The sequence below is a fragment of the Lithobates pipiens genome, unplaced genomic scaffold, assembly GCF_037356315.1.
Source record: "Lithobates pipiens isolate NorthernLeopardFrog02 unplaced genomic scaffold, aLitPip1_a1.2 Scaffold_22, whole genome shotgun sequence".
Taxonomy (NCBI): Eukaryota; Metazoa; Chordata; class Amphibia; order Anura; family Ranidae; genus Lithobates; species Lithobates pipiens.
Genome location: NW_027507784.1, coordinates 41,616,335 through 41,883,191, shown reverse-complemented (window position 1 = coordinate 41,883,191; position 266,857 = coordinate 41,616,335). Strand labels below are relative to the sequence as shown.

The following is a 266,857-nucleotide window of genomic DNA, read 5'->3' as shown; positions in this document are numbered from 1 at the left end:
CAACTCGATTTCTCAGTACTCAGTACTAACATTGAGCGCCCCTAAAGCTGCTTTATCCCAGGAATGATGACCAACAACCTTTGGACTGTCATTTCTTCATAACCCATCCAACTGCTGAAAATTCCCCTTATCAATTATTAAAAAAAAAAAAAAAATAATCTAATTAATCAATTATTCAAATAGAATCAATACTCAATAAAAATAAACACTTTTATCACAAAGGCACAATTTTATTGTAGTCATTATTTTTACAATTTTTTTGTTAATTACTTATTTACTTTTCACTCTTCACCATTAACTACTGAATATCCAATGCATACGACAATTTATAATATTTAAATAAATGCACACAAACCCTTTTGTTTTTATATTTGCACGCTTTACTTAATTTTTTTTCTATATTTTTCTATATTTTTACCATTCAACAAAATTTTTGTTACTATAAAACATAAAAACTTGACTTATAAAAAAAAAAAGGGAAAGATAAACACAGCCACCTAGAGTTGATTATAGTTTTTGGCCTCATGCATACTGACCTTTTTACAGCTGCTGTTTTTTGCCTTTTCTGCAGTCAGTAAACACCCCTCCATGTTTCCTATGTGTCCATGCTCACACAGACTGTTATCAGCATTTTTTGACAGGGGTGTTTTCTGGCTGGAACCCCCCCCCCCCCCCAACCCCAAGTACTAGTAAGATTGAAGAGGAGTTTTCAGCTGTAAAAACGCTCTAACATTGAAAAATGCAGAAAAACGCTGGCTATTCTGCATTTATGAGTGTTTTGTGAGCCATAAGTTTTTGTGGGAATATAGTTTTGCTAAAAAGTGCTAAAAACGCAAAGGCTACTACAAAAACGCTGCAAAACTCATTATGCAGCTACAACTTTCTAGCGCTAACGCTACTGGTGTTTTCATAACGACCAGCATGCATGAGGCCTATTAAGCAGCGTCAAATTGAAAGAATGATAGCACTAAAGATTGACATCTGGGGAAAATGAATCAAGAATCATAATGTAATATTTAAAAAGGTGAAGACCTGTGTGGAGGACTGGTAAAGACAGGTGGTTGAGCTGCATTTTTATCACCCTCTTCACCCAAGCTGCAAAGGCAGCCGTATGAGGGTGTAGACATGTCGCGGCCATGATGCGGCAAAAATGATCCCCCTTGTCAAGAGAATGTGGATACACCAATGATTGGTATGTGATTTTCTTTTTTTTTGCTAATTTTTGAATACAATAAAAAAACAAATTGCCATAAATTAAAAAAAAAAAATTTTTTTATTTTATGTTCTTTATTGTATTCAAAAATTAGCAAACAATGTAAGAATTTAGTTTTTTTAAATTTTGTGGCATTTTTTTTTACAGTTTGTGGCATATTTTGGCATACTTTTAAGATACTTTTACTTTTAAGACTAGCAAGGATTTGCATGATTGGTAGGTGATTTTTTGTGATTTTTTTTTCTTTTTATTGCTAATTGTGACAGATCCCCACTGTGTGCAAATACAATAAAGAAAAATGTAATTCTAAAATCAAAAACAGTCAGTATGCAAGAACAGACCTGCCATGTAGCTGTAGCAATGGTTTTTGTTTTAGAATTTGTGGCATTTTCTAGAATAATTTTAATTTTACTAGCAAGGATTTGCATGACTGGCAAGTGGATTTGGTGATTATTTTTTTTTGTTTTGTTGATTTTTTTTTTATAATTGTGACAGACCCCAGTCACTGTAACGAAGAATAATTCAATTCTGAAATCAAAAACTTTCACTCATCTGGTATGCAAAAATTGAGCTGCCATGTAGCTGTGGCAAGACTTATTTCTTTAGTGTTTGTGGCATATCATGGTGTACTTTTAAGACCAGCAAGGATTTACATGACTGGTAGGTGATTTTTTTTTTTCTTCTTTTTATTGCTAATTGTGAAAGACCCCCAATGAATGCAAAGCTTAAAGTAAAAAAAAAAAAAAAAAACATTTTTTTACTAAATTCTGAGTTTGAAAATCAGAATTCTGAGATTAAAAGTCAGAATTATGAGTTTCAAAGTCAGAATTCTGAGATTAAAAGTAATGATTCTGAGTTTCAAAGTCAGAATTCTGAGGCTCTTCTATAGCCTTATAGCTGTAGCAATGTTTTTTTTGAATTTGTGGCATTTTTTAGAATACTTTTGAGACCAGCAAGGATTTGCGAGATTGGTAAGTGTTTTGTTTTTATTTTGTTTTGGTGTTTTTTTTTTTGTTTTTTTTTTATATATAATTGTGACAGACGCCAGTCTGTCACAACATACATTCAATATGCAAGATTTTACCTACTATGTATCTTTAGCTTGTTATTTTAGAATTTTTAGCATTTTGTTAGATACCTGTAATTATATATTACAATATACAATATATATAATTATATATAGCGGTTATATATTACGCAGTGCTTTATACAGTATATATATTTTGTACATTCACATCAGTCCCTGTCCTCAAGCTTACAATCTAAGGTCCCTAACTCAGATTCATACATACACATATTAGGGCAATTTACCATTTTTTCAAGGGGAACGCAGTTGCGGCACCTCCAGCATTAAATGTATGCAATGGCAAGGGGTGCTGGGGTGTGCTGGAGAGTCTATTGATGGTGGCCTACTGGGGGATTTTTTGTTGCTGGGAACATCTATTGTTGAGGAAGCTGTCTATTGTTGTTAAAGGGGTCTTATGTTGCTGGGGGGCTAATTGATGCCCAGAGGGATCTACTGTTGAAGGAGGTATCTATTGCTCCTGGCTTCTAGGAGAGCTATTGTTGCTGGTGAGAAGCTATTGTTTCTGAGGTGAATCTATTGTTGTTGTGGGGGCATTTTGTTGCAGGGGGGGCAATTGTTACTGGAAGAGATAAAAACTCCAAGCAGGTAGTTCCATGGTAGGGATTTGAACTAACGACCCTTAAGCTGCTAGGCAGCAATGCTAACCACTTAGATACTTTTTGTCAAAAAACAACCAACTGTGAGGTCTGACGTGACTTTATTTATAAACAAAGCCGCGTCGACGTTTACCTAAAAGTAAACTCCTATATTGCAATTCTGCTCTAATTCCAAAACAACAGCAGCTGTATAGCATTGTGGGTAAAATAAAATTAAAGTGCAATAAAAAAGTAGATGAAAAAGACCAGGCAGTTTGCAACGACTACCACTCCGACAACCATTCCAACTTTTTCTTTCCTGTATTTATCAGTGCTGCCGATTGTTGGTGCTGATTTTGGAGAGTCTGGCTTTGTCAAAGGGTCCAATTCTTCTGTACAAAGAAATAATAAGCAATTAGTTGTGTATGGACTGGTCTCTGGAATTCAGGATAGAAGGGGGGGGGGGTGTATAGGCTAGAGGTCTTTCATGTAGGAGTGGACTGTGATGGAGACTTTCATGTAGGAGTGGACTGTAATGGAGGCTTTCATGTAGGGGTGAACTGTGATGTAGGCTTTCATATAGGAGTGGACTGTAATGGAGACCTTCATGTAGGAGTGGACTATAATGGAGGCTTTCATATAGGAGTGGGCTGTGATGGTGACTTTCATGTAGGGGTGGACTGTAATGGAGACTTTCATATAGGGGTGGACTGCAATGGAGGCTTTCATGTAGGAGTGGACTGTGATGGAGACTTTCATGTAGGAGTGGACTGTGATGGAAACGTTCATGTAGGAGTGGACTGTAATGGAGACTTTCATGTAGGGGTGGATTGTGATGGAGACTTTCATGTAGGGGTGGACTGTGATGGAAACTTTCATGTAGAAGTGGACTGTAATGGAGACTTTCATGTAGGGGTGAACTGTGATGTAGGCTTTCATATAGGAGTGGACTGTAATGGAGACCTTCATGTAGGGATGGACTGTAATGGAGACTTTCGTGTAGGAGTGGACTATAATGGAGACTTTCATGTAGGAGTGGACTGTGATGGAAACTTTCATGTAGGAGTGGACTGTAATGGAGACTTTCATGTAGGAGTGGATTGTGATGGAGACTTTCATGTAGGGGTGGACTGTGATGGAAACTTTCATGTAGGAGTGGACTGTAATGGAGACTTTCATGTAGGAGTGGATTGTGATGGAGACTTTCATGTAGGGGTGGACTGTGATGGAAACTTTCATGTAGGAGTGGACTGTAATGGAGACTTTCATGTAGGGGTGGACTGTAATGGAGACTTTCATATACGGGTGGACTGCAATGGAGGCTTTCATGTAAGTGTGGACTGTAATGGAGACTTTCATGTAGGGGTGGACTGTGATGGAGACTTTCATGTAGGGGTGGACTGAGATGGAGACTTTCATAAAGGGGTGGACTGTGATGGAGACTTTCATGTAGGGGTGGACTGTAATGGAGACTTTCATATACGGGTGGACTGCAATGGAGGCTTTCATGTAAGTGTGGACTGTAATGGAGACTTTCATGTAGGGGTGGACTGTGATGGAGACTTTCATGTAGGGGTGGACTGTAATGGAGACTTTCATGTAGGGGTGGACTGTGATGGAGACTTTTATGTAGGCATGGACTGTGACAACGCTGTATCTTGGCGTATGCCAGGGGTCTTCAAACTGTGGCCCTCCAGTTGTTCAGGAACTACAAATCCCATCATGCCTAGTCATGTCTGTGAATGTCAGAGTTTTACAATACCTTATGGGATCTGTAGTTCCGCAACAGCTGGAGGGCCATAGTTTGAGGATCCCTGGCCTAGGCCAACAAGGCCCAGGCCTAGGGTGGCACTTTGGAGAGGGGCAGCAAGAAAGCCACTCCCCACACATAAAAAAACAGCCTCCTGTGTGTGTGTGTAGTGTGTATGTATAAAAGGTCAATGAGTTTCTGGACTCCTGACAGACCCTTGCATCTTTCATCCAGTGCTGCACTGACATTTCTGGATTCTGAGTCATGGGGAAAGAAATAGAATTGTCAAAGCATCTGCTGGAAAAGGTAGTTGAACTGTACAAAACAGGAAAGGGATCTAAAAAGATATCCAACGAATTGAGAATGCCAATCAGCAGTGTTCAAACTCTAATCAAGAAGTGGAAAATGAGGGGTTCTGTTGAAACGAAACCATGGTCAGGTAGACCAACTAAAATTTAAGCCACAACTGCCAGGAAAATTGTTTGGGATGCAAAGAAAAACCCACAAATAACTTCAGGTGAAATACAGGACTCTCTGAAAACATGTGGTGTGGCTATTTTAAGATGCACAATAAGGAGGCACTTGAGGAAAGATGGGCTGCATGGTCGAGTCGCCAGAAGAAAGCCATTACTACGCAAATCCCACAAAGTATCCCGCTTACAATACGCCAAACAGCACAAAGCCTCAAACCTTCTGGCACAAAGTCATTTGGAGTGATGAGACCAAAATATAGCTTTCCTGAAAGGCTCCATGGCAGCATACGTGTGGGTAGCCCCGCCTCCACGATTACCCAATAGGACCCAACTCCCATAAATCTTTGCTCCCGGCTACTATCAGTGTTCCTTTTTTGTCCTCCCCAGTAGGACCAGATGGTTTCATTCCTGGAAACAAAACTTCACGACGATCGATTGGCTGATTGACTGAGAATTAGGCCCTGACTGTTAAGCAGGGTATGGAGAGTATTTGCAGAGTAGCGCTGAAGAAAGGATTTCCTAACTGAGTGCGCACGGTCTGTGTCCCGTTGCTATGGGTGACCATTATCTGCTTGGAGGTATGGCGTGTGTGTTCCAGTCCGTTCGGCCAGGTGATCGTTGGTGGAGTGGTGAGCCTTTTATCTATCCATGGCAGCATTGTATTTGTGTGTATTTTTCTTGTTTGTCTTGCGGTCTCCTCCATGCCGTTTGCGTTCGCTTCCGCGTTCCAGCAAACCTCTCTCCTACTTCCGGGTTATGCAGGCATTCTGCGCATGTGCGAACCCGGTATGAGACCGAGGCTTGGTTCCAGAGCATGCGATGACGTCACGGGCGCCAAATTTAAAAGGCTTTGGAAGCTGTCAGAACCCTGGGAATGTTTGCAGTGGTCGCAGCGACTTCCCGGGGCTGTCAGTGCGGCGGTTTAAGGTAAGAGCATGTCCCTTAGGCTGGGGAAATGCTTTTAAAAAAAAAAAAATGTATTTTTATTTTTCTCTTTGGTTGCAGTGTTTCTTAAACTGTGGGTTTATTTTGAATATGGACGCCTTACTGCCTCCTAGTGGCCAGCCCGCTCATGTTAGGTAGGTCTTTAGTATTTGTTTTTTATATAATGGAGAGAGTGTTTGGCATAGGTAGGATTGACTGTGTATCTTTTTCTCTCTCTGTCTGTTTGTTTTTCCCTTACAGCCCTTCTGGGTCTGATCCACAGCCTAACACCTCTAGACGCAGTGGATCATCAAGATCACACCGCCATAAATCCTCCTCAAGATCTAGCCAGCATAGGTCAAGGTCTGAACAGCGTGATAAGAATTTTTCTCACCCCCCTGCTGCTCACTCCAGCAAGCATACGGAAAAATACGGAAAAATCATGCTGGGGGTGCAGGATGCCTGTTCCTTCAGACAAATCCTTATGCGATCATTGCTTCTCCAAAGCTGCAGATGAAAGGGATGGTGCAGACCAGCGTTTGGAGTCAATAGTAAGACGGGTTGTGAAGGAGTCTCTGCAGGAGAGAGACGCTCTACAGCTGTGTGAATCCCCGTCAGAATTATTGGCTCCTCCACCTGGAGAGAACCCATTGCAGGAGACATGGGAATCCTCTCAGCCAAGCCGCCTATCTGCTCCCATCTCAGACAGTGAATCTGACTGTGAGGATCTTGGTTTAGGATTTGACTATGGACTGGTGCCTTCATTGGTCAAAGCAGTGAGAGAGGCTCTGAAGTGGGAAGACCCTGTTACTTCCCCACCAAAAGCAGAGAAAGTTCTTTAAACAGCTCAATAAGGAGCGACAATTTTTTCCCTTCCTTTCAGAGTTGGGTGACATTATTACCGAGGAATGGAGCAAGATGGATAAAAAGGGTTCCATGCAGTCAAAAATCCTGAAGTTATACCCTTTTAAAGAAAAGGATGTGAAGCACCTGGAGTCAGCACCACTGGTGGATGCAGCGCTCATGCGTTTGGTGAGATATGTAACCCTACCCTTAGAGGATACGGTATCCTTTAAAGATCCTTTGGAAAGGCGGATCGATTCAGACCTTAAAAGGATATATCTGACTTCTGGAATGGCTTGCAAACCAGTGCTTGCAATGGCAGCGGTATCCAAGGCCATAGAATCCTGGGCTGATTCTGTAGAAGAATTCCTGAGGGGTATTTCTATTGAATCAGCAAAAGACTCCCCTATTCAAGAAATCAGGATGGCGTCTGCCTTTTTGGGGGAGGCATCTATTGATGTTATCCGCCTGATATCTCGGGATATGTTAGCAGCAGTCTCAGCTCGCCGTGCGTTATGGCTCCGTCCATGGCTGGCGGATCCAGCATCCAAACAGGCCTGGTGCCGTATTCCCTTTGAGGGGTCATCTTTGTTTGGTAAAAAGCTGGATACTGCCATATCCCGGGCTACAGGTGGGAAATCTGGGTTTCTTCCCCAGGACAGACGTCTTCATAATCAAAGGCGTCTATTTCCTAGAAGACAAGGCCCTGATCGTGCCAGGGAGGCGCGGAGCTATAGACCTGGTCGAGAATTCTCAAGGTCATGGAGATCCAGGCAATCTTCTTTCAAAAATACCTCAAAAGGAGGTTCGTCCGGCAAGCAGGATTCCGCGAAATCCTTTTGAAATTGGGCCCGGTCAAACTTGTCAGGTGGGGGCTCGTCTTCTCCACTTCAGGCATGTTTGGGCGGCCTCAATTCGGGATTTTTGGACTGTAAAAACTATTTCCTCAGGTCACAAGTGGGGTTTTATCAGCGCCCCAAGGCTAAGATTTATTCCCACAAATCTTCCAGAATCAAAAGAGAAGAAACAAGTCCTATTGACCTACGTGAACTCTTTACTGGATCAAGGCGCAGCCGTTCCCGTTCCAGAAGAAGGTGGAGAGGGCATGTATTGCCCTTTGTTTCTGGTTCAAAAGAAAAACGGCACATGGAGGCCGGTAATAGATTTGACCCATCTCAATTCCTTCATTCGCAAAGAGAAGTTCAAGATGGAATCTCTGCTTACCATCCAGCAGTCCGTGTATCTGGGGGACTGGATGATATCAGTCGATTTGAAGGACGCTTACTTCCATGTTCCCATGGCAAAGGAGTTTCAACAATACCTCCGCTTTGCAGTAGGCAATCAACATCTTCAATTTACATGTCTTCCCTTTGGGTTAACAACGTCCCCACGGGTCTTCTCCAAAGTTCTTTTGGCAGTTGTGGCCTTTCTCAGAGTCAAAGGTGTTCGTCTCCACCACTATCTCGACGACCTTCTTCTGCTATCCCAGAACAAAGATCAGCTCTTGGAGCACAAAGACCTAGTCATCTCCACTCTACAGGAGTTCGGGTGGCTTCTGAACTTAGAAAAGAGTCACCTAGATCCAACTCAGTCTCTAGTTTTCCTAGGGGCGCAGTTCAACACAGTGGAAGGTACTATCGCCCTTCCAGAAGAGAAGGTTGGAGTCATACGAGACAGGATTCATGCAGCCCTTGCAGCATCCCATCTCTCGGCTCTCCAATGTCTGAGGGTGATTGGCACAATGTCAGCCACCATTCCCATGGTAAAGTGGGCCCAGTGGCACACTCGTCCCTTTCAGAAGGGGTTTCTACAACAGTGGGACTTATCCAGCCAGACACAGCGCATATTCCTCACTCCAGCCATGAGGACGTCTCTTCTTTGGTGGCTGCAGGGGAAGAACCTGCGCAACCACCATTCAATCATTCCCATCTCATGGGTCACGGTAACTTCAGATGCCAGCAACCGAGGATGGGGTGCTCACTGTCTTTCGGAGGTCGCTCAGGGCAGGTGGACATTTCCATCACAAAGAGTCGTCTCCAATGTTCTGGAGCTAAGAGCGGCCTTCCAGGCGCTTCGGTCGTTCCACCATCTGACAGCGAATGCCTCGGTCATGCTAAGGTTGGACAACACAACCGTGGTGGCTTACGTAAAGAAGCAAGGGGGAACTCGCAGCTGGTCCCTGTTACAGGAGACGGAGCCAATAATGAATTGGGCTCAGAAGAATTTGTCCAACCTTTCTGCAGTCTACATCCCAGGGGTGCAGAATGTTCAGGCGGACTTCCTATCGCGTGTCGAGTTGGACAACAACGAGTGGTCTCTACACGGGGAAGTATTCGATTGGCTCCTGACCTTAGGATTGTCCCTGGAAGTCGACTTGTTCGCTTCCCCGTGCAATCGGAAGCTTCCGAAATATTACTCAAGGTTCAGGGATCCTCAGGCATATGGGATAGATGCCCTCACAGAACATTGGAAGTTTCAGACAGCTTACGCCTTCCCTCCAGTTCCGGTGATCCTGCAATTCCTTCGGAGACTCAGGTCAGAGAAGGTGGAGATTCTCGCAGTGATTCCTTTCTGGCCCAACAGACCTTGGTTCCCTCTACTGCTGCTCCTCAGTTATCAAGAGCCAGTTCCCCTGCCTCTCAGGCCGGATTTGCTATCTCAAGGCACAAGGTTACATCCATGCCCATCATGTCTGAACCTCAAGGTATGGTTTTTGAGAGGGAAAGGTTAGAAGCTCTTGGTTGTCCGGAAGAGGTCATTCCAACCCTTCTCAATTCCAGACGTGGGAGTACTAATAGGGTATATGAGCGCATATGGTCCAAGTTTTCAGCCCATATGTCCTCCAGAGAAAATTCTTGCAGTTCTCCAACAATACAAGACATACTAAGCTTTCTCCAAACAGGCCTTGATTTACCTCTAGCTATCAGTTCATTGAGAGTCCAAGTGTCGGCTATTTCAGCCTTTACGGGTATTTCCTGGGCAAACCATGCACTGGTACGACAATTCTTCAAGGGAGCTACCAGGCTCAGACCCCAAAGAAAACCAAGGTTTCCTAAATGGGACCTCCCTTTAGTGCTGGATTTTCTCTCAAACCTTGGAAAGGATTCTACGGAGCCTCTGTCCATAAGGGATCTCACTCTCAAGACCATCTTCTTGGTAGCTATAACCTCAGCCAAGAGAGTTTCCGAGATTAGGAATCTAGGTTCGGAGGAACCTTTTCTGACTTTCTTTCCGGATAGGGCAGTATTGATTCCCATGTTGGGATCGAATCCCAAAGTAACCTCGGTCTTCCATGAGAATCAGGAAATTGTGCTTCCCACTTTCAAGAACTCAGAGTCAGGATGTTCATCCTCTGGACGTAGGACACACGCTTAAACAATATTTGGAAGTCACAGCTCCTTTTAGACAAACAAAATTTCTTTTTGTTCTCCCTCATGGCAAGAATAAAGGATTGCGAGCTTCGGCTAGATCTATCTCTACCTGGATCGTCCAGATCATTCAGAGGGCATACAGAGCAAAGGGCTTGGCTCCTCCTGAGGCATTAACGGCTCATTCAACACGGAGTATTTCAACATCGTGGGCAGCTTCTCGCCATGTGGTGCCTGAAGTTATTTGCAGAGCAGCCTCTTGGTCTTCTATTAATACCTTTGTTTCTCATTACTGTGTAGAGCCAGCGGCTCTGTCTTCTGTTAATTTTGGTTTGCAAGTTTTGTCGGTTGACAATGCAAAATAAACTTTTGTTCTTTGCTCGACATTTTGCCCACCCGGGTGTGTTTGGCGAGTTATTTCCCACACGTATGCTGCCATGGAGCCTTTCAGGAAAACGGAAAATTTATATCAAATACTTACCGTAATTTTCCTTTCCTGATAGGCTCCATGGCAGCAGGAGTTCCCTCCCAAATGTCTGGAGTTGGCTAGTTACGGAACACTGATAGTAGCCGGGAGCAAAGATTTATGGGAGTTGGGTCCTATTGGGTAATCGTGGAGGCGGGGCTACCCACACGTATGCTGCCATGGAGCCTATCAGGAAAGGAAAATTACGGTAAGTATTTGATATAAATTTTCCGTTTTTTGGCCACAGTCATAAACACTACATTTGGAGAGGAGTCAACAAGGTCTATCATGAAAGGTCCACCATTCCTACTGTGAAACACGGAGGTGGATCGCTGATGTTTTGGAGATGTGTGAGCTACAAAGACACAGGACATTTGGTCAAAATTGATGGCAAGATGAATGCAGTATGTTATCAAAAAATACTGGAGGAACATTTGCATTCATCAGCCAGGAAGCTACTCATAGGACGTACTTAGACATTCCAACATGTCAATGATCCAAAACACAAGGCCAAGCCGACCTGTCATTGGCTACAGCAGAATAAAGTGAAGGTTCTGGAGTGGCCATCTCAGTCTCCTGACCACAATATCATTGAGCCACTCTGGGGAGATCTCATATGTGCCGTTCATGCAAGACAGCCCAAGAATTTACATGAACTGGAGGCTTTTTGCCAAGAGGAATGGGCAGCTTTACCATCTGAGAAGATAAAGAGCCTCATCCACAAATACCACAAAAGACTTCAAGCTGTCCTTGATGTTAAAGGGGGCAGGCAATACATGGTATTAAGAACTGGGGTATGTAAACTTTTGATCAGGGTCATTTGGTTAGTTTCTGTTGCCATTGTGATTTAAAAAGAGTAGACTGATAATAAATGGCTTCAGCCAAACACTAACCATGAGAGAAAGAAAACTTTTTTGTGTTATCCATTCTTATTCTCTGAAAAATTACCAAGAAATCATGAATTCTGCCAGGGTATGTAAACTTATGATCACAACTGTATAAGGGGGAAAACATTTTTGAAAAAAAAACTGATGTTTTGATTGCATTTTCGAAGCCCTAAAATGCCAGGTCAATATGCCTTGTACTCAGTGTACCCCCTTGCTACTCGGCATCCCCCCATTTAGTTGGTGGTCAGCGGGAGCAGCATTACTTACATTAAGAATTGCCAGAAGAGGAAGGAGGGGGACTTCTAAATATAGGTGTTTGATCACAAATGTAATGTGATTGGCCGTCACAGAGATGATAAGGCACAAACATACTTTGAAAGAGCACACTGCCCCGTATGTGTTTTCTGCAGGGCTGTTTATGAAAGAAAAGAAAGCCACCTCTCTGGCATTTTTACTATATGGTGGTGTTGATGTGGTTAAAGTGGAACCTCTGCCATTTTTTATATTCATTGTGAATGTAGTTAAAGCGGAGGTCCACCCTAAAGTGGACCTCCGCTCATCGGAACCCTCCCCCCCTCCGGCGCCACAATTGGCACCTTTCAGGGGGGAGGGGGGTGCAGATACCTGTACAGTACAGGTATTCTGCACCCACTTCTGGGATAGCTCTCTGCGGAAAGGGGCGTAGATTACGCCCCTTTCCGCAAGTGCCCGCCCCTTTCCGCAAGTGCCCCGCTGCCTGCTGGGAAACACACAGATCCCAGAGGCAGCGGGGACCATCCTTATTGCGCAGCGCGATTCGCGCATGCGCAGTAGGGAACCGAGAAATGAAGCCGAAAGGCTCCATTTCCTGATTCCCATACCCAAGATGGCGGCGGCAGCACCCGACAAGACGATCTAGAGATCGGCTTCGGGTGCCGACATCGCGGGCGCGCTGGACAGGTAAGTGTCACTATTTTAAAAGTCAGCAGCTGCAGTATTTGTAGCTGCTGGCTTTAAAAAAAAAAAAAAAAAAAACGCGGAGTCCCGGCGGACTCCCGCTTTGAGAAAGGTTAGTGAATTCTTGGGTCTGCTTACCTGCTGTACCTTTTATTTGAGGTTTACACCATTCCTGTGCTGTGTTCCCAGGTTTGAATGCCTGCCGCATCCATTATGAGGGGTTTCCACCATCCCTCTGCTGAATTTCTAAGTCTGTACAACTCCTATTCCCATTATGAGGGGTTCCCACCATCCCTGTTCTGAGTTTCTGGATCTGCACACCCGCTGTACTCCTTTATGAGGGGGTCTGTACACCTGCTGTGCCCATTATGAGAGATTCCCACCATCCCTTGGCTGAGTTTCTGGATCAGCACACCCACTGTACTCTTTTTACGAGGGGTTCCCACCATCCCTGTGCTGAGTTCCCAGGTGTGCACTCTTGCTATGCCCATTATGAGGGGTTCCCACATCCCTGTGTTGTGTTTCTGGATCTGCACACTCACTGTACCCCTTATGAGGTGTTCCCACCAACCCTGTGCTGAGTTCCTGGGCCTGTCTACCTGTTATGCCCATTATGAGGGGTCCCCACCATCCCTGTGCTGAGTTTCCAGGTGTGCACTCTTGCTATGCCCATTATGAGGGGTTCCCACATCCCTGTGTTGTGTTTCTGGATCTGCACACTCACTGTACCCCTTATGAGGTGTTCCCACCAACCCTGTGCTGAGTTCCTGGGCCTGTCTACCTGTTATGCCCATTATGAGGGGTCCCCACCATCCCTGTGCTGAGTTCCCAGGTTTGCACTCTTGCTGTGTCCATTATAAGGTGTTCCCGCCATCCCTGTGCTGAGATTCTTGACCTGCACACCCGCAGTACCCATTATGAGGGGTTTCCCACCCTCCCTGCACTGAGTTCCCAAGCCTGTACACCTGCTCTGCCCATTATGAGGGGTCCCATCATCCCTGCTGGATTTTTTTATTTTATTTATATTGTTGGGAATGTAACAGGAGGAACTGAAACAAACAACAGCTGAAGGTGGCTAAAAACTGAACTATGGCAGAGACATCTCTCCTGCTGGGCTCTATGTGAGATAAACTTGTGGATGACTCTACTCGGTTTTGGATAAACCGACCTTAATGGAGCTATCACCTACCTTTCACATTAACAATAGTGAGTAAGCGACGCTCCATTGAGCGGTATCTGATGGTGCAGGTGTACCTCCCGCTGTCTGTCGTCTGGACGGAAGTCAACTTCAAGCTCGCGTTTCCTCTAGAAAGTTCTTCCAACTTGGAATCATCCTCCTGGGAGTCTTTGTTGAAGACCCACATGGGGACACCGTCCTTGGACCAGCGTATGTCTAACATGGTCAGCTCCATGGAGGGATCCGTGTGGAATCTACACATCAGGCTAATGTTTTCTCCAGGTGTAGCACTGACCGATTTATATCCTCCAATTTGTAGAAATGGTGCGGAGCTTAGTAGATTGCTTTGCTTGACTGTTGAGGGATCAAAGAGATCAGATTATCAGCATTATTCAAATTCATAATTAATTTCATATTTTTACACGGGGTATATTACACTCCTTTGACACTCCACAGAATGTACCTGGATCGAGACCCTAGTTGCCCCTGGAGTCCATTGAATCATACTTTCATGTTTTGAGAATGCCCTCTCATTGTGTCATATTGGTCCTATATTTTCACAGAGAATAATCTTAGGTTTCAGTTGTCTCTACCTTCCCGGAATAAAGCCCCATACACACTATTATATTTTCTGAAATAATTGTCTTCAGATTTACCAAAACCATATTTACCGAAACCATATAATATCAAAACTCTTAGCCCTTGTACACACGGTCGGATATTCCGATGGAAAATGTCCGATCGGACTGTGTTGTCGGATAATCCGACCGTGTGTGGGCTTCATCTGACTTTTTCCGTCGGACTATCCGACCAACAAAGTTTGAGAGCTGGATATATATATTTTCTGACAACATGATCCGATCGGACTTTGTCCGATGGTTTGTAGAGAATTCCGATCGGACAAGGTGCCACGCATGCTCAGATCAAATTACGAGACCAAAGCTATTGGCTACTAGCCTGAACGTATTCCCGTCGTAACTAAATAACGTCATCACGTTATGAACGATCGGATTTTCCGACAACTTTGTCCGACCGTGTGTATGCAACACCAATTTCGGACAAAATCCGTTGGACAAAATCCGACGGATTTTGTTGTCGGAATGTCCGACCGTGTGTACAAGGGCTTAAGGTCAAATCTTAAGAGTTTCAATTTGTATGCAATCAGCCAAGCCCTTGCAATACATGGTTTTGGTAAATCTGAAGACAAAAATGTGCAGAAAATCTAATAGTGTGTATGGGGTCTTAGCCCTTGTACACACGATCGGAGATTCCAACGGAATGTGTCCGATCGGAGCGTTTTGTCAGATATTCCGACTGTGTGTGGTCTGCATCGGACTGTTTCCGTCGGAATATCCGTCGGACCAAATTTTCCAACTTGCCGGAAATATTTTCCGACAAAATGCTCTGATCGGACATATTCCGATCATGTGTAGAGAATTCTGATCGGACAAAGTGCCACGCATGCTCAGATCAAATTCCTACATCAAAGCTATTGGCTACTAGCCTGAACATAGTCCAGTCATAATGAAATTACGTCATCACGTTCTGAACTATCGGATTTTCCGACAACTTCATCCGACCGTGTGTATGCAACAGTTTCGGACAAAATCCGACGGACAAAATCCGATGGATTTGGTTGTCGGAATGTCCGATCCTGTGTACAAGGGCTTAGTCCTACTAGGTATGGAGGATGACCAACGCTCTCACCATTCTAAATTACTGATCTCCTATCTTTTGTATTATGCCAAAAAAGAAATCTTGTTAAAATAGACCTCGTCAACTCCCCCTGGGGTGTCTTCCTGGGAGTCCATGGTGGATGCGGCCCTAACTATGTATAAGATTACCTATATAAACAGGGGTTGTCCTTGGAAATATGATAAAGTGTGGCCTCCTTGGACTTCCAGTTAGTGTGCTTTCTCTGTACTCTCAGTGGGATGAATAGATGGAGTGCACTGGACAAGGTGATAGGAAGGAAAGGAAGTGGGTGGGGGAACAAGGGCAGGAAAGCCCAAACCTTATCTCATTTATTTTCACTGTTCCGTTCCCATGATCTTCAGCTGTGCATTACTCTTCTCTCTCTCTCTCTCTTCATTGTACTCTAATCCTCTCCATTGGGTATGGAAAACTTGGCTTTTGATACCCCTAACTAAATCTATTGGAACCAATTGCCTTCGGAAGTCACCTAATTAGTACATAGAGTCTACCTGTGTGTAATTTAATCTCAGTATAAACACAGCTGTTCTGTGAAGCCCTCAGAGGTTTGTTAGAGAACTATGGTGAACAAACAGCGTCATGAAGGCCAATGAACACACCAGACAGGTCAGTGATAAAGTTGTGGAGAAGTTTAAAGCAGGGTTAGGTTATAAAAATATATACCATGCTTTGAACATCTCATGGAGCTCTGTACAATCCATGATCTGAGAATGGAAAGAGTATGGCACGACTGCAAACCTACCAAGACATGGCCGTCCACCAAACTGACAGGCCGGGCAAGGAGAGCATTCATCAGAGAAGCAGCCAAGAGGCCCATGGTAACTCTGGGGGAGCTGCAGAGATCCACAGCACAGGTGGGAGAATCTGTCCACAGGACAACTATTTCATAAATCTGACCTTTATGGAAGAGTGGCAAGAAGAAAGCCATAGTGGAAAGAAAGCCATACGAAGTCCAGTTTGCAGTTTGCGAGAAGCCATGTTGGGGACACAAGAAACATTTGGAAGAAGGTGCTCTGGTAAGATGAGGCCAAAATTGAAATTTTTGACCTAAAAGCGAAGCGGTATGTGTGGCGGAAAATTGACACTGCACATCACCCTGAACACACCATCCTACCGTCAAACATGGTGGTGGTAGTATCATGTTGTGGGGATGCTTTTCTTTAGCAGGGAGAGGGAAGCTGGTCAGAGTTGATGGGAAGTTGGATGGAGCCAAATACAGGGCAATTTTAGAGGAAACCCTGAAGGTTCACCTTCAAGCAGGACAAGGACCCTAAACATACAGCCAGAGCTACAATAGAATGGTTTAGATGAAAGCCTATTCATGTGTTAGAATGGCCCAGTCAAAGTCTAGGCCTAAATCCAATTGAGAATTTGTGGCAAGACTTTAAAATTTCTGTTCACAGACGCTCTCCATCCAATCTGACAGAGCTTAAGCTATTTTGCAGAGAAGAATAGGCAAAAATGTCACTCTCTAGATGTGCAAAACTGGTTTGTAGAGACATCCCCAAAAAGACTTGCAGCTGTAATTGCAGAGAAAGGTGGTTCTACAAAGTATTAACTCAGGGGGGCGCAATACAAATGCCCCCCACACTTTTCAGATATTTATTTGTAAAAAAATTTGAAAACTATTTATCATTTTCCTTCTGCCCTGGTTCACACTGACTGCAGCTGAACACGCACGCTTTCATTCCCGCATGTTAGTCCCAATTTCATATGTGCAGAAACCCACATCTGTGTGGGTTTCTGCACATATGACAATGTAAATCACACCCCGAAATCAGAAAATGTAGTACAAAAACAACTTTTGGAAAACGGTGCGGTGCCGCAAATGCGGCGTCGCACCGATTAGGTCGGTGCAATCACCGTCACTTGCCGCCGGTTTGGCATGCAATTTTACATGTCAAACCGCATGCCAAATCGCACCAATGTGAGCCAGGGCTCCACTTCACAATTATGTGCCACTTTGTGTTGGTCTATCACATAAAATCCCAATAGAATACATTTAAGTTTTGGTTGTAACATGACAAAATGTGGAAAATGTCAAGGGGTATGAATACTTTGTCAAGGCACTGTGTATATGTATGTGTATATATCTATATCTATATATACATATATGGTAAAAACATAGTTGTCATAGAAGGGTCCTCTGCTCCATCTCTTATCTGTCATGTTTTTAGTACATCAAAAAATTGTACAAGTCTAAAAAAAATGTTCGATCTTTAGATGAGTTTAGTTATATAGTTAAAGTATAGCCAAAAGCCAAAATTTTCTTTCTGCAGAAGTTAGTTGGCCCACCCATGGTGAATTCGTCATGAGTGAGTTGGACTTTGCTTTGACAAAACAGGGAGCCAATGTTCTAGAAGGGTCCCCTTGTGCCCCTTCTCTATAGGGAGATGTCCTACAAGAACTTACCTTGTTGAGTATGCATTGCATGCCTGGTTTGAGGCCTCGGATGGAGCACAGACTTAGAGGATATCGCCAGGTCATATGGGTCTAAAGTCTTGTACACACGGTCGGAGAATCCGTCGGAATGTGTCCTATCGGACCGTGTTGTCGGATAATCCGACTGTGTGTGATATGCATCGGACTGATTCCGTCCGAATCTCCGTCGGACCCAATTTTCCAACATGTTGGAAATATTTTCCGACCAACTGGTTTGATCGGACATACTCCGATCATGTGTAGAGAATTTTGATCGGACCAAGTGCCACGCATGCTCAGATCAAATTTCTACATCAAAGCTATTGGCTACTAGTCCCATCATAACGAAATTACGTCATCACGTTCTGAATGATCGGATTTTTCGACAACTTAGTCCGACCGTGTGTATGCAACAGTTTCGGACAAGATCGGACAGGCAAAATCCGACGGATTTGGTTGGCAGAATGTCCGACCGTGTGTACAGGGGCTTAGAAGATCTTCTGCTAGAGTCATCACTGGAATGGAATGGAAAACCTTTTGTTTTGGGGCTTATGTGCACCAGAAGAAGTGCTTTGTGATGAATTCTGGATGCTGATACCCCCCAGAGCAGTGGTCAACTCCTGTCCTCAGGGCCCACTAACAAGCCAAGGTTTGCAAGATAACTGAAATACATCAATAATCATCATAATAGTATTCTAGTCTGCATCTCCCCAAAGTAATACATAAAACCTGGCCTGTTAATGGGCCCTGAGGACAAGGTTGATGACCACTGCCCCAGAGGCTTCCAGCCAAGGAGCTGTAGAAGCTTGTTTTTTCCATCTCCATCGTCCAGCTCTCCTACTATTAAGTTCAAGTAAAGCATTGAAAACTGCTTTCAAGTGTGGTCCTGGGTACTAGAAGTTTCGTTTAGGGAGTTCTTGTTAAGACACCTATAGCTGGAGGCACTCTAGAGACTTAAGACTGTATGAATTGCAAGGTAGGGCTCATTCCACATGACCCCCCCCTGCAGAAAAGCTCCTGCAAGTAATTGCTTACCAGATTTCTTCGATGACCGTTTCATCAGCTTAATCTTCTGCTCTGAACAAGATAAAGAAAAAGACGTGGTATTAAAGACGACCAAAATCATTCACAAACGTCCACATTCCACCGGTATTAAAGCCTTCTGCAAGAGGGAATTCCAGCAATTAGTCAACTTATTTATTTTTAATATTTAAAATACAATGGAGGGCATTGTGCCACATTTTTCGCACCTTCCCTTGAAAAGTGGACGATGGTCAGACGGATCAGGTGCAGGGTCCCCGAATTCTCAGTTTACGAACTCCACAGATACTGTACACTCAGAGTAAGTGTACCCAGGAACAGCTCCTCATAGGCTCCAATGGGAAAAATATGGAAAAGAAAGGAGAGCTCCGGATGGTGCAGGTCAAACCAATACGTTTATTAGGATATGTCATACATTAAAATGACAAAAATAAAAGTGATCACAAAATGTAAAAAGATATAAAAAGCAATGTGGGGTGCAGTAAATGCTAGCATTTACTGCACCCCACATTGCTTTTTATATCTTTTTATGAGCACTTTTATTTTGTAATTTTAATGTATGACATATCCTAATAAACCTATTGGTTTGACCTGCACCATCCGGAGCTCTCCTTTCTTTTCCATATGTAGCACTAACCCCCGAAGGAGCTGCTGATTAAATTTGGGCTTACCGTTACCTTCTTTTCTCCTCACTTAACGTCTAGGGGTGTCCTGTGGTAGATGGCCCAGTAACTCGAGAGACTGACAACAGATCCACTTGAATGGATTTTATTTGCAAAAAATGTAGACAATGAACAGTCTCTTAAATTGGGATCAGAGGGTTGGAAAGGAAGTTCAGGTACTCTGATGCCACGTACACACGACCGGACTTTTCGAGGGACTAGGTCTGACAGACTTTTGACGGAGTTCTGACAGAGTTCTGACGGACTTTCCGAATGAACGGACTTGGCCACACACAATCACACCAAAGTCTGACGGATTCGAACGTGATGACGTACGACCGGACTAGAATAAGGAAGTTCATAGCCAGTAGCCAATAGCTGCCCTCGCGTTGGTTTTTGTCCATCGGACTAGCATACACATGAGCGGATTTCTCGGTAGGAACTGGGTCCGGCGGAGTTCCGGTGTTCTGGCGTATAGAGTCCGGGCATCACATAGTGTCCACTCCGTAATGCGCATGCGCAGTACGGAGCAGACGAAGCTTCGGAAAATCTCTGAAGCTGAACGGCGCCTGTGCCGTGAGTGGAGGTGGTAGCCCCACCATCCAAGCGGACATAGGGTTGTGAATTTTAGAGGGCCCCTCGAATTTTAGAGGGCCCCTGCGCTTGGCTCTTTTTTATTCTAACTCTATGTCCACTTGGATAGTGGGGATAGAACCTGGACTCACGGCGCAGGCGCCGTTCATCCTCGGCAATTTTCGTAAACTGTGTTCCTGTGTACTGCGCATGCGCAGTACGCAGGGGACACTATCTGATGGAGGACGCTATTTGACAAGACACCGGCGGAAAAATTTGAAACATGTTCCATTTCTAAAGTCTGTCGGATTTTTGCAAATCAAAAGTCCGCTGCAGCCCACACGCGATCGAATGGTCTGCCGGAATTGTTCCGGCGGACCTTTGATGTTGAAAAGTCTGGTCGTGTGTACGCGGCATTAGTGTCAAAGTCAAATGTTGAAGAACTTGCTTACTTTGACTGCATCCAGAGAATAGCCATTTGCAACTGGATGTTCACTCAAGTTGGACAGTCCCTCTCACAAGGCCTAGCAGCCAACAAGGTGCTTAACTCAGGAACAAGTCTCTGCCACAGACGTTGTTGTAGAACATACTAGATATGTCTCTGCCACAGACGTTGTTGTAGAACACATAGGAAAACTAAACTTGAAGAACACTCGTGGGATACTTGGATTTTTCAGCCAGCTTGGCGATATCCATAAGACCGGATTCTCTTGGGTACTTCAGCTCCTCCAGGCTCTTACTAAGAAACCAACCCGTACGTGGCCTTCTTCTGAAGAGTCCTCCCCTGGATAGCGTGAAGTCACTGGGTCTCTCTCAAACCGGAGACGGCACCCAAACACCTCAGAATCCTCCTTTAGTTTCCTTGCCTTGGGCTAACCAGCCCAGAGAAATCAAGATCGGGTGGATCCGCACCCCAGGCCATAGCCTTCATGGGGGCTGATCAGGAGGACCAAGACCATGAAGTCAGTACATCCTTCTGGACCAGAACACCGAACCCCGTAACGTCCGCATCTTAAATGCCCTCTCCCAGAAAGCAGAGCAAGAGCGCCACTCCCGCTGGGCGGGCTCCGAGAGAGAGTAACTTAAGCACCCAACCAGACCATAGTTCCATACCTGCCAGAAGAGACAGTGTACCCAAACCAAACTGCAGTTTAGGTATAACCTTAACTTTGAAAAATGCATAGCACGTGCTCTTCAGTAGCCGGCAGTACACATATTTTTACCATTGGAGCCCATGAAGAGCTGTTCCTGGGTACACTTACTCTGAGTGTACAGTATTTGTGGAGTTCGTAGACTGAGAATCGGGGACCCTGCACCTGATCCGTCTGACCATCGTCCATACACAGCATCTGATCTGGACTACCCAGGATTCCAAGCCTTACTGACTCAATGTCGTACGACATGTGTGTCCATCCCAGTCGGTAAAAGTATCCATCTTCTTATCATTGAAGGGTTGTTTTAGAGTGACTACAGACAATTTGCTGTTTTCCTTTGCTTGGTTTGGTGTCACCCAACAGGAAGAAGTTCCATCTGTTCACTTTTCTGTTTGTGTGGACTGTTCTCCATATCATTAATTGGAGTTTACACTTCTAATTGGACTCAACGCACAAATTGAGTTTATTGTGTTATGCACATTTATTTTTTTTACTCTTATATATTGTTTATTCACTTAAACATTAACATTGTGTTTTGGATACACTTTTTGGTATTTTTACCAAACATTATTAGCGCTACACTAATTTCCCACCATTCGGTTATCTGATGCGGGGAGGAGCTGCAAGAGCCACCGAGGGACCCTAGAAGTCAAGGTTTGGGGGCCACTCTGTGCAAAACGAGCTGCACAGTGGAGGTAAGTATGACATGTTTGTTATTTTAAACTTAAACAAAAAGAAAACGACCCTTTACAATCACTTTTACTCTTCAATAAGACACAGGAGTTGAATCCAACACAATTTAGCTTCAGCTTACTGTAATACAGAGGACACCACCTATTATCGTCATAGTGGGTGGCCCATATGACTTCCAACCTCTAGGGATTGGCGACCCAAGCTGGTATCTTTAGAAGGCACAATTCAGTGGGTTTTGGGGGTCTTAGCAGTCTTCTTTATCAGGGCTGGTTTATATTTCCCATCACTTTCTATCCCAGTGACAAAGATCACCAGAACAAATAGTGACGGCAGTAAGGACAAATGTTCTTTTTCTTTTCCAATATATCCAAAACTGGGGGGAAAAAACTGAAAGGTGTTTTTAGGACAGCCTTCTTGAAACTTTTGGCCGATCTATCATCATCATATTGGATGGCCCATATGGCTGCCAACCACTAGGGATTGGTGAGCCCAGCTGGTATCGTTATAATGCACCATTCATTATTCAATCAGTGTTAGAATTCATCACCAATGATCTAGATTCTAGAACAGGGTAGGCAACTTTTTGAGCACAGTGTGCTGAAAAATACTTTTCAAAGAAATTGAGTGTGATGATTTTATAACGAAAAACTTCACAATCTCAATCACGAAAAGCATTTTCTATAAAGTAAATGCTGTAAACTACTTGAGTAGTAGTGAGAAATTAACATCCCACATTCTCACGCCTGAGATCAGCCCCAATTCCTGCATCTCCACACTTCAGATCAGCCCCAATTCATGCACCTTCACACCTGAGATCACTGTGCCCCCCCCCCCTGCAAATTAGTTTCACCACTGTACCCCCCTGCTCCTCTGTCCCACCACTGTAACCCCCTGCACATCTGCCCCACCACTGTACCACCCTGCACATCTGCCCCACCACTGTACCCCCCTGCACATCTGCCCCACCACTGTACCACCCTGCACATCTGCCCCACCACTGTACCACCCTGCACATCTGCCCCACCACTGTACCCCCTTGCACATCTGCCCCACCACTGTACCACCCTGCACATCTGGCCCACCACTGTACCACACATCTGCCCCACCACTGTACCACCCTGCACATCTGCCCCACCTCTGTACCCCCTGCTCTTCTGTCCCCCCCCAGTAACCCTCTGCTCATCTGCCCCACCAATGTTCCCCCTTTCTCATCTGCCCCGCCACTGTACCTCCCTGCACATATGCCCCACTGCCATACCCCCACGCTTTTCTGTCTTACCATTGAACCATCTTCTCATCTGTCCTAACACTGAACTTATCTTCTCATCTGCCCCACCACTTTACTTCCCTGTACATCCATCCCACATCTGTTCCCCCTGCTCATCTATTCCACCAATGTACCTCCTTTCTCCTCTGCCCTTCCACTGTACCCCCCTGTATATCTGCCCCACCCCTGTACCCCTGCTCTTTTGCCCAACCACTGTAACCCCCTGCTCATCTGTCCCACTAATGCACCTCCTTTCACATCTGCCCCACCGCTGTATCCCCCTGCTCTTCTGTCCCACCTCTGTACCCCCTTCTCATCTTCCCCAACACTGAACCCCCATGCTCATCTGTCCCACCACTGAACCCCCTTTTCATCTTCTCCAACATTGAATCCCCCCCCCGCTCATCTGCCCCACCACTGTAACCCCCTGCTCTTCCGCCCCATCACTGTACCCCCCCATTTTCTGTCCCACCGCTGAACCCCCTTCTCATCCCTCCCGCTACTTTACCTCCTGCACATCTGCCTCACCACTGTACCCTCCTGCTCTTCTGTCCCACCTCTGAACCCCTTCTGCTAATTTTCCCCACTGCTGTACCCTCCTCTCATCTTCTCTATTGCCGTTCACTCTTCTCATCTATGATATGTGTGATATGCAGAGAAGTGAAAGGAAACAGAGATGAGAGACATCTACCTGTCCTGTCACACTCATCCTTCTGATCCGCCTCTCGCATCCAGCCCACGTACTTGTATGGGATGTATGGGATGTATGGGATGTATGTGATGTATGTGATGTATGTGATGTATGTGATGTATGTGATGTATGTGATGTATGAGATGTATGAGATGTATGAGATGTATGAGATGTATGAGATGTATGAGATGTATGAGATGTATGAGATGTATGAGATGTATGAGATGTATGAGATGTATGAGATGTATGTGATGTATGTGATGTATGTGATGTCACATACAAGCATCTGGAATGGATGTGCAATGATGAGCTCAGGTCAGGGGCATTTTCTGAAAGCAGTGGGCCTGTGTGCAGGATCATAAGTTGGGCCCCCGCAGCTGAGGAAAAGTGCGGCGCTCTGCACCACAGGAAAGGTTGAGTGTGATTTTCATTGCGCTGAATACCTACTGTGGCTTAAAGGGACACAGAGTGCCGGGGTTCAGTAGTAAGCAGGGGCGGACTGACCATTCGGTCACTCGGTCGCTGACCGAGGGCCCCGAGGTGGGGGGGGGGCCCGGCTCAGTCTGCCCCTTGAGGTGCCCGCATCTTAAAATGCAGAATTGGAGAGAGACTAAGACTATACCCCCGAGGAACCAGTGCACACATCCTTGCTGGCACTGGCAGTTGCTCATGCAGAGCTATAGGAGAGGAGAGGAGCGAGCTGGCCGGGAATGAGATAGATGATCTTAGTGCAATCAATCATGGATCCCTGTCACGTCAGCCGTGCGGGGATCATTGCAGAGACAGGCGCTTTGGCCACCTCTCCCCCCCCCCCCCGAGGAATTCAGCAGAGGGGGCGGGGCCACACACAACACTGCCGCACGGGACAGTCGGTATGGAGCTGGAGCCTGCAGAGTGCACACAGAGGACAGAGCCCACAGGCACAGAGTTAACTCCTCGTGGAATTGGCCACCCACACTGACCTGCCTTGTGTGCAGCAGCAGGTCAGTGTGATAATGACAGCACAGCAGTTACAGTTATTGTAGTATGAATGGATGTTCTTTTTCCTTTCCTCTTGCCATGTGCCTATTTACCAGCTGCTATTCACTAGTGCACACTGATATCTGTTACACTGAATGCCACTCAGTGTATAGATATCAGTGTTATATATAGGGAATAGCACTTAGCCTTGGTTCACATTGGAGCAATTTGGCATGCGATTTAACATGTGAAATTGCATGGCAAATTGCTGGCAATGGCACTACCTGAATCAGTGTGACGCTGCATTTGCAGCGTCACACTGATTCCCAAAAGTAGTTTCTGTACTACTTTGGGCGACTTCTGGGTGCGATTTCCATAGACATCTGTGGAGCAACCCGCACAGATGTCTTTGAAATCGCTGCCAAACTCATACTGACATGCGGTTCTGAAATTGTGCGAGTTAAGCTGAACTCGCACACTTTCATTCCCGCTGTCAGTGTGAACTTGGGCTAAGTGAGTGTTATTCTATATATATATATATATATATATATATATATATATATATCACTGAAATGAATACACTGGATGCTTATCCCTAAGACCCCTTTCACACTGGTGTGCTCTGCAGGCGCTATAACGCTAAAAATAGTGCCTGCAAAGTGCCCTGAAAGAGCTGCTCCTCACCCTCCAGTGTGAAGCCCCGATGCCTTTCACACTGGAGCGGTGCACTGGCAGGACGCTAAAAAAAGTCCAGCTAGCAGCATCTTTGGCGCGGTGAAGGAGCAGTGTATGTACTGCTCCTCCACCGCTCCTGCCCATTGAAATGAATGGGGCAGCACAGCTATACTGCCAGCATCGCTTTGTGGTGGCTTTAACCTTTTCGGCCGCTAGCAGGGGGCAAAACCCCCCCACTAGTGGGCAAATATCGCTGCTAAAACGACGGTGCAGTGGCACTAAAAATAGCACCACTTTACCGCCGGCGTGCCCCACGCCGCCCCAGTGTGAAAGGGCTCTAACACTGCCATCTGTACACTAAGAATGTCTCTTACATTGGTGATCAGTGAGAAGAATGTTCCTTACACTGGGGATCAGTGAGAAGAATGTTCCTTACATTGGTGATCAGTGAGAAGAATGTTCCTTACATTGGTGATCAGTGAGAAGAATGTTCCTTACATTGGTGATCAGTGAGAAGAATGTTCCTTACACTGGGGATCAGTGGGAAGAATGTTCCTTACACTGGGGATCAGTGGGAAGAATGTTCCTTACACTGGGGATCAGTGGGAAGAATGCTCCTTACATTGGTGATCAGTGAGAAGAATGTTCCTTACATTGGTGATCAGTGGGAAGAATGTTCCTTACATTGGTGATCAGTGAGAAGAATGTTCCTTACATTGGTAGTCAGTAGAAGAATGTTCCTTACATTGGTAGTCAGTAGAAGAATGTTCCTTACATTGGTAGTCAGTGGGAAGAATGTTCCTTACATTGGTGATCAGTAGAAGAATGTTCCTTACATTGGTAGTCAGTAGAAGAATGTTCCTTACATTGGTAGTCAGTAGAAGAATGTTCCTTACATTGGTAGTCAGTGGGAAGAATGTTCCTTACATTGGTGATCAGTGGGAAGAATGTTCCTTACATTGGTGATCAGTGGGAAGAATGTTCCTTACATTGGTAGTCAGTAGAAGAATGTTCCTTACATTGGTAGTCAGTGGGAAGAATGTTCCTTACATTGGTGATCAGTGAGAAGAATGTTCCCTACATTGGTGATCAGTAGAAGAATGTTCCTTACATTGGTAGTCAGTAGAAGAATGTTCCTTACATTGGTGGTCAGTGGGAAGAATGTTCCTTACATTGGTGATCAGTGGGAAGAATGTTCCTTACATTGGTAGTCAGTAGAAGAATGTTCCTTACATTGGTAGTCAGTAGAAGAATGTTCCTTACATTGGTGGTCAGTGGGAAGAATGTTCCTTACATTGGTGATCAGTAGAAGAATGTTCCTTACATTGGTAGTCAGTAGAAGAATGTTCCTTACATTGGTAGTCAGTAGAAGAATGTTCCTTACATTGGTGATCAGTAGAAGAATGTTCCTTACATTGGTAGTCAGTAGAAGAATGTTCCTTACATTGGTGGTCAGTAGAAGAATATTCCTTACATTGGTGGTCAGTGGGACGAATGTTCCTTACATTAGTGGTCAGTGGGACGAATGTTCCTTACATTGGTGATCGGTGAGAAGAATGTTCCTTACATTGGTGATCGGTGAGAAGAATGTTCCTTACATTGGTGATCAGTGAGAAGAATGTTCCTTACATTGGTGGTCAGTAGGAAGAATGCTCCTTACATTGGTGGTCAGTGGGAAGAATGCTCCTTACATTGGTGGTCAGTAGAAGAATGTTCCTTACATTGGTGATCAGTGAGAAGAATGTTCCTTACATTGGTGATCAGTGAGAAGAATGTTCCTTACATTGGTGATCAGTGGGAAGAATGTTCCTTACATTGGTGATCAGTGAGAAGAATGTTCCTTACATTGGTGATCAGTGGGAAGAATGTCCCTTACATTGGTGATCAGTGAGAAGAATGTTCTTTACATTGGTGATCAGTGAGAAGAATGTTCCTTACATTGGTGATCAGTGAGAAGAATGTTCCTTACATTGGTGATCAGTGAGAAGAATGTTCCTTACATTGGTGATCAGTGAGAAGAATGTTCTTTACATTGGTGATCAGTGAGAAGAATGTTCCTTACATTGGTGATCAGTGAGAAGAATGTTCCTTACATTGGTGATCAGTGAGAAGAATGTTCCTTACATTGGTGATCAGTGAGAAGAATGTTCCTTACATTGGTGATCAGTGGGAAGAATGCTTCTTACATTGGTGATCAGTGAGAAGAATGTTCCTTACATTGGTGATCAGTGGGAAGAATGCTTCTTACACTGGTGATCAGTGGGAAGAATGTTCCTTACATTGGTGGTCAGTGGAAGAATGTTCCTTACATTGGTGATCAGTGGAAGAATGTTCCTTACATTGGTGATCAGTGGAAGAATGTTCCTTACATTGGTGGTCAGTGAGAAGAATGTTCCTTACATTGGTGGTCAGTGGGAAGAATGTCCCTTACATTGGTGATCAGTGAGAAGAATGTTCCTTACATTGGTGATCAGTGAGAAGAATGTTCCTTACATTGGTGATCAGTGAGAAGAATGTTCTTTACATTGGTGATCAGTGAGAAGAATGTTCCTTACATTGGTGATCAGTGAGAAGAATGTTCCTTACATTGGTGATCAGTGAGAAGAATGTTCCTTACATTGGTGATCAGTGGGAAGAATGCTTCTTACATTGGTGATCAGTGAGAAGAATGTTCCTTACATTGGTGATCAGTGGGAAGAATGCTTCTTACACTGGTGATCAGTGGGAAGAATGTTCCTTACATTGGTGGTCAGTGGAAGAATGTTCCTTACATTGGTGATCAGTGGAAGAATGTTCCTTACATTGGTGATCAGTGGAAGAATGTTCCTTACATTGGTGGTCAGTGAGAAGAATGTTCCTTACATTGGTGATCAGTGGGAAGAATGTCCCTTACATTGGTGATCAGTGGGAAGAATGTCCCTTACATTGGTGATCAGTGAGAAGAATGTTCCTTACATTGGTGATCAGTGGGAAGAATGTTCCTTACATTGGTGATCAGTGGAAGAATGTCCCTTACATTGGTGATCAGTGAGAAGAATGTTCTTTACATTGGTGATCAGTGGGAAGAATGTTCCTTACATTGGTGATCAGTGGGAAGAATGTCCCTTACATTGGTGGTCAGTGGGAAGAATGCTCCTTACATTGGTGATCAGTGAGAAGAATGTCCCTTACATTGGTGATCAGTGAGAAGAATGTCCCTTACATTGGTGATCAGTGAGAAGACTGTTCCTTACATTGGTGATCAGTGGGAAGAATGCTCCTTACATTGGTGATCAGTGAGAAGAATGCTCCTTACATTGGTGATCAGTGAGAAGAATGTTCCTTACATTGGGGATCAGTGGGAAGAATGTTCCTTACATTGGTGATCAGTGAGAAGAATGTTCCTTACATTGGTGATCAGTGAGAAGAATGTTCCTTACATTGGTGATCAGTGGGAAGAATGCTCCTTACATTGGTGATCAGTGAGAAGAATGTTCCTTACATTGGTGATCAGTGGAAGAATGTTCCTTACATTGGTGATCAGTGAGAAGAATGTTCCTTACATTGATAGTCAGTAGAAGAATGTTCCTTACATTGGTTACCCCACCGGTTCACCCTAGAAACAATCAGACGATGTGGCCACCTGCTCACATACCATTGTTGCACTTTAATTTACATTTTATTTTTCTTTAATACCTATAATAAACATTTATTTTGAACATAGTGTAGAGAAATTATTTGAATGCATGCAATGTGGGCAGTGCAATATGTAGGTGGGGCTTTGTGTGGATGTAGCTTGAACGTGGGCGGAGACACAGGGGGCCCCATGTTCTCCTTTTGCCCGGGGGCCCCATGAGCTGTCAGTCCGCCCCTGGTAGTAAGTGACACAAAGGTTCAGGAATAATTTCAACAAAGTTCCCAGAAACTCAACAATAATTCCACAAACTGTCCCCTGATTGGGGTTTTCTCCATCAATGAAATCCATTCTTTCTGAGATTGGTAGTGACAACCAAGCGAGTCGTCTTCCTCCAGATGTTGGGTGGGGCTAGCAGGACTGTGATTGGCTTTAGCAGTGGCCAATGACAGTCCTCCTCCTCCTCCTGTAAACAGAACTGCACCCAATCTCTTCCCCATCACAAAAGCTGATGATCACAGCTACAGTAAAGTTAGAGAACCAAACAATGTTCCCCATCTTTTACAATGAGTGGGGGCGCAGTGCCTCCCCCCCAGTGCGGAGTGGGGAACTCTGAGATTGGAATGCATTAGTGTCTCACCAACACTTTCCGGCACCACTCTGCTGATGGGGAGGGAGTCCAGTGCCGGTAAAAGAGGCTTTGAGTGCCGCTCGCGGCACCAGTGCCGGGGGTTGCCCACCCGTGATATAGAACATAGTTCCCACCACACACTGCTTGCAGAAAAGGATTTCAGAAGGTAAAGAAAAGCAAGTGAGTAATAATTAGAATATAGGTCTTACCATCCTTATCACTGGTCTCTACAAACTTCTTGCGTGACAGATCAGTCAACTTGATCTGGTATTCTGGGAAAGAGAAGAATAAGTGTAAGGGTTCTCCTCCATCACATCAAGTAAAATTAATTGGTATTCATGTGTTGACTGTAGAATAATCTATTAATTCCGAAAATGTTCTTTTCGAGGGAGTTGATTGGATAGCCATCGTATTATCGCTTTGAAAGTAATCTGTTACATTATTTACTGCTTGCTGTGTCATATATCCCATCATGGATTTGGGATTGAAGAACCACACCAAGAATGAATTGCCCAGGTACAAATTTATTCCACAAAGGATGGAGCCAACACATTTCGGGAGATTTCAAATCGCTCCCTTCATCAGGGCTTGAAAATGGGGAATGATGCATGCTGGGCAGAATAGAAGATGAGAATATAACGTTTTTAGACAAGATGAGTGCCATCCTGTTAAAGGACTTCACACTCCTCCAGTGAACAAATTCCATTCTGGCCAGCATGCATCTTCCCATTTTTAAGCCCTGATAAAGGAGGTGATTTTGAGGCTCCCAAATTGTGTTGGCTCCATCCTGTATCCAAATGCATATTGGAAGATATTTGTACCTGGACAATTGATACTTGGTGTGGCGGTTTAAAGATGAAGTTTATTTGTAGTTCTATTGGAAGCAAGTACTGTATATGCCATACTTGTGGGATTGCCGTGGAAGCTGGAAATCACTGTAGTTGGAAGCCCTACTACAATGATCTCCACTAGCTTCTGGGTCTCGTGCTGAGGAGTCGCCCTTCTGCTTAGTGAATACAGGGGGTCATCCGCTGAGCTGGGGCACTATTCAGAAAACACTTAGCATTTTCTCAATGCAAAGCCCCAAGAAACTAACAGTGACCACTGTAGTTGCGATGCGTACTACAGTGATTTCCAGCTCCCACGAGGATCTCACAGGTATGACATATACAATATCTCACAAAAGTGAGTACACCCCTCACACTTTTGTAAATATTTTATTATACCTTTTCATGTGACAACACTGAAGAAATGACACTTTGCGACAATGTAAAGTAGTGAGTGTACAGCTTGTATAACAGTGTACATTTGCTGTCCCCTCAAAATAACTCAACACACAGCCATTAATGTCTAAACCGCTGGCAACAAAAGTGAGTACACCCCTAAGTGAAAATTTCCAAATTGGGCCCAGTTAGCCATTTTCCCTCCCCAGTGTCATGTGACTCGTTAGTGTTACAAGGTCTCAGGTGTGAATGGGGAGCAGGTGTGTTAAATTTGGTGTTATCGCTCTCACTCTCTCATACTGGTCACTGGAAGTGGCACTTCATGGCAAATAACTCTCTGAGGATCTGAAGAAAAAAAATTGTTGCTCTACATAAAGATGGCCTAGGCCGGGGATATGCAATTAGCGGACCTCCAGCTGTTGCAGAACTACAAGTCCCATGAGGTATAGCAAGACTCTGACAGCCACAAGCATGACACCCAGAGGCAGAGGCATGATGGGAATTGTAGTTCTGCAACAGCTGGAGGTCCGCTAATTGCACATCCCTGGCCTAGACTATAAGAAGATTGCCAAGACCCTGATACTGAGCTGCAGCATGGTGGCCAAGACCACACAGCGGTTTAACAGGACAGTTCCCACTCAGAACAGGCCTCGCCATGGTCGACCAAAAAGTTGAGTGCACATGCTCAGTCTCATATCCGGAGGTTGTCTTTGGGAAATAGACGTATGAGTGCTGTCAGCATTGCTGCAGAGGTTGAAGGGGTGGAGGGTCAGCCTGTCAGTGCTCAGACCATATTGCATCAAATTGGTCTTCATGGCTGTCATCCCAGAAGGAAGCCTCTTCTAAAGATAATGCACAAGAAAGCCAGCTGAAGACAAGCAGACTAAGGACATGGAGTACTGGAACCATGTCCTGTGGTCTGATGACACCAAGATAAACTTATTTGGTTCAGATGGTGTCAAGCGTGTGTGGCGGCAAACAGGTGAGGAGGACAAAGACAAGTGTGTCTTGCCTACAGTCAAGCATGGTGGTGGGAGTGTCATGTTCTGGGGTTACATGAGTGCTGCCGGCACTGGGGAGCTACAGATCATTGAGGAAACAACATGTCCTGTGACATACTGAAGCAGAGCACGATCCCCTCCCTTCAGAGACTGGGCCACAGGGCAGTATTCCAACATGATAACGACCCAAAACACACCTCCAAGACCACCACTGCCTTGCTAAAGAAGCTGGGGGTAAAGGTGATGGACTGGCCAAGCATGTCTCCAGACCTAAACCCTACTGAGCATCTGTGGGGCATCCTCAAATGGAAGGTGGAGGAGCGCAAGGTCTCCAACATCCACCAGCTCTGTGATGTCATCATGGAGGAGTGGAAGAGGACTCCAGTGGTGACCTGTGAAGCTCTGGTGACCTCCATGTCCAAGAGGGTTAAGGCAGTGCTGGAAAATAATGGTGGCCACACAAAATATTGACACGTTGGGCCCAATTTGGACATTTTCACTTAGGGGTGTACTCACTTTTGTTGCAAGCGGTTTAGACATTAATGGCTGTGTGTTGAGTTATTTTGAGGGGACAGCAAATTTACACTGTTATACAAGCTGTACACTCACTACTTTACATTGTAGAAAAGTGTCATTTCTTCAGTGTTGTCACATGAAAAGATAGAATAAAATATTTGCAAAAATGTGAGGGGTGTACTCACTTTTGTGAGAAACTGTACATACTTCCATCGGTCCAAACTGGATCAATGTAACATATGTAAAATATCCATACCTAAACTTCCGCTTTATCCTTGGAACCATTCAGACACCCAACGAAGGAAACTGCGGAAATCCTTTGGTGTGGAGAAGTTTAGAATCCATCCACCCTGACCAAATACCATCATACATTTCTATACTAATAGTATAACCCTAGGGTTTCAGTGTTAATCTTTCCTCTTCAACATTAATCTGATCATGACTATATTTTATGTACCCTATATGGCTGGTTTGTGGAACATTGACAATCGGTGATGGGTACTGCTATGTTACATTATGTAAATACATTATAGACTATTGTGCTCTTCCAACCTTAAGGTTTTATGAGGACCCTTTTCTGTTCCAGTATGACTGTGCCCTTGTGAACAGACCTCCACCCTACTGAACTTCTTTTGGGATAAGTTGGAACTTTGATTGTGAGCCAGGTCTTCTCATCCAACATCAGTACCTGACTGCACAAATGAGCACAATTTCCCACAGACACCTTCCAAAATCTTGGAGAAAGCCTTCCCAGAAGAGTGGACGCCAAGTCCTGGTTTTGGAATGAGAAGTCCAGCAAGCTCATGTAGGTGTGATGGTCAAGCGTCCAAATCCTTTTGGCTAAATAATGTATGTAGTAATTTAGGCTGAAAAAAAAGACTCATTCCCATTAGTTTACAGTTCTAATAGAGTCAAAGTAAACCCCAACCCTATCCCTGAGCAAGTGCAACCCTGAAATATTTCATATTGCAGAAGAGACTGTAGTGTTTCTAAAACAGTGTTTCTCAACCAGAGTTCCTCAGTATTCTGAAGCATATGGGGCCTGCAGCCGAGTGGGGCCCGGGGAGGATGGGGAATGCATACTGTACTTGCCAACTTTTTTTTCCCTTGAAGTCGCTAGAGGTCTGCGGCACTGGTCATTTCTGTCTCCGTCACCATTTTACAGAAGACCAGTTAAGACCACTGAAAGCGGCTGCAATAGAAGTAGAGCTCCATTTCTATTGTCCACTTTCTTGCCACCCAGGCTTCGCCCCCTGGTTCTGTAAAAGGCACGGAGATGAGCACAGTGAGTCCTGGGGGGGGGGGGTCTGTACTCCTGGGGGGGGATTGTCCTGGGGGGGTCTGTACCCCTGAGGGTGTTGAATTCTCCTGGGAGGGGTCTGTACTCCCTGGGGGGTGAATTCTTCTGGGGGTCTGTACTCCTGGGGGGTGAATTGTCCTGGGGGGCGTCTGTACTCCTTGGGGGGTGAATTGTCCTGGGGGGTCTGTACTCCTGGGGGGGTGAATTCTCCTGGGGGTCTGTACTCCTGGGGGGTGAATTCTCCTGGGGGTCTGTACTCCTGGGGGGGGTGAATTGTCCTGGGGGGTTCTGTACTCCTGGAGGGGGTCTGTACAGATGGAGGGGGTTGAGTTGTCCTGGGGGGTCTGTACAGATGGGGCTGGTTTGTCCAGGGGGTCTGTACTGATGGAGGAGGGTCTATACTGATGGAGGACTATGGGGGGAGGGGGATAACGCCGTGTTTTTCCACATCGGGTGACACCAACCCTAGTGAGGCCACTGGTAACTGGGGACAGCTGATGTAAGGAGGGACATTACTGGGAATGCCTGTTTTAAGGAGGGACTCTACTGGGGGCACCTGATGTAAGGGGGGACGCTACTGGGAATGCCTGATGTAAGGAGGGACTCTACAATGTAATAATAGAAATAATGCGCTTTAATCATCCTGACACCATAACAACCATGGTGCTGTGATGATTGAAGCACTAACACCAGGTGTTTGGAGTATCTTTATCTGTTGATTGTTAAACTTTCTGGAATACATATATTGCTATTGTGGTGTAGGATCTGGGCCTGTTGTCCCTCCATCCCTCTCTTTCCTTCTCTCTCCTTCCCTTTCTTTCTTTCTTTCTTTCTTTCTTTCTTTCTTTCTTTCTTTCCTTCCTTCCTTCCTTCCTTCCTTCCTTCCCTCCTTCCCTCCTTCCCTCCTTCCCTCCTTCCCTCCTTCCCTCCTTCCCTCCTTCCCTCCTTCCCTCCTTCCCTCCTTCCCTCCTTCCTTCCCTCCTTCCTTCCTTCATCTCAGACTTGAACCACACCCCCTTTAAGCCACGCCCACTATTTAATTTGAGCCCACCATTTTTTGTGGTGAGGGGGGCTGTTTGCGGGGGGGGGGCATACAACATTTTGCTATGGGGCTCTATGATTTCTAGTTACGCCCCTGCACTGAAGTTCCATTTGGGTAGGGGGTATCTGATATATAGGGGTGACTCTGCTGCAATGGGCAACTCTGATGTATAGAGTGGCCCCTGAGGAATAGAAGGTACTCTGATTTGATGGGAGACTCTGATGTGATGGAGAACCTCTGATATAATGTCTCACCATCTGATGTGATGGTGGGACTCATATATATAGGGGGTCTCTAATTTATGGATGTATAAAGGGGCATCTGAGGTATAGGGGGAAATCTGAGGTGATGGGGTCTCTGATGTGAAGGGGGATTCTGATGTGATGGAGAACCTCTGATATGATGGGGAGGATACTGATGTGATGGTGGGACTCATGTATATGGTGTCTCTGATATATAGGCGTGATGCTCATGAGATGGGGGGACTCACTTATAGAGGGGCCTCTGAAGTATGGGGGTACTCTTAGGTGATGGGGTCTCAGATGTCAAAGGGAGCCTCTGATGTGAGGGAGAATCTCAGATATGATAGGGGGATGCTGATGTGATGATGAGACTCATGTATAGAGGGTCTTTGATATATGGGGCAATGCTCGTGAGATGGAGGGACTCGCGTATAGAGGGGCCTCTGAAGTATGGGGGCACTCTGAGGTGATGGGGTCTCGGATGTGAAGGGGTGCCTCTGATGTGATGGAGAATCTCAGATATGATAGGGGGATGCTGATGTGATGGTGACACTCATAAATAGGTTGTCTTTGATGTCTAGGGGCGACACTGATGTGATGGGGTCTCTTATGTGAAAGGGGGCCTCTGATGTGATGAAGAACCTTGGATATGATGGGGGATGCTGATGTATGGTAAGACTCATAAATAAGTGGTCTCTGATATCTAGGGGTGAAGCTGATGTGATGGGAGGCGGGGGTGCTTCAGGATTTTGCATAGTTTTACGGGTGCTACAACTGAAAAAGTTGAGAAATGCTGTTCTAAAATGATAAGCAAGACTCTTTTTTGCCTATTTTCCAGATTTTGTTTCCTGTTCATTGCATTACAACGATTTATTGGTTCAACCTTACTCTCTACTTGAAGATAGTATTGGATGATCTGTTGCGTCCCATCATATTCGATCATGCAGGTGTAGTTTCCGGTGTCGTTCTTGGTGATATTAATAAGGATCAGAGAGACGTTACCCATATGAAACTTCTCCTGAGGCATCAATGCCCTGGGCTCATGAGAGGTCATGATATTATCTTTGTACTCCACCAGGGGGCGCCCATTATGTTCCCAGCTCAAAGACAACTGATCCAGGTTAAGCGATTCCTGGTTCGCCACAATGATGGCGGTCATGACCAATTGTTTGGGCAGGCGAGGAGAGATGGAGGCAGCTTCTGAGATTGACTGCAAGGCCAAGACTGCAAAAACAAAGAAAAAAAAGTGAACGGGTGCTGTTGTTCTATTTCGGAGTTTAAAGGCAAACTACCAGATAATTTTTCATTAGAGTTTATTTTTAGAAGAAGACAAGCTCTGGCTGTAATACTTACCTTCAATCTGTAGCTAGCCCCTGCAGTACCTCTTTTTCAAGAGAAGTCTTCTGAGTTGATGTCAAGCATCACTCAATTCCAAATGGCTAAGAAAGAACTGTGAGTGCAGGGATTCAGCGGCTCCAACTCCTGAGCATGGCAACATGCTCTCACAGGAGACCAGGCAAACCTCTGCAGGGAGACCACTGCGCTCACACAGAGAGCCATGGTCCTTCTCTGCAGCATGCTGGCAGACCACAGGCTTTTCTACTCAGTTCAAAAGTTTAATTGTCCCTTTAACAATAGATTAACAGCAGTGAACTAAGTAAATGTTGCATTCTGGCTACTAGATTGAGCTGATGATCATTCATAGTAATAAACTATTTTATTCCTATAAAGTGCCATCTAGAGATGATAATGTGGCTCCATCTAGAGGTCATAAGGTGGCTCCATCTAGTGGCCATAAGGTGGCGCCATCTAGTGGCCATTAGGTGGCTCCATCTAATGGTCATTAGGTGGCTCCATCTAGAGGCCATAAGGTGGCGCCATCTAGTGGTCATAAGGTGGCACCATCTAGTGGCCATAAGGTGGCACCATCTAGTGGCCATAAGGTGGCACCATCTAGTGGCCATAAGGTGGCGCCATCTAGTAGAGGTTCTCCATCACATCAGAGTCCCTCATCACATCACAGACTCCCATCAAATCAGAGTACCTTCTATACCTCAGGGGCCACTCTACACATCAGAGTTGCCCATTGCAGCAGAGTCACTCCTATACATCAGATACCCCCTACCCAAATGGAACTTCAGTGCAAGGGCGTAACTAGAAATCACAGGGCCCCATAGCAAAATGTTGTATGCCCCCCCCCCCCCCCCCGAAAAACAGCCCCCCTCCCCACAAAAAATGGTGGGCTCAAATTAAATAGTGGGTGTGGCTTAAAGGGCGTGGCTCAAAGGGGGTGTGGTTCGAGTCTGAGATGAATGAGGGATGGAGGAAGGAAGGAGGGAAGAAAGAAAGAAAGAAAGAAAGAAAGAAAGAAAGAAAGAAAGAAAGAAAGGGAAGGAGAGAGAAGGAAAGAAAGAAAGAAAGAAAGAAAGAAAGAAAGAAAGGGAAGGAGAGAGAAGGAAAGAAAGAAAGAAAGAAAGAAAGAAAGAAAGAAAGAAAGAAAGGGAAGGAGAGAGAAGGAAAGAGAGGGATGGAGGGACAACAGGCCCAGATCCTACACCACAATAGCAATATATGTATTCCAGAAAGTTTAACAATCAACAGATAAAGATACTCCAAACACCTGGTGTTAGTGCTTCAATCATCACAGCACCATGGTTGTTATGGTGTCAGAATCATTAAAGTGCATTATTTCTATTATTACATTGTAATATAACATGAAATCATTCAACTCGGGGACGTGGCCTGATGCGAATGGCAGCGGATGTGTTTGAGCAGAGCTCCGTCCAGCCAGGGGACAAACTGTGCCCTAGCGAACCCATCCCTACCAACATCCACCGTTACCTGGAACAGGGCAGCCGGCTCCACAATCCTAGTGGAGTATTTCTGTGAATTCAGTCCGTGGACACTCGGGATTCGCCGCCGCGGCCCTCTCCCGGCCGCCGCCATCTTGTCTCCCCGGAGTCTCTGGAATTAAAAGGTCTCCTACAGCTTCAGCGAGGTAAGGGACCACCATCTGTCCCCTCCGTTCCTGCTCCTTGCCTCCTGGGATACCCCGGTGCTATTTCCAGCCTTTATTATCACCCGGGGCGGCCGTGGCTGGCTCCGGCCTAGCGCAGCCTAGTCAAGCCTGCGGATCCCCGGTGTTTCCTACGGCGGCAGCCCGGCAGAGCGCGCCACGGCGGGTCGGGCCCTCCACAGCAGCAGTGATCTATAACTAAATGCCGGCCTGGCATTTGCGGCCCCCTTGCTGTGATGTTCTCTGCAGGTCCTCATTAAATGTAAACAGGCCTCCCAGAGCCTGCTACATCCATCCTGTACCTCCTAGCTCAACACCCCAGGCCATCACAATACTGGCATCTCCCTCAAGTGCCTAAGTCCACGTCTCAGGAGGTTTTTACCTGCTTTCATTCCCTTGCTGTGTTAATAAAAGGGGCCATACACCACACAGTTGAGCCTGCGGCACTAGCACCATCAGCCAAAAATTAACTTTTATTTCGGATCCCCACATTTACTCTTTTATAGCTCATCCACTCTCTCTGCTATACTACTTCATTATCACCCACCTTATTTTTGATCCGCTAAAATGAGCTAAACTCTCCCCCCATCCCTAAAGGGGGCGCATACTAGATGAGATGCATACCAGCTATACAAAAATGGTTATATTACCCAAACTACTTTTCCTTTTTAGAGCCCTTCCTCTCACGGGTCTCAAAAACACTCTAGACTCTCTCCAAAGAGAAATCAACAAATTCATTTGGCTAAACAAAAAACCAAGATTCAGCTATTCCTTAATGTTCAGGCCCCAACTGAAGGGAGGTCTCGGTATACCCAATCTATGGCTGTACTACCTGTCAGCTAGGCTTACTCAGCTTGCACAATGGTATGTAGGGATGAGCCGAATACCCCCCGGTTCGGTTCGCACCAGAACTTGCGAACGACCCCCACCTTCGTTACGAACGTTAGAACCCCATTGAAGTCTATTGGACTCGAACGTTCGAAATGGAAAGTGCTAATTTTAACGGCTAATATGCAAGATATTGTCCTAAAAAGGGTTTGGGGACCTGCCTCCTGCCTCAGGGGACATGGGTCACTGCAAAAAAAAGTTTTAAAAACGGCCGTTTTGGCGGGAGCACTGATTTTAATGACGATTAAAGTGAAAAAAAAAAGGTGAAATATTCCTTTAAATATGGTGCCTGGGGGGTGTCTGTAGTATGCCTGTGAAGTGCCACGTGTTTCCCGTGTTTAGAACAGTCCCTGCACAAAATGACATTAAACGGAAATAACACCATTTAAAACTGCTTGCGGTTTTAATGTTATATCTGGTTCCTGCAATATGGTTGAAAATCATTCAGAAAAATGGCATGGGTAGCCCTCCCTGCCCATTACCAGCCTATTTGGGTCTTGTACGCATATTAAGGGGAACCCCGTACCCATATTAAAAAAAGGAAATGCGTGTGGCCCCCAGGCCCTATATACTCAGAACAGCAGTATACAGGCGGTGCAAACAAGACAGGGACTGTGTAGGTTTGTTGTGTTAAGTTGAATCTGTTTGTAATTTTCAACCAGTACATTTTAAAAGTGTAGCTCCAGTCAAAAAAACTTTTTTTAAGCTTTTTGGAAAACATAGGGAAGGGTTATCACCCCTGTATAATTTGTTTTGTCGTACATCTTTTTTCATCTCACTTGCTGTTGTCTACTTCCGTTTGCAAGTAGGAGATGTTTGTAAGTTGGATGTTTGAAAGTAGGGGCCTGCCCTATATTATAGCGGTATGTACTGGGTACAGAGCACGCAGACAGCACGCACTATCTCCTAACACTACTGACTGCAAGCGCTATTATTAACCACTTGACCACTGGGCACTTAAACACCCTTAATAACCAGACCAATTTTCAGCTTTCGGTGCCCTCACATTTTGAATGACAATTACTCAGTCATGCAACACTGGACCTATAGGAAATGTTTGTCCTTTTTTTCACACAAATAGAGCTTTCTTTTAGTGGTATTTAATCACCTCTCAGTTTGTTTGTTTTTGTGCTATAAAAGAAAAAAGACCGAAAATTCTGCGAAAAAATGAATTTTTCTTCGTTTCTGTTATAAAATTTAGCAGATTAGTAATTTTTTCTTCATAAATTTTGGCCAAAATTCATACTACTACATATCTTTGGTAAAAATAAGTACAAATTGGTGGATATTATTTGGTCTTTGTGAAAGTTATAGAGTCCACAAGCTATGGTGCCAATATCTGAAAATTGATCACACCTGAAGTACTGATGGCCTATTTCCTTTTTTTTTTTTTTTTCCACAAAATTGTCATATTATCAGGTTATTTCACACACACAGCATATGCATACCACAAATTACACCCCAAAACACATTCTGCTATTACTCCCGAGTACGGCGATACCACATGTGTGAGACTTTTACACAGCGTGGCCACATACAGAGGCCCAACATGCAGGGAGCGCCATCAGGCGTTCTGGAGCACCCAGGCCAATTCTGACATTTCTCTCCTACATGTAAAAATCATCATTTATTTGCTAGAAAATTACAGAGAACCCCAAGACATTATATATTTTTTTTTTTTTAGCAAAGACCCTGGAGAATACAATGGTGGTCGTTGCAAATTTTTATCTCACACGGTATTTGCGCAGCAATTTTTCAAACGCGTTTTTTGGGGGGAAAAAACAGTTTTGTGCTTAAAAAACAAACAAAAAAAACAGTAAAGTTAGCCCAATGTTTGCATAAAGTGAAAGATGAAGTTATGTTGAGTAAATAGATATCAAACATGTCACTCTTCAAAATTGCAGATGCCCGTGGAATGGCGCCAAACGTCGCTACTTAAAAAATCCCCATAGGCGACGCTTTAAATTTTTTTTTACTGGTTACATGTTTTGAGTTGCAGAGGAGGTCTAGGACTAGAATTATTGCTGAACACCGTTTTCATATGTGGGCGGGGCTTACGCATGCATTCGCTTCTGCATGCGAGCACATGGGGACATGGGCGCTTTAAAACATTTTAATTTTTTTTTATTGTTCATTTTACTTTATTTATTTTAGTTTGACATTTTTTTCCCCAAAAATATATTTTTGATCACTTTTATTCCTATTACAAGGAATGTAAACATCCCTTGTAATAGGAATATGGGGTGACAGGTCCTCTTTACAGTGAAATCTGGGGGTCAATATGACCCCACATCTCACCTCTAGGCTGGGAAGCCTGAAATAAAAAATAAAAAAAAAGATTCTGGCTTTGATCGTACTGGCGAGTTGGTAGAAGCACCGGAGGGCGGTGAGGGGTGGGGGGCGTCTATGGCTGGGTATTTCAGGGTATCACCGAGTATGGCTGGGAATCTCCGAGTATGGCTGGGTATGGCAATTTATGGCAGGGTATTGCAGAGTATTGGCGGGGTACTACAGAGTAATAGCAGGGTACTGCAGAGTATTGGGGAGTACTACACAGTATTGGGGGGTACTCCAGAGTAATGGCAGGTTACTGCAGAGTAATGGCAGGGTACTGCACTGCAGAGTAATGGCGGGGTACTGCAGAGTAATGGCGGGTACTGCAGAGTATTGGGGGGTACTGCAGAGTAATGGCAAGGTACTGCAGAGTAATGGGGGTTACTGCAGAGTAATGGGGGGTACTGCAGAGTAAAGGCAGGGTACTGCAGAGTAATGGCAGGGTACTGCAGAGTAATGGCAGGGTACTGCACTGCAGAGTAATGGCGGGGTACTGCAGAGTAATGGCAGGGTACTGCACTGCAGAGTAATGGCGGGGTACTGCAGAGTAATGGCAGGGTACTGCAGAGTAATGGCAGGGTACTGCAGAGTATGCACTGGTATTGCAGAGTATTGGCAGGGAATTGAGGGGTTAAATTCGGTGAGCAGCGATGTGGGCACTGCAGATGCAGCCCACATCGCTGCTGACACCGATCTCTTTCCCCTCCGCTGTACCGATCGGTACAGAGAGGGGAGGGAGGAACTGACGCCGGTTTGTTTACAAGTGATCACTCCGTCATTTGACGGAGCGATCACGTGGTAAACGGCCGCGACGAGCGGCCGTTTACCGTGATCCGTGATGCAGGACCCGGCGGTCACGGATGCTCTCGAGTGCGCGCCCCAGGGGGCGCGCGAGACCAGAATTCTGGGAGGCTGTTAATTAACGGCCTCTCAGAGTTAAACAACCGCCCTGAAGCCGTTAATCGGCAATGGGCAGTTGTTAAGTGGTTAAAGCTAGATCACTAGCTATATAGGTGAGGTGAATATAGCGGTGTATACTGCGGTCAGGGCACAGACAACAACCACTACACAGCAGCAAGATAGAAAATCAGCCAAAAACGATTGGTGTGTACTGTGTTGAAGGTACACAGAACACCCACTGCTTCAGATGCCAACACACTACACGAGGCCGCCTCAAAGGCGGCCTTATATAGTGTGGGGCGTGCACTACACAGCCTGAGCTATGATGCCTGTGGCCAATCATGGCTCTCCTTGCTGCTGGTGCTGCGATTGGCCAAGCATGCGGGGTCACAGTGCATGCTTGGCCAATCATGAGCCAGAAATGCACTGCGCCAACGCAGTGCATTGTGGGCCACACGAATTTTGACGCGAACGGCCAAAACGTTCGGAATTCGCCGAACGGCCAAACAGCCAATGTTCGAGTCGAACGTACGTTCGACTCGAACACGAAGCTCATCCCTAGTTATAACTAACTCGAAGGAGAAGGGGGGGAGGGGGGGGGGCAAGAAGTATAGAAGAACATACGAGTCATGGGACGGAGAACGAGACTGTATACTAACTAAGGGGAAAACTCTGTGGAGTGGGTCTATCTATTGGAGGTCCTGAAACGCTATGGATTTAGCACTAAATACATCAGTTGGATACAGAGGCTTTACAGGGAACCAAGGGCACAGGTACGCACCAAACAATGGTTACCTGAGGCATTCCCTCTTTACAGAGGTACAAGACATCAGGGCAGCCTCTCTGGGGCCCATCAGGGCAGCCTCTCTGGGGCCCATCAGGGCAGCCTCTCTGTGGCCCATCAGGGCAGCCTCTCCGGTGCCCATCAATGTAGCCACACCTGTGCAACAGGAGCCAATATGAGGCCTGGCTGCAAGGATGGGGAAAATATCAGCTAGATCTGTGGGGCAGGGCAGGCCAGCCCCAGACAGTCTTAGGGACAGGATGAAGCTGATGAGTGTGACCTGGGGGGGTGGATACAGCTCATAAAGCCCAGGAGGTGGCCAAGATGGCGTTGGCCAGATGAGAAGACTGGCCTGGAAGTAGTGATTGAAATCAAGGCATCCGCCGTGCCTCACTTGAACACACCTCCCGCGGGTTGGGTAAATGACCTACGCGGGCCACAGTTTGAGGACCCCTGCTCCAGTCGCATGACAAGTCAGGGCAGTGTGAACCGGGGCTTATGCTGCTTTGCTTGCTACAAAACGGAGGACTCGCAAAGTGGGGTAGGCTTATAGAGGACACATCCAACGGCCTTGTCCTCAAAAGATTTCCAGCATTGATTTACTTTGAAGGTACCAGCTAGGATCCATGATTGCTCAGGCTATGTCCTGCACTGTATTCCAAGATATTACATTTACAGGCAAGTAAAGTATAAGTTGTGCATTTTTTGCAGGTAAAAAATTAGCATTTACAATGTTTTTTTTCTTTTCTTAGGAGCCTGGAAAGCATTGCACCAGCGATCAGAAGAAAGTGGGTGCAGTGTCAGGCTCCTGCAAACTTGTCAGTGTCGCTGTCTGCTCATACCTCCACTATGGGCAAGCAGTTACCTCAGTCCAGGAAGATCCAATGAACTACAATGATGTTCACCAGCGCCCTGGTAGTTCATTGAGAGCTACAAGCCTTCAGCTGCTAAGGATGTCTGTCAGTACTTGTAGTCTATTGACTCTCAGGACTCTTGTGAATAATGCAGCCATGTGGGCAGAGTCCCACACTGCTGCAGTGTTTTTAAATTGTGAAAGCGGTGCAGGGAGTAGATCCCCAGCAGGGGCGTACCAAGCGGGGGGCGGGGGGTGTTCTGCCCCAGGTGCCACACATTGAGGGGGGTGTAAGTGGCTGGGTGCCATTGCTATGGGGTTCACTCTGCACTCAGACACTGTCTGACAGAATCCTGAAGGGAATCCCTGGCTCTGGCTGCTCTGTTTTTATGAGTTTTTTGTGAGCTGGAACACCCCCAGCGCTGCGGCCGAAATAGTATGGTCTAGTTTCTGTTTTCCCCTGCTAGCTCCACCCACCACTGCTGAGCAGCCGAGCTGAGTGTGTCATCATCATTCAGCACGGGGGTGGCTGCTGTTACATTCTGTGTCCACATCATCTTCCGGAGTCTAAACCTTCCCAGCTGAAGCTGAGAGCCGAGGTGAGCTGGTGATAGGGGGTGTGTGGGGTGTGAGAAGACGCTGGAGGAGTGTGTCTGTCCTGTCATAGAAGGGGAAGGGGAAGGGGGTTGCTGTGTCCACCAACACCCAGGTATAGTGTAGCTGACCTGATGGGGAGGGGGGGATGCAGAATGCAGGCGTGTGCCGTGCACAGTTTGCAGAATGCAGGCGTGTGCCGTGCACAGTTTGCAGAAGGCAGGCGTGTGCCGTGCACAGGTTGCAGAAGGCAGGCGTGTGCCGTGCACAGGTTGCAGAAGGCAGGCGTGTGCCGTGCACAGGTTGCAGAAGGCAGGCGTGTGCCGTGCACAGGTTGCAGAAGGCAGGCGTGTGCCGTGCACAGGTTGCAGAAGGCAGGCGTGTGCCGTGCACAGGTTGCAGAAGGCAGGCGTGTGCCGTGCACAGGTTGCAGAAGGCAGGCGTGTGCCGTGCACAGGTTGCAGAAGGCAGGCGTGTGCCGTGTACAGGTTGCAGAAGGCAGGCGTGTGCCGTGCACAGGTTGCAGAAGGCAGGCGTGTGCCGTGCACAGGTTGCAGAAGGCAGGCGTGTGCCGTGCACAGGTTGCAGAAGGCAGGCGTGTGCCGTGCACAGGTTGCAGAAGGCAGGCGTGTGCCGTGCACAGGTTGCAGAAGGCAGGCGTGTGCCGTGCACAGGTTGCAGAAGGCAGGCGTGTGCCGTGCACAGGTTGCAGAAGGCAGGCGTGTGCTGTATATTGCTGTGTGACCACCACCCACCTATAGTAGCTGAGCTGTGATCTTACCTGGTAAGGGGGGGGGGGGGTGGTTTTGCTGTGTTCACAAACCAGGTATAGAGTAGATGAGCTGATCTGATAAAGGGGGATTTACACCCACATCTTGCAGCCATCAGATCCGTCCAGCAAGCAGCAGGTCACAGCAGCATCTTGCCATCTTCCCTGCAGCCCTCAGATCCCATCCACATCCAGCAAGCAACACGCCTTGTCAGCAGATCAGTTCCCAAATCTGAATCAAATCATCAATGCCAATGCTGTCCCCAGGGACAGATCCGATCTAGAGATCGCCATACAGTGGGATCTCTGGATCAGATCTGTCCCTGAGGACAGTAGATAATGCAAAGTATGGGCAGAGGAGGGTGTTTTTACAGTTGAGGGGGGGGGGGGGGGTGCCAGATATAGGATGGGCCCTGGGTGCCGAATGCTCTAGGTACGCCCCTGACCCCCGGCATGCTGTCATTGGGTGGGGGGAGCTGCAGGAGTGGGAACATGAAGGTGAACTTCTCTAAAATATTTTAATTGTATTTTTTATTGTCAAGTCTACCCTAGCATCTGTTGTTTCAAAACACTGAAGTGACTCCTAGGCTTGCATTTTACATTTGCATAAAACAAGTATGACAATTCTCTGTTGCCGTAGTTGGTTGTTCAGATTTTAAATGTTTTTTGTTTTTTTTTCCCTGTAAAGCACAACTCTGGGCTCAGCTGCCTGGACACTCACCCATCAGTATTTTATGCTTTTATTATTTTAATTTATACTTGTCTTTATCCAAAATCGTTGGGCTAGTCTGGCAATGCGCTTGGTCCTCTTCAGTCTTCATTTGGAGATGGGTGATCCTCATGGCACCTATGTAATGAGTTCAGTGCTGGGCTCTGCATCACTAAATAGTAAATGCAAACAGGATCTCCTCAGTCTCTGAGACGACAGATATACACTGGGTGTCCTTTACCTCAGAAGACTAAGGAAAACCGAGTACTGTGAGGGGAAGCTTCAGACATAAGCCCCATACACACTATCAGATTATCTGCTGAGTTTTTCCTTCAGATTTACCAAAACCATATAATATGAGGACAAACCTTAGGAGTTTCAATGTGTATGCAATCAGGCAGGCCCTTCTACTACATGGATTTGGTAAATCTGAAGGAAAAACTCAGCAGATAATCTGATAGTGTGTATGGGGCTTAAGGCCTCGTGCAGACTGGACGTTATAATAACCTTTGAAAAACTCACTGCAAAGCTACTGGCATTTTTATAAGTTTTTGCAATAGCATTTTTTAGCGTTCTTCAGCATTAGCGTTAAAAAAAAAAAAAAATTTTAATGGATCAAAAACGTTAAACGCTGGTGAGCCGTGTTTTTCTGTGTTTTTTTTTTTTTTCTTAACGTTGGAACGTTTTTACAGCTGAAAGCTGCCTCTCAGAACCCACTAGTTGTGGGTTTTTTTACAGCCAAAAACAGTTGATAACAGCCTATGCGTGCATGGACACATAGGATAAAATGCTGGAGAGTTTGACTGTAGAAAAAAACGTCTGAAGCCAAAAACGGCTGCTGCAAAAACATCCAGTATTTTTATTTATTTTTTGTAGTGTTACACATGTTTGTGTGTTAAAAGTGTGTGTATCTATATGTGTATCTATATGATTTTACAAGTGTTTTTATGTCACTCTTTATGCAGACTCAAAACACTTTTTTCCCAAAAAAAAACCACGGTGTGTTTGAACTGGAATATTTTTTGCATATTTTTTGTCAGTGTAAATAAACCTTAGACTGGGCCTTGAACAACTAAAGACTCATACACACGATAGGACTTTGTACAAACTTTCCCTTGGATTTTTGTACAAAGGGCGTCGGCCCTGAACTTGTATTGTATACACACAGCAGGACTTTTTCAGCCAACTTTCACCAAATCATGTGTTTTTTCTGCTCTTTACCGCCACCTTTGGTCAACTTCTGTATTGTTGTCTGATCTTTTGCATTGGTTCTGAGCATGCCTGTTTGTACTTTGTACAAAAGTCTTATGGTTTTCTGTACACACGATCAGACTTTGCTCCATCGGACTTTTGTTGCCAGAAAGTTTGTCCGTTCACACAGCCAACAAAAGTCTGATGAAAACCAAAAAAGTTTGTCCAATGGAGCATACACACGGTCGGATGTTGCTCCAAAACAGCTAATTTGCATGTTTGTTGTCAAAAAGTCTGATCGTGTGTATGGGCCTTAAGTTTTAAAGCAATATTTGTAAAGAATATATTTGCAGTCGTGCATTTTTTTTTTTTTTTTAATTCTTGGTTTATTGTTCCTCAGGTCAAAGAGCTAACCAAGCCTGCCATTAGCTCAGCTCCCATGTTTGGAGGACAACAAAACTCTTCCTTTCCCACTGCAAGTGAGTTTCCATTAAAGTTATGCAAGTCATACATGTTGGTATGTGGATACTGTTCACACTGATTACCGATGCGATAAAGGGAACACCAGTAGGCCAGCACAGACATGATTTCTGTATCAGGTGGATAAAAAATCATCAGCTTTACTTGGGGACACCCCATATGGCACCATTGTTTACATAGTTTTAATTCTATTTTAGATTTAGCTTCAGTAAACAGCCATTGTGTTCTAGATACAGAAACATCCTGTTCAAATTAACTTTTGACATTTTAACTACTTGCTTACTGGGCACTTAAACCCCCCTCAGTCCCAGACCAATTTTCAGCTTTCAGCGCTGATGCACTTTGAATGACAATTGCGCGGGCATACAACACTGTACCCAAATGAAATTTTTATCATTTTTTTCCCACAAATAGAGCTTTCTTTTGGTGGTATTTAATCACAGCTCTGAGTTTTATTTTTTGCTAAACAAACAAAAAAGATGCAAAAAAAAAAATCATGTTTTAATAGTTTGTTATAAAATTTTGCAAACGGGTCATTTTTCTCCTTCATTGAAGTGCGCTGATTAGGCGGCACTGATGGGCTGCATTGGTGGGCACTGATGGGCTGCATTGGTGGGCACTGATGGGCATAGTCAAGGCGGCACTAATAGGCACAGATAAGGCGGCACTGATGGGCAAAGATGGGCACCGATTGGGTGGCACGGATGGGTGGCACGGATGGGCACTGATAGGTACCACTGATAGATGGGACTGATGGGCTCTGATAGGTGGCTCTGATAGGTGGCACTGCTGGGCACTGATGGGCGGCACTGGGGTGCAGCACCTTTGAGACAGATTGTGGGCACTGTGGGTACTGCTGGGTGGCACTATGGGCACTGCTGGGTTGCACTTATTAGGGTGGCACTGCAGGGGGCAGGTGGGCACTGGCAGGGGGCAGGTGGGCGCTTGCATTGCTGGCCGTGATCGGGACTGATGTCCCGATCATGGCCGCCGGTGATCGGCTTTTTTTTTTTCTCCTCGCGCTATCAGCGCGAGGAGGAATACTAGCTGATTACCGGCTCCGTTATGTCACCCGATCAGCTGTCATTGGCTGACAGCTGATCACATGATAAGGGGTCGGGATCGACCCCTTGCACGGATCGGTGATCAGGCGAGTCTCATGGACTCGCCGATCACAGGCCGCTCGTACACGAAACAACGTCAATAGACGTAGTCCCGGAAAAGGAGATCCGCGCTGTAGCCGTGAATTGACTATAGCACGGGTCTCAAGTGGTTAAATTGTGAAAGCGAGTGCAGGGAGTAGACCCCCGGCAGGGGCGTACCAAGTGGGGGGCGGGGGAGGCATCCGCCCCAGGTGCCACACATTGAGGGGGGTGTAAGTGGCTGGGTGGCATTGCTATGGGGTTCACTCTTCACTCAGACACTGTCTGACAGAATCCTGAAGGGAATCCCTGGCTCTGGCTGCTATGTTTTTTGTGAGCTGGAACACCCCCAGCACTGCGGCCGAAATAGTATGGTCTAGTTTCTGTTTTCCCCTGCTAGCTCCACCCACCACTGCTGAGCAGCCGAGCTGAGTGTGTCATCATCATTCATCACGGGGGTGGCTGCTGTTACATTCTGTGTCCACATCATCTTCCGGAGTCTAAACCTCCCCAGCTGAAGCTGAGAGCCGAGGTGAGCTGGTGATGGGGGGTGTGTGGGGTGTGAGAAGACGCTGGAGGAGTGTGTCTGTCCTGTCATCCTTAACTCTGCTGGCCTGTCATAGAAGGGGAAGGGGGTTGCTGTGTCCACCACCACCCAGGTATAGTGTAGCTGACCTGATGGAGGGGGATGCAGAAGGCAGGCGTGTGCCGTGTACAGGTTGCAGAATACAGGCGTGTGGCAATGCGCTTGGTCCTCTTCAGTCTTCATTTGGAGATGGGTGATCCTCATGGCACCTATGTAATGAGTTCAGTGCTGGGCTCTGCATCACTAAATAGTAAATGCAAACAGGATCTCCTCAGTCTCTGAGACGACAGATATACACTGGGTGTCCTTTACCTCAGAAGACTAAGGAAAACCGAGTACTGTGAGGGGAAGCTTCAGACTTAAAGCGGAGGTCCACCCTAAAATGGACCTCCGCTCATCGGAATCCCCCCCCCCCCCCTCCGGCGCCACAATCGGCACCTTTCAGGGGGGAGGGGGGTGCAGTTACCTGGATAATCCAGGTAACTGCACCCACTTCCGGGCTAGCTCTCTGCGGAACGAGCGTAGGTTACGCCCCCGTTCCGCAAGCGCCCGCCCCCTTCAGCAAGTGCCCCGCTGCCTGCTGGGAAACACACAGCTCCCAGAGGCAGCGGGGACCGTCCGGATTGCGCCGCGCGGCTCGCGCATGCGCAGTAGGGAACCGGGAAATGAAGCCGAAAGGCTCCATTTCCTGATTCCCATACCCAAGATGGCGGCGGGACCCGGCAGCCGAGCGAGCGATCGGCTTCGGGTGCCGACATCGCGGGCGCGCTGGACAGGTAAGTGTCACTATTTAAAAGTCAGCAGCTGCAGTATTTGTAGCTGCTGGCTTTTAAAAAAAAAAAAAAAAAACGCGGAGTCCCGGTGGACTCCCGCTTTAAGCCCCATACACACTATCAGATTATCTGCTGAGTTTTTCCTTCAGATTTACCAAAACCATATAATATGAGGACAAACCTTAGGAGTTTCAATGTGTATGCAATCAGGCAGGCCCTTCTACTACATGGATTTGGTAAATCTGAAGGAAAAACTCAGCAGATAATCTGATAGTGTGTATGGGGCTTAAGGCCTCGTGCAGACTGGACGTTATAATAACCTTTGAAAAACTCACTGCAAAGTTACTGGCATTTTTATAAGTTTTTGCAATAGCATTTTTTAGCGTTCTTCAGCATTAGCGTTAAAAAAAAAAAAAAAAATTTAATGGATCAAAAATGTTAAACGCTGGTGAGCCGTGTTTTTCTGTGTTTTTTTTTTTTTTTTTTATTTAAAGTTGGACCATTATTACAGCTGAAAGCTGCCTCTCAGAACCCACTAGTTGTGGGTTTTTTTTACAGCCAAAAACAGTTGATAACAGCCTATGCGTGCATGGACACATAGGATAAAATGCTGGAGAGTTTGACTGTAGAAAAAAAACGTCTGAAGCCAAAAACGGCTGCTGCAAAAACATCCAGTATTTTTATTTTTTTTTTGTAGTGTTACACATGTTTGTGTTTTAAAAGTGTGTGTATCTATATGATTTTACAAGTGTTTTTATGTCACTATGCAGACTCAAAACACTTTTTTTCAAAAAAACAAAAACAAAAAACACGATGGAACTGGAATATTTTTTGCATATTTTTTTGCCAGTGTAAATGAACCTTAGACTGGGCCTTGAACAACTAAAGCCTCATACACACGATAGGACTTTGTACAAACTTTCCCTTGGACTTTTGTACAAAGGGCGTCGGCCCTGAACTTGTATTGCATACACACAGCAGGACTTTTTCAGCCGACTTTCACCAAATCATGTGGTTTTTTTTCTGCTCTTTACCGCCACCTTTGGTCAACTTCTGTATTGTTGTCTGATCTTTTGCATTGGTTCTGAGCATGCTTGTTTGTACTTTGTACAAAAGTCTTATGGTTTTCTGTACACACGATCAGACTTTGCTCCATCGGACTTTTAATGCCAGAAAGTTTGTCCGTTCGCACAGCCAACAAAAGTCCGATGAAAACCAAAAAAGTTTGTCCAACGGAGCGTACACACGGTCGGATGTTGCTCCAAAACAGCTAATTTGCATGTTTGTTGTCAAAAAGTCTGATCGTGTGTATGGGCTTTAAGTTTTAAAGCAATATTTGTAAAGAATACATTTTGCAGTCGTGCATTTTTTTTTATTTAATTCTTGGTCTATTGTTCCTCAGGTCAAAGAACTAACCAAGCCTGCCATTAGCTCAGCTCCCATGTTTGGAGGACAACAAAACTCTTCCTTTCCCACTGCAAGTGAGTTTCCATTAAAGTTATGCAAGTCATACATGTTCATATGTGGATACTGCTCACACTGATTACCGATGTGATAAAGGGAACACCAGTAGGCCAGCACAGACATGATTACTGTATCGGGTGGATAAAAAATCATCAGCTTTACTTGGGGACACCCCATATGGCACCATTGTTTAGTTTTAATTCTATTTTAGATTTAGCTTCAGTAAACATCCATTGTGTTCTAGATGCAGAAACATCCTGTTCAAATTAACTTTTGACATTTTAAACCCCTGAAAAATTGACTATTGCACTGTACAATTGGCCCTTCAGTGCAAAATATTTCAGTCAAATTCACTAATATGTCCTTAAATGCAAGCTAATCTCTGGCCCTTAACCACTTACAGACCGGACCATTTTGCTGGTCAAAGACCAGACCACTTTTTGCGATTCGGCACTGCGTCCCTTTAACTGACAATTGCGCGGTCGTGCGACGTGGCTCCCAAACAAAATTGCTGTCCTTTTTTTTCCACAAATAGAGCTTTCTTTTGGTGGTATTTGATCGCCTCTGTGGTTTTTATTTTTTGCGCTATAACCCAAAATAGAGCGACAATTTTGAAAAAAACGCATTATTTTTTACTTTTTGTTATAATAAATATCCCCCAAAAATATATATAAAAAAAAAATTTCCCTCAGTTTAGGCCGATACGTATTCTTCTACATTCAAGCGATTGATTGGTTTGCGCAAAAGTTATAGCGTTTACAAAATAGGGATAGTTTTATAGCATTTTTATTAATAATTTTTTTATTTTTATTTTTTTTACTAGTAATGGCGGCGATCAGCGATTTTTATTGTGGGGGACCCATCAGACATTTTTGACACATTTTTGGGACCATTGTCATTTATACAGTAATCACTGGTATATAAATGCAGCGATTCCTGTGTAAATGACACTGGCAGTGAAGGGGTTACCCAGTGGGTGGCAGTGTAGGGGTTAAGTGTTCCTAGGGATGTGTTACTAACTGTGGGGGGGTTGGGCTTAAATTTAGTGAACACTGATCTTTGCTCCAATCACATGGAGCTGAGATCAGCGTCACTAGTTGCTAGGCAGAATGGAGAAATGTTGTTTACAACGGCACTTCTCCATTCGGCCGCTCCGTGAGATGATCGCGGGGATGCCCGCGGCGATCGGGTCCCGCGACCGGACTCACGGGGATCCCGACCAGCGTGGGAGCGCGGCACCAGCGGCGCGCTCCCCGATGGCAGGGCGGCAAATTTAAAGGGACGTACATGTACGCCCATTTGCCTGCCCGTGCCATTCTGTTGACGTACATTGTCGTGCGCTGGTCGGCAAGTGGTTAACTAAACAAACAAACCTTTTAAATGTGGCACAGAATGACAGGGATGGGTCCTGGACAGCAGGTATATTTCCTCACTATTTGGGTTGTGGTCCCTTTTAAGGGGGACAGTTTGAAGACATTGTTGAGTACTCAGGGGTTCACAATCATGCAGGGTGAGGGGATCTGGGGTAGTCTGGCTGGAGAAGAGAGGACTTCCTTTTTTTAGTACATTCTGGATTGGTAAGGCCACATTAGTGACTTTCAAAGGTTTTAGGAGGGAAAAATCTTCAAACCTTGATTATGGAGACCAAGTCCAGAAAAGGAAGAAGAAACAGATGGCACCTGTCTGTGAGGGAGAGAGCAGAACACAGCTGATTGGGCAATGTGGACTAGCTTGTGGCCCAGACACGCTTGCTAAACACTTCTCAGATGACCCGTGTGTCGTATTTTTTTTTTTTTTAAGGTCAGTATGGGAACTTACCACTTTTGACCCTTTTCAACCACACTGTAAATGCCATAGACGCGTTTACAGTGTGTTTAAGGTGCGGTTGTCGTGAAGGGAAGAAGTGAATGGAGACCGTTGCAAAGTGTCAATGGCTACCAAACTCTGCAGGCAGCATTATTTTGGCCTCGCAGCAATGCTAACGCTGCAGTGGGAACACGTTCCTCCGCTCCCTATTGTAACAATTCAGTGTGGAATTAATAGGCGATTGGGAAGCAATAAAACACGACACAACCACCTCATTTCAACGCCTGTGTGAAAGAGCCCTTAGGCAGCTGGAAACTTGAAAATGAGTGGGACTGGAGGGGTGTGGACTGTTTTTGCACCAGAACTTGATAGTTTTTGCTTGCTGAAGACAAGCTGTTTGCCTGTTTTTGTTTCTCTATCAAGTGATGTGCATGAGTGCCTTGGCTTTCTGGGACTCTCCTGATTGGCAGAGACACAGGAGTGGTGCCATTATCTTCCGCTGCTGTCAGTCAAAGTCAATTAGCCAATCAGACAGGGGGCTGAACCACAGCTCCATGTCTGAATGGACACACAGAGCTGTGACTCGGCTCCAGTGCCCCTTTAGCAAGCAGCTTGCTGTGGGGGGCGCTCAACAGGAGGGAGGGGCCAGGAAGAGGGATCCAAGAAGAGGAGGATCTGGGCTGCCAAGTGCAAAACCATTGCACAGAGCAGGTAAGTAGGGGCGGCACAGTGTGTAGTGGTTAGCACTCTCACCTAGCAGTAAGCAGGGTCACTGGTTCAAATCCCAACCATGACGCTACCTGCCTGGAGTTTGCATGTTCTCCCTGTGCCTGCGTGGGTTTCCTCCGGGTTCTCCGGTTTCCTCCCACACTCCAAAGACATGCAGGTAGGTTAATTGGCTTCTGTCCAAAATTGGCCCTTGTATATGAATGTGGACCTTGGATTGTGGGCTCCTTGAGGTTAGGGACCAATGTGAGTGTGCAATGTACAGGGATAGGGGTAGACACTCACTGAGGTTGAACTGGATGGACTGGTGTCTTTATTCAACCTTACTAACTATGAAACATGTTTGATATTAAAAAAAAAAAAAAACTGACTTTAGTATCACTTTAAGCTTTCTAACCCTGCTACACTCTATCAAAAAAGATTTTGGCTGGAGTTGGAAGCACTTGTGACTATGTGTATGCATACACAGCATCTTGCACATTATGGCCCATTTACCTCCCAAGCTTATCCTCTTCCAGCAATGACCATTCCGGGCTTCCCATTGCCACTCTGTTGCAGTGGCTGCCATGCTCTTGGAATTATTCTACTGGACCAACATCTTCTTCTTCAGCAAGTGGGCAGGCACTGATAATGTAACTTCTAAACGTGTGTTGGAGCTACATTGTCCTGCCAAATGGGACTTCTTACAGATTCCAGGCATCTATGCTGAACATGTGCAATAGTCAGTGTTCAATTAAAAAAAAAAAGTTGCTAAAAAATAAAAAAGCGGTTTATAGCATAGTAATCCATGATAGCCTGTCTTTATGAATGTTTTCTCATTCAGACGTGCATTCAGGGGGCAGAAAGAGCAGGCAGCTGATCCACGGTTTTACTGCCTCACACTGATTTAACAGTAATCTCTTATTTTGCAGGCTCCTCCGCCAGCAGTGCACCTCAGTCTGCCAGTAGTTTCAGCTTCAAGCCGGATTCTCAGGCACCTAGTGCAGGGCCTATTTCCAGTTTTCCCACTGCTTCAGGATTTGCCAACAAACCGGCAATCAGTTTTAGCAATGCAGTCATGGGATCCGCAGCTTCATTTACTCTTGCGTTTATAGGATGTTTATATAGGATGTTTATATAGGATGTTTATATAGGATGTTTATATAGGATGTTTATATAGGATGTTTATATAGGATGTTTATATAGGATGTTTATATAGGATGTTTATATCGGATGTTTATATCGGATGTTTATATCGGATGTTTATATAGGATGTTTATATCGGATGTTTATATCGGATGTTTGTATATATATTTATATATTTATTGATATATTGTTGGAGCGAGTTTTAAGACGTGTTTAATAAAGGCTGTATCCAAGAGGTTTTCACTAGAGAACATTCCCACGTGCCCTCCACCTGCAGATCTTTCAAAGGTGGCAAAGCAAAGCAAGCCTGTTTATTGAGATGTGGGCTGTTTATTTTATATATTAAACATATTTTCAGAATTTAGAATTTTTGTTTTTTCTGAAAATCTTAGGGTGAAATTTTCAACATCGAGTTGAGTTTGTTAAAATATAAATATGTATATAAATTTATAATTTTTTTTATTATTTTTTTCCCAATGAAAAAATAAATCTGGTGCTTTTCCCTTACAAGTCTGTTAGATCTCTGTAAATAAATGTGGATGTGAGCAGAACTTAGCACAGCTGTGCTAATTTCAAAAGCTACAGCTGCTATGAGGAAAAAGAGAAGCACGGAATATAGCCTGAAAGGGTTAATGCAGTGCTGGCATGACAGGGGTGACTGAGGAGCAATATAAAGCACAAGGGCGGAGCTAGTGAGTCACTCGGGAGAAGATCACAGAGGAGGCAGCTTGTGTTTCTGGTGGTTTCTGACGGTAGACGGTTAATCAGAAAATGGTCTGAAGGTGTGGGGGGCTCGGGTTGTTATAAGATGTTTGTTTATAAGATGTTTGTTTATAAGATGTTTGTTTATAAGATGTTTGTATATATATATATATATATATATATTTATTGATATATTGTTGGAGTGAGTTTTAAGACGTGTTTAATAAAGGCTGTTGTGGCCAGTTTACTCCAGCAAAAGGTGTGGTCTCGTGTGTGTTTTTGTAGCAGAGACACTAGAGAATAAAATGGCGGTCCTTGCAACTTTTTATGTCACATGATATTTGTGCAGCAATTTTTTTTCAAACACATAAAAAAAAAAGTTTCATGAATTAAAAAAATCTGTAAAGTTGGCTCAAATTTTTTGTATAATGTGAAAGGATTTGTTACCTCAAGTAAAGAGATACCTAAACATGTCATAAAAATTGCGCACACTTGTGGAATGGCGCCAAAATTTGGTACTTAAAAATCTCCATAGACGAAGCTTTAACATATAACGTATATATATTTTTTTTTTTTTTTTTTTTTTACAGTTTTTATTTGACTACCGTTTACATATGTGTCTCGGCCTTTCCAGTCGCGCCCCCAGCATTGTTTACTTCCACCGGCCCAGACGTATTGTCATAATGTCGCTCCTGGGCCTCCGAGGGTCATAGAGATGACTGGGGACCATCTGATCACCAGAAATCTCTATGCTCGACTTCTGGCGGTGACCGATTCATTATCCGGCTCGCCAGTCGCATGGACCGGAGGACGGCGGGAGAGGGGGAGGAGAGTCCCCTCCCACCGCCTGTAAAAATGATCAAGCTGCTGAACTGCCGCCATGATTATTTGTGGGGTGCAGGGAATCTGCCGGCCGAAAAGATATCTGGATGATGCCTGTAGCTGCAGGCATCATTCAGATCTCCCCGCTTAAAGTATGATGTGCCTTGGGTGGGAAGTGGTTAAATCAATTCTTTAAAAAAAAAAAAAAAAAAAACTTCTTATACTTGCATTTGGTTTCGCACAGAGCAGCCCAAAACCTCCTCTTCTAGGGTCCCCTGCTGGCGTTCTTGGCTCTTCCTTTTCTCGTAGCTCCCTAATAGGAAGATGCTTCCTATGGGAGCCCACCTGAGGGCTCGCCTGAGTCGTGCTGCCTGGGTCCATAGTCCCAGACAATGCGGCTAGGCCCTGCTCCCCGATCCCTCAGGATTTGACTGGTAGGAGACAAAGGTTCCCACTGCTGCTCAAGTGCCTGTGAGAAGAGGAAGAGAGGGAAGAAAAGACAGCAACAGGGACAGCCCTGGCCACCCCAACATACACAGGTAAGTGTTGGGGGGGGGGGTGAAATAGTTAATGGGGTGTTAAAAAAATAAAAATCTTCATGCAGGGAATGCGTTAGGATCAAAAACCACTTAAGGCTTTAGAGCTATTTTAGGACCTCTGTCACCGAGAAGAAGCGTTACTCGGTGGGAGTCTCCCATGGAGGCGGAGCTGTTGCTTTTTTTTTTTTTTTTTTTTTTCCGGCTCTTAATAAAGGACTTGTCCCAAAATGTCTCCTGTCTTTACTATTTTTGACACTTTTTGTGAAATGGTAGGGGTTCCCGAAAGGGGACACAGAGTTTTACTCAAACCTATTCAAGGTTCAAAAACCAAACAGGGACACAAGGCCCATTTTGGACCTAAGATCCCTAAACCAATATCTACTGATCCAGTCCTCTGTCTGCTCAGTAGTAGCCTCACTCCAGATGGGAGACTTTCTAGCCTCCATTGATATAAAGGATGCGTATTTACACGTACCTATCTTTCAGCCTCATCAGAGGTTTCTGCGATTTACAGTAGAGGTAATTTTCAGTTTGTGGCTTTACCCTTCAGGCTTGCTACAGCTCACCGGGTGTTCACAAAGGTCCTAGCACCAGTACTGGGTCTTTTAAGGGCTCAAGGGATCCTGGTGCTTGAGTATATGGAGGATCTCCTGCTCAGAGATCACTCACTACAGGCTCTAGAACAGAGCATAACATGCACAGTGCAGTATTTGGAAAGCTTAAGCTGGATCATAAATACTGAAAAGTCAACCTTTTTTTTTAAACTTTATTAAGATTTATTTTGTTTACAAAATACATCAAAATTGAACATCCCCTCAGTCCCCCCCACCACCTTATCAGATAAAAATATAAAAAAGGATGGTTCATATCTTGGGTGGCCTAAGAGGGGATTGGTATCATGAGGGCCATCCTAGCTGATGTTCCATGTAATCTAGATTCCCACTCTATCACACTTCCCTCTCACCCCCATTCTCGCACACTTCCACCCTCTTCATTTGTCCTCTTACTTTAATTCTTATTGGGTCACTTTTCATCGTTAAAATATTTATTTTTTCACACTATTATTATTCACATATCAATCCCTCTGGCTTCCCACCAAGGTTTCCACATCTTGTCATGTTTCCTTAAAGTCCCTTGTTTTATATATAACGCTTTCTCTTTAAGAATTACCACATTCATGCTATTTATCCATTCTCTACGGGACGGAGGCGACACTGACAACCATCTTAGGGCAATCGGTTTCCTTGCCTGAAATGGGCATCTCGGGACCGCCGTCTGGCTCCTTCCTGGGTTTCCAACTCCCTCAACTAATCCCAGGAGACAATACTTCGCCTCCATCCTGGTGGAGGTTCCAAACACCCGATCAACAGTTCCTGTCACCTCCGCCCAGTAGCGGATCGACTTTGGGCATCTCCAAAACATGTGAATCATGTCTCCCGCCATGTCCCCGCACTGGGGGCAGCTTGCATCCGGCCATCGGCCAAATTGAAAGAGGTTACGAGGAGTATAATAGGTTCTATATAATAAGAACAGATGTGACATCCTCGGAGAGGGAGAGAGTGATACCAACGGAGCCAGTTCAAGAATTCGATTCCGTTGTATTTCGGAGATATCTCCCACATCTTTTTCCCACTTCCTCTTGTACATAGGGGTCTCTATCCCTCCCATTCTCCCCTTGTTTATATGTGGGTATATTTTCGAAATTAACCACTTCCCGACCAGCGCACGACGATGTACGTCAACAGAATGGCACGGGCAGGCATATTGGCGTACAGGTACGTCCAATATTCAATGCCGCCCTGCCATCGGGAGCGCGCCGCCGGCGGGACCCCCGTGAGTCCGGTCGCGGGACCCGCAGACTCGATCGCCGCGGGCATCCCTGCGATCGTCTCACAGAGTGGCTGAATGGAGGAAATGCTGTGTAAACAACATTTCTCTATTCTGCCTAGCAACTAGTGACGCTGATCTCTGCTCCATGTGATTGGAGCAGAGATCAGTGTTCACTAAATGAAAGCCCAACCCCCCCCACAGTTAGTAACACACCCATAGGAACACTTAACCCCTACACTGCCACCCACTGGTTAACCCTTTCACTGCCAGTGTCATTTACACAGGAATCACTACATTTATATAGCGGGGATTATTGTATAAATGACAATGGTCCCAAAAATGTGTCAAAAATGTCAGATGGCTCCCCCACAATGTCGCAGTCACAATAAAAATCGCTGATCGCCGCCATTACTAGTAAAAAAAAAATAATAAAAAATTATTAATAAAAATGCTATAAAACTATCCCTATTTTGTAAACGCTATAACTTTTGCGCAAACCAATCAATAATCGCTTATTGCGATTTTTTTTTTTACCAAAAAGATGTAGAAGAATACGTATCGGCCTAAACTGAGGGAAAAAATGTTTTTTTATATATTTTTGGGGGATATTTATTATAACAAAAAGTAAAAAATAATGCGTTTTTTTTCAAAATTGTCGCTCTATTTTTGTTTATAGCGCAAAAAATAAAAACCGCAGGGGGGATCAAATACCACCAAAAGAAAGCTCTATTTGTGGGAAAAAAAGGACGTCAATTTTGTTTGGGAGCCACGTCGCACGACCGCGCAATTGTCAGTTAAAGCGACGCAGTGCAGAATCGCAAAAAGTGGTCTGGTCTTTGACCAGCAAAATGGTCCGGTCTGCAAGTGGTTAAACCCTTTCCTGTTTCTGCATTATTTTTTGAAGAACACATGGACATCACTGAAGAGGAGAAAGCTGTTCTTTTTGCACCGTGAATGCACAATTGCACTTTATATTTGGACTGTTTATGATTTTTTTCACTTTATTATTCACCATTGGATCATTTCTATTTTAAATTAATATTGTGTTATTAGCATTTTTATATGCACTGCAGCACTTTAGTTTGTTTTATCACTAGGTTTTATCACAGCACAAGTGGTATTTTGCTGGATACACAGCACAAGTGTAATTTTTGTTGTTGACACATTAATTATTTGTAGTTTATCACGTTTTTATGACATCTCTATTTTTATACACTTGAACACTTTATTTGCAAGTTTATGATAAGAATTCTTGCTTTACATTATTTAGAATCATTTTTTTTATTCTGTGGGATATATTTTCCAATTTTTTATTGTATTTATGGTAGCGCAGCACCTTTTTTATCACTGATATAGGCCACTGTTGTGGCACTGTCGGATTGGATTCTGACAGGGCAATCCCGTAAATCTGAGCGTCCAGGCGCGTTGCAAGGTCATTTCTGATTTGGACCTTTTTCCTTGGACAGATGCTTCTTCCAGGACTGCTCCCCAGCCCAGACGGCTGGTATCTGTTGTTACCACCTTCCAGGTAACTGGTAGAAAGGATCTTCCTTTTTTGAAGATTCTTGGGTTTCAACCAACTGAGGTGTTGACGCACTTTGGGGATAAACGCATTGGGAAGTCTAGAGCTTGGATCTTCTTGTTCCAAGTTGACAGGATACTGTTTTGCAAGAGTCTTGAATGCAACTGCGCTTAAAGAATGGCCTCGAATGAAGCCACCATCTTTCCCAACAATTTCATGCAAAGTCGAATAGAAGGATTCTTCTTTGTTTTGACCAACTGAATCAGTTCCCTTATAGAACTGTTCCTTGCCTGGGGCAAAAACACTTTCCTCTGAGCTGTATCTATGATAGGACCCAAGTACTGCAATCTCCTTGATGGTTTTAAGGGGGATTTCTCTAGGTTGAGAATCCAACCTAGGTATTCCCGGTAGCTGACTGCGGTGACCAAGCATTGGTTTAAGCAGGCTACCGATTGATCTATCAAGAGTAAATCATCTAAGCTAGAATCGTTAAACCTTGAGCCCTTAATTTGGTTAAAGGAGGAGCCAGGACCTTTGTAAACACTCAAGGTGCAGTAGCTAGACCGAAAGGCAGAGCTACACACTGAAAATTAAGATTTTCTATCTCTATCCAAAGCTAGAAAGAGAGAGGTTTTTTTTTTTTCTGGATCCCTGGGAACGTTTATCTGAGAAAATGAGGAGACGGGAACTCTCTGAACTCTAGTTTATAACCTAGAGATAGAAAGCCACCCATCTGTCTCATCACTGTTCCTGCCAGACCCTTGAGAACTGCAGAAGTCTTGCCCCCATTTGAGTGAGCGGGGGCGCCCCTTCATAAGGAGGTTTTAGTATTTTGTTTTGTGGGTTTCCTCCCCCCAGTATCTCTTTTGACCCTGGGGCTGACCCTGAGGTCTACCTCTTGAACCTGAGGGTGGAGGCCTTCGTGACTGCCTGCAGGCTGATGCTCCTGGCACTGGAGAAGAAGCTTGTTTAAAAGAAAAAGCTTAAACTTCTTCTTAACTTGTAAAAGGGAACTTTTGCCATTAAAAATTCTTTGGATGTTTTTATCCAGATCATCCCCAAATAACCATTCGCCGTGAAATTGAAAACTGGCCAAGAGCTTTTTGCATGGCGCTTCGGCTGACCAATTTTTCAACCATAAAATTCTACGCACATGTACCACCCCTAGCATAAGCTGTGAGGCTTGGAGAATAGAATCTCTCGTAGTGTCTACTGTAAAACATAATGCCTCTGATATCCCAGGCAAATCCTGGGCCTGCTGATCAGGAATAATCTTGATTACCTCTCTAAACTGGTCTTTTAAGGACTGAGATACCCCGATCGCTGCCAGCGCAGGCTGAACCACTGAACCTGCCAGCTAAATATAGTTTTTAAATAGGAATTCCAACTTATTATTTGTTGGATCCTTCAGCATTTGAGCATTGTCTACTGGACAAGTCAAGTTTTTGTTCACAGAGGATATAGCAGCGTCAATTGCTGGAATCCCCCATTTCTTACGAAACTCTTCCTCCATAGGATAAAGTGTTGAAAACTTTTTTGGAGGAAAAAACTTTATCTGGTTGCTCCCATTCAGAATACATCGGCTTATTTAGTAATGAATGGCTAGGAAAAGCATTGAATAGTTTGGGGAGGCTTTAGTGAGAGATTTTACCAACAACCTTTCTTATTAACCTAATCCTTCCATATTAGGTTCTTCGGAAGAGGAGTCACTAGCCTCTTCCTGGTCCCCTGAGAGAAATTTGTCATCTCTTGCCCCCTGTTCCTCAGTTTGAGGGTCCTGAGTAATGGACGGGGGCCTGTTATGTTTAGTCCCACTCTGGGGAGGGAAAAAACCTCTTTAGTAATATATACAGGGGCTGCAGTGTTCAGAGCAGCTGCAGCACCCAACATCCCTGATGGCTCACTCTGATCAGCCAAATTACTCTCGGTGGAGGATGCCTTTTGAGATGGTTCTAGGCTTCCTTGTGGCTGTAGAAGTCTTTCTAGAGCCCTTTTTTGAGATTCTTTTACCCTCCCCATCTGACCATAGCCCGATGCACAAAGCAGAGGTACTACCAGAAGGAATGCATCCACTGCTTGAGCAATAGTCCAGCCCTGCCGCTGCCAACAATGCTCAGCTTGATGGAAAAGTAAATGTGTCAAAAGAAATGCCTCTTTCATGCCACTCTTGCTCTTGTGTCCCTCTGCAGCTTGCAGCAGTAACAATGGTGCTTTTTAAAACACATTTTCCCCAATCGTCTTTCAGGACAGCCACCTTAGAGAGACACCGGCTCCTCCCCTCTGAGGAAACACCGCCTTCAATTTCATAATTTAAGCCTCCTCCTCCCTTCGTTCCTCAGTTATGGTGTTTCCTCCGGCGGGGAGACACCGCCAAGGAACCTTAAGGCTGAATTCGGTTGGTGAAACTGAAGCCATCCGAGCGGAGCCCCGGCCCCGTTCGGCTATCCGACCGTTCATCGGTCGGTCCAGGACAGTCCTATCAGCGGGGAGCTGAAGTGTTCGTACTGTCCATATACCCTAAACTCCGCTTGGGGAAAGCAGGAAGTTTATGGGGTCGTCCGTTCGTTCACCCGCGGGTGTTTCAACGGAACAAACAGTCCAGTCGGCTGGGGAAGCTGAATACTCGACTGACCTTTACACGCACTCCAATCTTCGCTTGGGGAAAGCAGGAAGTCTTTGGAGAGGTTCATCCCTGCGTTTCGCCCAGTGGGGTACTGAACGAAGGCGTCCAGGGCCCCCCTGTGTATGCAGCCGGCTGGGAGCTGGAAGCCGGACCGGTAGGCGGGCGACGTCAGTTCCGGTGGGGGCGGACCCCTTCGTTCGATCCGCGTCTTCCGGTTCCGGACGCGGCACGTGCAGGGGAACCTAGCGTTCGGCTGGTGCAGCCTCTCTTCTCACAGTTGCACAGGTAGCTGTTAGAGGCACGTTCGTACCACGCTTCCTCAACGGGAGAATGTCCGAAGCAGAGGCTTCAAAAACTCCTGGAGATAACAGCACCAGCCACTCGAAGGTAAGAGGAAACCTGGGGAGGTGTTCCCTTACTTGTATCCAGTAGCTCCACTGGTGTTCCTCCTTGGTGGTCGGGGGGGAAGGGTAGTGTGTCTGGGATCCTGGTGATGGTTGATCCTAGGGGGGGCACTCTCGGTCCTCTATGTAGCGCTGGTGTTGCTGTTTTTTAGGCTCATGCTGCTCCTTCCTGTGTTTTGTGTCTTTCAGAAAGCCACAAGCAAGTCCCCCCATGGTTCTAAGAAGAAGTGCCCTTCATGTAGAACGTCTATGGGAGACTCTTGGTCTAAAGCTATTTGCAAACAATGTATTGAGGATTTACTTAAGGAACAGGCAGCAGAGCAGGGTGCAGATCTGGTAGCTTCTATGAAGGAACTCTCTGGTACCTTTCAGTCCTTCCAAAACTTTTTTTCCAGTTTTCAGTGGCCCCAGCCTCCGAGCACTCCCACACCAGCGCAGCAGAGTGTACCATCCAGCCCTGTGGATGTTCCTCCTGCAAGGGGAGAGAATCCAGAGGGTCCCAGGGAGGAAGCTGAGGAAGAAATTGACAGTGTCGTTTCAGACTCCCAGGGGGAATCTGATGCCGAGGTGTTGGATGGGGAATCCAACCGAATCTCGCGGTATAAGCTTTCCCTGGAGGATGTGGATGAGCTCTTGGGAGCGATTCATACCACTTTAGGCATTCAAGAAGAAACTAAGACATTGTCGCTCCATGATCAGATGTACAAGGGCATGGGGGAACAAAAGAAGCGGGTGTTCCCAGTGCATAACGTCTTGATCGATACCATCAAGAAGGAATGGCGGGATCCCGAAAGGAAACCTTTCTTTTCTGGGGCATTAAGACGTAGGTTTCCTTTTTCGGAGGAAGAGACTCTCGTCTGGAATAAATCTCCCAGACTAGACGATGCTTTTTCCCAGGTGTCCAGGCATACTGATCTATCCTTTGAGGATATGGGGGTACTGTCTAACCCTATGGATCGAAGGATGGATTACCTTCTTAAGAAGGCCTGGGATTCATCACAGGGAAATCTTAAGCCAGCCATGGCAACCACGGTGGTGGCCCGCAACATGGAGTATTGGCTCACCCAGATTAGTGCACACATTGAAGCAGGGACAGCAAAGGAGACTATTCTATCCTCCTTTCCCATGCTCCTTAAAGGGATAGCCTACATAGCGGACGCTTCAGCAAAATCCGTAAGAATGTCGGCAAGGTCCTTGGCCCTGACCAACTCTGCCAGGAGAGCCTTATGGCTGAAGACCTGGCCTGGAGACAATGCATCCAAACTTAAACTTTGTGGAATCCCCTTTACAGGAGATCTACTGTTTGGACCAGGTCTTGAAGCAGTGCTAGATCGCACAGCAGACAAAAGAAAGGCCTTTCCTGTTAAAAGGAAATTTGGGGAACAAGCCAAAAGAAAGACTCGTCCCCAGAAAAGGGTTGTACCACCCCGTACTGTTCAGCAGAAGAAAAGTTGGGGACTCAAAAGCAAGGGCCCCGGGGGAGCAATTTTTCGCCCTCCTGAACAGCCCAAAAAATCTCAGTGACAGGGTCACGGTGGGAGGAAGATTGGGGGCCTTCCTCCCACAGTGGGAAATGATTTCCTCCAATCAGTTTGTCTTGGGGATCGTCAGAGGAGGTTACCATTTGGAGTTTTCGGAACTCCCTCCTCTGAGGTTCCTTGTCACCGAGCTGCCAAAATGCGCAGAAAAATCATCTGCCCTTCTTTCCTCTCTTCAGGAGTTGGAAGAACAGGACGTGGTAGTACGGGTTCCAGTAGGAGAGACAAGCAGAGGCTTCTACGCTCACGTTTTCGTGATTCGCAAGCCTTCGGGAAAATTCAGGCTCATCCTGAACCTGAAGCCCCTGAATGTCTCAGTTACCTACAGAAGGTTTCGGATGGATTCGGTTTACTCAGTAAAAGCACTCCTTCCTCCGAACTGCTTCATGGCATCAATAGATCTGAAAGATGCATACCTGCATATTCCCATCGCAGAGTCCCACCAGCGTTTTCTCAGGCTGGCAGTGAGAACTCCAATGGAAGTACTACACCTTCAGTTCAGAGCGCTTCCTTTCGGGCTATCCTCTTCCCCCCGAATCTTCACCAAAGTGATGGCAGAAGTTCTGGCATTTCTGCGTCTCAGGGGAATCTCGGTGATCGCATACCTCGACGATCTCCTTCTGTTTGCCCCTTCCCCAGCACAGTTAATTCAGGATTTACAGGTCACAAGAAACCTGTTAGTAAGCCTAGGTTGGCTCCTGAACCTGGAGAAATCCAACTTAATCCCTTCCCAGAGGGTCACTTTCCTAGGGTACGAGTTGGACTCAACAGTACAAAGGGTCTTTCTTCCTTTGGAAAAAATTCAAAAGATAGACAGGGCTCTGTTGTTTCTTCAGGGCAACCACCAGCTCTCCATAAGGAAGATCATGTCAGCGCTAGGGTTGCTGACATCCGCTCTTCCAGCGGTTCAGTGGGCAGGGTTACATTTCCGCCCTCTACAATTATTTGTGCTGAAAATTTGGGATCACAGCCAGGGATCTTTGGATTCTCTGGTTTCGATTCCAGATCAGGTAAAGAGGTCCCTCTGGTGGTGGAGGAAGGGAGCAAATTTGTCCCAAGGTTTAGAGTGGGTCATGCCAACCTCCAGGGTGGTCACGACCGATGCAAGCAGCTCAGGTTGGGGGGCACACCTAGACTCCCGATTAATACAGGGTATTTGGGAAAAGAGGGACTCGAGGAGATCCTCGAATTGGAGGGAGCTGAGGGCAGTAGATCTAGCTCTCAGAACCTTTCAGAAGGAGCTCCGGGGGAATCACGTAAGGGTAAGGTCGGACAACTCCTCCGTAGTAGCTTACATCAACAGACAGGGGGGCACCAGGAGCAAGTCCTTATGGGCCCTAGCGGAAGCCATCCTCAGATGGGCCGAAGCAAATATCCTGTCCCTTTCAGCGATCCACTTGAAGGGAGAACAAAATCAGGTGGCAGATTTTCTCAGCAGGAGAACTCTGAGAGAAGGCAATTGGGTTCTCAAGCAGGAAATATTCGAAATGATCACCCGGAGATGGGGGATTCCTGCAATAGATCTCTTTGCCGCAAGGGAAAACGCGAAGGTAGCAACTTTCTTCTCCATAAACAGGGGGGACGGGGCATTGGCGGTGGACGCACTAGCACAGAGTTGGGGTTTCTCCAGGTGCTATGCCTTCCCCCCTCCCGTGCTCATTCCAGCAGTATTAAGGAAATTTCAAGTGGAGAACACTACCCTCATCCTAATTGCACCTCACTGGCCCAGGAGGCCGTGGTTCTCGATCCTGAAGGGCCTGTCTGTAGAACCCCCCTGGATTCTCCCAGTGCAGGAGGATCTCCTGTCTCAAGGTCCGGTGTTCTGTCCTCAGGTAGGACGATGGAACCTGGCAGCGTGGCTTCTGAGGAAGAATTGCTGAAAGCCAAGGGCTTCTCAGACCGGTTGGTAGCCACTCTTCTAAACTGTAGGAAAAAGGAAACCCAGTCCATTTACTTAAAGGTATGGAAACGGTTTAACAGCTGGTGTTCAGAGGGTTCCTTCAACGTGCACAGCCCTGTAGCCGTTCTAGAGTTTCTACAGGCAGGGGCGGATAAGGGGTTAGCGCTTGGAACACTAAAGGCTCAGGTTTCCGCTTTGAGCGTGTTTTTAGAGAAACATCTAGCGTCAGATCCTTGGGTCATAAGGTTCTTCAGGGCCCTAGGTAGGCAGAGGCCGGCTTCAAGCTCCCCCTTCCCAGTTTGGGATCTTTCTTTAGTTTTACAGGTTCTCACAGGGGAACCTTTTGAGCCGTTAGAATCTTGCTCATTAAAGCTGATCACTCTCAAAACGGTGTTTTTGGTGGCGATCACTACAGCAAGAAGAGTAAGTGAACTCGAAGCCCTTTCTATCAGGGCTCCTTTTTTTCAGGTTTTTCCGGATCGTCTGGTTTTGAAGATAGATCCGGCCTTTTTGCCTAAGGTAGCCTCTAGTTTCCACAGGATGCAGGAGATTGTGCTACCTACATTTTGTTCAAATCCAGTTAGAGAACAGGAACACATGTTTCACAGACTAGACGTTAGAAGATGTGTTCTTTATTATTTAGACTGCACAAGTCAGTTCAGAAAGACTGATTCACTTTTTGTTTTATTTTCAGGGGCCAGGAAGGGTTCCAAAGCCTCTAGACGTACCATAGCTAGATGGTTAAGGTTAGCCATTGGGCAGGCATACGTGGCAGGGGGATTAGATCCTCCAGCTGGGATTAGAGCACACTCGACCAGGGCCGTGGCAACTTCTCAGGCTGAGTGGGCTGGTGCATCTCCGGAACAGATCTGTAGAGCTGCAACGTGGTCCAGTTTTTCTACGTTTGTGAGACACTATAGACTGGATCTTCTGTCAGCCAAAGACCAAGCCTTTGGTCGTAAGGTGCTACAGGCAGTAGTCCCACCCTAAGGTAATATACTCGCTTATCCTCTCTAAGGTGGCTGTCCTGAAAGACGATTGGGGAAAAATGGAATTACGTACCGGTAATGTCCTTTTCCAGGAGTCTTTCAGGACAGCACCGGTTCCCACCCAAATTGTTGCAGATCATCGGGAACTCATTACATGAGACCGTCAGGTAAGACTTAAAAAGTTTATTTGTTTGACGTGTTCTTGTGTCTCCCCAGTTTGGCCGGAGGTACTCTGGAAGAACTGAGGAACGAAGGGAGGAGGAGGCTTAAATTATGAAATTGAAGGCGGTGTTTCCTCAGAGGGGAGGAGCCGGTGTCTCTCTAAGGTGGCTGTCCTGAAAGACTCCTGGAAAAGGACATTACCGGTACGTAATTCCATTTTTCCCGCCCTGGATGTTGGAGGACGCCAATGCCGCGCTAAGCCATGCCCTCCTCCGTCGCCTACGGACCCCTCCTCTCTTTTAAAAAAAAAAGCTTTCCCACGTGAGCACGGGCCTCTGATCCTGTGGGATCATACAGTGAGGGGGAAAATGGCAAAGAGGGAGCCTGGAAGTCGCTTAGTAGGGCGGCGTGCCGTTCGTTTTTTTGGGGGTTTTTTTGGTGCTTCTTCCTCGCGAAGAGGGAGAGAAAACAGCACAGGTGGGGGGAGTCTGGTGGGAGGAAAACCTCCCCCCAGATTTACTGGAGGTCTGCTGCTGGCTGGAGGAAAGGAATCTGCTGTACCAGACACAACGTGAGCTCTCTGAGGAAGCGTGAGAAGGTATGTGCTCTATACAGCCCCCAGTGGCGACACCTAGGCATGACAACATTCACTAAATTAACCACTTGCTGACCGCCGCACGACGATGTACGTCCTATTTTTTGAAGAGGGATATCTCGGTAACGGCAGCAGCTGCTGTACGATAACGGTGGTTTCCGCGGCAGATTCGCAGCGAGATCACCGCTATCAGCGGTGGGAGAGGTGCCACTCCCGCCGCCCTCCCGCACCTTCCACCGCTTACCAGAGCCGTCGGTAGCGGTGGAGGCAATCAGGTCCTTTCATCTGCTGGGCATAGAGACAAGTGAGGCTAAGATGGCCCCCACTCGTCTCTATACCATAGAAGGGCGGAAGCGACGTCAAAACGTCACTTCCGCCCATACCTCTTAAAGGTATATTTTTTTTAAATGTCAGATTTTCTTTTCTTTTTTATTTTTATTTTTTTTTTTTGTTGCATTTTAGCCTAAATATGAGATCTGAGGACTTTTTGACCCCAGATCTCATATTTAAGAGGACCTGTCATGCTTTTTTTTCTATTACAAGGGATGTTTACATTCCTTGTAATAGGGATAAAAGTGATCCATTTTTTTTTTAAAAACAGTGTAAAAATAAATAAAATCAATTAAAATAAATAAGAAAAAAAAAAAAAATTTAAAAACACCCCGTCACGACGAGCTTGCACACAGAAGCGAGCGCATACGTGAGTAGCGCCCGCATATGAAAACGGTGGTCAAACCACACATTTGAGGTATCGCCGCGATCAGTAGAGGGAGAGCAATAATTCTAGCCCTAGACCTCCTCTGTAACGCAAAAAATGCAACCTGTAGAATTTTTTAAATGTCGCTTATGGAGATTTTTGAGGCTAAAAGTTTGACGCCATTCCACGAGAGGGCGCAATTTTGAAGCGTGACATGTTGGGTATCAATTTACTCAGCGTACCTTTATCTTTCACAATATAAAAAAAAAATTGGGCTAATTTTACTGTTGTCTTATTTTTTTATTCAAAAAAGTGAATTTGTTCCAAAAAAAGTGCGATTGGAAGACCGCTGCACAAATACGGTGTGAAAAAAAGTATTTCAATGACCGCCATTTTATTCTCTAGGGTGTTAGAAAAAAAACAATATAAAATGTTTGGGGGTTCTAAGTAATTTTCTAGCAAAAAAAAAATTGTTTTAAACATGTAAACACCAAGTCTGAAAAAGAGGCCTGGTTAACCACTTGCCGACCGCCGCATGACGATGTACGTCGACAGAATGGCACGGGCAGGCATATGGGCGTACCTGTATGTCCCTGCCTTCCCACGGGTGGGGGGCCCGATCGGACCCCCCCCCCCCCGGTGCCAGCGGCGGACGGTTTTCGTTCAGAAGCGATCCGGGATGAGGGAGCGGCCATTCATTCATGGCCACCCCCTCTCGATCGCTCCTGACGAATGGAAGTGAGGCGTGAGGCGTGAATTGCACCAACACGACACTTCACAGTAGAACATGCCAGGCACACTCACACCCCCCCTTCACCCCCCGATCACCCCCCCAATCACCCCTGCCCCCCCCAGTCACAGTGACACCAATTGCATTTTTTTTATTTATTTATTTATTTTTTGCATTGGTGTCATTTGTGACTGTAATAACTGTTAGGGCAGTTAGGGTTAGCCCCCTTTAGCTCTAGGGTACCCCCCTAACCCCCCCAATAAAGGTTTAACCCCGTGATCACCCCCCGTCACCAGTGTCACTAAGGCTGGGTTCACATTGCAGGGGTTTATGAGAACGGATGTGATTCGCACTGCACTGCAGTGCAAATCACATCCGATCTCTGTGCGATTCGAGTTCAGCCATACAGATAGTATGGCTGAATTCGCGCCGCAAATTCGCACGGGACCCTTTTTTTGGTCCGCAGCAGAATCGGATCGCATGGGTGTTCACACCATGCGATCCGAGTTTGCAGATCGCACTGCGATATGCGAACTGATCTGGGGGTGTCAGTAACATTTCACTGACACTCCCAGCAGTTCGCATAGGGCAGTGTGAACTGCCGCCGGGAGGCATGCGATGTGGGAACCCGCCGCGGATTCGTGGCGTTCCCGCATCGCTCCAGTGTGAACCCAGCCTAATAAGCGATCGTTTTTCTGATCACTGTATTAGTGTCACAGGTGACGCTAGTTAGGCAGGTAGGTATTTAGGTTCGCTGCAGCTTTTTATAGCGCCAGGGACCCCCATATACTACCGCATAAAGCCCCCTGATTGCCCCCTAGTTAACCCTTTCACCAGTGATCACCATATAACTGTTACAGGTGACGCTGGTTGGTTAGTTATTTTTTTATAGTTTCAGGGCACCCGCCATTTATTACCTAGTCTCACTAGTGTACCCCTAAATTTAGGGGTGTCTACTTTCCAAAATGGGGTCATTTGGGGGGGGTTTGTGCCATCTTGGCATTTTATGGCCTTCAAAACTGTAACGCCCTTAGAAAGCCTGAAGGCGGTGCTTGGTTTTCGGGGCCCCGTACGCAGCTAGGCTCCCAAAAAGTCCCACATATGTGGTATCCCCGTACTCAGGAGAAGCAGCAGAATTTATTTTGGGGTGTCATTTCACATATGCCCATGGCATGCGTGAGCAATATATCATTTAGTGACAACTTTGTGAAAAAAAAAAAAAAGTTTGTAATATTCCCGCAACTTGTGGCAAAATATAAAATATTCCATGGACTCAACATGCCTCTCAGCAAATAGCTTGGGGTGTCTACTTTCTAAAATGGGGTCATTTGTGGGGGTTTTGTGCCATCTTGGCATTTTATGACCTTCAAAACTGTAATAGGTAGTGAGAAGTGAACTCAAAAATTTACGCCCTTAGAAAGCCAGAAGGCGGTGCTTGGTTTTCGGGGCCCCGTACGCGGCTAGGCTCCCAAAAAGTCCCACATATGTGGTATCTCCGTACTCAGGAGAAGCAGCAGAATTTATTTTGGGGTGTCATTTCACATATGCCCATGGCATGCATGAGCAATATATCATTTAGTGACAACTTTGTGAAAAAAAAAAAAAAAAAGTTTGTAATTTTCCCGCAACTTGTGGCAAAATATAAAATATTCCATGGACTCAACATGCCTCTCAGCAAATAGCTTGGGGTGTCTACTTTCCAAAATGGGGTCATTTGGGGGGGTTTGTGCCATCTTGGCATTTTATGGCCTTCAAAACTGTAACGCCCTTAGAAAGCCTGAAGGCGGTGTTTGGTTTTCGGGGCCCCGTACGCGGCTAGGCTCCCAAAAAGTCCCACATATGTGGTATCCCCGTACTCAGGAGAAGCAGCAGAATTTATTTTGGGGTGTCATTTCACATATACCCATGGCATGCGTGAGCAATATATCATTTAGTGACAACTTTGTGAAAAAAAAAAATAAAAAAAAAAAAGTTTGTAATTTTCCCGCAACTTGTGGCAAAATATAAAATATTCCATGGACTCAACATGCCTCTCAGCAAATAGCTTGGGGTGTCTACTTTCCAAAATGGGGTCATTTGGGGGGGTTTGTGCCATCTTGGCATTTTATGGCCTTCAAAACTGTAACGCCCTTAGAAAGCCTGAAGGCGGTGTTTGGTTTTCGGGGCCCCGTACGCGGCTAGGCTCCCAAAAAGTCCCACATATGTGGTATCCCCGTACTCAGGAGAAGCAGCAGAATTTATTTTGGGGTGTCATTTCACATATACCCATGGCATGCGTGAGCAATATATCATTTAGTGACAACTTTGTGAAAAAATAAAATAAAATAAAAAAGTTTGTAATTTTCCCGCAACTTGTGGCAAAATATAAAATATTCCATGGACTCAACATGCCTCTCAGCAAATAGCTTGGGGTGTCTACTTTCTAAAATGGGGTCATTTGTGGGGGTTTTGTGCCATCTTGGCATTTTATGGCCTTCAAAACTGTAATAGGTAGTGAGGAGTGAAGTCAAATATTTACGCCCTTAGAAAACCTGAAGGCGGTTCTTGGCTTTCAGGGCCCCGTACGCGGCTAGGCTCCCAAAAAATCCCACACATGTGGTATCCCCGTACTCAGGAGAAGCAGCAGAATTTATTTTGGGGTGTCATTTCACATATGCCCATGGCATGTGTGAGCAATATATCATTTAGTGACAACTTTGTGAAAAAAAAAAAAAATAATTAAAGTTTGTAATATTCCCGCAACTTGTGGCAAAATATGAAATATTCCATGGACTCAACATGCCTCTCAGCAAATAGCTTGGGGTGTCTACTTTCTAAAATGGGGTCATTTGTGGGGGTTTTGTGCCATCTTGACATTTTATGGCCTTCAAAACTGTAATAGGTAGTGAGAAGTGAAATCAAAAATTTACGCCCTTAGAAAGCCTGAAGGCGGTGCTTGGTTTTCGGGGCCCCGTATGCGGCTAGGCTCCCAAAAAGTCCCACATATGTGGTATCCCCGTACTCAGGAGAAGCAGCAGAATTTATTTTGGGGTGTCATTTCACATAGGCCCATAGCATGTGTGAGCAATATATCATTTAGTGACAACTTTGTGTAAAAAAAAAAAAAATTTTTTTTTTGTCATTATTCAATCGCTTGAGGCAAAAAAATAAAATATTCAATGGGCTCAACATGCCACTTATCAATTTCCTTAGGGGGTCTACTTTCCAAAATGGGGTCATTTGGGGGGTTTTGTACTGCCCTGCCATTTTAGCACCTCAAGAAATGAGATAGGCAGTCGTAAACTAAAAGCTGCGTAAATTCCAGAAAACGTACCTTAGTTTGTAGATGTGACAACTTTTGCGCAAACCAATAAATATACAGTTATTGACTTTTTTTTTACCAAAGACATGTGGCTGAATACATTTTGGCCTAAATGTATGACTAAAATTGAGTTTATTGGATTTTTCTAATAACAAAAAGTAGAAAATATAATTTTTTTTCAAAATTTGCGGTCTTTTTACGTTTATATCGCAAAAAATAAAAATCGCAGAGGCAATCAAATACCATCAAAAGAAAGCTCTATTTGTGGGAAGAAAAGGACGCAAATTTTGTTTGGGTACAACATTGCATGACCGCGCAATTACCAGTTAAAGCAGCGCAGTGCCAAATTGTAAAAAGACCTCTGGTCATTTACCAGCAAAATGGTCCGGTCTGAAAGTGGTTAAAAGAAAAAACGCATGGGGTTCCCCCCAAAATCCATACCAGACCCTTATCTGGGCATGAAGCCTAGCAGGTCAGGAAGGGGGGGGGGACGAGTGAGCAGCCCCCACATCCTATACCATACCAGGCCACATGCCCTCCACTTGGGGGGGTGGTGCTTTGGGAGGGGGGCCCCCAAAGCACCTTGTCCCCATGTTGATGGGGACAAGGGTCTCTTAACTACAACCCCTGACCCCGTCCCCCCATGTAAATGAGTATGGGGTACATAGTACCCCTTCCCGTTCACCAAAAAAGTGTCAAAAAGTTAAAACAAAACACAGACAGTTTTTGACAACTCCTTTATTTATTTCTTATTTTAAATAAAACGTCAATCATGCCGCCCGCCAACCCCAAAAAAAAATAAACTCTCCATTTTCATTGGCGGACAACCACCGAATGCCTCCTCCTCCATTTGACAGTTCTCATATATGTAAGGGCAGGGCCACCTGGCGATGTCACCTGATGGCACCCCCCCCTTGTTACATCTGGTGCATGCTGGGTTGGTAAAGTCACAAGGGGGTGGGTACATTTTTTTTTTTAATTCATCTGTCAGCGGGGACGCCCACTGACAGCTGATGACTCATCAGTTGTTAAGGACTCCATGACCCGCTCCTTAACAACCAGATTTTGCTGCACCCTGATTGGGCAAAGCTTTGCCCAGTCAGTGCTCAGAATGCACTGTGTAGCGCGCAGTGCATTGCAGGGCATTCGGTGTCTAACACCCTTGCGAATTCAGGTGTTCCCCAAACGAGGCCGAACAGCCAATGTTCGGCCCGAACTCTCTGGCCAAACCGTTCCCCAAACACTATTGGTGTCATTGGGAGGAATAGTGCCCCATTGCTGATGTCGGTGTGAGGAATGGTGCTCAGAGGGCCAGATAAAGGCAAGCGAAGGGCTGCATTCGGCCCACAGGCCACAGTTTGGAGACCACTGATCTAGACTCCAAAAGTGTCCAGTTTAGATTCATAGCACTCTACGAAATGATTTGCTTGGTTCGTTTTCTTGTGAGTCCTAATAGTAGAGATGTGATCGCATATTGGGTCACATAATCTTCTTGTTCCAACATACTGTTTTTTTATACATTGTACACAGGCCCGGATTGGCCATAGGGCAAACCGGGCAATTGCCCGGTGGGCCACGGCCGCCGGGGCCGCTATGCTGCAAGTGCAATATGGGACAAGGCTCTTTGAGCCCGCGCCGCTCATGCAGCCTCTCCGCGGCCGCCGAGCTGCCAGCTAAACTCAGCCCATCGGCGTCGGGAGAATGTAAACATAGAGGGGGCGGAGCTAGATGTGAGCCAGCCTGAGAGGGGGCGTGACTGTGAAGGGGGAGGAGCCAGAGCACACACTGCTGCTGAGTCCTGGCAGAACACCGGATAACAGTAAACGTGAGTTCCGCCTGTGCTCTGCGCTCACCCCCTTATGGAGAGAATGATTGTTCTATATGCAGCCACCCCCACCCCTCCTCATATCCTGCTTATTACTGCTGCTCCCGGGCTCTCTACACTACCCATACTCTTTGCCTTCTCATGTTCTCTGCCACCCCCCAGTGTACTCCACCTCCCCCATGCCCTCTGCCACCCCCAGTGCGCTCCACCTCCCCCATGCTCTCTGCCACCCCTCAGTGCAATCCACCTCACCCATGCACTCTGCCACCCCCCCCAGTGTGCTCCACCTCCCCATGCTCTCTGCCACCCCCCCCCAGTGCAATCCACCTCACCCATGCCCTCTGCCACCTCCCCGTGCAATTCACCTCACCCATGCCCTCTGCCACCCCCCCAGTGTGCTCCACCTCCCCATGCCCTCTGCCACCCCTCACCCAGTGTACTCCACCCCCCCATGCTCTCTGCCACCCCCCATGCAATCCCCCTCAACCATGCCCTCTGCCACCCCCCAGTGCGATCCACCTCTCCCATGCCCTCTGCCACCCCCCCATGCTTTCCACCGCCCCCTCCCTGTGTTCTCCACCACCCTCCCAATGCTCTCCGCCGCCCTCCCTGTGCTCGCCACCTCCCCCCATGCTCTACATCACCCTTCCTGTGCCCTCCACCTCCCCCTATGCTCTTTGCTGCCTCCCTGCGCTCTCCATCTCCCCTGATGCTCTCCACCAGCCCCACTGTGCTCTCCACCTCCCCCCATGCTCTCTGCTACCCTCCCTGCACTCTCCACCTCCCCCCATTCTCTCCACCGCCCTCCCTGTGCTCTCCACGACCCTTGCTGTGCTCTCCACCTCCCCCCCATGCTCTCTGCTGCCCCCTGCCCTCTCCACCTCCCCCCATGCTCTCCGCTGCCCCTTGTGCTCTTCTATTCCTCCCTGTGCTCTTGCCCCACCCCATGTTCTTAAGGTTCTTCCCTGTGCTCTCCATCCCCCCATGCTCTTTCCTGGTCCCACCTCACCTCCCCCCTCCCCTCTCTCAGGGTATTTGTCAGGGTGGAGAGTGGGGAAGGGGCCGGTTAACATGTCATGGGCTGCTCAATCCAAAATGCCCGGGCCTATTTTTTGTCCCAGTCTGATTGTACAAGATAGAATTTACCTGGCATCTGCTCTAGCAGTTCACCAATTCTCTCATTTCAAATCCACATTTGTAGAAACCTACTCTACCTAACCAGGTACTCCTTTGTTGTCATTTATTCAAACGAAAATGACTTGGGGATAGAATATCACCTACTGAAGGTGCTCATTAGCTACAAATTGCACTTCCTGGGATGAGATCTCCCTCAAACCTGCAACACTTGTTCCTCTCTAGCATAGGAGAGCATTTCTAGAAGTTGGGTATCGGTATTATTGTGTTTGGATCCTACGATCACTCACTGAATCCATCAGAGAAATATCCAGGTACCTGTAGTCAATACTCGTAATTTGTTCAGTTCCAGTGAACCTCAAATTACAAGAGTTGTCATTTAAATATCCCAAAAACTCATTGATTGAAAGACCTCTGTCTACAATAAAGATTATATTGTCAGAGTATTGGAAGAAGCACCCAATGCCATCTGTAGAGATGTGCTGCTTCTCCCACCAACCCATAAACAGGTTGGCCTATGTGGGCGCCAACTTTTGCACCCATGGAAGTACCACATCTCTGAAGATAAAACATCATAACATAAGTAATTGTGAGTCCATTTTTTTCTTTATTCAAACGAAAATGACTTTGGGATAGAATATCACCTACGGAAGGTGCTCATTAGCTACAAAATGCACTTCCTGGGATGGGACCTCCCTCAAAACTGCATCACTTGTACCTCGCTATCATACCCAGCTAAAGTAGAGCAATTCCACCTAACCCTATTAAAATGGCCATTTGGTATGGCCTTTCTAACATGTAAGGCACACAGGAGAGCATTTCTAGAAGTTGGGTTTCGGTATTATTGTGTTTGGATCCTACGATCACTCACTGAACCCATCAGAGAAATATCCAGGTACCTGTAGTCAATACTCATAATTTGTTCAGTTCCAGTGAACCTCAAATTACAAGAGTTGTCATTTAAATATCTCAAAAACTCATTGATTGAAAGACCTCGGTCTACAATAAAGATTATATTGTCAGTGTATTGGAAGCACCCAATCCCATCTGCAGAGATGTGGTGCTTCTCCCACCAACCCATAAACAGGTTGGCCTATGTGGGCATCAACTTTGCACCCATGGAAGTACCACATCTCTGAAGATAAAACATCATCATAACATAAGTAATTGTGAGTCCATTTTTTTTCCTTCTGATTCTCCCAGAGCTTGAAAATTTAGGTGTGCCTAGAGGCAACTCGATTTCTCAGTACTCAGTACTAACATTGAGCGCCCCTAAAGCTGCTTTATCCCAGGAATGATGACCAACAACCTTTGGACTGTCATTTCTTCATAACCCATCCAACTGCTGAAAATTCCCCTTATCAATTATTAAAAAAAAAAAAAAAATCGAATTAATCAATTATTCAAATAGAATCAATACTCAATAAAAATAAACACTTTTATCACAAAGGCACAATTTTATTGTAGTCATTATTTTTACAATTTTTTTGTTAATTACTTATTTACTTGTCACTCTTCACCATTAACTACTGAATATCCAATGCATAAGACAATTTATAATATTTAAATAAATGCACACAAACCCTTTTGTTTTTATATTTGCACGCTTTACTTAATTTTTTTTCTATATTTTTCTATATTTTTACCATTCAACAAAATTTTTGTTACTATAAAACATAAAAACTTGACTTATAAAAAAAAAAAAAGGGAAAGAAAAACACAGCCACCTAGAGTTGATTATAGTTTTTGGCCTCATGCATACTGACCTTTTTACAGCTGCTGTTTTTGGCCTTTTCTGCAGTCAGTAAACACCCCTCCATGTTTCCTATGTGTCCATGCTCACACAGACTGTTATCAGCATTTTTTGACAGGGGTGTTTTCTGGCTGGAACCCCCCCCCCCCCAACCCCAAGTACTAGTAAGATTGAAGAGGAGTTTTCAGCTGTAAAAACGCTCTAACATTGAAAAATGCTGAAAAAACGCTGGCTATTCTGCATTTATGAGTGTTTTGTGAGCCATAAGTTTTTGTGGGAATATAGTTTTGCTAAAAAGCGCTGAAAACGCAAAGGCTACTACAAAAACGCTGCAAAACTCATTATGCAGCTACAACTTTCTAGCGCTAACGCTGCTGGTGTTTTCATAACGACCAGCATGCATGAGGCCTATTAAGCAGCGTCAAATGGAAAGAATGATAGCACTAAAGATTGACATCTGGGGAAAATGAATCAAGAATCATAATGTAATATTTAAAAAGGTGAAGACCTGTGTGGAGGACTGGTAAAGACAGGTGGTTGAGCTGCATTTTTATCACCCTCTTCACCCAAGCTGCAAAGGCAGCCGTATGAGGGTGTAGACATGTCGCGGCCATGATGCGGCAAAAATGATCCCCCTTGTCAAGAGAATGTGGATACACCAATGATTGGTATGTGATTTTCTTTTTTTTTTGCTAATTTTTGAATACAATAAAAAAACAAATTGCCATAAATTAAAAAAAAAAAAAAATTATTTTATGTTCTTTATTGTATTCAAAAATTAGCAAACAATGTAAGAATTTAGTTTTTTTAAATTTTGTGGCATTTTTTTTTACAGTTTGTGGCATATTGTGGCATACTTTTAAGATACTTTTACTTTTAAGACTAGCAAGGATTTGCATGATTGGTAGGTGATTTTTTGTGATTTTTTTTTCTTTTTATTGCTAATTGTGACAGATCCCCACTGTGTGCAAAATACAATAAAGAAAAATGTAATTCTAAAATCAAAAACAGTCAGTATGCAAGAACAGACCTGCCATGTAGCTGTAGCAATGGTTTTTGTTTTAGAATTTGTGGCATTTTCTAGAATAATTTTAATTTTACTAGCAAGGATTTGCATGACTGGCAAGTGGATTTGGTGATTTTTTTTTTTTGTTTTGTTGATTTTTTTTTTTATAATTGTGACAGACCCCAGTCACTGTAACGAAGAATAATTCAATTCTGAAATCAAAAACTTTCACTCATCTGGTATGCAAAAATTGAGCTGCCATGTAGCTGTGGCAAGACTTATTTCTTTAGTGTTTGTGGCATATCATGGTGTACTTTTAAGACCAGCAAGGATTTACATGACTGGTAGGTGATTTTCCTTTGGGTGATTTTTTTTTGGGTGATTTTTTTTTGGGTGATTTTTTTTTTTCTTCTTTTTATTGCTAATTGTGAAAGACCCCCAATGAATGCAAAGCTTAAAGCAAAAAAAAAAACTTTTCTTTTACTAAATTCTAAGTTTAAAAATCAGAATTCTGAGATTAAAAGTCAGAATTATGAGTTTCAAAGTCAGAATTCTGAGATTAAAAGTAATGATTCTGAGTTTCAAAGTCAGAATTCTGAAATTAAGTCAGAATTCTGAGTTTCAAAGTCAGAATTCTGAAATTAAAAGTTTGAATTTTGAGTTTCAAAGTCAGAATTCTGAGGCTCTTCTATAGCCTTATAGCTGTAGCAGTTTTTTTTGAGAATTTGTGGCATTTTTTAAAATATTTTTGAGACCAGCAAGGATTTGCGAGATTGGTAAGTGTTTTGTTTTTATTTTGTTTTGGTGTTTTTTATTTTATTTATTTTTTATATATAATTGTGACAGACGCCAGTCTGTCACAACATACATTCAATATGCAAGATCTGACCTACTATGTATCTTTAGCTTGTTATTTTAGAATTTTTAGCATTTTGTTAGATACCTGTAATTATATATTACAATATACAATATATATAATTATATATAGCGGTTATATATTACGCAGTGCTTTTTACAGTATATATATTTTGTACATTCACATCAGTCCCTGTCCTCAAGCTTACAATCTAAGGTCCCTAACTCACATTCATACATACACATACTGGGGCAATTTACAATTTTTTCAAGGGGAACGCAGTTGCGGCACCTCCAGCATTAAATGTATGCAATGACAAGGGGTGCTGGGGTGTGCTGGAGAGTCTATTGATGGTGGCCTACTGGGGGATTTATTGTTGCTGGGAACATCTATTGTTGAGGAAGCTGTCTATTGTTGTTAAGGAGGTCTTATGTTGCTGGGGGGCTAATTGATGCCCAGAGGGATCTACTGTTGAAGGAGGTATCTATTGCTCCTGGCTTCTAGGAGAGCTATTGTTGCTGGTGGGAAGCTATTGTTTCTGGGGTGAATCTATTGTTGTTGTGGGGGCATTTTGTTGCAGGGGGGGCAATTGTTGCTGGAAGAGATGAAAACTCCAAGCAGGTAGTTCCATGGTTGGGATTTGAACTAACGACCATTAAGCTGCTAGGCAGCAATGCTAACCACTTAGCCACTTTCTGTCAAAAAACAGCCAACTGTGAGGTCTGACGTGACTTTATTTATAAACAAAGCCACGTCTATGTTTACGTAAAAGTAAACTCCTATATTGCAATTCTGCTCTAATTCCAAAACAACAGCAGCTGTATAGCATTGTGGGTAAAATAAAATTAAAGTGCAATAAAAAAGTAGATGAAAAAGACCAGGCAGTTTGCAAAGACTACCACTCCGACAACCATTCCAACTTTTTCTTTCCTGTATTTATCAGTGCTGCCGATTGTTGGTGCTGATTTTGGAGAGTCTGGCTTTGTCAAAGGGTCCAATTCTTCTGTACAAAGAAATAATAAGCAATTAGTTGTGTATGGACTGGTCTCTGGAATTCAGGATAGAAGGGGGGGGGGGGGGGTGTATAGGCTAGAGGTCTTTCATGTAGGAGTGGACTGTGATGGAAACTTTCATGTAGGGGGGGACTGTGATGGAGACTTTCATGTAGGAGTGGACTGTGATGGAGGCTTTCGTGTAGGAGTGGACTGTGATGGAGGCTTTCATGTAGGAGTGGACTGTAATGGAGACTGTCATGTAGGGGTGGACTGTGATGGAAACTTTCATGTAGGGGTGGACTGTAATGGAGGCTTTCATATAGGAGTGGACTGTGATAGAGACTTTCATGTAGGGGTGGACTGTAATGGAGACTTTCATATAGGGGTGGATTGTGATGGATACTTTCATGTAGGGGTGGACTGTAATGGAGACTTTCATGTAAGTGTGGACTGTAATGGAGACTTTCATGTAGGAGTGGACTGTAATGGAGACTGTCATGTAGGGGTGGACTGTAATGGAGACTGTCATGTAGGGGTGGACTGTAATGGAGACTGTCATGTAGGGGTGGACTGTAATGGAGACTGTCATGTAGGGGTGGACTGTAATGGAGACTGTCATGTAGGGGTGGACTGTAATGGAGACTGTCATGTAGGGGTGGACTGTAATGGAGACTTTCATGTAGGGGTGGACTGTGATGGAGAATTTTATGTAGGCATGGACTGTGACAACGCTGTATCTTGGCCTATGCCAGGGGTCTTCAAACTGTGGCCCTCCAGTTGTTCAGGAACTACAAATCCCATCATGCCTAGTCATGTCTGTGAATGTCAGAGTTTTACAATGCCTTATGGGATCTGTAGTTCCGCAACAGCTGGAGGGCCATAGTTTGAGGATCCCTGGCCTAGGCCAACAAGGCCCAGGGCTAGGGTGGCACTTTGGAGAGGGGCAGCAAGAAAGCCACTCCCCACACATAAAAAAACAGCCTCCTGTGTGTGTGCATATTGTGTGTGTATAAAAGGTCAATGAGTTTCTGGACTCCTGACATACCCTTGCATCTTTCATCCAGTGCTGCACTGACATTTCTGGATTCTGATTCATGGGGAAAGAAATAGAATTGTCAAAGGATCTGCCAGAAAAGGTAGTTGAACTGTACAAAACAGGAAAGGGATCTAAAAAGATATCCAAGGAATTGAGAATGCCAATCAGCAGTGTTCAAACTCTAATCAAGAAGTGGAAAATGAGGGGTTCTGTTGAAACCAAACCATGGTCAGGTAGACCAACTAAAATATCAGCCACAACTACCAGGAAAATTGTTTGGGATGCAAAGAAAAACCCACAAATAACTTCAGGTACATAAATATATAAATACAGGACTCTCTGAAAACATGTGGAGTGGCTATTTTAAGATGCAAAATAAGGAGGCACTTGAAGAAAGATGGGCTGCATGATCAAGTCGCCAGAAGAAAGCCATTACTATGCAAATGCCACAAAGTATCCCGCTTACAATACGCCAAACAGCACAAAACCTCAAACCTTCTGGCACAAAGTCATTTGGAGTGATGAGACCAAAATATAGCTTTTTGGCCACAGTCATAAACACTACATTTGGAGAGGAGTCAACAAGACCTATGATGAAAGGTTCACCATTCCTACTGTGAAACACGGAGGTGGATCGCTGATGTTTTGGAGATGTGTAAGCTACAAAGACACAGGACATTTGGTCAAAATTGATGGCAAGATGAATGCAGTATGTTATCAAAAAATACTGGAGGAACATTTGCATTCATCAGCCAGGAAGCTGCGCATGGGACGTACTTGGACATTCCAACATGACAATGATCCAAAACACAAGGCCAAGTCAACCTGTCATTGGCTACAGCAGAATAAAGTGAAGGTTCTGGAGTGGCCATCTCAGTCTCCTGACCTCAATATCATTGAGCCACTCTGGGGAGATCTTATACGTGCCGTTCATGCAAAACAGCCCAAGAATTTACAGGAACTGGAGGCTTTTTGCCAGGAGGAATGGGCAGCTTTACCATCTGAGAAATAAAGAGCCTCATCCACAAATACCACAAAAGACTTCAAGCTGTCATTGATGTTAAAGGGGGCAATACATGGTATTAAGAACTGGGGTGTGTAAACTTTTAATCAGGGTCATTTGGGTAGTTTCTGTTGCTATTGTGATTTAAAAAGAGTAAACACAGTAGACTGATAATAAATGGCTTCAGCCAAACACTACTAATCACAACCATGAGAGAAAGAAAACTTTTTGTGTTATCCATTCTTATTCTCTGAAAAATGACCAAGAAATCATGAATTCTGCCAGGGTATGTAAACTTATGAGCACAACTGTATAAGGGGAAAAACATTTTTGAAAAAAAAAAAACTGGTGTTTTGATTGTATTTTTCAAAGCCCTAAAATGGCAGGTCTATATGCCTTGTACTCAGTGTACCCCCTTGCTACTCAGCATCCCCCCATTTAGTTGGTGGTGAGCGGGAGCAGCATTACTTACATTAAGAATTGCCAGAAGAGGAAGGAGGGGGGCTTCCAAATATAGGTGTTTGATCACAAATGTAATGTGATTGGCCGTCACAGAGATGATAAGGCACAAACATACTTTGCCCCGTGTGTGCTTTCTGCAGTGCCGTTTATGAAAGAAAAGAAAGCCACCTCTCCGGCATTTTTACTATATGGTGGTGTTGATGTGGTTAAAGTGGAACCTCTGACATTTTTTATATTCATTGTGAATGTAGTTAACCACTTTCAGACCGGACCATTTTGCTGGTAAATGACCAGAGGTCTTTTTACACTTTGGCACTGCGCTGCTTTAACTGGTAATTGCGCGGTCATGCAATGTTGCACCCAAACAAAATTTGCGTCCTTTTCTTCCCACAAATAGAGCTTTCTTTTGATGGTATTTGATTGCCTCTGCGATTTTTATTTTTTGCGATATAAACGTAAAAAGACCTCAAATTTTGAAAAAAAATGATATTTTCTACTTTTTGTTATTAGAAAAATCCAATAAACTCAATTTTAGTCATACATTTAGGCCAAAATGTATTCAGCCACATGTCTTTGGTAAAAAAAAAGTCAATAATTGTATATTTATTGGTTTGCGCAAAAGTTGTCACATCTACAAACTAAGGTACGTTTTCTGGAATTTACGCAGCTTTTAGTTTACGACTGCCTATCTCATTTCTTGAGGTGCTAAAATGGCAGGGCAGTACAAAACCCCCCCAAATGACCCCATTTTGGAAAGTAGACCCCCTAAGGAAATTGATAAGAGGCATGTTGAGCCCATTGAATATTTTATTTTTTTGCCTCAAGCGATTGAATAATGACAAAAAAAAATTTTTTTTTTTTTTTTTACACAAAGTTGTCACTAAATGATATATTGCTCACACATGCTATGGGCGTATGTGAAATGACACCCCAAAATAAATTCTGCTGCTTCTCCTGAGTACGGGAATACCACATATGTGGGACTTTTTGGGAGCCTAGCCGCGTACGGGGCCCCGAAAACCAAGCACCGCCTTCAGGCTTTCTAAGGGCGTAAATTTTTGAGTTCACTTCTCACTACCTATTACAGTTTTGAAGGCCATAAAATGCCAAGATGGCACAAAACCCCCACAAATTACCCCATTTTAGAAAGTAGACACCCCAAGCTATTTGCTGAGAGGCATGTTGAGTTCATGGAATATTTTATATTTTGCCACAAGTTGCGGGAAAATTACAAACTTTTTTTTTTTTTTTTTTTTTTTCACAAAGTTGTCACTAAATGATATATTGCTCACACATGCCATGGGCATATGTGAAATGACACCCCAAAATAAATTCTGCCACTTCTCCTGAGTACGGGGATACCACATATGTGGGACTTTTTGGGAGCCTAGCCGCGTACGGGGCCCCGAAAACCAAGCACCGCCTTCAGGCTTTCTAAGGGCGTAAATTTTTGAGTTCACTTCTCACTACCTATTACAGTTTTGAAGGCCATAAAATGCCAAAATGGCACAAAACACCCACAAATGACCCCATTTTAGAAAGTAGACACCCCAAGCTATTTGCTGAGAGGCATGTTGAGTCCATGGAATATTTTATATTTTGCCACAAGTTGCGGGAAAATTACAAACTTTTTTTTTTTTTTTTTTTTTTTCACAAAGTTGTCACTAAATGATATATTGCTCACGCATGCCATGGGCATATGTGAAATGACACCCCAAAATAAATTCTGCTGCTTCTCCTGAGTACGGGGATACCACATATGTGGGACTTTTTGGGAGCCTAGCCGCGTACGGGGCCCCGAAAACCAAGCACCGCCTTCAGGCTTTCTAAGGGCGTTACAGTTTTGAAGGCCATAAAATGCCAAGATGGCACAAACCCCCCCAAATGACCCCATTTTGGAAAGTAGACACCCCTAAATTTAGGGGTACACTAGTGAGACTAGGTAATAAATGGCGGGTGCCCTGAAACTATAAAAAAATAACTAACCAACCAGCGTCACCTGTAACAGTTATATGGTGATCACTGGTGAAAGGGTTAACTAGGGGGCAATCAGGGGGCTTTATGCGGTAGTATATGGGGGTCCCTGGCGCTATAAAAAGCTGCGGCGAACCTAAATACCTACCTGCCTAACTAGCGTCACCTGTGACACTAATACAGCGATCAGAAAAACGATCGCTTATTAGGCTGGGTTCACACTGGAGCGATGCGGGAACGCCACAAATGCGCGGCGGGTTCCCGCATCGCATGCCTCCCGGCGGCAGTTCACACTGCCCTATGCGAACTGCTGGGAGTGTCAGTGAAATGTTACTGACACCCCCAGATCAGTTCGCATATCGCAGTGCGATCTGCAAACTCGGATCGCATGGTGTGAACACCCATGCGATCCGATTCTGCTGCGGGCCAAAAAAAGGGTCCCGTGCGAATTTGCGGCGGGTGCGGCGGGTGTGGCGGGTGCGGCGAATGGCTGAACTCGAATCGCACAGAGATCGGATGTGATTTGCACTGCAGTGCGGTGCGAATCACATCTGTTCTCAAACCGCTGCAATGTGAACCCAGCCTTAGTGACACTGGCGACGGGGGGTGATCACGGGGTTAAACCTTTATTGGGGGGGTTAGGGGGGTACCTTAGAACTAAAGGGGGCTAACCCTAACTGCCCTAACAGTTATTAGTCACAAATGACACCCGCCGGGTGATCAGGGGGTTAAACCTTTATTAGGTAATAAATGGCGGGTGCCCTGAAACTATAAAAAAATAACTAACCAACCAGCGTCACCTGTAACAGTTATATGGTGATCACAGGTGAAAGGGTTAACTAGGGGGCAATCAGGGGGCTTTATGCGGTAGTATATGGGGGTCCCTGGCGCTATAAAAAGCTGCGGCGAACCTAAATACCTACCTGCCTAACTAGCGTCACCTGTGACACTAATACGGCGATCAGAAAAATGATCGCTTATTAGGCTGGGTTCACACTGGAGCGATGCGGAAACGCCGCGAATCCGCGGCGGGTTCCCGCATCGCATGCCTCCCGGCGGCAGTTCACACTGCCCTATGCGAACTGCTGGGAGTGTCAGTGAAATGTTACTGACACCCCCAGATCAGTTCGCATATCGCAGTGCGATCTGCAAACTCGGATCGCATGGTGTGAACACCCATGCGATCCGATTCTGCTGCGGGCCAAAAAAAGGGTCCCGTGCGAATTTGCGGCGGGTGCGGCGGGTGTGGCGGGTGCGGCGGGTGCGGCGAATGGCTGAACTCGAATCGCACAGAGATCGGATGTGATTTGCACTGCAGTGCAGTGCGAATCACATTCGTTCTCATAAACCGCTGCAATGTGAACCCAGCCTTAGTGACACTGGTGACGGGGGGTGATCACGGGGTTAAACCTTTATTGGGGGGGGTTAGGGGGGCACATTAGAACTAAAGGGGGCTAACTCTAACTGCCCTAACAGTTATTACAGTCACAAATGACACCAATGCAAAAAAAAAAAAAAAAAAAAAAAAAATGACATTGGTGTCACTGTGACTGGGGGGCAGGGGTAATTGGGGGGGTGATCGGGGGGTAAAGGGGGGGTGTGAGTGTGCCTGGCATGTTCTACTGTGTGTGTAGAGTGTTGGTGCAACTCACCGATCCGCTCTCCTCCGTGTCGGAACGAAAAATACCGACACGGAGGAGAGAATACATCACTTCCTCTCCTGTGTTTACATTACAGGAGAGGAAGTGATGTCACCGGGGATTTCCATTCGTCGAGAGCGATCGCGAGGGGGTGGCCATGAATGAATGGCCGCCCCCTCATCCCGGATCGCTCTCGAAGGAATGCCGACCGCCGCAGGCACCGGGGGGGGGCCCGATCGGGCCCCCCACCCGCGGGCAGGCAGGGACTTATATATACGCCCATATGCCTGCCCGTGCCATTCTGCCGACGTATATCGTCGTGCGGCGGTCGGCAAGTGGTTAAGAAAGGTTAGTGAGTTCTTGGGTCTGCTTACCTGCTGTACCCTTTATTTGAGGTTTACACCATTCCTGTGCTGTGTTCCCAGGTTTGAATGCCTGCCGCATCCATTATGAGGGTTTCCACCATCCCTCTGCTGAATTTCTAAGTCTGTACAACTCCTATTCCCATTATGAGGGGTTCCCACCATCCCTGTTCTGAGTTTCTGGATCTGCACACCCGCTGTACTCCTTTATGAGGGGGTCTGTACACCTGCTGTGCCCATTATGAGAGATTCCCACCATCCCTTGGCTGAGTTTCTGGATCAGCACACCCACTGTACTCTTTTTACGAGGTGTTCCCACCAACCCTGTGCTGAGTTCTCAGGGCTGAACACCTGCTGTGCCCATTATGAGGGGTTCCCACCATCCAGTGCTGAGTTCCTGGGCCTGTCTACCTGTTATCCCCATTATGAGGGGTCCCCACCATCTCTGTGCTGAGTTCTCAGGGCTGAACACCTGCTGTGCCCATTATGAGGGGTTCCCACCATCCAGTGCTGAGTTCCTGGGCCTGTCTACCTGTTATGCCCATTATGAGGGGTCCCCACCATCCCTGTGCTGAGTTCCCAGGTGTGCACTCTTGCTATGCCCATTATGAGGGGTTCCCACATCCCTGTGTTGTGTTTCTGGATCTGCATACTCACTGTACCCCTTATGAGGTGTTCCCACCAACCCTGTGCTGAGTTCTCAGGGCTGTACACCTGCTGTGCCCATTATGAGGGGTTCCCACCATCCACGTGCTGAGTTCCTGGACCTGTCTACCTGTTATGCCCATTATGAGGGGTCCCCACCATCCCTGTGCTGAGTTCCCAGGTGTGCACTCTTGCTATGCCCATTATGAGGGGTTCCCACATCCCTGTGTTGTGTTTCTGGATCTGCATACTCACTGTACCCCTTATGAGGTGTTCCCACCAACCCTGTGCTGAGTTCTCAGGGCTGTACACCTGCTGTGCCCATTATGAGGGGTTCCCGCCATCCATGTGCTGAGTTCCTGGGCCTGTCTACCTGTTATGCCCATTATGAGGTGTTCCCACCAACCCTGTGCTGAGTTCTCAGGGCTGTACACCTGCTGTGCCCAATATGAAGGGTTCCCACCATCCACGTGCTGAGTTCCTGGGCCTGTCTACCTGTTATGCCCATTATGAGGTGTTCCCACCAACCCTGTGCTGAGTTCTCAGGGCTGTACACCTGCTGTGCCCATTAGGAGGGGTCCCCACCATCCCTGTGCTGAGTTCCCAGGTTTGCACTCTTGCTGTGTCCATTATAAGGTGTTCCCACCATCCCTGTGCTGAGATTCTTGACCTGCACACCCGCAGTACCCATTATGAGGGGTTTCCCACCCTCCCTGTGCTGAGTTCTCAGGGCTGTACACCTGCTGTGCCCATTATGAGGGGTCCCATCATCCCTGCTGGATTTTTTTATTTTATTTATATTGTTGGGAATGTAACAGGAGGAACTGAAGCAAACAACAGCTGAAGGTGGCTAAAAACTGAACTATGGCAGAGACATCTCTCCCGCTGGGCTCTATGTGATAGAAACTTGTGGATGACTCTACTTGGTTTTGGATAAACCGACCTTAATGGAGCTATCACCTACCTTTCACATTAACAATAGTGAGTAAGCGACGCTCCATTGAGCAGTATCTGATGGTGCAGGTGTACCTCCCGCTGTCTGTCGTCTGGACGGAAGTCAACTTCAAGCTCGCGTTTCCTCTAGAAAGTTCTTCCAACTTGGATTCATCCTCCTGGGAGTCTTTGTTGAAGACCCACATGGGGACACCGTCCTTGGACCAGCGTATGTCTAACATGGTCAGCTCCATGGAGGGATCCGTGTGGAATCTACACATCAGGCTAATGTTTTCTCCAGGTGTAGCACTGACCGATTTATATCCTCCAATTTGTAGAAATGGTGCGGAGCTTAGTAGATTGCTTTGCTTGACTGTTGAGGGATCAAAGAGATCAGATCATCAGCATTATTCAAATTCATAATTAATTTCATATTTTTACACGGGGTATATTACACTCCTTTGACACTCCACAGAATGTACCTGGATCGAGACCCTAGTTGCCCCTGGAGTCCATTGAATCATACTTTCATGTTTTGAGAATGCCCTCTCATTATGTCATATTGGTCCTATATTTTCACAGAAAATAATCTCAGGTTTCAGTTGTCTCTACCTCCCCGGAATAAAGCCCCATACACACTATTATATTTTCTGCAGATAATTGTCTTCAGATTTACCAAAACCATATTTACCGAAACCATATAATATCAAAACTCTTAGTCCGTGTACACACGGTCGGACATTCCGATGGAAAATGTCTAATCGGACCGCATTTTCGGATAATCCAACCGTGTGTGGGCTTCATCTGACTTTTTCCGTCGGAATATCCGACCAACAAAGTTTGAGAGCTGGATATAAATATTTTCCGACAACATGATCCGATCGGACTTTGTCCGATCGTTTGTAGAGAATTCCGATCGGACAAGGTGCCACGCATGCTCAGATCAAATTACGAGACCAAAGCTATTGGCTACTAGCCTGAACATATTCCCGTCATAACTAAATAACGTCATCACGTTATGAACTATCACATTTTCCGACAACTTTGTCCGACCGTGTGTATGCAACACCAGTTTCGGACAAAATCCGATGGATTTTGTTGTCGGAATGTCTGACCGTGTGTACAGGGGCTTAAAGCGGGGGTCCACCCTAAAGTGGACCTTCCACTCATTGGATTCCTCCCCCCCTCCGGCGCCACAATTGGCACCTTTCAGGGGGGAGGGGGTGCAGGTACCTGTACAGTACAGGTATCTGCACCCACTTCCGGGACAGCTCTCTGCGTAAAGGGGCGTAGATTACGCCCCTTTCCGAAAGTCCCCCGCTGCCTGCTGGGAAACACACAGATCCCAGAGGCAGCGGGTCCATCCTTATTGCGCAGCGCGACTCGCGCATGCGCAGTAGGGAACCGGGAAATGAAGCCAAAAGGCTCCACTTCCTGATTCCCATACCCAAGATGGCGACGTCAGCACCCGAGAGACGATCGAGAGATCGGCTTTGGGTGCCGACATCGCGGGCGCGCTGGACAGGTAAGTGTCACTTTTTAAAAGTCAGCAGCTGCAGTATTTGTAGCTGCTAGCTTTAAAAAAAAAAAAAACGCGGAGTCCCGGTGGACTCCTGCTTTAAGGTCAAATCTTAAGAGTTTCAATTTGTATGCAATCAGCCAAGCCCTTGCAATACATGGTTTTGGTAAATCTGAAGACAAAAATCTGCAGATAATCTAATAGTGTGTATGGGGTCTTAGTCCTACTAGGTATGGAGGATGACCAACGCTCTCACCATTCTAAATTACTGATCTCCTATCTTTTGTATTATGCAAAAAAGAAATCTTGTTAAAATGGACCTCGTCAACTCCCCCTGGGGTGTCTTCCTGGGAGGCCATGGTGGATGCGGCCCTAACTATGTATAAGATTACCTATATAAACAGGGGTTGTCCTTGGAAATACAGTATGATAAAGTGTGGCTTCCTTGGACTTCCAGTTAGTGTTCTTTCTCTGTACTCTCAGTGGGAGGAATAGATGGAGTGCACTGGACAAGGTGATAGGAAGGAAAGGAAGTGGGTGGGGGAACAAGGGCAGTAAAGCCCAAACCTTATTCCATTTATTTTCACTGTTCCGTTCCCATGATCTTCAGCTGTGCATTACCCTTCTCTCTCTCTCTCTCTCTCTCTCTCTTCATTGTACTCTAATCCTCTCTATTGGGTATAGAAAACTTGGCTTTTGATACCCCTAACTAAATCTATTGAAACCAATTGCCTTCAGAAGTCACCTAATTAGTACATAGAGTCTACCTGTGTGTAATTTAATCTCAGTATAAACACAGCTGATCTGTGAAGCCCTCAGAGGTTTTTTAGAGAACTATGGTGAACAAACAGCATCATGAAGGCCAACGAACACACCAGACAGGTCAGTGATAAAGTTGTGGAGAAGTTTAAAGCAGGGTTAGGTTATAAAAATATATACCATGCTTTGAACATCTCATGGAGCTCTGTACAATCCATGATCTGAGAATGGAAAGAATATGGCACGACTGCAAACCTACCAAGACATGGCCGTCCACCTAAACTGACAGGCTGGGCAAGGAGAGCATTCATCAGAGAAGCAGCCAAGAGGCCCATGGTAACTCTGGAGGAGCTGCAGAGATCCACAGCTCAGGTGGGAGAATCTGTCCACAGGACAACTATTTCATAAATCTGACCTTTATGGAAGAGTGGCAAGAAGAAAGCCATAGTGGAAAGAAAGCCATATGAAGTCCCGTTTGCAGTTTGCGAGAAGCCATGTTGGGGACACAAGAAACATTTGGAAGAAGGTGCTCTGGTAAAATGAGGCCAAAATTGAAATTATTGGCCTAAAAGCAAAGCGGTATGTGTGGCGGAAAATTGACACTGCACATCACCCTGAACACACCATCCTACCGTCAAACATGGTGGTGGCAGTGTCATGTTGTGGGGATGCTTTTCTTTAGCAGGGAGAGGGAAGCTGGTCAGAGTTGATAGGAAGTTGGATGGAGCCAAATACAGGGCAACTTTAGAGGAAAACCTGAAGGTTCACCTTCAAGCAGAACAAGGACCCTAAACATACAGCCAGAGCTACAATAGAATGGTTTAGATGAAAGCCTATTCATGTGTTAGAATGGCCCAGTCAAAGTCCAGGCCTAAATCCAATTGAGAATTTGTGGCAAGACTTGAAAATTGCTGTTCACAGACGCTCTCCATCCAATCTGACAGAGCTTGAGCTATTTTGCAGAGAAGAATGGACAAAAATGTCACTCTCTGGATGTGCAAAACTGGTTTGTAGAGACATCCCCAAAAAGACTTACAGCTGTAATTGCAGAGAAAGGTGGTTCTACAAAGTATTGACTCAGGGGGGCGCAATACCCCCCACATTTTTCACATATTTATTTTTAAAAGATTTTGAAAACTATTTATCATTTTCCTTCTGCCCTGTTTCACACTGACTGCAGCTGAACTCGCACACTTTCATTCCCGCATGTTAGTCCCAATTTCATATGTGCAGAAACCCACATCTGTGTAGGTTTCTGCATATATGTCAATGTAAATCACACCCCAAAATCGGCAAAAGTAGTACAAAAACAACTTTTGGAAAACGGTGCGGTGCCGCAAATGCGGCGTCGCATCGATTAGGTCGGTGCAATCGCCGTCACTTGCCGCCAGTTTGGCATGCAATTTTACATGTCAAACCGCATGCCAAATCGCACCAATGTGAGCCAGGGCTCCACTTCACAATTATGTGCCACTTTGTGTTAGTCCATCACATAAAATCCCAATAGAATACATTTACGTTTTGGTTGTAACATGACAAAAAGTGAAAAATTTCAAGGGGTATGAATACTTTGTCAAGGCACTGTGTATATGTATGTGTATATATCTATATCTATATGCTAGAGTCATCATTGGAATGGAGTTACGCTCAAACCTTTTGTTTTGGGGCTTATCTCCTACTATTAAGTTCAAGTAAAGCATTGAAAACTGCTTTCAAGTGTGGTCCTGGGTACTAGAAGTTTCGTTTAGGGAGTTCTTGTTAAGACACCTATAGCTGGAGGCACTCTAGAGACTTAAGACTGTATGAATTGCAAGGTAGGGCTCATTCCACATGACCCCCTACCTGCAGAAAAGCTCCTGCAAGTAATTTCTTACCAGATTTCTTTGATGACCGTTTCATCAGCTTAATCTTCTGCTCTGAACAAGATAAAGAAAAAGACGTGGTATTAAAGACGACCAAAATCATTCACAAATGTCCACATTCCACCGGTATTAAAGCCTTCTGCAAGAGGGAATTCCAGCAATTAGTCAACTTATTTATTTTTAATATTTAAAATACAATGGAGGGCATTGTGCCACATTTTTCGCACCTTCCCTTTAAAAGTGGACGATGGTCAGACGGATCAGGTGCAGGGTCCCCGATTCTCAGTTTACGAACTCCACAAATACTGTACACTCAGAGTAAGTGTACCCAGGAACAGCTCCTCATAGGCTCCAATGGGAAAAATGGCTCCGGATGGTGCAGGTCAAACCAATACGTTTATTAGGATATGTCATACATTAAAATGACAAAAATAAAAGTGATCACAAAATTTAAAAAGATATAAAAAGCAATGTGGGGTGCAGTAAATGCTAGCATTTACTGCACCCCACATTGCTTTTTATATCTTTTTGTGATCACTTTTATTTTTCTAATTTTAATGTATGACATATCCTAATAAACCTATTGGTTTGACCTGCACCATCTGGAGCTCTCCTTTCTTTTCCACATGTAGCACTAACCCCCGAAGGAGCTGCTGGTTAGATTTCGGCTTACCGTTACCTTCTTTTCTCCTCACTTAACGTCTAGGGGTGTCCTGTGGTAGATGGCCCAGTAACTCGAGAGACTGACAACAGATCCACTTGAATGGACTTTATTTGCAAAAAACGTAGACAATGAACAGTCTCTTAAATTGGGATCAGAGGGTTGGAAAGAAAGTTCAGGTAGAATCCGTCGGAATGCGTCTTATCGGACCGTGTCGTCAGATAATCCGACTGTGTGTGGTATGCATCGGACTGATTCCATCCGAATCTCCGTCGGACCCAATTTTCCAACATGTTGGAAATATTTCCCGACCAACTGGGCCGGTCAGACGTAATCCGATCATGTGTAGAGAATTTTGATCGGACCAAGTGCCACGCATGCTCAGATCAAATTCCTACATCAAAGCTATTGGCTACTAGCCTGAATGTAGTCCCATCGTAACGAAATTACGTCATCACGTTCTGAAAGATCGGATTTTTCGACAATTTAGTCCGAGCGTGTATATGCAACAGTTTCGGACACAATCCGCCAGACTAAATCTGATGGACAAAATCCGACGGATTTGGTTGGCAGAATCTCCGACCGTGTGTACAGGGGCTAAGTGTCAAAGTCAAATGTTGAAGAACTTGTTTACTTTCACTGCATCCAGAGAATAGCCATTCGCAACTGGATGTTCACTCAAGTTGGACAGTCCCTCTCTCACAAGGCCTAGCAGCCAACAAAGTGCCAAACTCAGGAACAAGTCTCTGCTACAGACGTTGTTGTAGAACATACAAGATATGTCTCTGCCACAGACGTTGTTGTAGAACACGTAGGAAAACTAAACTTGAAGAACACTCGTGGGATACCTGGATCTTTCAGCCAGCTTGGCGATATCCATGAGACCGGATTCTCTTGGGTACTTCAGCTCCTCCAGGCTCTTACTAAGAAACCAACCCATACTTGGCCTTCTTCTGAAGAGTCCTCCCCTGGATAGCGTGAAGTCACTGGGTCTCTCTCAAACCGGAGACGGCACCCAAACACCTCAGAATCCTCCTTTAGTTTCCTTGCCTCGGGCTAGCCAGCCCAGAGACATTAAGATCGGGTGGATCCGCACCCCAGGCCATAGCCTTCCTGGGGGCTGGTCAGGAGGACCAAGACCATGAAGTCAGTACATCCTTCTGGACCAGAACACCGAACCCCGTGATGTCCGCATCTTAAATACCCTCTCCCAGAAAGCACAGCAAGAGCGCCACTCCCACTGGGCAGGCTCCGAGAGAGAGTAACTTAAGCACCCAACCAGACCATAGTTCCATACCTGCCAGAAGAGACAGTGTACCCAAACCAAACTGCAGCTTAGGTATAACCTTAACTTTGAAAAATGCATAGCGCGTGCTCTTCAGGAGCCGGCGCTACACATATTTTTCCCATTGGAGCCTATGAAGAGCCGTTCCTGGGTACACTTACTCTGAGTGTACAGTATTTGTGGAGTTCATAGACTGAGAATCGGGACCCTGCACCTGATCCATCTGACCATTGTTCATACACAGTATCTGATCCGGACTACCCAGAATTCCAAGCCTTACTGACTCAATGTCGTACGGCATGTGTGTCCATCCCAGTCGGTAAAAGTATCCATCTTCTTATCCTTGAAGAGTTGTTTTAGAGTGACTATAGACAACTTGCTGTTTTCCTTTGCTTGGTTTGGTGTCACCCAACAGGAAGAAGTTCCATCTGTTTTCTGTTCGTGTGGACTGTTCTCCATATCATTAATTGGAGTTTACAATTCTAATTGGACTCAATGCACAAATTGAGTTTATTGTGTTATGCACATTTATTTTTTTACTCTTATATATTGTTTATACACTTAAACATTAACATTGTGTTTCGGATACACTTTTTGGTATTTTTACCAAACATTATTAGCGCTACACTAATTTCCCACCATTCGGTTATCTGATGCAGGGAGGAGCTGCAAGAGCCACCGAGGGACCCCAGAAGTCGAGGTAGGGATGAGCTTGATGTTAGAGTCGAACATACGTTCGACTCGAACATCGGCTGTTCGCACGTTCGGTGAATGGGCCGTTTGTGCCAAATTCGTGTGGCGCTCACGGCCCACAATGCACTGCGTCATCGCCAGTGCATTGCTGGCTCATGATTGGCCAAGCATGCACTGTGACCCCGCATGCTTGGCCAATCACAGCGCCAGCAGCGAGGAGAGCCATGATTGGCCACAGGCAGGATGCTGTAGGAGATTGTGGGTGTTGTCTGTGTGCCCTGACCGCAGTATACACCATTATCCACCTATATAGCTCTTCTCTAATTGAGCCATCTGCAGGAGTTAGTTGGTGTTGTGTGCCTCCAGCACAGCACAGTATACACCAGTATCACTATCTACCCTTTAATTCCTGTTCTATAATAAAGGCATCTGCAGGAGTTAGTGGGTGTTGTGTGCCTCCAGCACAATATACACTACCCAATTGGTGGTTTTCCCATCTCCCTTCAGGCCATTACCATGTCTGGAAGGCCAACAAGGAGAGGCAGACAGGCACGAGCCGATAAAAGAGGGCAAGTAGGCTCTGTGTCTAGAGACAACAGTGCTGGTCGTGGACGCGGTGCATCGTCATCATCAGCACGTGGCCATGGGACACGCTTGTCCTCATTTTCGGCAGCTGGACGTGTTGAGCCGCATCATGCCGAAGACTTGGTAGAGTGGATGACCAAGCCCTCTTCGTCCTCCTCATCCTCTCTCACCCAGGCTCAGGGTACTAGCAAAGCAGCCATCCTCTTCCCTCGTCTCAATGTCATCATCAGTGACTCCTTCCCTAGACCCACCACGTCCTCCTGAGGAGTCCCCTGAACTCTTTGACCACAGTGTTGGGTACATGCTCCAGGAGGATTCCTGGTGTTTTGCAGGCTCTGATGATGATACTCAGCTAGAGGAAGGCAGTAGTGTGAGCGCAGAGAGAGGGGATGCTCAAGAAGGACAGCAATCTGGCAGTCATGTTCCACAAGCTGCAGCATACTGCCAGGTTTGCTCCAGCGATGAAGAGGGAGGGGATGATGAGCACACCGACTCCACGTGGGTGCCTGGTAGGAGAGAGGAGGAGGAGGAGAAGGAGGAGGAGGCACATGTCCAACGAGGCAGGATGCCCTCCGGGGGCCAGCACACCGACTGAATCACACAGCAGTGCTCCGCCTGTGCAGGGCGCTGCCTCTGTGCGTTATTCTAAAAGTTCTTTGGTGTGGGCCTTTTTTGAGATGAGTGCATCAGATCGCACCGCTGCTATTTGCAACATATGTCTCAAGTGTATCTCGCGTGGCCAAAACATCAGCCGCTTGGGCACCACATGCTTGACCAGACATATGTTGACCTGCCATGCAGCTCGTTGGCAAGCGTACCTCAAAGACCCACACCAAAGAGCAAAGCGGACCTCTCCTTGCTCCTCATCAGCTGGGATCTCCAACACCACTAGACCTTCAGTCCTCTCTGAAACCTGCTCTGATTGGAATGAAGGTGTAGAATTAGGTATGTCACAGCCAAGTGCTTCCAGGCACTCTGCTAGCAGTTCACCCACATCCGATTATAGCAGGCAAATTTCCCTGCCCCAGCTGCTAGACCGTCGAAAGAAGTTCACTCCCAGCCATCCACATGCCCAGCGAATGAGTGCTAGCTTGGCTAAATTGCTAGCACTTTAACTGCTGCTTTTCAGTTGGTAGACTCTGCCCCCTTCCGTGAGTTTGTACAATGTGCGGTTCCTCAGTGGCAGGTCCCCAAACGCCACTTTTTCTCACGGAAGGCGATTCCGGCTCTCTAACGGCATGTGTAAGGCAATGTCCTTGCCTCGCTGGACAGGGCGGTCAGCGGTAAGGTGCATATTACCGCTGACTCATGGTCCAGCAGGCATGGACAGGGACGTTACCTGTCTTTCACGGCCCATTGGGTCCCTCTTCTGGCAGCTGGGAAGGATGCAGGACAAGGTGCAGTAGTGTTGGAGGTTGTTCCGCCACCACGCCTCCAAAATGCTACTACTGGTTGTGACACACCTCTCTCCTCCACCCCCTCCTCTTCTTCTTCTTCCATGGCCTCTTCCAGTGCTCTGTCCTCAGAACCAGCGGTGCTCCGTAGGCGTTCAAGGGGCTACGCAAGTACGCAGGCAAAACGATGCCATGCCGTGCTTGCGCTGGTTTGTTTGGGGGACAGGAGCCACACTGGGGCAGATATTTTGTCAGCTCTGCAGGGGCAGGCCGAGAGGTGGTTGACGCCACGCCAGCTTAAGCCAGGAATGGTGGTTTGCGACAATGGCACCAACCTCCTCTCCGCCCTCCGACAGGGACAACTGACCCATGTGCCCTGTGTGGCTCACGTCCTTAACCTGGTGGTGCAGTGGTTCTTGGGCAGGTACCCGGGCTTACAGGATGTCCTGAAGCAGGCCAGGAAAGTCTGTGTGCATTTCCGCTGATCATTTAATGCCTGTGTTCGGCTGGCTGAGCTCCAAAAGGAGTTGAACCTGCCCAAGAACCGCCTTATATGTGACATGCCCACCAGGTGGAACTCAACGTTGGCCATGCTGCAGTGGCTGCACACGCAGCAGAGGGCCATCAATGAGTACCTGTGCGACTACGGCACTAGGACAGGGTCAGGGGAGCTCGGTTTTTTCTCACCACGCCAGTGGGGCATGATCAGGGATGCATGCACTGTCCTGTCACTGTTTGAGGAGGCCACAAGGATGGTGAGCAGTGACAGTGCATGCATCAGTGACACTGTATCTCTTGTCCACCTGTTGGAGCATACGCTGCGTGGAATAATGGACAGGGCACTTGAGTCAGAACAGAGGCAGGAAGAGGAGGACTTCCTTGCCTCTCAAGGCCCCCTTTATCCAGACAGTGTCCCTGCTGTTCCACCCATCACACAGGAAGAGGACGAGGAGGAGGAGGATGATTGTGTCAGCATGGAGGCGGAGGCTGGCACTCAGCAGCAGCAGCAGCAGTCTTGTAGGGATGATTTACAGTCCCAAGAAACCCGTGGACTTGTACGTGGCTGGGAGGAGGTAGCTGCGGATCATGTTGTCCTTAGTGACCCAGAGGACTCCGGACCGAATGCCTCAGCTAACCTACGCTGAATGGCCTCCCTGATCCTGCAAAGCCTGCGAAAGGATCCTCGTATTTTTCGGATCAAGGAGAGGGACCATTACTGGCTGGCCACTCTCCTTGATCCACGGTACAAGGGTAAGGTTGCCAACCTTATCTTGCCATCGCAGAGGGAGCAGAGGATGAGACATCTCTGGGAGGCCTTGCAGAAAGGTCTGTGCAACGCGTTCCCAGAGACTAGGAGGTTACAAACTCCTGGTCCTGGACAACGTGTTGCTGAGGCATCAGTCAGAAGGAGCGGTGGAGAAGGTGGCCGTCTGACCGTTGCGTTTAGACAATTTTTTAGTCCGCAGCCCCAAGGTATGATCGGTTCCAGCAACCATTGCCAGTGTCTGATTTACATGGTGTAGGAATACCTAGGGGCAAGGTCAGACTTGGACACCTTTCCCACCGAAAATCCTCTGGCTTACTGGGTCTTGAGGATGGATCGCTGGCCAGAGCTTGCACAGTATGCAATTGAGCTACTGGCCTATCCTGCATCCGGCGTTCTTTCGGAACGCACCATCAGTGCTGCTGGTGGCTCATCGATCATAGTAACCGACTCGGTTAATCGACTGACCTTCATAAAGATGAATCAGTCTTGGATCACCCACAGCTACCAAGCACCTGAAGCTGATGTAACTGAATATTTTTTTTTTAAATATCACATCCCTTCAAGACTGCCTATGCTGATGCTGAGTGACTGTCCTGTTATGTTGATCGTCTATCCTCTTCCTCCTCCGCTGATATCTTGGAAGAACATTTTTGGTTCTGGGTGATGCCACCAGCCCAATTTTTAAGCCCCTGTTTAACAGGGGCATGTAATTTCAATTTTTGATGCAATGCTTTGCAGCAGGGCTCATTCCTGCGCCACAACTAGAGTATATGGGAAAGGTTGCAGTGTCGCGGCACCAGCACCAGTGCCTAAGGCCCAATTTTTTAGCCCCTGTTTAACAGGGGCGTTTAATTAAAATTTTTGATGCAATGATTTGCAGCAGGGCTCATTCCTGCACTACAACTAGAGTATATGGGAGAGGTTGCAGTGTTGTGGCACAAGCACCAGTGCCTAAGGCCCAATTTTTCAGCCCCTGTTTAACAGGGGCATGTAATTACAATTCTTGATATAATATTTCACAGCAGGGCCCGTTCCTGTGCCCACGGAGAGTAACTGTGAGGACTTATAGTGTTGTGGCACCAGCACCACAACCACCAAAGGCCCATTTTTTCTACCACTGTTCAACAATGGCATGTAATTACAATTCTTGATATAATCGTTCAAATCAGGGCATGCCAGCGCCCACCAAGAGTCACTTTGAGGGCTTACAATGTTGTGGCAACACCAACACCTTGTTCCGCCATTTCTGCAGAGCATATAGGGCAGGCCCCTACTTTCAAACATCCAACTTACAAACGTCTGATACTTGCAAACGGAAGGAGACAACAGGAAGTGAGATGAAAAAAGACGGACGGCAAAACAAATTATACAGGGGTGATAACCCTTCCCTATGTTTTCCAAAAAGCTTAAAAATAGATTTTTTGACTGGAGCTACACTTTAAAAATGTACCAGTTGAAAATTACAAACAGATTCTACTTAACACAACAAACCTACACAGTCCCTGTCTTGTTTGCACCCCCTGTATACTGCTGTTCTGAGTATATAGGGCCTGGGGGCCCCACGTCTTTCCTTTTTTAATATGGGTACTGGGTTCCCTTTAATATCCGTACAAGACCCAAAGGGGCTGGTAATGGGCAGGGGGGGCTACCCATGCCATTTTTCTCAATGATTTTCATCCATATTGCCGGAATCAGATATTACATTAAAACCGCAAGCAGTTTTAAATGACTTTTTTTTCCGTTAAATGTCATTTTGTGCAGGGACTGTTCTAAACACGGGAAACACGTGGCACTTCACAGGCATACTATAGACACCCCCCATGCACAATATTTAAAGGAATATTTCACTTTTTTTTCACTTTAATCATCATTAATATCAGTGCTCCCGCCAAAACGGCCATTTTTAAAAACATTTTAGGCTTTGACCCATGTCCCCTGGGGCCGGAGCCAGGTCCCCAAACCCTTTTTAGGACAGTGTCTTGCATATTAGCCATTAAAATGAGCACTTTTTATTTCGAACATTCGAGTCCCATAGACTTCAATGGGGTTCTAAAGTTCGTACGAATTTGCGGTCTGTTCAAAAGTTCTGATGCGAACCGAACTGGGGGGTGTTCGGCTCATCCCTATTCGGGGGCCACTCTGTGCAAAACGAGCTGCACAGTGGAGGTAATTATGACATGTTTGTTATTTTAAACTTAAAATAAAAACGACCCTTTATAATCACTTTTACTCTTCAATAAGACACAGAAGTTGAATCCAACACAATTTTGCTTCAGCTTACTGTAATACAGAGGGCACCACCTACTATCGTCATAGTGGGTGGCCCATATGATTTCCAACCTCTAGGGATTGGCACCATTCAATGGGTTTTGGGGGTCTTAGCAGCCTTCTTTATCAGGGCTGGTTTATATTTCCCATCACTTTCTATCCCAGTGACAAAGACCACCAGAACAAATAGTGACGGCAGTAAGGACAAAGGTTCTTTTTCTTTTCCAATATATCCAAAACTGGGGGGAAAAAATTGAAAGGTGTTTTTAGGACAGCCTTCTTGAAACTTTTGCCCGATCTATCATCATCATATTGGATGGCCCATATGGCTGCCAACCACTAGGGATTGGTGAGCCCAGCTGGTATCGTTATAATGCAACATTCATTATTCAATCTGTGTTAGAATTATTCACCAATGATCTAGATTCTAGAACAGGGTAGGCAACTTTTTGAGCACAGTGTGCTGAAAAATACTTTTCGAAGAAATTGAGAGTGACGATTTTATAACGAAAAACTTCACAATCTCAATCACGAAAAGCATTTTCTATAAAGTAAATGCTGTAAACTACTTGAGTAGTAGTGAGAAATTAACATCCCACATTCTCACGCCTGAGATCAGCCCCAATTCCATCAACTCCACACTTCAGATCAGCTCCAATTCATGCACCTTCACACCTGAGATCACTGTGCCCCCCCCCCCCTGCAAATTAGTTTCACCACTGTACCCCCCTGCTCCTCTGTCCCACCACTGTAACCCCCTGCACATCTGCCCCACCACTGTACCACCCAGCACATCTGCCCCACCACTGTACCCCCCTGCACATCTGCCCCACCACTGTACCACCCTGCACATCTGCCCCACCACTGTACCCCCTGCTCATCTGTTCCACCACTGTAACCCCCTGCTCATCTGTCCCCCCCCCCAGTAACCCTCTGCTCATCTGCCCCACCAATGTTCCCCCTTTCTCATCTGCCCCACCACTGTACCTCCCTGCACATATGCCCCACTGCCGTACCCCCACGCTTTTCTGTCTTACAATTGAACCATCTTCTCATCTGTCCTAACACTGAACTTATCTTCTCATCTGCCCCACCACTTTACCTCCCTGTACATCCATCCCACATCTGTTCCCCCTGCTCATCTATTCCACCAATGTACCTCCTTTCTCCTCTGCCCTTCCACTGTACCCCCCCTGTACATCTGCCCCACCCCTGTACCCCTGCTCATCTGCCCAACCACTGTAACCCCCTGCTCATCTGTCCCACTAATGCACCTCCTTTCACATCTGCCCCACCACTGTATCCCCCTGCTCTTCTGTCCCACCTCTGTAACCCCTTCTCATCTTCCCCAACACTGAACCCCCATGCTCATCTGTCCCACCACTGAACCCCCTTTTCATCTTCTCCAACATTGAATCCCCCCCGCTCATCTGCCCCACCAATGTAACCCCCTGCTCTTCCGCCCCATCACTGTACCCCCCCGATATTCTGTCCCACCGCTGAACCCCCTTCTCATCCCTCCCGCTACTTTACCTCCTGCACATCTGCCCCACCACTGTACCCTCCTGCTCTTCTGTCCCACCTCTGAACCCCTTCTGCTCATTTTCCCCACTGCTGTACCCTCCTCTCATCTTCTCTATTGCCGTTCACTCTTCTCATCTATGATATGTGTGATATGCAGAGAAGTGAAAGGAAACAGAGATGAGACACATCTACCTGTCCTGTCACACTCATCCTGCTGATCCGCCTCTCGCATCCAGCCCACGTGCTTGTATGGGATGTATGTGATGCATGTGATGTATGAGATGTATGTGATGTATGTGATGTATGGGATGTATGTGATGTATGAGATGTATGTGATGTATGTGATGTCACATGTAAGCATCTGGAATGGATGTGCAATGATGAGCTCAGGTCAGGGGCATTTTGTGAAAGCAGTGGGCCTGTGTGCAGGATCATAAGTTGGGCCCCCGCAGCTGAGGAAAAGTGCGGCGCTCTGCACCACAGGAAAAGTTGGGTGTGATTATAATTGCGCTGAATACTGACTGTGGCTTAAAGGGACACAGAGTGCCGGGGTTCAGTAGTAAGTGACGCAAAGGTTCAGGAATAATTTCAACAAAGTTCACAGAAACTCAACAATAATTCCACAAACTGTCACCTGATTGGGGTTTTCTCCATCAGTGAAATCCCTTCTTTCTGAGATTGGTAGTGACAACCAAGCGAGTCGTCTTCCTCTAGATGTTGGGCGGGGCTAGCATGACTTTGATTGGCTTTAGCAGTGGCCAATGACAGTCCTCCTCCTGGAAACAAGGACCACCCCCCCCCCCCCCCCAGCAGAACTGCACCCAATCTCTTCCCCATCACAAAAGCTGATGATCACAGCTACAGCAAAGTTAGATAACCAAACAATGTTCCCCATCTTTTACAATGTGTGGGGGCGCAGTGCCTCCCCCTCAGTGCGGAGTGGGGAACTCTGAGACTGGAATGCATTAGTGTCTCACCGACACTTCCCTGCCCCACTCTGCTGATGGGGAGGGAGTCCAGTGCCGGTAAAAGAGGCTTTGAGTGCCGCTCGTGGCACCAGTGCCGGGGGGTTGCCCACCCGTAAAATAGAACATAGTTCCCACCACACACTGCTTGCAGAAAAGGATTTCAGAAGGTAAAGAAAAGCAAGTGAGTAATAATTAGAATATAGGTCTTACCATCCTTATCACTGGTCTCCACAAACTTCTTGCGTGACAGATCAGTCAACTTGATCTGGTATTCTGGGAAAGAGAAGAATAAGTGTAAGGGTTCTCCTCCATCACATCAAATAAAATTAATTGGTATTCATGTGTTGACTGTACAATAATCTATTAATTCCGAAAATGTTCTCTTCGAGGGAGTTGATTGGATAGCCATCGTATTATCATTTTGAAAGTAATCTGTTACTTTATTTACTGCTTGCTGTGTCATATATCCCATCATGGATCTGGGATTGAAGAACCACATCAATAATGAATTGTCCAGGTACAAATTTATTCCACAAAGGATGGAGCCAACACATTTCGGGAGCTTCAGAATGGCTTCCTTCATCAGGGCTTGAAAATGGGGAATGATGCATGCTGGGCAGAATAGAAGATGAGAATATAACGTTTTTAGACAGGATGAGTGCCATCCTGTTAAAGGACTTCACACTCCTCCAGTGAACAAATTCCATTCTGGCCAGCATGCATCTTCCCATTTTTAAGCCCTGATAAAGGAGGTGATTTTGAGGCTCCCAAATTGTGTTGGCTCCATCCTGTATCCAAATGCATATTGGAAGATATTTGTACCTGGACAATTGATACTTGGTGTGGCGGTTTAAAGATGAAGTTTAGCTATAGTAATTTTTACACACAGTAGTTCTATTGGAAGTAAGTACTGTATATGCCATACCTGTGGCATTCCCCGTGGAAGCTGGAAATCACTGTAGTTGGAAGCCCTACTACAGTGATCTCCTCTAGCTTCTGGGTCTCGTGCTGAGGAGTCGCCCTTCTGCTTAGTGAATACAGGGGGTCATCCGCTGAGCTGGGGCACTATTCAGAAAACACTTAGCATTTTCTCAATGCAAAAAGCCCCAAGAAACTGACAGTGACCACTGTAGTTGTGATGCGTACTACAGTGATTTCCAGCTCCCACGAGGATCTCACAGGTATGACATATACAATATCTCACAAAAGTGAGTACATCCCTCACATTTTTGTAAATATTTTATTATACCTTTTCATGTGACAACACTGAAGAAATGACACTTTGCTACAATGTAAAGTAGTGAGTGTACAGCTTGTATAACAGTGTAAATTTGCTGTCCCCTCAAAATAACAACACACAGCCATTAATGTCTAAACCGCTGGCAACAAAAGTGAGTACACCCCTAAGTGAAAATTTCCAAATTGGGCCCAGTTAGCCATTTTCCCTCTCCAGTGTCATGTGACTCGTTAGTGTTACAAGGTCTCAGGTGTGAATGGGGAGCAGGTGTGTTAAATTTGGTGTTATCGCTCTCACTCTCTCATACTGGTCACTGGAAGTGGCACCTCATGGCAAATAACTCTCTGAGGATCTGAAGAAAAAAAATTGTTGCTCTACATAAAGATGGCCTAGGCCGGGGATTTGCAATTAGCGGACCTCCAGCTGTTGCAGAACTACAAGTCCCATGAGGCATAGCAAGACTCTGACAGCCACAAGCATGACACCCAGAGGCAGAGGCATGATGGGAATTGTAGTTCTGCAACAGCTGGAGGTCCGCTAATTGCACATCCCTGGCCTAGGCTATAAGATGATTGCCAAGACCCTGATACTGAGCTGCAGCATGGTGGCCAAGACCACACAGCAGTTTAACAGGACTGTTTCCACTCAGAACAGGCCTCGCCATGGTCGACCAAAAAGTTGAGTGCACATGCTCAGTCTCATATCCGGAGGTTGTCTTTGGGAAATAGACGTATGAGTGCTGCCAGCATTGCTGCAGAGGTTGAAGGGGTGGGGGGTCAGCCTGTCAGTGCTCAGACCATATGCCGCACACTGCATCAAATTGGTCTTCATGGCTGTCATCCCAGAAGGAAGCCTCTTCTAAAGATAATGCACAAGAAAGCCAGCTGAAGACAAGCAGACTAAGGACATGGAGTACTGGAACCATGTCCTGTGGTCTGATGACACCAAGATAAACTTATTTGGTTCAGATGGTGTCAAGCGTGTGTGGCGGCAAACAGGTGAGGAGGACAAAGACAATTGTGTCTTGCCTACAGTCAAGCATGGTGGTGGGAGTGTCATGTTCAGGGGTTACATGAGTGTTGCCGGCACTGGGGAGCTACAGATCATTGAGGGAACCATGAATGCCAACATGTACTGTGACATACTGAAGCCAAGCATGATCCCCTCCCTTCAGAGACTGGGCCGCAGGGCAGTATTCCAACATGATAACGTCTCCAAACACACCTCCAAGATGACCACTGCCTTGCTAAAGAAGCTGAGGGTAAAGGTGATGGACTGGCCAAGCATGTCCCCAGACCTAAACCCTATTGAGCATCTGTGGGACATCCTCAAACGGAAGGTGGGGGAACGCAAGGTCTCCAACATCCACCAGCTCTGTGATATCGTCATGGAGGAGGGGAAGAGGACTCCAGTGGCAACCTCAGAAGCTCTGGTGAGCTCCATGCCCAAGAGGGTTAAGGCAGTGCTGGAAAATAATGGTGGCCACACAAAATATTGACACTTTGGGCCCAATTTGGACATTTTCACTTAGGGGTGTACTCACTTTTGTTGCCAGCGGTTTAGACAGTCATTAGTGTGTTGAGTTATTTTGAGGGGACAGTAAATTTACACTCTTTTACAAGCTGTACACTCACTACTTTACATTGTGTAATTTCTTCAGTGTTGTCACATGAAAAGATAGAATAAAATATTTACAAAAATGTGAGGGGTGTACTCACTTTTGTGAGAAACTGTACATGCTTCCATCGGTCCAAACTGGATCAATGTAACATATGTAAAATATCCATAACTAAACTTCCGCTTTATCATTGGAACCATTCAGGCACCCAACGAAGGAAACTGCGGAAATCCTTTGGTGTGGAGAAGTTTAGAATCCATCCACCCTGACCAAATACCATCATACATTTCTATACTAATAGTATAACCCTAGGGTTTCAGTGTTAATCTTTCCTCTTCAACATTAATCTGATCATGACTATATTTTATGTACCCTATATGGCTGGTTTATGGAACATTGACAATCGGTGATGGGTACTGCTATGTTACATTATGTAAATACATTATAGACTATTGTGCTCTTCCAACCTTAAGGTTTTATGAGGACCCTTTTCTGTTCCAGTATGACTGTGCCCTTGTGAACAAAGCCAGCTTCATAAAGACACAGTTTGATGAGTTTTGTGTGGAGGAACAGACCTCCACCCTACTGAACTTCTTTTGGGATAAGTTGGAACTTTGATTGTGAGCCAGGTCTTCTCATCCAACATCAGTACCTGACTGCACAAATGAGCACAATTTCCCACAAACACCTTCCAAAATCTTGCAGAAAGCCTTCCCAGAAGAGTGGACGCCAAGTCCTGGTTTTGGAATGAGAAGTCCAGCAAGCTCATGTAGGTGTGATGGTCAAGCGTCCAAATCCTTTTGGCTAAATAATGTATGTAGTAATTTAGGCTGAAAAAAAAGACTAATTCCCATTAGTTTACAGTTCTAATAGAGTCAAAGTAAACCCCACCCCTATCCCTGAGCAAGTGCAACCCTGAAATATTTCATATTGCAGAAGAGACTGTCGTGTTTCTAAAACAGTGTTTCTCAACCAGAGTTCCTCAGTATTGTGAAGCATATGGGGCCTGCAGCCGAGTGGGGCCCGGGGAGGATGAGGAATGCATACTGTACTTGGCAACTTTTTTTTTCCTTGAAGCCGCTAGAGGTCCGCGGCACTGGTCATTTCTGTCTCCGTCACCATTTTACAGAAGACCAGTTAAGACCATTGAAAGCGGCTGCAATAGAAGTAGAGCTCCATTTCTATTGTCCACTTTCTTGCCACCCAGGCTTCGCCCCCTGGTTCTGTAAAAGGTGTGGAGATGAGCACAATGAGTCCTGGGGGGGTCTGTACTCCTGGGGGGGATTGTCCTGGGGGCGTCTGTACCCCTGAGGGTGATGAATTCTCCTGGGAGGGGTCTGTACTCCCTGGGGGGTGAATTCTTCTGGGGGTCTGTACTCCTGGGGGGTGAATTGTCCTGGGGGCGTCTGTACTCCTCGGGGGGTGAATTGTCCTGGGGGGGTCTGTACTCCTTGGGGGGGTGAATTCTCCTGGGGGTCTGTACTCCTGGGGGGGGTGAATTGTCCTGGGGGGTTCTGTACTCCTGGAGGAGGTCTGTACAAATGGAGGTGGTTGAGTTGTCCTGGGGGGTCTGTACAGATGGGGCTGGTTTGTCCAGGGGGTCTGTACTGATGGAGGAGGGTCTATACTGATGGAGGACTATGGGGGGAGGGGGATAATGCCGTGTTTTTCCACATTGGCATCTAGTGGCAGGCGAAGTGGCAAGTGACACACTCGGGGCTCCCACTGATTCTGCATTAAGGTGAGTTGAACGATTTCATGTTATATTACAATGTAATAATAGAAATAATGCGCTTTAATCATCCTGACACCATAACAACCATGGTGCTGTGATGATTGAAGCACTAACACCAGGTGTTTGGAGTATCTTTATCTGTTGATTGTTAAACTTTCTGGAATACATATATTGCTATTGTGGTGTAGGATCTGGGCCTGTTGTCCCTCCATCCCTCTCTTTTCTTTTTTCTTTCTTTCTTTCTTTCTTTCTTTCTTTCTTTCTTTCTTTCTTTCTTTCTTTCTTTCTTTCTTTCTCTTTCTTTCCTTCCTTCCTTCCTTTCCTTCCTTCCTTCCTTCCTTCCTTCCTTCCTCTCAGGCCGCGTACACACGCGCGGACTGTTCGCCCAACCTTGTTCGGCAAACAGTTTGTCAAACAGTCCGCTCAAAATTTGCATGAGCGGACTTGCCCACACACGAGCGGACTGTTTCAGCGAACTGTTTGCCAAACAGTTGGCTCAACTTTTGAAATGAACGGACTCGCCCACGTAAGGAGGCAAATCCGGCCATTTCGAGCGCGTGTACAGGTAGGCGGGGCCCGCGAAGGAGACGTCGCGGGCTCCGCCGCCTGGAATGGGATTAAAGGGGAACCCCAACGCCGAAAAAAATCGGCGTGGGGGTTCCCCCAAAGTCCACACCAGACCCTTGTCCGAGCACGCTACCCGGCCGGCCAGGAAAGGGGGGCGAGCGAGCGCGCCCCCCCTCCTGAGCCGTACCAGGCCGCGTGCCCTCAACATGGGGGGGTGCCTTGGGGAAGGGGGGGCCGCGTGGCCCCCCCACCCCAAAGCACCTTGTCCCCATGTTGATGAGGACAAGGGCCTCTTCCCGACAACCCTGGCCGTTGGTTGTCGGGGTCTGCGGGCGGGGGGCTTATCGGAATCCGGGAGCCCCCTTTAAGAAGGGGGCCCCGGGATACCGGCCCCCCACCCTATGTGAATGAGTATGGGGTACAATGTACTCCTACCCATTCACCTGTGAAATAAAGTACAAAAAAAAACACAACACATGGAAAAAGTATTTTATTGCACAGCTCCGGGGGTCTTCCGTCTTCGGGGGTCTTCTCGCCGGACTCCTCCGCTATGTGTGTGTAGCTCTTTTGCTAGCGGAGGAGTCCGGCTTTCTTCCTCCCCGCCGCCGGCCTCTTCTCCCGACTTCGGGGGTCTTGTCCCCCTCTTCGGTTCTTCTGCCGGGCCACCGCGCCTTCTTGTAGCTCTTTTACAGGCGGTGGCCCGGTCTTCTGTCGCCGCTGTCGTCGCCGCCGCCGCCGCCGCCGCCTTCCGTTCTTGTTCTTCTTCTTGTTCTTCTTCTTCTTCTCCTGGAGATGTTGACTCGACGAGCTCTCCGGCCGGAATGCCAGAGCCGCGCTGTGCGGTCACTTATATAGTGACAATGGGGCGGGGTCACATGGTATATGTCACATGGGTTGGTCACATGGTGACCCCGCCCCCTTACGATGTCATAGTCCCCATGTGACATCAACCCATGTGACCAACCCATGTGACATATACCATGTGACACCGCCCCATTGTCACTATATAAGTGGCAGCGGAGCGTGTCCCTGGCATTCCGGCCGGAGAGCTCGTCGAGTCAACATCTCCAGGAGAAGAAGAAGAAGAACAAGAAGAAGAACAAGAACGGAAGGCGGCGGCGGCGGCGGCGGCGACGACAGCGGCGACAGAAGACCGGGCCACCGCCTGTAAAAGAGCTACAAGAAGGCGCGGTGGCCCGGCAGAAGAACCGAAGAGGGGGACAAGACCCCCGAAGTCGGGAGAAGAGGCCGGCGGCGGGGAGGAAGAAAGCCGGACTCCTCCGCTAGCAAAAGAGCTACACACACATAGCGGAGGAGTCCGGCGAGAAGACTCCCGAAGACGGAAGACCCCCGGAGCTGTGCAATAAAATACTTTTTCCATGTGTTGTGTTTTTTTTTGTACTTTATTTCACAGGTGAATGGGTAGGGGTACATTGTACCCCATACTCATTCACATAGGGTGGGGGGCCGGTATCCGGGGGCCCCCTTCTTAAAGGGGGCTCCCGGATTCCGATAAGCCCCCCGCCCGCAGACCCCGACAACCAACGGCCAGGGTTGTCGGGAAGAGGCCCTTGTCCTCATCAACATGGGGACAAGGTGCTTTGGGGTGGGGGGGGCCGCGCGGCCCCCCCTTCCCCAAGGCACCCCCCATGTTGAGGGCACGCGGCCTGGTACGGCTCAGGAGGGGGGGCGCGCTCGCTCGCCCCCCTTTCCTGGCCGGCCGGGTAGCGTGCTCGGACAAGGGTCTGGTGTGGACTTTGGGGGAACCCCCACGCCGATTTTTTTCGGCGTTGGGGTTCCCCTTTAAGCCCATTCCAGGCGGCGGAGCCCGCGACGTCTCCTTCGCGGGCCCCGCCTACCTGTACACGCGCTCGAAATGGGCGGACTTTCCGAGCGGCAACAGTCCGCTCATTTCGAAAGTACAGCGGACAGGCCCACACACGGGCGGACTGTTCGCTCAAACACAGTTTCAGCGGACAGTTTTTCGGAATTTCCGAAAGACTTTGTCCGTCCAACTGTCCGCTGAAACTGTCCGCTGAAAGCCCACACACGAGCGGACTGTCCGCCCAAACACTGTTCAGCGGACAAGGTTGGGCGAACAGTCCGCCCGTGTGTACGCGGCCTCAGACTTGAAGCACACCCCTTTGAGCCACGCCCTTTAAGCCACGCCCACTATTTAATTTGTGGGGAGGGGGGCTGTTTGCGGGGGGGCATACAACATTTTGCTATGGGGCTCTATGATTTCTAGTTACGCCCCTGCACTGAAGTTCCATTTGGGTAGGGGGTATCTGATGTATAGGGGTGACTCTGCTGCAATGGGCAACTCTGATGTATAGAGTGGCCCCTGAGGAATAGAAGGTACTCTGATTTGATGGGAGTCTGTGATGTGATGAGGGACTCTGATGTGATGGAGAACCTCTGATATAATGTCCCACCATCTGATGTGATGGTGGGACTCATATATATAGGGGGTCTCTAATTTATGGACGTATAAAGGGGCATAGGGGTATAGGTATAGGGGGAAATCTGAGGTGATGGGGTCTCTGATGTGAAGGGGGATTCTGATGTGATGGAGAACCTCTGATATGATGGGGAGGATGCTGATGTGATGGTGGGACTCATGTATATGGTGTCTCTGATATATAGGAGTGATGCTCATGAGATGGGGGGACTCACTTATAGAGGGGCCTATGAAGTATGGGAGTACTCTTAGGTGATGGGGTCTCAGATGTCAAAGGGAGCCTCTGATGTGAGGGAGAATCTCAGATATGATAGGGGATGCTGATGTGATGATGAGACTCATGTATAGAGGGTCTTTGATATATGGGGCAATGCTCGTGAGATGGAGGGACTCACGTATAGAGGGGCCTCTGAAGTATGGGGGCACTCTGAGGTGATGGGGTGCCTCTGATGTGATGGAGAGTCTCAGATATGATAGGGGGATGCTGATGTGATGGTGACACTCATAAATAGGTTGTCTTTGATGTCTAGGGGCGACACTGATGTGATGGGGTCTCTTATGTGAAAGGGGGCCTCTGATGTGATGAAGAACCTTGGATATGATGGGGGATGCTGATGTATGGTAAGACTCATAAATAAGTGGTCTCTGATATCTAGGGGTGAAGCTGATGTGATGGGAGGCTCTCATGTATAGGGAGACTCTGGTGTAATGAAGGGGGTGCTTCAGGATTTTGCATAGTTTTAGCGGTGCTACAACTGAAAAAGTTGAGAAATGCTGTTCTAAAATGATAAGCAAGACTCTGTTTTGCCTATTTTCCAGATTTTGTTTCCTGTTCATTGCATTACAACGATGTATTGGTTCAACCTTACTCTCTACTTGAAGATAGTATTGGATGATCTGTTGCGTCCCATCATATTCGATCATGCAGGTGTAGTTTCCGGTGTCGTTCTTGGTGATATTAATAAGGATCAGAGAGACGTTACCCATATGAAACTTCTCCTGAGGCATCAATGCCCTGGGCTCATGAGAGGTCATGATATTATCTTTGTACTCCACCAGGGGGCGCCCATTATGTTCCCAGCTCAAAGACAACTGATCCAGGTTAAGCGATTCCTGGTTCGCCACAATGATGGCGGTCATGACCAATTGTTTGGGCAGGCGAGGAGAGATGGAGGCAGCTTCTGAGATTGACTGCAAGGCCAAGACTGCAAAAACAAAGAAAAAAAAGTGAACGGGTGCTGTTGTTCTATTTCGGAGTTTAAAGGCAAACTACCAGATAATTTTTCATTAGAGTTTATTTTTAGAAGAAGACAAGCTCTGGCTGTAATACTTACCTTCAATCTGTAGCTAGCCCCTGCAGTACGTCTTTTTCACCAAGAGTGTACTGTGTTGATGTCAAGCATCACTCAATTCCAATTGGCTAAGAAAGAACTGTGAGTGCAGGGATTCATCGGCTCCAACTCCTGAGCATGGCAACATGCTCTCACAGGAGACAAGGCAAACCTCTGCAGGGAGACCACTGCGCTCACACAGAGAGCCATGGTCCTTCTCTGCAGCATGCTGGAAGACCACAGGCTTTTCTACTCAGTTCAAAAGTTTAATTGTCCCTTTAACAATAGATTAACAGCAGTGAACTATGTAAATGCTGCATTCTGGCTACTAGATTGAGCTGATGATCATTCATAGTAATAAACTATTTTATTCCTATAAAGTGCCATCTAGAGATGATAATGTGGCTCCATCTAGAGGTCATAAGGTGGCTCCATCTAGTGGCCGTAAGGTGGCGCCATCTAGTGGCCGTAAGGTGGCGCCATCTAGTGGCCATTAGGTGGCTCCATCTAATGGTCATTAGGTGGCTCCATCTAGAGGCCATAAGGTGGCGCCATCTAGTGGTCATAAGGTGGCACCATCTAGTGGCCATAAGGTGGCACCATCTAGTGGCCATAAGGTGGCACCATCTAGTGGCCATAAGGTGGCGCCATCTAGTAGAGGTTCTCCATCACATCAGAGTCCCTCATCACATCACAGACTCCCATCAAATCAGAGTACCTTCTATACCTCAGGGGCCACTCTATACATCAGAGTTGCCCATTGCAGCAGAGTCACTCCTATACATCAGATACCCCCTACCCAAATGGAACTTCAATGCAAGGGCGTAACTAGAAATCACAGGGCCCCATAGCAAAATGTTGTATGCCCCCCCCCCCCGAAAAACAGCCCCCCTCCCCACAAAAAATGGTGGGCTCAAATTAAATAGTGGGTGTGGCTTAAAGGGCGTGGCTCAAGGGGGGTGTGGTTCAAGTCTGAGATGAATGAGGGATGGAGGAAGGAAGGAGGGAAGGAAGGAAGGAAGGAAGGAAGGAAGGAAGGAAGGAAGGAAGGAAGAAAGAAAGAAAGAAAGAAAGAAAGAAAGAAAGAAAGAAAGAAAGAAAGAAAGAAAGAAAGAAAGAAAGAAAGAAAGAAAGAAAGAAAGAAAGAAAGAAAGAAAGAAAGAAAGAAAGAAAGATAGGAAGGGAAGGAGAGAGAAGGAAAGAGAGGGATGGAGGGACAACAGGCCCAGATCCTACACCACAATAGCAATATATGTATTCCAGAAAGTTTAACAATCAACAGATAAAGATACTCCAAACACCTGGTGTTAGTGCTTCAATCATCACAGCACCATGGTTGTTATGGTGTCAGATTGATGAAAGCGCATTATTTCTATTATTACATTGTAATATAACATGAAATCATTCAACTCGGGGACGTGGCCTGATGCGAATGGCGGCGGATGTGTTTGAGCAGAGCTCCGTCCAGCCAGGGGACAATCTACCGACATCTGTGCCCTAGCGAACCCATCCCTACCAACATCCACCGTTACCTGGAACAGGGCAGCCGGCTCCACAATCCTAGTGGAGTATTTCTATGAATTCAGTCCGTGGACACTCGGGATTCGCCGCCACGGCCCTCTCCCGGCCGCCGCCATCTTGTCTCCCCGGAGTCTCCGGAATTAAAAGGTCTCCTACAGCTTCAGCGAGGTAAGGGACCACCATCTGTCCCCTCCGTTCCTGCTCCTTGCCTCCTGGGATACCCCGGTGCTATTTCCAGCCAATATTATCACCCGGGGCGGCCGTGGCTGGCTCCGGCCTAGCGCAGCCTAGTCAAGCCTGCGGATCCCCGGTGTTTCCTACGGCGGCAGCCCGGCAGAGCGCGCCACGGCGGGTCGGGCCCTCCACAGCAGCAGTGATCTATAACTAAATGTTGGCCTGGCATTTGCGGCCCCCTTGCTGTGATGTTCTCTGCAGGTCCTCATTAAATGTAAACAGGCCTCCCAGAGCCTGCTACATCCATCCTGTACCTCCTAGCTCAACACCCCAGGCCATCACAATACTGGCATCTCCCTCAAGTGCCTAAGTCCACGTCTTAGGAGGTTTTTACCTGCTTTCATTCCCTGGCTGTGTTAATAAAAGGGGCCATACACCACACAGTTGAGCCTGCGGCACTAGCACCATCAGCCAAAAATTAACTTTTATTTCGGATCCCCACATTTACTCTTTTATAGCTCATCCACTCTCTCTGCTATACTACTTCATTATCACCCACCTTATTTTTGATCCGCTAAAATGAGCTAAACTCTCCCCCCATCCCTAAAGGGGGCGCATACTAGATGAGATGCATACCAGCTATACAAAAATGGTTATATTACCCAAACTACTTTTCCTTTTTAGAGCCCTTCCTCTCACGGTTCCCAAAAACACTCTAGACTGTCTCCAAAGAGAAATCAACAAATTCATTTGGCTAAACAAAAAACCAAGATTCAGCTATTCCTTAATGTTCAGGCCCCAACTGAAGGGAGGTCTCGGTATACCCAATCTATGGCTGTACTACCTGTCAGCTAGGCTTACTCAGCTTGCACAATGGTATGTAGGGATGAGCCGAATACCCCCCGGTTCGGTTCGCACCAGAACTTGCGAACGACCCCCACGTTCGTTACGAACGTTAGAACCCCATTGAAGTCTATGGGACTCGAACGTTCGAAATGGAAAGTGCTAATTTTAACGGCTAATATGCAAGATATTGTCCTAAAAAGGGTTTGGGGACCTGCCTCCTGCCTCAGGGGACATGGGTCACTGCAAAAAAAAGTTTTAAAAACGGCCGTTTTGGCGGGAGCACTGATTTTAATGACGATTAAAGTGAAAAAAAAGGTGAAATATTCCTTTAAATATGGTGCCTGGGGGGTGTCTGTAGTATGCCTGTGAAGTGCCACGTGTTTCCCGTGTTTAGAACAGTCCCTGCACAAAATGACATTAAACGGAAATAACACCATTTAAAACTGCTTGCGGTTTTAATGTTATATCTGGTTCCTGCAATATGGTTGAAAATCATTCAGAAAAATGGCATGGGTAGCCCTCCCTGCCCATTACCAGCCTATTTGGGTCTTGTACGCATATTAAGGGGAACCCCGTACCCATATTAAAAAAAAAGGAAATGCGTGTGGCCCCCAGGCCCTATATACTCAGAACAGCAGTATACAGGCGGTGCAAACAAGACAGGGACTGTGTAGGTTTGTTGTGTTAAGTTGAATCTGTTTATAATTTTCAACCGGTACATTTTTAAAGTGTAGCTCCAGTCAAAAAAACTTTTTTTAAGCTTTTTGGAAAACATAGGGAAGGGTTATCACCCCTGTATAATTTGTTTTGTCGTCCATCTTTTTTCATCTCACTTGCTGCTGTCTCCTTGCGTTTGCAAGTAGGAGATGTTTGTAAGTTGGATGTTTGAAAGTAGGGGCCTGCCCTATATTATAGCGGTATGTACTGGGTACAGAGCACGCAGACAGCACGCACTATCTCCTAACACTACTGACTGCAAGCTCTATTATTAACCACTTGACCACTGGGCACTTAAACACCCTTAATAACCAGACCAATTTTCAGCTTTCGGTGCCCTCACATTTTGAATGACAATTACTCAGTCATGCAACACTGGACCTATAGGAAATGTTTGTCCTTTTTTTCACACAAATAGAGCTTTCTTTTGGTGGTATTTAATCACCTCTCAGTTTTTTATTTTTTGTGCTATAAAAGAAAAAAGACCGAAAATTCTGCGAAAAAATGAATTTTTCTTCGTTTCTGTTATAAAATTTAGCAGATTAGTAATTTTTTCTTCATAAATTTTGGCCAAAATTCATACTACTACATATCTTTGGTAAAAATAAGTACAAATTGGTGGATATTATTTGGTCTTTGTGAAAGTTATAGAGTCCACAAGCTATGGTGCCAATATCTGAAAATTGATCACACCTGAAGTACTGACGGCCTATTTCCTTTTTTTTTTTTTTTTCCACAAAATTGTCATATTATCAGGTTATTTCACACACACAGCATATGCATACCACAAATTACACCCCAAAACACATTCTGCTATTATTCCCGAGTACGGCGATACCACATGTGTGAGACTTTTACACAGTGTGGCCACATACAGAGGCCCAACATGCAGGGAGCGCCATCAGGCGTTCTGGAGCACCCAGGCCAATTCTGACATTTCTCTCCTACATGTAAAAATCATCATTTATTTGCTAGAAAATTACAGAGAACCCCAAGACATTATATATTTTTTTTTTTTTAGCAAAGACCCTGGAGAATACAATGGTGGTCGTTGCAAATTTTTACCTCACACGGTATTTGCGCAGCAATTTTTCAAACGCGTTTTTTGGGGGGAAAAAACAGTTTTGTGCTTAAAAAACAAACAAAAAAAACAGTAAAGTTAGCCCAATGTTTGCATAAAGTGAAAGATGAAGTTATGTTGAGTAAGTAGATATCAAACATGTCACTCTTCAAAATTGCACATGCCCGTGGAATGGCGCCAAACGTCGCTACTTAAAAAATCCCCATAGGCGACGCTTTAAATTTTTTTTTACTGGTTACATGTTTTGAGTTGCAGAGGAGGTCTAGGACTAGAATTATTGCTCTCGCTCTAACGTTCTCGGCGATACCTCACATGTGTGGTTTGAACACCGTTTTCATATGTGGGCGGGGCTTACGCATGCATTCGCTTCTGCATGCGAGCACATGGGGACATGGGCGCTTTAAAACATTTTTATTTTTTTTTATTGTTCATTTTACTTTATTTATTTTAGTTTGACATTTTTTTCCCCAAAAATATATTTTTGATCACTTTTATTCCTATTACAAGGAATGTAAACATCCCTTGTAATAGGAATATGGGGTGACAGGTCCTCTTTACAGTGAAATCTGGGGGTCAATATGACCCCACATCTCACCTCTAGGCTGGGAAGCCTGAAATAAAAAATAAAAAAAAAGATTCTGGCTTTGATCGTACTGGCGAGTTGGTAGAAGCACCGGAGGGCGGTGAGGGGTGGGGGGCGTCTATGGCTGGGTATTTCAGGGTATCACCGAGTATGGCTGGGTATCTCCGAGTATGGCTGGGTATGGCAATTTATGGCAGGGTATTGCAGAGTATTGGCGGGGTACTACAGAGTAATAGCAGGGTACTGCAGAGTATTGGGGAGTACTACACAGTATTGGGGGGTACTCCAGAGTAATGGCAGGGTACTGCAGAGTAATGGCAGGGTACTGCGCTGCAGAGTAATGGCGGGGTACTGCAGAGTAATGGCGGGTACTGCAGAGTATTGGGGGGTACTGCAGAGTAATGGCAAGGTACTGCAGAGTAATGGGGGTTACTGCAGAGTAATGGGGGGTACTGCAGAGTAAAGGCAGGGTACTGCAGAGTAATGGCGGGGTACTGCACTGCAGAGTAATGGCGGGGTACTGCAGAGTAATGGCGGGGTACTGCAGAGTAATGGCAGGGTACTGCACTGCAGAGTAATGGCGGGGTACTGCAGAGTAATGGCAGGGTACTGCAGAGTAATGGCAGGGTACTGCAGAGTATGCACTGGTATTGCAGAGTATTGGCAGGGAATTGAGGGGTTAAATTCGGTGAGCAGCGATGTGGGCACTGCAGATGCAGCCCACATCGCTGCTGACACCGATCTCTTTCCCCTCCGCTGTACCGATCGGTACAGAGAGGGGAGGGAGGAACTGACGCCGGTTTGTTTACAAGTGATCACTCCGTCATTTGACGGAGCGATCACGTGGTAAACGGCCGCGACGAGCGGCCGTTTACCGTGATCCGTGATGCAGGACCCTGCGGTCACGGATGCTCTCGAGTGCGCGCCCCAGGGGGCGCGCGAGAGCAGAATTCTGGGAGGCCGTTAATTAACGGCCTCTCAGAGTTAAACAACCGCCCTGAAGCCGTTAATCGGCAATGGGCAGTTGTTAAGTGGTTAAAGCTAGATCACTAGCTATATAGGTGAGGTGAATATAGCGGTGTATACTGCAGTCAGGGCACAGACAACAACCACTACACAGCAGCAAGATAGGAAATCAGCCAAAAACGATTGGTGTGTACTGTGTTGAAGGTACACAGAACACCCACTGCTTCAGATGCCAACACACTACACGAGGCCGCCTCAAAGGCGGCCTTATATAGTGTGGGGCGTGCACTACACAGCCTGAGCTATGATGCCTGTGGCCAATCATGGCTCTTCTTGCTGCTGGTGCTGCGATTGGCCAAGCATGCGGGGTCACAGTGCATGCTTGGCCAATCATGAGCCAGCAATGCACTGCGCCAACGCAGTGCATTGTGGGCCACACGAATTTTGACGCGAACGGCCAAAACGTTCGGAATTCGCCGAACGGCCAAACAGCCAATGTTCGAGTCGAACGTACGTTCGACTCGAACACGAAGCTCATCCCTAGTTATAACTAACTCGAAGGAGAAGGGGGGGAGGGGGGGGCAAGAAGTATAGAAGAACATACGAGTCATGGGACGGAGAACGAGACTGTATACTAACTAAGGGGAAAACTCTGTGGAGTGGGTCTATCTATTGGAGGTCCTGAAACGCTATGGATTTAGCACTAAATACATCAGTTGGATACAGAGGCTTTACAGGGAACCAAGGGCACAGGTACGCACCAAACAATGGTTACCTGAGGCATTCCCTCTTCACAGAGGTACAAGACATCAAGGCAGCCTCTCTGGGGCCCATCAGGGCAGCCTCTCTGTGGCCCATCAGGGCAGCCTCTCCGGTGCCCATCAATGTAGCCACACCTGTGCAACAGGAGCCAATATGAGGCCTGGCTGCAAGGATGGGGAAAATATCAGCTAGATCTGTGGGGCAGGCCAGGCCAGCCGGCCAGCCCCAGACAGTCTTAGGGACAGGATGAAGCTGATGAGTGTGACCTGGGGGGGTGGATACAGCTCATAAAGCCCAGGAGGTGGCCAAGATGGCGTTGGCCAGATGAGAAGACTGGCCTGGAAGTAGTGATTGAAATCAAGGCATCCGCCGTGCCTCACTTGAACACACCTCCCGCGGGTTGGGTAAATGACCTACGTGGGCCACAGTTTGAGGACCCCTGCTCCAGTCGCATGACAAGTCAGGGCAGTGTGAACCGGGGCTTATGCTGCTTTGCTTGCTACAAAACGGAGGACTCGCAAAGTGGGGTAGGCTTATAGAGGACACATCCAACGGCCTTGTCCTCAAAAGATTTCCAGCATTGATTTACTTTGAAGGTACCAGCTAGGATCCATGATTGCTCAGGCTATGTCCTGCACTGTATTCCAAGATATTACATTTACAGGCAAGTAAAGTATAAGTTGTGCATTTTTTGCAGGTAAAAAATTAGCATTTACAATTTTTTTTTTCTTTTCTTAGGAGCCTGGAAAGCATTGCACCAGCGATCAGAAGAAAGTGGGTGCAGTGTCAGGCTCCTGCAAACTTGTCAGTGTCGCTGTCTGCTCATACCTCCACTATGGGCAAGCAGTTACCTCAGTCCAGGAAGATCCAATGAACTACAATGATGTTCACCAGCGCCCTGGTAGTTCATTGAGAGCTACAAGCTTTCAGCTGCTAAGGATGTCTGTCAGTACTTGTAGTCTATTGACTCTCAGGACTCTTGTGAATAATGCAGCCATGTGGGCAGAGTCCCACACTGCTGCAGTGTTTTTTAAATTGTGAAAGCGGTGCAGGGAGTAGATCCCCAGCAGGGGCGTACCAAGCGGGGGGCGTTCTGCCCCAGGTGCCACACATTGAGGGGGGTGTAAGTGGCTGGGTGCCATTGCTATGGGGTTCACTCTGCACTCAGACACTGTCTGACAGAATCCTGAAGGGAATCCCTGGCTCTGGCTGCTCTGTTTTTATGAGTTTTTTGTGAGCTGGAACACCCCCAGCGCTGCGGCCGAAATAGTATGGTCTAGTTTCTGTTTTCCCCTGCTAGCTCCACCCACCACTGCTGAGCAGCCGAGCTGAGTGTGTCATCATCATTCATCACGGGGGTGGCTGCTGTTACATTCTGTGTCCACATCATCTTCCGGAGTCTAAACCTTCCCAGCTGAAGCTGAGAGCCGAGGTGAGCTGGTGATGGGGGGTGTGTGGGGTGTGAGAAGACGCTGGAGGAGTGTGTCTGTCCTGTCATCCTTAACTGTGCTGGCCTGTCATAGAAGGGGAAGGGGGTTGCTGTGTCCACCAACACCCAGGTATAGTGTAGCTGACCTGATGGGGAGGGGGGGAATGCAGAATGCAAGCGTGTGCCGTGCACAGTTTGCAGAAGGCAGGCGTGTGCCGTGCACAGTTTGCAGAAGGCAGGCGTGTGCCGTGCACAGTTTGCAGAAGGCAGGCGTGTGCCGTGCACAGGTTGCAGAAGGCAGGCGTGTGCCGTGCACAGGTTGCAGAAGGCAGGCGTGTGCCGTGCACAGGTTGCAGAAGGCAGGCGTGTGCCGTGCCAGGCGTGTGCCGTGCACAGGTTGCAGAAGGCAGGCGTGTGCTGTATATTGCTGTGTGACTACCACCCACCTATAGTAGCTGAGCTGTGATCTTACCTGGTAAGGGGGGGGGGGGGGGGGTGGTGTTGCTGTGTTCACAAACCAGGTATAGAGTAGATGAGCTGATCTGATAAAGGGGGGACTTACACCCACATCTTGCAGCCATCAGATCCGTCCAGCAAGCAGCAGGTCACAGCAGCATCTTGCCATCTTCCCTGCAGCCCTCAGATCCCATCCACATCCAGCAAGCAACACGCCTTGTCAGCAGGTCAGTTCCCAAATCTGAATCAAATCATCAATGCCAATGCTGTCCCCAGGGACAGATCCGATCTAGAGATCGCCATACAGTGGGATCTCTGGATCAGATCTGTCCCTGAGGACAGTAGATAATGCAAAGTATGGGCAGAGGAGGGTGTTTTTACAGTTGGGGGGGTGCCAGATATAGGATGGGCCCTGGGTGCCGAATGCTCTAGGTACGCCCCTGACCCCCGGCATGCTGTCATTGGATGGGGGGAGCTGCAGGATTGGGAACATGAAGGTGAACTTCTCTAAAATATTTTAATTGTATTTTTTATTGTCAAGTCTACCCTAGCATCTGTTGTTTCAAAACACTGAAGTGACTCCTAGGCTTGCATTTTACATTTGCATAAAACAAGTATGACAATTCTCTGTTGCCGTAGTTGGTTGTTCAGATTTTAAATGTTTTTTGTTTTTTCCCTGTAAAGCACAACTCTGGGCTCAGCTGCCTGGACACTCACCCATCAGTATTTTATGCTTTTATTATTTTAATTTATACTTGTCTTTATCCAAAATCGTTGGGCTAGTCTGACAATGCGCTTGGTCCTCTTCAGTCTTCATTTGGAGATGGGTGATCCTCATGGCACCTATGTAATGAGTTCAGTGCTGGGCTCTGCATCACTAAATAGTAAATGCAAACAGGATCTCCTCAGTCTCTGAGACGACAGATATACACTGCGTGTCCTTTACCTCAGAAGACTAAGGAAAACCGAGTACTGTGAGGGTAAGCTTCAGACTTAAGCCCCATACACACTATCAGATTATCTGCTGAGTTTTTCCTTCAGATTTACCAAAACCATATAATATGAGGACAAACCTTAGGAGTTTCAATGTGTATGCAATCAGGCAGGCCCTTCTACTACATGGATTTGGTAAATCTGAAGGAAAAACTCAGCAGATAATCTGATAGTGTGTATGAGGCTTAAGGCCTCGTGCAGACTGGACGTTATAATAACCTTTGAAAAACTCACTGCAAAGTTACTGGCATTTTTATAAGTTTTTGCAATAGCGTTTTTTAGCGTTCTTCAGCATTAGTGTTTAAAAAAAAAATTTTTTTTTTTTAATGGATCAAAAACGTTAAACGCTGGGGAGCCGTGTTTTTCTGTGTTTTTTTTTTTTTCTTAACGTTGGAACGTTTTTACATCTGAAAGCTGCCTCTCAGAACCCACTAGTTGTGGGGTTTTTTTTACAGCCAAAAACAGTTGATAACAGCCTATGCGTGCATGGACACATAGGATAAAATGCTGGAGAGTTTGACTGTAGAAAAAAACGTCTGAAGCCAAAAACATCCAGTATTTTTTTTTTTTTTTTGTAGTGTTACACATGTTTGTGTTTTAAAAGTATGTGTATCTATATGTGTATCTATATGATTTTACAAGTGTTTTTATGTCACTCTTTATGCAGACTCAAAACACTTTAAAAAAAAACAAAAAAAAAAACACGATGTGTTTGAACTGGAATATTTTTTTGCATATTTTTTGCCAGTGTAAATGAACCTTAAGGCCCATACACACGATCAGACTTTTTGACAACAAACATGCAAATTAGCTGTTTTGGAGCAACATCCGACCGTGTGTATGCTCCATCGGACAAACTTTTTTGGTTTTCATCGGACTTTTGTTGGCTGTGCGAATGGACAAACTTTCTGGCAACAAAAGTCCGATGGAGCAAAGTCTGATCGTGTGTACAGAAAACCATAGGACTTTTGTACAAAGTACAAACAGGCATGCTCAGAACCAATGCAAAAGATCAGACAACAATACAGAAGTTGACCAAAGGTGGCGGTAAAGAGCAGAAAAACCACATGATTTGGTGAAAGTTGGCTGAAAAAGTCCTGCTGTGTGTATACAATACAAGTTCAGGGCCGACGCCCTTTGTACAAAAATCCAAGGGAAAGTTTGTACAAAGTCCTATCGTGTGTATGAGGCTTTAGACTGGGCCTTGAACAGCTAAAGCCTCATACACACGATAGGACTTTGTACAAACTTTCCCTTGGATTTTTGTACAAAGGGCGTCGGCCCTGAACTTGTATTGTATACACACAGCAGGACTTTTTCAGCCAACTTTCACCAAATCATGTGGTTTTTCTGCTCTTTACCGCCACCTTTGGTCAACTTCTGTATTGTTGTCTGATCTTTTGCATTGGTTCTGAGCATGCCTGTTTGTACTTTGTACAAAAGTCTTAGGCCTCTTTCACACTGACGTTCCGTTCAGGCCCGCCTGTCAGTTTTTCAGGCGGACCTGAACGGGTGCTCCATAGAGGTCTATGGAGCGTCGGATGTCAGCGGTGACATGTCCGCTGACATCCGACCCGCTCCGATCCGAAAAAGTGTAATGGAGGAAAAATCTATTTTTCCATCCGTCTGCGGATCGGATCGGGTGACGACGGGCACTGCGGTCCGTCGTCATCCGATCTCCCATAGGGGAGAGCGGCGCTGTGACAGGTCCGTCCCTGCGCAGTGTGCAGACGGAGCTGTCATCTCCCTGCTCAGCGGGGATCGGCGGAGTGATCCCCGCTGAGCAAACGGACATCCACGGGGCGGATCAGAACTGATCCGCCCCGTGTGAAAGGACCCTAATGGTTTTCTGTACACACGATCAGACTTTGCTCCATCGGTCTTTTGTTGCCAGAAAGTTTGTCCGTTCGCACAGCCAACAAAAGTCCGATGAAAACCAAAAAAGTTTGTCCGATGGAGCGTACACACGGTCGGATGTTGCTCCAAAACAGCTAATTTGCATGTTTGTTGTCAAAAAGTCTGATCGTGTGTATGGGCCTTTACACATGTTTGTGTTTTAAAAGTGTGTATGTGTAATCTATATGTGTATCTATATGATTTTACAAGTGTTTTTATGTCACTCTTTATGCAGACTCAAAACACTTTAAAAAAAAAAAAAAAAAACGAAAAAAAAAACCACGGTGTGTTTGAACTGGAATATTTTTTGCATATCTTTTGCCAGTGTAAATGAACCTGAAGGCCCGTACACACGGTCGTACTTTTTGACAACAAACATGCAAATTAGCTGTTTTGGAGCAACATCCGACCGTGTGTACACTCCATCGGACAAACTTTTTCTGTTTTCATCTGACTTTTTTTGGCTGTGCGAACGGACAAACTTTCTGGCAACAAAAGTCCGATGGAGCAAAGTCTGATCGTGTGTACAGAAAACCATAGGACCTTTTGTACAAGGTACAAATACGCATGCTCAGAACCAATGCAAAAGATCAGACTACAATACAGAAGTTGACCAAAGGTGGCGCTGGAGTAATTGAACGTCCTCTTTTGAAGTGTCATCAGTACGTTGTGACGTTACTACATTCGTGTTTGTTGTCAAAAAGTTTGATCATGTGTATGCAATACAAACTTGTGGACTAAGCCCTTTGTACAAAAGTCCACGGAAAAGTTTGTACAAAGTCCGACCGTGTGTATGAGGCTTTAGACTGGGCCTTGAACAACTAAAGCCTCATACACACGATAGGACTTTGTACAAACTTTCCCTTGGATTTTTGTACAAAGGGCGTCGGCCCTGAACTTGTATTGTATACACACAGCAGGACTTTTTCAGCCAACTTTCACCAAATCACGTGGTTTTTCTGCTCTTTACCGCCACCTTTGGTCAACTTCTGTATTGTTGTCTGATCTTTTGCATTGGTTCTGAGCATGCCTGTTTGTACTTTGTACAAATGTCTTATGGTTTTCTGTACACACGATCAGACTTTGCTCCATCGGACTTTTGTTGCCAGAAAGTTTGTCCGTTCGCACAGCCAACAAAAGTCCGATGAAAACCAAAAAAGTTTGTCCAATGGAGCGTACACACGGTCGGATGTTGCTCCAAAACAGCTAATTTTCATGTTTGTTGTCAAAAAGTCTGATCGTGTGTATGGGCCTTAAGTTTTAAAGCAATATTTGTAAAGAATACATTTGCAGTCGTGCATTTTTATTTTTTATTTTTTTTAATTCTTGGTTTATTGTTCCTCAGGTCAAAGAGCTAACCAAGCCTGCCATTAGCTCAGCTCCCATGTTTGGAGGACAACAAAACTCTTCCTTTCCCACTGCAAGTGAGTTTCCATTAAAGTTATGCAAGTCATACATGTTGGTATGTGGATACTGCTCACACTGATTACCGATGTGATAAAGGGAACACCAGTAGGCCAGCACAGACATGATTACTGTATCAGGTGGATAAAAAATGATCAGCTTTACTTGGGGACACCCCATATGGCACCATTGTTTAGTTTTAATTCTATTTTAGATTTAGCTTCAGTAAACAGCCATTGTGTTGTAGATGCAGAAACATCCTGTTCAAATTAACTTTTGACATTTTAAACCCCTGAAAAATTGACTATTGCACTGTACAATTGGCCCTTCAGTGCAAAATATTTCAGTCAAATTCACTAATATGTCCTTAAATGCAAGCTAATCTCTGGCCCTTAACCACTTACAGACCGGACCATTTTGCTGGTCAAAGACCAGAGCACTTTTTGTGATTCGGCACTGCTTCGCTTTAACTGACAATTGCGCGGTCGTGCGACGTGGCTCCCAAACAAAATTGACGTCCTTTTTTTCCCACAAATAGAGCTTTCTTTTGGTGGTATTTGATCGCCTCTGCGGTTTTTATTTTTTGCGCTAAAAAAAAATAGAGCGACAATTCTGAAAAAAACGCATTATTTTTTACTTTTTGTTATAATAAATATCCCCCAAAAATATATATAAAAAATTTTTTTTCCCTCAGTTTAGGTCGATACGTATTCTTCTACATATTTTTGGTGAAAAAAATCGCAATAAGTGATTATTGATTGGTTTGCGCAAAAGTTATAGCGTTTACAACATGGGTCTTCAAACTACGGCCCTCCAGTTGTTCAGGAACTACAATTCCCATCATGCCTAGTCATGGCTGTGAATGTCAGAGTTTTACAATGCCGTAGTTTGAGGATCCCTGGTTTACAAAATAGGGATAGTTTTATAGCATTTTTATTAATAATAATTTTTTTAATTTTTTTTACTAGTAATGGCGGTGATCAGCGATTTTTATTGTGACTGCGACATTGTGGGGGACCCATCGGACATTTTTGACACATTTTTGGGACCATTGTCATTTTATACAGTAATCACTGCTATATAAATGCAGTGATTCCTGTGTAAATGACACTGGCAGTGAAGGGGTTAACCAGTGGTAGTGTAGGGGTTAAGTGGCAGTGTAGGGGTTAAGTGTTCCTAGGGATGTGTTACTAACTGTGGGGGAGTTGGGCTTTCATTTAGTGAACACTGATCTCTGCTCCAATCACATGGAGCAGAGATCAGCGTCACTAGTTGCTAGGCAGAATGGAGAAATGTTGTTTACAACGGCACTTCTCCATTCGGCCGCTCCGTGAGACGATCGTGGGGATGCCTGCGGCGATCGAGTCCGCGGGTCCCGCGACCGGACTCACGGGGGGGTCCCGACCAGCGCTGGCAGGGCGGCAAATTTAAAGGGACGTACATGTACGCCCATTTGCCTGCCCGTGCCATTCTGTCGACGTACATCGTCGTGTGCTGGTCGGCAAGTGGTTAACTAAACAAACAAACCTTTTAAATGTCGCACAGAATGACAGGGATGGGTCCTGGACAGCAGGTATATTTCCTCACTATTTGGGTTGTGGTCCCTTTTAAGGGGGACAGTTTGAAGACATTGTTGAGTACTCAGGGGTTCGCAATCATGCAGGGTGAGGGGATCTGGGGTAGTCTGGCTGGAGAAGAGAAGACTTCCTTTTTTTTTTTAGTACATTCTGGATTGGTAAGTCCACATTAGTGACTTTCAAGGGTTTTGGGAGGGAAAAATCTTCAAACCTTGATTATGGAGACCAAGTCCAGAAAAGGAAGAAGAAACAGATGGCACCTGTCTGTGAGGGAGAGAGCAGAACACAGCTGAGTGAGCAATGTGGACTAGCTTGTGGCCCAGACACGCTTGCTAAACACTTCTCAGATGCCCTGTGTGTCGTATTTTTTTTTTTTTTTTTTTAAGGTCAGTATGGGAACTTACCACTTTTGACCCTTTTCAACCACACTGTAAATGCCATCGACGCGTTTACAGTGTGTTTAAGGTGCGGTTGTCGTGAAGGGAAGAAGTGAATGGAGACCGTTGCAAAGTGTCAATGGCTACCAAACTCTGCAGGCAGCATTATTTTGGCCTCGCAGCAATGCTAACGCTGCAGTGTGAACACGTTCCTCCGCTCCCTATTGTAACAATTCAGTGTGGAATTTATAGGCGCTTGGGAAGCAATAAAACACGACACAATCACCTCATTTCAATGCCTGTGTGAAAGAGCCCTTAGGCAGCTGGAAACTTGAAAATGAGTGGGACTGGAGGGGTGTGGACTGTTTTTGCACCAGGACTTGATAGTTTTTGCTTGCTGAAGACAAGCTGTTTGCCTGTTTTTGTTTCTCTATCAAGTGATGTGCATGAGTGCCTTGGCTTTCTGGGACTCTCCTGATTGGCAGAGACACAGGAGTGGTGCCATTATCTTCCGCTGCTGTCAGTCAAAGTCAATTAGCCAATCAGACGGGGGGCTGAACCACAGCTCCATGTCTGAATGGACACACGGAGCTGTGACTCGGCTCCAGTGCCCCTTTAGCAAGCAGCTTGCTGTGGGGGGCGCTCAACAGGAGGGAGGTGCCAGGAAGAGGGATCCAAGAAGAGGAGGATCTGGGCTGCCAAGTGCAAAACCACTGCACAGAGCAGGTAAGTATAACATGTTTGATATTAAAAAAAAATAACTGACTTTAGTATCACTTTAAGCTTTCTAACCCTGCTACACGCTATCAAAAAAGATTTTGGCTGGAGTTGGAAGCACTTGTGACTATGTGTATGCATACACAGCATCTTGCACATTATGGCCCATTTACCTCCCAAGCTTATCCTCTTCCAGCAATGACCATTCCGGGCTTCCCATTGCCACTCTGTTGCAGTGGCTGCCATGCTCTTGGAATTATTCTACTGGACCAACATCTTCTTCTTCAGCAAGTGGGCAGGCACTGATAATGTAACTTCTACACGTGTGTTGGAGCTACATTGTCCTGCCAAATGGGACTTCTTACAGATTCCAGGCATCTATGCTGAACATGTGCAATAGTCAGTGTTCAATTAAAAAAAAAAAGTTGCTAAAAAATAAAAAAGCGGTTTATAGCATAGTAATCCATGATAGCCTGTCTTTATGAATGTTTTCTCATTCAGACGTGCATTCAGGGGGCAGAAAGAGCAGGCAGCTGATCCACGGTTTTACTGCCTCACACTGATTTAACAGTAATCTCTTATTTTGCAGGCTCCTCCGCCAGCAGTGCACCTCAGTCTGCCAGTAGTTTCAGCTTCAAGCCGGATTCTCAGGCACCTAGTGCAGGGCCTATTTCCAGTTTTCCCACTGCTTCAGGATTTGCCAACAAACCAGCAATCAGTTTTAGCAATGCAGTGACGGGATCCGCAGCTTCATTTACTTTTGCAGGAACGACCGCTTCTGATGGAGCATCATCTGGCTTCAACAACACAAAAACCGTTTCGGCTTCTACATTTTCCTTTGCAACCACCACCACCTCAGGTGCTGGAGCATCTGCTTTTTCTGGGTTTGGGGCAGCCGCAACTGCTGTGCCTGCAAGTACACCTTCTCCCGTCACAGGTGCCTTTGGAGGGACTACAATCGGCTTATAAGTTGTTTATAAGTTGTTTATAAGTTGTTTATAAGTTGTTTATAAGTTGTTTATAAGTTGTTTATAAGTTGTTTATAAGTTGTTTATAAGTTGTTTATAAGTTGTTTATAAGTTGTTTATAAGTTGTTTATAAGTTGTTTATAAGTTGTTTATAAGTTGTTTATAAATATATATATATATTTATTGATATATTGTTGGAGTGAGTTTTAAGACGTGTTTAATAAAGGCTGTTGTGGCCAGTTTACTCCAGCAAAAGGTGTGGTCTCGTGTGTGTTTTTGTAGCAGAGACACTAGAGAATAAAATGGCGGTCCTTGCAACTTTTTATGTCGCATGATATTTGTGCAGCAATTTTTTTTCAAACATATAAAAAAAAAAAGTTTCATGAATTAAAAAAATCTGTAAAGGTGGCTCAAATTTTTTGCATAATGTGAAAGAATTTGTTACCTCAAGTAAAGAGATACCTAACATGTCATAAAAATTGCGCACACTTGTGGAATGGCGCCAAAATTTGGTACTTAAAAATCTCCATAGACGACGCTTTAACATTTATTTTTTTTTTTTTTTTTTTTTTACAGGTTTTATTTGACTACCGTTTACATATGTGTCTCGGCCTTTCCAGTCGCGCCCCCAGCATTGTTTACTTCCACCGGCCCAGACGTATTGTCATAATGTCGCTCCTGGGCCTCCGAGGGTCATAGAGATGACTGGGGACCATCTGATCACCAGAAATCTCTATGCTCGACTTCTGGCGGTGACCGATTCATTATCCGGCTCGCCAGTCGCATGGACCGGAGGACGGCGGGAGAGGGGGGAGGAGAGTCCCCTCCCACCGCCTGTAAAAATGATCAAGCTGCTGAACTGCCGCCATGATTATTTGTGGGGTGCAGGGAATCTGCCGGCCGAAAAGATATCTGGATGATGCCTGTAGCTGCAGGCATCATTCAGATATCCCCACTTGAAGTATGATGTGCCTTGGGTGGGAAGTGGTTAAATCAATTCTTTTTATTAAAAAAACAAACTTCTTATACTTGCATTTGGTTTCGCACAGAGCAGCCCAAAACCTCCTCTTCTAGGGTCCCCTGCTGGCGTTCTTGGCTCTTCCTTTTCTCGTAGCTCCCTAATAGGAAGATGCTTCCTATGGGAGCCCACCTGAGGGCTCGCCTGAGTCGTGCTGCCTGCGTCCATAGTCCCAGACAATGCAGCTAGGCCCTGCTCCCCGATCCCTCAGGATTTGACTGGTAGGAGCCAAAGGTTCCCACTGCTGCTCAAGTGCCTGTGAGAAGAGGAAGAGAGGGAAGAAAAGACAGCAACAGGGACAGCCTTGGCCACCCCAACATACACAGGTAAGTGTTTGGGGGGGTGAAATAGTTAATGGGGTGTTTTAAAAAAATAAATAAAATCTTCATGCAGGGAATGTGTTAGGATCAAAAACCACTTAAGGCTTTAGAGCTATTTTAGGACCTCTGTCACCGAGAAGAAGCGTCACTCAGTGGGAGTCTCCCATGGAGGCGGAGCTGTTGCGTTTTTTTTTTGTTTTTCCGGCTCATCGGGCATGATAGAGGATGAATGGACATCACTGGACATTTTAATTTTATTTTTTTAATAAAGGACTTGTCCCAAAGTGTCTCCTGTCTTTACTATTTTTGACACTTTTTGTGAAATGGTAGGGGTTCCCAAAAGGGGACACAGAGTTTTACTCAAACCTATTTAAGGTTCAAAAACCAAACAGGGACACAAGGCCCATTTTGGACCTAAGATCCCTAAACCAATATCTACTGATCCAGTCCTCTGTCTGCTCAGTAGTAGCCTCACTCCAGATGGGAGACTTTCTAGCCTCCATTGATATAAAGGACGCGTATTTACACGTACCTATCTTTCAGCCTCATCAGAGGTTTCTGCGATTTACAGTAGAGGTCATTTTCAGTTTGTGGCTTTACCCTTCAGGCTTGCTACAGCTCACCGGGTGTTCACAAAGGTCCTAGCACCAGTACTGGGTCTTTTAAGGGCTCAAGGGATCCTGGTGCTTGAGTATATGGATGATCTCCTGCTCAGAGATCACTCACTACAGGCTCTAGAACAGAGCATAACATGCACAGTGCAGTATTTGGAAAGCTTAAGCTGGATCATAAATACCGAAAAGTCAACCTTTTTTTTTTTTAAACTTTATTTCTTTATTAAGATTTATTTTGTTTACAAAATACATCAAAATTGAACATCCCCCCCCAGTCCCCCCCCCCCCCCCACACCACCTTATCAGATAAAAATATAAAAAAGGATGGTTCATATCTTGGGTGGCCTAAGAGGGGATTGGTATCATGAGGGCCATCCTAGCTGATGTTCCATGTAATCTAGATTCCCACTCTATCACACTTCCCTCTCATCCCCATTCCCCGCACACTTCCACCCTCTTCATTTGTCCTCTTACTTTAATTCTTATTGGGTCACTTTACATTGTTAAAATATTTATTTTTCACACTATTATTATTCACATATCAATCCCTCTGGCTTCCCACCAAGGTTTCCACATCTTGTCATGTTTCCTTAACCACTTCAGCTCCGGACCAATAAACACCTTAAGGACCAGAGGTCTTTTTGCAATTTCGCACTGCGCTGCTTTAACTGGTAATTGCGCGGTCATGCAATATTGCACCCAAACGAAATTTGCGTCCTTTTCTTCCCACAAATAGAGCTTTCTTTTGATGGTATTTGATTGCCTCTGCGATTTTTTTTTTTTTGCGATATAAATGGAAAAAGAGCGAAAATTTTGAAAAAAAAAGATATTTTCTTCTTTTTGTTATAAGAAAAATCGAATAAACTAAATTTTAGTCATACATTGAGGGCAAAATTTATTTAGCCACATGTCTTTAGTAAAAAAAATGTCAATAAGCGTATATTTTTTGGTTTGCGCAAAAGTTATAGCGTCTACAAACTAGAGTACATTTTCTGGAATTTACACAGCTTTTAATTTATGACTGCCGATCTCATTTCTTGAGGTGCTAAAATGGCAGGGCAGTACAAATCCCCCCCAAATGACCCCATTTTGGAAAGTAGACACCCCAAGGAAATTGCTGATGGGTATGTTGAGCCCATTGAATATTTATTTTTTTTGTCCTAAGGGATTGAATAATGACAAAAAAAAAAAAAATATATTTTTTTTACAAAAAGTTGTCACTAAATGATATATTGCTCACACATGCCATGGTTATATGTGGAATTGCACCCCAAAATATATTCCGCTACTTCTCCCGAGTATGGCGATACCACGTGTGTGGGACTTTTTGGGAGTCTAGTCGCGCACGGCACCCCGAAAACCAATCACCACCTTCAGGATTTCTAAGGGTGCAAATTTTTGATTTAACTCCTCACTACCTATCACAGTTTCGAAGGCCATAAAATGCCAAAATAGCACAAAACCCCCCAAAATGACCCCATTTTGGAAAGTAGACACCCCAAGCTATTTACTGAGAGGCATGTTGAGTCCATGGAATATTTTATATTTTGCCACAAGTTGCGGGAATATTACAAACTTTTTTTTTTTTGCACCAAGTTGTCACTAAATGATATATTGCTCACACATGCTATGGGCATATGTGAAATGACACCCCAAAATACATTCTGCTGCTTCTCCCGAGTACGGGGATACCACATGTGTGGGACTTTTTGGGAGTCTAGTCGCGCACGGCACCCCGAAAACCAATCACCACCTTCAGGATTTCTAAGGGTGCAAATTTTTGATTTAACTCCTCACTACCTATCACAGTTTCGAAGGCCATAAAATGCCAAAATAGCACAAAACCCCCCCAAATGACCCCATTTTGGAAAGTAGACACCCCAAGCTATTTACTGAGAGGCATGTTGAGTCCATGGAATATTTTATATTTTGCCAAAAGTTGCGGGAATATTACAAACTTTTTTTTTTTTTGCACAAAGTTGTCACTAAATGATATATTGCTCACACATGCTATGTGCAGAAGTCAAATTACACCCCAAAATAAATTCTGCTGCTTCTCCCGAGTACGGGGATACCACATGTGGGGGACTTTTTGGGAGCCTAGCCACGTACGGGACCCCGAAAACCAAGCACTGCCTTCCGGATTTGAATATAAAATGCTATAAAAAACAAACTAACCAGAGTCACCCGTAACACTTATACGGTGATCAGTGGTGAAAGGGTTAACTAGGGGCAATCAGGGGGTTCAAATTTTTATTAGGTAGTATATGGGGGTCCCTGGCGCTATATAAAAACCTGACGGGGAACCTAAATAACTAACTGGCTAACCAGCGTCACCAGTGACACTTATACTGTGATCGCTGGTGAAAGGGGGTGAAAGGGTTAACTAGCAGCAATCAGGGGGTTAAAACCATTTTTGGGTAGTATATCGGGGTACCTAGCGCTATAAAAACCTGGCGGTGAACCTAAAAAAATAACTAGCTACCTAGAGACACTAGCGACACTGATGCAGCGTTCAGAAAAATTATCGCTTAGTGACACTGGCAAAAGGGGGTGAAAGGGTTAACTAGCGGAAATCAGGGGGTTAAAACCATTATTGGGTAGTATATCGGGGTACCTAGCGCTATAAAAACCTGGCGGTGAACCTAAAAAAATAACTAGCTACCTAGCGACTGTAGCGACACTAATGCAGCGATCAGAAAAACGATCGCTTAGTGACACTGGCAAAAGGGGGTGAAAGGGTTAACTAGCGGCAATCAGGGGGTTAAAAACATTATTGGGTAGTATATCGGGGTACCTAGCGCTATAAAAACCTGGCGGTGAACCTAAAAAAATAACTAGCTACCTAGCGACTGTAGCGACACTAATGCAGCGATCAGAAAAACGATCGCTTAGTGACACTGGCAAAAGGGGGTGAAAGGGTTAACTAGCGGCAATCAGGGGGTTAAAAACATTATTGGGTAGTATATCGGGGTACCTAGCGCTATAAAAACCTGGCGGTGAACCTAAAAAAATAACTAGCTACCTAGCGACACATGCAGCGATCAGAAAAATGATCGCTTAGTGACACTGGCAAAAGGGGGTGAAAGGGTTAACTCTAGGGGCAATCAGGGGGTTAAATCTTTATTGGGGGGTGATAGGGGGCTACCCTGGACCTAACACTAACTGTCCTGACAGTTTTTACTGTCACAACTGACACTGAATGCATTGATCAGTAAAGAAATGATCAATGCAATCAGTGACACTGTGACTGGGGGGGGAGGGGGGGGGATCGGGGGGCGATCGGGGGGGGTTTGTGTGCCTGTGTGTACCTACATGTCAGTGTAGTGTTGGTGCACACTTACTTTTACTGTTCTCCTCGTAGTCCGGTCAAAAAGACCGCCCTGAGGAGAATGACATCACTTCCTCCTTCCTGTGTAAACAATACACAGGGGAGGAAGCTTCTCATTGGCCAGGAGCGATCCAGAGGGGGTGGCCGAAAACCAACGGCCATCCCCTCATCACGGAGCGCTCCTGGACCGAATCGGACCGCCGTAACCAGCGGGAGGGGGTCCGATCGGACCCCCCACCCGCTGGAAGGCAATCACGTAGATGTACGTGATTATGCCTGCCTGTGCCATTGTGCTGACGTACAATGGCAATACGGCGGTCCTCAAGTGGTTAAAGTCCCTTGTTTTATATATAACGCTTTCTCTTTAAGAATTACCACATTCATGCTATTTATCCATTCTCTACTGGACGGAGGTGACACTGACAACCATCTTAGGCCAATCAGTTTCCTTGCCTGAAATGGGCATCTCGGGACCGCCGTCTGGCTCCTTCCTGGGTTTCCAACTCCCCCAACTAATCACAGGAGACAATACTTCGCCTCCATCCTGGTGGAGGTTCCAAACACCCGATCAGCAGTTCCTGTCACCTCCGCCCAGTAGCGGATCGACTTCGGGCATCTCCAAAACATGTGAATCATGTCTCCCGCCATGTCCCCGCACTGGGGGCAGCTTGCATCCGGCCATCGGCCAAATTGAAAGGTTACGAGGAGTATAATAGGTTCTATATAATAAGAACAGATGTGACATCCTCTGAGAGGGAGAGAGTGATACCAACAGAGCCAGTACAAGAATTCGATTCCGTTGTATTTCGGAGATATCTCCCACATCTTTTTCCCACTTCCTCTTGTACATAGGGTCTATCCCTCCCATTCTCCCCTTGTTTATATGTGGGTTTATTTTCGAAATCAAACCTTTTCCTGTTTCTGCATTATTTTTTGAAGAACACATGGACATCACTGAAGTGGAGAAAGCTGTTCTTTTTGCACTGTGAATGCACAATTGCACTTTATGTTTGGATTGTTTATGATTTTTTTCACTTTATTATTCACCATTGGATCATTTCTATTTTAAATTAATATTGTGTTATTAGCATTTTTATATGCACTGCAGCACTTTCGTTTGTTTTATCACTAGGTTTTATCACAGCACAAGTGGTATTTTGCTGGATACACAGCATGAGTGTAATTTTTGTTGTTTACACATTAATTATTTGTAGTTTATCACGTTTTTATGACATCTCTATTTTTATACACTTGAACACTTTATTTGCAAGTTTATGATAAGAATTCTTGCTTTACATTATTTAGAATCATTTTTTTTATTCTGTGGGATATATTTTCCAATTTTTTATTGTATTTATGGTAGCGCAGCACCTTTTTTATCACTGATATAGGCCACTGTTGTGGCACTGTCAGATTGGATTCTGACAGGGCAATCCCGTAAATCTGAGCGTCCAGGCCTTCAGGGCCAGGCGCGTTGCAAGGTCATTTCTGATTTGGACCTTTTTCCTTGGACAGATGCTTCTTCCAGGACTGCTCCCCAGCCCAGAAGGCTGGTATCTGTTGTTACCACCTTCCAGGTAACTGGTAGAAAGGATCTTCCTTTTTTGAAGATTCTTGGGTATCAACCACCAACTGAGGTGTTGACGCACTTTGGGGATAAACGCATTGGGAAGTCTAGAGCTTGGATCTTCTTGTTCCAAGTTGACAGGATACTGTTTTGCAAGAGTCTTGAATGCAACTGCGCTTAAGGAATGGCCTCGAATGAAGCCACCATCTTTCCCAACAATTTCATGCAAAGTCGAATAGAAGGATTCTTCTTTGTTTTGACCAACTGAATCAGTTCCCTTATAGAACTGTTCCTTGCCTGGGGCAAAAACACCTTCCTCTGAGCTGTATCTATGATAGGACCCAAATACTGCAATCTCCTTGATGGTTTTAAGGAGGATCTCTCTAGGTTGAGAATCCAACCTAGGTATTCCAGGTAGCTGACTGCGGTGACCAAGCATTGGTTTAAGCAGGCTACCGATTGATCTATCAAGAGTAAATCATCTAAGTAAGCTAGAATCGTTGAACCTTGAGCCCTTAATTTGGTTAAAGGAGGAGCCAGGACCGTTGTAAACACTCAAGGTGCAGTAGCTAGACCGAAAGGCAGAGCTACACACTGAAAATGAAGATTTTCTATCTCTATCCAAAGCTAGAAAGAGAGAGTTTTTTTTTTTCTGGATCCCTGGGAACGTTTCATCTGAGAAAATGAGGAGACGGGAAGTCTCGGAACTCTAGTTTACAACCTAGAGATATTGAGAAAGCCACCCATCCGTCTCCTCACTGTTCCTGCCAGACCCTCGAGAACTGCAGAAGTCTTGCCCCCATTTGAGTGAGCGGGGGCGCCCCTTCATAAGGAGGTTTTAGTATTTCGTTTTGTGGGTTTCCTCCCCCCAGTATCTCTTTTGACCCTGGGGCTGACCCTGAGGTCTACCTCTTGAACCTGAGGGTGGAGGCCATCGTGACTGCCTGCAGGCTGATGCTCCTGGCACTGGAGAAGAAGCTTGTTTAAAAGAAAAAGCTTAAACTTCTCCTTAACTTGTAAAAGGGAACTTTTGCCATTAAAAATTCTTTGGATGTTTTTATCCAGATCATCCCCAAATAACCATTCGCCGTGAAATTGAAAACTGGCCAAGAGCTTTTTGCATGGCGCTTCGGCTGACCAATTTTTCAACCATAAAATTCTATGCACATGTACCACCCCTAGCATAAGCCGTGAGGCTTGGAGAATAGAATCTCTTGTAGTGTCTACTGTAAAACATAATGCCTCTGATATCCCAGGCAAATCCTGGGCCTGCTGATCAGGAATAATCTTGATTACCTCTTTAAACTGGTCCTTTAAGGACTGAGATACCCCGATCGATGCCAGCGCAGGCTGAACCACTGAACCTGCCAGCTAAATATCGTTTTTAAATAGGAATTCCAACTTATTATCTGTTGGATCCTTCAGCATTTGAGCATTGTCTACTGGACAAGTCAAGTTTTTGTTCACAGAGGATATAGCAGCGTCAATTGCTGGAATCCCCCATTTCTTACAAAACTCTTCCATCATAGGATAAAGTGTTGAAAACTTTTTTGGAGGAAAAAACTTTATCTGGTTGCTCCCATTCAGAATACATCAGCTTATTTAGTAATGAATGGCTAGGAAAAGCATGGAATAGTTTGGGGAGGCTTTAGTGAGAGATTGTACCAACAACCTTTCTTATTAACCTAATCCTTCCGTATTAGGTTCTTTGGAAGAGGAGTCACTAGCCTCTTCCTGGTCCCCTGAGAGAAATTTGTCATCTCTTGCCCCCTGTTCCTCAGTTTGAGGGTCCTGAGTAATGGACGGGGCCTGTTATGCTTAGTCCCACTCTGGGGAGGAAAAAACCTCTTTAGTAATATATACAGGGGCTGCAGTGTTCAGATCAGCTGCAACACTCAACGTCCCTGATGGCTCACTCTGATCAGCCAAATCACTCTCAGTGGAGGATGCCTTTTGAGATGGTTCTAGGCTTCCTTATGGCTGTAGAAGTCTTTCTAGAGCCCTTTTTTGAGATTCTTTTACCCTCCCCATCTGACCATAGCCCGATGCACAAAGCAGAGGTACTACCAGAAGGAATGCATCCACTGCTTGAGCAATAGTCCAGCCCTGCCGCTGCTATCAATGCTCAGCTTGATGGAAAAGTAAATGTGTCAAAAGAAATGCCTCTTTCATGCCACTCTTGCTCTTGTGTCCCTCTGCAGCTTGCAGCAGTAACAATGGTGCTTTTTAAAACACATTTTCCCGCACTGGATGTTGGAGGACGCCAATGCTGCGCTAAGCCATGCCCTCCTCTGTCGCCTACGGTCCCCTCCTCTCTTTTAAAAAAAAAAAAAAGCTTTCCCACGTGAGCACGGGCCTCTGATCCTGTGGGATCATACAGTGAGGGGGAAAATGGCAAAGAGGGAGCCTGGAAGTCGCTTAGTAGGGCGGCGTGCCGTTCGTTTTTTTTGGGGTTTTTTTTTTTTTTTTTTGGTGCTTCTTCCTCGCGAAGAGGGAGAGAAAACGGCACAGGTGGGGGGAGTCTAGTGGGAGGAAAACCTCCCCCCAGATTTACTGGAGGTCTGCTGCTGGCTGGAGGAAAGGAATCTGCTGTACCAGACACAACGTGAGCTCTCTGAGGAAGCGTGAGAAGGTATGTGCTCTATACAGCCCCCAGTGGTGACACCTACGCATGACAACATTCACTAAATTAACCACTTGCCGACCGCCGCACGACGATGTACGTCCTATTTTTGAAGAGGGATATCTCGATAACGGCAGCAGCTGCTGCCACAACCGAGATATACATCTCTTCAGGCGGCGGTCGGCTGTACGATAACGGTGGTCTCCGCGGCAGATTCGCCGCAAGATCACCGCTATCGGCGGCGGGATAGGTGCCCCCTCCCGCACCTTCCGCCGCTTACCGGAGCCGTCGGTAGCGGCGGAGGCGATCGGGTCCTTTCATCTGCTGGGCATAGAGACAAGTGAGGCTAAGATGGCCCCCACTTGTCTCTATACCATAGGAGGGCGGAAGCGACGTCAAAACGTCACTTCCGCCCATACCTCTTAAAGGTATATTTTTTTTAAATGTCAGATTTTCTTTTTTTTTATTTTTTTTATTTTTTTTGCATTTTAGCCAAATATGAGATCTGAGGACTTTTTGACCCCAGATCTCATATTTAAGAGGACCTGTCATGCTTTTTTCTATTACAAGGGATGTTTACATTCCTTGTAATAGGAATAAAAGTGATCAATTTTTTATTTTATTTTTTTAAAACAGTGTAAAAATAAATAAAATCAATTAAAATAAATAAGAAAAAAAAATATGTAAAAACACGACGAGCTTGCGCACAGAAGCGAGCGCATACGTGAGTAGCGCCCGCATATGAAAACGGTGGTCAAACCACACATGTGAGATATCGCCACGATCGATAGAGTGAGAGCAATAATTCTAGCCCTAGACCTCTGTAAAGCAAAAAATGCAACCTGTAGAATTTTTTAAATGTCGCTTATGGAGATTTTTGAGGCTAAAAGTTTGACGCCATTCCACGAGCAGGCGCAATTTTGAAGCGTGACATGTTGGGTATCAATTTACTCGGGCGTACCATTATCTTTCACAATATAAAAAAAATTGGGCTAATTTTACTGTTGTCTTATTTTTTTACTCAAAAAAGTGAATTTTTCCAAAAAAAGTGTGATTGTAAGACCGCTGCGCAAATACGGTGTGAAAAAAAGTATTTCAATGACCGCCATTTTATTCTCTAGGGTGTTAGAAAAAAAAACAAGTAATTTTCTAGCAAAAAAAAAAACTGTTTTAGGCTAGGTTCACATTGCTGCGATGCGGGAACGCCGCGAATCCGCGGCGTTTTCCCGCATCGCACACCTCCCGCCGGCAGTTCACACTGCCCTATGCGGACGGCTGGGGGTGTCAATGTTATGTTAATGACACCCCCAGATCCGTCGGCATATCGCAGTGCGATCTGCCGACTCGCACAGGAATCGGATCGCATGGTGTGAACCCCCATGCGATCCGATTCCGTTGCGGACCCAAAAAAGGGTCCCGTGCGAGTTTGCTGCGGGACCGCTGCGAGTTCAGCCATACTATCTGTATGGCTGAACTCGCAGCGCTACGGAGATCGGATGTGATTTGCTGTGCGAATCACATCCGGTTCTCCCCCCGCAGCGGTGTGAACCCAGCCTTAAACATGTAAACACCAAGTCTGAAAAAGAGGCCTGGTTAACCACTTGCCGACCGCCGCACGACGATGTACGTCGACAGAATGGCACGGGCAGGCATATGGGCGTACCTGTACGTCCCTGCCTTCCCGCGGGTGGGGGGCCCGATCGGGCCCTCCCCCCGGTGCCAGCGGCGGTCGGTTTTCGTTCAGAAGCGATCCGGGATGAGGGAGCGGCCATTCATTCATGGCCACCCCCTCTCGATCGCTCCTGACGAATGGAAGTGAGGCGTGACATCACTTCCTCTCCTGTAATGTAAACACAGGCAGAGGAAGTGATGTAATCTCTCCTCCGTGTCGGTATTTTTCGTTCCGGCACCGAGGAGAGAGCATCGGTGAGTTGCACCAACACGACACTTCACAGTAGAACATGTCAGGCACACTCTCACCCCCCCCTTCACCCCCCGATCACCCCCCCAATTACCCCTGCCCCCCCAGTCACAGTGACACCAATTGCATATTTTTTTTTTGCATTGGTGTCATTTGTGACTGTAATAACTGTTAGGGCAGTTAGGGTTAGCCCCCTTTAGCTCTAGGGTACCCCCCTAACCCCCCCAATAAAGGTTTAACCCCGTGATCACCCCCCGTCGCCAGTGTCACTAAGGCTGGGTTCACATTGCAGCGGTTTATGAGAACGAATGTGATTCGCACCGCACTGCAGTGCAAATCACATCCGATCTCTGTGCGATTCGAGTTCAGCCATACAGATAGTATGGCTGAATTCGCGCCGCACCCGCCGCAAATTCGCACGGGACCCTTTTTTTGGTCCGCAGCAGAATCGGATCGCATGGGTGTTCACACCATGCGATCCGAGTTTGCAGATCGCACTGCGATATGCGAACTGATCTGGGGGTGTCATTAACATTTCACTGACACTCCCAGCAGTTCGCATAGGGCAGTGTGAACTGCCGCCGGGAGGCATGCGATGCGGGAACCCGCCGCGGATTCGTGGCGTTCCCGCATCGCTCCAGTGTGAACCCAGCCTAATAAGCGATCGTTTTTCTGATCGCTGTATTAGTGTCACAGGTGACGCTAGTTAGGCAGGTAGGTATTTAGGTTCGCCGCAGCTTTTTATAGCGCCAGGGACCCCCATATACTACCGCATAAAGCCCCCTGATTGCCCCCTAGTTAACCCTTTCACCAGTGATCACCATATAACTGTTACAGGTGACGCTGGTTGGTTAGTTATTTTTTTATAGTTTCAGGGCACCCGCCATTTATTACCTAATAAAGGTTTAACCCCCTGATCACCCGGCGGGTGTCATTTGTGACTGTAATAACTGTTAGGGCAGTTAGGGTTAGCCCCCTTTAGTTCTAAGGTACCCCCCTAACCCCTCCAATAAAGGTTTAACCCCGTGATCACCCCCCGTCGCCAGTGTCACTAAGGCTGGGTTCACATTGCAGCGGTTTATGAGAACGGATGTGATTCGCACTGCAGTGCAAATCACATCCGATCTCTGTGCGATTCGAGTTCAGCCATACAGATAGTATGGCTGAATTCGTGTCGCACCCGCCGCACCCGCCGCAAACTCGCACGGAACCCTTTTTTTGGTCCGCAGCAGAATCGGATCGCATGGGTGTTCACACCATGCGATCCGAGTTTGCAGATCGCACTGCGATATGCGAACTGATCTGGGGGTGTCATTAACATTTCACTGACACTCCGAGCAGTTCGCATAGGGCAGTGTGAACTGCCGCCGGGAGGCATGCGATGCGGGAACCCGCCGCGGATTCGTGGCGTTCCCGCATCGCTCCAGTGTGAACCCAGCCTAATAAGCGATCGTTTTTCTGATCGCTGTATTAGTGTCACAGGTGACGCTAGATTAGGCAGGTAGGTATTTAGGTTCGCCGCAGCTTTTTATAGCGCCAGGGACCCCCATATACTACCGCATAAAACCCCCTGATTGCCCCCTAGTTAACCCTTTCACCAGTGATCACCATATAACTGTTACAGGTGACGCTGGTTGGTTAGTTATTTTTTTATAGTTTCAGGGCACCCGCCATTTATTACCTAGTCTCACTAGTGTACCCCTAAATTTAGGGGTGTCTACTTTCCAAAATGGGGTCATTTGGGGGGGTTTGTGCCATCTTGGCATTTTATGGCCTTCAAAACTGTAACGCCCTTAGAAAGCCTGAAGGCGGTGTTTGGTTTTCGGGGCCCCGTACGCGGCTAGGCTCCCAAAAAGTCCCACATATGTGGTATCCCCGTACTCAGGAGAAGCAGCAGAATTTATTTTGGGGTGTCATTTCACATATGCCCATGGCATGCGTGAGCAATATATCATTTAGTGACAACTTTGTGAAAAAAATAAATAAAATAAAAAAGTTTGTAATTTTCCCGCAACTTGTGGCAAAATATAAAATATTCCATGGACTCAACATGCCTCTCAGCAAATAGCTTGGGGTGTCTACTTTCTAAAATGGGGTCATTTGTGGGGGTTTTGTGCCATCTTGGCATTTTATGGCCTTCAAAACTGTAATAGGTAGTGAGGAGTGAAGTCAAATATTTACGCCCTTAGAAAACCTGAAGGCGGTTCTTGGCTTTCGGGGCCCCGTACGCGGCTAGGCTCCCAAAAAATCCCACACATGTGGTATCTCCGTACTCAGGAGAAGCAGCAGAATTTATTTTGGGGTGTCATTTCACATATGCCCATGGCATGTGTGAGTAATATATCATTTAGTGACAACTTTGTGAAAAAAAAAAAAAAAATTAAAGTTTGTAATTTTCCCGCAACTTGTGGCAAAATATGAAATATTCCATGGACTCAACATGCCTCTCAGCAAATAGCTTGGGGTGTCTACTTTCTAAAATGGGGTCATTTGTGGGGGTTTTGTGCCATCTTGGCATTTTATGGCCTTCAAAACTGTAATAGGTAGTGAGGAGTGAAATCAAAAATTTACGCCCTTAGAAAGCCTGAAGGCGGTGCTTGGTTTTCGGGGCCCCGTACGCGGCTAGGCTCTCAAAAAGTCCCACATATGTGGTATCCCCGTACTCAGGAGAAGCAGCAGAATTTATTTTGGGGTGTCATTTCACATATGCCCATAGCATGTGTGAGCAATATATCATTTAGTGACAACTTTGTGTAAAAAAAAAATATATTTTTTTTTTTTGTCATTATTCAATCGCTTGAGGCAAAAAAATAAAATATTCAATGGGCTCAACATGCCACTTATCAATTTCCTTAGGGGGTCTACTTTCCAAAATGGGGTCATTTGGGGGGGTTTTGTACTGCCATTTTAGCACCTCAAGAAATGAGATAGGCAGTTGTAAACTAAAAGCTGCGTAAATTCCAGAAAACGTACCTTAGTTTGTAGATGTGACAACTTTTGCGCAAACCAATAAATATACAGTTATTGACTTTTTTTTTACCAAAGACATGTGGCTGAATACATTTTGGCCTAAATGTATGACTAAAATTGAGTTTATTGGATTTTTCTAATAACAAAAAGTAGAAAATATCATTTTTTTTCAAAATTTGCGGTCTTTTTACGTTTATATCGCAAAAAATAAAAATCGCAGAGGCAATCAAATACCATCAAAAGAAAGCTCTATTTGTGGGAAGAAAAGGACGCAAATTTTGTTTGGGTACAACATTGCATGACCGCGCAATTACCAGTTAAAGCAGCGCAGTGCCAAATTGTAAAAAGACCTCTGGTCATTTACCAGCAAAATGGTCCGGTCTGAAAGTGGTTAAAAGAAAAAACGCATGGGGTTCCCCCCAAAATCCATACCAGACCCTTATCTGGGCATGAAGCCTAGCAGGTCAGGAAAGGGGGGGGACGAGTGAGCAGCCCCCACATCCTATACCATACCAGGCCACATGCCCTCCACTTGGGGGGGTGGTGCTTTGGGGCGGGGGCCCCCAAAGCACCTTGTCCCTATGTTGATGGGGACAAGGGTCTCTTAACTACAACCCCTGACCCCGTCCCCCCATGTAAATGAGTATGGGGTACATAGTACCCCTTCCCGTTCACCAAAAAAGTGTCAAAAAGTTAAAACAAAACACAGACAGTTTTTGACAACTCCTTTATTTATTTCTTATTTTAAATAAAACGTCAATCATGCCGCCCGCCGACCCCAAAAAAAATAAACTCTCCATTTTCATTGGCGGACAACCACCGAATGCCTCCTCCTCCATTTGACAGTTCTTATATATGTAAGGGCAGGGCCACCTGGCGATGCCACCTGATGGCACCCCCCCTTGTTACATCTGGTGCATGCTGGGTTGGTAAAGTCACAATGGGAGGGCACATTTTTTTTAAATTCATCTGTCAGAGGGGAAGCCCACTGACAGCTGATGACTCATCAGTTGTTAAGGACTCCATGGCCCGCTCCTTAACAACCAGATTTTACTGCACCCTGATTGGGCAAAGCTTTGCCCAGTCAGTGCTCAGAATGCACTTTGTAGCGCGCAGTGCATTGCAGGGCATTCGGTGTCTAACACCCTTGCGAATTCAGGTGTTCCCCAAACGAGGCCGAACAGCCAATGTTCGGCCCGAACTCTCTGGCCAAATCGTTCCCCAAACACTATTGGTGTCATTGGGAGGAATAGTGCCCCATTGCTGATGTCGGTGTGAGGAATGGTGCTCAGACGGCCAGATAAAGGCAAGCGAAGGGCTGCATTCGGCCCACAGGCCACAGTTTGGAGACCACTGATCTAGACTCCAAAAGTGTCCAGTTTAGATTCATAGCACTCTACGAAATGATTTGCTTGGTTCGTTTTCTTGTGAGTCCTAATAGTAGAGTGGTGATCGCATATTGGGTCACATAATCTTCTTGTTCCAACATACTGTTTTTTTATACATTGTACAAGATATAATTTACCTGGCATCTGCTCTAGCAGTTCACCAATTCTCTCATTTCAAATCCACATTTGAAAAAACCTACTCTACCTAACCAAGTATTCCTTTGTTGTCATTTATTCAAATGAAAATGACTTGGGGATAGAATATCACCTACTGAAGGTGCTCATTAGCTACAAATTGCACTTCCTGGGATGGGACCTCCCTCAAACCTGCAACACTTGTTCCTCTCTAGCATAGGAGAGCATTTCTAGAAGTTGGGTATCGGTATTATTGTGTTTGGATCCTACGATCACTCACTGAACCCATCAGAGAAATATCCAGGTACCTGTAGTCAATACTCGTAATTTGTTCAGTTCCAGTGAACCTCAAATTACAAGAGTTGTCATTTAAATATCCCAAAAACTCATTGATTGAAAGACCTCGGTCTACAATAAAGATTATATTGTCAGTGTATTGGAAGCACCCAATCCCATCTGCAGAGATGTGGTGCTTCTCCCACCAACCCATAAACAGGTTGGCCTATGTGGGCATCAACTTTGCACCCATGGAAGTACCACATCTCTGAAGATAAAACATCATCATAACATAAGTAATTGTGAGTCCATTTTTTTTCCTTCTGATTCTCCCAGAGCTTGAAAATTTAGGTGTGCCTAGAGGCAACTCCATTTCTCAGTACTCAGTACTAACATTGAGCGCCCCTAAAGCTGCTTTATCCCAGGAATGATGACCAACAACCTTTGGACTGTCATTTCTTCATAACCCATCCAACTACTGAAAATTCCCCTTATCAATTATTTAAAAAAAAAAAAAATCGAATTAATCAATTATTCAAATAGAATCAATACTCAATAAAAATAAACACTTTTATCACAAAGGCACAATTTTATTGTAGTCATTATTTTTACAATTTTTTTGTTAATTATTTACTTTTCACTCTTCACCATTAACTACTGAATATCCAATGCATACGACAATTTATAATATTTAAATAAATGCACACAAACCCTTTTGTTTTTATATTTGCACGCCTTACTTAATTTTTTTTCTATATTTTTCTATATTTTTACCATTCAACAAAATTTTTGTTACTATAAAACATAAAAACTTGACTTATAAAAAAAAAAAAGGGAAAGAAAAACACAGCCACCTAGAGTTGATTATAGTTTTTGGCCTCATGCATACTGACCTTTTTACAGCTGCTGTTTTTGGCCTTTTCTGCAGTCAGTAAACACCCCTCCATGTTTCCTATGTGTCCATGCTCACACAGACTGTTATCAGTATTTTTTGACAGGGGTGTTTTCTGGCTGGAACCCCAACCCCAAGTACTAGTAAGATTGAAGAGGAGTTTTCAGCTGTAAAAATGCTCTAACATTGAAAAATGCAGAAAAACGCGGCTATTCTGCATTTATGAGTGTTTTGTGAGCCATAAGTTTTTGTGGGAATATAGTTTTGCTAAAAAGCGCTAAAAACGCAAAGGCTACTACAAAAACGCTGCAAAACTCATTATGCAGCTACAACTTTCTAGCGCTAACGCTACTGGTGTTTTCATAACGACCAGCATGCATGAGGCCTATTAAGCAGCGTCAAATGGAAAGAATGATAGCACTAAAGATTGACATCTGGGGAAAATGAATCAAGAATCATAATGTAATATTTAAAAAGGTGAAGACCTGTGTGGAGGACTGGTAAAGACAGGTGGTTGAGCTGCATTTTTATCACCCTCTTCACCCAAGCTGCAAAGGCAGCCGTATGAGGGTGTAGACATGTCGCGGCCATGATGCGGCAAAAATGATCCCCCTTGTCAAGAGAATGTGGATACACCAATGATTGGTATGTGATGTTCTTTTTTTTTGCTAATTTTTGAATACAATAAAAAAACAAATTGCCATAAATTAAAAAAAAAAAAAAATTTATTTTATGTTCTTTATTGTATTCAAAAATTAGCAAACAATGTAAGAATTTAGTTTTTTAAAATTTTGTGGCATTTTTTTTTACAGTTTGTGGCATATTTTGGCATACTTTTAAGATACTTTTACTTTTAAGACTAGCAAGGATTTGCATGATTGGTAGGTGATTTTTTGTGATTTTTTTTTCTTTTTATTGCTAATTGTGACAGATCCCCACTGTGTGCAAAATACAATAAAGAAAAATGTAATTCTAAAATCAAAAACAGTCAGTATGCAAGAACAGACCTGCCATGTAGCTGTAGCAATGGTTTTTGTTTTAGAATTTGTGGCATTTTCTAGAATAATTTTAATTTTACTAGCAAGGATTTTCATGACTGGCAAGTGGATTTGGTGATTATTTTTTTTTGTTTTGTTTTGTTGATTTTTTTTTTATAATTGTGACAGACCCCAGTCACTGTAACGAAGAATAATTCAATTCTGAAATCAAAAACTTTCACTCATCTGGTATGCAAAAATTGAGCTGCCATGTAGCTGTGGCAAGACTTATTTCTTTAGTGTTTGTGGCATATCATGGTGTACTTTTAAGACCAGCAAGGATTTACATGACTGGTAGGTGATTTTTTTTTTCTTCTTTTTATTGCTAATTGTGAAAGACCCCCAATGAATGCAAAGCTTAAAGTAAAAAAAAAAACAAACATTTTTTTACTAAATTCTGAGTTTGAAAATCTGAATTCTGAGATTAAAAGTCAGAATTCTGAGTTTCAAAGTCAGAATTCTGAGATTAAAAGTCAGAATTCTGAGTTTCAAAGTCAGAATTCTGAGATTAAAAGTAATGATTCTGAGTTTCAAAGTCAGAATTCTGAGTTTCAAAGTCAGAATTCTGAAATTAAAAGTTTGAATTTTGAGTTTCAAAGTCAGAATTCTGAGGCTCTTCTATAGCCTTATAGCTGCAGCAATGTTTTTTTTGAATTTGTGGCATTTTTTAGAATACTTTTGAGACCAGCAAGGATTTGCGAGATTGGTAAGTGTTTTGTTTTTATTTTGTTTTGGTGTTTTTTTTGTTTTGTTTTTTATATATAATTGTGACAGATGCCAGTCTGTCACAACATACATTCAATATGCAAGATTTTGCCTACTATGTATCTTTAGCTTGTTATTTTAGAATTTTTAGCATTTTGTTAGATACCTGTAATTATATATTACAATATACAATATATATAATTATATATAGCGGTTATATATTACGCAGTGCTTTATACAGTATATATATTTTGTACATTCACATCAGTCCCTGTCCTCAAGCTTACAATCTAAGGTCCCTAACTCAGATTCATACATACACATATTAGGGCAATTTACAATTTTTTCAAGGGGAACGCAGTTGCGGCACCTCCAGCATTAAATGTATGCAATGGCAAGGGGTGCTGGGGTGTGCTGGAGAGTCTATTGATGGTGGCCTACTGGGGGATTTTTTGTTGCTGGGAACATTTATTGTTGAGGAAGCTGTCTATTGTTGTTAAAGGGGTCTTATGTTGCTGGGGGGCTAACCGATGCCCAGAGGGATCTACTGTTGAAGGAGGTATCTATTGCTCCTGGCTTCTAGGAGAGCTATTGTTGCTGGTGAGAAGCTATTGTTTCTGAGGTGAATCTATTGTTGTTGTGGGGGCATTTTGTTGCAGGGGGGGCAATTGTTACTGGAAGAGATAAAAACTCCAAGCAGGTAGTTCCATGGTAGGGATTTGAACTAACGACCCTTAAGCTGCTAGGCAGCAATGCTAACCACTTAGATACTTTTTGTCAAAAATCAACCAACTGTGAGGTCTGACGTGACTTTATTTATAAACAAAGCCGCGTCGACGTTTACCTAAAAGTAAACTCCTATATTGCAATTCTGCTCTAATTCCAAAACAACAGCAGCTGTATAGCATTGTGGGTAAAATAAAATTAAAGTGCAATAAAAAAGTAGATGAAAAAGACCAGGCAGTTTGCAAGGACTACCACTCCGACAACCATTCCAACTTTTTCTTTCCTGTATTTATCAGTGCTGCCGATTGTTGGTGCTGATTTTGGAGAGTCTGGCTTTGTCAAAGGGTCCAATTCTTCTGTACAAAGAAATAATAAGCAATTAGTTGTGTATGGACTGGTCTCTGGAATTCAGGATAGAAGGGGGGGGGGGGGGGGTGTATAGGCTAGAGGTCTTTCATGTAGGAGTGGACTGTGATGGAGACTTTCATGTAGGAGTGGACTGTGATGGAGACTTTCATGTAGGAGTGGACTATGATGAAGACTTTCATGTAGGAGTGGACTGTAATGGAGGCTTTCATGTAGGGGTGAACTGTGATGTAGGCTTTCATATAGGAGTGGACTGTAATGGAGACCTTCATGTAGGGATGGACTGTAATGGAGACTTTCATGTAGGAGTGGACTATAATGGAGGCTTTCATATAGGAGTGGGCTGTGATGGTGACTTTCATGTAGGGGTGGACTGTAATGGAGACTTTCATATAGGGGTGGACTGCAATGGAGACTTTCATGTAGGGGTGGACTGTGATGGAAACTTTCATGTAGGAGTGGACTGTAATGGAGACTTTCATGTAGGGGTGGACTGTAATGGAGACTTTCATATACGGGTGGACTGCAATGGAGGCTTTCATGTAGGAGTGGACTGTGATGGAGAATTTCATGTAGGAGTGGACTGAGATGGACACTTTCATAAAGGGGTGGACTGTAATGGAGACTGTCATGTAGGGGTGGACTGTGATGGAAACTTTCATGTAGGGGTGGACTGTAATGGAGGCTTTCATATAGGAGTGGACTGTGATGGAGACTTTCATTTAGGGGTGGACTGTAATGGAGACTTTCATGTAGGAGTGGACTGTGATGGAGGCTTTCATGTAGGAGTGGACTGTGATGGAGGCTTTCATGTAGGAGTGGACTGTGATGGAGGCTTTCATGTAGGAGTGGACTGTAATGGAGACTGTCATGTAGGGGTGGACTGTAATGGAGACTTTCATGTAGGGGTGGACTGTGATGGAGAATTTTATGTAGGCATGGACTGTGACAATGCTGTATCTTGGTCTATGCCAGGGGTCTTCAAACTGTGGCCCTCCAGTTGTTCAGGAACTACAAATCCCATCATGCCTAGTCATGTCTGTGAATGTCAGAGTTTTACAATACCTTATGGGATCTGTAGTTCCGCAACAGCTGGAGGGCCATAGTTTGAGGATCCCTGGCCTAGGCCAACAAGGCCCAGGCCTAGGGTGGCACTTTGGAGAGGGGCAGCAAGAAAGCTACTCCCCACACATAAAAAAACAGCCTCCTGTGTGTGTGTATATTGTGTGTGTATAAAAGGTCAATGAGTTTCTGGACTCCTGACATACCCTTGCATCTTTCATCCAGTGCTGCACTGACATTTCTGGATTCTGAGTCATGGGGAAAGAAATAGAATTGTCAAAGGATCTGCCAGAAAAGGTAGTTGAACTGTACAAAACAGGAAAGGGATCTAAAAAGATATCCAAGGAATTGAGAATGACAATCAGCAGTGTTCAAACTCTAATCAAGAAGTGGAAAATGAGGGGTTCTGTTGAAACCAAACCACGGTCAGGTAGACCAACTAAAATATCAGCCACAACTACCAGGAAAATTGTTTGGGATGCAAAGAAAAACCCACAAAAAACTTCAGGTACATAAATATATAAATACAGGACTCTCTGAAAACATGTGGTGGGGCTATTTTAAGATGCAAAATAAGGAGGCACTTGAAGAAAGATGGGCTGCATGATCAAGTCGCCAGAAGAAAACCATTACTATGCAAATGCAACAAAGTATCCCGCTTACAATACGCCAAACAGCACAAAGCCTCAAACCTTCTGGCACAAAGTCATTTGGAGTGATGAGACCAAAATATAGCTTTTTGGCCACAGTCATAAACACTACATTTGGAGAGGAGTCAACAAGGTCTATGATGAAAGGTTCACCATTCCTACTGTGAAACACGGAGGGGGATCGCTGATGTTTTGGGGATGTGTGAGCTACAAAGACACAGGACATTTGGTCAAAATTGATGGCAAGATAAATGCAGTATGTTATCAATAAATACTGGAGGAACATTTGCATTCATCAGCCAGGAAGCTGCGCATGGGACGTACTTGGACCTTCCAACATGACAATGATCCAAACACAAGGCCAAGTCAACCTGTCATTGGCTACAGCAGAATAAAGTGAAGGTTCTGGAGTGGCCATCTCAGGCTTCTGACCTCAATATCATTGAGCCCCTCTGGGGAGATCTCATACGTGCCGTTCATGCAAGACAGCCCAAGAATTTACATGAACTGGAGGCTTTTTGCCAAGAGGAATGGGCAGCTTTACCATCTGAGAAGATAAAGAGCCTCATCCACAAATACCACAAAACACTTCAAGCTGTCATTGATGTTAAAGGGGGCAATACACGGTATTAAGAACTGGGGTGTGTAAACTTTTGATCAGGGTAATTTGGTTAGTTTCTGTTGCCATTGAGATTTAAAAAGAGTAAACACAGTAGACTGATAATAAATGGCTTCCGCCAAACACTACTAATCACAACCATGAGAGAAAGAAAACTTTTTGTGTTATCCATTCTTATTCTCTGAAAAATGACTAAGAAATCATGAATTCTGCCAGGGTATGTAAACTTATGATCACAACTGTATAAGGGGAAAAACATTTTTGAAAAAAAAAAAAGATGTTTTGATTGCATTTTCGAAGCCCTAAAATGCCAGGTCAATATGCCTTGTACTCAGTGTACCCCCTTGCTACTCAGCATCCCCCCATTTAGTTGGTGGTGAGCGGGAGCAGCATTACTTACATTAAGAATTGCCAGAAGAGGAAGGAGGGGGGCTTCCAAATATAGGTGTTTGATCACAAATGTAATGTGATTGGCCGTCACAGAGATGATAAGGCACAAACATACTTTGAAAGGGCACACTGCCCCGTGTGTGTTTTCTGCAGTGCCGTTTATGAAAGAAAAGAAAGCCACCTCTCCGGCATTTTTACTATATGGTGGTGTTGATGTGGTTAAAGTGGAACCTCTGCCATTTTTTATATTCATTGTGAATGTAGTTAAGAAAGGTTAGTGAGTTCTTGGGTCTGCTTACCTGCTGTACCCTTTATTTGAGGTTTACACCATTCCTGTGCTGTGTTCCCAGGTTTGAATGCCTGCCGCATCCATTATGAGGGTTTCCACCATCCCTCTCCTGAATTTCTAAGGCCGCGTACACACGGGAGGATTGTCTGCCCAACTAAGTTCGTCAGACAATCCGACAGACAGTCCGTCCTAATTTTGAATGAACGGACTTGACCACATACGATGAACAGACAGTCCGCCGAAAGCTTGCGCGATGACGTGTACGGCACGTACGACGGGACTAGAAATACGACGTCCAATACACTGCAATGCAACCTTTCGCCGTGTAAATCCTTTCTGAGCATGCGCCATACTTAGTCCGTCGAACTAGCCTACTCACGAACGGATTGTCCGCTGAAACCAAGTTTGGACGGACTGTCTTACGGAAATTCCGAAAGACTTAGTCCGCCAGACTGTCCGCTGAAAAAGTCCGCTGAAGCCCACACACGAGCGGATTGTCCGCTGAAACACGTTTCAGCGGACTAAGTTGGATGGACAATCCTCTCGTGTGTATGCGGCCTAAGTCTGTACAACTCCTATTCCCATTATGAGGGGTTCCCACCATCCCTGTGCTGAGTTTCTGGATCAGCACACCCACTGTACTCTTTTTACGAGGGGTTCCCACCATCCCTGTGCTGAGTTCCCAGGTGTGCACTCTTGCTATGCCCATTATGAGGAGTTCCCACATCCCTGTGTTGTGTTTCTGGATCTGCACACTCACTGTACCCCTTATGAGGTGTTCCCACCAACCCTGTGCTGAGTTCTCAGGGCTGTACACCTGCTGTGCCCATTATGAGGGGTTCCCACGACCCACGTGCTGAGTTCCTGGGCCTGTCTACCTGTTATGCCCATCATGAGGTGTTCCCCACCATCCCTGTGCTGAGTTCCCAGGTTTGCACTCTTGCTGTGTCCATTATAAGGTGTTCCCACCATCCCTGTGCTGAGTTCCCAGGTTTGCACTCTTGCTGTGCCCATTATGAGGGGTCCCCACCATCCCTGTGCTGAGTTCCCAGGTTTGCACTCTTGCTGTGTCCATTATAAGGTGTTCCCACCATCCCTGTGCTGAGATTCTTGACCTGCACACCCGCAGTACCCATTATGAGGGGTTTCCCACCCTCCCTGCACTGAGTTCCCAAGCCTGTACACCTGATGTGCCCATTATGAGGGGTCCCATCATCCCTGCTGGATTTTTTTTATTTTATTTATATTGTTGGGAATGTAACAGGAGGAACTGAAGCAAACAACAGCTGAAGGTGGCTAAAAACTGAACTATGGCAGAGACATCTCTCCCGCTGGGCTCTATGTGAGAGAAACTTGTGGATGACTCTACTCGGTTTTGGATAAACAGACCTTAATGGAGCTATCACCTACCTTTCACATTAACAATAGTGAGTAAGCGACGCTCCATTGAGCGGTATCTGATGGTGCAGGTGTACCTCCCGCTGTCTGTCATCTGGACGGAAGTCAACTTCAAGCTCGCGTTTCCTCTAGAAAGTTCTTCCAACTTGGAATCATCCTCCTGGGAGTCTTTGTTGAAGACCCACATGGGGACACCGTCCTTGGACCAGCATATGTCTAACATGGTCAGCTCCATGGAGGGATCCGTGTGGAATCTACACATCAGGCTAATGTTTTCTCCAGGTGTAGCACTGACCGATTTATATCCTCCAATTTGTAGAAATGGTGCGGAGCTTAGTAGATTGCTTTGCTTGACTGTTGAGGGATCAAAGAGATCAGATTATCAGCATTATTCAAATTCATAATTAATTTCATATTTTTACACGGGGTATATTACACTCCTTTGACACTCCACAGAATGTACCTGGATCGAGACCCTAGTTGCCCCTGGAGTCCATTGAATCATACTTTCATGTTTTGAGAATGCCCTCTCATTGTGTCATATTGGTCCTATAATTTCACAGAGAATAATCTTAGGTTTCAGTTGTCTCTACCTCCCCGGAATAAAGCCCCATACACACTATTATATTTTCTGCAGATAATTGTCTTCAGATTTACCAAAACCATATTTACCGAAACCATATAATATCAAAACTCTTAGCCCTTGTACACATGGTCGGACATTCCGATGGAAAATGTCCGATCGGACTGTGTTGTCGGATAATCTGACCATGTGTGGGCTTCATCTGACTTTTTCCGTTGGACTATCCGACCAACAAAGTTTGCGAGCTGGATATAAATATTTTCTGACAACATGATCTGATCGGACTTTGTCTGATCGTTTGTAGACAATTCCGATCGGACAAAGTGCCACGCATGCTCAGATCAAATTACGAGACCAAAGCTATTGGCTACTAGCCTGAACGTATTCCCGTCGTAACTAAATAACGTCATAACGTTATGAACGATCGGATTTTCCGACAACTTTGTCCGACCGTGTGTATGCAACACCAGTTTCGGACAAAATCCGTCGGACAAAATCTGACGGATTTTGTTGTCGGAATGTCCAACCGTGTGTACAGGGGCTTAAGGTCAAATCTTAAGAGTTTCAATTTCTATGCAATCAGCCAAGCCCTTGCAATACATGGTTTTGGTAAATCTGAAGACAAAAATCTGCAGAAAATCTAATAGTGTGTATGGGGTCTTAGCCCTTGTACACACGGTCGGAGATTCTGTCGGAATGTGTCCTATCGGACCGTTTTGTCGGATATTCCGACTGTATGTGGTATGCATAGGACTGTTTCCGTCTGAATATTTGTTGGACCAAATTTTCCAACTTGCTGGAAATATTTTCGACAAACTGGTCCGATAGGACATACTCCGATCATGTGTAGAGAATTCCACGCATGCTCAGATCAAATTCCTACATCAAAGCTATTGGCTACTAGCCTGAACGTAGTCCCATCGTAACGAAATTACTTCATCACGTTCTGAAAGATCGGATTTTTCGACAACTATGTCCGACCGTGTGTATGCAACAGTTTCGGACAAGATCCGATGGAAAAAAATCAGACGGATTTGGTTGTCAGAATCTCCGACCGTGTGTACAAGGGCATAGTCCTACTAGGTATGGAGGATGACCAACGCTCTCACCATTCTAAATGACTGATCTCCTATCTTTTGTATTATGCCAAAAAAGAAATCTTGTTAAAATGGACCTCGTCAACTCCCCCTGGGGTGTCTTCCTGGGAGGCCATGGTGGATGCGGCCCTAACTATGTATAAGATTACCTATATAAACAGGGGTTGTCCTTGGAAATATGATAAAGTGTGGCCTCCTTGGACTTCCAGTTAGTGTGCTTTCTCTGTACTCTCGGTGGGATGAATAGATGGAGTGCACTGGACAAGGTGATAGGAAGGAAAGGAAGTGGGTGGGGGAACAAGGGCAGAAAAGCCCAAACCTTATCTCATTTATTTTCACTGTTCCGTTCCCATGATCTTCAGCTGTGCATTACTCTTCTCTCTCTCTTCATTGTACTCTAATCCTCTCTATTGGGTATGGAAAACTTGGCTTTTGATACCCCTAACTAAATCTATTGGAACCAATTGCCTTCGGAAGTCACCTAATTAGTACATAGAGTCTACCTGTGTGTAATTTAATCTCAGTATAAACACAGCTGTTCTGTGAAGCCTTCAGAGGTTTGTTAGAGAACTATGGTGAACAAACAGCGTCATGAAGGCCAACGAACACACCAGACAGGTCAGTGATAAAGTTGTGGAGAAGTTTAAAGCAGGGTTAGGTTATAAAAATATATACCATGCTTTGAACATCTCATGGAGCTCTGTACAATCCATGATCTGAGAATGGAAAGAGTATGGCACGACTGCAAACCTACCAAGACATGGCCGTCCACCTAAACTGACAGGCTGGGCAAGGAGAGCATTCATCAGAGAAGCAGCCAAGAGGTCCATGGTAACTCAGGGGGAGCTGCAGAGATCCACATCTCAGGTGGGAGAATCTGTCCACAGGACAACTATTTTATAAATCTGACCTTTATGGAAGAGTGGCAAGAAGAAAGCCATAGTGGAAAGAAAGCCATATGAAGTCCCGTTTGCAGTTTGCAAGAAGCCATGTTGGGGACACAAGAAACATTTGGAAGAAGGTGCTCTGGTAAGATGAGGCCAAAATTGAAATTTTTGGCCTAAAAGCAAAGCGGTATGTGTGGCGGAAAATTGACACTGCACATCACCCTGAACACACCATCCTACCGTCAAACATGGTGGTGGTAGTATCATGTTGTGGGGATGCTTTTCTTCAGCAGGGACAGGGAAGCTGGTCAGAGTTGATGGGAAGTTGGATGGAGCCAAATACAGGTCAATTTTAGAGTAAAGCCTGAAGGTTCACCTTCAAGCAGGACAAGGACCCTAAACATACAGCCAGAGCTACAATAGAATGGTTTAGATGAAAGCCTAAACATGTGTTAGAATGGCCCAGTCAAAGTCCAGGCCTAAATCCAATTGAGAATTTGTGGCAAGACTTTAAAATTTCTGTTCACAGACGGTCTCCATCCAATCTGACAGAGCTTAAGCTATTTTGCAGAGAAGAATAGGCAAAAATGTCCCTCTCTAGATGTGCAGAGACATCCCCAAAAAGACTTGCAGCTGTAATTGCAGAGAAAGGCGGTTCTACAAAGTATTAACTCAGGGGGGCGCAATACAAATGTACCCCCCACACTTTTCACATATTTATTTGTAAAAAATTTTGAAAACTATTTATCATTTTCCTTCTGCCCTGTTTCACACTGACTGCAGCTGAACTCGCACGCTTTCATTCCCGTATGTTAGTCCCGATTTCATATGTGCAGAAACCTACATCTGTGTGGGTTTCTGCACATATGTCAATGGAAATCGCACCCCAAAATCGGCAAAAGTAGTACAAAAACAACTTTTGGTGCCGCAAATGTGGCGTCGCACCGATTAGGTCGGTGCAATCGCCGTCACTTGCGGCCGGTTTGGCATGCAATTTTACATGTCAAACCGCATGCCAAATCACACCAATGTGAGCCAGGGCTCCACTTCACAATTATGTGCCACTTTGTGTTGGTCTATCACATAAAATCCCAATAGAATACATTTACGTTTTGGTTGTACCATGACAAAATGTGGAAAATTTCAAGGGGTATGAATACTTTGTCAAGGCTCTGTGTATATGTATGCGTATATATCTATATCTATATATACATATATGGTAAAAACATAGTTGTCATAGAAGGGTCCTCTACTCCATCTCTTATCTTTCATGTTTTTAGTACATCAAAAAATTGTACACGTCTAAAAAAAATGTTCTATCTTTAGATGGGTTTAGTTATATAGTTAAAGTATAGCCAAAAGCCAAAATTTTCTTTCTGCAGAAGTTAGCTGGCCCACCCATGGTGAACTCGTCATGAGTGAGTTGGACTTTGACAAAACAGAGAGGCCAAAGTTCTAGAAGGGTCCCCTTGTGCCCCTTCTCTACAGGGAGATGTCCTACAAGAACCTACCTTGTTGAGCATGCATTAAATGCCTGGTTTGAGGCCTCAGATGGAGCACAGACTTAGAGGATATCGCCAGGTCATATGGGTCTAAGAAGATCTTCCGCTAGAGTCATCACTGGAATGGAGTTACGCTCAAACCTTTTGTTTTGGGGCTTATGTGCAGCAGAAGAAGTTCTTTGTGATGAATTCTGGATGCTGATACCCCCCAGAGCAGTGGTCAACTCCTGTCCTCAGGGCCCACTAACAGGCCAGGTTTTCAAGATAACTGAAATACATCACAGGTGATATCATTTTCTGCTCAGTGATTGCAGTATTCTAGTCTGCATCTCCCCAAGGTAATACATAAAACCTGGCCTGTTAGTGGGCCTTGAGGACAGGGTTTATGACCAATGCCCCAGAGGCTTCCAGCCAAGGAGCTGTAGAAGCTTGTTTTTTCCACCTCTATCGCCCAGCTCTCCTACTATTAAGTTCAAGTAAAGCATTAAAAACTGCTTTCAAGTGTGGTCCTGGGTACTAAAAGTTTCGTTTAGGGAGTTCTTGTTAAGACACCTATAGCTGGAGGCATTCTAGAGATTTAAGACTGTATGAATTGCAAGGTACAGTAGGGCTCATTCCACATGACACCCCATCCCTCAATACTGTTATATGCTTTTGGGTTTCCTGGTCTTTCATAAAATGGTAAAGTAGCAATAGTGATTTAGTGGTTAGCACTTCTGCCTTGAAGCTCTAGGGTCTGTGGCAGAGGCAAAATTAGAACCTTCAGGGCCCATGCTAGAAATCAAAAAGAGCACCCTTGACCCCGGTCCGGGGGCCCCCTCCACAGTGGTGGAATGCCAGGACCTGGTCGCAAGTGCAACCTTTGTGACTCTGGTAGTTCTGCCACTGGTGTCAGTATTTTTTTCTTTTTCTTTTATTTGTTTTTATTATTTTTTACCATATTATTTATCTACAATTCTTTTTTTTTATTTAGGAGCCCCGTTGGAGGGCTTTGGTAAAATATAAGCAGCCAGTAGGAGAGTGGAGGGGGGGACCCTGCAGCGCTGCATGGTATGAGGAGGGGCTGGTGGATTACACAGGAGCCCAATCACAGCAGGAGATGGATAGGAGGGGGAGCATGTAGAGGAACCGATCACCTCCGTTTTCCTCCCGCAGTTGCTGAAAGTCTGCAGGAGAAAAATAGAGGGGATCGCTTCATCATATGTGCTGCCCTTCCTATCCAGGTGTACAGGGGGTTGTATAGGCCCCCTGAAGCATGGGGATGGGTCGCAATTGGGACCCCTGCGACCCCTGCACATACACCCCTGGTCTGTAGTTCAAATCCCAACCAAGTTCTTGTGTAAGTAGGTTAGTTGACTTCCATCTAAATTAGCCCTAGTACACAAAGGAAACCCACACAAGCACAGGGAGAACATGAAAATAGTGTTGTGGTTGGGACCAGTGACCCTATAGCTGCAAGCCAGAAGTGCTAGACACTAAGCAACTGTGCTGCACTCTAATGCCGCATACACACGATTGGAATTCTTGTCAGAAAAAGCTCTGATGGTTTTCCCAATAGAATTCCGACGTACAACACGTATGATGAGAGTAGAAAAAGGAAGTTCAAGAGCCAGTAGCCAATAGCTTCCGTTTCGTAGTTGAATCTGAGCATGCATGATTTTTGGCGTGTCGGAATTGCATACACACGATTGGAAAAACGATCGGGAAAATTGAGAACATGCTCTAAATTTTTGGCTGGCGGAAATTTGGACAGCTAAATTCTGATGGAGCATACACATGGTCGCATTTTCCAATGAAAAGCTCTCATCTGTCTTTTTTTGGCCGGAATTCCGATTGTGTGTACGCAGCATTACTCAGTATAAATCAGCTAACTGCATTTCAGATGCACAAAACAAAGGGCGTTCAATGTCTTACTGTGTGCTTATTATCTAAAGCAGCCACTCCCTGAGTAGAATAGCCTGCCCCCAGCATGCTGAGAGTGTGACCCTTTCGCTGAACATAGAAGCAGAGGTCTGACTTCCCCTTTACTGCGTCAGAACTATAGCTCTGCACAGCTCATGCTCACTGCTAGTTGGAGAACTCTGACTCAGCATGGGGCGTGTTGCAACTCTGCAGAGAGACCACTGTTTCCACACAAAGAGCAAGGGTCCTTCTTGGCAATGGACAGGCCTTTCTACTCAGGCTGTAGCTACAAACTGTAACGCCCTGTACACACGGATTTTCCAATGGAAAATGTGCAATTGGATCATGTTGTCGGAAAATCCGATCGTGTGTGGGCTCCATTGGATTTTTTCCGCCAGATTTTCTGACGCACAAAGTTTGAGGGCAGGATCTAAATTTTTTTTCATCTGATTTCTAAATTGCTGCATTTGTAAATTCCAAAAGCCAATATAAAGGAATAGTAGTGGTAAAAAAAGCACTTGTGGGTTTAACCTATCTTGTTTTTTTGTATAATTCCCCTTTTAAGGGGGCGTGGCAAGGGGTGTGTCATATGCCTACATACTTTTGCTGATAGGTGTCCCTCATTCCCATTTCAAAAAGTTGGGAGGTATGTAGGTACCTAGAGATGTCTTTGCATACCTGTGGCAGCTCTCAGGATCATGTCGGAGCGTGCCAACCCTCTCTTACTCTCCCACCCACCCACATTCCTATTGGCACATCACTAATATGGACTGCTTTATTGACCAATTGGAATGTGTGAGAAGAGTGTGGTCGAGCAAGATCCATCACTAGCAAGAGATAGGACAGATAGGACAGGTATGCCTGGGGCACAAGAGCATGGGGAGATGTCATGCAACAAGCACTTCATGCCTGGTACCAGCTTTGTTTTTTTCTGAGTGACCGTCACTTTAAGTGCCTTTCCTGCAGAGAGGTTAGTGTTCCATTCAGCATGTGCGGCAACAAGAAAAGCTCCTGCAAGTAATTGCTTACCAGATTTCTTCGATGACCGTTTCGTCAGCTTAATCTTCTGCTCTGAACAAGATAAAGAAAAAGACGTGGTATTAAAGACGACCAAAATCATTCACAAATGTCCACATTCCACCGGTATTAAAGCCTTCTGCAAGAGGGAATTCCAGCAATTAGTCAACTTATTTATTTTTAATATTTAAAATACAACAGAGCAGGGCATTGTGCCACATTTTGCTCACCTGCCCTTGAAAAATGGATGATGGTCAGACGGATCAGGTGCAGGGTCCCCGATTCTCAGTCTACAAACTCCACAAATACTGTACACCCAGTAAGTGTACCCAGGAACAGCTCCTCATAGGCTCCAATGGGAAAAATATGGAAAAGAAAGGAGCGCTCCGGATGGTGCAGGTCAAACCAATACGTTTATTAGGATATGTCATACATTAAAATGACAAAAATAAAAGTGATCACAAAATTTAAAAAGAAATATAAAGCAATGTGGGGTGCAGTAAATGCTAGCATTTACTGCACCCCACGTTGATTTTTATATCTTTTTGTGATCACTTTGATTTTTGTCATTTTAATGTATGACATTTCCTAATAAACCTATTGGTTTGACCTGCACCATCCGGAGCTCTCCTTTCTTTTCCATATGTAGCACTAACCCCCCCAAGGAGCTGCCGGCTAGATTTGGGCTTACCGTTACCTTCTTTTCTCCTCACTTAACGTCTAGGGGTGTCCTGTGGTAGATGGCCCAGTAACTCGAGAGACTGACAACAGATCCACTTGAATGGATTTTATTTGCAAAAAACGTAGACAATGAACAGTCTCTTAAATTGGGATCAGAGGGTTGGAAAGGAAGTTCAGGTACTCTTAGTGTCAAAGTCAAATGTCGAAGAACTTGTTTACTTTGACTGCATCCAGAGAATAGCCATTCACAACTGGATGTTCACTCAAGTTGGACAGTCCCTCTCTCACAAGGCCTAGCAGCCAACAAAGTGCCAAACTCAGGAACAAGTCTCTGCCACAGACGTTGTTGTAGAACATACAAGATAATGTCTCTGTCACAGACGTTGTAGAACACGTAGGGAAACTAAACTTGAACAACACTCGTGTGATACCTGGATCTTTCAGCCAGCTTGGCGATATCCACGAGACCGGATTCTCTTGGGTACTTCAGCCCTTCCAGGCTCTTACTAAGAAACCAACCCATACGTGGTCTTCTTCTGAAGAGTCCTCCCCTGGATAGCGTGAAGTCACTGGGTCTCTCCCAAACCGGAGATGGCACCCAAACACCTCACAATCCTCCTTTTGTTTCCTTGCCTCGGGCTAGCCAGCCCCGAGACATCAAGATCTGGTGGATCCGCACCCCAGGCCATAGCCTTCCTGGGGGCTGGTCAGGAGGACCAAGATCATGAAGTCAGTACATCCTTCTGGACCGGAACATCGAACCACGTGATGTCCGCATCTTAAAGCGGTAGTAAACCCACAGATGTTTTTTTTTTTTTTTTACCACCTGCAAACAGGGCTGGACTGGGACAGAAATTTGGCCCTGGACTTCATCCAGACCGGCCCACTTACATTTTGAGTGTCCCATCAGCACTCCCTTACATCAGAGTGTCCCATCACCAGCTCCCTTACAACAGAGTGTCCCATCAGCACTCCCTTACATCAGAGTGTCCCATCACCAGCTCCCTTACAACAGAGTGTCCCATCAGCACCCCTTATATCAGAGTGTCCTATTACCAACCCCCTTACATCAGAGTGTCCCATGAGCAGCCCCCTTACGTCAGAGTGTCCCATGAGCAGCCCCCTTATGTCAGAGTGTCCCATGAGCAGCCCCCTTACGTCAGAGTGTCCCATGAGCAGCCCCCTTACGTCAGAGTGTCCCATGAGCAGCCCCCTTACGTCAGAGTGTCCCATGAGCAGCCCCCTTACGTCAGAGTGTCCCATGAGCAGCCCCCTTACGTCAGAGTGTCCCATGAGCAGCCCCCTTACGTCAGAGTGTCCCATGAGCAGCCCCCTTACGTCAGAGTGTCCCATGAGCAGCCCCCTTACGTCAGAGTGTCCCATGAGCAGCCCCCTTACGTCAGAGTGTCCCATGAGCAGCCCCCTTACGTCAGAGTGTCCCATGAGCAGCCCCCTTACGTCAGAGTGTCCTATGAGCAGCCCCCTTACGTCAGAGTGTCCCATCACCAGCCCCCTTACATCAGAGTGGCCCACTGAGCCATCGGCCCACCGGGAAACTCCCAGTAGTCCCAATGGCCAGTACATGCCTGTCTGCAAAGCAAAAGGCATAATGAGCTAGTATGCACCGCATACTAGCTCATTATGGAACACTTACCTTAGAACGAGGCCCCGCCATCTGGCCCGATCCACGCCGAGGGAGCTGACATGCTCCCTCTGCGTTTCTTCCGGGTATCGCGGCTCCGGCGCTGTGAGTGGCCGGAGCCGCGATATCGTCACTCACGCGCATGCGCGCGGGAGATTTCATCCCGGCCGGTCCGCCACTGCCGGATTTTCAGCCGAGAATCCCCTTGTGCGCATGCGCCGCTGCAGTCAGCGGCGCATATCGAGGGGAATATCTCCTAAACCGTACAGGTTTAGGAGATATTTTTTTTACCTACAGGTAAGCCTTATTATAGGCTTTCCTGTAGGTAAAAGTAAAAAAAAAAGAGTATACAACCACTTTAAATACCCTCTCCCAGAAAGCACAGCAAGAGCGCCACACCCACTGGGCAGGCTCCGAGAGAGAGTAACTTTAGCACCCAACCAGACCATAGATCCATACCTGCCAGAAGAGACAGTGCCCCCTGTGGTCAGGGTGGAACATCTCATAGTCCAGTCAGACTGATGCTGAAGTCCAAATTTAGACAATTGTACCCAAACCAAACTGTAGTTCAGGTATAACCTTAACTTTGAAAAACGCATAGCACGTGCTCTTCAGGAGCCGGCACTACACATATTTTTACCATTGGAGCCTATGAAGAGCCATTCCTGGGTACACTTACTCTGAGTGTACAGTATTTGTTGAGTTCGTAGACTGAGAATCGGGACCCTGCACCTGATCCGTCTGACCATCATCCATACACAGCATCTGATCTGGACTACCCAGGATTCCAAGCCTTACTGACTCAATGTCGTACGACATGTGTGTCCATCCCAGTCGGTAAAAGTATCCATCTTCTTATCATTGAAGGGTTGTTTTAGAGTGACTACAGACAATTTGCTGTTTTCCTTTGCTTGGTTTGGTGTCACTCAACAGGAAGAAGTTCCATCTGTTCACTTTTCTGTTCATGTGGACTGTTCTCCATATCATTAATTGGAGTTTACACTTCTAATTGGACTCAACGCACAAATTGAGTTTATTGTGTTATGCACATTTATTTTTTTTACTCTTATATATTGTTTATTCACTTAAACATTAACATCGTGTTTTGGATACACTTTTTGGTATTTTTACCAAACATTATTAGCGCTACACTAATTTCCCACCATTCGGTTATCTGATGCAGGGAGGAGCTGCAAGAGCCACCGAGGGACCCCAGAAGTCAAGGTTCGGGGGCCACTCTGTGCAAAACGAGCTGCACAGTGGAGGTAAGTATGACATGTTTGTTATTTTAAACTTAAAAAAAAAAACGACCCTTTACAATCACTTTTACTCTTCAATAAGACACAGGAGTTGAATCCAACACAATTTAGCTTCAGCTTACTGCAGTACAGAGGACACCACCTACTATCGTCATAGTGGGTGTCCCATATGACTTCCAACCTCTAGGGATTGGCGACCCAAGCTGGTATCTTTAGAAGGCACAATTCAGTGGGTTTTGGGGGTCTTAGCAATCTTCTTTATCAGGGCTGGTTTATATTTCCCATCACTTTCTATCCCAGTGACAAAGATCACCAGAACAAATAGTGACGGCAGTAAGGACCTGACAAAGGTTCTTTTTCTTTTCCAATAGATCCAAAACTGGGAGGGAAAATTGAAAGGTGTTTTTAGGACAGCCTTCTTGAAACTTTTGCCTGATCCATCATCATCATATTGGATGGCCCATATGGCTGCCAACCACTAGGGATTGGTGAGCCCAGCTGGTATCCTTAGAAGGCAACATTCATTATTCAATCAGTGTTAGAATTCATCACCAATGATCTAGATTCTAAAACAGGGTAGGCAACTTTTTGAGCACAGTGTGCTGAAAAATACTTTTCAAAGAAATTGAGAGTGACGATTTTATAACGAAAAACTTCACAATCTCAATCACGAAAATCATTTTCTATAAAGTAAATGCTGTAAACTACTTGAGTAGTAGTGAGAAATTAACATCCCACACTCTCACGCCTGAGATCAGCCCCAATTCCATCAACTCCACACTTCAGATCAGCCCCAATTCATGCACCTTCACACCTGAGATCACTGTCCCCCCCTGCAAATTTGCTTCACCACTGTACCCCCCTGCTCCTCTGTCCCACCACTGTACCCCATGCTCATCTGTCCCACTACTGTAACCCCCTGCACATCTGCCCCACCACTGCACCACCCTACACATCTGCCCCACCACCATAACCCCCTGCACATCTGCCCCACCATTGTACCACCCTGCACATCTGCCCCACCATTGTACCACCCTGCACATCTGCCCCACCACTGTACCACACATCTGCCCCACCACTGTACCACCCTACACATCTGCTCCACCTCTGTACCCCCTGCTCATCTGTTCCACCACTGTAACCCCCTGCTCTTCTGTCCCATCACAGTAACCCCATGCTCATCTGCCCCACCAATGTTCCCCCTTTCTCATCTGCCCCACCACTGTACCTCCCTGCACATCTGCCCCACTGCCGTACCCCATGCTCTTCTGTCTTACCACTGAACCATCTTCTCATCTGACCTAAAACTGAACTTATCTTCTCATCTGCCCCACCACTGTACCTCCCTGTACATCTGTCCCACCTCTGTTCCCCCTGCTCATCTGTTCCACCAATGTACCTCCTTTCTCCTCTGCCCTTCCACTGTACCCCCCCTGTACATCTGCCCCACCCCTGTACCCCCTGCTCTTCTGCCCAACCACTGTCACCCCCTGCTCATCTGTCCCACTAATGCACCTCCTTTCACATCTGCCCCACTGCTGTACCCCCCTGCTCTTCTGTCCCACCTCTGTACCCCCTTCTCATCTGCCCCAACACTGAACCCCCATGCTCATCTGTCCCACCACTGAACCCCCTTTTCATCTTCTCCAACATTGAATCCCCCCCCCGCTCATCTGCCCCACCACTGTAACCCCCTGCTCTTCCGCCCCATCACTGTACCCCCCGATTTTCTGTCCCACCGCTGAACCCCCTTCTCATCCCTCCCACTACTTTACCTCCTGCACATCTGCCCCACCACTGTACCCTCCTGCTCTTCTGTCCCACCTCTGAACCCCTTCTGCTCATTTTCCCCACTGCTGTACCCTCCTCTCATCTTCTCTATTGCTGTTCACTCTTCTCATCTATGATATGTGTGATATTCAGAGAAGTGAAAGGAAACAGAGATGAGACACATCTACCTGTCCTGTCACACTCATCCTGCTGATCCGCCTCTCGCATCCAGCCCACGTGCTTGTATGGGATGTATGTGATGTATGAGATGTATGTGATGTATGAGATGTATGTGATGTATGTGATGTATGGGATGTATGTGATGTATGAGATGTATGAGATGTATGTGATGTCACATACAAGCATCTGGAATGGATGTGCAATGATGAGCTCAGGTCAGGGGCATTTTCTGAAAGCAGTGGGCCTGTGTGCAGGATCATAAGTTGGGCCCCCACAGCTGAGGAAAAGTGCGGCGCTCTGCACCACAGGAAAGGTTGAGTGTGATTTTCATTGCGCTGAATACCTACTGTGGCTTAAAGGGACACAGAGTGCCGGGGTTCAGTAGTAAGTGACACAAAGGTTCAGGAATAATTTCAACAAAGTTCCCAGAAACTCAACAATAATTCCACAAACTGTCACCTGATTGGGGTTTTCTCCATCAGTGAAATCCCTTCTTTCTGAGATTGGTAGTGACAACCAAGCCAGTCGTCTTCCTCCAGATGTTGGGCGGGGCTAGCAGGACTGTGATTGGCTTTAGCAGTGGCCAATGACAGTCCTCCTCCTCCTGGAAACAGAACTGCACCCAATCTCTTCCCCATCACAAAAGCTGATGATCACAGCTACAGCAAAGTTAGAAAACCAAACAATGTCCCCCATCTTTTACAATGAGTGGGGGCGCAGTGCCTCCCCCCCAGTGCGGAGTGGGGAACTCTGAGACTGGAATGCATTAGTGTCTCACCGACACTTTCCGGCACCACTCTGCTGATGGGGAGGGAGTCCAGTGCCGGTAAAAGAGGCTTTGAGTGCCGCTCGCGGCACCAGTGCCGGGGGTTGCCCACCCGTGATATAGAACATAGTTCCCACCACACACTGCTTGCAGAAAAGGATTTCAGAAGGTAAAGAAAAGCAAGTGAGTAATAATTAGAATATAGGTCTTACCATCCTTATCACTGGTCTCTACAAACTTCTTGCGTGACAGATCAGTCAACTTGATCTGGTATTCTGGGAAAGAGAAGAATAAGTGTAAGGGTTCTCCTCCATCACATCAAATAAAATGAATTGGTATTCATGTGTTGACTGTAGAATAATCTATTAATTCCGAAAATGTTCTCTTCGAGGGAGTTGATTGGATAGCCATCGTATTATCGCTTTGAAAGTAATCTGTTACATTATTTACTGCTTGCTGTGTCATATATCCCATCATGGATTTGGGATTGAAGAACCACACCAAGAATGAATTGTTCAGGTACAAATTTATTCCACAAAAGATGGAGCCAACACATTTCGGGAGCTTCAGAATGGCTTCCTTCATCAGGGCTTGAAAATGGGGAATGATGCATGCTGGGCAGAATAGAAGATGAGAATATAACGTTTTTAGACAAGATGAGTGCCATCCTGTTAAAGGACTTCACACTCCTCTAGTGAACAAATTCCATTCTGGCCAGCATGCATCTTCCCATTTTTAAGCCCTGATAAAGAGGGGAATTTTGAGGCTCCCAAATTGTGTTGGCTCCATCCTGTATCCAAATGCATTTTGGAAGATATTTGTACCTGGACAATTGATACTTGGTGCGGCGGTTTAAAGCTGAAGTTTATTTGTAGTTCTATTGGAAGCAAGTACTGTATATGCCATACCTGTGGGATTCCCCGTGGAAGCTGGAAATCACTGTAGTTGGAAGCCCTACTACAGTGATCTCCACTAGCTTCTGGGTCTCGTGCTGAGGAGTCGCCCTTCTGCTTAGTGAATACAGGGGGTCATCCGCTGAGCTGGAGCACTATTCAGAAAACACTTAGCATTTTCTCAATGCAAAGCCCCAAGAAACTAACAGTGACCACTGTAGTTGCGATGCGTACTACAGTGATTTCCAGCTCCCACGAGGATCTCACAGGTATGACATATACAATATCTCACAAAAGTGAGTACACCCCTCACATTTTTGTAAATATTTTATTATACCTTTTCATGTGACAACACTGAAGAAATTACACTTTGCGACAATGAAAAGTAGTGAGTGTACAGCTTGTATAACAGTGTACATTTGCTGTCCCCTCAAAATAACTCAACACACAGCCATTAATGTCTAAACCGCTGGCAACAAAAGTGAGTACACCCCTAAGTGAAAATTTCCAAATTGGGCCCAGTTAGCCATTTTCCCTCCCCAGTGTCATGTGACTCGTTAGTGTTACAAGGTCTCAGGTGTGAATGGGGAGCAGGTGTGTTAAATTTGGTGTTATCGCTTCACTCTCTCATACTGGTCACTGGAAGTGGCACCTCATGGCAAATAACTCTCTGAGGATCTGAAGAAAAAAAATTGTTGCTCTACATAAAGATGGCCTAGGCCGGGGATATGCAATTAGCGGACCTCCAGCTGTTGCAGAACTACAAGTCCCATGAGGTATAGCAAGACTCTGACAGCCACAAGCATGACACCCAGAGGCAGAGGCATGATGGGAATTGTAGTTCTGCAACAGCTGGAGGTCCGCTAATTGCACATCCCTGGCCTAGGCTATAAGATGATTGCCAAGACCCTGATACTGAGCTGCAGCATGGTGGCCAAGACCACACAGCGGTTTAACAGGACTGTTTCCACTCAGAACAGGCCTCGCCATGGTCGACCAAAAAGTTGAGTGCACATGCTCAGTCTCATATCCGGAGGTTGTCTTTGGGAAATAGACGTATGAGTGCTGTCAGCATTGCTGCAGAGGTTGAAGGGGTGGAGGGTCAGCCTGTCAGTGCTCAGACCATATGCCGCACACTGCATCAAATTGGTCTTCATGGCTGTCATCCCAGAAGGAAGCCTCTTCTAAAGATAATGCACAAGAAAGCCAGCTGAAGACAAGCAGACTAAGGACATGGAGTACTGGAACCATGTCCTGTGGTCTGATGACACCAAGATAAACTTATTTGGTTCAGATGGTGTCAAGCGTGTGTGGCGGCAAACAGGTGAGGAGGACAAAGACAAGTGTGTCTTGCCTACAGTCAAGCATGGTGGTGGGAGTGTCATGTTCTGGGGTTACATGAGTGCTGCCGGCACTGGGAAGCTACAGATCATTGAGGAAACAACATGTACTGTGACATACTGAAGCAGAGCACGATCCCCTCCCTTCAGAGACTGGGCCACAGGGCAGTATTCCAACATGATAACGACCCAAAACACACCTCCAAGACCACCACTGCCTTGCTAAAGAAGCTAAGGGGAAAGGTGATGGACTGGCCAAGCATGTCTCCAGACCTAAACCCTATTGAGCATCTGTGGGGCATCCTCAAACGGAAGGTGGAGTAGCGCAAGATCTCCAACATCCACCAGCTCTGTGATATCGTCATGGAGGAGGGGAAGAGGACTCCAGTGGTGACCTGTGAAGCTCTGGTGACCTCCATGCATGGAGGGTTAAGGCAGTGCTGGAAAATAATGGTGGCCACACAAAATATTGACACGTTGGGCCCAATTTGGACATTTTCACTTAGGGGTGTACTCACTTTTGTTGCCAGCGGTTTAGACATTAATGGCTGTGTGTTGAGTTATTTTGAGGGGACAGCAAATTTACACTGTTATACAAGCTGTACACTCACTACTTTACATTGTAGAAAAGTGTCATTTCTTCAGTGTTGTCACATGAAAAGATAGAATAAAATATTTACAAAAATGTGAGGGGTGTACTCACTTTTGTGAGAAACTGTACATGCTTCCATCGGTCCAAACTGGATCAATGTAACATATGTAAAATATCCATAACTAAACTTCCGCTTTATCCTTGGAACCATTCAGACACCCAACGAAGGAAACTGCGGAAATCCTTTGGTGTGGAGAAGTTTAGAATCCATCCACCCTGACCAAATACCATCATACATTTCTATACTAATAGTATAACCCTAGGGTTTCAGTGTTAATCTTTCCTCTTCAACATTAATCTGATCATGACTATATTTTATGTACCCTATATGGCTGGTTTATGGAACATTGACAATCGGTGATGGGTACTGCTATGTTACATTATGTAAATACATTATAGACTATTGTGCTCTTCCAACCTTAAGGTTTATGAGGACCCTTTTCTGTTCCAGTATGACTGTGCCCTTGTGAACAAAGCCAGCTTCATAAAGACACAGTTTGATGAGTTTTGTGTGGAGGAACAGACCTCCACCCTACTGAACTTCTTTTGGGATAAGTTGGAACTTTGATTGTGAGCCAGGTCTTCTCATCCAACATCAGTACCTGACTGCACAAATGAGCACAATTTCCCACAGACACCTTCCAAAATCTCGGAGAAAGCCTTCCCAGAAGAGTGGACGCCAAGTCCTGGTTTTGGAATGAGAAGTCCAGCAAGCTCATGTAGGTGTGATGGTCAAGCGTCCAAATCCTTTTGGCTAAATAATGTATGTAGTAATTTAGGCTGAAAAAAAAGACTCATTCCCATTAGTTTACAGTTCTAATAGAGTCAAACTAAACCCCACCCCTATCCCTGAGCAAGTGCAACCCTGAAATATTTCATATTGCAGAAGAGACTGTAGTGTTTCTAAAACAGTGTTTCTCAACCAGAGTTCCTCAGTATTGTGAAGCATATGGGGCCTGCAGCCGAGTGGGGCCCGGGGAGGATGAGGAATGCATACTGTACTTGGCAACTTTTTTTTTCCTTGAAGCCGCTAGAGGTCCGCGGCACTGGTCATTTCTGTCTCCGTCACCATTTTACAGAAGACCAGTTAAGACCATTGAAAGCGGCTGCAATAGAAGTGGAGCTCCATTTCTATTGTCCACTTTCTTGCCACCCAGGCTTCGCCCCCTGGTTCTGTAAAAGGTGTGGAGATGAGCACAATGAGTCCTGGGGGGGTCTGTACTCCTGGGGGGGATTGTCCTGGGGGCGTCTGTACCCCTGAGGGTGATGAATTCTCCTGGGAGGGGTCTGTACTCCCTGGGGGGTGAATTCTTCTGGGGGTCTGTACTCCTGGGGGGTGAATTGTCCTGGGGGCGTCTGTACTCCTCGGGGGGTGAATTGTCCTGGGGGGGTCTGTACTCCTTGGGGGGGTGAATTCTCCTGGGGGTCTGTACTCTTGGGGGGGGTGAATTGTCCTGGGGGGTTCTGTACTCCTGGAGGAGGTCTGTACAAATGGAGGTGGTTGAGTTGTCCTGGGGGGTCTGTACAGATGGGGCTGGTTTGTCCAGGGGGTCTGTACTGATGGAGGAGGGTCTATACTGATGGAGGACTATGGGGGGAGGGGGATAATGCCGTGTTTTTCCACATTGGCATCTAGTGGCAGGCGAAGTGGCAAGTGACACACTCGGGGCTCCCACTGATTCTGCATTAAGGTGAGTTGAACGATTTCATGTTATATTACAATGTAATAATAGAAATAATGCGCTTTAATCATCCTGACACCATAACAACCATGGTGCTGTGATGATTGAAGCACTAACACCAGGTGTTTGGAGTATCTTTATCTGTTGATTGTTAAACTTTCTGGAATACATATATTGCTATTGTGGTGTAGGATCTGGGCCTGTTGTCCCTCCATCCCTCTCTTTTCTTTTTTCTTTCTTTCTTTCTTTCTTTCTTTCTTTCTTTCTTTCTTTCTCTTTCTTTCCTTCCTTCCTTCCTTTCCTTCCTTCCTTCCTTCCTTCCTCTCAGACTTGAAGCACACCCCTTTGAGCCACGCCCTTTAAGCCACGCCCACTATTTAATTTGTGGGGAGGGGGGCTGTTTGCGGGGGGGCATACAACATTTTGCTATGGGGCTCTATGATTTCTAGTTACGCCCCTGCACTGAAGTTCCATTTGGGTAGGGGGTATCTGATGTATAGGGGTGACTCTGCTGCAATGGGCAACTCTGATGTATAGAGTGGCCCCTGAGGAATAGAAGGTACTCTGATTTGATGGGAGTCTGTGATGTGATGAGGGACTCTGATGTGATGGAGAACCTCTGATATAATGTCCCACCATCTGATGTGATGGTGGGACTCATATATATAGGGGGTCTCTAATTTATGGACGTATAAAGGGGCATAGGGGTATAGGTATAGGGGGAAATCTGAGGTGATGGGGTCTCTGATGTGAAGGGGGATTCTGATGTGATGGAGAACCTCTGATATGATGGGGAGGATGCTGATGTGATGGTGGGACTCATGTATATGGTGTCTCTGATATATAGGAGTGATGCTCATGAGATGGGGGGACTCACTTATAGAGGGGCCTATGAAGTATGGGAGTACTCTTAGGTGATGGGGTCTCAGATGTCAAAGGGAGCCTCTGATGTGAGGGAGAATCTCAGATATGATAGGGGATGCTGATGTGATGATGAGACTCATGTATAGAGGGTCTTTGATATATGGGGCAATGCTCGTGAGATGGAGGGACTCACGTATAGAGGGGCCTCTGAAGTATGGGGGCACTCTGAGGTGATGGGGTGCCTCTGATGTGATGGAGAGTCTCAGATATGATAGGGGGATGCTGATGTGATGGTGACACTCATAAATAGGTTGTCTTTGATGTCTAGGGGCGACACTGATGTGATGGGGTCTCTTATGTGAAAGGGGGCCTCTGATGTGATGAAGAACCTTGGATATGATGGGGGATGCTGATGTATGGTAAGACTCATAAATAAGTGGTCTCTGATATCTAGGGGTGAAGCTGATGTGATGGGAGGCTCTCATGTATAGGGAGACTCTGGTGTAATGAAGGGGGTGCTTCAGGATTTTGCATAGTTTTAGGGGTGCTACAACTGAAAAAGTTGAGAAATGCTGTTCTAAAATGATAAGCAAGACTCTGTTTTGCCTATTTTCCAGATTTTGTTTCCTGTTCATTGCATTACAACGATTTATTGGTTCAACCTTACTCTCTACTTGAAGATAGTATTGGATGATCTGTTGCGTCCCATCATATTCGATCATGCAGGTGTAGTTTCCGGTGTCGTTCTTGGTGATATTAATAAGGATCAGAGAGACGTTACCCATATGAAACTTCTCCTGAGGCATCAATGCCCTGGGCTCATGAGAGGTCATGATATTATCTTTGTACTCCACCAGGGGGCGCCCATTATGTTCCCAGCTCAAAGACAACTGATCCAGGTTAAGCGATTCCTGGTTCGCCACAATGATGGCGGTCATGACCAATTGTTTGGGCAGGCGAGGAGAGATGGAGGCAGCTTCTGAGATTGACTGCAAGGCCAAGACTGCAAAAACAAAGAAAAAAAAGTGAACAGGTGCTGTTGTTCTATTTCGGAGTTTAAAGGCAAACTACCAGATAATTTTTCATTAGAGTTTATTTTTAGAAGAAGACAAGCTCTGGCTGTAATACTTACCTTCAATCTGTAGCTAGCCCCTGCAGTACGTCTTTTTCACCAAGAGTGTACTGTGTTGATGTCAAGCATCACTCAATTCCAATTGGCTAAGAAAGAACTGTGAGTGCAGGGATTCATCGGCTCCAACTCCTGAGCATGGCAACATGCTCTCACAGGAGACCAGGCAAACCTCTGCAGGGAGACCACTGCGCTCACACAGAGAGCCATGGTCCTTCTCTGCAGCATGCTGGAAGACCACAGGCTTTTCTACTCAGTTCAAAAGTTTAATTGTCCCTTTAACAATAGATTAACAGCAGTGAACTATGTAAATGCTGCATTCTGGCTACTAGATTGAGCTGATGATCATTCATAGTAATAAACTATTTTATTCCTATAAAGTGCCATCTAGAGATGATAATGTGGCTCCATCTAGAGGTCATAAGGTGGCTCCATCTAGTGGCCGTAAGGTGGCGCCATCTAGTGGCCGTAAGGTGGCGCCATCTAGTGGCCATTAGGTGGCTCCATCTAATGGTCATTAGGTGGCTCCATCTAGAGGCCATAAGGTGGCGCCATCTAGTGGTCATAAGGTGGCACCATCTAGTGGCCATAAGGTGGCACCATCTAGTGGCCATAAGGTGGCACCATCTAGTGGCCATAAGGTGGCGCCATCTAGTAGAGGTTCTCCATCACATCAGAGTCCCTCATCACATCACAGACTCCCATCAAATCAGAGTACCTTCTATACCTCAGGGGCCACTCTATACATCAGAGTTGCCCATTGCAGCAGAGTCACTCCTATACATCAGATACCCCCTACCCAAATGGAACTTCAATGCAAGGGCGTAACTAGAAATCACAGGGCCCCATAGCAAAATGTTGTATGCCCCCCCCCCCCCCGAAAAACAGCCCCCCTCCCCACAAAAAATGGTGGGCTCAAATTAAATAGTGGGTGTGGCTTAAAGGGCGTGGCTCAAGGGGGGTGTGGTTCAAGTCTGAGATGAATGAGGGATGGAGGAAGGAAGGAGGGAAGGAAGGAAGAAAGAAAGAAAGAAAGAAAGAAAGAAAGAAAGAAAGAAAGAAAGAAAGAAAGAAAGAAAGAAAGAAAGATAGGAAGGGAAGGAGAGAGAAGGAAAGAGAGGGATGGAGGGACAACAGGCCCAGATCCTACACCACAATAGCAATATATGTATTCCAGAAAGTTTAACAATCAACAGATAGAGATACTCCAAACACCTGGTGTTAGTGCTTCAATCATCACAGCACCATGGTTGTTATGGTGTCAGATTGATTAAAGCGCATTATTTCTATTATTACATTGTAATATAACATGAAATCATTCAACTCGGGGACGTGGCCTGATGCGAATGGCGGCGGATGTGTTTGAGCAGAGCTCCGTCCAGCCAGGGGACAATCTACCGACATCTGTGCCCTAGCGAACCCATCCCTACCAACATCCACCGTTACCTGGAACAGGGCAGCCGGCTCCACAATCCTAGTGGAGTATTTCTGTGAATTCAGTCCGTGGACACTCGGGATTCGCCGCCGCGGCCCTCTCCCGGCCGCCGCCATCTTGTCTCCCCGGAGTCTCCGGAATTAAAAGGTCTCCTACAGCTTCAGCGAGGTAAGGGACCACCATCTGTCCCCTCCGTTCCTGCTCCTTGCCTCCTGGGATACCCCGGTGCTATTTCCAGCCAATATTATCACCCGGGGCGGCCGTGGCTGGCTCCGGCCTAGCGCAGTCTAGTCAAGCCTGCGGATCCCCGGTGTTTCCTACGGCGGCAGCCCGGCAGAGCGCGCCACGGCGGGTCGGGCCCTCCACAGCAGCAGTGATCTATAACTAAATGTTGGCCTGGCATTTGCGGCCCCCTTGCTGTGATGTTCTCTGCAGGTCCTCATTAAATGTAAACAGGCCTCCCAGAGCCTGCTACATCCATCCTGTACCTCCTAGCTCAACACCCCAGGCCATCACAATACTGGCATCTCCCTCAAGTGCCTAAGTCCACGTCTTAGGAGGTTTTTACCTGCTTTCATTCCCTGGCTGTGTTAATAAAAGGGGCCATACACCACACAGTTGAGCCTGCGGCACTAGCACCATCAGCCAAAAATTAACTTTTATTTCGGATCCCCACATTTACTCTTTTATAGCTCATCCACTCTCTCTGCTATACTACTTCATTATCACCCACCTTATTTTTGATCCGCTAAAATGAGCTAGACTCTCCCCCCCATCCCTAAAGGGGGCGCATACTAGATGAGATGCATACCAGCTATACAAAAATGGTTATATTACCCAAACTACTTTTCCTTTTTAGAGCCCTTCCTCTCACGGTTCCCAAAAACACTCTAGACTGTCTCCAAAGAGAAATCAACAAATTCATTTGGCTAAACAAAAAACCAAGATTCAGCTATTCCTTAATGTTCAGGCCCCAACTGAAGGGAGGTCTCGGTATACCCAATCTATGGCTGTACTATCTGTCAGCTAGGCTTACTCAGCTTGCACAATGGTATGTAGGGATGAGCCGAATACCCCCCGGTTCGGTTCGCACCAGAACTTGCGAACGACCCCCACGTTCGTTACGAACGTTAGAACCCCATTGAAGTCTATGGGACTCGAACGTTCGAAATGGAAAGTGCTAATTTTAACGGCTAATATGCAAGATATTGTCCTAAAAAGGGTTTGGGGACCTGCCTCCTGCCTCAGGGGACATGGGTCACTGCAAAAAAAAGTTTTAAAAACGGCCGTTTTGGCGGGAGCACTGATTTTAATGACGATTAAAGTGAAAAAAAAAGGTGAAATATTCCTTTAAATATGGTGCCTGGGGGGTGTCTGTAGTATGCCTGTGAAGTGCCACGTGTTTCCCGTGTTTAGAACAGTCCCTGCACAAAATGACATTAAACGGAAATAACACCATTTAAAACTGCTTGCGGTTTTAATGTTATATCTGGTTCCTGCAATATGGTTGAAAATCATTCAGAAAAATGGCATGGGTAGCCCTCCCTGCCCATTACCAGCCTATTTGGGTCTTGTACGCATATTAAGGGGAACCCCGTACCCATATTAAAAAAAAAGGAAATGCGTGTGGCCCCCAGGCCCTATATACTCAGAACAGCAGTATACAGGCGGTGCAAACAAGACAGGGACTGTGTAGGTTTGTTGTGTTAAGTTGAATCTGTTTATAATTTTCAACCGGTACATTTTTAAAGTGTAGCTCCAGTCAAAAAAACTTTTTTTAAGCTTTTTGGAAAACATAGGGAAGGGTTATCACCCCTGTATAATTTGTTTTGTCGTCCATCTTTTTTCATCTCACTTGCTGCTGTCTCCTTGCGTTTGCAAGTAGGAGATGTTTGTAAGTTGGATGTTTGAAAGTAGGGGCCTGCCCTATATTATAGCGGTATGTACTGGGTACAGAGCACGCAGACAGCACGCACTATCTCCTAACACTACTGACTGCAAGCTCTATTATTAACCACTTGACCACTGGGCACTTAAACACCCTTAATAACCAGACCAATTTTCAGCTTTCGGTGCCCTCACATTTTGAATGACAATTACTCAGTCATGCAACACTGGACCTATAGGAAATGTTTGTCCTTTTTTTCACACAAATAGAGCTTTCTTTTGGTGGTATTTAATCACCTCTCAGTTTTTTATTTTTTGTGCTATAAAAGAAAAAAGACCGAAAATTCTGCGAAAAAATGAATTTTTCTTCGTTTCTGTTATAAAATTTAGCAGATTAGTAATTTTTTCTTCATAAATTTTGGCCAAAATTCATACTACTACATATCTTTGGTAAAAATAAGTACAAATTGGTGGATATTATTTGGTCTTTGTGAAAGTTATAGAGTCCACAAGCTATGGTGCCAATATCTGAAAATTGATCACACCTGAAGTACTGACGGCCTATTTCCTTTTTTTTTTTTTTTTCCACAAAATTGTCATATTATCAGGTTATTTCACACACACAGCATATGCATACCACAAATTACACCCCAAAACACATTCTGCTATTACTCCCGAGTACGGCGATACCACATGTGTGAGACTTTTACACAGTGTGGCCACATACAGAGGCCCAACATGCAGGGAGCGCCATCAGGCGTTCTGGAGCACCCAGGACAATTCTGACATTTCTCTCCTACATGTAAAAATCATCATTTATTTGCTAGAAAATTACAGAGAACCCCAAGACATTATATATATTTTTTTTTTAGCAAAGACCCTGGAGAATACAATGGTGGTCGTTGCAAATTTTTACCTCACACGGTATTTGCGCAGCAATTTTTCAAACGCGTTTTTTGGGGGGAAAAAACAGTTTTGTGCTTAAAAAACAAACAAAAAAAACAGTAAAGTTAGCCCAATGTTTGCATAAAGTGAAATATGAAGTTATGTTGAGTAAATAGATATCAAACATGTCACTCTTCAAAATTGCACATGCCCGTGGAATGGCGCCAAACGTCGCTACTTAAAAAATCCCCATAGGTGACGCTTTAAATTTTGTTTTACTGGTTACATGTTTTGAGTTGCAGAGGAGGTCTAGGACTAGAATTATTGCTCTCGCTCTAACGTTCTCGGCGATACCTCACATGTGTGGTTTGAACACCGTTTTCATATGTGGGCGGGGCTTACGCATGCATTCGCTTCTGCATGCGAGCACATGGGGACATGGGCGCTTTAAAACATTTTTATTTTTTTTTATTGTTCATTTTACTTTATTTATTTTAGTTTGACATTTTTTTCCCCAAAAATATATTTTTGATCACTTTTATTCCTATTACAAGGAATGTAAACATCCCTTGTAATAGGAATATGGGGTGACAGGTCCTCTTTACAGTGAAATCTGGGGGTCAATATGACCCCACATCTCACCTCTAGGCTGGGAAGCCTGAAATAAAAAAAAAAAAAAAAGATTCTGGCTTTGATCGTACTGGCGAGTTGGTAGAAGCACCGGAGGGCGGTGAGGGGTGGGGGGCGTCTATGGCTGGGTATTTCAGGGTATCACCGAGTATGGCTGGGTATCTCCGAGTATGGCTGGGTATGGCAATTTATGGCAGGGTATTGCAGAGTATTGGCGGGGTATTGGCGGGGTACTACAGAGTAATAGCAGGGTACTGCAGAGTATTGGGGAGTACTACACAGTATTGGGGGGGTACTCCAGAGTAATGGCAGGGTACTGCAGAGTAATGGCAGGGTACTGCACTGCAGAGTAATGGCGGGGTACTGCAGAGTAATGGCGGGTACTGCAGAGTATTGGGGGGTACTGCAGAGTAATGGCAAGGTACTGCAGAGTAATGGGGGTTACTGCAGAGTAATGGGGGGTACTGCAGAGTAAAGGCAGGGTACTGCAGAGTAATGGCAGGGTACTGCAGAGTAATGGCAGGGTACTGCACTGCAGAGTAATGGCGGGGTACTGCAGAGTAATGGCGGGGTACTGCAGAGTAATGGCAGGGTACTGCACTGCAGAGTAATGGCGGGGTACTGCAGAGTAATGGCAGGGTACTGCAGAGTAATGGCAGGGTACTGCAGAGTATGCACTGGTATTGCAGAGTATTGGCAGGGAATTGAGGGGTTAAATTCGGTGAGCAGCGATGTGGGCACTGCAGATGCAGCCCACATCGCTGCTGACACCGATCTCTTTCCCCTCCGCTGTACCGATCGGTACAGAGAGGGGAGGGAGGAACTGACGCCGGTTTGTTTACAAGTGATCACTCCGTCATTTGACGGAGCGATCACGTGGTAAACGGCCGCGACGAGCGGCCGTTTACCGTGATCCGTGATGCAGGACCCGGCGGTCACGGATGCTCTCGAGTGCGCGCCCCAGGGGGCGCGCGAGAGCAGAATTCTGGGAGGCCGTTAATTAACGGCCTCTCAGAGTTAAACAACCGCCCTGAAGCCGTTAATCGGCAATGGGCAGTTGTTAAGTGGTTAAAGCTAGATCACTAGCTATATAGGTGAGGTGAATATAGCGGTGTATACTGCAGTCAGGGCACAGACAACAACCACTACACAGCAGCAAGATAGGAAATCAGCCAAAAACGATTGGTGTGTACTGTGTTGAAGGTACACAGAACACCCACTGCTTCAGATGCCAACACACTACACGAGGCCGCCTCAAAGGCGGCCTTATATAGTGTGGGGCGTGCACTACACAGCCTGAGCTATGATGCCTGTGGCCAATCATGGCTCTCCTTGCTGCTGGTGCTGCGATTGGCCAAGCATGCGGGGTCACAGTGCATGCTTGGCCAATCATGAGCCAGCAATGCACTGCGCCAACGCAGTGCATTGTGGGCCACACGAATTTTGACGCGAACGGCCAAAACGTTCGGAATTCGCCGAACGGCCAAACAGCCAATGTTCGAGTCGAACGTACGTTCGACTCGAACACGAAGCTCATCCCTAGTTATAACTAACTCGAAGGAGAAGGGGGGGAGGGGGGGGCAAGAAGTATAGAAGAACATACGAGTCTGGGTGGGTATTTCAGGGTATCACCGAGTATGGCTGGGTATCTCCGAGTATGGCTGGGTATGGCAATTTATGGCAGGGTATTGCAGAGTATTGGCGGGGTACTACAGAGTAATAGCAGGGTACTGCAGAGTATTGGGGAGTACTATACAGTATTGGGGGGTACTCCAGAGTAATGGCAGGGTACTGCAGAGTAATGGCAGGGTACTGCACTGCAGAGTAATGGCAGGGTACTGCAGAGTAATGGCGGGTACTGCAGAGTAATGGCAAGGTACTGCAGAGTAATGGGGGTTACTGCAGAGTAATGGGGGGTACTGCAGAGTAAAGGCAGGGTACTGCAGAGTAATGGCAGGGTACTGCAGAGTAATGGCAGGGTACTGCACTGCAGAGTAATGGCGGGGTACTGCAGAGTAATGGCAGGGTACTGCACTGCAGAGTAATGGCGGGGTACTGCAGAGTAATGGCAGGGTACTGCAGAGTAATGGCAGGGTACTGCAGAGTATGCACTGGTATTGCAGAGTATTGGCAGGGAATTGAGGGGTTAAATTTCGGTGAGCAGCGATGTGGGCATTGCAGATGCAGCCCACATCGCTGCTGACACCGATCTCTTTCCCCTCCGCTGTACCGATCGACAAGAAGTATAGAAGAACATACGAGTCATGGGACGGAGAACGAGACTGTATACTAACTAAGGGGAAAACTCTGTGGAGTGGGTCTATCTATTGGAGGTCCTGAAACACTATGGATTTAGCACTAAATACATCAGTTGGATACAGAGGCTTTACAGGGAACCAAGGGCACAGGTACGCACCAAACAATGGTTACCTGAGGCATTCCCTCTTCACAGAGGTACAAGACATCAAGGCAGCCTCTCTGGGGCCCATCAGGGCAGCCTCTCTGTGGCCCATCAGGGCAGCCTCTCCGGTGCCCATCAATGTAGCCACACCTGTGCAACAGGAGCCAATATGAGGCCTGGCTGCAAGGATGGGGAAAATATCAGCTAGATCTGTGGGGCAGGGCAGGCCAGCCGGCCAGCCCCAGACAGTGTTAGGGACAGGATGAAGCTGATGAGTGTGACCTGGGGGGGTGGATGCAGCTCATAAAGCCCAGGAGGTGGCCAAGATGGCGTTGGCCAGATGAGAAGACTGGCCTGGAAGTAGTGATCCTGCACTGTATTCCAAGATATTAAATTCACAGGCAAGTAAAGTATAAGTTGTGCATTTTTTGCAGATAAAAAATTAGCATTTACAATGTTTTTTTCTTTTCTTAGGAGCCTGGAAAGCATTGCACCAGCGATCAGAAGAAAGTGGGTGCAGTGTCAGGCTCCTGCAAACTTGTCAGTGTCGCTGTCTGCTCATACCTCCACTATGGGCAAGCAGTTACCTCAGTCCAGGAAGATCCAATGAACTACAATGATGTTCACCAGCGCCCTGGTAGTTCATTGAGAGCTACAAGCCTTCAGCTGCTAAGGATGTCTGTCAGTACTTGTAGTCTATTGACTCTCAGGACTCTTGTGAATAATGCAGCCATGTGGGCAGAGTCCCACACTGCTGCAGTGTTTTTAAATTGTGAAAGTGGGTGCAGGGAGTAGATCCCCAGCAGGGGCGTACCAAGCGGGGGGCGTTCTGCCCCAGGTGCCACACATTGAGGGGGGTGTAAGTGGCTGGGTGCCATTGCTATGGGGTTCACTCTTCACTCAGACACTGTCTGACAGAATCCTGAAGGGAATCCCTGGCTCTGGCTGCTCTGTTTTTATGAGTTTTTTGTGAGCTGGAACACCCCCAGCGCTGCGGCCGAAATAGTATGGTCTAGTTTCTGTTTTCCCCTGCTAGCTCCACCCACCACTGCTGAGCAGCCGAGCTGAGTGTGTCATCATCATTCAGCACGGGGGTGGCTGCTGTTACATTCTGTGTCCACATCATCTTCCGGAGTCTAAACCTCCCCAGCTGAAGCTGAGAGCCGAGGTGAGCTGGTGATAGGGGGTGTGTGGGGTGTGAGAAGACGCTGGAGGAGTGTGTCTGTCCTGTCATCCTTAACTCTGCTGGCCTGTCATAGAAGGGGAAGGGGGTTGCTGTGTCCACCACCACCCAGGTATAGTGTAGCTGACCTGATGGGGAGGGGGGGATGCAGAATGCAGGCGTGTGCCGTGCACAGGTTGCAGAAGGCAGGCGTGTGCCGTGCACAGGTTGCAGAAGGCAGGCGTGTGCCGTGCACAGGTTGCAGAAGGCAGGCGTGTGCTGTATATTGCTGTGTGACCACCACCCACCTATAGTGGGACATACTAAAAGGAATGACAGAATGGAATGCCCATAGAGAATAATGGAACAAAGTGGAATGCCCATAGAGAATAATGGAAAAAAAAATTCAGTTTGTGACAGACTCTTTTGACATATAAATGTTTTGTTTTTTTTAAAGACCTACTTTTAAATATCAGTGGCCATGTTTAATATTAGATTAGATGGGATTAATGTTGTTTTTTATGGCATAACAAAGGTAAATGACAGAGTGGAATGCCCTTAGAGTATAATGGGAAGTAAAATATAATCTCATTTGCAGGCAAATCTGAGTGACATAGCAATTTATCCTTTACCACAGCTGTTCCTCAAGTAGAGTAGCAGATTGTAAGATTGAGATTATTTGGGATTATGGCTGTTTTCTATGGAATGACAAACATATGACAGAATGGAATGCCCATAGAGTATAATGGGAAGCAAGATGTGACCTGGAGTCAACACCATTGGTCATATCAGATCATTCTTTAGCAGACATACTCTCTATGTCCAGTGGTGATGTCCAAAATTCACATTAAGTGGGATTATTATTGGTTTCTATGGAATGACAAACATATGACAGAGTAGAATGCCCATAGAATATAATGGGAAGCAAGGTGTGACCTGGAGTCAGAACCATTGGTCATATCAGATCAATCTTTAGCAGACATACTCTCTACGTTCAGCAGTGATGTCCAAATTTGACATTAAACGAGATTATTATTGTTTTATATGGAATGACAAGACATTTGACAGAGTGGAATGCCCATAGAATATAATGGGAAGTAAAATATAATCTCATTTGCAGGCAAATCTGAGAGACATAGCATTTTCACCTTTCCCACAGCTGTTCCTCAAGTAGAGTAGCAGTTTGTAAGGTTGAGATTATTTGGGATTACAGCTGTTTTCTATGGAATGACAGATAAATGATGGAAAGGAATGCCCATAGAGTAGAATGGGAACCAAGATGTGACCTGGAGTCAAAATCTTTCAGCATACCAAATAAATCCTTAGCAGATATAGTATCCAAGTTTAGTGGCACGATTTTAAATCGCGTGTGTATGGATTTTAATTGTTTTATAAGGAATGAAAGAAGAAAATGCCCACAGAGCAGCCCTCAAAAATTACACTCGCCTGCTTACATTTTGCGAGTGGATTTTGAGGGCTGGCAGATGTGGGCTGCCTGGGGGGCCAGCACCACCAGTGGCGGCCCGCCCATAGGGGGCGCCCGGGCGCCGCCCCCCTCCCCCTAGGTGTAAAAAAGAAATAAAGTAAAAAAAAAAAAAAAAAGTAAAAAAAAAAAAACGGGCCCTTTAAGACATTTAAAAAAAAAAATGTCATTTAACAATTTAACATAGTGTACTGTGGCGCCGGTCACAGTGCACTATGAGAAGCTCCACGTCGATGCAATCACAAGATTGCATCCATGGCGCTTCATTTGCGGGTTAAAAACCCGCCTTGCGGCGCACAGCAGAACGCCGACTAGCTTCCGCCCGTAAAATCATTGTGATTCTACGGGCGGGAGCATTGTCAATCTTAGACAGGCAGGTCACTTCCGGCTTTCGGCTGCTTCACGAAACCCGGAAGTGACGTCGGCAGCTCCGTTCCTCAGCCCGAGCGGAGCTGCAAGACAGTGAGGCAGGAGGTGAGTCACCGCATAAAGGCTTTCTAGTTTCTACTTTGTTGAGAATGTTCATGCATTTAGCTGAATGAATGGAAAAAAAGCTTTCACAGCCAGAAAGCTTTCCCCAGGCCAGGCGACTTTTGCCGTGGCCAATCAGTCAGAGAATGAGCTCTGAAGGGGGAACTCCACGCCAAATTTCTGAAAAAAAATTTGACGTGGGTTCCCCCTCCGAGAGCATACCAGGCCCTTAGGTCTGGTATGGATTCCAAGGGGAACCCCCTACGCCGAAAAAACGGCGTGGGGGCCCCCCCCAGATCCACACCAGACCCTTATCCGGGCACACTACCCGGCCGGCCAGGAAAGGGGGTGGGGACGAGCGGGCGGCCCCCTCCCTCCTGAGCCGTACCAGGCCGCATGCCCTCAACATGGGGGGATGCCTTGGGGGAGGGGGGCAGGCGGCCCCCCCACCCCAAAGCACCTTGTCCCCATGTTGATGAGGACAAGGGCCTCTTCCCGACAACCCTGGCCGTTGGTTGTCGGGGTCTGCGGGCGGGGGGCTTATCGGAATCCGGGAGCCCCCTTTAATAAGGGGGCCCCGGATACCGGCCCCCCACCCTATGTGAATGAGTATGGGGTACAATGTACCCCTACCCATTCACCTGTGAAAAAAAGTACAAAAAAAACACAACACAGGGTTAAAATATTTTATTGCACAGCTCCGGGGGTCTTCCGTCTTCGGGGGTCTTCTCACCGGACTCCTCCGCTATCTTCTTGTAGCTCTTTTGCTAGCGGAGGAGCCCGGCTTTCTTCCTCGCCGCCGGCCTCTTCTTCCGACTTCGGGGGTCTTGTTGGGTAGCGTGCTCGGATAAGGGTCTGGTGTGGATCTGGGGGGGACCCCCACACCACTTTTTCGGTGTAGGGGGTTCCCCTTGGAATCCATACCAGACCTAAGGGCCTGGTATGCTCTCGGAGGGGGAACCCACGTCAATTTTTTTTTCAGAAATTTGGCGTGGAGTTCCCCCTTCAGAGCTCATTCTCTGATTGGCCACGGCAAAAGTTGCCTTGCCTGGGGAAAGCTTTCTGGCTGTGAAAGCTTTTTTTTCATTCATTCAGCTAAATGCATGAACATTCTCAACAAAGTAGAAACTAGAAAGCCTTTATGCGGTGACTCACCTCCTGCCTCACTGTCTTGCAGCTCCGCTCGGGCTGAGGAACAGAGCTGCCGACGTCACTTCCGGGTTTCGTGAAGCAGCCGAAAGCCGGAAGTGACCTGCCTAAGATTGACAATGCTCCCGCCCGTAGAATCACAATGATTTTACGGGCGGAAGCTAGTCGGCGTTCTGCAGAGCGCCGCAAGGCGGGTTTTTAACCCGCAAATGAAGCTCCATGGATGCAATCTTGTGATTGCATCGACGTGGCGCTTCTCATAGTGCGCTGTGACCGGCGCCACAGTACACTATGTTAAATTGTTAAATGACATTTTTTTTTTTTTTTAAATGTCTTAAAGGGCCCGTTTTTTTTTATTTTATTTTTTTTTTACTTTTTTTTTTTTACACCTAGGGGGAGGGGGGGCGGCGCCCGGGCGCCCCCTATGGGCGGGCCACCACTGGTGGTGCTGGCCCCCCCAGGCAGCCCACATCTGCCAGCCCTCAAAATCCACTCGCAAAATGTAAGCAGGCGAGTGTAATTTTTGAGGGCTGCTCTGTGGGCATTTTCTTCTTTCATTCCTTATAAAACAATTAAAATCCATACACACGCGATTTAAAATCGTGCCACTAAACTTGGATACTATATCTGCTAAGGATTTATTTGGTATGCTGAAAGATTTTGACTCCAGGTCACATCTTGGTTCCCATTCTACTCTATGGGCATTCCTTTCCATCATTTATCTGTCATTCCACAGAAAACAGCTGTAATCCCAAATAATCTCAACCTTACAAACTGCTACTCTACTTGAGGAACAGCTGTGGTAAAGGTGAAAATGCTATGTCTCTCAGATTTGCCTGCAAATGAGATTATATTTTACTTCCCATTATATTCTATGGGCATTCCACTCTGTCATATGTCTTGTCATTCCATATAAAACAATAATAATCTCGTTTAATGTCAAATTTGGACATCACTGCTGAACATAGAGAGTATGTCTGCTAAAGATTGATCTGATATGACCAATGGTTCTGACTCCAGGTCACACCTTGCTTCCCATTATATTCTATGGGCATTCTACTCTGTCATATGTTTGTCATTCCATAGAAACCAATAATAATCCCACTTAATGTGAATTTTGGACATCACCACTGGACATAGAGAGTATGTCTGCTAAAGAATGATCTGATATGACCAATGGTGTTGACTCCAGGTCACATCTTGCTTCCCATTATACTCTATGGGCATTCCACTCTGTCATATGTATGTCATTCCATAGAAAACAGCTGTAATCCCAAATAATCTCAACCTTACAATCTGCTACTCTACTTGAGGAACAGCTGTAGTAAAGGATAAATTGCTATGTCACTCAGATTTGCCTGCAAATGAGTTTAGATTTTACTTCCCATTATACTCTATGGGCATTCCACTCTGTCATATGTCTTGTCATTCCATATAAAACAATAATAATCCCGTTTAATTTGAAATTTGGACATCACTGCTGAACATAGAGAGTATGTCTGCTAAAGATTAATCTGATATGACCAATGGTTCTGACTCGAGGTCACATCTTGCTCCCCATGATACTCTATGGGCATTCCTTTCTATTATTTATCTGTCATTCCATAGAAACCAATAATAATCCCACTTAATCTGAATTTTGGACATCACCACTGGACATGGAGGGTATGTCTGCTAAAAATTGATGGGATATGACCAATGGTTCTGACTCCAGGTCACACCTTGCTTCCCATTATACTCTATGGGCATTCCACTCTGTCATATGTATGTCATTCCATAAAAAAAAAATAATAATCCCACTTAATGTGAATTTTGGACATCACCACTGGACATAGAGAGTATGTCTGCTAAAGATTGATCCGATATGACCAATGGTTTTGACTCCAGGACACATCTTGCTCTCCATGATACTCTATGGGCATTCCTTTCTATTATTTATCTGTCATTCCATAGAAACCAATAATAATCCCACTTAATGTGAATTTTGGACATCACCACTGGACATAGAGAGTATGTCTGCTAAAGAATGATCTGATATGACCAATGGTTCTGACTCCAGGTCACACCTTGCTTCCCATTATACTCTATGGGCATTCCACTCTGTCATATGTTTGTCATTCCATAAAAAACAATAATAATCCCACTTAATGTGAATTTTGGACATCACCACTGGACATAGAGAGTATGTCTGCTAAAGATTGATCTGATATGACCAATGGTTTTGACTCCAGGTCACATCTTGCTACCCATGATACTCTATGGGCATTCCTTTTTATAATTTATCTGTCATTCTATAGAAAAAAATAATAATCCCACTTAATGTCTAATTTGGACATCACTAACAAACATAGAGAGTATGTCTGCTAAAGATTGATCTGATATGACCAATGGTTCTGACTCCAGGTCACATCTTGCTTCCCATTATTCTCTATGGGCATTCCACTCTGTCATATGTATGTCATTCCATAGAAACCAATAATAATCCCGTTTAATTTGAAATTTGGACATCACTGCTGAACATAGAGAGTATGTCTGCTAAAGATTGATCTGATATGACCAATGGTTTTGACTCCAGGTCACATCTTGCTTCCCATTATACTCTATGGGCATTCCACTCTGTCATATGTATGTCATTCCATAGAAACCAATAATAATCCCACTTAATCTGAATTTCGGACATCACCACTGGACATGGAGGGTATGTCTGCTAAAAATTGATGGGATATGACCAATGGTTCTGACTCCAGGTCACACCTTGCTTCCCATTATACTCTATGGGCATTCCACTCTGTCATATGTATGTCATTCCATAAAAAAAAAAAAATAATCCCACTTAATGTGAATTTTGGACATCACCACTGGACATAGAGAGTATGTCTGCTAAAGATTGATCCGATATGACCAATGGTTTTGACTCCAGGACACATCTTGCTCTCCATGATACTCTATGGGCATTCCTTTCTATTATTTATCTGTCATTCCATAGAAACCAATAATAATCCCACTTAATGTGAATTTTGGACATCACCACTGGACATAGAGAGTATGTCTGCTAAAGAATGATCTGATATGACCAATGGTTCTGACTCCAGGTCACACCTTGCTTCCCATTATACTCTATGGGCATTCCACTCTGTCATATGTTTGTCATTCCATAAAAAACAATAATAATCCCACTTAATGTGAATTTTGGACATCGCCACTGGACATAGAGAGTATGTCTGCTAAAGATTGATCTGATATGACCAATGGTTTTGACTCCAGGTCACATCTTGCTACCCATGATACTCTATGGGCATTCCTTTTTATAATTTATCTGTCATTCTATAGAAAAAAATAATAATCCCACTTAATGTCTAATTTGGACATCACTAACAAACATAGAGAGTATGTCTGCTAAAGATTGATCTGATATGACCAATGGTTCTGACTCCAGGTCACATCTTGCTTCCCATTATTCTCTATGGGCATTCCACTCTGTCATATGTATGTCATTCCATAGAAACCAATAATAATCCCGTTTAATTTGAAATTTGGACATCACCACTGGACATAGAGAGTATGTCTGCTAAAGATTGATCTGATATGACCAATGGTTTTGACTCCAGGTCACATCTTGCTTCCCATTATACTCTATGGGCATTCCTTTCTATTATTTATCTGTCATTCCATAGAAAACAGCTGTAATCTGAAATAATCTCAACCTTACAATCTTCTACTCTACTTGAGGAACAGCTGTGGTAAAGGATAAATTGCTATGTCACTCAGATTTGCTTGCAAATGAGTTTATATTTTACTTCCCATTATATTCTATGGGCATTCCACTCTGTCATTTACCTTTGTTATGCCATAAAAAACAACATTAATCCCATCTAATCTCAATATTAAACATGGCCACTGATATTTAAAAGTAGGTCTATTAAAAAAAACAAAACATTTATATGTCAAAAGAGTCTGTCACAAACTGAATTTTTTTTTCCATTATTCTCTATGGGCATTCCACTTTGTTCCATTATTCTCTATGGGCATTCCATCTCCCTGTTAAAGTCTATGCATTCCATTCTGTCATTCCTTTTAGTATGTCCCCCTATAGTAGCTGAGCTGTGATCTTACCTGGTAAGGGGGGGGGGGGGGGTGGTTTTGCTGTGTTCACAAACCAGGTATAGAGTAGATGAGCTGATCTGATAAAGGGGGGACTTACACCCACATCTTGCAGCCATCAGATCCGTCCAGCAAGCAGCAGGTCACAGCAGCATCTTCCCATCTTCCCTGCAGCCCTCAGATCCCATCCACATCCAGCAAGCAACACGCCTTGTCAGCAGGTCAGTTCCCAAATCTGAATCAAATCATCAATGCCAATGCTGTCCCCAGGGACAGATCCGATCTAGAGATCGCCATACAGTGGGGTCTCTGGATCAGATCTGTCCCTGAGGACAGTAGATAATGCAAAGTATGGGCAGAGGAGGGTGTTTTTACAGTTGGGGGGGGTGCCAGATATAGGATGGGCCCTGGGTGCCGAATGCTCTAGGTACACCCCTGACCCCCGGCATGCTGTCATTGGGTGGGGGGGGGGGGGGGAGCTGCAGGAGTGGGAACATGAAGGTGAACTTCTCTAAAATATTTTAATTGTATTTTTTATTGTCAAGTCTACCCTAGCATCTGTAGTTTCAAAACACTGAAGTGACTCCTAGGCTTGCATTCTACATTTGCATAAAACAAGTATGACAATTCTCTGTTGCCGTAGTTGGTTGTTCAGATTTTAAATGTTTTTTGTTTTTTTTTCCCTGTAAAGCACAACTCTGGGCTCAGCTGCCTGGACACTCACCCATCAGTATTTTATGCTTTTATTATTTTAGTTTATACTTGTCTTTATCCAAAATCGTTGGGCTAGTCTGGCAATGCGCTTGGTCCTCTTCAGTCTTCATTTGGAGATGGGTGATCCTCATGGCACCTATGTAATGAGTTCAGTGCTGGGCTCTGCATCACTAAATAGTAAATGCAAACAGGATCTCCTCAGTCTCTGAGACGACAGATATACACTGGGTGTCCTTTACCTCAGAAGACTAAGGAAAACCGAGTACTGTGAGGGTAAGCTTCAGACTTAAGCCCCATACACACTATCAGATTATCTGCTGAGTTTTTCCTTCAGATTTACCAAAACCATATAATATGAGGACAAACCTTAGGAGTTTCAATGTGTATGCAATCAGGCCGACCCTTCTACTACATGGATTTGGTAAATCTGAAGGAAAAACTCAGCAGATAATCTGATAGTGTGTATGGGGCTTAAGGCCTCGTGCAGACTGGACGTTATAATAACCTTTGAAAAACTCACTGCAAAGCTATTGGCATTTTTATAAGTTTTTGCAATAGCATTTTTTAGCGTTCTTCAGCATTAGCGTTTAAAAAAAAAAAACATTTTTTTAATGGATCAAAAACGTTAAACACTGGGGAGCCGTGTTTTTCTGTGTTTTTTTTTTTTTTTAACGTTGGAACGTTTTTACAGCTGAAAGCTGCCTCTCAGAACCCACTAGTTGTGGGTTTTTTACAGCCAAAAACAGTTGATAACAGCCTATGCGTGCATGGACACATAGGATAAAATGCTGGAGAGTTTGACTGTAGAAAAAAACGTCTGAAGCCAAAAACATCCAGTATTTTTATTTTTTTTGTAGTGTTACACATGTTTGTGTTTTAAAAGTATGTGTATCTATATGTGTACCTATATGATTTTACAAGTGTTTTTATGTCACTCTTTATGCAGACTCAAAACACTTTTTTTCAACAAAAAAAAAAAAAAAAAACGAAAAAAAAAAAAACACGATGTGTTTGAACTGGAATATTTTTTGCCAGTGTAAATGAACCTTAGACTGGGCCTTGAACAGCTAAAGCCTCATACACACGATAGGACTTTGTACAAACGTTCCCTTGGATTTTTGTACAAAGGGCGTCGGCCCTGAACTTGTATTACATACACACAGCAGGACTTTTTCAGCCGACTTTCACCAAATCATGTGTTTTTTTTTCTGCTCTTTACCGCCACCTTTGGTCAAATTCTGTATTGTTGTCTGATCTTTTGCATTGGTTCTGAGCATGCCTGTTTGTACTTTGTACAAAAGTCTTATGGTTTTCTGTACACACGATCAGACTTTGCTCCATCGGACTTTTGTTGCCAGAAAGTTTGTCCGTTCGCACAGCCAACAAAAGTCTGATGAAAACCAAAAAAGTTTGTCCAATGGAGCATACACACGGTCGGATGTTGCTCCAAAACAGCTAATTTGCATGTTTGTTGTCAAAAAGTCTGATCGTGTGTATGGGCCTTAAGTTTTAAAGCAATATTTGTAAAGAATACATTTGCAGTCGTGCATTTTTTAAAATTCTTGGTTTATTGTTCCTCAGGTCAAAGAGCTAACCAAGCCTGCCATTAGCTCAGCTTCCATGTTTGGAGGACAACAAAACTCTTCCTTTCCCACTGCAAGTGAGTTTCCATTAACGTTATGCAAGTCATACATGTTGGTATGTGGATACTGTTCACACTGATTATCGATGGGATAAAGAGAACACCAGTAGGCCAGCACAGACATGATTACTGTATCAGGTGGATAAAAAATCATCAGCTTTACTTGGGGACACCCCATATGGCACCATTGTTTACATAGTTTTAGATTTAGCTTCAGTAAACAGCCATTGTGTTGTAGATGCAGAAACATCCTGTTCAAATTAACTTTTGACATTTTAAATCCCTGAAAAATTGACTATTGCACTGTACAATTGGCCCTTCAGTGCAAAATATTTCAGTCAAATTCACTAATATGTCCTTAAATGCAAGCTAATCTCTGGCCCTTAACCACTTACAGACCGGACCATTTTGCTGGTCAAAGACCAGACCACTTTTTGCGATTCGGCACTGCGTCGCTTTAACTGACAATTGCGCGGTCGTGCGACGTGGCTCCCAAACAAAATTGACGTTCTTTTTTTCCCACAAATAGAGCTTTCTTTTGGTGGTATTTGATCGCCTCTGCGGTTTTTATTTTTTGCGCTATAAACAAAAATAGAGCGACAATTCTGAAAAAAACGCATTTTTTACTTTTTGTTATAATAAATATCCCCCAAAAATATATAAAAAAAACATTTTTTTCCCTCAGTTTAGGCCGATACGTATTCTTCTACATATTTTTGGTGAAAAAAATCGCAATAAGTGATTTATTGATTGGTTTGCGCAAAAGTTATAGCGTTTACAACATGGGTCTTCAAACTACGGCCCTCCAGTTGTTCAGGAACTACAATTCCCATCATGCCTAGTCATGTCTGTGAATGTCAGTTTTACAGTGCCTCATGGGATGTGTAGTTTTGCAACAGCTGGAGGGCCGTAGTTTGAGGATCCCTGGTTTACAAAATAGGGATAGTTTTATAGCATTTTTATTAATAATAATTTTTTGTTATTTTTTTACTAGTAATGGCGGCGATCAGCGATTTTTTTTTTTTGTTGTGACTGCGACATTGTGGGGGACCCATCGGACATTTTTGGGACCATTGTCATTTATACAGTAATCACTGCTATATAAATGCAGTGATTCCTGTGTAAATGACACTGGCAGTGAAGGGGTTAACAAGTGGTAGTGTAGGGGTTAAGTGGCAGTGTAGGGGTTAAGTGTTCCTAGGGATGTGTTACTAACTGTGGGGGGGTTGGGCTTTCATTTAGTGAACACTGATCTCTGCTCCAATCACATGGAGCAGAGATCAGCGTCACTAGTTGCTAGGCAGAATGGAGAAATGTTGTTTACAACGGCACTTCTCCATTCGGCCGCTCCGTGAGACGATCGTGGGGATGCCCGCGGCGATCGAGTCCGCGGGTCCCGCGACCGGACTCACGGGGGGTCCCGACCAGCGCTGGCAGGGCGGCAAATTTAAAGGGACATACATGTACGCCCATTTGCCTGCCCGTGCCATTCTGTCGACGTACATCGTCGTGCGCTGGCCGGCAAGTGGTTAACTAAACAAACAAACCTTTTAAATGTTGCACAGAATGACAGGGATGGGTCCTGGACAGCAGGTATATTTCCTCACTATTTGGGTTGTGGTTCCTTTTAAGGGGGACAGTTTGAAGACATTGTTGAGTACTCAGGGGCTCGCAATCATGCAGGGTGAGGGGATCTGGGGTAGTCTGGCTGGAGAAGAGAGGACTTCCTTTTTTTTAGTACATTCTGGATTGGTAAGTCCACATTAGTTACTTTCAAGGGTTTTGGGAGGGAAAAATCTTCAAACCTTGATTATGGAGACCAAGTCCAGAAAAGGAAGAAGAAACAGATGGCACCTGTCTGTGAGGGAGAGAGCAGAACACAGCTGAGTGAGCAATGTGGACTAGCTTGTGGCCCAGACACGCTTGCTAAACACTTCTCAGATGACCCGTGTGTCGTATTTTTTTTTTTTTTTTTTTTTTAAGGTCAGTATGGGAACTTACCACTTTTGACCCTTTTCAACCACACTGTAAATGCCATCGACGCGTTTACAGTGTGTTTAAGGTGCGGTTGTCGTGAAGGGAGGAAGTGAATGGAGACCGTTGCAAAGTGTCAATGGCTACCAAACTCTGCAGGCAGCATTATTTTGGCCTTGCAGCAATGCTAACGCTGCAGTGTGAACACGTTCCTCCGCTCCCTATTGTAACAATTCAGTGTGGAATTAATAGGCGCTTGGGAAGCAATAAAACGACACAATCGCCTCATTTCAATGCCTGTGTGAAAGAGCCCTTAGGCAGCTGGAAACTTGAAAATGAGTGGGACTGGAGGGGTGTGGACTGTTTTTGCACCAGGACTTGATAGTTTTTGCTTGCTGAAGACAAGCTGTTTGCCTGTTTTTGTTTCTCTATCAAGTGATGTGCATGAGTGCCTTGGCTTTCTGGGACTCTCCTGATTGGCAGAGACACAGGAGTGGTGCCATTAACTTCCGCTGCTGTCAGTCAAAGTCAATTAGCCAATCAGACGGGGGGCTGAACCACAGCTCCATGTCTGAATGGACACACGGAGCTGTGACTCGGCTCCAGTGCCCCTTTAGCAAGCAGCTTGCTGTGGGGGGCGCTCAACAGGAGGGAGGGGCCAGGAAGAGGGATCCAAGAAGAGGAGGATCTGGGCTGCCAAGTGCAAAACCACTGCACAGAGCAGGTAAGTATAACATGTTTGATATAAAAAAAAAATAACTGACTTTAGTATGACTTTAAGCTTTCTAACCCTGCTACACGCTATCAAAAAAGATTTTGTCTGGAGTTGGAAGCACTTGTGACTATGTGTATGCATACACAGCATCTTGCACATTATGGCCCATTTACCTCCCAAGTTTATCCTCTTCCAGCAATGACCATTCCGGGCTTCCCATTGCCACTCTGTTGCAGTGGCTGCCATGCTCTTGGAATTATTCTACTGGACCAACATCTTCTTCAGCAAGTGGGCAGGCACTGATAATGTAACTTCTACACGTGTGTTGGAGCTACATTGTCCTGCCAAATGGGACTTCTTACAGATTCCAGGCATCTATGCTGAACATGTGCAATAGTCAGTGTTCAATTAAAAAAAAAAAAGTTGCTAAAAAATAAAAAAGCGGTTTATAGCATAGTAATCCATGATAGCCTGTCTTTATGAATGTTTTCTCATTCAGACGTGCATTCAGGGGGCAGAAAGAGCAGGCAGCTGATCCACGGTTTTACTGCCTCACACTGATTTAACAGTAATCTCTTATTTTGCAGGCTCCTCCGCCAGCAGTGCACCTCAGTCTGCCAGTAGTTTCAGCTTCAAGTCGGATTCTCAGGCACCTAGTGCAGGGCCTATTTCCAGTTTTCCCACTGCTTCAGGATTTGCCAACAAACCAGAAATCAGTTTTAGCAATGCAGTGACGGGATCCGCAGCTTTATTTACTTTTGCAGGAACGACCGCTTCTGATGGAGCATCATCTGGCTTCAACAACACAAAAACCGTTTCGGCTTCTACATTTTCCTTTGCAACCACCACCACCTCAGGTGCTGGAGCATCAGCTTTTTCTGGGTTTGGGGCAGCCGCAACTGCTGTGCCTGCAAGTACACCTTCTCCCGTCACAGGTGCCTTTGGAGGGACTACAATCGGCTTATAAGTTGTTTATAAGTTGTTTATAAGTTGTTTATAAGTTGTTTATAAGTTGTTTATAAGTTGTTTATAAATATATATATATATTTATTGATATATTGTTGGAGTGAGTTTTAAGACGTGTTTAATAAAGGCTGTTGTGACCAGTTTACTCCAGCAAAAGGTGTGGTCTCGTGTGTGTTTTTGTAGCAGAGACACTAGAGAATAAAATGGCGGTCCTTGCAACTTTTTATGTCACATGATATTTGTGCAGCAATTTTTTTTCAAACACATAAAAAAAAAAAGTTTCATGAATTTAAAAAATCTGTAAAGGTGGCTCAAATTTTTTGCATAATGTGAAAGAATTTGTTACCTCAAGTAAAGAGATACCGAACATGTCATAAAAATTGCGCACACTTGTGGAATGGCGCCAAAATTTGGTACTTAAAAATCTCCATAGACGACGCTTTAACTTTTTTTTTTTTTTTTTTTACAGGTTTTATTTGACTACCGTTTACATATGTGTCTCGGCCTTTCCAGTCGCGCCCCCAGCATTGTTTACTTCCACCGGCCCAGACGTATTGTCATAATGTCGCTCCTGGGCCTCCGAGGGTCATAGAGATGACTGGGGACCATCTGATCACCAGAAATCTCTATGCTCGACTTCTGGCGGTGACCGATTCATTATCCGGCTCGCCAGTCGCATGGACCGGAGGACGGCGGGAGAGGGGGGAGGAGAGTCCCCTCCCACCGCCTGTAAAAATGATCAAGCTGCTGAACTGCCGCCATGATTATTTGTGGGGTGCAGGGAATCTGCCGGCCGAAAAGATATCTGGATGATGCCTGTAGCTGCAGGCATCATTCAGATATCCCCACTTGAAGTATGATGTGCCTTGGGTGGGAAGTGGTTAAATCAATTCTTTTTATTAAAAAAACAAACTTCTTATACTTGCATTTGGTTTCGCACAGAGCAGCCCAAAACCTCCTCTTCTAGGGTCCCCTGCTGGCGTTCTTGGCTCTTCCTTTTCTCGTAGCTCCCTAATAGGAAGATGCTTCCTATGGGAGCCCACCTGAGGGCTCGCCTGAGTCGTGCTGCCTGCGTCCATAGTCCCAGACAATGCAGCTAGGCCCTGCTCCCCGATCCCTCAGGATTTGACTGGTAGGAGCCAAAGGTTCCCACTGCTGCTCAAGTGCCTGTGAGAAGAGGAAGAGAGGGAAGAAAAGACAGCAACAGGGACAGCCCTGGCCACCCCAACATACACAGGTAAGTGTTTGGGGGGGTGAAATAGTTAATGGGGTGTTTTAAAAAAATAAATAAAATCTTCATGCAGGGAATGCATTAGGATCAAAAACCACTTAAGGCTTTAGAGCTATTTTAGGACCTCTGTCACCGAGAAGAAGCGTCACTCGGTGGGAGTCTCCCATGGAGGCGGAGCTGTTGCGGTTTTTTTTTGTTTTTCCGGCTCATCGGGCATGATAGAGGATGAATGGACATCACTGGACATTTTAATTTTATTTTTTAATAAAGGACTTGTCCCAAAGTGTCTCCTGTCTTTACTATTTTTGACACTTTTTGTGAAATGGTAGGGGTTCCCGAAAGGGGACACAGAGTTTTACTCAAACCTATTTAAGGTTCAAAAACCAAACAGGGACACAAGGCCCATTTTGGACCTAAGATCCCTAAACCAATATCTACTGATCCAGTCCGCTCTCTGCTCAGTAGTAGCCTCACTCCAGATGGGAGACTTTCTAGCCTCCATTGATATAAAGGACGCGTATTTACACGTACCTATCTTTCAGCCTCATCAGAGGTTTCTGCGATTTACAGTAGAGGTAATTTTCAGTTTGTGGCTTTACCCTTCGGGCTTGCTACAGCTCACCGGGTGTTCACAAAGGTCCTAGCACCAGTACTGGGTCTTTTAAGGGCTCAAGGGATCCTGGTACTTGAGTATATGGATGATCTGCTCAGAGATCACTCACTACAGGCTCTAGAACAGAGCATAACATGCACAGTGCAGTATTTGGAAAGCTTAAGCTGGATCATAAATACCGAAAAGTCAACCTTTTTTTTTTTAAACTTTATTTCTTTATTAAGATTTATTTTGTTTACAAAATACATCAAAATTGAACATCCCCTCAGTCCCCCCCACCACCTTATTAGATAAAAATATAAAAAAGGATGGTTCATATCTTGGGTGGCCTAAGAGGGGATTGGTATCATGAGGGCCATCCTAGCTGATGTTCCATGTAATCTAGGTTCCCACTCTATCACACTTCCCTCTCATCCCCATTCTCGCACACTTCCACCCTCTTCATTTGTCCTCTTACTTTAATTCTTATTGGGTCACTTTACATCGTTAAAATATTTATTTTTTCACACTATTATTATTCACATATCAATCCCTCTGGCTTCCCACCAAGGTTTCCACATCTTGTCATGTTTCCTTAAAGTCCCTTGTTTTATATATAACACTTTCTCTTTAAGAATTACCACATTCATGCTATTTATCCATTCTCTACTGGACGGAGGTGACACTGACAACCATCTTAGGCCAATCAGTTTCCTTGCCTGAAATGGGCATCTCGGGACTGCCGTCTGGCTCCTTCCTGGGTTTCCAACTCCCTCAACTAATCCCAGGAGACAATACTTCGCCTCCATCCTGGTGGAGGTTCCAAACACCCGATCAGCAGTTCCTGTCACCTCCGCCCAGTAGCGGATCGACTTCGGGCATCTCCAAAACATGTGAATCATGTCTCCCGCCATGTCCCCGCACTGGGGGCAGCTTGCATCCGGCCATCGGCCAAATTGAAAGGTTACGAGGAGTATAATAGGTTCTATATAATAAGAACAGATGTGACATCCTCTGAGAGGGAGAGAGTGATACCAACAGAGCCAGTACAAGAATTCGATTCCGTTGTATTTCGGAGATATCTCCCACATCTTTTTCCCACTTCCTCTTGTACATAGGGTCTATCCCTCCCATTCTCCCCTTGTTTATATGTGGGTTTATTTTCGAAATCAAACCTTTTCCTGTTTCTGCATTATTTTTTGAAGAACACATGGACATCACTGAAGTGGAGAAAGCTGTTCTTTTTGCACTGTGAATGCACAATTGCACTTTATGTTTGGATTGTTTATGATTTTTTTCACTTTATTATTCACCATTGGATCATTTCTATTTTAAATTAATATTGTGTTATTAGCATTTTTATATGCACTGCAGCACTTTCGTTTGTTTTATCACTAGGTTTTATCACAGCACAAGTGGTATTTTGCTGGATACACAGCATGAGTGTAATTTTTGTTGTTTACACATTAATTATTTGTAGTTTATCACGTTTTTATGACATCTCTATTTTTATACACTTGAACATTTTATTTGCAAGTTTATGATAAAAATTCTTGCTTTACATTATTTAGAATCTTTTTTTTTATTCTGTGGGATATATTTTCCAATTTTTTATTGTATTTATGGTAGCGCAGCACCTTTTTTATCACTGATATAGGCCACTGTTGTGGCACTGTCAGATTGGATTCTGACAGGGCAATCCCGTAAATATGAGCGTCCAGGCCTTCAGGGCCAGGCGCGTTGCAAGGTCATTTCTGATTTGGACCTTTTTCCTTGGACAGATGCTTCTTCCAGGACTGCTTCCCAGCCCAGAAGGCTGGTATCTGTTGTTACCACCTTCCAGGTAACTGGTAGAAAGGATCTTCCTTTTTTGAAGATTCCTGGGTATCAACCACCAACTGAGGTGTTGACGCACTTTGGGGATAAACGTATTGGGAAGTCTAGAGCTTGGATCTTCTTGTTCCAAGTTGACAGGATACTGTTTTGCAAGAGTCTTGAATGCAACTGCGCTTAAGGAATGGCCTCGAATGAAGCCACCATCTTTCCCAACAATTTCATGCAAAGTCGAATAGAAGGATTCTTCTTTGTTTTGACCAACTGAATCAGTTCCCTTATAGAACTGTTCCTTGCCTGGGGCAAAAACACCTTCCTCTGAGCTGTATCTATGATAGGACCCAAATACTGCAATCTCCTTGATGGTTTTAAGGAGGATCTCTCTAGGTTGAGAATCCAACCTAGGTATTCCAGGTAGCTGACTGCGGTGACCAAGCATTGGTTTAAGCAGGCTACCGATTGATCTATCAAGAGTAAATCCTCTAAGTAAGCTAGAATCGTTAAACCTTGAGCCCTTAATTTGGTTAAAGGAGGAGCCAGGACCTTTGTAAACACTCAAGGTGCAGTAGCTAGACCGAAAGGCAGAGCTACACACTGAAAATGAAGATTTTCTATCTCTATCCAAAGCTAGAAAGAGAGTTTTTTTTTTTTTCTGGATCCCTGGGAACGTTTCATCTGAGAAAATGAGGAGACGGGAAGTCTCGGAACTCTAGTTTACAACCTAGAGATATTGAGAAAGCCACCCATCTGTCTCATCACTGTTCCTGCCAGACCCTTGAGAACTGCAGAAGTCTTGCCCCCATTTGAGTGAGCGGGGGCGCCCCTTCATAAGGAGGTTTTAGTATTTTGTTTTGTGGGTTTCCTCCCCCCAGTATCTCTTTTGACCATGGGGCTGACCCTGAGGTCTACCTCTTGAACCTGAGGGTGGAGGCCGTCGTGACTGCCTGCAGGCTGATGCTCCTGGCACTGGAGAAGAAGCTTGTTTAACCACTACAGATCCGCGCTATTGCCAAATGACGGCATCAGCGCGGACCTACATTTCCGGGACTACGTCTATTGACGTCGTCCCGGATACGAGCGGCCTGCGCGCCCCCTGAGGGGCGCGCGCGGCGCGCTCTGTGATCGGCGAGTCCGTGAGACTCGCCTGATCACCGATCCGTGCAAGGGGTCGATCCCGACCCCTTATCACGTGATCAGCTGTCAGCCAATGACAGCTGATCATGTGATAGAACGGAGCCGGTAATCGGCTATTATTCCTCCTCGCGCTGACAGCGCGAGGAGAAAAAAAAAAAGCCGATCACCGGCGGCCGTGATCGGGACATTAGTCCCGATCACGGCCATCAATACAAGGGACCACCTGCCACCTGCCAGTGCCCACCTGCCTCCCGCAGTGCCATCCTGAAGTAAAATAAAACGCAAAAGTAAGTGCCCCCCGTCAGTGCCCCCCGTCAGTGCCCATAGTGCCCACAGTGCCACCCACAGTGCCACCCCACAGTGCCACCCCACAGTGCCACCCACAGTGCCACCCAATCTGCCTCAAAAGTGCTGCACCCCAGTGCCGCCCATCAGTGCCGCCCATCAGTGCCCAGCAGTGCCACCTATCAGAGCCACCTATCAGTGCCACCTATCAGTGCCCATCAGTCCCATCTATCTGTGGTACCTATCAGTGCCCATCCGTGCCACCCATCCGTGCCACCCATCTGTGCCACCCATCCGTGCCATCTTATGTGCCCATCTTTGCCCATCAGTGCCGCCTTATCTGTGCCCATCGGTGCCGCCTTATCTGTGCCTATTAGTGCCGCCTTAACTATGCCTATCAGTGCCCACCAGTGCAGCCCATCAGTGCCCACCAATGCAGCCCATCAGTGCCCACCAATGCAGCCATCAGTGCCGCCTAATCAGCGCACTTCAATGAAGGAGAAAAATGACCCGTTTGCAAAATTTTATAACAAACTATTAAAACATGATTTTTTATTTTTTATTTTTTTGCATCTTTTTTTGTTTGTTTAGCAAAAAATAAAACTCCGAGCTGTAACTAAATACCACCAAAAGAAAGCTCTATTTGTGGGAAAAAAATGATAAAAATTTCATTTGGGTACAGTGTTGTATGCCCGCGCAATTGTCATTCAAAGTGCATCAGCGCTGAAAGCTGAAAATTGGTCTGGGACTGAGGGGGGTTTAAGTGCCCAGTAAGCAAGTGGTTAAAAGAAAAAGCTTAAACTTCTTCTTAACTTGTAAAAGGGAACTTTTGCCATTAAAAATTCTTTGGATGTTTTTATCCAGATCATCCCCAAATAACCATTCGCCGTGAAATTGAAAACTGGCCAAGAGCTTTTTGCATGGCGCTTCGGCTGACCAATTTTTCAACCATAAAATTCTACGCACATGTACCACCCCTAGCATAAGCCGTGAGGCTTGGAGAATAGAATCTCTCGTAGTGTCTACTGTAAAACATAATGCCTCTGATATCCCAGGCAAATCCTGGGCCTGCTGATCAGGAATAATCTTGATTACCTCTTTAAACTGGTCCTTTAAGGACTGAGATACCCCGATCGCTGCCAGCGCAGGCTGAACCACTGAACCTACCAGCTAAATATAGTTTTTAAATAGGAATTCCAACTTATTATCTGTTGGATCCTTCAGCATTTGAGCATTGTCTACTGGACAAGTCCAAGTTTTTGTTCACAGAGGATATAGCAGCGTCAATTGCTGCAATCCCCCATTTCTTACGAAACTCTTCCTCCATAGGATAAAGTGTTGAAAACTTTTTTGGAGGAAAAAACTTTATCTGGTTGCTCCCATTCAGAATACATCAGCTTATTTAGTAATGAATGGCTAGGAAAAGCATTGAATAGTTTGGGGAGGCTTTAGTGAGAGATTGTACCAACAACCTTTCTTATTAACCTAATCCTTCCGTATTAGGTTCTTCGGAAGAGGAGTCAGTAGCCTCTTCCTGGTCCCCTGAGAGAAATTTGTCATCTCTTGCCCCCTGTTCCTCAGTTTGAGGGTCCTGAGTAAAGGACGGGGCCTGTTATGCTTAGTCCCACTCTGGGGAGGAAAAAACCTCTTTAGTAATATATACAGGGGCTGCAGTGTTCAGAGCAGCTGCAACACCCAACATCCCTGATGGCTCACTCTGATCAGCCAAATCACTCTCAGTAGAGGATGCCTTTTGAGATGGTTCTAGGCTTCCTTGTGGCTGTAGAAGTCTTTCTAGAGCCCTTTTTTTGAGATTCTTTTACCCTCCCCATCTGACCATAGCCCGATGCACAAAGCAGAGGTACTACCAGAAGGAATGCATCCACTGCTTGAGCAATAGTCCAGCCCTGCCGCTGCTATCAATGCTCAGCTTGATGGAAAAGTAAATGTGTCAAAAGAAATGCCTGTGTCACCATACTTCTTTCATGCCACTCTTGCTCTTGTGTCCCTCTGCAGCTTGCAGCAGTAACAATGGTGCTTTTTAAAACACATTTTCCCGCCCTGGATGTTGGAGGACGCCAATGCCGCGCTAAGCCATGCCCTCCTCCGTCGCCTACGGTCCCCTCCTCTTTTTTAAAAAAAAAAAGCTTTCCCACGTGAGCACGGGCCTCTGATCCTGTGGGATCATACAGTGAGGGGGAAAATGGCAAAGAGGGAGCCTGGAAGTCGCTTAGTAGGGCGGCGTGCCGTTCGTTTTTTTTTTGTTTTTTTTTGGTGCTTCTTCCTCGCGAAGAGGGAGAGAAAACAGCACAGGTGGGGGGATTCTGGTTGGAGGAAAACCTCCCCGCAGATTTACTGGAGGTCTGCTGCTGGCTGGAGGAAAGGAATCTGCTGTACCAGACACAACGTGAGCTCTCTGAGGAAGTGTGAGAAGGTATGTGCTCTATACAGCCCCCAGTGGCGACACCTACGCATGACAACATTCACTAAATTAACCACTTGCCGACCGCCGCACGACGATGTACGTCCTATTTTTGAAGAGGGATATCTCGGTAACGGCAGCAGCTGCTGCCACAACCGAGATATACATCTCTTCAGGCGGCGGTCGGCTGTACGATAACGGTGGTCTCCGGGGCAGATTCGCCGCGAGATCACCGCTATCGGCGGCGGGAGAGGTGCCACCCCCCTCCCGCCGCCCTCCCGCACCTTCCGCCGCTTACTGGAGCCGTCGGTAGCAGCGGAGGCGATCGGGTCCTTTCATCTGCTGGGCATAGAGACAAGTGAGGCTAAGATGGCCCCCACTTGTCTCTATACCATAGGAGGGCGGAAGCGACGTCAAAACGTCACTTCCGCCCATACCTCTTAAAGGTGTATTTTTTTTAAATGTCAGATTTTCTTTTTTTTTATTTTTTTATTTTTTGCATTTTAGCCCAAATATGAGATCTGAGGACTTTTTGACCCCAGATCTCATATTTAAGAGGACCTGTCATGCTTTTTTCTATTACAAGGGATGGTTACATTCCTTGTAATAGGAATAAAAGTGATCAATTTTTTATTTTTATTTTTTAAAACAGTGTAAAAATAAATAAAATCAATTAAAATAAATAAGAAAAAAAAATATGTAAAAACACGACGAGCTTGCGCACAGAAGCGAGCGCATACGTGAGTAGCGCCCGCATATGAAAACGGTGGTCAAACCACACATGTGAGATATCGCCGCGATCGATAGAGTGAGCAATAATTCTAGCCCTAGACCTCCTCTGTAACGCAAAAAATGCAACCTGTAGAATTTTTTAAATGTCGCTTATGGAGATTTTTGAGGCTAAAAGTTTGACGCCATTCCACGAGCGGGTGCAATTTTGAAGCGTGACATGTTGGGTATCAATTTACTCGGGCGTACCATTATCTTTCACAATATAAAAAAAATTGGGCTAATTTTACTGTTGTCTTATTTTTTTATTCAAAAAAGTGAATTTTTCCAAAAAAAGTGTGATTGTAAGACCGCTGCGCAAATACGGTGTGAAAAAAAGTATTTCAATGACCGCCATTTTATTCTCTAGGGTGTTAGAAAAAAAAACAATATAAAATGTTTGGGGGTTCTAAGTAATTTTCTAGCAAAAAAAAAACTGTTTTAAACATGTAAACACCAAGTCTGAAAAAGAGGCCTGGTTAACCACTTGCCGACCGCCGCACGACGATGTACGTCGACAGAATGGCACGGGCAGGCATATGGGCGTACCTGTACGTCCCTGCCTTCCTGCGGGTGGGGGGCCCGATCGGGCCCCCCCCCCGGTGCCAGCGGCGGTCGGTTTTCGTTCAGAAGCGATCCGGGATGAGGGAGCGGCCATTCATTCGTGGCCACCCCCTCTCGATCGCTCCTGACGAATGGAAGTGAGGCGTGACATCACTTCCTCTCCTGTAATGTAAACACAGGCAGAGGAAGTGATGTAATCTCTCCTCCGTGTCGGTATTTTTCGTTCCGGCACCGAGGAGAGAGCATCGGTGAGTTGCACCAACACGACACTTCACAGTAGAACATGCCAGGCACACTCTCACCCCCCGATCACCCCCCCAATTAACCCTGCCCCCCCAGTCACAGTGACACCAATAGCATATTTTTTTTTTGCATTGGTGTCATTTGTGACTGTAATAACTGCATAAAGCCCCCTGATTGCCCCCTAGTTAACCCTTTCACCAGTGATCACCATATAACTGTTACAGGTGACGCTGGTTGGTTAGTTATTTTTTTATAGTTTCAGGGCACCCGCCATTTATTACCTAATAAAGGTTTAACCCCCTGATCACCCGGCGGGTGTCATTTGTGACTGTAATAACTGTTAGGGCAGTTAGGGTTAGCCCCCTTTAGTTCTAAGGTACCCCCCTAACCCCCCCAATAAAGGTTTAACCCCGTGATCACCCCCCGTCGCCAGTGTCACTAAGGCTGGGTTCACATTGCAGCGGTTTATGAGAACGGATGTGATTCGCACCGCACTGCAGTGCAAATCACATCCGATCTCTGTGCGATTCGAGTTCAGCCATACAGATAGTATGGCTGAATTCGCGCCGCACCCGCCGCAAATTCGCACGGGACCCTTTTTTTGGTCCACAGCAGAATCGGATCGCATGGGTGTTCACACCATGCGATCCGAGTTTGCAGTTAGCACTGCGATATGTGAACTGATCTGGGGGTGTCATTAACATTTCACTGACACTCCCAGCAGTTCGCATAGGGCAGTGTAAACTGCCGCCGGGAGGCATGCGATGCGGGAACCCGCCGCGGATTCGTGGCGTTCCCGCATCGCTCCAGTGTGAACCCAGCCTAATAAGCGATCGTTTTTCTGATCGCTGTATTAGTGTCACAGGTGACGCTAGATTAGGCAGGTAGGTATTTAGGTTCGCCGCAGCTTTTTATAGCGCCAGGGACCCCCATATACTACCGCATAAAGCCCCCTGATTGCCCCCTAGTTAACCCTTTCACCAGTGATCACCATATAACTGTTACAGGTGACGCTGGTTGGTTAGTTATTTTTTTATAGTTTCAGGGCACCCGCCATTTATTACCTAGTCTCACTAGTGTACCCCTAAATTTAGGGGTGTCTACTTTCCAAAATGGGGTCATTTGGGGGGGGTTTGTGCCATCTTGGCTTTTTTTTTGGCCTTCAAAACTGTAACGCCCTTAGAAAGCCTGAAGGCGGTGTTTGGTTTTCGGGGCCCCGTACGCGGCTAGGCTCCCAAAAAGTCCCACATATGTGGTATCCCCGTACTCAGGAGAAGCAGCAGAATTTATTTTGGGGTGTCATTTCACATATGCCCATGGCATGCGTGAGCAATATATCATTTAGTGACAACTTTGTGAAAAAAATAAATAAAATAAAAAAGTTTGTAATTTTCCCGCAACTTGTGGCAAAATATAAAATATTCCATGGACTCAACATGCCTCTCAGCAAATAGCTTGGGGTGTCTACTTTCTAAAATGGGGTCATTTGTGGGGGTTTTGTGCCATCTTGGCATTTTATGGCCTTCAAAACTGTAATAGGTAGTGAGGAGTAAAAAACAAAAATTTACGCCCTTAGAAAGCCTGAAGGCGGTGCTTGGTTTTCGGGGCCCCGTACGCGGCTAGGCTCTCAAAAAGTCCCACATATGTGGTATCTCCGTACTCAGGAGAAGCAGCAGAATTTATTTTGGGGTGTCATTTCACATATGCCCATAGCATGTGTGAGCAATATATCATTTAGTGACAACTTTGTGTAAAAAAAAATATATATATTTTTTTTGTCATTATTCAATCGCTTGAGGCAAAAAAATAAAATATTCAATGGGCTCAACATGCCACTTATCAATTTCCTTAGGGGGTCTACTTTCCAAAATGGGGTCATTTGGGGGGGTTTTGTACTGCCCTGCCATTTTAGCACCTCAAGAAATGAGATAGGCAGTCGTAAACTAAAAGCTGCGTAAATTCCAGAAAACATACCTTAGTTTGTAGATGTGACAACTTTTGCGCAAACCAATAAATATACAGTTATTGACTTTTTTTTTACCAAAGACATGTGGCTGAATACATTTTGGCCTAAATGTATGACTAAAATTGAGTTTATTGGATTTTTCTAATAACAAAAAGTAGAAAATATCATTTTTTTTCAAAATTTGCGGTCTTTTTACGTTTATATCGCAAAAAATAAAAATCGCAGAGGCAATCAAATACCATCAAAAGAAAGCTCTATTTGTGGGAAGAAAAGGACGTAAATTTTGTTTGGGTACAACATTGCATGACCGCGCAATTACCAGTTAAAGCAGCGCAGTGCCAAATTGTAAAAAGACCTCTGGTCATTTACCAGCAAAATGGTCCGGTCTGAAAGTGGTTAAAAGAAAAAACGCATGGGGTTCCCCCCAAAATCCATACCAGACCCTTATCTGGGCATGAAGCCTAGCAGGTCAGGAAAGGGGGGGGACGAGTGAGCAGCCCCCACATCCTATACCATACCAGGCCACATGCCCTCCACTTGGGGGGTGGTGCTTTGGGGCGGGGGCCCCCAAAGCACCTTGTCCCCATGTTGATGGGGACAAGGGTCTCTTAACTACAACCCCTGACCCCGTCCCCCCATGTAAATGAGTATGGGGTACATAGTGCCCCTTCCCGTTCACCAAAAAAGTGTCAAAAAGTTAAAACAAAACACAGACAGTTTTTGACAACTCCTTTATTTATTTCTTATTTTAAATAAAACGTCAATCATGCCGCCCGCCGACCCCAAAAAAAAATAAACTCTCCATTTTCATTGGCGGACAACCACCGATGCCTCCTCCTCCATTTGACAGTTCTTATATATGTAAGGGCAGGGCCACCTGGCGATGCCACCTGATGGCACCCCCCCTTGTTACATCTGGTGCATGCTGGGTTGGTAAAGTCACAAGGGGAGGGCACATTTTTTTTTAATTCATCTGTCAGAGGGGAAGCCCACTGACAGCTGATGACTCATCAGTTGTTAAGGACTCCATGGCCCGCTCCTTAACAACCAGATTTTACTGCACCCTGATTGGGCAAAGCTTTGCCCAGTCAGTGCTCAGAATGCACTGTGTAGCGCGCAGTGCATTGCAGGGCATTCGGTGTCTAACACCCTTGCGAATTCAGGTGTTCCCCAAACGAGGCCGGACAGCCAATGTTCGACCCGAACTCTCTGGCCAAACCGTTCCCCAAACACTATTGGTGTCATTGGGAGGAATAGTGCCCCATTGCTGATGTCGGTGTGAGGAATGGTGCTCAGAGGGCCAGATAAAGGCAAGCGAAGGGCTGCATTCGGCCCACAGGCCACAGTTTGGAGACCACTGATCTAGACTCCAAAAGTGTCCAGTTTAGATTCATAGCACTCTACGAAATGATTTGCTTGGTTCGTTTTCTTGTGAGTCCTAATAGTAGAGAGGTGATCGCATATTGGGTCACATAATCTTCTTGTTCCAACATACTGTTTTTTTATACATTGTACAAGATAGAATTTACCTGGCATCTGCTCTAGCAGTTCACCAATTCTCTCATTTCAAATCCACATTTGTAGAAACCTACTCTACCTAACCAAGTATTCCTTTGTTGTCATTTATTCAAATGAAAATGACTTGGGGATAGAATATCACCTACTGAAGGTGCTCATTAGCTACAAATTGCACTTCCTGGGATGGGACCTCCCTCAAACCTGCAACACTTGTTCCTCTCTAGCATAGGAGAGCATTTCTAGAAGTTGGGTATCGGTATTATTGTGTTTGGATCCTACGATCACTCACTGAACCCATCAGAGAAATATCCAGGTACCTGTAGTCAATACTCGTAATTTGTTCAGTTCCAGTGTACCTCAAATTACAAGAGTTGTCATTTAAATATCTCAAAAACTCATTGATTGAAAGACCTCGGACTACAATAAAGATTATATTGTCAGTGTATTGGAAGCACCCAATCCCATCTGCAGAGATGTGGTGCTTCTCCCACCAACCCATAAACAGGTTGGCCTATGTGGGCATCAACTTTGCACCCATGGAAGTACCACATCTCTGAAGATAAAACATCATCATAACATAAGTAATTGTGAGTCCATTTTTTTTCCTTCTGATTCTCCCAGAGCTTGAAAATTTAGGTGTGCCTAGAGGCAACTCGATTTCTCAGTACTAACATTGAGCGCCCCTAAAGCTGCTTTATCCCAGGAATGATGACCAACAACCTTTGGACTGTCATTTCTTCATAACCCATCCAACTGCTGAAAATTCCCCTTATCAATTATTTAAAAAAAAAAAAAAAATCTAATCAATCAATTATTCAAATAGAATCAATACTCAATAAAAATAAACACTTTTATCACAAAGGCACAATTTTATTGTAGTCATTATTTTTACAATTTTTTTGTTAATTACTTATTTACTTTTCACTCTTCACCATTAACTACTGAATATCCAATGCATACGACAATTTATAATATTTAAATAAATGCACACAAACCCTTTTGTTTTTATATTTGCACGCTTTACTTAATTTTTTTTCTATATTTTTCTATATTTTTACCATTCAACAAAATTTTTGTTACTATAAAACATAAAAACTTGACTTATAAAAAAAAAAAAGGGAAAGAAAAACACAGCCACCTAGAGTTGATTATAGTTTTTGGCCTCATGCATACTGACCTTTTTACAGCTGCTGTTTTTTGCCTTTTCTGCAGTCAGTAAACACCCCTCCATGTTTCCTATGTGTCCATGCTCACACAGACTGTTATCAGCATTTTTTGACAGGGGTGTTTTCTGGCTGGAACCCCCCCCCCCCCCAACCCCAAGTACTAGTAAGATTGAAGAGGAGTTTTCAGCTGTAAAAACGCTCTAACATTGAAAAATGCAGAAAAACACGGCTATTCTGCATTTATGAGTGTTTTGTGAGCCATAAGTTTTTGTGGGAATATAGTTTTGCTAAAAAGCGCTAAAAACGCAAAGGCTACTACAAAAACGCTGCAAAACTCATTATGCAGCTACAACTTTCTAGCGCTAACGCTACTGGTGTTTTCATAACGACCAGCATGCATGAGGCCTATTAAGCAGCGTCAAATGGAAAGAATGATAGCACTAAAGATTGACATCTGGGGAAAATGAATCAAGAATCATAATGTAATATTTAAAAAGGTGAAGACCTGTGTGGAGGACTGGTAAAGACAGGTGGTTGAGCTGCATTTTTATCACCCTCTTCACCCAAGCTGCAAAGGCAGCCGTATGAGGGTGTAGACATGTCGCGGCCATGATGCGGCAAAAATGATCCCCCTTGTCAAGAGAATGTGGATACACCAATGATTGGTATGTGATGTTCTTTTTTTTTGCTAATTTTTGAATACAATAAAAAAACAAATTGCCATAAATTAAAAAAAAAAAAAAATTATTTTATGTTCTTTATTGTATTCAAAAATTAGCAAACAATGTAAGAATTTAGTTTTTTAAAATTTTGTGGCATTTTTTTTTACAGTTTGTGGCATATTTTGGCATACTTTTAAGATACTTTTACTTTTAAGACTAGCAAGGATTTGCATGATTGGTAGGTGATTTTTTGTGATTTTTTTTTTTTCTTTTTATTGCTAATTGTGACAGATCCCCACTGTGTGCAAAATACAATAAAGAAAAATGTAATTCTAAAATCAAAAACAGTCAGTATGCAAGAACAGACCTGCCATGTAGCTGTAGCAATGGTTTTTGTTTTAGAATTTGTGGCATTTTCTAGAATAATTTTAATTTTACTAGCAAGGATTTTCATGACTGGCAAGTGGATTTGGTGATTATTTTTTTTTGTTTTGTTTTGTTGATTTTTTTTTTATAATTGTGACAGACCCCAGTCACTGTAACGAAGAATAATTCAATTCTGAAATCAAAAACTTTCACTCATCTGGTATGCAAAAATTGAGCTGCCATGTAGCTGTGGCAAGACTTATTTCTTTAGTGTTTGTGGCATATCATGGTGTACTTTTAAGACCAGCAAGGATTTACATGACTGGTAGGTGATTTTTTTTTTCTTCTTTTTATTGCTAATTGTGAAAGACCCCCAATGAATGCAAAACTTAAAGTAAAAACAAAACAAAACATTTTTTTACTAAATTCTGAGTTTGAAAATCAGAATTCTGAGATTAAAAGTCAGAATTATGAGTTTCAAAGTCAGAATTCTGAGATTAAAAGTCAGAATTCTGAGTTTCAAAGTCAGAATTCTGAGATTAAAAGTAATGATTCTGAGTTTCAAAGTCAGAATTCTGAGTTTCAAAGTCAGAATTCTGAGTTTCAAAGTCAGAATTCTGAAATTAAAAGTTTGAATTTTGAGTTTCAAAGTCAGAATTCTGAGGCTCTTCTATAGCCTTATAGCTGTAGCAATGTTTTTTTTGAATTTGTGGCATTTTTTAGAATACTTTTGAGACCAGCAAGGATTTGCGAGATTGGTAAGTGTTTTGTTTTTATTTTGTTTTGGTGTTTTTTTTTGTTTTGTTTTTTATATATAATTGTGACAGACGCCAGTCTGTCACAACATACATTCAATATGCAAGATTTTGCCTACTATGTATCTTTAGCTTGTTATTTTAGAATTTTTAGCATTTTGTTAGATACCTGTAATTATATATTACAATATACAATATATATAATTATATATAGCGGTTATATATTACGCAGTGCTTTATACAGTATATATATTTTGTACATTCACATCAGTCCCTGTCCTCAAGCTTACAATCTAAGGTCCCTAACTCAGATTCATACATACACATACTAGGGCAATTTACAATTTTTTCAAGGGGAACGCAGTTGCGGCACCTCCAGCATTAAATGTATGCAATGACAAGGGGTGCTGGGGTGTGCTGGAGAGTCTATTGATGGTGGCCTACTGGGGGATTTTTTGTTGCTGGGAACATTTATTGTTGAGGAAGCTGTCTATTGTTGTTAAAGGGGTCTTATGTTGCTGGGGGGCTAATTGATGCCCAGAGGGATCTACTGTTGAAGGAGGTATCTATTGCTCCTGGCTTCTAGGAGAGCTATTGTTGCTGGTGAGAAGCTATTGTTTCTGAGGTGAATCTATTGTTGTTGTGGGGGCATTTTGTTGCAGGGGGGGCAATTGTTACTGGAAGAGATAAAAACTCCAAGCAGGTAGTTCCATGGTTGGGATTTGAACTAACGACCCTTAAGCTGCTAGGCAGCAATGCTAACCACTTAGATACTTTTTGTCAAAAATCAACCAACTGTGAGGTCTGACGTGACTTTATTTATAAACAAAGCCGCGTCGACGTTTACCTAAAAGTAAACTCCTATATTGCAATTCTGCTCTAATTCCAAAACAACAGCAGCTGTATAGCATTGTGGGTAAAATAAAATTAAAGTGCAATAAAAAAGTAGATGAAAAAGACCAGGCAGTTTGCAACGACTACCACTCCGACAACCATTCCAACTTTTTCTTTCCTGTATTTATCAGTGCTGCCGATTGTTGGTGCTGATTTTGGAGAGTCTGGCTTTGTCAAAGGGTCCAATTCTTCTGTACAAAGAAATAATAAGCAATTAGTTGTGTATGGACTGGTCTCTGGAATTCAGGATAGAAGGGGGGGGGGGGGGGTGTATAGGCTAGAGGTCTTTCATGTAGGAGTGGACTGTGATGGAGACTTTCATGTAGGGGTGGACTGTGATGGAGACTTTCATGTAGGAGTGGACTGTAATGGAGGCTTTCATGTAGGGGTGAACTGTGATGTAGGCTTTCATATAGGAGTGGACTGTAATGGAGACCTTCATGTAGGGATGGACTGTAATGGAGACTTTCATGTAGGAGTGGACTATAATGGAGGCTTTCATATAGGAGTGGGCTGTGATGGTGACTTTCATGTAGGGGTGGACTGTAATGGAGACTTTCATATAGGGGTGGACTGCAATGGAGACTTTCATGTAGGGGTGGATTGTGATGGAGACTTTCATGTAGGGGTGGACTGTGATGGAAACTTTCATGTAGAAGTGGACTGTAATGGAGACTTTCATGTAGGGGTGAACTGTGATGTAGGCTTTCATATAGGAGTGGACTGTAATGGAGACCTTCATGTAGGGATGGACTGTAATGGAGACTTTCGTGTAGGAGTGGACTATAATGGAGGCTTTCATATAGGAGTGGGCTGTGATGGAGACTTTCATGTAGGGGTGGACTGTAATGGAGACTTTCATATAGGGGTGGACTGCAATGGAGGCTTTCATGTAGGAGTGGACTGTGATGGAGACTTTCATGTAGGAGTGGACTGTGATGGAAACTTTCATGTAGGAGTGGACTGTAATGGAGACTTTCATGTAGGGGTGGATTGTGATGGAGACTTTCATGTAGGGGTGGACTGTGATGGAAACTTTCATGTAGGAGTGGACTGTAATGGAGACTTTCATGTAGGGGTGGATTGTGATGGAGACTTTCATGTAGGGGTGGACTGTGATGGAAACTTTCATGTAGGAGTGGACTGTAATGGAGACTTTCATGTAGGGGTGGACTGTAATGGAGACTTTCATATACGGGTGGACTGCAATGGAGGCTTTCATGTAGGAGTGGACTGTGATGGAGACTTTCATGTAGGAGTGGACTGAGATGGAGACTTTCATAAAGGGGTGGACTGTAATGGAGACCGTCATGTAGGGGTGGACTGTGATGGAAACTTTCATGTAGGGGTGGACTGTAATGGAGGCTTTCATATAGGAGTGGACTGTGATGGAGACTTTCATTTAGGGGTGGACTGTAATGGAGACTTTCATGTAGGAGTGGACTGTGATGGAGGCTTTCATGTAGGAGTGGACTGTGATGGAGGCTTTCATGTAGGAGTGGACTGTAATGGAGACTGTCATGTAGGGGTGGACTGTAATGGAGACTGTCATGTAGGGGTGGACTGTAATGGAGACTGTCATGTAGGGGTGGACTGTAATGGAGACTGTCATGTAGGGGTGGACTGTAATGGAGACTGTCATGTAGGGGTGGACTGTAATGGAGACTGTCATGTAGGGGTGGACTGTAATGGAGACTGTCATGTAGGGGTGGACTGTAATGGAGACTGTCATGTAGGGGTGGACTGTAATGGAGACTTTCATGTAGGGGTGGACTGTGATGGAGAATTTTATGTAGGCATGGACTGTGACAATGCTGTATCTTGGTCTATGCCAGGGGTCTTCAAACTGTGGCCCTCCAGTTGTTCAGGAACTACAAATCCCATCATGCCTAGTCATGTCTGTGAATGTCAGAGTTTTACAATACCTTATGGGATCTGTAGTTCCGCAACAGCTGGAGGGCCATAGTTTGAGGATCCCTGGCCTAGGCCAACAAGGCCCAGGCCTAGGGTGGCACTTTGGAGAGGGGCAGCAAGAAAGCTACTCCCCACACATAAAAAAACAGCCTCCTGTGTGTGTGTATATTGTGTGTGTATAAAAGGTCAATGAGTTTCTGGACTCCTGACATACCCTTGCATCTTTCATCCAGTGCTGCACTGACATTTCTGGATTCTGAGTCATGGGGAAAGAAATAGAATTGTCAAAGGATCTGCCAGAAAAGGTAGTTGAACTGTACAAAACAGGAAAGGGATCTAAAAAGATATCCAAGGAATTGAGAATGCCAATCAGCAGTGTTCAAACTCTAATCAAGAAGTGGAAAATGAGGGGTTCTGTTGAAACCAAACCACGGTCAGGTAGACCAACTAAAATATCAGCCACAACTACCAGGAAAATTGTTTGGGATGCAAAGAAAAACCCACAAAAAACTTCAGGTACATAAATATATAAATACAGGACTCTCTGAAAACATGTGGTGGGGCTATTTTAAGATGCAAAATAAGGAGGCACTTGAAGAAAGATGGGCTGCATGATCAAGTCGCCAGAAGAAAACCATTACTATGCAAATGCAACAAAGTATCCCGCTTACAATACGCCAAACAGCACAAAGCCTCAAACCTTCTGGCACAAAGTCATTTGGAGTGATGAGACCAAAATATAGCTTTTTGGCCACAGTCATAAACACTACATTTGGAGAGGAGTCAACAAGACCTATGATGAAAGGTTCACCATTCCTACTGTGAAACACGGAGGGGGATCGCTGATGTTTTGGGGATGTGTGAGCTACAAAGACACAGGACATTTGGTCAAAATTGATGGCAAGATAAATGCAGTATGTTATCAATAAATACTGGAGGAACATTTGCATTCATCAGCCAGGAAGCTGCGCATGGGACGTACTTGGACCTTCCAACATGACAATGATCCAAATCACAAGGCCAAGTCCACCTGTCATTGGCTACAGCAGAATAAAGTGAAGGTTCTGGAGTGGCCATCTCAGGCTTCTGACCTCAATATCATTGAGCCCCTCTGGGGAGATCTCATATGTGCCGTTCATGCAAGACAGCCCAAGAATTTACATGAACTGGAGGCTTTTTGCCAAGAGGAATGGGCAGCTTTACCATCTGAGAAGATAAAGAGCCTCATCCACAAATACCACAAAACACTTCAAGCTGTCATTGATGTTAAAGGGGGCAATACACGGTATTAAGAACTGGGGTGTGTAAACTTTTGATCAGGGTAATTTGGTTAGTTTCTGTTGCCATTGTGATTTAAAAAGAGTAAACACAGTAGACTGATAATAAATGGCTTCAGCCAAACACTACTAATCACAATCATGAGAGAAAGAAAACTTTTTGTGTTATCCATTCATATTCTCTGAAAAAATGACCAAGAAATCATGAATTCTGCCAGGGTATGTAAACTTATGATCACAACTGTATAAGGGGAAAAACATTTTTGAAAAACAAAAAAAGATGTTTTGATTGCATTTTCGAAGCCCTAAAATGCCAGGTCAATATGCCTTGTACTCAGTGTACCCCCTTGCTACTCGGCATCCCCCCATTTAGTTGGTGGTGAGCGGGAGCAGCATTACTTACATTAAGAATTGCCAGAAGAGGAAGGAGGGGGGCTTCCAAATATAGGTGTTTGATCACAAATGTAATGTGATTGGCCGTCACAGAGATGATAAGGCACAAACATACTTTGAAAGGGCACACTGCCCCGTGTGTGTTTTCTGCAGTGCCGTTTATGAAAGAAAAGAAAGCCACCTCTCCGGCATTTTTACTATATGGTGGTGTTGATGTGGTTAAAGTGGAACCTCTGCCATTTTTTATATTCATTGTGAATGTAGTTAAGAAAGGTTAGTGAGTTCTTGGGTCTGCTTACCTGCTGTACCCTTTATTTGAGGTTTACACCATTCCTGTGCTGTGTTCCCAGGTTTGAATGCCTGCCGCATCCATTATGAGGGTTTCCACCATCCCTCTCCTGAATTTCTAAGGCCGCGTACACACCGGAGGATTGTCTGCCCAACTAAGTTCGTCAGACAATCCGACAGACAGTCCGTCCTAATTTTGAATGAACGGACTTGACCACATACGATGAACAGACAGTCCGCCGAAAGCTTGCGCGATGACGTGTACGGCACGTACGACGGGACTAGAAATACGACGTCCAATACACTGCAATGCAACCTTTCGCCGTGTAAATCCTTTCTGAGCATGCGCCATACTTAGTCCGTCGAACTAGCCTACTCACGAACGGATTGTCCGCTGAAATCAAGTTTGGACGGACTGTCTTACGGAAATTCCGAAAGACTTAGTCCGCCAGACTGTCCGCTGAAAAAGTCCGCTGAAGCCCACACACGAGCGGATTGTCCGCTGAAACACGTTTCAGCGGACTAAGTTGGATGGACAATCCTCTCGTGTGTATGCGGCCTAAGTCTGTACAACTCCTATTCCCATTATGAGGGGTTCCCACCATCCCTGTGCTGAGTTTCTGGATCAGCACACCCACTGTACTCTTTTTACGAGGGGTTCCCACCATCCCTGTGCTGAGTTCCCAGGTGTGCACTCTTGCTATGCCCATTATGAGGAGTTCCCACATCCCTGTGTTGTGTTTCTGGATCTGCACACTCACTGTACCCCTTATGAGGTGTTCCCACCAACCCTGTGCTGAGTTCTCAGGGCTGTACACCTGCTGTGCCCATTATGAGGGGTTCCCACGACCCACGTGCTGAGTTCCTGGGCCTGTCTACCTGTTATGCCCATCATGAGGTGTTCCCCACCATCCCTGTGCTGAGTTCCCAGGTTTGCACTCTTGCTGTGTCCATTATAAGGTGTTCCCACCATCCCTGTGCTGAGTTCCCAGGTTTGCACTCTTGCTGTGCCCATTATGAGGGGTCCCCACCATCCCTGTGCTGAGTTCCCAGGTTTGCACTCTTGCTGTGTCCATTATAAGGTGTTCCCACCATCCCTGTGCTGAGATTCTTGACCTGCACACCCGCAGTACCCATTATGAGGGGTTTCCCACCCTCCTTTTATTTTATTTATATTGTTGGGAATGTAACAGGAGGAACTGAAGCAAACAACAGCTGAAGGTGGCTAAAAACTGAACTATGGCAGAGGCATCTCTCCCGCTGGGCTCTATGTGAGAGAAACTTGTGGATGACTCTACTCGGTTTTGGATAAACCGACCTTAATGGAGCTATCACCTACCTTTCACATTAACAATAGTGAGTAAGCGACGCTCCATTGAGCGGTATCTGATGGTGCAGGTGTACCTCCCGCTGTCTGTCATCTGGACGGAAGTCAACTTCAAGCTCGCGTTTCCTCTAGAAAGTTCTTCCAACTTGGAATCATCCTCCTGGGAGTCTTTGTTGAAGACCCACATGGGGACACCGTCCTTGGACCAGCGTATGTCTAACATGGTCAGCTCCATGGAGGGATCCGTGTGGAATCTACACATCAGGCTAATGTTTTCTCCAGGTGTAGCGCTGACCGATTTATATCCTCCAATTTGTAGAAATGGTGCGGAGCTTAGTAGATTGCTTTGCTTGACTGTTGAGGGATCAAAGAGATCAGATCATCAGCATTATTCAAATTCATAATTAATTTCATATTTTTACACGGGGTATATTACACTCCTTTGAGACTCCACAGAATGTACCTGGATCGAGACCCTAGTTGCCCCTGGAGTCCATTGAATCATACTTTCATGTTTTGAGAATGCCCTCTCATTATGTCATATTGGTCCTATAATTTCACAGAGAATAATCTTAGGTTTCAGTTGTCTCTACCTCCCCGGAATAAAGCCCCATACACACTATTATATTTTCTGCAGATAATTGTCTTCAGATTTACCAAAACCATATTTACCGAAACCATATAATATCAAAACTCTTAGCCCTTGTACACATGGTCGGACATTCCGATGGAAAATGTCTGATCGGACCGCGTTTTCGGATAATCTGACCGTGTGTGGGCTTCATCTGACTTTTTCCGTTGGACTATCCGACCAACAAAGTTTGAGAGCTGGATATAAATATTTTCCGACAACATGATCTGATCGGACTTTGTCTGATCGTTTGTAGACAATTCCGATCGGACAAAGTGCCACGCATGCTCAGATCAAATTACGAGACCAAAGCTATTGGCTACTAGCCTGAACGTATTCCCGTCGTAACTAAATAACGTCATAACGTTATGAACGATCGGATTTTCCGACAACTTTGTCCGACCGTGTGTATGCAACACCAGTTTCGGACAAAATCCGTTGGACAAAATCTGACGGATTTTGTTGTCGGAATGTCCAACCGTGTGTACAGGGGCTTAAGGTCAAATCTTAAGAGTTTATCCAAAAAAAACTGTCAATGACAATCAACACTGCGCTATCCCCAGAAGTTATATACAAAAAGGAGCTGCTAACACGATCACAAGGATATACAATAGTGAATAAATTCCAAATGTTAAATTATAGTGTAGCGCTATATAAAAGAAAAAAATATATTAAAACCACTTAGTGATGTGACAATAATGTATAAGTGTCAAAATTAAATAACATTCCGTAGTGCTTCCCAGACTGCACCACGCTTACATGAAATAATGAAAAAATATGATAAACCAAAGAAATCAAATATTGTGAAAAAGTCCAAAGAATTTATAATATGAAAAAATCCAAAGAATTTATAATATGAAAAAAGTCTATTATTTGATTCAAATTAAATCCAATCCACACGTGAGAGGGAAAGAGCCATCCACCTTCTTCCCGTGAGAGGGAAATCTTAAGAGTTTCAATTTCTATGCAATCAGCCAAGCCCTTGCAATACATGGTTTTGGTAAATCTGAAGACAAAAATCTGCAGAAAATCTAATAGTGTGTATGGGGTCTTAGCCCTTGTACACACGGTCGGAGATTCTGTCGGAATGTGTCCTATCGGACCGTTTTGTCGGATATTCCGACTGTATGTGGTATGCATAGGACTGTTTCCGTCGGAATATTCGTTGGACCAAATTTTCCAACTTGCTGGAAATATTTTCGACAAACTGGTCCGATAGGACATACTCCGATCATGTGTAGAGAATTCCACGCATGCTCAGATCAAATTCCTACATCAAAGCTATTGGCTACTAGCCTGAACGTAGTCCCATCGTAACGAAATTACTTCATCACGTTCTGAAAGATCGGATTTTTCGACAACTATGTCCGACCGTGTGTATGCAACAGTTTCGGACAAGATCCGATGGAAAAAAATCAGACGGATTTGGTTGTCAGAATCTCCGACCGTGTGTACAAGGGCTTAGTCCTACTAGGTATGGAGGATGACCAACGCTCTCACCATTCTAAATGACTGATCTCCTATCTTTTGTAATATGCCAAAAAAAAAATCTTGTTAAAATGGACCTCGTCAACTCCCCCTGGGGTGTCTTCCTGGGAGGCCATGGTGGATGCGGCCCTAACTATGTATAAGATTACCTATATAAACAGGGGTTGTCCTTGGAAATATGATAAAGTGTGGCCTCCTTGGACTTCCAGTTAGTGTGCTTTCTCTGTACTCTCAGTGGGATGAATAGATGGAGTGCACTGGACAAGGTGATAGGAAGGAAAGGAAGTGGGTGGGGGAACAAGGGCAGAAAAGCCCAAACCTTATCTCATTTATTTTCACTGTTCCATTCCCATGATCTTCAGCTGTGCATTACTCTTCTCTCTCTCTTCATTGTACTCTAATCCTCTCTATTGGGTATGGAAAACTTGGCTTTTGATACCCCTAACTAAATCTATTGGAACCAATTGCCTTCGGAAGTCACCAAATTAGTACATAGAGTCTACCTGTGTGTAATTTAATCTCAGTATAAACACAGCTGTTCTGTGAAGCCTTCAGAGGTTTGTTAGAGAACTATGGTGAACAAACAGCGTCATGAAGGCCAACGAACACACCAGACAGGTCAGTGATAAAGTTGTGGAGAAGTTTAAAGCAGGGTTAGGTTATAAAAATATATACCATGCTTTGAACATCTCATGGAGCTCTGTACAATCCATGATCTGAGAATGGAAAGAGTATGGCACGACTGCAAACCTACCAAGACATGGCCGTCCACCTAAACTGACAGGCTGGGCAAGGAGAGCATTCATCAGAGAAGCAGCCAAGAGGTCCATGGTAACTCAGGGGGAGCTGCAGAGATCCACATCTCAGGTGGGAGAATCTGTCCACAAGACAACTATTTCATAAATCTGACCTTTATGGAAGAGTGGCAAGAAGAAAGCCATAGTGGAAAGAAAGCCATATGAAGTCCCGTTTGCAGTTTTTCAAGAAGCCATGTTGGGGACACAAGAAACATTTGGAAGAAGGTGCTCTGGTAAGATGAGGCCAAAATTGAAATTTTTGGCCTAAAAGCAAAGCGGTATGTGTGGCGGAAAATTGACACTGCACATCACCCTGAACACACCATCCTACCGTCAAACATGGTGGTGGTAGTATCATGTTGTGGGGATGCTTTTCTTCAGCAGGGACAGGGAAGCTGGTCAGAGTTGATGGGAAGTTGGATGGAGCCAAATACAGGGCAATTTTAGAGTAAAGCCTGAAGGTTCACCTTCAAGCAGGACAAGGACCCTAAACATACAGCCAGAGCTACAATAGAATGGTTTAGATGAAAGCCTAAACATGTGTTAGAATGGCCCAGTCAAAGTCCAGGCCTAAATCCAATTGAGAATTTGTGGCAAGACTTTAAAATTTCTGTTCACAGACGGTCTCCATCCAATCTGACAGAGCTTAAGCTATTTTGCAGAGAAGAATAGGCAAAAATGTCCCTCTCTAGATGTGCAGAACTGGTTTGTAGAGACATCCCCAAAAAGACTTGCAGCTGTAATTGCAGAGAAAGGCGGTTCTACAAAGTATTAACTCAGGGGGGCGCAATACAAATGTACTCCCCACACTTTTCAGATATTTATTTGTAAAAAATTTTGAAAACTATTTTTCCTGACGCCTTCATGGCAGCACACACTGGGTTGTGACTCCGCCCCCCACAACCTGACAGGATTGGATAGCTATAAATTTGAAGGGGAGACCTCCCGCTGCATTCTCTTTTTTATCCTCACCTGACAGGTTGGTCGGACGCGCTTCCATGTTACAGATGAATCAAGCCTCTACCGCATTCGCCCCAGCAGGTTCAAGCCTCTCCTGTTTGGAAGTCCCTCCTGTACAGTCTCTAAAGGAGCTTCTATGGAGGGAGCCCCCCGCTCTGGTGGTCTCAAGGGGCGTTGATATCTTTTCCTGCCTGGCATTTTACAAGCTTTAAAGAAGCTTATTTTGCAGTGGATTCCTCTTTCTCTCCTTTCCATTTCTTTATGCCTTTTTGTACATAGTACCCCTAAGTTTCCCTCCTGTGGTTAAATTTACTTTGTACCTGGTTTTTCTGGATGGGCTTCAGGAGTGGCTGCAGCGGAGGGTACAGGTCTGCTGGCACCTGTTATCCCTCTTGTCGGCCGTTCGTTCCGCCGTTCTGCGCATGCCCTGTACTGAGATTTTTTCCTCCTATACTTTACTAAGGTTTCCCTCTTCTAAAATGGCGCTGGAGCGCTCGTATCGCTTCTGCGCATGCGCGGAGCGTCACACAGCGGCGGTATGGCGCCATTTTTTAAAAAACACAGTGCTCCTGTGTGAAGTTCTATGAAGTTTCTATTGATGGCTGCTGCTAATGGAAAGAACTGTTCTGCATCCCTAAAATTCGGTTTCTTCTAAGGTAAGTCCCTGTGGGATTTCTTATATTGTTTTAACTGTTTTTGCTTATGTTTAATATTATTTTAATAATTGTAGTTAAATATTTAATTTATTTTTATTAAATTTCAATGTATTTTTCTATGCATTCTTAGCGATTTTATCTTAAAAAAAAAAAAAAAAATGTGTGTTTTTTCTCGGTACGAATCATAGTAGTCCCTTCCTGCTTATGCGTTCCTTCTTACGTTTCTAGACTGTCCTGTACCCTTTCCTTATGGAGTCCACTGCCCACGCAGACCACCATCAGCAAGTTAGGTAAGAGGCTTTTCCAGTAGGTACGTATTGAAGGGGAGATCAAAAGAGTGCTGGACGCTTAGTGCTGCCCTTTTTTTTCTTTCGGCAGCCCAGCTGAGTCAAGAACGGCAAGTTCGAGACAGGGAAGGAGATCCAGCCATACTTCAAGTAGAAGATCGCATAGAAGCCGCTCAAGATCCCCTTCACGCCACCGACGGCATAGCCATTCACGGCATAGCCACACGCACCGTAGCCAGTCAAAACGTAGGAAATCTCCTTCGCATCAAAGTCGCCATGCCCGTCCTGCACCAAATGCCTGCTGGGTATGCGGTGCCCCAGCTTTGCCAGACAAGCTCGTCTGTCGCTCCTGCTTCTGTGAGGCCACTAGAGAAAAGGAGGCGGACGCTAGAATGGCCACGGATCTCATTAGGGAGTCCGTTCGAGACACATTGCTTGAGTCAGCAACGCCAGCTCTAGATAGAGCAGTTCCCAGCACATCCTCTGCGGGAACCTCGCCTCACCCAAGCTTCAGAATCCTCATCTGAGGAAGAGTGTCAGGATATGTCAGCTGGCTTTGACTTTTCCCTGGTGGAGCCTTTTGCAAAATCCGTTAAGGAGGCAATTGGCTGGCAGGAAGATGCGGCTAATCCTCCTAAGGTACGGAAATACTTTCCGAATTTGAAAAGGGATCCAGAGACCTTCCCTTTTATTGAGGAGCTTGAGGACCTCATCAAGGACGAATGGGAAAGATCAGATAAAAGAGCGAGCCTCTCTAATAGACTGGCAAAGATGTATCCTTTGAAGGAGGCGAAGGTAAAGCCCCTTATGAATGCCCCCGTCGTTGACTCTTCATTAATGCGCTTAGCCCGTCACGTAACCTTACCGATCGAAGATGCGGTCTCCTTCCGGGATGTTTTAGATCGGAAAATGGATCTAGAATTAAAAAAAGCTTATTCCACGGCTGGAGGAGCCTGTAGACCAGCAATTACTACAGGGGCAGTAGCCAGGGCAATCTCAGGATGGGCATCCGGAGTGGAAAGAGATCTCAAAGACGGCTTGGAGATGGAGAAGATAATATCCTCCTTGCAGGAGATCAGACTAGCAGGGGATTTCGTAGCAGAAGCTTCGGTAGACATTATTAGATCCTCTGCAAGATCAATGCTGGCCTCAGTAACTGCAAGAAGAGCTTTATGGCTCAAGCCATGGGTTGCAGACGCAGCCTCTAAAACTAACTGGTGTCGCATTCCTTACGATGGCTCAAATCTGTTTGGTGCTAAACTAGACTCGGCCATCTCCAAAGTTTCCGGAGGCAAATCAGGCATGATCCCTTCCGACAGAAGACCTAGGGCGCAGAAAGGTCCAGTCTTCAGGCGTAATTTACCGGACAAATACCGGGAGTCCAGATCCTACCGTCCAGGTAGGGAGTTTAGAAGAGATTGGAGAAGCACAAAGACCTCCTTCCTCAAGTTACAGAAGTCCAAGGCCATCCCGACTGGGGATCAGCCTAAATCCTTTTGAAGATCTGCCTGCCCACCCGGCCCAGGTGGGCGCCAGGCTGAAGAGTTTTTTCAAAGTATGGGCAAGTCACATAGAAGACTTGTGGGCACTCTCCACGATAAAATTTGGCCACAGATGGAAGTTCAAGAATGGTCTTCCACTAAGCTACTTCCGCGCAACCAGGCTTCCGTCTTCCTCAATCAAGAGAGGCCTGTTGGTAAAATATGTAACAGAATTAAGACAAAAGTGTGCAATCCTAGAGGTACCATCGCACCAAAGAGGGAGAGGGTTTTATTCCCCTCTTTTTTTGGTGAAGAAGAAGACAGGCGACTTACGGCCCGTACTAGATCTGAAAAGACTCAACAGAAGCGTCCAAGTGGAGTCTTTCAAAATGGAGAGTTTACAATCCATTCTCTTAGCCATAAACCTGAACGACTGGATGCTTTCTATAGACTTGTCAGACGCCTATCTTCATGTTCCAGTTCACCCGTTTTTTCAGAAATTCCTGCGTTTCGCCATAAATCAACACCACTTCCAATTTCAGTGTCTTCCGTTCGGCATCTCCTCGGCTCCCAGGACATTTACCAAAATTCTGCTGCCACTAATAGCTTTCCTCAGGGAGAAAGGATTACGAGTCCACCACTATCTGGACGACATCCTGCTGTTAGCGAAGGATCAAGAATCTCTAACTCTCCATCGGGAGATTCTCCTTGCGGCCCTCCAGAAATTTGGATGGATAATCAACTGGAAAAAGAGCAGTTTGCATCCAACGCAGAGAATGGTCTTCCTGGGAGCAGACCTGGACACCAGACTGAACAGGATACAGCTTCCACAAGAGAAAGTCAAACCTCTAGTACTAAAAATGCAGAGGCTATTATCGACAGATCAGTTGCCGGCCAGAGTCTGCCTAAGTGTTCTGGGGTCCATGTCAGCAACTATACCTATGGTCCAGTGGTCTCAGTGGCACATGAGACCTCTCCAGAGCTCATTTCTCAGGCAGTGGGATGGAGTATCGATGCGTCAGACCATCCGGGTTCCCAGTTCAGTGAAGCAATCGATATGGTGGTGGACTCACCACAGCAATCTCTGGAGATTCAGGCCAATAATTCCTCCAGATCCAGAGATTATAACTTCGGACGCTTGCCAGACAGGTTGGGGAGCCCATTTTCGAGACCTGGCAGCTCAGGGACAATGGCTCTTTCAGGCGGTGGGCCTAGTTTCCAACATCTTGGAGCTTCGAGTGGCTTTTCAAGCCTTGCGATCCTTTGCGCCTCTCCTCAGAGGCAAGAATGTAGTTATCCGCATGGACAACAAAGTGGCAGTGGCCTACATTCAGAGGCAAGGAGGTACCAGGAGTGCCACCTTGATGGAGGAAGTTCGGCCCATATTAGATTGGGCTCAGATTCATCTTTCAGGACTGGGAGCAATATATGTCCCAGCGGCACAGAACATGTTAGCCGACTACCTGAGTCGGGAGTCCCTTTCCAACAACGAGTGGTCCCTGAATCCTCGAACCTTCGCTCTTCTGACAGAAATTTGGGGAATGCCGGAGATAGACCTTGCGGCTACACCAGCAAATACCAAATGTCTCAGGTTCCTATCAAGAGGGTCATTTCCATCGGCAGAGGGGGTGGACTGTCTGAGCCACCCATGGAATTTCAGGCTGGGGTACATTTTTCCTCCAACTCCGTTGATAGCAAGATTTCTATCCAGACTCCGGAGATCCTCAGCTACTGTGATCGCAATTATCCCACTGTGGCCGAGGAGGCCGTGGTTCACGACTCTTCTGCAACTCAGCCTTCAACCTCCTATTCCACTTCGGGTATCTCCGGATCTTTTGTCCCAAGGACAGTTCCTGCACCCTGCTCCGGAGAGGCTGCACCTGATGGCCTGGAAATTGAGAGGGCTAGGCTGAGAGCCCAGGGCTGTTCTCAGGAGGTCATTTCTACCCTGATGCAAGCTAGGAGATTCACGACCAACTCAGTTTATTCTAGAGTTTGGGAAAGATTCTGTTCCATGGCTCAGCAGAGAGGATGGAATAACGTCTCTCCAGAACCTGCTCACATTCTGGAATTTCTCCAGTCGGGGGTCAATAAGGGCCTGAGTCTAAGCACCCTCAAGGTTCAGGTGTCTGCTCTATCAGTCAAAACGGACACGAGGTGGGCCTTTCATCCTCTAGTTGTTCAGTTTTTGAGAGCCTATCTGAAAATCAAACCTCCCAGGAAGCTGTTTTTTCCATCATGGGATTTATCAGTAGTTCTTCATGCCCTGTCCTCACCTCCATTTATTCCATCTGAAAAGATTTCTTTATGGGACTTGACCTTGAAGCTAACTTTCCTGATTGCTATTACATCAGCTAGAAGGGTATCGGAAATACAAGCACTAATGATCTCGGAACCATATTTGGTGCTCTTTCCCGATAAAGTAGTTCTAAGACCCTCGGAGCAGTTTATACCCAAAGTGGCCACTCCATTCCACTATAACCAGGATATCATTCTTCCATCCTTCCATAACGATCAGGGGGATCCGCACCCTTTGGATGTGAAGTCAGCCATTGTCAGTTATCTATCTGCTACTACCACAATCAGAAGGACAGATTCTCTCTTGGTCATTCCTCACGGTTCTAAGCGGGGTCAAGCAGCCTCTTCACGCACCATCGCATCCTGGCTGGTTAGGATCATTAAAAAAGCATATTCCTCCCAGCAACTGGCAATTCCTGAAGGCATCAGGGCTCATTCTACAAGGGCAGTGGCTACCTCCTGGGCAGCATATTGTAGAGTGTCTCCAGAGACGATATGCAGAGCAGCATCCTGGTCCTCCAGACATACCTTCATTTCCCACTACAAAGTGGATTCAGCTTACCTATCCATGACCGACTTTGGAAAATCTGTTATTAGAGCAAATTCTTCTGCTTTATAAGGAATTAAAGTTTATTTTTTACTTGCACCCACCCGACTGGCGAGTTATTTCCCAGTGTGTGCTGCCATGAAGGCGTCAGGAAAACGGAAAATTGTATACTCACCTTCGGTAATTTTCCTTTCCTGACGCACCTTCATGGCAGCACACAATTCCCTCCCTGTTTCTTGGTGTTAATATATACGGAGAATGCAGCGGGAGGTCTCCCCTTCAAATTTATAGCTATCCAATCCTGTCAGGTTGTGGGGGCGGAGTCACAACCCAGTGTGTGCTGCCATGAAGGTGCGTCAGGAAAGGAAAATTACCGAAGGTGAGTATACAATTTTCCGTTATCATTTTCCTTCTGCCCTGTTTCACACTGACTGCAGCTGAACTCGCACGCTTTCATTCCCGTATGTTAGTCCCGATTTCATATGTGCAGAAACCTACATCTGTGTGGGTTTCTGCACATATGTCAATGGAAATCGCACCCCAAAATCGGCAAAAGTAGTACAAAAACAACTTTTGGTGCAAATGTGGCGTCGCACCGATTAGGTCGGTGCAATCGCCGTCACTTGCGGCCGGTTTGGCATGCAATTTTACATGTCAAACCGCATGCCAAATCACACCAATGTGAGCCAGGGCACCACTTCACAATTATGTGCCACTTTGTGTTGGTCTATCACATAAAATCCCAATAGAATACATTTACGTTTTGGTTGTAACATGACAAAATGTGGAAAATTTCAAGGGGTATGAATACTTTGTCAAGGCTCTGTGTATATGTATGCGTATATATCTATATCTATATATACATATATGGTAAAAACATAGTTGTCATAGAAGGGTCCTCTGCTCCATCTCTTATCTTTCATGTTTTTAGTACATCAAAAAATTGTACACGTCTAAAAAAAATGTTCTATCTTTAGATGGGTTTAGTTACATAGTTAAAGTATAGCCAAAAGCCAAAATTTTCTTTCTGCAGAAGTTAGCTGGCCCACCCATGGTGAACTCGTCATGAGTGAGTTGGACTTTGACAAAACAGAGAGGCCAAAGTTCTAGAAGGGTCCCCTTGTGCCCCTTCTCTACAGGGAGATGTCCTACAAGAACCTACCTTGTTGAGCATGCATTAAATGCCTGGTTTGAGGCCTCAGATGGAGCACAGACTTAGAGGATATCGCCAGGTCATAAGGGTCTAAGAAGATCTTCCGCTAGAGTCATCACTGGAATGGAGTTACGCTCAAACCTTTTGTTTTGGGGCTTATGTGCAGCAGAAGAAGTTCTTTGTGATGAATTCTGGATGCTGATACCCCCCAGAGCAGTGGTCAACTCCTGTCCTCAGGGCCCACTAACAGGCCAGGTTTTCAAGATAACTGAAATACATCACAGGTGAGATCATTTGCTGCTCAGTGATTGCAGTATTCTAGTCTGCATCTCCCCAAGGTAATATATAAAACCTGGCCTGTTAGTGGGCCTTGAGGACAGGGTTTATGACCAATGCCCCAGAGGCTTCCAGCCAAGGAGCTGTAGAAGCTTGTTTTTTCCACCTCTATCGCCCAGCTCTCCTACTATTAAGTTCAAGTAAAGCATTAAAAACTGCTTTCAAGTGTGGTCCTGGGTACTAAAAGTTTAGTTTAGGGAGTTCTTGTTAAGACACCTATAGCTGGAGGCATTCTAGAGATTTAAGACTGTATGAATTGCAAGGTACAGTAGGGCTCATTCCCCATGACACCCCATCCCCCAATACTGTTATATGCTTTTGGTTTCCTGGTCTTTCATAAAATGGTAAAGTAGCAATAGTGATTTAGTGGTTAGCACTTCTGCCTTGAAGCTCTAGGGTCTGTGGCAGAGGCAAAATTATGCCCCGTACACACGAGCGGACTTTTCAACATCCAAAGTCCGAAGGACCGAGTCCGTCAGACTATCCGATCGTGTGTGGGCTGCAACGGACTTTTGATTCGCCAAAGTCTGACGGACTTTAGAAATGAAGCATGCTTCAAATTTTCCCGAAGGAACTCCGCCGGACCCGGTCCCCTTCGAAAACTCCGCTCGTGTGTATGCTACTCCGACGGACTAAAACCGACGCTAGGGCAGCTATTGGCTACTGGCTATGAACTTCCTTATTCGAGTCAGGTCGTACGTCATCACGTTCGAATCCGTCGGAGTTTAGTGTGATCGTGTGTGGCCAAGTCCGTTCGGCCGAAAAGTCTGTCAGAACTCCGTCGGAACTCCGTCGGAACTCCGGCGGAACTCCGGCGGAACTCCTTTGGAAGTCTGTCGGACATAAGTCCTCTCGTGTGTACGGGGCATTAGAACCTTCAGGGCCGATGCTAGAAATCAAAAAGAACACCCTTGACCCCGGTCCGGGGGCCCCCTCCACAGTGGTGGAATGCCAGGACCCGGTCGCAAGTGCAACCTTTGTGACTCTGGTAGTTCTGCCACTGGTGTCAGTATTTTTTTCTTTTTATTGTATTTGTTTTTATTATTTTTTACCATATTATTTATCTACAATTTTTTATTTTATTTAGGAGCCCGTTGGAGGGCTTTGGTAAAATATAAGCAGCCAGTAGGAGAGTGGAGGGGGGGGACCCTGCAGCGCTGCAGGGTATGAGGAGGGGCTGGTGGATTACACAGGAGCCCACCACAGCAGGAGATGGATAGGAGGGGGAGCATGTAGAGGAACCGATCGCCTCAGTTTTCCTCCCACAGTTGCTGAAAGGCTGCAGGAGAAAAATAGAGGGGATCGCTTCATCATATGTGCTGCCCTTCCTATCCAGGTGTACAGGGGGTTGTATAGGCCCCCTGAAGCATGGGGATGGGTCGCAATTGCGACCCCTGCGACCCCTGCACATACACCCCTGGTCTGTAGTTCAAATCCCAACCATGTTCTTGTGTAAGTAGGTTAGTTGACTTCCATCTAAATTAGCCCTAGTACACAAAGGAAACCCACACAAGCACAGGGAGAACATGCAAGTAGTGTTGTGGTTGGGACCAGTGACTCTATAGCTGCAAGCCAGAAGTGCTAGACACTAAGCAACTGTGCTGCACTCTAATGCCGCATACACACAATCGGAATTCTTGTCAGAAAAAGCTCTGATGGTTTTCCCAATGGAATTCTGATGTACAACATGTACGATGGGACTAGAAAAAGGAAGTTCAAGAGCCAGTAGCCAATAGCTTCCGTTTCGTAGTTGAATCTGAGCATGCGTGATTTTTGGCGTGTCGGAATTGCATACACACGATTGGAAAAACGATCGGGAAAATTGAGAAATTTGGACAGCTAAATTCTGATGGAGCATACACACGGTCGCATTTTCCAATGAAAAGCTCTCATCTGTCTTTTTCTGGCCGGAATTCCGATCGTGTGTACGCAGCATTACTCAGTATAAATCAGCTAAATGCATTTCAGATGCACAAAACAAAGGGCGTTCAATGTCTTACTGTATGCTTATTATCTAAAGCAGCCACTCCCTGAGTAGAATAGCCTGCCCCCAGCATGCTGAGAGTGTGACCCTTGCTCTGAACATAGAAGCAGAGGTCTGACTTCCCCTTTACTGCGTCAGAACTATAGCTCTGCACAGCTCATGCTCACTGCTAGTTGGAGAACTCTGACTCAGCATGGGGCGTGTTGCAACTCTGCAGAGAGACCACTGTTTCCGCACAAAGAGCAAGGGTCCTTCTTGGCAATGGACAGGCCTTTCTACTCAGGCTGTAGCTACAAACTGTAATGCCCAGTACACACGGTCGAATTTTCCAACGGAAAATGTGCGATCGGATCATGTTGTCAGAAAATCCGATCGTGTGTGGGCTCCATTGGACTTTTTCCGTCGGATTTTCTGACGCACAAAGTTTGAGGGCAGGATCTACATTTTTTTTCATCTGATTTCTAAATTGCTGCATTTGTAAATTCCAAAAGCCAATATAAAGGAATAGTAGTGGTAAAAAAAGCACTTGTGGGTTTAACCTATCTTGTTTTTTTGTATAATTCCCCTTTTAAGGGGGCGTGGCAAGGGGTGTGTCATATGCCTACATACTTTTGCTGATAGGTGTCCCTCATTCCCATTTCAAAAAGTTGGGAGGTATGTAGGTACCTAGAGATGTCTTTGCATACCTGTGGCAGCTCTCAGGATCATGTCGGAGCGTGCCAACCCTCTCTTACTCTCCCACCCACCCACATTCCTATTGGCACATCACTAATATGGACTGCTTTATTGACCAATTGGAATGTGTGAGAAGAGTGTGGTCAAGCAAGATCCATCACTAGCAAGAGATAGGACAGATAGGACAGGTATGCCTGGGGCAAAAGAGCATGGGGAGATGTAATGCAACAAGCACTTCATGCCTGGTACCAGCTTTGTTTTTTTCTGAGTGACCGTCACTTTAAGTGCCTTTCCTGCAGAGAGGTTAGTGTTCCATTCAGCATGTGCGGCAACAAGAAAAGCTCCTGCAAGTAATTGCTTACCAGATTTCTTCGATGACCGTTTCATCAGCTTAATCTTCTGCTCTGAACAAGATAAAGAAAAAGACGTGGTATTAAAGATGACCAAAATCATTCACAAATGTCCACATTCCACCGGTATTAAAGCCTTCTGCAAGAGGGAATTCCAGCAATTAGTCAACTTATTTATTTTTAATATTTAAAATACAACGGAGCAGGGCATTGTGCCACATTTTGCTCACCTGCCCTTGAAAAGTGGACGATGGTCAGACGGATCAGGTGCAGGGTCCCCGAATTCTCAGTCTACGAACTCCACAAATACTGTACACTCAGAGTAAGTGTACCCAGGAACAGCTCCTCATAGGCTCCAATGGGAAAAATATGGAAAAGAAAGGAGAGCTCCGGATAGTGCAGGTCAAACCAATACGTTTATTAGGATATGTCATACATTAAAATGACAAAAATAAAAGAGATCACAAAATTTAAAAAGATACATAAAGCAATGTGAGGTGCAGTAAATGCTAGCATTTACTGCACCCCACATTGATTTTTATATCTTTCTGTGATCACTTTTTGTCATTTTAAAGCGGAGCTCCACCCTAAAGTGGACCTTCCACTCATTGGAATCCTCCCCCCCTCCGGCGCCACAATTGCCACCTTTCAGGGGGGAGGGGGGTGCAGGTACCTGTACAGTACAGGTATCTGTACTGTACTTCCGGCGTAGATTCTGCAGAAGGTACGCCCCTTTCCGCAGAATATACGTCCCTTTCCGAAGGTCCCTTGCTGCCTGCTGGGAAACACACAGATCCCAGAGACAGCGGAGACCATCCTTATTGCGCAGCGCGACTCGCGCATGCGCAGTAGGGAACCGGAAAATGAAGCTGCAAGGCTCCACTTCCTGATTCCCATACCCAAGATGTCGGCAGCAGCACCCGAGAGACGATCAAGAGATCGGCTTCGGGTGCCGACATTGCGGGCGCGCTGGACAGGTAAGTGTCATTATTTTAAAAGTCAGCAGCTGTAGTATTTGTAGCTGCTGGCTTTTAAAAAAAAAAAAAAAAACGGCGGACTCCCGCTTTAATGTATGACATATCCTAATAAACGGATTGGTTTGACCTGCACCATCCGGAGCGCTCCTTTCTTTTCCATATGTAGCACTAACCCCCGAAGGAGCTGCCGGTTAGATTTGGGCTTACCGTTACCTTTCTCCTCACTTAATGTCTAGGGGTGTCCCGTGGTAGATGGCCCAGTAACTCGAGAGACTGACAACAGATCCACTTGAACAGTGTCTTAAAATTGGATCAGAGGGTTGGAAAGGAAGTTCAGATACTCTTAAGCCGCGTACACACTGGCGGACTGTATGGCCAACTTAGTCCGTCGAAACACATTTCAGCGGACAGTCCGCCCGTGTGTGGGCTTCAGCGGACTTTTTCAGCGTGCAGTCTGGCGGACTAAGTTTTTCGTAATTTCCGTAATACTGTCCGTCATACTTTGGTTTCAGTGGACAATCCGCTCGTGAGTAGGCTAGTTGGACGGACTAAGTATGGCGCATGCTCAGAAAGGATTTACACGGCGAAAGGTTGCATTGCTGTGTATTGGACTTCCTATTTCTAGTCCCGTCATACGTGCTGTACACGTCATCGCGCAAGCTTTCGACGGACTGTTTGTTCATCCGTGTGTGGTCAAGTCCGTTCATTCGAAAGTAGGACGGACTGTCCGTCGGATTGTATGACGGACTAAGTTGGCCATACAGTCCGCCCGTGTGTACGCGGCTTAAGTGTCAAAGTCAAATGTTGAAGAACTTGTTTACTTTCACTGCATCCAGAGAGTAGAGATTCGCAACTGGATGTTCACTCAAATTGGACAGTCCCTCTGACAAGGCCTAGCATCCAACAAAGTGCCAAACTCAGGAACAAGTCTCTGCCACAGACGTTGTTGTAGAACATACTAGATATGTCTCTGCCACAGACGTTGTTGTAGAACATGTAGGAAAACTAAACTTGAAGAACACTTGTGGGATACCTGGATCTTTCAGCCAGCTTGGCGATATCCACAAGACCAGATTCTCTTGGGTACTTCAGCTCCTCCAGGCTCTTACTAAGAAACCAACCCATACGTGGTCTTCTTCTGAAGAGTCCTCCCCTGGATAGCGTGAAGTCACTAGGTCTCTCCCAAACCGGAGACGGCACCCAAACACCTCAGAATCCTCCTTTAGTTTCCTTGCCTCGGGCTAGCCAGCCCCAAGACATCAAGATCTGGTGGATCTGCACCCCAGGTCATAGCCTTCCTGGGTGCTGGTCAGGAGGACCAGGATCATGAAGTCAGTACATCCTTCTAGACCGGAACATCGAACCACGTGACGTCCGCATCTTAAATACCCTCTGCCAGAAAGCACAGCAAGAGCGCCATACCCACTGGGCAGGCTCTGAGAGAGGAACTACTTTAGCACCCAACCAGACCATAGATCCATACCTGCCAGAAGAGACAGTGCCCCCTGTGGTCAGGTGGAACATTTCATAGTCCAGTCAGACTGATGCTGAAGTCCAAATTTAGACAATTGTACCCAAACCAAACTGTAGTTTAGGTATGACCTTCAATTTGAAAAAGGCATAGCACGTGCTCTTCAGGAGCCGGCACTACACATATTTTTACCATTGGAGCCTATGAAAAGTTGTTCCTGGGTACACTTACTCTGAGTGTACAGTATTTGTGGAGTTCATAGACTTAGAATCGGGACCCTGCACCTGATCCGTCTGACCATCATCCATACACAGCATCTGATCTGGACTACCCAGGATTCCAAGCCTTACTGACTCAATGTCGTACGACATGTGTGTCCATCCCAGTCGGTAAAAGTATCCATCTTCTTATCATTGAAGGGTTGTTTTAGAGTGACTATAGACAACTTGCTGTTTTCCTTTGCTTGGTTTGGTGTCACTCAACAGGAAGAAGTTCCATCTGTTCACTTTTCTGTTTGTGTGGACTGTTCTCCATATCATTAATTGGAGTTTACACTTCTAATTGGACTCAATGCACAAATTGAGTTTATTGTGTTATGCACATTTATTTTTTTTACTCTTATATATTGTTTATTCACTTAAACATTAACATTGTGTTTTGGGTACACTTTTTGGTATTTTTACCAAACATTATTAGCGGTACACTAATTTCCCACCATTCGGTTATCTGATTCAGGGAGGAGCTGCAAGAGCCACCGAGGGACCCCAGAAGTCAAGGTTCGGGGGCCACTCTGTGCAAAACGAGCTGCACAGTGGAGGTAAGTATGACATGTTTGTTATTTTAAACTTAAACAAAAAGAAAACGACCCTTTACAATCACTTTTACTCTTCAATAAGACACAGGAGTTGAATCCAACACAATTTTGCTTCAGCTTATTGTAATACAGAGGACACCACCTACTATTGTCATAGTGGGTGGCCCATATGACTTCCAACCTCTAGGGATTGGCGACCCAAGCTGGTATCTTTAGAAGGCACAATTCAGTGGGTTTTGGGGGTCTTAGCAGTCTTCTTTATCAGGGCTGGTTTATATTTCCCATCACTTTCTATCCCAGTGACAAAGACCACCAGAACAAATAGTGACGGCAGTAAGGACCTGACAAAGGTTCTTTTTCTTTTCCAATATATCCAAAACTGGGGGAAAAAAATTGAAAGGTGTTTTTAGGACAGCCTTCTTGAAACTTTTGGCCGATCTATCATCATCATATTGGATGGCCCATATGGCTGCCAACCACTAGGGATTGGTGAGCCCAGCTGGTATCGTTAGAATGCACCATTCATTATTCAATCAGTGTTAGAATTCATCACCAATGATCTAGATTCTAGAACAGGGTAGGCAACTTTTTGAGCACAGTGTGCTGAAAAATACTTTTCAAAGAAATTGAGAGTGACGATTTTATAACGAAAAACTTCACAATCTCAATCACGAAAAGCATTTTCTATAAAGTAAATGCTGTAAACTACTTGAGTAGTAGTGAGAAATTAACATCCCACATTCTCACGCCTGAGATCAGCCCCAATTCCATCAACTCCACACTTCAGATCAGCCCCAATTCATGCACCTTCACACCTGAGATCACTGTGCCCCCCCCCCCCCTGCAAATTAGTTTCACCACTGTACCCCCCTGCTCCTCTGTCCCACCACTGTAACCCCCTGCACATCTGCCCCACCACTGTACCACCCAGCACATCTGCCCCACCACTGTACCCCCCTGCACATCTGCCCCACCACTGTACCACCCTGCACATCTGCCCCACCACTGTACCACCCTGCACATCTGCCCCACCTCTGTACCCCCTGCTCATCTGTTCCACCACTGTAACCCCCTGCTCATCTGTCCCCCCCCAGTAACCCTCTGCTCATCTGCCCCACCAATGTTCCCCCTTTCTCATCTGCCCCACCACTGTACCTCCCTGCCCATATGCCCCACTGCCGTACCCCCACGCTTTTCTGTCTTACCATTGAACCATCTTCTCATCTGTCCTAACACTGAACTTATCTTCTCATCTGCCCCACCACTTTACCTCCCTGTACATCCATCCCACATCTGTTCCCCCTGCTCATCTATTCCACCAATGTACCTCCTTTCTCCTCTGCCCTTCCACTGTACCCCCCCTGTACATCTGTCCCACCCCTGTACCCCTGCTCATCTGCCCAACCACTGTAACCCCCTGCTCATCTGTCCCACTAATGCACCTCCTTTCACATCTGCCCCACCACTGTATCCCCCTGCTCTTCTGTCCCACCTCTGTAACCCCTTCTCATCTTCCCCAACACTGAACCCCCATGCTCATCTGTCCCACCACTGAACCCCCTTTTCATCTTCTCCAACATTGAATCCCCCCCGCTCATCTGCCCCACCAATGTAACCCCCTGCTCTTCCGCCCCATCACTGTACCCCCCCATTTTCTGTCCCACCGCTGAACCCCCTTCTCATCCCTCCCGCTACTTTACCTCCTGCACATCTGCCCCACCACTGTACCCTCCTGCTCTTCTGTCCCACCTCTGAACCCCTTCTGCTCATTTTCCCCACTGCTGTACCCTCCTCTCATCTTCTCTATTGCTGTTCACTCTTCTCATCTATGATATGTGTGATATTCAGAGAAGTGAAAGGAAACAGAGATGAGACACATCTACCTGTCCTGTCACACTCATCCTGCTGATCCGCCTCTCGCATCCAGCCCACGTGCTTGTATGGGATGTATGGGATGTATGGGATGTATGTGATGTATGAGATGTATGTGATGTATGTGATGTCACATACAAGCATCTGGAATGGATGTGCAATGATGAGCTCAGGTCAGGGGCATTTTCTGAAAGCAGTGGGCCTGTGTGCAGGATCATAAGTTGGGCCCCCGCAGCTGAGGAAAAGTGCGGCGCTCTGCACCACAGGAAAGGTTGAGTGTGATTTTCATTGCGCTGAATACCTACTGTGGCTTAAAGGGACACAGAGTGCCGGGGTTCAGTAGTAAGTGACGCAAAGGTTCAGGAATAATTTCAACAAAGTTCCCAGAAACTCAACAATAATTCCCCAACTGTCCCCTGATTGGGGTTTTCTCCATCAGTGAAATCCCTTCTTTCTGAGATTGGTAGTGACAACCAAGCGAGTCGTCTTCCTCTAGATGTTGGGCGGGGCTAGCAGGACTTTGATTGGCTTTAGCAGTGGCCAATGACAGTCCTCCTCCTCCTGGAAACAGAACTGCACCCAATCTCTTCCCCATCACAAAATCTGATGATCACAGCTACAGCAAAGTTAGAAAACCAAACAATGTTCCCCATCTTTTACAATGAGTGGGGGCGCAGTGCCTCCCCCTCAGTGCGGAGTGGGGAACTCTGAGATTGGAATGCATTAGTCTCTCACCGACACTTCCCTGCACCACTCTGCTGATGGGGAGGGAGTCCAGTGCTGGTAAAAGAGGCTTTGAGTGCCGCTCGCGGCACCAGTGCCGGGGGTTGCCCACCCGTGATATAGAACATAGTTCCCACCACACACTGCTTGCAGAAAAGGATTTCAGAAGGTAAAGAAAAGCAAGTGAGTAATAATTAGAATATAGGTCTTACCATCCTTATCACTGGTCTCTACAAACTTGCGTGACAGATCAGTCAACTTGATCTGGTATTCTGGGAAAGAGAAGAATAAGTGTAAGGGTTCTCCTCTATCACAACAAATAAAATTAATTGGTATTCATGTGTTGACTGTAGAATAATCTATTAATTCCGAATGTATAAATGTTCTCTTCGAGGGAGTTGATTGGATAGCCATCGTATTATCGTTTTGAAAGTAATCTGTTACATTATTTACTGCTTGCTGTGTCATATATCCCATCATGGATTTGGGATTGAAGAACCACACCAAGAATGAATTGCCCAGGTACAAATTTATTCCACAAAAGATGGAGCCAACACATTTTGGGAGCTTCGGAATCGCTTCCTTCATCAGGGCTTGAAAATGGGGAATGATGCATGCTGGGCAGAATAGAAGATGAGAATATAACGTTTTTAGACAAGATGAGTGCCATCCTGTTAAAGGACTTCACACTCCTTCAGTGAACAAATTTCATTCTGGCCAGCATGCATCTTCCCATTTTTAAGCCCTGATAAAGGAGGTGATTTTGAGGCTCCTAAATTGTGTTGGCTCCATCCTGTATCCAAATGCATATTGGAAGATATTTGTACCTGGACAATTGATACTTGGTGCGGCGGTTTAAAGCTGAAGTTTATTTGTAGTTCTATTGGAAGCAAGTACTGTATATGCCATACCTGTGGCATTCCCCGTGGAAGCTGGAAATCACTGTAGTTGGAAGCCCTACTACAGTGATCTCCACTAGCTTCTGGGTCTCGTGCTGAGGAGTCGCCCTTCTGCTTAGTGAATACAGGGGGTCATCTGCTGAGCTGGGGCACTATTCAGAAAACACTTAGCATTTTCTCAATGCAAAGCCCCAAGAAACTAACAGTGACCACTGTAGTTGTGATGCGTACTACAGTGATTTCCAGCTCCCACGAGGATCTCACAGGTATGACATATACAATATCTCACAAAAGTGAGTACACCCCTCACACTTTTGTAAATATTTTATTATACCTTTTCATGTGACAACACTGAAGAAATGACACTTTGCTACAATGTAAAATAGTGAGTGTACAGCTTGTATAACAGTGTAAATTTGCTGTCCCCTCAAAATAACTCAACACACAGCCATTAATGTCTAAACCGCTGGCAACAAAAGTGAGTACACCCCTAAGTGAAAATTTCCAAATTGGGCCCAGTTAGCCATTTTCCCTCCCCAGTGTCATGTGACTCGTTAGTGTTACAAGGTCTCAGGTGTGAATGGGGAGCAGGTGTGTTAAATTTGGTGTTATCGCTTCACTCTCTCATACTGGTCATTGGAAGTGGCACCTCATGGCAAATAACTCTCTAAGGATCTGAAGAAAAAAAAATGTTGCTCTACATAAAGATGGCCTAGGCCGGGGATATGCAATTAGCGGACCTCCAGCGGTTGCAGAACTACAAGTCCCATGAGGCATAGCAAGACTCTGACAGCCACAAGCATGACACCCAGAGGCAGAGGCATGATGGGAATTGTAGTTCTGCAACAGCTGGAGGTCCGCTAATTGCACATCCCTGGCCTAGGCTATAAGATGATTGCCAAGACCCTGATACTGAGCTGCAGCATGGTGGCCAAGACCACACGGTTTAACAGGACTGTTTCCACTCAGAACAGGCCTCGCCATGGTCGACCAAAAAGTTGAGTGCACATGCTCAGTCTCATATCCGGAGGTTGTCTTTGGGAAATAGACGTATGAGTGCTGTCAGCATTGCTGCAGAGGTTGAAGGGGTGGAGGGTCAGCCTGTCAGTGCTCAGACCATATGCCGCACACTGCATCAAATTGGTCTTCATGGCTGTCATCCCAGAAGGAAGCCTCTTCTAAAGATAATGCACAAGAAAGCCAGCTGAAGACAAGCAGACTAAGGACATGGATTACTGGAACCATGTCCTGTGGTCTGATGACACCAAGATAAACTTATTTGGTTCAGATGGTGTCAAGCGTGTGTGGCGGCAAACAGGTGAGGAGGACAAAGACAAGTGTGTCTTGCCTACAGTCAAGCATGGTGGTGGGAGTGTCATGTTCTGGGGTTACATGAGTGCTGCCGGCACTGGGGAGCTACAGATCATTGAGGAAACAACATGTCCTGTGACATACTGAAGCAGAGCACGATCCCCTCCCTTCAGAGACCGGGCCACAGGGCAGTATTCCAACATGATAACAACCCAAAACACACCTCCAAGACCACCACTGCCTTGCTAAAGAAGCTGAGGGTAAAGGTGATGGACTGGCCAAGCATGTCTCCAGACCTAAACCCTACTGAGCATCTGTGGGGCATCCTCAAATGGAAGGTGGAGGAGCGCAAGGTCTCAAACATCCACCAGCTCTGTGATGTCATCATGGAGGAGTGGAAGAGGACTCCGGTGGTGACCTGTGAAGCTCTGGTGACCTCCATGTCCAAGAGGGTTAAGGCAGTGCTGGAAAATAATGGTGGCCACACAAAATATTGACACGTTGGGCCCAATTTGGACATTTTCACTTAGGGGTGTACTCACTTTTGTTGCAAGCGGTTTAGACATTAATGGCTGTGTGTTGAGTTATTTTGAAGGGACAGCAAATTTACACTGTTATACAAGCTGTACACTCACTACTTTACATTGTAGAAAAGTGTCATTTCTTCAGTGTTGTCACATGAAAAGATAGAAGAAAATATTTGCAAAAATGTGAGGGGTGTACTCACTTTTGTGAGAAACTGTACATACTTCCATCGGTCCAAACTGGATCAATGTAACATATGTAAAATATCCATAACTAAACTTCCGCTTTATCATTGGAACCATTCAGACACCCAACGAAGGAAACTGCGGAAATCCTTTGGTGTGGAGAAGTTTAGAATCCATCCACCCTGACCAAATACCATCAAACATTTCTATACTAATAGTATAACCCTAGGGTTTCAGTGTTAATCTTTCCTCTTCAACATTAATCTGATCATGACTATATTTTATGTACCCTGTATGGCTGGTTTGTGGAACATTGACAATCGGTGATGGGTACTGCTATGTTACATTATGTAAATACATTATAGACTATTGTGCTCTTCCAACCTTAAGGTTTTATGAGGACCCTTTTCTGTTCCAGTATGACTGTGCCCTTGTGAACAAAGCCAGCTTCATAAAGACACGGTTTGATGAGTTTTGTGTGGAGGAACAGACCTCCACCCTACTGAACTTCTTTTGGGATAAGTTGGAACTTTGATTGTGAGCCAGGTCTTCTCATCCAACATCAGTACCTGACTGCACAAATGAGCACAATTTCCCACAGACACCTTCCAAAATCTCGGAGAAAGCCTTCCCAGAAGAGTGGACGCCAAGTCCTGGTTTTGGAATGAGAAGTCCAGCAAGCTCATGTAGGTGTGATGGTCAAGCGTCCAAATCCTTTTGGCTAAATAATGTATGTAGTAATTTAGGCTGAAAAAAAAGACTAATTCCCATTAGTTTACAGTTCTAATAGAGTCAAAGTAAACCCCACCCCTATCCCTGAGCAAGTGCAACCCTGAAATATTTCATATTGCAGAAGAGACTGTAGTGTTTCTAAAACAGTGTTTCTCAACCAGAGTTCCTCAGTATTCTGAAGCATATGGGGCCTGCAGCCGAGTGGGGCCCGGGGAGGATGAGGAATGCATACTGTACTTGCCAACTTTTTTTTCCCTTGAAGTCGCTAGAGGTCCGCGGCACTGGTCATTTCTGTCTCCGTCACCATTTTACAGAAGACCAGTTAAGACCACTGAAAGCGGCTGCAATAGAAGTAGAGCTCCATTTCTATTGTCCACTTTCTTGCCACCCAGGCTTCGCCCCCTGGTTCTGTAAAAGGCGCGGAGATGAGCACAGTGAGTCCTGGGGGGGGGTCTGTACTCCTGGGGGGGGATTGTCCTGGGGGGGTCTGTACCCCTGAGGGTGATGAATTCTCCTGGGAGGGGTCTGTACTCCCTGGGGGGGTGAATTCTTCTGGGGGTCTGTACTCCTGGGGGGTGAATTGTCCTGGGGGGCGTCTGTACTCCTTGGGGGGTGAATTGTCCTGGGGGGGTCTGTACTCCTGGGGGGGTGAATTCTCCTGGGGGTCTGTACTCCTGGGGGGTGAATTCTCCTGGGGGTCTGTACTCCTGGGGGGGGGGTGAATTGTCCTGGGGGGTTCTGTACTCCTGGAGGGGGTCTGTACAGATGGAGGGGGTTGAGTTGTCCTGGGGGGTCTGTACAGATGGGGCTGGTTTGTCCAGGGGGTCTGTACTGATGGAGGAGGGTCTATACTGATGGAGGACTATGGGGGGAGGGGGATAACGCCGTGTTTTTCCACATCGGGTGACACCAACCCTAGTGAGGCCACTGGTAACTGGGGACAGCTGATGTAAGGAGGGACATTACTGGGAATGCCTGTTTTAAGGAGGGACTCTACTGGGGGCACCTGATGTAAGGGGGGACGCTACTGGGAATGCCTGATGTAAAGAGGGACTCTACAATGTAATAATAAAATAATGCGCTTTAATCATCCTGACACCATAACAACCATGGTGCTGTGATGATTGAAGCACTAACACCAGGTGTTTGGAGTATCTTTATCTGTTGATTGTTAAACTTTCTGGAATACATATATTGCTATTGTGGTGTAGGATCTGGGCCTGTTGTCCCTCCATCCCTCTCTTTCCTTCTCTCTCCTTCCCTTTCTTTCTTTCTTTCTTTCTTTCTTTCTTTCTTTCTTTCTTTCTTTCTTTCTTTCTTTCTTTCTTTCTTTCTTTCTTTCCTTCCTTCCTTCCTTCCCTCCTTCCTTCATCTCAGACTTGAACCACACCCCCTTTAAGCCACGCCCACTATTTAATTTGAGCCCACCATTTTTTGTGGGGAGGGGGGCTGTTTGCGGGGGAGGGGGGCATACAACATTTTGCTATGGGGCTCTATGATTTCTAGTTACGCCCCTGCACTGAAGTTCCATTTGGGTAGGGGGTATCTGATATATAGGGGTGACTCTGCTGCAATGGGCAACTCTGATGTATAGAGTGGCCCCTGAGGAATAGAAGGTACTCTGATTTGATGGGAGACTCTGATGTGATGGAGAACCTCTGATATAATGTCCCACCATCTGATGTGATGGTGGGACTCATATATATAGGGGGTCTCTAATTTATGGATGTATAAAGGGGCATCTGAGGTATAGGGGGAAATCTGAGGTGATGGGGTCTCTGATGTGAAGGGGGATTCTGATGTGATGGAGAACCTCTGATATGATGGGGAGGATACTGATGTGATGGTGGGACTCATGTATATGGTGTCTCTGATATATAGGCGTGATGCTCATGAGATGGGGGGACTCACTTATAGAGGGGCCTCTGAAGTATGGGGGTACTCTTAGGTGATGGGGTCTCAGATGTCAAAGGGAGCCTCTGATGTGAGGGAGAATCTCAGATATGATAGGGGGATGCTGATGTGATGATGAGACTCATGTATAGAGGGTCTTTGATATATGGGGCAATGCTCGTGAGATGGAGGGACTCACGTATAGAGGGGCCTCTGAAGTATGGGGGCACTCTGAGGTGATGGGGTCTCGGATGTGAAGGGGTGCCTCTGATGTGATGGAGAATCTCAGATATGATAGGGGGATGCTGATGTGATGGTGACACTCATAAATAGGTTGTCTTTGATGTCTAGGGGCGACACTGATGTGATGGGGTCTCTTATGTGAAAGGGGGCCTCTGATGTGATGAAGAACCTTGGATATGATGGGGGATGCTGATGTATGGTAAGACTCATAAATAAGTGGTCTCTGATATCTAGGGGTGAAGCTGATGTGATGGGAGGCGGGGGTGCTTCAGGATTTTGCATAGTTTTAGGGGTGCTACAACTGAAAAAGTTGAGAAATGCTGTTCTAAAATGATAAGCAAGACTCTTTTTTGCCTATTTTCCAGATTTTGTTTCCTGTTCATTGCATTACAACGATTTATTGGTTCAACCTTACTCTCTACTTGAAGATAGTATTGGATGATCTGTTGCGTCCCATCATATTCGATCATGCAGGTGTAGTTTCCGGTGTCGTTCTTGGTGATATTAATAAGGATCAGAGAGACGTTACCCATATGAAACTTCTCCTGAGGCATCAATGCCCTGGGCTCATGAGAGGTCATGATATTATCTTTGTACTCCACCAGGGGGCGCCCATTATGTTCCCAGCTCAAAGACAACTGATCCAGGTTAAGCGATTCCTGGTTCGCCACAATGATGGCGGTCATGACCAATTGTTTGGGCAGGCGAGGAGAGATGGAGGCAGCTTCTGAGATTGACTGCAAGGCCAAGACTGCAAAAACAAAGAAAAAAAAGTGAACGGGTGCTGTTGTTCTATTTCGGAGTTTAAAGGCAAACTACCAGATAATTTTTCATTAGAGTTTATTTTTAGAAGAAGACAAGCTCTGGCTGTAATACTTACCTTCAATCTGTAGCTAGCCCCTGCAGTACCTCTTTTTCAAGAGAAGTCTTCTGAGTTGATGTCAAGCATCACTCAATTCCAAATGGCTAAGAAAGAACTGTGAGTGCAGCGATTCATCGGCTCCAACTCCTGAGCATGGCAACATGCTCTCACAGGAGACCAGGCAAACCTCTGCAGGGAGACCACTGCGCTCACACAGAGAGCCATGGTCCTTCTCTGCAGCATGCTGGCAGACCACAGGCTTTTCTACTCAGTTCAAAAGTTTAATTGTCCCTTTAACAATAGATTAACAGCAGTGAACTAAGTAAATGTTGCATTCTGGCTACTAGATTGAGCTGATGATCATTCATAGTAATAAACTATTTTATTCCTATAAAGTGCCATCTAGAGATGATAATGTGGCTCCATCTAGAGGTCATAAGGTGGCTCCATCTAGTGGCCATAAGGTGGCGCCATCTAGTGGCCATTAGGTGGCTCCATCTAATGGTCATTAGGTGGCTCCATCTAGAGGCCATAAGGTGGCGCCATCTAGTGGTCATAAGGTGGCACCATCTAGTGGCCATAAGGTGGCACCATCTAGTGGCCATAAGGTGGCACCATCTAGTGGCCATAAGGTGGCGCCATCTAGTAGAGGTTCTCCATCACATCAGAGTCCCTCATCACATCACAGACTCCCATCAAATCAGAGTACCTTCTATACCTCAGGGGCCACTCTACACATCAGAGTTGCCCATTGCAGCAGAGTCACTCCTATACATCAGATACCCCCTACCCAAATGGAACTTCAGTGCAAGGGCGTAACTAGAAATCACAGGGCCCCATAGCAAAATGTTGTATGCCCCCCCCCCCGAAAAACACCCCCCCTCCCCACAAAAAATGGTGGGCTCAAATTAAATAGTGGGTGTGGCTTAAAGGGCGTGGCTCAAAGGGGGTGTGGTTCGAGTCTGAGATGAATGAGGGATGGAGGAAGGAAGGAGGGAAGAAAGAAAGAAAGAAAGAAAGAAAGAAAGAAAGATAGGAAGGGAAGGAGAGAGAAGGAAAGAGAGGGATGGAGGGACAATAGGCCCAGATCCTACACCACAATAGCAATATATGTATTCCAGAAAGTTTAACAATCAACAGATAAAGATACTCCAAACACCTGGTGTTAGTGCTTCAATCATCACAGCACCATGGTTGTTATGGTGTCAGAATCATTAAAGTGCATTATTTCTATTATTACATTGTAATATAACATGAAATCATTCAACTCGGGGACGTGGCCTGATGCGAATGGCAGCGGATGTGTTTGAGCAGAGCTCCGTCCAGCCAGGGGACAAACTGTGCCCTAGCGAACCCATCCCTACCAACATCCACCGTTACCTGGAACAGGGCAGCCGGCTCCACAATCCTAGTGGAGTATTTCTGTGAATTCAGTCCGTGGACACTCGGGATTCGCCGCCACGGCCCTCTCCCGGCCGCCGCCATCTTGTCTCCCCGGAGTCTCTGGAATTAAAAGGTCTCCTACAGCTTCAGCGAGGTAAGGGACCACCATCTGTCCCCTCCGTTCCTGCTCCTTGCCTCCTGGGATACCCCGGTGCTATTTCCAGCCTTTATTATCACCCGGGGCGGCTGTGGCTGGCTCCGGCCTAGCGCAGCCTAGTCAAGCCTGCGGATCCCCGGTGTTTCCTACGGCGGCAGCCCGGCAGAGCGCGCCACGGCGGGTCGGGCCCTCCACAGCAGCAGTGATCTATAACTAAATGCCGGCCTGGCATTTGCGGTCCCCTTGCTGTGATGTTCTCTGCAGGTCCTCATTAAATGTAAACAGGCCTCCCAGAGCCTGCTACATCCATCCTGTACCTCCTAGCTCAACACCCCAGGCCATCACAATACTGGCATCTCCCTCAAGTGCCTAAGTCCACGTCTCAGGAGGTTTTTACCTGCTTTCATTCCCTTGCTGTGTTAATAAAAGGGGCCATACACCACACAGTTGAGCCTGCGGCACTAGCACCATCAGCCAAAAATTAACTTTTATTTCGGATCCCCACATTTACTCTTTTATAGCTCATCCACTCTCTCTGCTATACTACTTCATTATCACCCACCTTATTTTTGATCCGCTAAAATGAGCTAAACTCTCCCCCCCATCCCTAAAGGGGGCGCATACTAGATGAGATGCATACCAGCTATACAAAAATGGTTATATTACCCAAACTACTTTTCCTTTTTAGAGCCCTTCCTCTCACGGGTCCCAAAAACACTCTAGACTCTCTCCAAAGAGAAATCAACAAATTCATTTGGCTAAACAAAAAACCAAGATTCAGCTATTCCTTAATGTTCAGGCCCCAACTGAAGGGAGGTCTCGGTATACCCAATCTATGGCTGTACTACCTGTCAGCTAGGCTTACTCAGCTTGCACAATGGTATGTAGGGATGAGCCGAATACCCCCCGGTTCGGTTCGCACCAGAACTTGCGAACGACCCCCACGTTCGTAACGAACGTTAGAACCCCATTGAAGTCTATTGGACTCGAACGTTCGAAATGGAAAGTGCTAATTTTAACGGCTAATATGCAAGATATTGTCCTAAAAAGGGTTTGGGGACCTGCCTCCTGCCTCAGGGGACATGGGTCACTGCAAAAAAAAGTTTTAAAAACGGCCGTTTTGGCGGGAGCACTGATTTTAATGACGATTAAAGTGAAAAAAAAAGGTGAAATATTCATTTAAATATGGTGCCTGGGGGGTGTCTGTAGTATGCCTGTGAAGTGCCACGTGTTTCCCGTGTTTAGAACAGTCCCTGCACAAAATGACATTAAACGGAAATAACACCATTTAAAACTGCTTGCGGTTTTAATGTTATATCTGGTTCCTGCAATATGGTTGAAAATCATTCAGAAAAATGGCATGGGTAGCCCTCCCTGCCCATTACCAGCCTATTTGGGTCTTGTACGCATATTAAGGGGAACCCCGTACCCATATTAAAAAAAGGAAATGCGTGTGGCCCCCAGGCCCTATATACTCAGAACAGCAGTATACAGGCGGTGCAAACAAGACAGGGACTGTGTAGGTTTGTTGTGTTAAGTTGAATCTGTTTGTAATTTTCAACCAGTACATTTTTAAAGTGTAGCTCCAGTCAAAAAAACTTTTTTTAAGCTTTTTGGAAAACATAGGGAAGGGTTATCACCCCTGTATAATTTGTTTTGTCGTCCATCTTTTTTCATCTCACTTGCTGCTGTCTCCTTGCGTTTGCAAGTAGGAGATGTTTGTAAGTTGGATGTTTGAAAGTAGGGGCCTGCCCTATATTATAGCGGTATGTACTGGGTACAGAGCACGCAGACAGCACGCACTATCTCCTAACACTACTGACTGTAAGCTCTATTATTAACCACTTGACCACTGGGCACTTAAACACCCTTAATAACCAGACCAATTTTCAGCTTTCGGTGCCCTCACATTTTGAATGACAATTACTCAGTCATGCAACACTGGACCTATAGGAAATGTTTGTCCTTTTTTTCACACAAATAGAGCTTTCTTTTGGTGGTATTTAATCACCTCTCAGTTTTTTATTTTTTGTGCTATAAAAGAAAAAAGACTGAAAATTCTGCGAAAAAATGAATTTTTCTTCGTTTCTGTTATAAAATTTAGCAGATTAGTAATTTTTTCTTCATAAATTTTGGCCAAAATTCATACTACTACATATCTTTGGTAAAAATAAGTACAAATTGGTGGATATTATTTGGTCTTTGTGAAAGTTATAGAGTCCAGAAGCTATGGTGCCAATATCTGAAAATTGATCACACCTGAAGTACTGACGGCCTATTTCCTTATTTTTTTTTTTCCACAAAATTGTCATATTATCAGGTTATTTCACACACACAGCATATGCATACCACAAATTACACCCCAAAACACATTCTGCTATTACTCCCGAGTACGGCGATACCACATGTGTGAGACTTTTACACAGCGTGGCCACATACAGAGGCCCAACATGCAGGGAGCACCATCAGGCGTTCTGGAGCACCCAGGCCAATTCTGACATTTCTCTCCTACATGTAAAAATCATCATTTATTTGCTAGAAAATTACAGAGAACCCCAAGACATTATATATATTTTTTTTTTTAGCAAAGACCCTGGAGAATACAATGGTGGTCGTTGCAAATTTTTATCTCACACGGTATTTGCGCAGCAATTTTTCAAACGTGTTTTTTGGGGGGAAAAAACAGTTTTGTGCTTAAAAAACAAACAAAAAAAACAGTAAAGTTAGCCCAATGTTTGCATAAAGTGAAAGATGAAGTTATGTTGAGTAAATAGATATCAAACATGTCACTCTTCAAAATTGCACATGCCCGTGGAATGGCGCCAAACGTCGCTACTTAAAAAATCCCCATAGGCGACGCTTTAAATTTTTTTTTACTGGTTACATGTTTTGAGTTGCAGAGGAGGTCTAGGACTAGAATTATTGCTCTCGCTCTAACGTTCTCGGCGATACCTCACATGTGTGGTTTGAACACCGTTTTCATATGCGGGCGGGGCTTACGCATGCATTCGCTTCTGCATGTGAGCACATGGGGACATGGGCGCTTTAAAACATTTTTATTTTTTTTTATTGTTCATTTTACTTTATTTATTTTAGTTTGACATTTTTTTCCCCAAAAATATATTTTTGATCACTTTTATTCCTATTACAAGGAATGTAAACATCCCTTGTAATAGGAATATGGGGTGACAGGTCCTCTTTACAGTGAAATCTGGGGGTCAATATGACCCCACATCTCACCTCTAGGCTGGGAAGCCTGAAATAAAAAATAAAAAAAAAGATTCTGGCTTTGATCATACTGGCGAGTTGGTAGAAGCACCGGAGGGCGGTGAGGGGTGGGGGGCGTCTATGGCTGGGTATTTCAGGGTATCACCGAGTATGGCTGGGTATCTCTGAGTATGGCTGGGTATGGCAATTTATGGCAGGGTATTGCAGAGTATTGGCGGGGTACTACAGAGTAATAGCAGGGTACTGCAGAGTATTGGGGAGTACTACACAGTATTGGGGGGTACTCCAGAGTAATGGCAGGGTACTGCAGAGTAATGGCAGGGTACTGCACTGCAGAGTAATGGCGGGGTACTGCAGAGTAATGGCGGGTACTGCAGAGTATTGGGGGGTACTGCAGAGTAATGGCAAGGTACTGCAGAGTAATGGGGGTTACTGCAGAGTAATGGGGGGTACTGCAGAGTAAAGGCAGGGTACTGCAGAGTAATGGCAGGGTACTGCAGAGTAATGGCAGGGTACTGCAGAGTAATGGCAGGGTACTGCACTGCAGAGTAATGGCGGGGTACTGCAGAGTAATGGCAGAGTACTGCACTGCAGAGTAATGGCGGGGTACTGCAGAGTAATGGCAGGGTACTGCAGAGTAATGGCAGGGTACTGCAGAGTATGCACTGGTATTGCAGAGTATTGGCAGGGAATTGAGGGGTTAAATTCGGTGAGCAGCGATGTGGGCACTGCAGATGCAGCCCACATCGCTGCTGACACCGATCTCTTTCCCCTCCGCTGTACCGATCGGTACAGAGAGGGGAGGGAGGAACTGACGCCGGTTTGTTTACAAGTGATCACTCCGTCATTTGACGGAGCGATCACGTGGTAAACGGCCGCGACGAGCGGCCGTTTACCGTGATCCGTGATGCAGGACCCGGCGGTCACGGATGCTCTCGAGTGCGCGCCCCAGGGGGCGCGCGAGACCAGAATTCTGGGAGGCCGTTAATTAACGGCCTCTCAGAGTTAAACAACCGCCCTGAAGCCGTTAATCGGCAATGGGCAGTTGTTAAGTGGTTAAAGCTAGATCACTAGCTATATAGGTGAGGTGAATATAGCGGTGTATACTGCGGTCAGGGCACAGACAACAACCACTACACAGCAGCAAGATAGGAAATCAGCCAAAAACGATTGGTGTGTACTGTGTTGAAGGTACACAGAACACCCACTGCTTCAGATGCCAACACACTACACGAGGCCGCCTCAAAGGCGGCCTTATATAGTGTGGGGCGTGCACTACACAGCCTGAGCTATGATGCCTGTGGCCAATCATGGCTCTCCTCGCTGGTGGTGCTGCGATTGGCCAAGCATGCGGGGTCACAGTGCATGCTTGGCCAATCATGAGCCAGCAATGCACTGCGCCAACGCAGTGCATTGTGGGCCACACGAATTTTGACGCGAACGGCCAAAACGTTCGGAATTCGCCGAACGGCCAAACAGCCAATGTTCGAGTCGAACGTACGTTCGACTCGAACACGAAGCTCATCCCTAGTTATAACTAACTCGAAGGAGAAGGGGGGGAGGGGGGGGCAAGAAGTATAGAAGAACATACGAGTCATGGGACGGAGAACGAGACTGTATACTAACTAAGGGGAAAACTCTGTGGAGTGGGTCTATCTATTGGAGGTCCTGAAACGCTATGGATTTAGCACTAAATACATCAGTTGGATACAGAGGCTTTACAGGGAACCAAGGGCACAGGTACGCACCAAACAATGGTTACCTGAGGCACTCCCTCTTCACAGAGGTACAAGACATCAAGGCAGCCTCTCTGGGGCCCATCAGGGCAGCCTCTCCGGTGCCCATCAATGTAGCCACACCTGTGCAACAGGAGCCAATATGAGGCCTGGCTGCAAGGATGGGGAAAATATCAGCTAGATCTGTGGGGCAGGCCAGGCCAGCCGGCCAGCCCCAGACAGTCTTAGGGACAGGATGAAGCTGATGAGTGTGACCTGGGGGGGTGGATGCAGCTCATAAAGCCCATGAGGTGGCCAAGATGGCGTTGGCCAGATGAGAAGACTGGCCTGGAAGTAGTGATTGAAATCAAAGCATCCGCCGTGCCTCACTTGAACACACCTCCCGCGGGTTGGGTAAATGACCTACGTGGGCCACAGTTTGAGGACCCCTTTTTTCTATTGAAAAAGCCCATGGCGTGCAAACACACCTAAAAAACTTCCACCCGGTGCATAAAAAAAGTGCACACACATAAAGAGTGAAACACTAAAAAGTGCAGACGGGTGCCTGATGTCCTCCAAAAGAAGGACCATACCCTGATCCCCCAGGGCGTTAGGCTCCAGACAGGGACTGAGGTACCAGACTCAACAAGTGGGCCCCGGACAAAACTGGAAGCCCTCCTTTCCCCGGGAGGACTGCCGAAACAGAACCTCCTAGGTACTTGGTACTGTGGGGGCTTCCCCGAAGGTAGGCCCCCCCTCATGGAGATTGGACCAAGCCATAAGGCCTATGTCCGCTCTCCCAGAGACTTTCAGGATTGGTCCGAGGACCGACACCCTACTGTGACAAAAACACACACAAATAAAATAAATAAAAAGCGAGGAAGGGATAGTGGAGAGGAGAGTGAAAAGTGGCCATTGTGCAATACAATGGCCGGCCCTCCGGCCAGGAATCAAAAATTCCTCTGGTCTTAGCCAAAAGGCCGGGCCCTAGAGGCAGGTGTAAAAAAAGCGTGTAATGGTGACGTGACCTAGGTGCCTAAATCAAAGTGCTGACGCACAGTGAAAGAAGGCACCCCTGGACTGCCACTCCAGGGGCACATCACCATGGGCTTTCCAACAAAAGCATCCCCGACAGCCCAGCCCAAACCATGACAGCCCCCACCACAGCCAGAAAGGCATGGAGATCAGCGAGCTTAGTGAGACCCTTTGCCATCAGGTCAAACCCTCACTCCCGTCACTCCTACCTAATTATATTCGAAAGGTACCGGCTGCCCCTCTGCTGGAACAGAAGAGCTAAGCGTTCCCTCCCAAAAAACTGACTGGGGCTAAAGCTGCCACAATCCAAGCCGGTCTGCCAGGGTCCCCTCCCCTGGCGCCGACCAGTGGTTCTCCGCCCTCATCAGGAGGCTTCCCGAACCGGCTACAAACCAGTCCGGGTCACCTTTACACCAACAGGCTTTGCATAGCAACCGCCACCCCTACTCCACCTCGCCGTAGAGCAGGGACGGTAAACAAGCGCCACCTATTGGCAACTGATAAGAACAGATACTACACTTGATCTTAGCCAAAAGGCCGAGAAGCGATGAACTTGAACACACCTCCCGCGGGTTGGGTAAATGACCTACGCGGGCCACAGTTTGAGGACCCCTGCTCCAGTCGCATGACAAGTCACGGCAGTGTGAACCGGGGCTTATGCTGCTTTGCTTGCTACAAAACGGAGGACTCGCAAAGTGGGGTAGGCTTATAGAGGACACATCCAACGGCCTTGTCCTCAAAAGATTTCCAGCATTGATTTACTTTGAAGGTACCAGCTAGGATCCATGATTGCTCAGGCTTTGTCCTGCACTGTATTCCAAGATATTAAATTTACAGGCAAGTAAAGTATAAGTTGTGCATTTTTTGCAGGTAAAAAATTAGCATTTACAATTTTTTTTTTCTTTTCTTAGGAGCCTGGAAAGCATTGCACCAGCGATCAGAAGAAAGTGGGTGCAGTGTCAGGCTCCTGCAAACTTGTCAGTGTCGCTGTCTGCTCATACCTCCACTATGGGCAAGCAGTTACCTCAGTCCAGGAATATCCAATGAACTACAATGATGTTCACCAGCGCCCTGGTAGTTCATTGAGAGCTACAAGCCTTCAGCTGCTAAGGATGTCTGTCAGTACTTGTAGTCTATTGACTCTCAGGACTCTTGTGAATAATGCAGCCATGTGGGCAGAGTCCCACACTGCTGCAGTGTTTTTAAATTGTGAAAGTGGGTGCAGGGAGTAGATCCCCAGCAGGGGCGTACCAAGCGGGGGGCGGGGGGCGTTCTGCCCCAGGTGCCACACATTGAGGGGGGGTGTAAGTGGCTGGGTGCCATTGCTATGGGGTTCACTCTTCACTCAGACACTGTCTGACAGAATCCTGAAGGGAATCCCTGGCTCTGGCTGCTCTGTTTTTTGTGAGTTTTTTGTGAGCTGGAACACCCCCAGCACTGCAACCGAAATAGTATGGTCTAGTTTCTGGTTTCCCCTGCTAGCTCCACCCACCACTGCTGAGCAGCCGAGCTGAGTGTGTCATCATCATTCATCACGGGGGTGGCTGCTGTTACATTCTGTGTCCACATCATCTTCCGGAGTCTAAACCTCCCCAGCTGAAGCTGAGAGCCGAGGTGAGCTGGTGATAGGGGGTGTGTGGGGTGTGAGAAGACGCTGGAGGAGTGTGTCTGTCCTGTCATCCTTAACTGTGCTGGCCTGTCATAGAAGGGGAAGGGGGTTGCTGTGTCCACCACCACCCAGGTATAGTGTAGCTGACCTGATGGAGGGGGATGCAGAATGCAGGCGTGTGCCGTGTACAGGTTGCCGAAGGCAGGCGTGTGCCGTGTACAGGTTGCAGAAGGCAGGCGTGTGCCGTGCACAGGTTGCAGAAGGCAGGCGTGTGCCGTGCACAGGTTGCAGAAGGCAGGCATGTGCCGTGCACAGGTTGCAGAAGGCAGGCGTGTGCCGTGTACAGGTTGCCCAAGGCAGGCGTGTGCCGTGTACAGGTTGCCCAAGGCAGGCGTGTGCCGTGTACAGGTTGCAGAAGGCAGGCGTGTGCCGTGTACAGGTTGCAGAAGGCAGGCGTGTGCCGTGTACAGGTTGCAGAAGGCAGGCGTGTGCCGTGTACAGGTTGCCGAAGGCAGGCGTGTGCCGTGTACAGGTTGCCGAAGGCAGGCGTGTGCCGTGTACAGGTTGCAGAAGGCAGGCGTGTGCCGTGTACAGGTTGCAGAAGGCAGGCGTGTGCCGTGTACAGGTTGCAGAAGGCAGGCGTGTGCCGTGTACAGGTTGCAGAATGCAGGCGTGTGCCGTGTACAGGTTGCAGAAGGCAGGCGTGTGCTGTATATTGCTGTGTGACCACCACCCACCTATAGTAGCTGAGCTGTGATCTTACCTGGTAAGGGGGGGGGGGGGGGTGGTTTTGCTGTGTTCACAAACCAGGTATAGAGTAGATGAGCTGATCTGATAAAGGGGGGATTTACACCCACATCTTGCAGCCATCAGATCCGTCCAGCAAGCAGCAGGTCACAGCAGCATCTTGCCATCTTCCCTGCAGCCCTCAGATCCCATCCACATCCAGCAAGCAACACGCCTTGTCAGCAGGTCAGTTCCCAAATCTGAATCAAATCATCAATGCCAATGCTGTCCCCAGGGACAGATCCGATCTAGAGATCGCCATACAGTGGGGTCTCTGGATCAGATCTGTCCCTGAGGACAGTAGATAATGCAAAGTATGGGCAGAAGAGGGTGTTTTTACAGTTGAGGGGGGGGGGGGTGCCAGATATAGGATGGGCCCTGGGTGCCGAATGCTCTAGGTACGCCCCTGACCCCCGGCATGCTGTCATTGGGTGGGGGTGGGGGAGCTGCAGGAGTGGGAACATGAAGGTGAACTTCTCTAAAATATTTTAATTGTATTTTTTATTGTCAAGTCTACCCTAGCATCTGTTGTTTCAAAACACTGAAATGACTCCTAGGCTTGCATTTTACATTTGCATAAAACAAGTATGACAATTCTCTGTTGCCGTAGTTAGTTGTTCAGATTTTAAATGTTTTTTTTGTTTTTTCCTGTAAAGCACAACTCAGGGCTCAGCTGCCTGGACACTCACCCATCAGTATTTTATGCTTTTATTATTTTAGTTTATACTTGTCTTTATCCAAAATCGTTGGGCTAGTCTGGCAATGCGCTTGGTCCTCTTCAGTCTTCATTTGGAGATGGGTGATCCTCATGGCACCTATGTAATGAGTTCAGTGCTGGGCTCTGCATCACTAAATAGTAAATGCAAAGAGGATCTCCTCAGTCTCTGAGACGACAGATATACACTGCGTGTCCTTTACCTCAGAAGACTAAGGAAAACCGAGTACTGTGAGGGTAAGCTTCAGACATAAGCCCCATACACACTATCAGATTATCTGCTGAGTTTTTCCTTCAGATTTACCAAAACCATATAATATGAGGACAAACCTTAGGAGTTTCAATGTGTATGCAATCAGGCAGGACCTTCTACTACATGGATTTGGTAAATCTGAAGGAAAAACTCAGCAGATAATCTGATAGTGTGTATGGGGCTTAAGGCCTCGTGCAGACTGTACGTTATAATAACCTTTGAAAAACTCACTGCAAAGCTACTGGCATTTTTATAAGTTTTTGCAATAGCATTTTTTAGCGTTCTTCAGCATTAGCGTTAAAAAAAAAAAAAAAAAATTTTTTAATGGATCAAAAACGTTAAACGCTGGTGAGCCGTGTTTTTCTGTGTTTTTTTTTTTTTTTTTTTTAACGTTGGAACGTTTTTACAGCTGAAAGCTGCCTCTCAGAACCCACTAGTTGTGGTATTTTTTTTACAGCCAAAAACAGTTGATAACAGCCTATGCGTGCATGGACACATAGGATAAAATGCTGGAGAGTTTGACTGTAGAAAAAAACGTCTGAAGCCAAAAACGGCTGCTGCAAAAACATCCAGTATTTTTTTTTTTGTAGTGTTACACATGTTTGTGTTTTAAAAGTATGTGTATCTATATGATTTTACAAGTGTTTTTATGTCACTCTTTATGCAGACTCAAAACACTTTAAAAAAAAAAAAACGAAAAAAAAAAAAAAAACACGATGTGTTTTGAACTGGAATATTTTTTTGCATATTTTTTGCCAGTGTAAATGAACCTTAGACTGGGCCTTGAACAGCTAAAGCCTCATACACACGATAGGACTTTGTACAAACTTTCCCTTGGATTTTTGTACAAAGGGCGTCGGCCCTGAACTTGTATTGCATACACACAGCAGGACTTTTTCAGCCGACTTTCACCAAATCACGTGGTTTTTCTGCTCTTTACCGCCACCTTTGGTCAACTTCTGTATTGTCTGATCTTTTGCATTGGTTCTGAGCATGCCTGTTTGTACTTTGTACAAAAGTCTTATGGTTTTCTGTACACACGATCAGACTTTGCTCCATCGGGCTTTTGTTGCCAGAAAGTTTGCCTGTTCGCACAGCCAACAAAAGTCTGATGAAAACCAAAAAAGTTTGTCCAATGGAGCATACACACGGTCGGATGTTGCTCCAAAACAGCTAATTTGCATGTTTGTTGTCAAAAAGTCTGATCGTGTGTATGGGCCTTTACACATGTTTGTGTTTTTAAAAGTGTGTGTGTATCTATATGATTTTACAAGTGTTTTTATGTCACTCTTTATGCAGACTCAAAACACTTTTTTTTTTTTTTTTTTTTTTTTTAACGAAAAAAAAAACCACGGTGTGTTTGAACTGGAATATTTTTTGCATATCTTTTGCCAGTGTAAATGAACCTGAAGGCCCATACACACGGTCGGACTTTTTGACAACAAACATGCAAATTAGCTGTTTTGGAGCAACATCCGACCGTGTGTACGCTCCATCGGACAAACTTTTTCTGTTTTCATCGGACTTTTGTTGGCTGTGCGAACGGACAAACTTTCTGGCAACAAAAGTCCGATGGAGCAAAGTCTGATCGTGTGTACAGAAAACCATAGGACCTTTTTGTACAAGGTACAAATGCGCATGCTCAGAACCAATGCAAAAGATCAGACTACAATACAGAAGTTGACCAAAGGTGGCGCTGGAGTAATTGAACGTCCTCTTTTGAAGTGTCATCAGTACGTTGTGACGTTACTACATTCGTGTTTGTTGTCAAAAAGTTCGATCATGTGTATGCAATACAAACTTGTGGACTAAGCCCTTTGTACAAAAGTCCACGGAAAAGTTTGTACAAAGTCCGACCGTGTGTATGAGGCTTTAGACTGGGCCTTGAACAACTAAAGCCTCATACACACGATAGGACTTTGTACAAACTTTCCCTTGGATTTTTGTACAAAGGGCGTCGGCCCAGAACTTGTATTGCATACACACAGCAGGACTTTTTCAGCCGACTTTCACCAAATCACGTGGTTTTTCTGCTCTTTACCGCCACCTTTGGTCAACTTCTGTATTGTTGTCTGATCTTTTGCATTGGTTCTGAGCATGCCTGTTTGTACTTTGTACAAAAGTCTTATGGTTTTCTGTACACACGATCAGACTTTGCTCCATCGGTCTTTTGTTGCCAGAAAGTTTGTCCGTTCGCACAGCCAACAAAAGTCAGATGAAAACCAAAAAAGTTTGTCCAATGGAGCATACACACGGTCGGATGTTGCTCCAAAACAGCTAATTTGCATGTTTGTTGTCAAAAAGTCTGATCGTGTGTATGGGCCTTAAGTGTTAAAGCAATATTTGTAAAGAATGCATTTGCAGTCGTGCATTTATTTTTTTTATTTATTTATTTTTTTAATTCTTGGTTTATTGTTCCTCAGGTCAAAGAGCTAACCAAGCCTGCCATTAGCTCAGCTTCCATGTTTGGAGGACAACAAAACTCTTCCTTTCCCACTGCAAGTGAGTTTCCATTAAAGTTATGCAAGTCATACATGTTGGTATGTGGATACTGTTCACACTGATTACCGATGGGATAAAGGGAACACCAGTAGGCCAGCACAGACATGATTACTGTATCAGGTGGATAAAAAATCATCAGCTTTACTTGGGGACACCCCATATGGCACCATTGTTTAGTTTTAATTCTATTTTAGATTTAGCTTCAGTAAACAGCCATTGTGTTCTAGATGCAGAAACATCCTGTTCAAATTAACTTTTGACATTTTAAATCCCTGAAAAATTGACTATTGCACTGTACAATTGGCCCTTCAGTGCAAAATATTTCAGTCAAATTCACTAATATGTCCTTAAATGCAAGCTAATCTCTGCCCCTTAACCACTTACAGACCGGACCATTTTGCTGGTCAAAGACCAGACCACTTTTTGCGATTCGCCACTGCGTCGCTTTAACTGACAATTGCACGGTCGTGCGACGTGGCTCCCAAACAAAATTGACGTTCTTTTTTTCCCACAAATAGAGCTTTCTTTTGGTGGTATTTGATCGCCTCTGCGGTTTTTATTTTTTGCGCTATAAACAAAAATAGAGCGACAATTCTGAAAAAAACGCATTTTTTACTTTTTGTTATAATAAATATCCCCCAAAAATTATCTAAAAAAACATTTTTTTCCCTCAGTTTAGGCCGATACGTATTCTTCTACATATTTTTGGTGAAAAAAATCGCAATAAGTGATTTATTGATTGGTTTGCGCAAAAGTTACAGCGTTTACAACATGGGTCTTCAAACTACGGCCCTCCAGTTGTTCAGGAACTACAATTCCCATCATGCCTAGTCATGTCTGTGAATGTCAGTTTTACAGTGCCTCATGGGATGTGTAGTTTTGCAACAGCTGGAGGGCCGTAGTTTGAGGATCCCTGGTTTACAAAATAGGGATAGTTTTATAGCATTTTTATTAATAATAATTTTTTGTTTTTTTTTACTAGTAATGGCGGCGATCAGCGATTTTTTTTTTTTTTTTTTTTTTTTTTTTTGTGACTGCGACATTGTGGGGGACCCATCGGACATTTTTGGGACCATTGTCATTTATACAGTAATCACTGCTATATAAATGCAGTGATTCCTGTGTAAATGACACTGGCAGTGAAGGGGTTAACCAGTGGCAGTGTAGGGGTTAAGTGTTCCTAGGGATGTGTTACTAACTGTGGGGGGGTTGGGCTTTCATTTAGTGAACACTGATCTCTGCTCCAATCACATGGAGCAGAGATCAGCGTCACTAGTTGCTAGGCAGAATGGAGAAATGTTGTTTACAACGGCACTTCTCCATTCGGCCGCTCCGTGAGACGATCGTGGGGATGCCCGCGGCGATCGAGTCCGCGGGTCCCGCGACCGGACTCACGGGGGGTCCCGACCAGCGCTGGCAGGGCGGCAAATTTAAAGGGACATACATGTACGCCCATTTGCCTGCCCGTGCCATTCTGTCGACGTACATCGTCGTGCGCTGGCCGGCAAGTGGTTAACTAAACAAACAAACCTTTTAAATGTTGCACAGAATGACAGGGATGGGTCCTGGACAGCAGGTATATTTCCTCACTATTTGGGTTGTGGTTCCTTTTAAGGGAGACAGTTTGAAGACATTGTTGAGTACTCAGGGGTTCGCAATCATGCAGGGTGAGGGGATCTGGGGTAGTCTGGCTGGAGAAGAGAGGACTTCCTTTTTTTTAGTACATTCTGGATTGGTAAGTCCACATTAGTGACTTTCAAGGGTTTTGGGAGGGAAAAATCTTCAAACCTTGATTATGGAGACCAAGTCCAGAAAAGGAAGAAGAAACAGATGGCACCTGTCTGTGAGGGAGAGAGCAGAACACAGCTGAGTGAGCAATGTGGACTAGCTTGTGGCCCAGACACGCTTGCTAAACACTTCTCAGATGCCCTGTGTGTCGTATTTTTTTTTTTTTTTTTTTAAGGTCAGTATGGGAACTTACCACTTTTGACCCTTTTCAACCACACTGTAAATGCCATCGACGCGTTTACAGTGTGTTTAAGGTGCGGTTGTCGTGAAGGGAAGAAGTGAATGGAGACCGTTGCAAAGTGTCAATGGCTACCAAACTCTGCAGGCAGCATTATTTTGGCCTCGCAGCAATGCTAACGCTGCAGTGTGAACACGTTCCTCCGCTCCCTATTGTAACAATTCAGTGTGGAATTAATAGGCGCTTGGGAAGCAATAAAACACGACACAATCGCCTCATTTCAATGCCTGGGTGAAAGAGCCCTTAGGCAGCTGGAAACTTTAAAATGAGTGGGACTGGAGGGGTGTGGACTGTTTTTGCACCAGGACTTGATAGTTTTTGCTTGCTGAAGACAAGCTGTTTGCCTGTTTTTGTTTCTCTATCAAGTGATGTGCATGAGTGCCTTGGCTTTCTGGGACTCTCCTGATTGGCAGAGACACAGGAGTGGTGCAATTATCTTCCGCTGCTGTCAGTCAAAGTCAATTAGCCAATCAGACGGGGGGCTGAACCACAGCTCCATGTCTGAATGGACACACGGAGCTGTGACTCGGCTCCAGTGCCCCTTTAGCAAGCAGCTTGCTGTGGGGGGCGCTCAACAGGAGGGAGGGGCCAGGAAGAGGGATCCAAGAAGAGGAGGATCTGGGCTGCCAAGTGCAAAACCACTGCACAGAGCAGGTAAGTATAACATGTTTGATATTAAAAAAAAAAATAACTGACTTTAGTATCACTTTAAGCTTTCTAACCCTGCTACACGCTATCAAAAAAGATTTTGTCTGGAGTTGGAAGCACTTGTGACTATGTGTATGCATACACAGCATCTTGCACATTATGGCCCATTTACCTCCCAAGTTTATCCTCTTCCAGCAATGACCATTCCGGGCTTCCCATTGCCACTCTGTTGCAGTGGCTGCCATGCTCTTGGAATTATTCTACTGGACCAACATCTTCTTCTTCAGCAAGTGGGCAGGCACTGATAATGTAACTTCTACACGTGTGTTGGAGCTACATTGTCCTGCCAAATGGGACTTCTTACAGATTCCAGGCATCTATGCTGAACATGTGCAATAGTCGGTGTTCAATTAAAAAAAAAAAGTTGCTAAAAAATAAAAAAGCGGTTTATAGCATAGTAATCCATTATAGCCTGTCTTTATGAATGTTTTCTCATTCAGACGTGCATTCAGGGGGCAGAAAGAGCAGGCAGCTGATCCACGGTTTTACTGCCTCACACTGATTTAACAGTAATCTCTTATTTTGCAGGCTCCTCCGCCAGCAGTGCACCTCAGTCTGCCAGTAGTTTCAGCTTCAAGTCGGATTCTCAGGCACCTAGTGCAGGGCCTATTTCCAGTTTTCCCACTGCTTCAGGATTTGCCAACAAACCAGCAATCAGTTTTAGCAATGCAGTGACGGGATCCGCAGCTTCATTTACTTTTGCAGGAACGACCGCTTCTGATGGAGCATCATCTGGCTTCAACAACACAAAAGCCGTTTCGGCTTCTACATTTTCCTTTGCACCCACCACCACCTCAGGTGCTGGAGCATCTGCTTTTTCTGGGTTTGGGGCAGCCTCAACTGCTGTGCCTGCAAGTACACCTTCTCCCGTCACAGGTGCCTTTGGAGGGACTACAATCGGCTTATAAGTTGTTTATAAGTTGTTTATAAGTTGTTTATAAGTTGTTTATAAGTTGTTTATAAGTTGTTTATAAGTTGTTTATAAGTTGTTTATAAGTTGTTTATAAGTTGTTTATAAGTTGTTTATAAGTTGTTTATAAGTTGTTTATAAGTTGTTTATAAGTTGTTTATAAGTTGTTTATAAGTTGTTTATAAGTTGTTTATAAGTTGTTTATAAGTTGTTTATAAATATATATATATATATATTTATTGATATATTGTTGGAGTGAGTTTTAAGACGTGTTTAATAAAGGCTGTTGTGGCCAGTTTACTCCAGCAAAAGGTGTGGTCTCGTGTGTGTTTTTTGTAGTAGAGACACTAGAGAATAAAATGGCGGTCCTTGCAACTTTTTATGTCACATGATATTTGTGCAGCAATTTTTTTTCAAACACATAAAAAAAAAAAGTTTCATGAATTAAAAAAATCTGTAAAGTTGGCTCAAATTTTTTGCATAATGTGAAAGAATTTGTTACCTCAAGTAAAGAGATACCGAACATGTCATAAAAATTGCGCACACTTGTGGAATGGCGCCAAAATTTGGTACTTAAAAATCTCCATAGACGACGCTTTAACATTTTTTTTTTTTTATTTTTTTTATTTATTTTTTTTTTTTTTTACAGGTTTTATTTGACTACCGTTTACATATGTGTCTCGGCCTTTCCAGTCGCGCCCCCAGCATTGTTTACTTCCACCGGCCCAGACGTAATGTCATAATGTCGCTCCTGGGCCTCTGAGGGTCATAGAGATGACTGGGGACCATCTGATCACCAGAAATCTCTATGCTCGACTTCTGGCGGTGACCGATTCATTATCCGGCTCGCCAGTCGCATGGACCGGAGGACGGCGGGAGAGGGGGGAGGAGAGTCCCCTCCCACCGCCTGTAAAAATGATCAAGCTGCTGAACTGCCGCCATGATTATTTGTGGGGTGCAGGGAATCTGCCGGCCGAAAAGATATCTGGATGATTCCTGTAGCTGCAGGCATCATTCAGATATCCCCACTTGAAGTATGATGTGCCTTGGGTGGGAAGTGGTTAAATCAATTCTTTTTATTAAAAAAACAAACTTCTTATACTTGCATTTGGTTTCGCACAGAGCAGCCCAAAACCTCCTCTTCTAGGGTCCCCTGCTGGCGTTCTTGGCTCTTCCTTTTCTCGTAGCTCCCTAATAGGAAGATGCTTCCTATGGGAGCCCACCTGAGGGCTCGCCTGAGTCGTGCTACCTGCGTCCATAGTCCCAGACAATGCGGCTAGGCCCTGCTCCCCGATCCCTCAGGATTTGACTGGTAGGAGCCAAAGGTTCCCACTGCTGCTCAAGTGCCTGTGAGAAGAGGAAGAGAGGGAAGAAAAGACAGCAACAGGGACAGCCCTGGCCACCCCAACATACACAGGTAAGTGTTTGGGGGGGGTGAAATAGTTAATGGGGTGTTTTAAAAAAATAAATAAAATCTTCATGCAGGGAATGCATTAGGATCAAAAACCACTTAAGGCTTTAGAGCTATTTTAGGACCTCTGTCACCGAGAAGAAGCGTCACTCGGTGGGAGTCTCCCATGGAGGCGGAGCTGTTGCGTTTTTTTTTTTGTTTTTCCGGCTCATCGGGCATGATAGAGGATGAATGGACATCACTGGACATTTTAATTTTATTTTTTAATAAAGGACTTGTCCCAAAGTGTCTCCTGTCTTTACTATTTTTGACACTTTTTGTGAAATGGTAGGGGTTCCCAAAAGGGGACACAGAGTTTTACTCAAACCTATTTAAGGTTCAAAAACCAAACAGGGACACAAGGCCCATTTTGGACCTAAGATCCCTAAACCAATATCTACTGATCCAGTCCTCTGTCTGCTCAGTAGTAGCCTCACTCCAGATGGGAGACTTTCTAGCCTCCATTGATATAAAGGACGCGTATTTACACGTACCTATCTTTCAGCCTCATCAGAGGCTTCTGCGATTTACAGTAGAGGTCATTTTCAGTTTGTGGCTTTACCCTTCAGGCTTGCTACAGCTCACCGGGTGTTCACAAAGGTCCTAGCACCAGTACTGGGTCTTTTAAGGGCTCAAGGGATGCTGGTGCTTGAGTATATGGAGGATCTCCTGCTCAGAGATCACTCACTACAGGCTCTAGAACAGAGCATAACATGCACAGTGCAGTATTTGGAAAGCTTAAGCTGGATCATAAATACCGAAAAGTCAACCTTTTTTTTTTTTAAACTTTATTTCTTTATTAAGATTTATTTTGTTTACAAAATACATCAAAATTGAACATCCCCCCAGTCCCCCCCACACCACCTTATCAGATAAAAATATAAAAAAGGATGGTTCATATCTTGGGTGGCCTAAGAGGGGATTGCTATCATGAGGGCCATCCTAGCTGATGTTCCATGTAATCTAGGTTCCCACTCTATCACACTTCCCTCTCATCCCCATTCTCGCACACTTCCACCCTCTTCATTTGTCCTCTTACTTTAATTCTTATTGGGTCACTTTACATCGTTAAAATATTTATTTTTTCACACTATTATTATTCACATATCAATCCCTCTGGCTTCCCACCAAGGTTTCCACATCTTGTCATGTTTCCTTAAAGTCCCTTGTTTTATATATAACGCTTTCTCTTTAAGAATTACCACATTCATGCTATTTATCCATTCTCTACTGGACGGAGGCGACACCGACAACCATCTTAGGCCAATCAGTTTCCTTGCCTGAAATGGGCATCTCGGGACTGCCGTCTGGCTCCTTCCTGGGTTTCCAACTCCCTCAACTAATCCCAGGAGACAATACTTCGCCTCCATCCTGGTGGAGGTTCCAAACACCCGATCAACAGTTCCTGTCACCTCCGCCCAGTAGCTGATCGACTTCGGGCATCTCCAAAACATGTGAATCATGTCTCCCGCCATGTCCCCGCACTGGGGGCAGCTTGCATCCGGCCATCGGCCAAATTGAAAGAGGTTACGAGGAGTATAATAGGTTCTATATAATAAGAACAGATGTGACATCCTCAGAGAGGGAGAGAGTGATACCAACGGAGCCAGTTCAAGAATTCGATTCCGTTGTATTTCGGAGATATCTCCCACATCTTTTTCCCACTTCCTCTTGTACATAGGGGTCTCTATCCCTCCCATTCTCCCCTTGTTTATATGTGGGTATATTTTCGAAATTAACCACTTCCCGACCAGCGCGCGACGATGTACGTCGACAGAATGGCACGGGCAGGCATATTGGCGTACAGGTACGTCCAATATTCAATGCCGCCCTGCCATCGGGAGCGCGCCGCCGGCGGGACCCCCGTGAGTCCGGTCGCGGGACCCGCGGACTCGATCGCCGCGGGCATTCCCACAATCGTCTCACAGAGTGGCCGAATGGAGGAAATGCTGTGTAAACAACATTTCTCCATTCTGCCTAGCAACTAGTGACGCTGATCTCTGCTCCATGTGATTGGAGCAGAGATCAGTGTTCACTAAATGAAAGCCCAACCCCCCCACAGTTAGTAACACACCCCTAGGAACACTTAACCCCTACACTGCCATCCACTGGTTAACCCTTTCACTGCCAGTGTGATTTACACAGGAATCACTGCATTTATATAGCAGTGATTACTGTATAAATGACAATGGTCCCAAAAATGTGTCAAAAATGTCCAATGGCTCCCCCACAATGTCACAGTCACAATAAAAATCGCTGATCGCCGCCATTACTAGTAAAAAAAAAAAATAATAAAAAATTATTAATAAAAATGCTATAAAACTATCCCTATTTTGTAAACGCTATAACTTTTGCGCAAACCAATCAATAATCGCTTATTGCGATTTTTTTTTTACCAAAAATATGTAGAAGAATACGTATCGGCCTAAACTGAGAGAAAAAAATGTTTTTTTATATATTTTTGGGGGATATTTATTATAACAAAAAGTAAAAAATAATGCGTTTTTTTCAAAATTGTCGCTCTATTTTTGTTTATAGCGCAAAAAATAAAAACCGCAGGGGTGATCAAATATCACCAAAAGAAAGCTCTATTTGTGGGGAAAAAAAGAACGTCAATTTTGTTTGGGAGCCACGTCGCACGACCGCGCAATTGTCAGTTAAAGCGACGCAGTGCCGAATCGTAAAAAGTGGTCTGGTCTTTGACCAGCAAAATGGTCCGGGCTGTAAGTGGTTAAACCTTTTCCTGTTTCTGCATTATTTTTTGAAGAACACATGGACATCACTGAAGTGGAGAAAGCTGTTCTTTTTGCACTGTGAATGCACAATTGCACTTTATATTTGGACTGTTTATGATTTTTTTTCACTTTATTATTCACCATTGGATCATTTCTATTTTAAATTAATATTGTGTTATTAGCATTTTTATATGCACTGCAGCACTTGAGTTTGTTTTATCACAGCACAAGTGGTATTTTGCTGGATACACAGCACGAGTGTAATTTTTGTTGTTTACACATTAATTATTTGTAGTTTATCACGTTTTTATGACATCTCTATTTTTATACACTTGAACATTTTATTTGCAAGTTTATGATAAAAATTCTTGCTTTACATTATTTAGAATCTTTTTTTTATTCTGTGGGATATATTTTCCAATTTTTTATTGTATTTATGGTAGCGCAGCACCTTTTTTATCACTGATATAGGCCACTGTTGTGGCACTGTCGGATTGGATTCTGACAGGGCAATCCCGTAAATCTGAGCGTCCAGGCCTTCAGGGCCAGGCGCGTTGCAAGGCCATTTCTGATTTGGACCTTTTTCCTTGGACAGATGCTTCTTCCAGGACTACTCCCCAGCCCAGAAGGCTGGTATCTGTTGTTACCACCTTCCAGGTAACTGGTAGAAAGGATCTTCCTTTTTTGAAGATTCTTGGGTATCAACCACCAACTGAGGTGTTGACGCACTTTGGGGATAAACGCATTGGGAAGTCTAGAGCTTGGATCTTCTTGTTCCAAGTTGACAGGATACTGTTTTGCAAGAGTCTTGAATGCAACTGCGCTTAAGGAATGGCCTCGAATGAAGCCACCATCTTTTCCAACAATTTCATGCAAAGTCGAATAGAAGGATTCTTCTTTGTTTTGACCAACTGAATCAGTTCCCTTATAGAACTGTTCCTTGCCTGGGGCAAAAACACCTTCCTCTGAGCTGTATCTATGATAGGACCCAAGTACAGCAATCTCCTTGATGGTTTTAAGGAGGATCTCTCTAGGTTGAGAATCCAACCTAGGTATTCCAGGTAGCTGACTGCGGTGACCAAGCATTGGTTTAAGCAGGCTACCGATTGATCTATCAAGAGTAAATCATCTAAGTAAGCTAGAATCGTTGAACCTTGAGCCCTTAATTTGGTTAAAGGAGGAGCCAGGACCTTTGTAAACACTCAAGGTGCAGTAGCTAGACCGAAAGGCAGAGCTACACACTGAAAATGAAGATTTTCTATCTCTATCCAAAGCTAGAAAGAGAGAGTTTTTTTTTCTCGATCCCTGGGAACGTTTCATCTGAGAAAATGAGGAGACGGGAAGTCTCGGAACTCTAGTTTACAACCTAGAGATATTGAGAAAGCCACCCATCCGTCTCCTCACTGTTCCTGCCAGACCCTCGAGAACTGCAGAAGTCTTGCCCCCATTTGAGTGAGCGGGGGCGCCCCTTCATAAGGAGGTTTTAGTATTTTGTTTTGTGGGTTTCCTCCCCCCAGTATCTCTTTTGACCCTGGGGCTGACCCTGAGGTCTACCTCTTGAACCTGAGGGTGGAGGCCGTCGTGACTGCCTGCAGGCTGATGCTCCTGGCACTGGAGAAGAAGCTTGTTTAAAAGAAAAAGCTTAAACTTCTTCTTAACTTGTAAAAGGGAACTTTTGCCATTAAAAATTCTTTGGATGTTTTTATCCAGATCATCCCCAAATAACCATTCGCCGTGAAATTGAAAACTGGCCAAGAGCTTTTTGCATGGCGCTTCGGCTGACCAATTTTTCAACCATAAAATTCTACGCACATGTACCATCCCTAGCATAAGCCGTGAGGCTTGGAGAATAGAATCTCTCGTAGTGTCTACTGTAAAACATAATGCCTCTGATATCCCAGGCAAATCCTGGGCCTGCTGATCAGGAATAATCTTGATTACCTCTTTAAACTGGTCCTTTAAGGACTGAGATACCCCGATCGCTGCCAGCGCAGGCTGAACCACTGAACCTGCCAGCTAAATATAGTTTTTTAATAGGAATTCCAACTTATTATCTGTTGGATCCTTCAGCATTTGAGCATTGTCTACTGGACAAGTCAAGTTTTTGTTCACAGAGGATATAGCAGCGTCAATTGCTGGAATCCCCCATTTCTTACGAAACTCTTCCTCCATAGGATAAAGTGTTGAAAACTTTTTTGGAGGAAAAAACTTTATCTGGTTGCTCCTATTCAGAATAAATCGGCTTATTTAGTAATGAATGGCTAGGAAAAGCATGGAATAGTTTGGGGAGGCTTTAGTGAGAGATTGTACCAACAACCTTTCTTATTAACCTAATCCTTCCGTATTAGGTTCTTCGGAAGAGGAGTCACTAGCCTCTTCCTGGTCCCCTGAGAGAAATTTGTCATCTCTTGCCCCCTGTTCCTCAGTTTGAGGGTCCTGAGTAAAGGACGGGGCCTGTTATGCTTAGTCCCACTCTGGGGAGGAAAAAACCTCTTTAGTAATATATACAGGGGCTGCAGTGTTCAGAGCAGCTGCAACACCCAACATCCCTGATGGCTCACTCTGATCAGCCAAATCACTCTCAGTGGAGGATGCCTTTTGAGATGGTTCTAGGCTTCCTTGTGGCTGTAGAAGTCTTTCTAGAGCCCTTTTTTGAGATTCTTTTACCCTCCCCATCTGACCATAGCCTGATGCACAAAGCAG

At 45.4% G+C, this 266,857-nt stretch overlaps 6 protein-coding genes, 1 long non-coding RNA gene and 1 pseudogene across 11 annotated transcripts; 3 read left to right on the top strand and 5 right to left on the bottom strand.

Moving 5' to 3' along the window:
- Window positions 1–2,980: 2,980 nt before the first annotated feature.
- LOC143923671 (uncharacterized) lies at window positions 2,981–36,336 on the bottom strand. 2 transcript variants are annotated; one of them, XM_077447481.1, is made up of 5 exons: window positions 36,006–36,336; window positions 30,003–30,065; window positions 18,869–18,910; window positions 13,712–14,053; window positions 2,981–3,267 (listed from the first exon to the last, which is right to left on the bottom strand). In XM_077447481.1, exons 1-5 carry the CDS (start codon window positions 36,274–36,276, stop codon window positions 3,110–3,112), a joined length of 876 nt encoding a protein of 291 aa, XP_077303607.1. In that variant the 5' UTR covers window positions 36,277–36,336; the 3' UTR covers window positions 2,981–3,109. The 2 variants fall into 2 exon arrangements, with proteins under 2 accessions (XP_077303607.1, XP_077303608.1); XM_077447482.1 differs by having other exon boundaries at window positions 2,981–3,264.
- A 12,859-nt stretch (window positions 36,337–49,195) lies between these two features.
- On the top strand, window positions 49,196–129,691 carry LOC143923672 (uncharacterized). 2 transcript variants are annotated; one of them, XR_013261754.1, is made up of 4 exons: window positions 49,196–49,309; window positions 51,539–51,617; window positions 125,739–125,817; window positions 129,058–129,691. It is a non-coding gene; the product is annotated as an uncharacterized LOC143923672 (long non-coding RNA). The 2 variants fall into 2 exon arrangements; XR_013261753.1 differs by lacking the exons at window positions 125,739–125,817; window positions 129,058–129,691 and adding an exon at window positions 55,044–55,624.
- LOC143923670 (uncharacterized) lies at window positions 80,359–112,859 on the bottom strand. Its single transcript, XM_077447480.1, has 5 exons — window positions 112,508–112,859; window positions 104,231–104,293; window positions 93,388–93,429; window positions 89,267–89,608; window positions 80,359–81,188 (listed from the first exon to the last, which is right to left on the bottom strand). Exons 1-5 carry the CDS (start codon window positions 112,776–112,778, stop codon window positions 81,031–81,033), a joined length of 876 nt encoding a protein of 291 aa, XP_077303606.1. The 5' UTR covers window positions 112,779–112,859; the 3' UTR covers window positions 80,359–81,030.
- A 17,866-nt stretch (window positions 129,692–147,557) lies between the features above and the next one.
- On the bottom strand, window positions 147,558–173,448 carry LOC143923668 (contactin-1-like). Of its 2 annotated transcripts, none has more exons than XM_077447478.1 (5): window positions 173,118–173,448; window positions 167,232–167,294; window positions 160,734–160,775; window positions 153,746–154,087; window positions 147,558–149,315 (listed from the first exon to the last, which is right to left on the bottom strand). In XM_077447478.1, the coding sequence occupies exons 1-5, from the start codon at window positions 173,386–173,388 to the stop codon at window positions 149,158–149,160; spliced, it is 876 nt and encodes a 291-aa protein (XP_077303604.1). In that variant the 5' UTR covers window positions 173,389–173,448; the 3' UTR covers window positions 147,558–149,157. The 2 variants fall into 2 exon arrangements, with proteins under 2 accessions (XP_077303604.1, XP_077303605.1); XM_077447479.1 differs by having other exon boundaries at window positions 147,558–149,312.
- Window positions 173,449–180,762: 7,314 nt separating this feature from the next.
- Window positions 180,763–195,305, top strand: LOC143925660 (uncharacterized). Its single transcript, XM_077450124.1, has 4 exons — window positions 180,763–180,870; window positions 181,854–181,985; window positions 191,479–191,557; window positions 194,816–195,305. The coding sequence occupies exons 1-4, from the start codon at window positions 180,763–180,765 to the stop codon at window positions 195,193–195,195; spliced, it is 699 nt and encodes a 232-aa protein (XP_077306250.1). The 3' UTR covers window positions 195,196–195,305.
- Window positions 195,306–211,497: 16,192 nt separating this feature from the next.
- On the bottom strand, window positions 211,498–242,826 carry LOC143923667 (contactin-1-like). Of its 2 annotated transcripts, none has more exons than XM_077447476.1 (5): window positions 242,496–242,826; window positions 236,505–236,564; window positions 230,448–230,489; window positions 216,805–217,146; window positions 211,498–211,784 (listed from the first exon to the last, which is right to left on the bottom strand). In XM_077447476.1, the coding sequence occupies exons 1-5, from the start codon at window positions 242,764–242,766 to the stop codon at window positions 211,627–211,629; spliced, it is 873 nt and encodes a 290-aa protein (XP_077303602.1). In that variant the 5' UTR covers window positions 242,767–242,826; the 3' UTR covers window positions 211,498–211,626. The 2 variants fall into 2 exon arrangements, with proteins under 2 accessions (XP_077303602.1, XP_077303603.1); XM_077447477.1 differs by having other exon boundaries at window positions 211,498–211,781.
- An 8,101-nt stretch (window positions 242,827–250,927) lies between these two features.
- LOC143925789 (U2 spliceosomal RNA) lies at window positions 250,928–251,009 on the bottom strand (annotated as a pseudogene).
- Window positions 251,008–260,091, top strand: LOC143925659 (uncharacterized). Its single transcript, XM_077450123.1, has 4 exons — window positions 251,008–251,037; window positions 251,943–252,074; window positions 256,247–256,325; window positions 259,588–260,091. Exons 1-4 carry the CDS (start codon window positions 251,008–251,010, stop codon window positions 259,965–259,967), a joined length of 621 nt encoding a protein of 206 aa, XP_077306249.1. The 3' UTR covers window positions 259,968–260,091.
- Window positions 260,092–266,857: the final 6,766 nt, after the last annotated feature.

What these genes read in the sequence shown, in the direction of transcription:
- LOC143923668 (XM_077447478.1), bottom strand. Translation starts at nt 173,388, where the DNA reads ATGACCGCCATCATTGTGGCGAACCAGGAATCGCTTAACCTGGATCAG. An exon ending in ATACTATCTTCAAGTAGAGA is followed by an intron (nt 167,295 to 173,117) that starts GTAAGGTTGAAC and finishes TCTCTTTCCCAG; the next exon opens with AATACCAGATCAAGTTGACT. An exon ending in AGAGACCAGTGATAAGGATG is followed by an intron (nt 160,776 to 167,231) that starts GTAAGACCTATA and finishes TATCTTGTTCAG; the next exon opens with AGCAGAAGATTAAGCTGACG.
- LOC143925660 (XM_077450124.1), top strand. Translation starts at nt 180,763, where the DNA reads ATGGATTTAGCACTAAATACATCAGTTGGATACAGAGGCTTTACAGGG. An exon ending in AGCTGAAGCTGAGAGCCGAG is followed by an intron (nt 181,986 to 191,478) that starts GTGAGCTGGTGA and finishes ATTGTTCCTCAG; the next exon opens with GTCAAAGAGCTAACCAAGCC. An exon ending in CTCTTCCTTTCCCACTGCAA is followed by an intron (nt 191,558 to 194,815) that starts GTGAGTTTCCAT and finishes CTTATTTTGCAG; the next exon opens with GCTCCTCCGCCAGCAGTGCA.
- LOC143923670 (XM_077447480.1), bottom strand. Translation starts at nt 112,778, where the DNA reads ATGACCGCCATCATTGTGGCGAACCAGGAATCGCTTAACCTGGATCAG. An exon ending in GGAGACCAGTGATAAGGATG is followed by an intron (nt 93,430 to 104,230) that starts GTAAGACCTATA and finishes TATCTTGTTCAG; the next exon opens with AGCAGAAGATTAAGCTGATG. An exon ending in ACGGTCATCAAAGAAATCTG is followed by an intron (nt 89,609 to 93,387) that starts GTAAGAAATTAC and finishes ATCCCTCAACAG; the next exon opens with TCAAGCAAAGCAATCTACTA.
- LOC143925659 (XM_077450123.1), top strand. Translation starts at nt 251,008, where the DNA reads ATGAACTTGAACACACCTCCCGCGGGTTGG. An exon ending in AGCTGAAGCTGAGAGCCGAG is followed by an intron (nt 252,075 to 256,246) that starts GTGAGCTGGTGA and finishes ATTGTTCCTCAG; the next exon opens with GTCAAAGAGCTAACCAAGCC. An exon ending in CTCTTCCTTTCCCACTGCAA is followed by an intron (nt 256,326 to 259,587) that starts GTGAGTTTCCAT and finishes CTTATTTTGCAG; the next exon opens with GCTCCTCCGCCAGCAGTGCA.
- LOC143923671 (XM_077447481.1), bottom strand. Translation starts at nt 36,276, where the DNA reads ATGACCGCCATCATTGTGGCGAACCAGGAATCGCTTAACCTGGATCAG. An exon ending in ATACTATCTTCAAGTAGAGA is followed by an intron (nt 30,066 to 36,005) that starts GTAAGGTTGAAC and finishes TCTCTTTCCCAG; the next exon opens with AATACCAGATCAAGTTGACT. An exon ending in ACGGTCATCGAAGAAATCTG is followed by an intron (nt 14,054 to 18,868) that starts GTAAGCAATTAC and finishes ATCCCTCAACAG; the next exon opens with TCAAGCAAAGCAATCTACTA.
- LOC143923667 (XM_077447476.1), bottom strand. Translation starts at nt 242,766, where the DNA reads ATGACCGCCATCATTGTGGCGAACCAGGAATCGCTTAACCTGGATCAG. An exon ending in AGAGACCAGTGATAAGGATG is followed by an intron (nt 230,490 to 236,504) that starts GTAAGACCTATA and finishes TATCTTGTTCAG; the next exon opens with AGCAGAAGATTAAGCTGATG. An exon ending in ACGGTCATCGAAGAAATCTG is followed by an intron (nt 217,147 to 230,447) that starts GTAAGCAATTAC and finishes ATCCCTCAACAG; the next exon opens with TCAAGCAAAGCAATCTACTA.